Source organism: Pelobates fuscus, chromosome 2 (genome assembly GCF_036172605.1).
Source record: "Pelobates fuscus isolate aPelFus1 chromosome 2, aPelFus1.pri, whole genome shotgun sequence".
Classification (NCBI taxonomy): domain Eukaryota; kingdom Metazoa; phylum Chordata; class Amphibia; order Anura; family Pelobatidae; genus Pelobates; species Pelobates fuscus.
This window is the reverse complement of record NC_086318.1, coordinates 211,892,036-212,115,360: the sequence shown is the minus strand read 5'-3', so window position 1 is coordinate 212,115,360 and position 223,325 is coordinate 211,892,036. Positions and strand designations below refer to the sequence as shown.

The window sequence follows — 223,325 nt, the reverse complement described above, 5'->3', positions numbered from 1 at the left end:
TACTGTGTTCACTTTTATTTATTGAGTGTCAGGAAACACAGAGGGCCGCTGGGTAGGGGTGCCGCTGATTGGCTAGAGGGTCAGCTGGCACTCTAAGCCAATCAGTAGCTCCCCATTCATAAAAACGTAAAACATTTTCATGAATCGGGAACTAGCGATTGGCTTAGAGTGTCAGCTGACCACTCTAGCCAATCAGTGGCACCCATGCCTGACGTCAATCTGCACTTCCTGACACTCCATTTCAGAAGCCAAATACCACTGAGCGACCTGGAGCTGGAGGAAGCCTTTGGGGTTAAACCATTTGAGAGCTGTTTCACCCCTTAAAAAGAGAGCGCCTAGGGGCCTCCTTGCATCATAACATTTTCATTTAGATTAAGTTGTTATGGTGACCAGAATGTTCCTTTAATTTGATTAAAGGAACACTATAGTGTCAGGAATACAAATAAGTATTCCTGACACCATAGTTGTGAAAACACTATTCACCCTGGCTTTATGTGATAATGACTATGCCCCTTCCCTTTCATGGCACTGTCAAAAAGGGGCAAGCATGGATGTCATTACAATTATGCCCCTCCCTGGAAAAATTCCTGCGGACGCCCATGGTTATAGTTCCTGTTAGGAACGCTGGTATGTCAGATACCCGTTAGCTTCCGGTTCCTCCGGAACTGATAAAAGTGGAGTGATTATAATTAGCAGTTCGGGTGTTGATTCAAACGTTCTCCAGAAGAAAATGCAGTATCCAAGTAAATTCTCCCAGCAATTAGACATACACCCAAACATCAGACTAAACTAGATGAAGGAATTAATTCAGTCCAACTGGCCGATTTATATGCAAGTCCCCATGCAAGGGATTTACTGTGACATATTCCAAGGGCATTCCCCACTGGACCTGAGAGGGGACTATGACAAAATACACACTATAACTACATTGGCTCTCAGGTCCAGGATACTCCCACACAAAACAAAATAATCCCACCTCTGTGCCTGTGAGATAATTGAGTCAGGAACTGTACTAACATCAATTATCTCCAGGCACAAATAGCATACATTTTAACCCCTACACCCCCCACCCTCCAAAACACATGGAAGCCCCACAACAGTCAGACCCTATCTAGGGGACCAACATTTTCATGGAAATCCCAAACCCCTGAACCGATCTGGGTGATTTTCGGATGTCATATTTCAACCGACCGCACACAAAGTCTTATGTCCAAAACAGTTCCACAGTTTCAGAGGTAATGGTCGGTCTATTTCAGGGGAGTTCTAAAACCGAACAAATCCACAAACTTTTCCCCTGGCTCATGGACAACGTTTGTTCCCCTAGTTCATGGGAACAAACCTACCGAATAGCAATCTCCTGATTGGTCGGTGAAAAGAAGCAGGCGTTTGGGAAGTTGACTGGTGTTCGGAAAGTCGAGTGTCCAATTTTAGTTCCAGACACTCAACTACCAAGTCCCATTGCCTCTTTTTGTGCAACAAGATGCCACACAGAGAGAGCACTTCATCTGCAGTTCCCTTTGTAGTTAATGAACCAGGGGGTTGTCGGTGTTCGGTAGTTTTGTCTACCGAACGAGAAAAATCCAAGATAACTAACAAAACAGGGTAGTTTCTACACGCTTCCCAAGCATTTATCTGGTTGTATCTGGTGGAGGTAGTGCTGAAGGGAAACTTGCAGGATATAGCGTTTAGAAAACACATACCCTATGCTAATCTCTCGCTTTTATCTTTCAAGTAAATCCATACCCCCCAACAGCAGTGTCCAATAAAAAAGGATTTCGGTGGGTGAGGTAATATGGTGAGCTACTGACAGGAATCAGGTAACCAGAACCACCCAAAGGGACAAACATGCCCAAAAAGGGGGCATTGTCTGCCCAAATAATTTTTGTGATGGCAATAGCATGCAGGATTACCAAACAAGGGCATACTATGCAGTCATCATGAGCTTGGCATAAATTTGTCTAATGATTCACTAGCTCTACGCTTTCTAAGGACTAACCCCTAGGATTTAGTGGTCCACTCCTCTCATAACCTTCTTACTAGCATGCAGAAGCTTCTGTTGTACAGTCTGGGTAGAGAAAAGGTGGATGTAGTGAATGTAGAAGAAAGGAAACATGCCAGTGTTAGAGAGACCGTAGCAGCAAGAGCATTTGCATAGTGTGCAAAGTCAGCTTTACCTTAACGAATTTCATTGTTAGCCAGTCCACAAAACTTTTTCCCCTACATCACATCAGAGCATGTGTAGAGTAGTAAAATGTTTTTTTTTGTTGTTTTTTTTTTTTTTTAAATCAATGGCATGGGCCTGGAGCTGTGGTTCAATCATGTTAATCCATCCCTGAGTGTCAGTCAGTGGAACATTCCCCCTGTTTCTTTGCTTATTCCTCAGAGATATGTTCCTTTGTCAAACAGAGTATTTAACCTCATAGTAAACTTTTGCCGTTTAACAGCATTATTGTATGCAGTAGTTACGATTTTCTTTTCCATTTGGAAGTTATATATTCCAAATATAGTACGGTATTCTGTACATTCTTTTCATAGAAGTTGTCTTATTGATTTAAAGAAAAACTTTGTGATCTTTTGCACAATTCAGTTTCAAAATCCTCATCAATTTTCATCTATACATAGTGTACTAGTGAAATTGGTGGAAAATAGATAGTCCTGAAGAAGAAAAAAAAAAAAAAAAAAAAAAAAAAAGCTAAAATCATGCCACCCCAACCTACCTGAGAGGTTATCGGCATAATCATCACAGCCGATGTCGGTCATGTGAGCCCACTTGTAGCAATTCTTATGGCCAGGGCCGTCTTTAACAAGGGGCAAACGGGGCAGCTGCCCCGGGCCCTGTTGCTCCTGGGGGGCCCAAAGCAGCTGCCCTGTGGGCCCCCTGCCTGCAGCCAGGTCTGAACAGCCCACCGGGATACCAAGAAATATTCCGGTGGGCTGCAGCAGGTGAGGTAATCAGGGCCCCCCCCCGGCCCTTTAAGAGAGCTCCAGACCGGGCCTCTGTCTTCCTGCCTGCTGGGAGTAAGTGTTGTGAGGTCACTTCCTCCCAATTAACAGAGTGCCGCTGGGGAGGAGGCAGCATACATGGAGAGAAGGAGGAGGTACAGGCCAAGAAGAAGAAGACTCCCATCAATCTCAGCCATCCAGCTCCCACTGGATTCCAGGGAAGCCACACTTCTGTAAAGGTAAGGAGGGTGGCTAAACTATGTAAATTGATATGACTGTATGTGTGTATGTGTATCTGACTGTGTGTGTGTATGTATATCTGACTGTATGTGTGTATGTGTATCTGACTGTATGTGTGTATGTGTATCTGACTGTATGTGTGTATGTGTATCTGACTGTATGTGTGTATGTGTATCTGACTGTATGTGTGTATGTGTATCTGACTGTGTGTCTGACTATGTGTATCTCACTGTGTGTGTGTGTGTGTGTATCTGACAGTGTGAGTATCTGACTGTGTGTGTGTGTATCTGACTGCGTGTGTGTATGTGTATCTGACTGTATGTGTATATCTGACTGTGTATCTGACTGTGTGTGTGTGTATCTGACTGTGTGTGTGTCTGACTGACTGTATGTGTATATCTGACTGTGTGCCTGACTGTGTGTGTGTGTGTGTGTGTCTGTGTATGTGTATCTGACTGTGTCTGTGTATGTGTATCTGACTGTGTCTGTGTATGTGTATATGACTGTGTGTGTCTGACTGTGTGTGTAGCTGATTGTATGTGTGTGTGTGTATCTGACTGTATGTGTATATCTGACTGTGTGTGTATATCTGACTGTGTGTGTACCTGACTGTATGTGTGTATGTGTACCTGACTGTATGTGTGTGTGTGTACCTGACTGTATGTGTGTACCTGACTGTATGTGTGTATGTGTATCTGACTGTATGTGTGTCCGACTATGTGTGTGTCCGACTATGTGTGTGTGTATCTCACTGTGTGTGTGTGTGTGTGTGTGTGTGTGTATCTCACTGTGTGTGTGTGTGTGTGTGTGTGTGTATCTCACTGTGTGTGTGTGTATGTATCTCACTGTGTGTGTGTGTATCTCACTGTGTGTGTGTGTATGTATCTCACTGTGTGTGTGTATCTCACTGTGTGTGTGTGTGTGTATCTCACTGTGTGTGTGTGTGTGTGTGTGTGTGTATCTCACTGTGTGTGTATATGTATCTGACTTTGTGTGCATCTGACTGTGTGTGTGTATCTGACTGTATGTATGTGTGTGTGTGTATGTGTATCTGACTGTATGTGTATATCTGACTGTGTGTGTGTGTATGTATCTGACTGTGTGTGTGTGTGTGTATCTGACTGTGTGTGTGTGTGTGTATCTGACTGTGTGTGTGTGTGTGTATCTGACTGTGTGTGTGTGTGTATCTGACTGTGTGTGTGTGTGTATCTGACTGTGTGTGTGTGTGTATCTGACTGTGTGTGTGTATCTGACTGTGTGTGTGTATCTGACTGTGTGTGTGTATCTGACTGTGTGTGTGTGTGTGTGTGTGTGTGTGTGTGTGTATCTGTGTACCTGTGTGTCAGTTTGTATGTGTACCTGTGTGTCAGTGTATATCTACCTGTGTGTGTATATGAGTGTCAATGTGTGTATCTATGCATCCCATCTAACATTGCACACAAATAAACCCCTGCATTCCAACATTAACAATGCACACACATACACTGTGTTCCTGTGTGTATTTCAGTGTTTGTGTAAGTGTGCATCTGTGTGACAATGCATACATTCCAGCATTCCTATGCCAACACTGCACACAAATACACCCCTGCATGTGTACCTGTGTTTGTGTGTGTACATATCTGTGTCAGTGTGTGTAAGTGTGTATCTCCGTGTGTGGATGTGTATTTATGTATGTGTCTGTGTGTGTATACGCCAGTCTTTGTCAGTGTGTGCATGTGCCCAGATGTGTGTATGTATCAGTGTGCTAATGTGTATGTATATCTGTGAATGCATGTCATACATCACGGCAATCAAACACAACATGCAAACACACCCCTGCAAACATTACATACAAACACACCCCTGAATTCAAACTCAAAAAGTATATAGAAACACATCCCTACACTTAAACACCAATACTACACCCTACATGCACACACATACTGTATACAACAACATGCTCACATTCAAATGCACAAACACTGCTCACAAATGCAGCCCTGCAAGAATGGCCAAATGGTAGATCCCCAGCTGGCATAGCATCGTGGGAATTGTACAACAGATGAGGATTTATCTTTTCTCTGCTCTTGCGCTAGAGGGGAGGCTCAAAACAATGTCTTGCACCAGGGCCCTGTCTACATTAGTTCTGCCACTGTGTTGGGGTGGAGGGCGTGATTGCATGCCAGAGAGTGAAAGTGTGGGGGGAGGGCAGGATCCAGGGGGCCCAAGCAAATGCTTGCCCAGGGTCCAGTCAATGTTAAAGACGGCCCTGCTTATGGCATCCTCCAGCCATGAATAATTTTTGGCCATGTTGGTAAAGACCTTGCAAACTAAGTTTTTTGCGTGTAATTAAGTAAACGCAAAACCTTGAATTAAAGTAATTTTGTTAAGGGTTCATTTTTAAATAAAGAGACCATGATTTTTTTTTTACTTCAGAAGCCATTAAAGAGCTGGCCAACCACACCTTGTCCCTGCTCACATGGCTGAGTAAGTTCTATTGTATAACTATACATATATTGGCTTTTTTGCATTCCAGGCTGATGATAGTTCCGCTGCTGGTTATATGTGTTCTTTGGGTTATATGGGTTATATGTGTTCTTTTAAAATGTATTTACAACCACATGGTAATATTCAGATGGACTAATGCTGTCCATACTGTTTTGCTCGAGGTGGCAGTCAATATAATTATGTGTAAAAGGACATTGATGTAGAAGAAATAAAAGACAGCAGTGTTAATACAGGTGGAAGAAAAAAAAAAAAAATCAAGAAAAAATGGTTTTAATATTTATTTTATATACAATGTCCTGAAAGGAAGTAATGCAACTACACAAATACATGTCAGTGTTTGTCTCCAATATGGTACAATAGGTTGCAGACTAGATGTTATCCAGTTCACTCGTTGAGATTTTTCTTGTTAGAATTGTAATTTTGTATCTTTTCATTCTGCTAAATTCAGCTGCCCTGATTGTGAAGTCATTGTTCCCATTAAAACGCAGGCCCACTCGCAACTTGCTCATTATGGAAACCATTGTTTTTAGGGACAAGGATACATTTAAGCAAATGATAGCAGATTTACTAAGAACATAAGAGAAACCATTTTGAATTTATATTTACAGGAGAGGTTTTAGTAACCATTCACAAAAACAAACAATGTACACAACCCACATACTCTTTTTACATTTCATAGTTATTTGCTTCTACAGCAGTACATTTTGCAAAATTACAAATTTGCCTATTGTAGATATAAATCAGGTCTCGCCATTCATGTCATCTCAATTAAGTGATTTTGGAGCATGGATGTTCAATTACTTAATCTGTGCTTTGTGCATCGAGGACTTCTCCGCGCACATGCACTATGTCTGTTCAGAAGTACTTGACTGGACAAAATTCATCAGGGCTAATGGCTTCATGGTAGGTGGGTTCAACTTATAATAGGTGTCTGTTCTGGCGCTGAATTACAAATCTTAATAACAAAAAAAAAAAAAGTGGCTCATGATCATACAGTTATAAAAGGTACAGATCTAATAGGTTCCTGTAACTAAAGATGTTTTTATATCTTTATAAAAAAAAATGAATTGTAGTTGTCCATCCATACAGCACACACTTGCTTGTTAAATCTCAGAATTAACGAGAAAATAAAAAAGCCTACACATAACCTCTCCAAAACGTCAGTAGTTGTCCACATAATATAGACAGTTATATATATACACAGAGAAAAAAAATCTATACAAAAAACAAACAAACTGCTTACAGTGTCCTTCATAAATTTAAGGCACAATTGTGCAATTTGACTTTTTTGTTTAAATCACCATACGTTTTAATCAGTTAGAATTTCACTAAATAAAAAGATAAGCATAGAGGACTTGTATTTCCATCGTGTTTGACATATTGTTTTGTTTAAATAATTTTCTTACGTTTTTGAGGAATATATAAGAAATGTGAATTACATTTATTTTGCACATTCCCCATGCAATAAAACACTTAAGTACGAATATATCTGTATAATAATAACAGGTATACTGAAAGAGAGGTATACTTTTTAAATTGTAAGCACATTCAGGTCAAATGTAACACCCAGCAAACCAGGTGTCAGCTGCTGCACCATTTTTTGTTTTGTTTTGTTATTGGCAGTAAAATAAATCATCTCACTAAAGGCAGTTACTAGGTTTACACTGAGCACTGACTTTGCATTAGGTAATCAAGTATTCGGACATTACCAATGTGACATGCACTGCAGAGAAAATACGGCCTACTTTGTATTTGCTATGCTTTTGTTGTTCATGGTCATAATGCAGATTTTGGTTTTATAACCCAATCAGCATTGGGATTAAGTTGCAACAGATCCTTCATATAGGTATTTTCTTCAAGGCAACGCTCCCCTGTTAGAAACAAAAAACACAAACATGTTAGCAAGTAGGGAATGGTAAATAGTCCGCAATGCCTGAACAGTTAAGTTACCGGTACGTAGAATGCTCATCACATAATTGCTGGACGGAGATAAACAATGAGTAGGACTCAGCAAATCCATGACGACACAGAAATGGGTCTGGAAATAGATAATCTGTCTCAATGTCATTCAGGGGACATTAAAAGATCCCATGAATGGACCTATGTGCAAATGGACCAAACTGTGTATGTGGATTATTCTTGTGAAATCCTGCCTTACATCCCAGGGAGGAAGCGATATAAAGACACAAACTTTTAATTCCTCTGTGCTGCCAGAGAATGCACATACATAACCGTTTGTGAAAGACATTAAGAATGGTGCTACCAAACCTCTAAGCTCCTCTTCCCAACTAACCACTGTTTAAGAGATAATCAGCACTGGGGAGGAGAGAAGGAGAATTGGAATTCAGCTGAATGTGTTTGTTTGTATATGCAGCGACTAAACGATCACTGGTGCAACTCCACAGTTGAGGGGCCCCATCGGGTGGTTCATGCATAGGGCCACCAGATAGGTATTATTGAACAAGGACACTGAAATATTGGCAATGCTGGGAGGAAGTGAGAGCCTGTCACTTACTTTCAACTACACAGAGTGACACATGTGGAGGGAGAAAGGAGGGGGGGGATGAAGGGGGGTAGTGGGGGAGAGAACAAGGAGAGAGCCTGCTCAAGCTACAAAGTCCCATAAGCCTCAGCCAGCAGCCAGACCCAAGGAAGTCTCCATCCTGCACACAAAAATGTATGTTAACAGGAAGGTGGCTAAAAACATAAAAAGTATGACGTTTATGGGTGTATGTATGTGTCCGTGTGTGTATATGCGAGTCAGCGTTTGTGTATGTGACAGTGTTAATGAATGTATGCATGCATGCATGCGTCAGTGCATGGGCATATATTCCAGTAAACATTAACACTACATCCACTGGATAGACTGGATATCCTTGCAATCAAATGCAAACAATACATACAAAAAACACATTGCAAATTGTATTTACACATCACTTCATTCAAACATCAATACAACACACAAATGTACTTCCGCATTTAAAAGCCAAAACTATATACACACTCCTGCAATCAAATGCAAACATTTAATGGAAGTACACTACTGCATTTCAATGACAATGGTACATACAAATACACACCTAGATGCGCACACACATACTCCATACAAAACCACACTTACATTCATACGCACAAACTGCTCACAAATATAACCCTGCAAGGATGGGGAAATGGTAGCAGTGTGGGAGTTGTATGACAGATGGGGGATCTATCTTTTCCCCTTGTGCTAAAGGGGAGCCCCCACAAAATTCTCTCTCTGTAATAGTTCTGTCAGAGTAATAGGCTAGTTGTGTGTTGATTGTTAATTAAAATAATGTCTGCCTCTTATCTTTGCTCTGGCACTTCGATTCTATGGAAAACTGACAAAGAGCTTATACCACACGTTGTCTGTTACCATGGCAGACCTCTAAAATAAAGCAAAAATATATATTACAGATTTTCGTGTTTGTGACATTGTAGTCATGCAAACACCATATTAGAATGCATCCTGTTCCTGTGGTCTCTAAATCTTATGCTACAAGAGTGAAATAAATAAATAAAATATTGTATTGTTATTTTAGATGCAAATGCCATAACAGCATATTATTTGTGCGCTTGTTTGTGTGGCTATTTAGCCATTTACATGTGTAAGCAGCTAGCTGGCTTCAATGTTTGTCCCTTGCTCCCACATTTTAGAATTACATCACCTAAAGTAGTAGTATACATTGCAAGCACAAGAAAAAAACATCAACTGATTGAAAGACTTAATATTTGCAAGACATACTTACCAATATTTCCTCCAATTTCATATAGACAAACCTCTTCTTTTTTTAAATTTCTTGCACCACTGCAACAGCAAACATTGGGAGGGGGGGTGGGGGGGAATAGTAAATGAAAAATATAAAAAACAATAAATAAAAACAAAATTACCATTTCCCCTATGTTTGTTCTTAATGAAATGTAAAACAAATTCCAAAAAAGGAATAATGCATGCAGGGCTCATGGATACTTGGGGGTTTCATTTTCACAAGATACTTCTGAAATGTACATGTCATTAATTCCATTTGTAATTCTACTACATTAAAAGGGACACTATAGGCTACCAGGCCTCTTAACCCTGCAATGGCATTTATGGAAGTTTTTGATAAACTGTAATAATCCCCTTTCAGGATTAATTACACCTCTAGTGGTTGTCTGGTAGACTTCTGGGTGGTTAGGTGACTTTTGGTCTCTGCATGAGGACATCCAGTTTCACCCAAAACACCCCATAGGAAAACATTTTATAATACTCTCCTATGGGAAGTCCTAATGTGTGTGTGTCGGAAAAGGAGGAGCAGATGCAGAGCCTAAACCATGGCAGAGAGACATTGGCACTGGAATAAGTTAAGTGATGAAAGTTTATCCCCTTCAGCACCATGAGGGAGGGAGGCACTATAGGGAGCTAAAACAAATTTCTTTTTCCTAGAACTACAGTTTCCCTTTCAGTATTAACCTTGCACTTCACCAGAGGTATCATATTAAAGCTGTATAGATAATTATGGGAATAGTAAGGCTGGTCATGCACTTATTTTACTTCAAATACTACGATTACTTCAAATAATCTGGTTCTCTGCATGCCATTTCTGACAAAAACATTGAAACAATAAAATGTTTTATTACAAATGAAAGGAAATGTTTTGTGTGGCAATTATCTCTGCTGCAGTTCTCAATGTGCCAAACTACTTGCACAAACAAAAGCTTTAACCTGACCAGGTCCATGTCACATTTATGAGCTATTAAAGGATTGACAGAAACCATTTTGGAATACAGAAGAAATTAAGTTAATTTTTCTAGTTTTATTCGCCAATGATAATTGACATTTTACAGTTGAGATGGAGTAAAACATTACTTTCCCAGAGGGATATAATATATATTATTAATAAAACTAAAACTATTCAAATCACTCATTTTTCTTGTATATGCAGTATTTTATAAATATCTCAGAGACAAAGACAAAATAAAACCTACAGTAAAAAGGGTTATTCTTTATATTTAAATTTCAAATGGATTTACAGTATGAACTATTTAATAGAAATAATGACTAATAATAAACTTCAAAATGTTGTTGTGTTTGTTTTTTTTATAAGATTCTGAATGCTCCCCCTCCACGTCATATCTTGCCTCTGACAATTATGTACATTTTGATGCACATGTCCCTGTGGGCAGGTTAGGGTTGTTTTCTCTCCCAATTATAATCTCCCCGTGAACAGTATCTTGCAGTTGCATTTACCCTTTAAGGCCATTAAATGTTTACCCTTTAAGTTCGATAGAGTGCACCTTACTGTTAATATTCTATGGTATTTTGACCCACCTAATTTCTTGACTGTGTATTCTGCAATCCTTGACTTTGGTTTGCCTGACTATCCTGTTAACGTTTGTTTTGCTGACCTTGGCTAGTAATACAGAGATTTCTTTATGCCTTTTTGTGGCATTTTGCATAAAATATTGCATTATGCCCAGCCAGTTATAAGGACTACAAATATGTTATTTCCTTTCTCTGCTATATTAATCTACCTTTATCCTGATAATAGCATAAGTTAAATTATTTTAAAATGGATGCCCAAGGCATCAGAGAGCTGGATCCAGCCATGTTAATGCAAATGTTATTGGAGAATATCCTGATTATTTGCAGCACATAAGGGATATTCAAAATGTAATACACTTTCATCCAATTTTTGCTTTCTATGCATGGAGTTGCAAAAGGAACTATTTTAGAAACATGGATAGATAGATCTAACAAAGAGGGCAACTCCAACCTGTAGTATTTCTTTAAAAGGATAATTACAAGATTTATGCACACACAAAAAAACGCACACAACACCATCATGGATAATGATGTCCCATAAATGTTAAGTCCATTTAAAATACTACACACCTCTCTTGGTTGAGGAACCGTCCCAGGATGTCTCCAGCTTTCAGCTCTTCTGTTAGTTGAACTGCCATGGATACTTTGGAAAAGTGAGGAGCTTGTATCCGTATAAACCCCTGAGGAACGTCATTCTAACACATAGTGGGAGAAAAAAAATCTTCATTATTACTTTTAATCTATAAAACGGCCATAGAATTAAAAACATCAATGCCTAAAATGAAAAAAAGCATTTGGCTCAGAACCAAATCTAGGCAGTTCTCTGAAACATTATGCTAGTTAAAGCTCTGCATACCTTAACTCAATTATGAGGATTTAGACAGGATGGAAACAACCACACAAGGAGCAGTAACCTCCATTGGGCAAAACATGATCTAAAAGGCTGTTGAGCAATTTAAAGGGACACTAGTCACCAGAACAACTAGAGTATTTGTTCTGGTGAATAGAATAATTCCCTTCAGGCTTCTTGCAGTAAACACGGTTTTTTCAGAGAAAAGGCAGGGTATACATTACAGCCTGGGGATACCTTCACTGGCCACCCTCACTGAGGGTCAGTGTCTTCACCCTCTGCATGGAGAAACTGAACATTCCTCATAGAGAAGCATTGATTCAATGTATCTCTGGGAGGAGATGCCTATTGGCCAAGGCTGTGTTTGGCTCTTCCCCTGATCTACCTCCTTGGCAATCTCAGCCAACCCAAAGGGAGAGCATTGTGATTAGTTTAAATAATCACTTCTGATGTCAGCCAAGGAGGCAGATCAGGGGCAGAGTCAGCAGAAGATTTTACTATATTTAGGTGGAAAAGGAGGGACCAGATGGTGTTTTTAACACACGTTAGTGTTCCTGAGCCTAGTGTTCCTTTAAGAGGAATTTTAACTCGCCACATCGAACCAGATATTGGAATTATGGAAAGTATATTCTTTTACTTTTTTAATTAACAAAATCAAGCTAAAAGTAAAAGGTTTTAAAAAGTTTTAATTTCTTCCTGAGCTCTTTTTGTGTTTGCTAACAAATTAGGACATATCTGTTTGTTGATCTGAGACTAATAAATCTATGAATTGATGCTTTGCGCTAATCATGTGGAGAAGGCGGTGCAGTACACGAATGCCTATGTCTAAACATAATCATGTTGATTATTTGTTGTATATGTCATTTTACAATATATATATATTGGTTTTTTTTTTTTTTTACTAAAGTGAAAACTACCAGGAATTCAAAGTAGATTTCAACTGTAACCCTGCATTAAAATATTAAATGCATTCTAATCAAGAAAAAATGCACACAGCTGAAAACAGGAATTATTAACAGATATGTTATATCATGAGCAGTACTCCTGTTTAAGAATTAGTTTAATAAATAATGATAGGCGAGTGCATTGGCATCATTCTAGACAGTATTTCAGAAACACAGACACTCTCAGACAAGCGCTCACTCCGCTTACAGTAACAGAGCCCTAATCCCCTTGTTTATTTCTTTTGTGGTGGTGGAGGCAAAACCATAGTGAAAGGGTCCCATAGCTTTGCTCTCTCCTTTAAGATGGCAGATATGGGAGAAGAAAAGAGACAGAGAGCCAAGTCAATAAGAGTTCAGTTCCCAAGCTCCATCTCAAGTCACGGCAATAACTGCCAGGTTTTGGTGTAATGCATTGCCTGCATAGAAGACTGCCCCAGGGCCGCTAGCGGAACCGTCTTGAGCTGAGCACTTTGAGCTGTCACAGGCAGCAGTGACAACCATGGCTCTCATACCTAATCATCCCACAACCTGTGGTTTTGCAGGAGGTACAATCAAACCCCATGGCACATGGTATTCTCTCTGGCTGCTTGTATAGCTAACACACGTGTGTTACAAAAACGTTTGAACAGGATAGAATATTTGGGCGCAGCATTTATTTTGCTATTTATACACATTGGTATGTGCTTGCTTTATGTGCAGAGTCACATTTTCTTTTTTAATGTTTAATGTTGGAAAAGTGCATTGTTTAATAGTCTGAACCCTACTGTATTGTCAATGACTGGGGTCATGAAAACATTTCTGCGTTCCTTTGTCAACGCCCTGTATTAATAACACTCCTTAATATACTGTGGATAGCTCCATTTACCTTCAGTGTATGCTTTGGATGAATAATAGAAACTAAAAAAAGCTATTAAATAAAAAAAATAAAAAATTTTTTTTTAAAAAAAGCTGGTATACATTTACTACATATCAAAAACTTTCCCCTTTCAAATAAATCATTAAAAACCATCTGTGGAAAGCAATGGCTGAAACATTTCTGTATTTGCGGTGTCTAAAAGAGAATAGAATGTACAAATTGTGGTCTCATCATCAGTCATTGTTGGTAAAAGGTTAAAATGTATACGTAGGAGTAATAGAATGCCTGTAATGTTATAAGAGAAATAATGCCATGCCATACTAGTCTTAGCTCGATTTTTTTAGGTAAACTAGTTAGTAAAAGAAGTTAGAGGTAGGCACATCTTTTTCTGTCTGGGGGTGATGTATTTTGTTACAGCTGTACAACATTGAATAGTTTAAACCCCACATCAAGGAACATGTCTAGTGATCACACAGTTAAGATTCCTGCCAATTGTAGACTCAATACTTTGACTATGCATATTGACTGTGATGATACTGGATACATGACCAAGGATTTACTAACAAAATCTGAATCTGCTCACCTATTCAATTTCTAACTATGTAACGCTCCATTAAGTCCCCATGGGTCACAATCTTGTCCTCTCTGCTTTGCCAAGCATGTTATTGTAGTCATACTCAATGCTCCATTTATATCTTTATTTGGAAAAGCACTGATTGATAAAAAAAAAAAAAGTTGATCTGCTACCTCCTTGTTTTTACAAGAGCATGAAAAGTGAAATATAAACAGAAACTTGGGGGAGGCATGGGGAGGTGGTGTTGCATTAAAGGGACACTATATGCACCCAGACCACTTCAGCTCATTGGGTGCAGTGTCCCAGGTCTCTTAACTCTGCAATGGTAAATATATTTTAAATATAATATATACAATGGTATATTTATAAATATATAAATATAAGTATGTCTTTTTTTCTATTCATAACCAACAGCCTTTGATGCCAACAGAATTGTGAGACTGTCCGGGTTATTTACTAAAGTGAGAATTCAAGGTGATTTCAAAGTGAATTTTAAAGTAGCCAAACTGGAAAAATTCTAGAAGTCAGCTGTGTGTTCAGTTCAATCACTCTGACTTTAGTGATTAACCCTGTAAGTGTTCAAAGGCCAGTGCCACAGGGCAATTAAGTTGCCAAACTAATGTAAAGTCAGAAAATGAAATAATTTCCCATGTGCCATCTATATATCATTTGTGAAATTTGGTTGCTGCAGGTCTTGGGGTAAATTGGTCAAAACCGAACGACTTCAAAATACTTTATTTTTCACCAAGATTTCCCTTACGAATTTTTTATTTTCTTTTATTAGAAAGAAGGAGAACAATCAATCAAACATGAAGTGCTCAAGAAAAGCAGATGCTGAGCAGAGACTCATTCAGAATGACAGGTTGAGTGAAGATTGTTCGGCATAGTGAAATTTGACATTCTGCAAGATGTTTCCACAGTGTTTATCTGTAGATAAACAGCATGGAAAAATCGTATCACAAATCAATCCCAAATTAAAAAAGTAGTTATATAATTTGTGACTTTCAGAATTCACTTTTCACATATGATATAAAGGACTATCAGGGCCGCCATCAGAAATTTTGAGGCCCCTGACAGGGGGCTTCCCGTTCCCTCTCCCCCCAGGTCCGCCCACGCCCTACGTAGTCCGCTGACAATGATGCAGGATTGAATGTGGTGTGTATAGTGGAAGTGAATTAGAATGTGTGTAATGGATGTAGTGTTTGTGTGTATTAGATACTGTTTGTGCAGTGAATGCAGAGTGTGTGTTTGTGTAGCGGATGCAGTGTGTATTAGACGCAGTGTCTGTGTACTGTGAATACAGGATGTTTGTGTAGTGGATGCTCTGTGTACAGTTAATGCAGAGTGTGTTGTGTTAGTGTATACAGTTAATGCAGAGTGTGTTGTGTTAGTGTATACAGTTAATGCAGAGTGTGTTGTGTTAGTGTATACAGTTAATGCAGAGTGTGTTGTGTTAGTGTATACAGTTAATGCAGTGCGTGTTGTGTTGGTGGTGAATGCAGTGCGTGTTGTGTTGGTGGTGAATGCAGTGCGTGTTGTGTTGGTGGTGTATGCAGTGCGTGTTGTGTTGTGTTGGTGTATGCAGTGCGTGTTGTGTTGTGTTGGTGTATGCAGTGCGTGTTGTGTTGTGTTGGTCTATGCAGTGCGTGTTGTGTTGTGTTGGTCTATGCAGTGCGTGTGTGTTGTGTTGGTCTATGCAGTGCGTGTGTGTTGTGTTGGTCTATGCAGTGCGTGTGTGTTGTGTTGGTGTACGCAGTGCGTGTGTGTTGTGTTGGTGTACGCAGTGCGTGTGTGGTGTTGGTGTACGCAGTGCGTGTGTGGTGTTGGTGTACGCAGTGCGTGTGTGGTGTTGGTGTACGCAGTGCGTGTGTGGTGTTGGTGTACGCAGTGCGTGTGTGGTGTTGGTGTACGCAGTGCGTGTGTGGTGTTGGTGTACGCAGTGCGTGTGTGGTGTTGGTGTACGCAGTGCGTGTGTGGTGTTGGTGTACACAGTGCGTGTGTTGTGTTGGTGTATGCAGTGCGTGTGTTGTGTTGGTGTACGCAGTGCGTGTGTTGTGTTGGTGTACGCAGTGCGTGTGTTGTGTTGGTGTACGCAGTGCGTGTGTTGTGTTGGTGTATGCAGTGCGTGTATTGTATTGGTGTATGCAGTGTGTGTGTAAATGTGCAATCGGGGGGGGGAGGAAAGGGCATTTTCACATTAATTTCACATACATTTCCTGTTAAATTAATTAACTGTTTCTCCCCCCCTCCCTGCTTCTTACTTGTGTCCAGGGAGGGGGGAGATTCCATCCCTGGTAGTCCGGTGGCATGGGGGGCCCTCGGCTCCCTGTAACTGCAGAGGGGGCACAGCACACAGCTTCTTCTCTTCTAATAACTCTTGCGAGACCCGCGGAGCGTTGCCATGGCAACGCTCAGAAGGCCGCGGGTATCGCAAGAGTTATTACAAAAGAAGAGAAGAAGCTGTGTGCTGGGAACCCTCTGCAGAAAAGAGAGCCGGGGTCCCGCGGCTGCACACATAGCGATATTCGCTATCTATGTGTGCAGAGAGGGAAAGTGGGGCCCGGGACTGCCAGGACCGCCAGGCCCGTGACAACAGTTCTGGTTGTCACCCCCTGATGGCGGCCCGGAGGACTATAAATCACCCACCACTTGTGTTGAAACTTGTCTTAATCTTTCACAGTTTAAAAGTCAAAGTTCAATTCACATAACTTTGCAAAAGCAATACATTCTGAGTCTCTTTAAAACGTGGCTACTTCTACATTCTCTATGTATAGTGCAGAGAGTGCAAACCAAAGCGTTGTTCTGCAGACATGTGTGACATGTGATCTGCCAAATGATGCCAAGTGAGAATAGGAGCACGTCCCATTAATGGCCTGGTGCAAACAGCATAACCAGGTAAGACACAAAAAGTGTCATCATAATGGAGCTTTACACTAATAAAAATAAGAAGAATTTTTTTTCGGTTACAAACAGAATAACCAAGGTGGTCACTCTGAATTAAAGACTGTATGAATGTCTTAATGTGCAGCTCCTAAATTTGCTTCCATAGCAAAAACTGTCATTTAACAAATAGTAAACTTCCATAATTTTCCACAAGGTGTCTCACAATACAACAGAATTGGAGAAACTCAACTGAGAACACTAAAATACTCTTTACCATTCAGTAACAAAATACAAGCACTAAATCCCAATAGAATGCAAAAAAAAATTGTGCTAACTCGCTTTGTAAAAAAAAAAAAAAAAAAAAAAAAATGGACTGGTATGTAGATAACACTAGCTAGATGAATGGACTGAACCATTGAACCTTGTGGGATTTGTATTAACTGTGTAATGCAATAAAGCTGTTTTATTTCACAAGACTGCTGAGTGTGCTGTGAATTTGACAGACTTAACTTACACAGTAAAGGTACTAAGTGTAGAAGGCATGATTACACTGATCAGGCTCTCTCTTGTCTCCCTGTCAGATGATTAAAAATGTTGCAAGATGACTACTTCTTCCAACTACACATGTGTGACTAGCACAGGCTTCCTAAAAACGTCCTGTAAAGAGTCAGCTCATGTTTACACTTCCTTTATTGCAAATTCTGTTTAGAATGTCTTATCTCCTGTTCTGTTAATAGCTTGCTAGACCCTACAGGAGCCGCCTGTATGTGGTTAAAGTTCAATTTACAGAGCAGGAGAAACAATTTTAAAGTTACATCTGATTGGAAATGAAACCATTTTGTTTTCATGCAGGCTGTGTCAGTCACAGCCAGGGGAGGTGTGGTATGGGCTGCATAAACAGAAACAAAAGTGATTTAACTCCTGAATGACAGAATTGAGCAGCGAGACTGCAGGGGCATGATCTATATACCATAACAGATTCATTAAGCTAGTTGTGGTGACAATTGTGTCCCTTTAATTTCTCTCAAAGAAAACAATGGCAAATTTGCCTGAAACATTCAAGGCCATGTACTTTTCACAAAAATCTGAGCAAAAGCATGAAAGAGGCACCATAGCCAGCTTTTTCTAATAGCGTTTTATAAAATGCACTTAAAACAAATCCACTGCTCTCACATAAATATTTCCCCAGAGAAGCTATGAAGTATTTAATTAACAAATAAATATTTATACATTTTTTTTTAATTAGACATTCCTCCACAAGCCTTTAATACCATGCAACTTAATAAAATGCCAAACATGTTTGTACAAGTAGGAAAATGAACTCGCTACAGTTCTCAAGGGATTAGACTGGACAGAACCTGACACGAAAGAGAAAACACTAAAAGTCATCTCTGGTACTAGAGGAACAACATATTCTGTTCAACCCTGACACTAACAGAAATGTGTTAAAGGGACACTCCAGGCACCCAGACCACTTCTGCCCATTGGAGTGGTCTGGGTGCCAACTCCCACTACCCTTAACCCTGCAGGTATAATTATTGCAGTTTTCATAAACTGCAATATTTACCTTGCAGGGTTAAGTCCTCCACTAGTGGCTGTCTACTACACAGCTACTAAGGGACACTTCCGTGTTCATAGAACACGAAAAGTGTGTTATAACGACGCTGGATGTCCTCACGCTATGTGAGGACCTCCAGCGTCGCCAAAAATCGCCATAGATAAGCATTAAAAGCATTATTCAATGCTTTCCTATGGGGAGGTCTAATGCAGGGGAGGAGCGTAGGCGGAGCCTGACCCAGCGCCGAGGGACATCAGCGCTGGATACAGGTAAGTTACTGAAGGGATTTTAACCCCTTCAGCAACTTGGGATGGGGGGCGGGAGGGAGAGGGGACCTGCAGTGCTGGCACTCGAGAGTCTCTTTAACAGACAAACTGAAGCATTATGAGAATAAACATGAATAAAGGGTATACACATACTTAATATTGTGTAGATCAAACAAATAACATTATTTTTAGCATAAATCGTTTTATTCATTGGACAGCAAATTTTAGTGAAATGAAAAATTAGAAGCAAAGAGAAAGAAAAATTCTTACAGTGTAACAATGTCAGACATAACATGCCAGCACGACATGTATATCTAGGTGGATAACACGTTCACTTAAGTGATTTTCCAATGTGATTTCTTTGTGCATGCCAACTCATTGTTTCGCAGTTTAGTGCAAGATACCCTAAGAGCATATTTGGAGAACATACTTTATGGGTGTTACATATAGGATTGAATTTGTAGTTAAATGTTTAAATAACTTTTCAAAGCCAATCTGCAGCAGAGGCACCAGATGTTAAATGTGTCAATGCTTTTGTTAATCTGGGGAGGGGGGGGGGGGCGCAGTGCTATAGTGCCTCTTTAAATTACTTGTACTGGAATATTTTCCTAATTACGTGGTTTTGATATGTTTTATTTTAAGTGACATCCATTATATCATTGAATACACTTTTTTTTGTTTGTTTGTTTTTTTGTTTGTTTTGACAACACACTTCTGCATTTATTAAAGCCCCTAACATTTGAACTTTGTATTCCTACTTCTTTTGCTGGATTTCTACGACATGCTTGAATTAAAAAGGTTGTGGTTAATTATTTTCCATTATACAAACATTATATAAGGGGAAAGGGACATTTGACATAATGAAAGAAAATGGCAGTGAGTACAGCTGTAACTTGAAAAAATATATTTATTTTTCACACTGATTCTCATTATGTCAGCTTTGTTTTATTGGCAGTTCACTTACATCACTCCTTTCCGTCTTCTCTCGATCGTATGCCATTCTCTTTAAAAGCTTTTTCATAGCTTTTTCCTTTGTTAGCTTCTTCTGGTTGATAATGTTTTGCTGTCGTACTTGGCCAACAATAAACTTTGGAATCTGTTGATGCAAAACAGACATCAGTGACCCAAGCAAAACCGCAATATGTAGTCAAAGAAATTGCAATTTCTAAAATTATTTAGTCAAAAATCTTTAATTTAAAATTACGGGTTACAGAAGTTGAAATAAGTAATTTTCATTCTTCAAGAACCCCAGTATCTGAGCAAGCACAGGTAATAATAATGGCAGTGGTACAGATGTAGAATACTTAAGATATTTCAGTTCTCCATTGTATGTTGGAGAGTGATTATGTCAGCCAATCAGAAATCATCAAGTATTAAAGTCCCTAAACAAAAAAAAAAAACACTGATGATCCTACTATATATATATATATATATATACTTAGAACACCAATTCTGAATATAATTACAGAAGTAACAGGTTTCTCACAATTTTCACTGCAAATACAACAGTATTTAAAAAAAAAAATAGATTATATTCCTCCTTGGGAGTGGCAGAGCACTGCCACAACTCCAAATAAGTGTTTCTCTGGTGGTCTAGTGGCTGCTGTAAAAGCTGTGAGCAGTACTCTTCCCTGCAATAAACAAGTTTGATAGAAAATGTGTGTTGAGATATTTCTGTTTATCATTGAAGCTCTCCTGTTAGCAGGAACTGAGAGATGTGTTCATGGGGAAGGCAGGCACACACCTCCTCCTCTGTTGGTTAGAAGAATGCTTATTGGGGGGGCGTGTCCAACTTCCGGCACGGACGGTCGCATGGAGTAGGAGCTCCGTATCAGCCTGGGCCAAAAAAGCAACTAACCGATACTTCACCAACCCCCTCAAACCCAAAATCAAGTGGGAACAATAGGAGGAATATCATGTCACCCTCCAAGCAAACAAAACGGACTCGGTCCGGACACACAAAAAAGACCGCCAGAAGCAGGCCCAAGATGGCGCCGCAAGCAGAGCCCAGTCTCCTGAGACTGACAACAACCTCGAGGCGCCACTGCAGAAAGCAGTTGATGATGATCCCATAACCAAGGATTACCTGAGACTCATGCTTATGGACCTGAGGGCTACCATTAAGGACAACTTCACAACCGCCATATCTGGCATCCACCAGGAATTAGAGGAACTAGGAGACCGCACAGACCAGGTCGAAAGAAAAACTGACGATCTATGCTCAGCTCACAACACACTAGCGGGCAAAATGCAGAAGCTAGAAGAGGACAACACTAAGCTATGGCAGAAGATGGCAGACATGGAAGATCGTTCCCGCCGGAACAATGTACGATTCCGAGGGGTTCCAGAGTCCATTACACCAGAGCAGATCCCTGCCTACATTAAAAATCTATGCTCCACTCTAGTGCAAGACTTACAAGGCACTACTTGGGAACTTGATAGAGCCCACCGCATCCCGAAACCGCCCAGATTTGCTGCAGAAGTGCCACGAGATATTATAGCTCGCTTCCACTACTTTCGAGCTAAAGAGGCACTACTAAAAGCGGCCCGATCAAAACCGGCGTTACCGGAACCGTTCACCCACATCTCGATATTCGACGACTTATAGGCACTAACGATGGCGCGGAGAAAGGAATTCTCCACTATTACTAAAACTTTACGCAACCACGACCAGGCTTACAGATGGGGCTTCCCCACCAAACTCATGGTGTGGAGAAACAACAAGCTCCATATCATAGAAGACCCAATAGGACGTCTGGCCACGCTCACGAAATGGGGCCTCTGGAATGCACAGGGTCATGCCTCCACCCCTGCGGCTACAACACCCTCACCGTCGACGATCCGCCCGGACTGGCAGATGGTGGGTCCTACACCCCGCTAGAGGAGACATGAAGACAGCGGCCTTCTGATTTCGTTGCCACCAGCAATCTCACAACTCTGCAAGTTACCTACTTAACTGACTGTATACAACCGGATCATCATACGGACTCACACGAACTGTTCCTGTGGTTCTATGCTCCCTCTCCATTCCTGCTCTGCTGAGGTGGAAACAACAGACAACTACATACGACTGGAGTGGTATTTATATAAAAGTATTAATATAGTAGATTAAGCATCAAACATAGAAAAAAAAAAAAAAAACGCACCTTTTATTTTTTAAAGTTATATATGTTTGGGCCCACTGTTCGCAACTACCATATGACTGTCATACTCTTTCTGTTAAATGATGTTGTGGTTAAACTGTCATTGCGAAACTACATTAAGGGCCTTAAACATATGTGCCCCTACCTAAATGTTTAGATTCCGCTGAAAGGGAGATGTGTCTCTAATGCACACTGCTGTTTGCTAACGGTCGATAGCTGTGGCATCACTAAGATGCTGGAGACCAATCAATTATGCTTGCCATAGTTCATCAAACTAGCATATTTTAGCTTAAGTTAATACATTATGCTCCCAAACATCTCATGACCCCCTCCTGACACAGCAGAACGCAGGTAGACCAAAACTATTTACGAAAAAAAAAAAAAAATAAACTCACATTTATTAGGTTTAGAGTTAAGATTTTGTACTCGTAACACTCCAATGTTCATATTTACCTCATGACTGTATTACCCTAAGCGTTAAGCAATACCGCGAGTGGAATGTTCACAAAGCATACAAAGTAATAATAAGTGTCATTGCAGTGTTTAAATCTACCTATCTGTTTAAACTTAAATCCACTTACCTACCTAGACTACGCTGCACCAATGTCCTATCCCTCGCTCACAATGCCAACGACGATACGGTACAGCCTAACATCATCTGCTCTAGATGTCTGTAAACTTCTACTTATGTTCGTCATGTTCATTCAACTACCACTCCAGCTCAGGTTGCTACACATAGTTGTAAATATCACATATCCCCCCCCGAATGGATAGAGTGCGGGAGGAAGAATAAGAATAAAAAAATAAAAGAAAATAAATAAATAAATAAATAAATAAAAAAAAAAAAAAAAAAAACTAATTAATATTAACTAAAAAAAAAAAAATATATAAATGAAAACAAAATTAATACAAGAACATAGAAACTACTATTTAATAACACCTAAGTAACAAACTACATACGATAAACTACCAAAACTTCCAGGGTCCCTTGTGTGACACTTTTTCGATAACCAGTCCACGGCCCACAATGTGAAAAATGCGGAGTGTTAGAAGGCTGCTGTCCGCAAGTTCGCTCCCCCCAGTTAGAAACTATCGATACGCGGACAATCAATAACCATATGGCCCAGGTGCGGATCCGCTCCGCACGACCCCCAGACGGGATCTTCAATGGACGAGGAGTGGGAAGTCTCCCCATTGTATCCCTTGCTACTCTCTCGGGCTCGAGAGAAATTGTATATACTTATTTTCATTCTTTTCTGTTCTCCCCTTGTTCGTCCCCCACTCCCAACCCCTATCCCGATAGCAGCGTCCTCCTGTACACCTAAAGGGCCCTGCCGGGCACCACACCACCTTCAACTGTCCAATGTCTGGTTAAACCTCCGGAAGTCCGCATTCATGTGGGGCGACAGATCTACCTCTAATAAGCATCCCAACCCAAAAACACGCCACTAATGGCATGCCAGTTTAAATGCTTATCTCTGAATGTAAATGGCCTCAACAGTCCATACAAAAGAAATGCAGTAATCAAAGATTTACATCAATCCAAGGCGGCGATAGTTTGCCTCCAAGAAACACATATGTGCATAAAAAAGCCTCCTACCTTCCTACCCTCCAAATATCCCCAAGTATACCATGCTCTTTCGCCTAACAAAACCAAAGGCGTAGCCATACTGTTCCACACTGACTGGGTTTTCCAACTAAATACCATCCACGCAGATGCACAAGGAAGGCTCCTCATCGTGGTAGGCACACTGAACGGTATGCAACTCACGATTGCTTCCATCTACGCACCTAACAACTCCCCAACCTCTTTTATAAAGAAATCACTAAACAAGATAAACAAATTGCGGGTGGGCCACACTATCATCTGTGGGGACTTCAACTGCACACTAGATCCAGACCTAGACATCAAAAGGCTAGGAGATAAACGCCCACTTCAACAGGCTGTTACTATGAGCTACAACCTTAGCACGCTATTACACGAGAATGACATATACGACACTTGGCGCACCCTATACCCAGAGGAGAAAAACTACACCTATTTCTCACAGGTACACTATACATACTCCCGTATAGATATGTGTTGGGTAGACAAGAGATCCCTCGCGAATCTTGCGACAGTACACATAGGGGAGAGAACTTGGTCCGATCACGCGCCAATAACTGTCACGTTTAGGGCCATGTACCCGGCACGAGGGCGGGGTACATGGCGCCTGAACGAATCTCTCATAGCCGATGGCGATACCGCCGCAAATCTTCGTACATGCATCAAAATGTTTCACGAAAACCACGTGAATGACCCCTCGCGTATCGATACTAAATGGCTGGCCCTCAAAGCTGTAGTACGTGGTCTCCTAATCCAAGCGGGTTCGATAAAAAAGCTAAAGATATTCACCGACCGTGAAACACTACTCACACGTCTCAAAACACTAGACAAAGACAACAAACTCAGGCCAACAAAACTACTCTCTCGACAAATTGAAAAGACAAGAGGCGAGTTACACGCGCTGTCGTTACTGACCCTAGAACGACACTTACGAAAACTGAAACTCTCCCACTATATGCAAGGAAACAAAGCAGGCAAAATGCTTGCAAGACGTCTAAAATCCCAATATATCCAATCCAAACTCCCGTATATAACATCAGCTACTGGTGCAAAATTATTTAACCCACAAAACATAGTAGATGAACTAGCATCCTTCTATAATAAATTGTACAATCTCACATTGGACGACAACCTCCACCAGCCACAAGAGTTAGAAATAGAGACCTACTTACAAGAGGCCAACCTCCCACAACTGACTGCATACCACAGATCCAAATTGACGGCCACTTTCACTGAAGATGAGGTGCGAACCGCGATTCGCAAGCTTCCCAAACATAAAGCCCCTGGCCCGGACGGCTTCCCCAATTGTTTTTACACAACATTCGAACCCCTTCTGACACCGTACCTTACAAATCTTTTCAATTTTTTTCGGGGGTCAGGGTCCATACCGGAGGAGATGCTGCTAGCTCATATAGTTACGCTCCCTAAACCTGGAAAACCCCCTACCGAATGTGCCAACCTAAGACCGATCTCGCTCCTCAATGCGGACTTAAAATTATACGCCAAACTGTTGGCTATGCGCCTGCAACCCATCTTACCAGATTTAGTCTCCCCTGAACAAGCAGGGTTTGTCCCGAACAGGCAACCAGGGGACAACACACGCCACTTCTTAAATTTAATTTCCTGGGCCCAATCCACCAATCAAAAGGGCATACTTTTAGCGTTGGATGCAGAAAAAGCGTTCGATCGCTTAAATTGGAAATATATGCAGGCGGTACTGCTGCACATGGGCATTCCCAAGGAATTCCTGAACTGTATTATGGTTCTATACTCCACTCCTGCAGCTAAAATATTTAATTCTGGCTTCCTGTCTCGCTCCTTCCATATTACCAATGGGTCAGACAAGGATGCCCTCTATCCCCCTTAATTTTTATTTTGTGTATGGAACCCCTGATTAGACACATAAAAAATACATTTGCAGTCAGAGGACTAGACACGCCGATAGGGGTCCAAAAGATAGCCCTTTTTGCGGACGATGTCCTCCTATTTTTAACACACCCGGAAACCACGTTACCAACCTTGCTGACATTACTAAACAGATACGGAAAGTTGTCTTATTATAAGAACAACGCTAAAAAGACACAGGCGCTAGCAATGGGGATTCCATCCTCCACCCTCAATCAATTGAAATCGATCTATCATTTCGATTGGCGAACAACCTCCATTTCATACCTGGGCATTAAACTGCCAGCCTCACACTCAGCGATAATCAGAGAAAACCACCTACCGCTTGTCAATAGATTAGAGCAACAGCTTAAACAGTGGGAGGATAAAGAGATCTCATGGTTGGGGCGCATTCACACCATAAAAATGATGATATTACCACACATACTATACCTCTTTCGCACCCTTCCTATCACAATCCCCAACCCTATCTTACAGAAATTCCAAGCCATAATAAACGCACACATCTGGAAACGAAAACCGCCGAGGATAGCACAAAAGTCGATGTGGCGTCCATACACAAAGGGCGGATTGGGCATACCCAACATAAAATTATATTATAAAGCATCCATACTGGCGCAGGGCATTGCAGTTCTTGAGCGAGCATCTCCTCCGGTGTGGCTGGCGCTGGAAAATGCGTGCATGCCTAATAGCACGGTCCCGCTCACTCTTTGGACGGGAGCCCGGCTCCCCAGGCCGAAGCCCCCTCTACCAACCACAGAGACGCTGCTCCGCACTTGGAAACAGACTACCCCACTATTCCTACAACAAAATGACTTGCTCCTGGCGGCACCGCTGCGGGCTTTATCGGCACGAACGACTAACCTCCAATTGGAATCGTGGCTACGACAGGGAATTAAATCTGTGCGCTCACTATTGTCCCCCCAAGGTATTAAACCATTCCCTGAATTAGCTAAGGAATATCACCTACCGCCACGAGAACTGTTCCCCTACCTGCGAGTTAGGAATATAGCGCAGGAGTGCGGACTGCGGCTTGAGGAGCCCGCACAGCTGTCGCCGTTCATCCAAAAATGCATGGGAAAATTGCCAAAAACTAGAGCTCTGTCTCTATGTTACAACACACTGCTTTTCCAGGACGCGCAATTCAAGCCACCTTATATGACTAAATGGGAACTAGATATGGGTAAATGTTTTTCGATAGAAATATGGAACCGTGCCCAAAAGAAAACAAAGCAGGCTACTCATAGCCTTACACACTGGGAATCTTACTGCAAATTAATTATGCGTTGGTACTTGGTTCCCACCAAGCTAGCCCATATCTACCCTGGGACAAACAATGTATGTTGGAGATGTCAAACTCAGGAAGGCACCCTCTACCACATATTCTGGACATGCCCACAAATCACCACAATGTGGAGCGACATAGCGTCGCTTCTAAACAATAATCTAGGGATCAAGATACAAACGAGCCCTGAGTGCTTTTTGCTCCACATCTTCACAGACACCCCCCCTGAAGATGAACTATTTCTAGCAATCCATTGCCTGATAGCAGCCAAAACAGCAATAGCCCATAAATGGAAGTCCACACAGGCGCCCACTTTACCAGAGATTCTGAGTAGACTAGAATCAACTTACGCATATGAATGCATGGCAAGCCGACAGATAAACAAACCAAACATGCAACACACTGGCAAAGATGGGTGGAATACAGACATGGAGAAACACAAAACTGAGAAAAAACTGAGGAAAAAAAAAAATAATAATTGAAAAAAAAAAAAAAAAAAAAAAAATGAAATAACTAAATAAATAAAAGTACAATAGTATTTAACACCCTCATACAATATCCATCAACATTTAACAACATTAATAAGACCTAGGACCGCTAAGGCTATCAAGGATATTAACGACCCCATAGATGTCACAGAGGTTACAAGCGTGAAAGATGCTGCTACCCCCATCCTCACCCCCTCTGCCTCCTCCCCCCTAACACCTAGTTAGGACTGAATGCGTCACAGTTAATGCATGCAAAGTTATGTGGACGTTAACAAATAAAATGTTATATGTTTTGATTCATATATGTTAAAAGGACAAATGTAACAAAAAATGTAATTGTGTGAGATGTTTGAATTTACCTCTATACAAAAATCGATATGATATATACCGTTGTCCCCCCCTCCCTTCCCCTTTTCTTTTCTGTACCCCCTCCGCCATCGCGGATGTTATGTGTTTTTTATGTATAAAAGCTGACAAATAAAATACATTGAAAAAAAAAAAGAAGAATGCTTATTGTTCGTGGTGTGTATAGAGCGAGTACTGTGAGTGGACTTCGTGTGATGGCTAATTAGGCATCCTCCTTACTAATCTAAATCCCATTATTAATAGATTGATTTCATATAACTGCAAAATAGCATTTTCTCTCTAAATCAACTTACAGTCCAAAGAAGCTTTTGGTATTTGATCATGAAAAGCATTACAGAAGCAGTCTGGGCAGCGCTGGCCACCGCACCTTGATCCACAGTTTTTAACTGATAGTTATGCACGGAGAACAGATTTGGAGCCATTATCATTGCTACATTTTTTAAGGTCATTTTGTTGTGTTCTCTGTGATCCACAACCCTTTGCAGAAATTCAAGGAGAGCCTGAAATAAAAATATAGAAAAAGTCAGTTTGATATATTTTGCAACAAAATGACATTATGTTTGTACAGCATTTACAGAGCTTCAAACAACAAATATATAACCCTATCTTTAACACAAAGTAACCCAAGTTATGCCATGCAGCATCTCCTTGAGTGTTGCATACTCATACAAATCTGCATTTGGATTAGGAAAACTAGTTTTCTTCAAACTATGAACTCATTGAGCCAGCACTCATATTTGAGCATGTAAGTACATATACCGAGGATAGAAGACTGACCTTTAATGTGTCCCTGTGTATATCAGGAAGCAAAATGACGAGGAGATTTAGAGCCTGCAGTCTGTGTTTTTTGGTTGGAAGAACTGAATGTAAAAAATTAAATAAAATTAATGATGAAAGAATCAAAATAATAATGAGTAAAAGAACACAAAGTATGCTCATAACTAGAAAGTTCATGTATCAAGTACCACATGTTCAGCAGGAAATGGGGTATGCAGCTTGAAATCAGGTGTGGCGGAGGTGTCATGAATTTAAACAAAGCTACATAAGAACCAGCAAGTGACACCCAAGGACTTCATTGATAATTAAGAGTGACCTTTTGTCTTCTTGAATTACTGACAAACAGATGCCATTCTTCGCAAAGTCAGAATTAATAAACAAATTTAAAACCTTTACTAACAAAATCATGTATATAGATCGAAAAGGTATGTTTTACTAAACCGAATAGTACATACAGGATTGGCACATTAGCAAATGCAAGTTGATTTAGTTATTGAGTTCCTTTACAAAATGTGTCCTCAGTTATCCGGGCAGCTGGCAGCAGAGTGTCTGCCCAAGTTTTAAACAGAGACACTAAAGGGTAGATTTAGGAGGCTTATTTCTGTGTCTAATCTGTTCATATTTATTGAATTGTGCTAAATTGGTCTAAAAATTTTCATTGTTTTCTCTGCCTAAATTCCTCCTTTTTGCATATTTTTCAATTTCAGACAGGACCGCTAAATTTAGAGTATGGATAAAAAAAAAAAAAAAAAAAATTATATATATATATATATATATTTTTTTTTTTTTTTTAAACAAAACTTTTCTGTCAGTAAAAAAAAAAAATAATGACAGAAAGATTGACACATATTTGCTTTAATTGAAAAAAAAAAAAAGGAAGCAGCAGATGAAAAATGGAAGGGGTTAAAAAAACATAATAAATAAATTGTCCCAGGCAGCATATCACCCCATCCCCCACAAAAAACATTGAGATCCAACATTTTCATAAACCTCCCCTCTATGCTCCTGCATGCATTGCTCCCACAGAGATGCAATGCACACAAGCAGCACTGGGAGTAGAATTGTCAACATCTTTTTGGGAAGTGGACTTGGAGTCTGTGTTCATTTTAATTAAGAATGTGGAGGGCAATGTGACCCCATATGAGACATTATTTATGGAGATAAGGGACCATTTTTATCGGGCAGTCAAAGGAGATAATGGGACTACTGGTACGGTAGTATAAATAAAGCAATTTGGCACATTATGGGTAATTCATATTGCCGGGTTGCATGTTATCATAACTGATGAGAGTTATTCACGTTTTTTTGGGGGGAAGGAGGAAAAATGAAAAATTCTTGGATGTTGCTAGATGGTAGACAAACGTGTATTGCAAATGTCCATATAATTTCTGAAAGAGAAGCTTTTTATTATTTTAATTTGTGTTAGATGTAGAATACAAAAATTCGTATTTAAAAAAAGAAAAAGAAATTGAAAAGAGAAGAAGTCCTACAAACTTCTGAAAATCATTAACAAAATACTAAATAATTTAGAATATCTTTATAAACCAATTTAACACAGAAGTGGCCTTGTAACTAAATCAAACCATGTCATGTGGCTCTCACAATCTTTAAGCTTAAATTCATTTTTAACATTTAATTGCTTACATTGTACTGAATGGAAAGCTTTCATATATTCTACTGTGAGCAATGGCAGAGGTAGCTCTCGAATTAAATATTTCAGGAGACTGGCTGCATCGTTTTGTTTCACTGTGTCCCAATTGAACGTGCCTTCATAAAACTTAGCTTCAAGTTCTTGGCACAGAACCTGCAAATGAGAGGCATGGGCCATTATTAACACACTTAAAATGATTCAGTAATACATATAGTTAAACATTCGCTTGAAAATGAAACTGGCATCCACCAGTGTCCATACCTGGGAAATTTTACCAGTCAATTGCTTAGCATAGTCTTAGAGGATTTTTAGATACTGCTGCTGCTATAGCCCACGATTAGAAACAAGGAATGTCTTGTTTTATTACAGATCCCCGTATTTAGTAGATGTGTTCCTACGTACAATGGCATGTCTACTAAACAGTGACTATACAAGGGTGCAGCCCAGTCACTGAAGAGGGAAATAAAAAATGTGAATATGTAAAACTTAGTCTTCCTTGCACAAGAATTACCATAAAATCTATATCACTTATGATACTCTTTAAGAGTGTCACCTTTATTTGATTACGTTTTTGACAATTTCATTCCATGTCATTTATATATTACAAAGGTTTGGGGTTTTCCTTCTTGTAGTTAAAGGAACACTCCGCTGATTAACACTTAAGTTATGCATTTAATGCAAAAGTAAAAAGTTTCATCACAGAAAAAAAAAACATGTTCAAGGCCTCATGTATTAAATTGTTATATCTACACATAGAGGTGCTGAATTACATCAATGTATGCAATCAGAGAGCATATCAGCAAAAATGAGGTTCGAAATCAGACAATCCACACTACTCTATAACTTTGTTCCAATAAAGGTGTCTCGCTGAGTCAGTGCCTGGACTTTTCTTTCCTTGGCTTTCTTTAGCTCAATTGATTGAGTGCAGTTCCATCAAAACTGGTTGGTATATATTGGTTTATAAATCCACTGGCATTATTATGTAACTCCAGGTGAGACAAACCACAAACAATGTTCATTTTAGAGATATAAAAAAAAAAATTAAACAAACACTACCACTATACTAATACAGCATTAAATGCCTCATGGTGAGTAGAACACTGAAATAAGCTTAAAGAAAAAAAAAATCTACTCATAATGTTACATATTAGAAATTACATAAAACTAATAAACTAATTCTTTAAGGAATGTGAGAATGGATTGCATCTCCCTTAGACGTTTTAGCAGACAATTTAAAGTTGCATAAATGTTTGTAAAGTTTACCTGTCATAGTAAAAAACAACTTATTTTAAAAGTAAAGACTAGAATATTTAAAACGTCTATTGACAGCACCAAAATCATAAGAGGAATGGTAAAAGAAAAGTGAAGAAAACCATCAAGATGAGATTTTAAACGTAAGCAATTTCATCCTAAGAATAAATAAATATAGAAGAAAAAAAAATAAAGAAAAAAAACAACCCAACATTACTGTGACCACAAGTGTCTAAATCACTGCAGGGACCCACATCCTCTCCATCACTCTGCTTAATACAATATTAACGATCCTTTACTAAGCAGCTCATAATTAAATGCAATATATTTTACTGTGTCTCTTGACTACAATCACATTTGAATGCTGAACCATACCTAATCAGCAGTTTTAACAACATTCCAGAGCTATTCAATTGAGCTGTTGCTCAGAAATAACCATTCCACTAAAGCTCAGATTTACAAAATGATCTCCACTCCACAAATACTCTTTCATTGCTCTATTTAAAAAAAAAAAAGAAAAAAAAAAGAACCAAAACACTCCCCCAATTAAGTTGTTATAAGGGCACAAATGTCTGAGTGCAGTCTTCCCTTATTGGGTTAAACTGCTTTTGAACTATTTGGCCTTAAAATTTATTACCCCTGTGTTGGACAGTTCTGCCTCCTCTCTTCCTTCATCCGGTTGCTGTGCACTCTAGGTTGGATTGCCTGGCGACTGACAGAGGGTCAGCTGACGTTATCCACTTATCACTGGCCATCCGTTGAGAGTAAAACTACTATTACCATTCAAAACTCGTTTAACCCTGTACAATGAGACAGCACATAGACACTTTTGCTCCATAAATTCATTGAAATTAAGCTTTTGTGGGGCAGGAGTGTTCTCTTAATTATTGAACAGGTGTATAAAATCAAGCCCCTAGCCATTCAGTCTACATTTGCAAACATTTGTGAAAAAATGGGTCGTTCTGAGGAGCTCTGTGAATTCTAGCGTTGTACTGTGATAGGATGCCACCTTTGCAATAAGTCAGTTCATGACATTTCAAAGTGGAAATGTTTAGGAACATCAGCAAATCATCCATGACACGGGCGGCAATGTAAAGTCACAGAGTGGGGTCACCGAGTGCTGAGGCGCATTGTGCATAAAAGTCACCAACGCTCTGCTTATTCCATAGCTGAAGAGTTCCAAACTTCCACTGGCATTAATATCAGCATAAAAACTGCAGTGGGAGCTTCTTAGAATGGGTTTACATGGCTGAGCAACTGCATGCAAGCCTCATATCACCAAGTACAATACAAAGCGTTGAATCGAGTGGAGTAAAGCATGCCGCAACTGGACTCTGGAACAGTGGAAACATTCTGTGGAGTGATAAATCACGCTTCCCTGTTTGGCAGGCAGATTGGCAAGTCTGTGTTTGGAGAATATTACTTGTCTGACTGCATTGTGTAACTGTAACATTTGGTGGAGGAGGGATAATGGTATGGGGCTGCTTTTCAGGGTTTTGGCCAAGCCCCTTACTTCCAATGAAGGGAAATCTTGATACTTCATCATATCAAGACATTTTGGACAATGCTTTGCTTCAAACTTTGTGGGAAAAGTTTGGGAAAGGCAATTTTCTATTGCAGCATGACTGTGCCCCAGTGCACAAAGCAGGGTCCATAAAGGTATAGTTGGATGAGTTTGGTGTGGAAGAACTTTACTGGCACACACAGAGCCCTGACCTCAACCCAACAAACTGGAACTGAGATTGCGAGCCAGGCCTTCTTGTGCACCATCTGTGCCTGACCTCATAAATGCTCTACTGGATGAATTGGCAAAAATTCCAAGAAACACTCCAGAATCTTGTGGAAAGCATTCCCAGAAGAGTGGAAGCTGATACACATGTAAACGGAGGGACCCACTACATAAAAATGTCAATGTATTTAGAATGTTATGTCAAAAAAGTCCATGTTGGTGTAATGGTCAGGTGTCCCAATACATTGGTCCATATGGTTTATATCAAGGTGCTGTATTCAGAAAAAGTGGTGCAGAGTACTGAAAGTGATTACCTTGGATACCAGTAGAACCAGCAGGCATTCCATTACTGAATCCTTCTCTTTACAACACTTTTAGAACATTGGGAGTAATCAGATTGTATCGATCTCCAATACTACTGTTGTTCCATTAATAATTTTGTTCAGCTAAAGGATTTTTTTATGATCATTAATGTGAAATAAAGAGAGGTGCTAAAGGTTACCTTGATCCTAGCAGAAGCTCCAGGTATTCTCAAAACGCCTTCTGTGTCCAGTCCTCCCTTTTCTATGTGAGTTATTAGCTGCAAAATAGAACATGTTTTTACACATATTATTTAGGACTTCTATTAAAATGTAAAACCATTTTTAAACATTCAATTAAAATTTATTTTAACTCTACAATCTATAAATGAAGGGGTTTCCGGACAACTGCTCTGAATTTAAGTATTTGGTTCAATGGCAGAATATTTATTTTTATGTATCAAATGAAACAAAAAACCAAAACAAAAAAGATAAAATGTAACTGTATGTATGTATGAATGAATGAATGAATGAATGAATGTAACTGCAATTCCAGGGAAAGTCTAGCAGATTAAACTTCAGCTTTTGCTGGACACAAACCACTTGAGAGCCCTATGACCTTTAAAAAACGGCCTTGAATGCCCCAGTGTAAAGAAACTACACCTTTTATTTTGTTAACTTTGATCATCCTCGTTGACCACTGACCACGCCCCTGGCTCATTAACTACAAAGCAAACTGCAGATTAATGGCTCTCCCTGTGTGGCCGCCGTCTGTATGGCTGAATGCCACGTGCTGGAGAAAACGGCGGGCATCTTGACACACAAAAAGAGGCAAGCGGGACTTGGTCGTTGAGTGTCTGGAACTAAAATCGACAACACTATTTCCCGAATGCCGCTCAACTTCTCGAATGCCTGCTTCTTTTCACCGACCAGCCAGGAGAGCGCTATTCGGCAGGTTTGTTTCCACGAACTAGGGGAACAAACGCTACCATGAGCCAGGGGAACAGTTTGTGGAATTATTTGGTTTTACAACTCCCCGAAATAGACCGACCGCTACCTCTGAAACTGTGGAACTGTTTTGGGCATAAGACTGCGTGCGGTCAGTCAAGTTATGACTTCCATGGAAATCCCCAACCCCTGAACCGATCTGGGCGATTTTTGGATATCTTGGTTCCCCAGATAGGGGCTATCAGGGGATGTGACTGTTGTGGGGTTTCCATGTGTGTTGGGAGTACTTTTGTGGTGTTATTAAAATGTATGTTTTTTGTGCCTGGAAATAATGGAGTTTAGTACAGTTCCTGACTATTATCTCACAGGCACAGGGGTGGGATTATTTTGTTTTGTGTGGGAGTATCCTGGACCTGAGAGCCAATGCAGTTACAGTATGTATTTTGCCATAGTCCCCTCTCATGTCCAGTGGGGAATGCCCCTGGAATACGTCACAGTAAACCCCTTGCATGGGGACTTGCATATAAACCGTCCAGTTGGCTTGAATAAATTCATTCCTGTTGTACCCTTCATCTAGTTCAGGCTGATACTGCAGTTTATTCTGGAGAACATTCGAATCGATACCCGTTCGGGAGGAACCGAAAGCGAACGGGTATCTGAAATACCTGCGTTCCTAACACCCAGTTATAGTATGCCTATTTATAATATAAATATTTAACCTATTTACACTATTGGACCAATATAAACAAAGTGATCATAACACTGCAAGTATATCTGTAAATACAATTTTAATTGGAGTCCCAATAATAAATGCATCAAAGCAATGTGGGGTCATTGGTTCAGATTTAGAATGAGCATTCCCTGGTCAACTAGTTAATGACCATTTGAGTTTTTCTTGAATTGATTGCAGAGGGCTTGTGGAATCACTTAAGACAAGAAAACTGGTCACTCTTTGGCCCTCTGTTAGGCTAGGTAGAATGGACACCCCCTAAACCAACATTATTACCCCACAGACCAGAGGGCCAAGAGAGTAGTAGGGACAACTGTTCCCTGCTCCGTGTTTTATTTTTTCCATCCCTACTTATCAAGCCCAATTGGGTCATTTGGGTTTGTGTGTATCCCCATTTGTTTTACATTTGGTTCCCCTGTCTCTTCCCCCCCCACCCCCCCAAAAAAAAAAAAAAAAAAAAAATGATGGACTGACTATGTGTTTTATTGCTATGCATATTAAGATGTAAAATATACTTTTATATTATTTTCTTTCAGTGCTGCATCTGCTTTGTTCCTCTCAACTGCAGCACTGAAATTGGTATTGGTGTTTTATAGCTTGGCTGTACTTGCATAGGGAGGGTTAGAAATGTCTGAAATGTATTGGAATATCAACTTGGACTCTTTCAAACCAAGATGTCCTATTTAATTAAGCAATAAGAATGCATCGAAGAAAAGGTCAGAACATCCTGTATTATTTTAAATATGCAATGATGAAATATGAACAATTATTGTTCTTTTAGATTTGTTGATTTCGGTTTCACTTCCGTGCACCACTTTTATAACCGTTTATATTTTAGCTTAGAGAAACGCAAATAAGTCTAAATATATTTCAGTCCCATAATCTCTTTCTATCCTCATATGATGCAACAGGCCTGGGAATAAACATGAAGTGCACTAAATAATGCAATAAACAAACAATAATTAGAGGTCATTAAGAGCTTCTGTTTTTTTCCACTTCACTGTGCTACTAATTACCAACAGTAACTAGTAGGAGATCTTCCCTTGTGAGAATGTACACATATATACACACAGGTCAAGCATAAGCAGACTTTACACTAGGATGTTTTAGCAGTCATATATATGTAGTAACCAGGCAGGTAAAGGTACGTAAAGGTAGGAGTGCGTAATAATATTACTATGCAACTGATTATTATTTTTTATTTAAAAAAGAAATAATAAAAAAATATAAATATAAAACGATCACAGGGCAATGTGCCAGGGATTTCGTAAGACCTATGACAAAAGCCCTTTGGTATTTTGAAAGAAAAAAAAAACAAAAAAAACATACTGATTGCCCACTGGGGACTACCAGATGCCAAATGGAAACTAACAATTATACTCCATGCTATTTATGTGGTGTTGAACTACACAATATAGCAGTGTCACAGCTGGCACATGAGAGGATGCAAAATGCTCTCAAACTATGAGCAGCTCCCTACACCCCCAGCCAGCCAGACAGACAGACCCCAAGGAAGTTTTCATAAACTGCAGAGTTTATGGTACTTGGAGTATCCCTTAAAGCAAGCATGTCAAACTCAAAGGCTAGCAAGGGCCAAATAAACAAGGTTTTAGTTTAAGTGAGCTGCAAAAAAACAAAAATTTACATTTTCATGGAAATGTAGGTTTATTTTGAAAAGTACAGTATTTAAAAAAATTAAAATAAAAAACAGCGACCCCCTCTACTAAAACCCAATCTACCACCCATGTACTAAATCCCAGTCCCCGACTTCTAAACCCCATGCCCCTGTTCTCACTAACACTCACTGAGACACACTCCCTGACAGACATACAAACAGACTCCCTGAGAGACACACAGGCTCCCATACAGACACACAGCTAGCCATACACACACACACACAGATTGTCACACACACACATTCTTCCCCCCCTCCCCACAACACTTTTTAAAAATTTTTTGGGAGAGCTGGATGGATTTCTTACCATGTAATCTAAGCTGACACGATCTGGTGTCTAGTGGGGTTGCTGGACATTCAGGCAGGCAGCAAGGGAGCACTGATTTTGAGCTCCCTCTGCTCAGCTCCCTCGCGCGCCGCAGAGTGATGCCGGGAGCCGGAAGGTGACGCCATATTCTGGCTCCCGGCATCACCGCGGGAAGCTGAGCAGGGAGAGCTTACACTCACCGCTCTCCCGCCACAGCCCGCGGGATGCAAACATATAAGTTGTGGGCCGCATGCAGCCTGCAAGTTTGCCATCCATGCCTTAAAGGATGGGCACTTCCCCAAAGATTCTGTATTACAGGCACACTATCTGCAGGCCTAGTCTCTCTCCAGCTTCTCATCTTACACATGCCAAATGTGAAATTGGTTTATGTGAGAACGTCCCATTTAAATGCCTCATACTGTGATCTCACGTAAAAATAAATAAATAAAAAACACTGATTTTCTACCCAATAGCTTATATAAAAAGCCATTAAAAGAATCGTCCACAGGGCCAGGGATTGGCAGCTGCTTGAGTAAGAAGCAGGCTGAAAGAGCTCCTCACGACAAAGCCTGAGTGAAGTGTATATTTCATACATCAGTGTTTTACTGCAATATAATTGTTACTATCGCTAGGGAACACTTATCCTCAGACTTTTATTTTGGACTTTTTGAAACATCTTTAGATCAGACCTCTACTTTGCAACATGACAAATCACAGGCAAATCACAGGCCCTGAGAGTGGAGAAATCCAGCAGCTGCTTACTTAGGCTGCTCATACCCCATAGACTCCTCTGGAATGCATATTTGCACACAAAGCTTGAACAGACCCATGGGCTGTGTGCGATGGCTTACGTTGTGACCTCGGGCCTGTGGAGCACACTATCCTCAGGTTTTTAAGAGGCTTGAAAGCACCCCCTGGATCTGGGGGTGTAGGACACTGGCCAGTGTGAAAGAGCAGTTCCCCGGTGTTTGGAGTTGGGTGAATAATGTTTTTTAGGAGTCTGTGATGGTCGCGACTACTTACCAAGATTGCCTTAATGTTTTATTTAATTATGGTTCATATTGATATTTCTATTCTTTACTATTGTCTCTTGGCCTTCCATGTGCAGCCGCTAATGCTATCTGCCTGCTCCAGTGGTTTCCCACTTTTTCTACATTTAATTCTGTTCTTGATGTCTATGCATATTTTGTTTTAATATTTCCAATTTTATTGTGTATAGCCATAATGCATTAAAAAGTGGAGATTAATATACCATAAAGTCACCTAGCAATATTATAGCCCTCCTGTTTAACCATAGCCCTCCTAGAAGACAACGGTCCCTCTTTTGCCATGTGAAGTACAGGGGTGAATGACGCATTATAATGATGGCTGTGCATTGTAAATAAAGCCCATTTAATAAAAGCTGAGATAACGTACATCTTGAAAGATCATTGGCACTTTGGTCCCTGGAAATTTCTTTTGATCTTGCTCCAGTAAGACAGACAAGGCCACTTTAAACACTCCAGATTCTAGAGAAGACAAAAAATATGTAGAAATACTTTGTGTGAATCAACAGTACTGGTCATATCCTGTTATAAGTCAACTGAGAAACCATGTAATCTAAGCTGACACGATGTGGTTTCCTTAAACATGCTACCCACCCCAAGAATTGATATCATTTACATCTCCATAGTTTACATATTCTGCCAAAGTAAAATATCAATATAGCTTGGTATATGTAAAAAAAAAATACATTTGAAACACAAAACATATGCACATACACTAATAATTAGCAATTTACCTCTAACTTTTATTTTTGCAGCCCTTTGTAGTTTAAGTTCTGAACCCAAGACATCAAATAGTGCCGTTAGCTCGATCAGTGCTAAAGAGATCACCTTCTTCATGTCCTGTGGTGCCAAGTCACCAATCTTTGTGGTACCGGTTTTGTCTTGCTGTAGGCTAAAGTTCTAGAGGAATAGACAGGAATTAGATTACAAAGTGTTTGGCACAAATCAAAAAATGTCACTCCTTTAACAATGCAAAAATAAAGTAAAAAAGTAAACAAACAGCTCTACGTCTGCGGTTTTTCAAATATTGTTTTGCATATATGTATACACACACACACACACACACACACAAAGATGAACAAGAAATGTAAAATGGTCTCTGGAGGAATTTATTTTTCTAAAACATTAATAAAGGATTAGTGGATTATGACATGGTTGTGTGTGAACCCTTTGATATGTTTGTCAACCTGTCACTAAGTGCATACAAAGGCCTCAGGGGTACATTGTTTCATGCAGTTCGTTCCATGTAAATATAGGATTTACACCACATTTAAGAACTAGTCCTTATCTGCCACAATCAACTTTAAAAGGGAAGTGTTTCTTCCCTGACCACCAAACCAATATTGTATATACAACTTAAAAATATATACCACATTAATAGATACTTTCTTCAAGGCTATTTGCCTTTTTACATCTAAGAGAAGATTATACTGCAAAAACACATTTACGTGTGCATGCTGAAATGAAGCCACTGCAGCCTTGATGGCCCCTAAAAATAATACATTTTTTTTTTTTTACAAAAAATCTGGGAAGTAGAGATCGTATACTAAAAAAAAAGGAAATACTATTAAGAAAGAGGTTTTATAATTCATGCACTGTTTCTCTTGAAGTATATAAATTATAATTGCACAATATAGTAAAAAATAATTATGCTGATTACATTATATCATGTTCTAGACACATCAGTCAGATTTCAAATGTTGCTAAAACATTGTAAACCTTATTGCTATTGAAAGTGATTAGACTACATGACTCTTTGTCAAGTGTACACTGGCTTCCTGTATCCTAGAAGTGTCAACTCAAATACAAACCCTTACCTATAAAGCTTTAAACAACTCAAGTCCGTTACATTTCTTCACTGATTCATAGGTATGCCCCTTCTCGATCTCTCTGCTCTGCCGGTGACTCGCACCCTTACTGCTAACTCGCGCTTGCAGGACTTCTTGTGGGCTGCTCCCTAACTTTGGAACAGCTAGCCTACTCCCATCAGACTCAAAACACATCTGTTCAAAAATGCTTATAGACTCAGAGTAATTTTTATGACATATCGGTCTCTTGCTTTCTCCTTAAGAACCACACTCCACTCTCACTCCAAGTTCTGCTAATTTTCCACCTTGTTTGTTTGCTGACCCCCTTGCCGCCCTGTGTTTTTGTACCCCGCCTCCACTAGATTGTAAGCTCATTTGAGAAGGGTCAAGGGTCCTCATTTACCTTTAGTCCCCATATCGTGTTGTGTTGTGTAATGGTCTAATTTATTGTAAAATTTCCTCTCTTTCATAACATTGTAATGCACTGCGGAATTAGTTGGCATTATATAAATACCAATAATAATAATAATAATAATAATAATAATAATAATAATAATAATAATAATATAGACTTATGGTTTTTTTTCCTTGATGTCAGTCAAATAGAGATATTTACTTACAGGCAGCAAAGAATCATCTTCCTTCTCATTCTTTTTGGTTGTAAATTCTTTGAGATTTGAAGCTTGCTCAGCAAATGAAATTTCTAGATTAATAGGGGTTTCTGGGGTAGGAATATCCTCTAATAAAATTTGCTTCTTACTTGTATCATCAATGGGTGAAGAGCCTAAAGTATAATAATAATCAAAAATTAGTTTTATGTGTTTCTATGTCAACACTGCAGAATATTCTGCTGCCTTATAAATAATAATTTTCCAAGCTCATAGCTGACCCCTTTCACTTTGCCATTTCATTCGAAAAGACATATAAAAGTAATGAAGTCGAAAAATACCCAGGTCATTTTGACAATGACATCATCTGTAGAAAAGAGATTTGTTTCACTCTGGAGAAATAGAGATCCCAAATACGGTTTAAAGGTTCACCCAGACCCATTCACCTTAATGAAGTCCTCTGGGTGCAGTGGCCCTTTAGTTTGAACCCTGTCGTGTTAAACAGGCACCTCTGCATTGAGAACCGAGGCAAGAACGACAGGAGGGAGAGCAGCGTAATTAGGAAAGAAAGTAAGTTTTTACTTAAAATACCACACTGGACTCCCCAAAAAATTTTAGCTGGCAAATCTTTCATTTTAGAAGAAATTGACACATTTTAAATTAACTTTGTTACAGCCCACTGACTGTCAAGCAACCAGGTGTTACTTCCTGGTTGTTTAGCTCAGTGGAGCTCAACTCAAAAGGCCTTTACAGGTTACTCCCTTAATGCAAAGTTCTGAAAAGGTGAGACAAACAATAAAAATGAAATATATCTTTTACATACTAGCAGAGTCTTCATTTTTTGTTTCTGTAGCTTGAAACCCATTCAAAGTTTCATTCTAGAAGATAATAAAAAAGGGATGAATATTGTTATAATAAACTGTATATTTAGCATTCACAAAACATTTTAAAATACAATTAAGTGTAAAATACAAAGAGGTCCCATCTTAACCTGTGGTTTGGACTCAAAAATGCCACTAGTACCAATGATGGTCAACCTATGCTATGATAACTATCTGGTCACTGATCCCATTCATAATCGAATGGCCCATTTAGTTAATGACTGCACGGAGCTGCTTTATATATAAATAACAACCATACAAACAAAACAACAAACAACAGACATTCTTTCAAAGATTTCAAGTTAAAAAAAATTGAATTACATTTTGTAGCTCTGCAGTGCCCCATTGAACCTACCCTGCCTCGTTATTCCATGTTCATACATACCAATGTATATTTTGGCTTATAGTATATAATTTGCTGGAGTTAAGTAAAATTAGTTAGAAAGTAAAAATAGCAAGGGAGCAGTGACAAGGACGTGTCACTGAGAGGTAGTGGATGCATGGAATAGCCTTCAAGCTGAAGTGGTAGAGGTTAACACAGTAAAGGAGTTTAAGCATGCGTGGGATAGGCATAAGGCTATCCTAACTATAAGATAAGGCCAGAGACTAATGGCAGTATTTAGAAAATTGGGCAGACTAGATGGGCCGAATGGTTCTTATCTGCCGTCACATTCTAAGTTTCTATGTTTCTATATCTGCTCTGTCTCAAACTTTCACCAGGAGATATATTCAAGCTGGAGTGGAGATGAAAAGTGGATTATAAAAACACAAGGTACCAGTGGAAGGTAAACATTGTTTGGCAAAATATGAAAGTTTAACAAATCAGCAGAGCAACATACTTAATAATTGCAAACCATGATTGCATACTTTTAACTTTGAATCTTCAGGTGGCTTGAAAACATCCCTGACATCAGGTATTTGATTGTGCTTGTTTTTCTTCCTTAAGGTCTGTGAAAAGGTGTCAATCCTTTTTTGGACTGCAGCAGACTGAGTCCTTGTCAAAGTGGACAAAAACACCATGCTTTCCTGGGAATCGGCATCACTTTCCATAAACAGATTGGACAGTCCAGCTTCCTTGAGCCATTCCTCTTCAAGTTCACCCTCTACAATCACAAACCAAAACAATTTCATATGGAATAAAATATTATGCAGTGCTCGTGTCAAGCAATGATAATGTTGTGATGAAAATAATAAATAAAAATACAATAAATGATTAAATGATTGAATCACCAAAATGCTCCAACAAGAGTTTTAATATAAATCCTCACTGGGCAGTAGAGTTGGGTCAAGAGTAGCACTGATTGCAGCATTATTGTAAATGGGGGGGGGGGGGAGTGGAGGGTAGTGTCTGTCTGTAGGTAAATGTAACCCCATGGAATAATGCAGGAACATCAAAAGATAAATAAAAAAATTTAAATGATGGGGTTATTTGCTTTTTTTATAGTTCCCCACGAAAAGGTATAGTAGGTATTTAAAACATGGTGAAACCCCAGTGAGAACCAAGAAGCTCTCACTTTCCTAACCTGCTGCATAGTGCACAGGGGATTTGTTTCAATAGAAAAAAGAAAAAAAAAAACACAACTCACTTTGTAGACACTGTACATTCAAATATATATATAACTATATATATGAACTCTGGACCTTACTCCTTTGGGCAGCAATTGTTTCCTAATCCACAAAGTATAATTAAAGGTTTGCTCCAAGAACCATGACCACTTCAGTGATTTTAAATAGTCATGGTGCCTGGAGTCTATATGTGCAGTGTTTTGCTTTGAAATACTACTGGGCTGGCTAAAGGGAATTTTGCGCAAATTCCTACACAGAATTGCTTTCATTGCTCAGATGCGCTCAGATGTAGAATGGCCAGCGGGATCAACTTCCATCTTCTGCAGCTGACATATCGTCACTGGCTACAGGACGACAGTTGGTGCCCGGTAGAAGCCAAGATAAGAAGGCAAACCATTGCATAAGGATTTTCACCAATAACAAGAAATGGGCCAGAGCACTGCTTGCATTTTTACCACTAAATCTAGCTGTAATGGTTATCATGCTTGGAGTAACTTTTTAAATGATCAAAACTTACTGAATTGATTAATGTAAGACATATTTACATATGATGAACTAGAATTGGTTTCTTAAAACAAACAAGTGCCTTAAAACAATAGGCAATGGTGAATAGAAAAACATTAACATAGCTGTGTAGGGTTTACGGCCATAACATATACATGGAAACTTCCTGGATTTGCTCTGGAGAGCCTGAGAGTGTTGCACCATTCTGAACATGTGACTGTGAATATTAGAGATTTTTATTAAAGCGAACTGAAAGTGAATTTCAAATGTGAAGTCAAAATAGCCAAACTGTAAATATTCTCATTCAGCTATACTTCAGTTCGGCTACTTTGGCCTTAAATTTAAAACTCACTTTGAATTCACTTTGAATACTTACTTTAGTAAATAACCCTTTTTTGGAATAATGTTGCTTGCATTTTATGAGAAAAAAAGTATATAAATACATATAGCCAAGTTTAGGCAGTGGTCAGTAAAGCATACACAATAGCAGTTGTGACATGCAAAAAGGAAATGAAACAAAGTCGAAATGTCTTTGTCTTAAAGATAACTAACCATTCTTCATGGAACCTAAATGATATGAAACAAACATTTCTACTGATGAGCCTGCAATGATTGCCATCAACCACTGACAACATATGAAATAAAATCATTAAAAGGAAAAATGAGTTTGTGTCTCAATCAATCTTCTTTGCATTCTATAAAATCTGTACACCGTCGGTCTTCATGATACAACAGAACCATATGTATAATAATAATGAATGTTTGTATGCTGGAATATTCCAATTGCATCAGCAATCCCACAAGATCCTTCCTAGCAGCCATATTGTTTTCTTGTCATTGCAGGGTAATGTGATCAAGATAAGGGATAACCATTTTAGCAGAGTCGTGAAGACAAAGTGGTGGTGTTCACATCAATAAAAAGGAATTAACTATGGTGGTGCTGGTTTTAAGATATATTTAGACATGTATTTATATCCATTTTCTTCAGGAAAATAAATATATAAAATACCGTAAGACTAAGTAACAGGTTACCTGGTTACTATATTTCACTTCACTTTGACATACCATACATTGGCCAAAAAAAACTCAATACTGGTAGATTCTTACCATCTGGTTCTTTAACCACATCTTGTTCCTCCTGGCTGACATCTGTGTTCTTCTTAATATTTTCTACTTCCAACCAATAGTCATCTAGTGAGAGATCATCTAAGGAGTCCTGGGAGCCAGAGCGATTAAATGACACTTTGTCCTGGCTAGGATTTGCGTTTCCATGATTCATTGTATACTGTCCAGATTTACGACTGGAAAAATGAAAACAAATGGCAGAGAAATAGTTAGAAACAGAATATTGCAAAGCAAGGGCCATAAGTTATAAATACATATTAACTTTGAATTATCACTATAAAAATCTGGCCATTTCCTATACCTCCGAATGGTCCAGATTTAAGACAGACCGTGCCTGTTTTGGGCACAAATCCCTCTCTACCTCTTTACCCGAATATCCCTCTATTTTAGGAGTTCCATATTGTTGGTGTTTCTGAGTTATTAACAGTAGAACAGAATTTGTAACTGTAATGCATCTTAATTATAATTTGGTTACATAAAGTGTTTTTACTAAGTCACCTAAAATTACTCAGAACAGCCCCATCCCTAATCAAACCCCTGTTAACATCGCTTAAATTAAAAGCGCCCCTCTGTGTACATATGAATTGCTGGGAGATTATATATATATATATATATATATATATATATATATATATATATATATATATATATATATATATATAAATATAAAAGGAAAAAGCCTTGCACTCCAACTCACTTGTTTGTAGACCCGGTGCTCGATTGCACTAATAGATATAGGTAAGAGAAAATCAGCACTCCCAGGATTTATACGAAAAAGAAATTTAGGTCTTTATTCCAACAGCCAACGTTTCAGTTCCACTAGGGAACTTTCTGTCCTGATGAAAGTTCCCTAGTGGAACTGAAACGTTGGCTGTTGGAATAAAGACCTAAATTTCTTTTTCGTATAAATCCTGGGAGTGCTGATTTTCTCTTACACACACACACACACACACACACACACACACACACACACACACACACACACATATATATATATATATATATACACACACACATACACACACACACACACACACACACACATATATATATACACATACACACACTGTAGTTGTTATGGTACTTGGACTACACCTTTATTTGTGGGGTATGGGTGAGTTTAGTGGTCCTTTGACTCTCCAAGGCTTTGCAGTTCCCAAGAGTCGTACTGAAACTGAAATTATATGGATACTGTACGAGATAGTTCGGGGCATGCAATATTGCAATCCCACTACATTTTCTCTTATTTCCCACTTTGGAGAGGGTGGACTATGACAGTGGGAAAGTGCTACAAAAATGGAAGAGTCTTTCTGGATCTTGGAAGGGTGAAGAGGGTGCAAACGTGTTAATTATGGGTGGCTGTGGTTCAAATAAATAGAAAACAGAACCTTGCCTGTATAAGGCATTGTTATATACTGCATTTTACAATTACACAAGTACAATTTTTCTAACATGAATGTTCAAATATTCAAAAAAAAAAACAAAAAACAGAATTGCAATCATTTTGAATAATTTTGCTAATTCCTCCTGTTATTTTATTTTTGAGTATACTTTGTGCACATAATTTGATTCCCTAAAAAAACATCTAGCATAATTATCCATCTCATAAATTTAGCATATTTAAAACGCAAAACATAATTTGTTAACAAATTACTTGCAATTTACTGTTAAGCGCAGTTGGAGATACATAATTTCAGTGCCTCTTGGTGGAAGATTCTGTCTTATCAGTTTATTTAAAGAAGCACTGTACGCAAGCTAACCAACTACAGCTCAGCATACTGGGTATGTTTCCTGTAATCTCCAGTACGTCTTACTTTTCTGTAAATTAGTTTGGGAGCAATTTGATAAAAACCAGGACTGCATCCAAGAGGTGCATTATCAAGGTCATATTTGTCCACTACACGAAGCTCAAGTGTTTACTGTGCTTGGAGAGAGTGGTACTGTTACGTTTGAAGTCTGCATTTCTTGCTAAGATACCACAAGGTAACATATAAGCTCTTGCAGAGGTGTCGAAGGAGGACATAAATGGGGAGACTGAATTAAGCAGCCATTCCTCCGCAGCTCATGGGGATTTCTTCTGCTAGAAGCTATTATCACTACTGTACTATGTGCATCCAAAAAGCATCTCTGAAAAATCCTCTATAGTTCTTGCACATTTGTGATAAGGGTACATAGAGGTCTATTGTGCAGATTGTGAGAGGATGCTTGTTCACTTTAGCCGTTATTACTGACAACAGTTTGGCAAAAGGCATAATTTTTACTGGCATTTGCCAAAGATAAACAATTATTGGTTGTTGACGACATTGTCTCATGTAATCGGTTGATGTGTGCCAGTAAAAAGGAACACTCCAGGCCCCTAAAGCATTTAGCTTGCTGAAATGTGTGTCTTTTTTCTATCGGACACAAATTGCAGTTTTCAAACAAAATAAATGTAACTTGTTACACCCCCTGGCTGTCTGTCAGACTACTGGTCCTGTTACTTCCTGGTTTGGTTAGCTCAATGGAACTAAACTCAAGAGGCAGCATTGCTTAGCACATCTTAGAATATCCCTTGCAAACACTTCTCATGGAGCTGCATTGAGAAGTCTATGATTGGACAACCACAGAAAGTCTGGGTTTGCAAAGGCTCCAGATAAGAATTCTGCAACCTTCGCAAGCTGATTTTAGATCTATCCACAATTAAAATACATAATTAAATGCATGCATATTTTTCATTGGGGTATGTTAACTAAACAGTGATTTTTTTTGGAGGGCAGTGGAGTGTCCCTTTAAATTGGAATTACCAAGAAATTCCAAAAGTCAAAACAAGCTTTTCCTAAAGATTCTAGCTTTATGAAAAACCTCAAAAGTGACAGCGCAGTGTTAAAGTTCCAATTGATTAGAACTTTAACGTGTATAAACATAATACGTTCACAAAAAAAATTAAATGCAAAAAATAAAAAAAAGTCTAATAAGAATAACTCCCCCTTGTCCCCAAATACAGCTTTAAAGAAGTAACACTGGTAAAAATGTGCATTGAAAATATGGAAGTCATATTTGTATAGGTCAAATGAATATGAATCAAATTAAACATTTGAAAGTTTTTTTTATTTAAGGGTTCTGTATAAATGTTTATGTACACCAGTTTATTTGCTAAACCACGCTATATAAAGATTCACTGAATGAGATTATTTCATGCCTTCTTGAATAATAAGGAAAAACAATGAAAAGAAAGTATGTATTAAAACCCCAGTGCACTCTGTCTGTCAGGAAGCTAAATCACTCAAACCAACTAATACACAAATGCAATTCAAATATACCAGTTTTTTGTGCATATTAAACACAAATTTGTACTTTTATTCTTTGTAGTTTTGGTTTTGAAAATGTAGGTCATTCTGTACTTCATTAATACATATTCATATGGTTAGGACTGTTCACTAAAATGTGTACTGCCAGAATTTCAAAACAAAATGCAAAATTTTAGGCAAACTGAAATCAATGAATAATGCGTTATTAAACATCTAAAATCCATCAGTTAGGGGGCGGGGCTTGACCGCCATGCTGACCGGTCGCAGGCCAGAGAGGCTCCTGATAAATCTGGTCCACTATGGCTAAAAACACAAGCAATAAAGCAAACTGAGTGACCTGAAGCTATATCAAGCATCCGGGCAGAAGCTTGAGCCACTGCAGACCCTGAGATCGGGAGTGCCGGAGCCCCCCGTGGGCGATATGGGACTTCGGGGTCTGCAGCCTATGAGGGTGGAGAGCAGGACGGTGGCCGCCGTCCTGTTTGCGAACCTGGCCGCCACGCAACAGCCTTGTGATGCACCTCACAGGCCTCGCTCCCCCCCCCATGGACCAGGGGGGTTATCAGGGAATCATCACCCTACAAAGCCCAGCATCGAACCTACCTGAAGGCGCACACCACGAGCCAAGCCTCTAAAATGGCAGCACTGCGATCTGCACTATACCACACAATCTTGCATGCCTGCAGGCGAAAACAACCCACTGAGCATCACTGTCACTAAATAAGTCTGCACGTGCCTTCTGACTGCATGGAGAACGGGCCGGGGCAGGAGATGGAGGGTATCATCGGCGAACGAAGCCCACAGAAGCAACACTCACCTGATATCCCTGAGGCTGGGCCTGGAAAAAGACCGACTGAAGTGACCCACTAGCGGCACCTACGGAAAACCTAAGCCGACGCCAAAGCAATAAAGCCCATCAGCTACCCTCACCACTCGCATATAACTAGACGCCACTAACAAACGAGCGGCTCGCCCACACCATGAGACTCTTATGCACAGACCTCCATACCTCATCACCCAATGAAGATGGCTGACCCCAGCCTCGGACTTGCTGACCACGCAGTGCCCCCCAGAACACTGATGGAACAAGCAGCACTCTGGGGACAGGGACATGCATAAGGACAGGTCTAACACCGGTGGTTTTAATTTTTACTTTTTAATTTCTAAATATTCATGCTTGCTATTGCACGCTATATTGTAATGCTAATAAAAGCTATCCTCTAGCTGATGATCAGTGCCAGGAGCTTCGTTAATGAGCGACCTCACCTTGAATACGTGCTTAATTTCATGCCCTAGACTACCTGCCCGCTGGCAAGTTGTACAGAGCTCCTTGTTGCATTACCCAGCTTGAATCCTCGACACCTGTAATCATATCCAATAGGCAGCATATGGCAGTACACTAGTTTCCCTCCATAAGCAATGAATATAACCATCTCGTTAACAATTCTTGCCTTATATAAAAAATAAAAAAGCGCAGCAATCTTAACATGTATAACGTTATTACTCATGATACTCTGTAACGCAAGCTAATAACATGTTCATGCCAAGCTATGTACTGAATAATGCACTACCAAAATAAAGATTTAAAAAAAAAAAAATATATCAGTTTGAAGGTTCAAATTCAGCATAAAAAGAATTAAAAAACGGCTCATGTTAAAAAAAAAAAAAAAAAAAAAGGGAATAGGAGAAAACCAAAAAACAAACAAATACAATTTTTTCTATTGAACTTCAAATCAACCCACCTCTAACCTTTGAAGACAAACAAAAAAAGCAAACAAGATATTATATTTTGCAAAGAGCTGTGTGAAAACACAATCCTAATATAGTTGCAACACATTAACACTGAGAGTAAAGGGACACTCCAAGTACCATAACCACTACAGTGCACAGTGTATATTTTATTACATTCACATACATCATGAATACATAAATTGTATATTAATCCCATAGCTCCAAATTAAACTAGCAACAATTAAGCACAAAGAGCAAGTTCCCAGCCCATTTGCTTTAAATGGCCTATCATTTTTATAATTTTTTTTTTTCGCAGTAATTTAATTTCTTATTAGGTTTACCAAACAGCACAAATTGATTGCGGTCCATTAGTTATTTTCACAAATACAACTCCTTTTAACCTTCAAGTGGGAATCTGTATTAAACCATAGATAAATATACAAGACTTTTCATTCAGGTGGTTATTTGAATTACAACATTAAATATACATATCAAGCACGCTCGTAAGAGTTGGCAGTTACATGGCTCGTTTGACAACTCAACAAAGCACTTGGAAAGAACCTTGTTAATAATTTGCTCCTTACTACATAGGCTAGATCAGCAATTGACAATATCTTGTGGCTCATGGACACCGTCCAATAACTTCTGGGACATGGCAGAAATAGAACACCAATATCTTGATATTTTCTGGCTAACAGGTACAATGACAAAATTAAATAGATAAACCACCACATATGAAAGCGACAATTGTAATAGTACAGGTTTTGATCAATGTCTTATCAGGACATAGATCTATAACTGAGATCTTAAAGACTGTATTGAAGACATAATATAACTTGCTATTTACCGTCAAGGGATATTATTCTATTGCTGGGGAGATTTAATTTTATGCCTAAATTGCATCCAGACACTGAACTTTCCTCCTAGAGATTCAATGATTCAATTCATCTCTATGAGGAGATGCTGATTGGCCAGGGCTGTGTTTGAATCATGCTGGCTCTGCCCCTGATCTGCCTCCTTGTCAGTCTTAGCCAATCCTACGGGGAAGCATTGTGATTGGATCAGGCTACCACTTCTGAGGTCAGCACACTGCTTTTTTATTTTAAGGCAAACAGCATGCAGAGTTACAGGTTCAGGCTTGAATACAGTAAGATGTTGCTAGATTTATGGAGGCATGAGGGGCCCAGGGGGGCTAGATGGTGGTTTTAACACTATAGGGTCAGGAATACATGTTTGTGTTCCTGACCCTATAGTGATCCTTTAAGAATTGTGGGAAGAAGGAGGGGGGAGGACTCAAAGAAAATAAAGTGTGCAATGGTGAGTAACATTTAGGCCTGTCTAGCAGTGCACAATTAGAAATGTTGAGCTCTGGTTAATGTATGTAGGTTTTTAAACTACCCAAAGCCCAGGTATATCAGTGTGTCCTCATTTCGAAAAAAAATGTTTCCATACAGTAGATAGATGTGTAATAAAAAGTATTGTTCATGATTCGTAAGCAACATGTAGGATAGGTGATGATGATGTTTATAAGGTAGGTTTGTGTAAGGTGGATTTTACGATCTACTGTTTCAGATGCAGTGTGCAAAATCTGCAGATGTACTAGGAGGTTATTTATTATTGGTATTTATATAGCGCCAACTAATTCTGCAGCGCTTTACAATATTATGAAAGGGGGGGACATTTAGAATAAATGAGACAATTACACAGTGACACATGAACAATAGGTAGATGCGGACGCTGCTCAAACATGCTTACAGTCTAGAGGAGGTGGGGTCCAAATACACAACAGGGCAGCAAGGGTGTGAACCACCAAACAAGGTGGATAGGTATAGATAAATTACTCAAGGAGTCCATAAGCATTTTAGAACAGATGTGTTTTGAGGGACTTTTAAACAATTGAAGACTAGGGGAAGGTTTGATGGGGTAGGTAGGCTGTTCCAAAGGAAGGGAGCAGACCGCAAGAAGTCCTGCAAGCGCGAGTTAACAGTAAGGGTGTGAGCAGCGAACAGGAGAAGGTCACCGGAAGAGCAAAGAGACCGAGAAGGGGCAGACCTACGAATCAGTGAAGAAATGTAACAGGCTAGAGTTAGTTAGAGCTTTATAGGTAAGGGTTAACATTTTCAATTGACATCTATAGGATACAGGAAACAAGTGTAAGGATCGACCGAGGAGTGAGGTATAGGAGGAGCAGCAGGTAAGAAATATCAGCCTGACGGCAGCATTATTTATTATAGCAGGGCAGTTTGGCTTCCGGGGAGACCAACTAGGAGAGAATTACAGTAATCCGTGCGAGAGATTACCAGATCATGAAAAAGCTCCTTAGCAGCATCTTGCATGAGAAAGGGGTTGTTTTTAAGGTGGAATCAACAGGTTTAGCAGAATTCTGGATATGAGGAGCAAAGGTGAGGCCAGGATCAAAGATAACACCAAGACAAAGCGCTTGCAAGGACGGACTAATGCAAGTACCATCAACTTGCAGGGAAAGCGAGGGAAGACGATCAGCATTATGAGGGGGGAAAATAAGAATCTCGGTTTTAGAAAGATTGAATTTCAGAAAGCGGGAGGACATCCAATCAGAGATTGAAGAAAGGCAGGCAGGGACACATTGTAGGACCATGGGGGAGAGATCAGGGAATGAGAGATATATCGGAGTGTCGTCGGCATACAGATGGTAGCAGAATCCAAAGGAGTTAATTGCCAAGAGAGGTGGTATAAAGAGAGAACAGAAGGGGACTCCAACTGAGACAGGGCTAGAGGAGGAGGTGTCATTGCAAAAGGAGACACTGAACGAACGTTGGGAGAGATCAGAGAAGAACCATGAGAGCACAGTGTTAAAGAAACCGAGGGATTGAAGAGTTTGAAGAAAGGACATGATCAACAGTGTCAAAGGCAGCAGAGAGGTCAAGAAGAATTAGTATGGAGTAGCTTTGGATTTAGCTATGATTAGGTCATTTGTAACAATAATAAGAGCAGTCTCAGTAGAGTGGAGTGGGGCAAAAGCCAGATTGAAGATGATCGAGTAGGGAGTTTAGTAAATGAGTCATACGAGTAAGGACAAGTCTTTCTAGAAGCTTTGAGGAAAAAGAAAGCAGAGATATGGGATGATAGAAGTGGAAGACGGGTCTAAGGATTGCTTTTTTAGGATGCATACAACAGTAGAATGCTTTAGGGGAGCAGGAACAACACCAGATGAAAGAGAGCAGTTTAGGATGTGTGTTAAGGATGGTACAAGACAAGGAGAGAGAGATCTGATAAGGTGGGAAGGTACTGCATCAAGCAGACAGGTGGCGGGACGAGAGGAGATGAGACGCGCAGTTCTGTAGTGGGAGAGAAGGTCTGGTAGGATAGGGAAGGTACGGTCCTGGTTTGGTGGCAAGAGGAAGGAGCAAAGGGAGGAGAATTCTTTCCTTAACTGTTCAATGTTGTCGGTAAAGTAGCACGCAAGGCTATATGAATATGAATTTATAATGGAGGAAGTCTGACAAGGTGCAGGACTTCCTCCAGTAGCATTCAGCTGAACGGAAGCATCTCTGCAGGTAGAGGGTCGACTTAGCATGCCAAGAGATGGAATCCCAGTGGCTTGTTTGGCTAGAGGTTGCTGCAAACCGCAGGAAAAAAATAGGCGAAGAAAGAAGAGAAAAATAAGAGCGAGACAGACAGACAAAGGGTAAAAAATGTGACAAAGGGTAAACCACAGGTAGCAATAATATATTGAATTATATATATATATATATATATATATATATATATATATATATATATATATATATATATATATATACACACACATACACATACACATACATACACACTCTCAAGTGCTACAAAATTTGTTAGCCCTATATAAATGGCAATAATAATAATAATAATAATAATAATAATAATAATAATAATAATAATGTACAGTGACAGTATATCCATTCGCAGTGGAGTGCAATGCTAAAGACTAGCATGTGCAGTTGACAGTTGAGTTTCATATAATCCAGTGCAGAGGAAAAAAAAAATGAAAAAAAAAAAAGAGAAAACCACAAGTAAGGTATAGACAAAACACCATACTTACACTTCTAAGCTTTCAGCAGGGAGAACACTGGTGAAATGAATACAGCCACATAAACTACCTTTATGAGTTATGAAGTTCAAGGTCCAATAATGACATGTTTCCACATACAAATAGCCCAACCTACCAATTGAATCTTATCAAGTGTCAATGTTATAAAAGAATAATTTAGGATACAAAATACTTTTCCACTTTGCACAGTAGAAATCTTATAGAAAACATTGTGATCACTGAACTGTGACATTTATTTGATTGCGTAAGTCATCAGGACACTTTGGCAAATGTTATATCACTGGCCAAATGAAGTTGCTTAAACATAAATAAGTTATGTTACATTACTTATTAACCAGGCATGATGGCATAGTTTCAATCAAAGCAAAAGCAAAGCACAGTAAAATCTGTATTTTAGCATGTTAGACAGTGTATGTGTAGTTACCAGGGTTTTATAGCATCACTGGAATGCAATGGTGATAACCATCTTGCAGACCAATATCTGCAGGACCCAATAGAATAACCTAGTAGTACTAATGTGGGGCGGTATATAAATAACAATAGTTAAGGATTAACTGGGATATTTCCCACCTCAAAGCTGCATATTAAACAGATATTCTCATCTATATCCTGTGGATGAAGCTGTGTCATAAATCTCAAACTAAAAACAGTTTAAAGGGATACTCCACTGTTCAAATACAAAAATAAATATAGATCGTGTTTATTAGATATACCCCAAATGAAACCATGTATGTCTTTAATAATGAACTTTTTTCCCCATTGGGATTATAAAAAAGAAAAATAATAATAAAAAAAAAAACAGCTTGCAAAAGCTGCAAGTATCCACGTATAGCCCTGCCCAGACTTTATGTGACTGTCCAATCATAGACTTCCCAATGCAGCTCAAAGAGAATTGTGTAGCAAGGTAAAGGTTTTCCTTTAAATAGCATTAATCCCCCTTTTTTCCTCCAATTGTTTTCAACTGAAGCCAAGTTTACTGCATAAAACCCTGCCCAGTGAGTACATGCCGTACAATACTTGAAAACGAAGAGGAAAGGCCAGGTTCTACCTGTGATCTCTGTGACTGAGAGGATAGGCTTTGCTGAGAATTTCAAAAGTTGTTGCCACGCAGTTGTAAAAAGGAACTATATGCATATATACAATAACGAGATGTCCGTGAACTTTAACCCATGCAATGAACATAGGTTGCTATGGTGCTTGGAATGTCATCATAACATTTACATGACACCATCTAGCAATATAATTCATAGAACTAATGCAATGAGATGCTCCTGTTATGTGTAAAGTAATCCTTGAATAAGCAAGGGTTATTACAAACACAGTGTAAGCCAGGTTTAAGCAAATTATTTGTTGAATGGAAGTGGGAAAAGAAAACTAAGTGAGGCCAAAACAAAAAACAGTTTTTAATGCATGTCTCTTTAAATAGCGCAGAGTACCACTAAAGTGGCTGACATTCATACATTTACATTGACTTTACTAAGCAATCAAGGTTATTCTTAGCTATTTGAGTTCTATTTACTTTAACCTTTGGCCAATACTAACAGGTGACGAGTGTTCAAACAAAGCCTTTTTTATACTTCGTAAGTTTAGAAGGTAGTTTGTGACCTTGGTGGCAAGAGCTCTTTTCTCAGAATGAATCTGGGCAGGTACAGACATGCTAAAAAAGCAAATCCGAATTTAGACAGAAGCAGTGCTGAATTAGCTACAGAATTTCAACTCGTGTTTCCAGTACCTGACCTCTGTCCAACTAGATGTTGCTGCAGTGTATAAAACCAGCCTAATGTGGGTTTATAAACTTTAAATTTGGATGGTGTTGTGCAGGATTCTGAAAAAAAGCCAGAGAATATATGCCTTGATAACAAAGTCAGCTTTTCTTTCTGTTAAATGAAGGGGTCTGTTAAACGGCAATGGGGATACCTCATCGCATTGTAAAGGGAGCAGATTAAGAATCCTGTGCCAGAAAATTATATACCAACAGGGTTATTTACGGAAATGATCAAATTCTAAAGGCAAATTGCAATCCTCGGATTTCGGGCTGAGAGAATCGGCAGCAACCACCAGTTTGGAGTCGGTGTCTGGATTAAAATCAGTGCTTTGGCATCCTAAACCCAGACAAGGTATAGGATTCAGAAGATTACCTAAACACCAAAATTCAGTTGAGAAAGTGCAATTGGTTCGAATTATATTATTCACTTCCTTTTACACAAGTGACCATTAATTTTGAGAACCAGTTTACTTTAGAATACTATTAAAGGAACACAATAGTCACCTAAATTACTTTAGCTAAATAAGGCATTTTAGTGTATAGATCATTCCCCTGCAATTTCACTGATCAATTCACTGTCATTTAGGAGTTAAATCACTTTGTTTCTGTTTATGCAGCCCTAGCCACACCTCCCCTGGCTATGATTGACAGAGCCTGCATGAAAAAAAAAAAATGGTTTCACTTTCAAACAGATGTAACTTACCTTAAATAATTGTATCTCAATCTCTAAATTGAACTTTAATCACATACAGGAGGCTCTTGCAGGGTCTAGCAAGCTATTAACATAGCAGGGGATAAGAAAATCTTAATTAAACAGAACTTGCAATAAAGAAAGCCTAAATAGGGCTCTCTTTACAGGAAGTGTTTATGGAAGGCTGTGCAAGTCACATGCAGGGAGGTGTGACTAGGGTTCATAAACAAAGGGATTTAACTCCTAAATGGCAGAGGATTGAGCAGTGAGGCTGCAGGGGCATGTTCTACACACCAAAACTGCTTCATTAAGCTAAAGTTGTTCCGGTGACTATAGTGTCCCTTTAATTACTAATTTTAATTAAGTAATGACAGTGCAAGGGTTACTCATGTGGCAGCTGGCCAGTGCTTTCTATTAAAAGAAGAAAATAAATAAAAAAACCCTGAGAGTGAATAATCCCTATACAATGCTTTGGAAATATTACCCCAGCTGCCATGCAACTAAATGTTTAATACTAGTGACTGGGCAGCCATGGAAAGGTCCCATTACATGGGATGGGGCCTATAAAATAACCAGAGGGGACAGTGTCCCCCCTGTGCCGCGCATCCTGTGGGTATTGGGTGGGAAACTTTAAAATAAACACCAAGGGTATGGACAGATCACCTGTGGTCAGCGAATGGGGGCTGTTTAATAAAATAAAAAGGGGGGACATTCCAAAAGGTAGTCAACCCTGTCCCCTTCGCATTGGCAACATGTGGAGGCCCTAATTAAAATAATACAGGAGGGAGGAATAGTGACATGGGCACCACCCTAACCATGTCCCTCTCAGGTGGCTGGACATCCTAATCTCCTAGTCACCAACTCATTAATACATTAAATAACCCTATATACCCATTTACTCCCAAGGTCAGGTAGACCAACAAAATAAATTGATTACACACACTATATAGTATATGTATGTGTGTGTATATATTATACAGTCATTCGAAAAAGAAATTACTCCCCCCATCCTCCCCCACCCCATCCCATCCCCCCCATTTTATATCTCTACCTAGAGGTTAGAGTATTTTCTTAGGGAAAGTAATTATACATTGTTAAAAAATACACAAAGATCACAACTTTGTCTTTTATCTATAGAAACATCTCTGGTTTTGTTTTCTTCAATTTATTTTTATATTTTTGGAGTGCACATACTACCTTTTAAAATCCAATAAAAAAAATACCAACTATTGCATTTAGACTGCAGATAGGTAGATTGTACCGTTTTATTCAAAACATTGCATTAAAATGCATCACAAAATAACCAAAAAGGTAATATAGCAAACATCCCCAGATAGAAAATAGATTCTCTTACCAAACTACTGGGACATTTAAAATGTAGAGAGCTTGAAAGTAACAAGGTTAACAATGCAAGCAAGATTTCATTTTTAATTCTATTTACATATTTCTGGCCACAATGTAGGTTATCAAAAGATACAAAATATTTCAGTTGAGGTGAAACTTTTTCTGTGTCAAGGGTACTGGAAAGTAATTGGCAACAATAATAAAAATTGTCTCTAGCTGTAAAAGGTGTTACTACTAATCCCTGTAATATTTCCCTTTGGACTTCTGCTATTCAGTTTGGCCAGTATAGTTGATACTTAACAGGTGCACTGCACAGGATTCTAATAAAAGGATATGCAAATAGATACTTAATCTCTTATCGCTCGCTATTCATGCACTGCATGATGGACTATGAAGTCCAATTAATATAAACCTGACACATTGAAAGCAATAGGCTACTTAATACAAGAATTACAAAAATGTATTCAAAAAAATAAAAAAAAGTGTTCAGATTATATGAAATATTAGTTCCACAATACTTTAAAATGTTGGGTTGAATACATAAAGATGTATATGTAAACCCGATGCCCAGAAATGGAAAAAAAAAAAAAAAAAAAAAAAAAAAAATATATATATATATATATATATATATATATATATATATATATATATATATATATATATATATATATATATATATATATATATATATATATATATATATATATATATATATATTTCAGGACAGTATGTCAACATTTTTAATTTACATGCACTCTCACTTTAAAAGAACTGTAATTTCTGACTAAACTACTGTGGTCTATTCAGCAATGTGAAATTTACGTCACTTTCCAGAATATCTATATGAATTTTATTTTTCCCTTTTAGTCCGGCAGACAAGCAACATGGCTGCCTTAGAGGGGTTTGCTGCTGGAGTATCTTAGCTGTTTCCAAAGAGTGCAGTTCTAGGAACAGCTAAGTTACTGTGGAGAACTCTCAAAAACTCCCAGACCTCTGGTAGAGAACCCGAGAATAAGGAACAAACATTGTTGGTGCTAGAGAAGCGATGTCTGCACCTCCACCGTATCTATGGTCTGGCTCTCCCTAGTTAGTCAGAGTGCACACCAGGATTCCCAGCATGCACTCAGAGTTGCTGAATCCTGGGACTGAGTTAGCTAGGGAGAATGGACGCATTTTAGCGTGGGTTTGCAGGAAAGCGAGAAAGCCCACAGGTCCTGAGTACAGAGGGAAGGCATGGGATCAAAGCTCCCACAATTCACTAGTAGTACATTAACAGGTATTACCTTACTGCCACATGTAGACTCACTGGAATATTTTTCCATTTATTGTAACTAAAATTACACATATAAAGCACACAAAAACATTACATACAGCAAGCAATCACAGTGCACACATGACACACATGACACACAGCCAGTATACACCACACAGGGCCGCAAAATTCCAGTGACCAGCAGGAAGGAAGTCATATTCCGGCTCCCGCGCATCAGAAAACAGCCTCCCTCGCCACATCGGAATCCTATTTAGTCGCACGCCTCTCAGCAGCCCCACTGGGCCACCAATGAGAGACCCACGCCAGCTCTCCAGGTAGGGAGGCTGGGTGGGAAATTTAAATTAAATTTAGATTTTAATTACTGTGAGTGTGTGTGTGTATGTGTGTGTGTGCATGTCAGTGTATCTGTCAGTGTGTGTGTGTGTGCATGTGAGTATGTGTGTGCATGTGAGTATGTGTGTCTGTCAGTGTGTGTGTGTCTGTGTCAATGAGTCTGTCAGTATTTGTGTGACTGTCAGTGTGCGTGTGAGTGTCTGTCAATGAAGGAGTGTGTCAGATAAGTGAGTCTGGCTGTCAGAGACGTCTGTGTGTTTGTCATTGAGTGTGTGTGACTGTCATCTTCGCCTATGTACCCAAAATGCTTTGCACTGGCCCTGACATCACATATACTCTATGACAAAGAGAGGCTATGAGAGTGCAGATGGTGATAATCCCTGTGTAAGTCCCACAACTCATATTCTTTTTGCAAAATAAATCCAAATGGCCAAACAGAAGCATGCACAAAAGACAAAACAATAAATAAAAAATAAATTAAAAAAATAACCTGGCTGCAACTACAGTGGATTTTTCCAAATCAGCTATTTTTTCCCATTCAGATTTGTAAAATAAAAAACATAAAAATCCACACCCCTGCAGAGCCCTTTCTGCAGAGCACTAAAACCACTCCAAATATGCCTTGCATAGAAACTAAAACAAACATTTCCATGTAAAGCCTATTTGATTTTGGTTACGGTTATCACGGAGCATAATCAGTTCCCATTTTAAATTCACATAATAGAGCTATTGTTTATGACCTCTGGGATCTACACTGTCACTATTTATTCCACTGTTACCCGGTTATCTGCTAAGTAACAAACACAAACGCACACAAACACTATTGGAAAGAAATGTTAAAATTTCTATAATATCCACACTAGGGGAGCAGCATTTTCACCAATTTAAGAATCAATTCACCTGTGCTGCACTTTTCTAGGTCTGTGTTTGAAGGGCATAGTGTGTCCCAACAATTTTAGGGCGACCATAATTGTAAGCCGAAGGACTAGATTTTCCAGGAATTCAATGAATTACTGTCAGTTAGAGAGGGGGAGACACAGCTAAGCAATTAGGTATTGAGGAAATAAGGTGGATCTTTCACTTAAATACTTTACAACTTGGATGACTGAATATAGATTTTGAACTTTGTCATTTCCTTTGAATCATTTTTATTTTCTATTTTTCTTTTTTTTTTCTGTACCTAGATATTCGAGTGATGTATTTGTCGAAGAGTGTTCGATAGATCACTTTTTATGGTTTATAGACCAATTTCCTTTCTTTACTAATTAATACATTTTAACACTCTGCTCCATTTGAAGAATAAGAATAATAATGATAATGATTTGTATCTTAAGTTTTTTTTCCCGTTTTTATGTAACCCCTTATATAAAAACTACATTATTAGAATATCTTAGATTTTTTACATATCTTCATCAATTGATTCTGCGTCCACTCACCCCCACCCCAATTCCAAAATGGCATTTCTGATCACCTGCACAGACTTCGAATATTTGAACACAAGTGAAAGTGGTAGGAAGGCATCTAGCACCAGACAGAGAAATAGGAAATTAAGTTTCACAAATAGCAACATGTCATTTCCGGGCACTGCATTCGACCATTTACATCATTCTCAGATGCCATGGGTGGCGAATTACATCACTTTCAGCCATTATAAGAAAAGGTGAGAGGTAGGAGTTTGGAAGCAGCTAGTAAGGGCAGGATTTTATAGACACAAGACGAAATTTACCGTTAAGGATGCATGACAGAAAATGTTCGTCATTTACTAAAGTTAACCCCAGATCGCGTGGCTGACACTGCTCCTGTCTGCCTCTGTATCTGGGGCAGACTGGGAGCACCCGATCCTGCCTTCCCTGCAGCTGTAATCGCTCAGACAGCCTTTTAAAGCAAACTCCTGGTCCGCCTCCATGCGCTTCCGCGTTCAGTGACGGATCAGTGCTGATCTCCTTCTCCTTGTGTAAAAATAAAAATAAAAATATAAGTATTCCTTATTAAAATTAATCCCTTCCCTGCCATTTGATCACAGACTTCTGTGATCAAAAAACAGTATTTTACAGTGTTCGGATTTTTTTTTTTTTTTTTTTAACCCCTGAGGGTTTAAATTTAATTAATTAGCTAGCTACTGCAAAATGGAACATGGACACAGCGTAAAACTTCAAAGTTCGAAAAAAAACCTGAATGGCTGCGTCTCAAATGTGCCCTATCAACATCCACATATACCTGGCAAAGGTACATACAAGGGTATTCCTATACTCAGACGACATAGCGGAGAAACCTATAAAGTGTTATAGTGCCATAGCACACATAAGGTTTGCAAAATATACAGTAGAAGCTTATTACAGACACAAAAAATGATCCAACGCCAACATTCAAAATATGCCTTTTGAATTATTCTTTAATAAATAGTATGTGTTTGTGGGGTAGTTTAAATAACCAAGCAGCTAAACTAATCCAAAATGGGACATGGACAGCGCGTAAAATTTTTATGTTTGACAAAAACTGGAAAGGTGTTGTCTCAAATGTGCCCCTTCAACGTTCACATATACCTGGAAAAGGTACATACAGGGGTATTGTACTCAGACGTCATTACTGAAGGTATTATACAGCCGTAGCACACATAAGGTTAGCAAAATATACTATACAAACTCACTCTGTGTGTAAAAAAGGCAGAAAAAAATGCTTATTACCACTAAAATTGGTACAAGCTAGCAGAAAAATGATCGCACTCAAAGGTTCGTTATGGTTTAGTTGGAATATCCTGCTAAAGTGCTCCAAAGTGGGACATGGACCCATCAAAACCCTCCATGAAAATTCACACTTAAAAATCGGAACTTGTCATGTCTCTTACAGCACTGTAACTTCACAAAATAGTGTATAGGTAATACATTGGGCATATTTTTTTAAATCAGAAGATGTAACGGAGAATAATTTGGGGGATTTTCTGACAGTGTCACATATCAAGTGTAAGGAATACTGCAACATGTTTGTATCACAAACTGACAAATTGGTGAAAAAAAAAAATGGTGACAAGTTAAGGCACAATATATGCTAAATAGGATACCCTGGGGTGCTTTATCAAATGGAAGCCCTTTGTGGGATTATTTGAATAGTCAAACTACTATAATACCCCAAAATGAGACATACGCCCATCAAATCCACATATGAAAATTTTAACTATAGAAACTGAAATAGCCTTGCCTCTTATATGGCATTGTAGCTTCACAGAATAGTGCCAAAGGCATACAATGGGGGTATCGTTATACGCAGGTGTAGCTGAACACAAAATGGGATTCTGTGCAGGAATAGCACACACCAGCTTTTTTGAAATACACGTTCCAAAAACCTTGTTAGATGTTTATATGCCAAAATAGAGAAAAAACACAATTTTACTCGAATATTTAGCAGAGATTGGCGATGAAATGGCTACGTAAAAAGTGTCAAAATAACCATAGGTAAATAACCTGTGATTTCTTCTTTATATAAAATATATACTTTTGCGTGACAATATTGTTTTTTGTGATTGCTACTAAACTTACAAGACAAACATACCAACTTCTAAAATTGTTTCACATTAAAATTTTATTTTAGTCCTTGTATTTTGTGACCTGTAACATTCACAATAGGCTGAAATCCTATACATATTAGGTGCTCTATTAATCAAGACACATAAATGAATTGATTTTGAATCACTTTTCATAATCTGGACATATCATTCACATGCTATTATTGCCAAAACTGTGAAAAAGAATTTTGTTTCGGGTTCCAGACCATTGTTTGTCAAGTGTTTGTTAAGTGTCACCCTACAATCTTACACAAAGTGCTTCTACCTTTGCGCCAGGAATTACAAGGCACTAGAAAAAGGTGAGATTTTTTTGTCCACCACTTAATTTTCAGCATCTATATGTGCACATACTACACTATTCGTTTCCATCTAGATTTCTGTTTGCCTTGAGAGTTAACATCCTCCGATAAAGGTGGGGTGCTAGTACAATAGCAATTTATTCACTATATCGACTCGCACACTGCACTTTTTTAGTACCAGCTGCACTCTATATTTTATTTTTCTTTGTTTGACTGGGTTCATAAGATAATTTATGATATGTAATTATTTAGTGTTCCACTATTGGAATAGTGGAATAGTGTTCCACTATTGTTTTACAAGTTAAGCACTTATAAATACTTTTTTTTTTTTTAATGAGATTTATTTATTATTCGGTACACAGAGTGGAGGGGATCGATTTCATCTTAAAAATCAACACTCTTCACATGTATAGTAGCCATTCCATTACAGTGTGTTCTACTTAATGAGGTATTGATGAGGTATAGGCATAGCTACATAAGAGGAAATAATCTAGCTCCCCCCTCCCATCACCTAACATACCAGTGCTCAGAGAGCGCCCACTGCTGCACTGTACAGGCATCTTCTCTTAGCTGGCAGAGTAGGCACCTGCCTAGCAGCATGGAATGTGCCTACTCTGCCTGAATTCATGGGTGAATAGATGTGACTGAGCTCTGCATATACTATGCTTTCCAAGCACAGCTTCCTCGAGAGAGCACACGGATTCCAGCAGCAATGACTGACCACCAGGCAGAAAATCCACTCCAGCCCTCTCAGCGTTTCACCCAATACAAAGGCTTTATCAAAGCCTATGTCACTTTTGATAAAGCCTATGTATTAGGTGAAACGCGTTAAGAGTATTTTCATATTGTTATTTTACCATGTTACTATGTTTTTTTATATTAAAGTGCTTTTTATTGGACCTATTGATGCCGCTGCTGAATCTTTTGGGCTATATCCTTGGTGGGAAAAATACCACCCAAGTGCACTGGATTGAGCAAACCGCATTTTGCTCTTGAACATGTGAGATGGTCTTTTATCTTTTTTTTTATTGTGTTTTGCACTCTATATTATGGTGTACACTAATGTGGATATATATATATTTTTTTCTCGGAGAACAACTATCTGCACCTATATCCTTAAGTGAGGGTCATACCACTTCTACGGCTCCATAACATGTGAGTGCACATTTTTATCTATACCAACTCATGCTCCAAAGCTCAATATACTACACCATATATAAAAGTTTATCTTTTTATTTCTTAGAGGATACCTCCCACAACCTTGACAACACAAAGAATCAACCTTGCACTTGATCCTTAGGCGGGGATTATTCTGCCCAGGCGCATATGTTGGAGCTGCATTAAAGCTCCAGAAAAGTGTTGTCTATTTTTTTTCTAATTTACACCAGTTTTAAATACTACACTATTGTATCTCCCTTTTTCCCCCTTTTATAGACCCCTATGAGGACTATTTAGGCACTGCACCTACCTCCTGTTCCTTACCCAGCTTTTGATCGGAAGAGAGAAATTCCGTACCTGGTGTTTTAGCTGCCGTTGGACTGTAATTATTTCACTTGAGCGCTGAATTATATCTTCTTAGGTTATTCAGCAATATATGTGTCTGCCTATAATAAAACAGATACTGCCAATAATGCAGGCGGCGGTGGAGACAAAGCACCCACAGTCTTCAGAACCTCTCTTCAACTCTTGTGAGCCCGTGCCCATCAAAACATTGCCACGGTTACCAGGGCAACACTCTGTGCAGTACACCAAGCTTGCGAGAGTTGAAGAGAGGAGCTGCGATTAAAGCAAGAGCACATGTGCTAGGTCGCATGAGCCCCCACTTAAGTGTAAAACTCTTTGCAGGCTCCATAAAGCCACTGGACCACCAGGTAGTGTAATGTCCCACTCCCTGGTCACAGGTGAAAGCCAGGGATCCCTTCCCTGGCTTTCAATTATATAAAAACCAAATAAAAATAAAGCTTTTAACCCACAGAACATATTAGACACACACACACACACACACACACACCCACACACACTACAGAAACATTGCTAAATATGTAAAAAATTTGACTGGCATGTATATTTAATGCCCTTACCACTCAAAAAAGAAAGATTTAAAAAAATTAATTAAAAAAAAAATCATGTTCAGTTAATGGCAGATTTGTTTTTCTTTTTTTCAAAACTATAAATTGTACAGAATATTGTTATAAGTTATCGGCCATTGGCCTGAAAGGCCAAAGATCATCGGTATCAACCCCCAAAAAAGCAATATAGGTTGATCCTTAATGCACAGGTAAGTTTTTTTTTATTTTTTTGTTCTATGCATTTGAGCTGCCAAACACCTGGTTATCTAATGGCTAGACAGAGACTTGGAGAGCCCTACAAGGGTACGTATCTCATACTCGCTGTGAAATTTGGTGGATGATCTGTGATGACTATGGGGTGCTTCAGATAGGCTGGAATCAGGCACATTCTTCTTTGTGAAGGCAGGGCCGGCGCGTCCATAAGGCGGCCCAGGCGGCCGCCTTAGGGCGCACCGGCTCTGGGGGCATAAAATTCCAGTGACCGGCAGGAGGGAAGTGCTCCCTCCTGCCAGGTCACCTCCTGGATCCCCGGCGCGGCGTCCGGCTGAACTGGATTGCGAGGTGGCGAGGGAGCTCTGATCTCTCTGACCGGCTCCCTCGCGCGCCTTTTGCTGATGCCGCGGGAGCCGGAATATGTCATATTCCGGCTCCCGCGGCATCAGAAATCAGCCTGCGAGGGAGCAGATCAGAGAGATCAGAGCTCCCTCGCCACCTTGCAATCCAGTTCAGCCGGATGCCTCCCAGCAGCCCCACTGGACCACCAATGAGAGACCCACGCCAGCTCTCCAGGTAGGGAGGCTGGATGGGAAATTTAAATTAAATTTACATTATTTATTACTGTGAGTGTGTGTGTGTGCATGTGAGTGTGTTTATCAGTGTGTGTGTGAGTATGTGTATCTGTGAGTTTGTGTCTGTCAGTGTGTGTGAGTGTGTGTGAGCGCATGAGTGTCTGTCAGTGTGTGTGTGTGTGTGTGCGCGCATGTGAGTATGTGTGTGAGTTTGTGTGTCTGTCAGTGTGTGCATGGGAGTATGTGTGTGAGTATGTGTGTGTGTGCATGTGAGTATGTGTGTCTGTGTCAATGAGTCTGTCAGTATTTGTGTGACTGTCAGTGTGCGTGTGAGTGTCTGTCAATGAATGAGTGTCTGTCAATGAATGAGTGTGTCAGATAAGGGAGTCTGGCTGTCAGATACATCTGTGTTTGTCATTGAGTGTGTGTGACTGTCAGTGTTTATACACCCCTGACTGTAGCGTGGCCAAGTGGAGTGTACCGTGGTACAGGAACTTCTGTTTCCTGTTCCTGGCAGGACTGACAGGAAAAGCTCACTGTACCGGGATTCGCTCCGCTCAGCCACGCTACAAGAAAGGTAGGAGGCACACCAGGAAGGGGACCGGACCACTATCGGGGTGGGTGGCGCACCAAGGGACAGGGAAAGGAGGGGAGAGGAACAGTAAGGGTCAGAGAAGGGAGGGGGCCATTAAGGGACGGGGAGAGGGGCTGGATGTGAAAGAAACACACAGCGGGGCTTGAGAAGGAAAGAGACACATACAAAGGAGCTGGGAAGAGTAAAAGACACAAAGGGGCTGGGAGAAAATGAGTCACACATAGGGTCTGGGAGGAGTAAGACACACAAAATGTGGGAGGATGTAAGAGTCATACAAAGAGGAGAGATGGGAGACACACATATATTTAAAGACGGGATAAGAAACACAAAAGGGAGGTTAAGAGGCACAGGTGAAGATGTTTTTTTTTGGGGGGGGGGGGGGGCGGAAAAATGCATCTTCGCCTATGTACCCAAAATTCTTTGCACCGGCCCTGTGTGAAGGACACATGAATTGAGCAACAAACAAGGATATCTTGGAAGAAAACTTGCTTTATTCTGCTTTGATAATGTTTCCCAGCTCTGAACTGTTTTTCCAACAGGATAATGATCCATGCCACACAGCCAAGTCAAATCAAGGTGTGGATTGAGGTCCACTAGAGCAGGCCCGGTCATGGCCAGCCCAGTTTCTCGACCTGTACCACACCGAAAACCTCTGGAAAGTGACAAAGAAGAAGACGGATGGTTGCAACACAACAAACAAAGCAGAGCTGTTTGAATTTGTGTGCCCGAAAGCGGCATAAAGTCATCCAACAGAAATGTGGAAGAATGGTAGAGAGCATGTCAAGACGCATGAAATCTAAGATTAAGGGAAACACCCAGATTTTCAGATTTCCAAACATTAGTATATTGTTTGAATAATGCAAAGAAAGCAAGTTGGTGTTCATTTTTAAAGTATGAAACCACTGCATTTTTGTAGTACTTTTCTGCAAATAACTGCTTAAAATAACAAAAGTTTTATGTGGATTTTTGGAGAAATATTGTCAATAGTTATAGTATAGAATAAAACAAAAATGCTCAATTTACTCAAACACATATCTATAAATGGTAAGACTAATATTTTTTGCAGTGGTCTCACAGTTCCTGAACTATGTGCATCTATACAACTAAAAAAAGAAGATTGTGGTGAGACTAAACTCCCCACTGAGCAAATACAAAAACTACTATTAAGCATCACCTGCGAGTGTTAACTGAGAGTTTGACAAGTTATTCTTAGGCATAGATAACTATCCCAGAGTTTCCAGGTTGACATACAAATGAGTACAGACCGGCACTGTCTTTCATACTTCCACAAGGAAGACACAACTTTAACTTTGAAAAATTAGACTTTCCAACTATAAATTTTTTGATTTCATGTCCCATGCGTCCCATGTGGTTCATTAACATTGGTAGTGCTTCTAATGCAAAATACTTCTAGAATATTTAAGAATTATCCAGAGCACTTTACACCATTTCACATTTATTTACAAGAAAGGTAAAAACAGATGGCTAGATCATTAGATATCTTGGAACAAAGAATGCAGTACACCCCAATGTTGTGCTTCAAGCTAACATTAGTAGTAATTTCCTACAAAGTGCTGTAAAAGACAGTTGATGAACTTGCATTCCAAGAAGAATAAATAAAAAAAAAAGTCATAATCTCATATCTGATATTTGCCGACATATTAACAGCGGTCAGTAAGCCATTAGAAATGTGCAAGTGATCACAATCCCACTATTCTAGTACTGTATGTTACACAACTTTTACCACGTTTGGTTCAAAGAAAGAGGGTAATAAGAGTTTATAACACTCGTGTTTTGTAGTTAACAATCATGCATAAATACATTACTAAAAACCATGAAGGGGATTACATCAGTAAATTCTTGCAATTCAATTACAACAACTATATAACAAATGGGCACTGTAACTAAAACATAATTAGCAGAATTGGTCAACTAAAACATAAGCATGCACAATAACTGTCCCCCAACCTTGCAAAATTAGCCTGTAGGCAAAATATTATCCACAGACAAAGATTGCATGGTAGTGGAGCATATAATAAAACAAAATGATGTAGTTCGTTGAATGATACATACAGTGGTGTATCCTGGTTTTGTGCTGCCCTAGGCAGGACAAAATTCGTGCACCACCCCACCCTTCACTTCTCACCGCTCTCTGCTCTCTGCTCTCTGCTCAGCTCCCTCGCCAGCGCCACCCGCACGGATTTTTACCTAGCCGCCCGCCTGGACTGTTAGCCGCAAGGCTAACAAGACATTTGCCCTGGGCATTTGGGGGCGGCTTTTTTTGGCGCCCCCTGGAAAATGCCTCCCGAGGCAAATGCCTTGTTTGCCTCGCGGCTAATACGTCCCTGGATACATATATTTCAGGCTTCCCCAAACTCCGGCCCTCCGGATGTTGCTGAACTACAACTCCCATGATTCTCAGGCCATTTCATTAATAGAATCATGGGAATTTTAGTTCATCAACATCTGGAGGGCCAGAGTTTAGGGAAGCCTGATTATATTTAAAGGAACACTATAGCATTAGAAATACAAATATATATTCCCAACGTTAGAGTATCATCCTCAATAATTAGATTATTCAATTAAATTGCTGGTTGATGCAGAGGAAGAGCCTCTAGAGACTGTCGGGAAGACAGCAACTACAGGTATGTTAAACCTTGTAATGTAAGCAACTAAAGATTTACATTACAGGGTTAAAACTACATGATGAAGTAGTCTAGGTGCTTTTAGTGGTCCTCCTATACGTTTATCTGGCATGGAATTGCTCTAAAATAAACAGCAGTACAATGAGAAGAAAACATTGCATACAACAGAAACCCACAAACCAGTATATCAAGATGTGGTTGCTGACACACATGCAAAAACAAACTAATTATAGAATTCAACAGCAGAATTGTATATATAATATAGAAAAATAGACCCATCACTACATCTATTCAAATCAGACTGACATGCATACCCTTTGGGTAAGCCGCCCCCTTACCAGGCTGGACCAAACCTTTGGGTGGTGTCAAAAAATACAGGTCTTGTCACTAGCAGACACCTTTTTTTTTTTGCCACTCACATCACATTATGAATGTTAGAGTTGGGGGAGTCTGCTATACGTCTGTAAAGTGATCATTTCCTTTATGTATGCATTGCTTTTTACCTAGTGTAAACACATAACTCTAAAATGCACAACATCGCTAAACTAACCTAGCAATTGGCACTCTCTAGTTGCTCAATATGCATATCAGGCTATTAGTTGGTTATTACCTCGTCTAATAGGTCATCTGCAAAAACTGATAGGTGGCATTCAACGATTCCCCCAATAGAATTTATAAACAAAATTAGAAAAATACCCATGACAGATCCATTGGCTATTTGAGGTTGTATTTTGTCCATCTGAACGCATTTATATTACTACCTACAGGCAGCATGGATGTAAAGTCACCCCTGGCATCACATCACTTAACTTAGTCTTGATGCTGTTCGTATAGCTATACATTTACACTTCGCTCTAATATTTACAATTTTACAACATTTGAAGATGCAGCAAAAATGTAGCCCATGGAACAGCGCAGTCAGGGGAGTGGGCCTTGACAGAGCCAGGAGTAGGCAGGGGAGTAACCAGTTAAAGGGGTGTGGTTATTGGTAAATGGGGGTTGGACTATAGGAGTATATTAAGCGGCCATTTTATGACTAAGGGACATTTTAACTAAACTGACACTTACCTGGTAATTGTCCCTCCCACCCTCCCTGTTGTTTTGGAGTTCCCGTTTGGTCACAGCGGCGGGATAGGGCTTGGGTAATTGGAAGGTAGGAGGAGTACAAATTGGTTAGGCTGGATTAAACTGGAGTGTGAAATGGTTTGTGGGTTCGAGCTCATCGGTGGCTCCGAACCAGGTGGTGTAGGGGGGTCTCGGTACACCCCTACAGTTTAAAAAGTTATGGATATGGGGCCTCTTTGGTAGGCCATGTGTTATGTGTTATTTATAATGTTATTTATTGTTATTGGCGGGGTCATTGCCGGGGGTAATTTATGTACGGTGGGGGGTGGAGGTATATTTACTTTTGTGGCAATGACCCCAATTTGTTACCTTGTTTATAATAATAAATAAAGCTGTGGACTTTTTTATTCCAACAGAAATATGGTGTCTGTAAGTTATTGGGGGGTTGGGGTTAACAGCGCACCTGCCGAATAATCGACTGTGCGCATGTCACTATAACCAACACTGATTGTATTGATTATAGTCTAGTATCATTATGAAAGTGCATTAAGTCAGATCAATGAATCTCATCCCAATATATTTTGCCCACCCCACAGTAAATTGCATCACACTCATTAACCTTGGCCACAATTTCCCAGTCCTGCCATTAACAGTAACTCCAGTTCCAAAAGCATTAGACAAGAAAAACAAATCAAAACAGAACAGGAACTAGCCAGAAGTAAATCATAAGTTAATTTTAAAGCGGATTGCAGTTGGCATCCACAAGACATACACTATTCAATATAAAATTGGATAACGTGAATCTAATACAATGTGTATTTAAATAAAAGTATGTTAATGCTTTACCGAAAATGAAAAATAGGAGTATAGATGCTCTTTACAATAGATAAACTTTCTCAAGAAGCCGATAATTGGGTTTTCAATATGTTTGTGTGACTTGATGTTTCCCATTAATTGAAAATGTCCTTTGGAATAAATAACATATTATTAAAAGTAATATACTTTGACAGTAGAACATTGTGCACCAAAGCAAGAAAAAAATAAAATAAAATGCTCTTTCAACAAAAAAAATAAAAAAATAAAATAAATAAATATGTCCATCAATGTACATTAAAAAAAATAAAAAATAAAAATTGTCTTATAAGAGAATTTGGGTAAGAACAATATTTTATTGAATTAGATTTTGTCTGGTGCTGTCTAAGTTCAGATAGTTTCCAGTTATGTCTAGGTGATTTTAGGAGGCCAATGATAATATAAATGGATATGCTTAACAACATTTCTTGTAGTGGTTAGGTTGGCAGGGGTGCTTCTTCATTCATGACCTCTTAATGCATTTAGTTCCTGTAAAATCGTGAACATAAAATCCCTTTAAAAGCAATGAAAAAGCCGATAATCTTAAAAGATCATTAGCAAGCAGTAACAAGAGTGCTAATAACTTCTTTCAACAAAGTGCACATCCATTACCATTAGTGAACATCCAATTATTCACCGTTCAGTCATCAGCAATTATTCCACTTCATCTTGCAGTAGCTCAATATCATCACCACACCCCCCCCCTCCCCCCGCCCCACAGACTACTACTACAAAAAAAAAAAAAAAACCACACACATTTTCAATTTTAAATGGGAGGAATACAAATCATATTAATAAAAAAAAGTTATATACTTTGTGATATTATAAACTATCCATTATATGCAGAAATGGGAATTGGAGATGTAATTTTCTCTTGGCTCTGAACAACTTGTTTTAAATAATCTGTTATCTATCATCTATTTTTTTGGTCAAATTAGTTTTTAGTACATCAGAAATGGGCTATTTTACCTGCAAATTGTGTAACTAAGTGGGGCCAATTAGGTGGATAAATAATTTATAAATAAATCAGTATAAGCTGGTCAATAGGGACAGGTAGGGAGGCAACCCGTCACCATTTTTGTTTAAAAAAAAAATAAAAAAAATAAAATAAAAAGTGTAATTATATCTGTAGTTTCAATGGTCTTCTTTACTAGTCACTGGAGATGCAGCTAGTTTTGAACTGGGCTTGGAAACTCATTTAATCTCATTACCGTTGTTAAACTTGACCAGCCGCCACTGATAATAAGCAGACTATATCACCAAATGCATATAGAGGGCAGAGAAATTATATGTTTTGTTTCTCTATTTCACAAGCACAGGGTTTCATTTATTGATGCAAATATAGATGTATTTGATATAGAAGTCAAAAAAATGTATGGTGTTAATGGTTCTATAAAAAGGTTAGATAAATGGTAAATATACCTGGCTTTACTGCACAGTACTGTAAATCTTCTCTACACTGTCAGATATTTAAAGGGGTACTATACACACCCAGAGCACTTCATCTCATTGAAGTGGTCTGGGTGCAGTGACCTTGTCCCCTTAACCTGAGAAGCCTACCAGCCAGCTTCCCAGAGTTTCATTTAGTTGGTTGTTCGCACGATATGCATGAGGAGGTCTAGCATGTTGAAATCCCCCATAGGAGAGCATTGAATCAATGCTTTCCTATGGGAAAGTCCTAATGCATTGAGGTATTCGGTACCTCCGGATTGCCCTCATTGGAGTAGCCAAGTCCAGCATTGAGAGACATCAGTGCTGGAATCAGGAAAGTGTTCACAGGGTTATGAACTCTTTACTTGGCAGGGGGGCCTGGACAATCATAGTGCATAGGGACAGTATAGCATTAGGAGTACACTTTTGAATTCCTATTGCAATAGTGTTCCTTTTTAATAAACACCATAGGGTCAGGAACACAAACATGTGTTCCTGACCCTATAGTGTTAAACACCATCTAGCCCACCTGGACCCCACTTGCTCTCCCTCCGCCCCCCCCCCAAAATATTGTAAAATCTTATCTTTATTCCAGTCTACTAGTGCAGGCTCTGTCCCTGATCTGCCTCCTTTGCAGACATCATCAAAATTGGTGATCTGAGCCAATTACCATGCTTTCCCATTTTAAAACAGTGGATTGGCTGATTATCAAAGAGCAGATCTGGGGCAGAGCCAGCACAAGCCAAACACCACCCTGGCCAACCTGCATCTCCTCATAGGAGATGCACTGAATCAATGCATCTCTATGAGGAAAGTTACGCGTCTTCATGCAGAGGGTGGAAACACTGAATGGCAGTCACACAGCGCAGCATTTCCCCAGGAGACATCTCTAGTAGCAATCTGAAGAGTGGCCAGTGGAAGTATTCCTAGGCTGAAATGTAAACACTGCCTTTTCTCTGAAAAATCAGTGTTTACTGCAGAAAGCCGGATTATGCTCACCAGAACAAATACAATAAGCTGTAGTTGTTCGGGTGACTCTAGTGTCCCTGTTAACATAAGAATTGTACAAAAGAGGAGGAGAAAAAAAAAATTCCACACTTACTAGACTTCCCACAATCCTCTTGTTACAGCTGCTCTTTGACCTCCTGGGATCTTTAAATATTATGCAAAAAAAACTAACAAAAAAAACGATGGAGACATTACCGCTCCGGTGTGGTGGCATGGAAGTGCAGCATGGGTGAGTTATACTTATCTGATGGTGTCCTCCACCCTCCCTCAGGTAGACGCCACCATTGTCATGTGCTGTACCCTCATGCATGGAGGTTCTAGAGACAGAAAACAGGTATTTTCTCACAATGAGCTAGAGCTAGGCAACCTTTGGCACTCCTGATATTGTGGACTACATTTCTTGTAATGTTGGCAAAGCATCAGGGGAGATTTAGTCCTCAACATGTAGAGAACCCCTGAGCTAGACAATGCTTTATTTCAATAAAGTAATAATCACTGACAACTGCTGTGGGAATTGTTAGAACATGGCTTTTGTCAACTTGAATCTTGATAAGAAAATAGTCCCTACTTTGTTTTGTATCTTTTGACTGCATTGGAAATTCACACAACACCCACACAATGTGCGTTATTATAAATTACGTTTGAGTGTATATATTATATATATATATATATATATATATATATATATACACACACACACAAACATACGGTCCTTGTTTTGCGACCTGTTTTGCTATGGCTCACACTTATGACCTGCTCTCTCGTGAGGTGGTAGGTGCGAGCCGTCGTGGTAATTAGAGGGATTCCCTGCTCTGCTGCATTTGTCTATGTTCGGGGGAAATGCCCCTAAACATAGAAATACACATCAGAGCAGAGAATCCCTTAAATCTATATTCAGGGAAATTTCCTCGAGCATAGACAAGCGCACCAGAACAGGGAATCCCTTAACTCCACAATTACCGACCGGGTCGTAGGAACGGAACCCGGTCGGTAAGTGAGGAATAATAAAATATCTGCACACCAGTCCAGCCAATATACATACACTACATTGTAAATACAATTATAACAAAAACTGGTGCATTTTACAACAGCTTGTTTTTACTTCCAATAAAACCCAAGGTCAAACTTCAGCACGTACTAAATCTCAGATAACCTCATTTCCAATTCAGTAAGGATAAGCTTTTATTTTGCACCAAGTATCACTGGAAAAGGATCTCAGTTTGCCAATTTCTCTGTGAAATCGAAGGTTACAAAACCTAAATTGTTGCAGTTGCCGAATTTTGAACACAGACCAGTGGTGCATGTGTAATGTTTTAAGGCTATTCCTGTGGGTTTCTTTCCCTTATTATCAATTATATTTAAGTAGAGAAAAAGAGTCTTCTCTACTTATGATAGTCAAAATCTCACACATACCACAATAGCTGAACGCCGTTTGCCAGGTCAGCCATTTTGACGTACCACTTGCTGGTTTAGCAAATAATCTCATTTGTGATTAACTTGTCACTTTGAGAAATGTCTTTCTGGTGAAGACCAGCTCCTGATGCACTAAAGAGGTCACAAAGTAAAAGATTCTCTCCTTTTAAAAACGTTCCTGCATGCGTTTGGTTGTATATTATGTTTTAACTTTCTAAATTACAAGAGAGAATGTTTGTGTGATTACTGATGGTGTCAACAGACTCATGAAAATTCTGATGAAAACTAACCTTTTTCTTACAATTTGCAATAAGATATAGGATACATTCAAAATATATAGTTTAGGAACGTATAAGAAAGATATGCAATTGTCTTCAATAGGAACTGTAAACACCATTTATTATAGTTGTTACAGTGATAAGAGTCTCCAGAAGCAGTCACATTCCTTCTGGGTAACCATTTTGAAGTATGTTAGTCCAGCAGTTGCAGCTTATCACTCTGGCCCAAAGATGGATGTATTTGCACTTAATGCGGAAACGCAATTAAACATTGTCAGTGTGGCTATAGAGAGGTCAGGCAACGCAGGCCTAGGAATGCCCCAGTTTTCGTCAAACTGCTACATGAGTTCTAATACCTGTTCTCCATATTGCTGAAGGCCACATGTTTGGTACATCTGCAGTAGTTCTTGTGTGTTGGGACTTTATGTAATTTTTCACTGGGACCCCACCACACCCCAAGACATTATAAAAAGTTATAACATAAAAAAAAAAAAAAAAAAATATATATATATAAATATAACACACTTCCCTTCATTGTCATCTCAGGATGCTCCAGTGGTGCTTACATGCTTGGACTTCTACACTGAAATGTAATTTCATAATTATATATATATATATATATATATATATATATATATATATATATAAATAAAACATGGTGTGCAAAAATAATGAAGGGAGGAAGGACGGAGAGTGCACGCATAAGAGTGTTATAATTAAAGGTTCCCTGGCTAAGCCTAGTTGTGACTTTTGCACTATTTATATATTAAATATTTTATTTGTGGGTTTATTAGTTGAGTTGTTGAAACCTGAATGGTAACTGCAGTCTTTTATATGGTGTATATAACTACCTAGGTTCCACATGGTGAAAAACATACTCCATCATTCATTCAACACAGCCATACAAATGCATGCTCGAGTATACTGAACTGCAGAGGTTTCTTTTTTTTTTTTTTTTTTTTTAAATTCTTTATTTTTGCACACGATGGGTAAGGCAAGATTCATACAGCTTGGAGGCTTGCGCAGAAGCCAAAATATACACAAACAGTTTCGTAAATGCGACAATGCAACAACAGCATGTAGCACAAGCCACCTTGATAATTCTATTTAACCTGTCCCCCATCGGGGGTTTTTAATTGTGTATATAGCATAAGTATCAAAATTCCTCACTTTTGCCCGAGGGTGTCATAACAAGAACGGTACTATTGTGTGTCCTGCTTATAAGCCTCAGTGGAAGAGATCGGTCTGTGGAAAACAGTCTTAACGACAGCTGTCCCCCAGACACGCTTATCCCTAGTTTCCGTGGCGCCGGATCCCCATCGGGGATTTGGATTTATGCCGTACTTTTTGGCTGTTGTCTTCCATCATCTATTCGAATAAAGGGCCAGGAATGTAATGTAACGTTTCCGGTTAGCGTGAAACCACATTAGTGATACAAGAGGTCACCTAATAGCCATAGCCAAACCATCCCGAGCTTCCCCGTACAGGTCGTCACAGTCAGCTGCCTCTAGTTGGAGGAAGTGTATATGACTCGGGGAATTACCCATTATCCCACAAGGTGTCTGGCAGGAAAAAGGCATCCAGAGAATATGGTATCTCCGCATTCCCCTATCGCACCGATCGTATCTGAGGAGATGTTGGGTATACAGGCAAAGTGAGGAACCAAGAAGGATGAGACCTTCAATAAAAAGAGAAAGCCTACCCCCGAAACCCGATGGTGAGAAATCAGGGGTGGTTATAGGAGAGAGAGAAGTAAAAGATCAGAAGAAGAGAAGAGAAAAAGAGGTGAGGTGCTGGAACCGGGACGCAGCGAGTGCGGGGCAACCAACCAGGGGCGCCACGCGACCGGCAGTGGGAGAGCCCGAGAGCCCCCATGCCCCATCCTCCTGGTGATCATAATCCGTTTACGCAGATCCTGCTACGCTATTATCCCAGGGCTCCCAGAGTTTTATGAACTTCTCTGTCGTACCCTTCACCCGTGCCGTCAGGTCGTCCATCAGTCGGCAGTCTCGGATCCGTGAGATCACGCCTGAGATCTCTGGACCTTCCGGGGAGAGCCATGCTGTCGCGATAGTACGTCTAGCCCCGAGGGTTAGTTTATGTACCAATGTCTGCTCCCGTTTGGTCCACCCGTCAATGGGTCTATTCAGTAAGTACACCCATGGATCCAGTAGTAGGGGTTTGTGGAAGGTCTGAGTCAGTAAGTCCTCTACTGCCTTCCAGAAGCTACGTAGTTTTGGACAATCCCACCACATGTGGAGGTATGTACCTTGGTTACCACATCCCCTCCAGCAATCATCGGTATCCAGTTTGTGCATCTTATATAGTTTGACAGGGGTGGTATACCAACGGAACATAGTCTTCCATGATTGTTCTTGGAGAGTGACGCAGACGGAGGAGTTCTTATTAGCCTCCCATATGTCCTGCCATTCCACCCCCTCCAGAACCTCTCCCAGATCTGCCTCCCACTGGTCGGCGTAGGTCAGACGTCCCCATTCTTTGTTCTCCGAGCTAAGGTGGGCGTACAAGAGTGTGATCATACCCTTAGGGACGGATCCTTCTCGGCACAGCTTTTCATAGAATGTCATCCCTGTTTGCGCAGCTCCCTTTATATGGGGTTTTTTGGCGAAGTCTCGAATCTGAAGGTAGCGAAAGAAGTCTGATGGTGTTAAGTGGGAGTCCCGTCTAAGGTCGTCAAACAGGATTATCTGTCCGTTGCGGTAAAGTTGGTGAATCCGCCTTAACCCTAGTCCCTCCAGATTCCTAAAATCTCCAGGAGCCATTCCCGGTGGAAATTCCCTGTTACGGAGGATCGGGGTCAAGGGGGAGGGGGAAGAGGACAGAGGTTTCTTTAACCCCTTAAGGACACATGACATGTGTGACATGTCATGATTCCATTTAATTCCAGAAGTTTGGTCCTTAAGGGGTTAATATACAAGATATGTGAACAGGCATTTGATGCAAAATTTATATAATATATATATATATATATATATATATTTTATTTAAAGAAATAAAAAAACAGCACCCAACATACTTTGTATTTTTGTTTTTGAAAGATGAATAAAAATATTTTTAAATAGTTATATGTTTATACATTAATTGTGCATTCCAGTACTACTAGATTTTAAAGTTAAATGTAACATAAGTACCTTATAGATTTGTTTACATTTTGTAGATGATTTGGGCTCTACATCACTGGGTATGGTTTTCTTTTCCATGGCTATACTAAACAACATAAATTATCTAAAGTTAATTAGTATTTTCCCCAAGAGACAATGACATAGTTAGAACAGAAATAACATGTTTGCCATTCAGATTTTCTCATGTCACGGAAGACAGAAGTGTTCGGCAGAATAAAGTGTAAATAGGAAGTTTGCTGCACATTAGACTTGTGTATTATTGGTTTTCAGCTTGTACAAATGAATCAAATTTCCTTTACTCTATGACTGAACAAATCGTTCAGGCCAGGATTTCCCTGTTGAGTCCTATTCACAGAATACAGCACAAGTCTACTGTACACAGAATATATGCACACTATAGATTCTAATCAATTTGAACCAATTCACTTCTAGTATACATAGATTATATAAAATTACCTATATCATAGACACCTTGTTTTGCTTTACAATCTTATTAAAAAACTCTAACACAGCTGCTAAAATCTAAGTATGGTATACTTATTCACATTAGTTTAACAATCTTAAGTCCACGGTCTACTCCAGGCCTTTCTCCATTTAGTTGGACATCATTAATTTATTAACAGATAGTAACAACAGTTAAAAAAAAAAAAAAAAAAAAAAAGGTCTACATTGATTTTAATTACTTGGCTCTGATGTTTAAAGGGGCTTGTGCTTGGACATCTATAGCATAACATTAGTGCTGCCTTATCCAATAAATACCATGCATGCACATTTACATGGTTTCATGTTGGATATTAAATAAAGCATCAGGATGGAAAACGTTAGGTTGAGTTCTATAATTCTTTTAGAATATTTGTATACAATGCTGACATCATCATACATATAGCTGGTTTTAAGTTTTATCACAAGCTATTCACCAAAACCAAGCAGTCATAAAACAGGCGAGTGTAAGTTAGCTGTTCAGTGAATAATTCATAACCTATAAAAAATAAAAAATAAAAAGTCAAGCCAAGCAGGGTTAATATAGAAACACTGCCTTTTAGCAGCAATTAAGATTAGAGTCTGCCATCCATTATACACAAAGTGTCTATAAAGAAATTTTTAAAAATAATGTAATTTAGTTGTGTTAATAGTAGTAGACTTTGCTTTTGCTCAGATTCAATTTGTACTGACTTATAAGACTTTTGTATGTGAACTGATTAGGAGTGAAAATGCTTATGCTAATATGCTGTGTGTCCCAATCATTTTTAAACATATTTTACATTTTAAATACAGTTTAAATTTTTTAGGCACAGAGGCCTAAAAATCTTTATTTACAACAGCCTGATATCTACTGGTTGTCTATGAGTAAATGTAAGTAGGTAGCTGTCCTCTCATCCCCTCCCCCAAATTGGTGCTGTGCGCTACCTCTGTTTTGTTGAACCATGATAAATGAAGCAGATATATTTGTGGATGTTTTGTTGGGGACGACAACTGGATGACACCTTTGTGGACTGCACAGTTGTAATATTGCACCTTCATCCTGAGACATTTAGAGAATCCCTTTTTCAGGTTTAAGGTACCTCTTGACAACAAGACTTTGCTTCAGTACAAGTCACTGGCACAAAGCTATAAGTTCCTAAAACTTTTCAAATTATAACTTTGTAGGAGTGTAAAGCGTCATATACATTGAGGTAGTCAGGAGATTTGTTGTTGCCCCAAGTCCCAGAGAGGATCCCAGTGACATTCCATAAGTAGATGATAAAAAATAAGAATATTTATTTTTAAACAATTATCCCCTGACTGGATAGATAGCTTGCCTTTCTACCAGACCTGACTTTTTCTTCCAATAAATATAGGGCTAAATTTAAAAATCTTTTCATAACACTAATACAGTCTACCGATCCTCAAGAACACACAACCATGTCCCCATCCAGGTTTCTATGATCTGCCAAAGACCTGTTCGTGTTTGTGATCGCAGCTCTGACACCCACCATCAAGACTTCTCTAGGTCTGCAGCATTCAAATAAAACTCCCTTTCCTGATCCATTAGACTCTCACCCAGTCTCCATTCCTCAAATCACAAAAAATAAAAATTCTTCAAGAACGCACATCAATTAAAAAGTCACTTACAATCCCCACACTTCACTAACCAACCTTCAGGGTCATATGAAAAAACTAAAAAGTTACCATTAAAAGGACCTCTATAGGCTCCCATTGAAATAATTGGACACAATTATAAACAGTTCTTACCCTTAAAAGGCAATTCTGTTGCTATTTTTCAACAGGATGTTTACCAGTGCATTTCATCTCCGCCAAATCATTTTTCCCTTTAAAGTCTCAATTTCCCATTGTTTTACATAAGTTTGCACACCTGGCAGAACTAGAACCTATACAGTAAAGGATCCATCTCATGTGGTGCTAGCCAACACTAAAAAGTAAAACCGGTATTCTGCTGAAACCAAATCCGATTAACACAGACCAGCTTAATGGTAAAGAGAGCTTTGTTTTCCTAGGCTCTTAATTGCAGAGTGACTTGTAGATTTATGCCAAATGATGGTTGAGCATTGACATGACTGTATAGAATTAGTACCCCAAATGCAACAGTAATAGATTATCTAGTATTAAAAAGGTTAGTTTTAGCGCCAAATCTGTACTGTTTTCATGACCAATCCAGTGACTTGGAGGATATAAAAATAAAAAAAATAAAGTATTTTTTTTTTGCATTTCTAGATCATTACAAAAATGAAACCTACCCTACACACACACACACACACACACACACAAACCAACCATCTTGCACAAATCTTACAAGATTCCAATATTCAGGGGCAGGGGACTGTGCAGCTGAAGGGTTCCTAACCATGTGTTCCAGAGTAAGCTATATGTCTAAACACTGCTTGTGGTAAATAAAGCAGTGCTCACTCTTGCATACAAGAGCTTGTGCAACAACATCTCTAACAAAGGCTTTCTACGAAATTGTGGATATTAAATAAAGCCTGTCTGACTCTAAAATTGCCCTCACAGGTGAAACTATCAGGGTCTCAATTGCGACCAGGTCCTATGACCCTTTAGAGGAGGGCCCATGCTGGGAGTGAACTCACCTCCTTGCAAAACTGCTATTTAATGTACATGCTCCCACATATCCCACTCAGCCAGTGTTACATAACACTTGGGGCAAAGAGGTGGAGGTGTCCGTAGTTTTTAGTTACATCCGTGACATGCCTCATTGTCTTTAGCCTCTAACAGATTACACATTTACCTACAGAAAGGAACAACTAGAATAAGGACCCAAAAGTGTCATGTTTACCATCTCCATAAATAATCATGGGATTTCATTTCTGGCAATTAAAAAAAACAATGTACAGTTAGGTCTGGAAATATTTGGACATGGACACTAAATAAATTCAAGGTACAGTTAAAGAATGAATACTGGCTTAAAGTGCACTCTCTCCACTTTAATTGGAGGATATTTACATCCAAATTGGAGGGAGGGTTAAAGAGTTATAGCTCTTTAAAATGCAACTTCCTCTTTATCAAGGGATCAAAAGTAATTGGACAATTCACTTAAAAGCTGTTTCATGGACGACAGGTGTGGGGTAGTTCATCAATTAAGCAGGTAAAAAAAGAATGCACTGGTGAGCTCTGCAACACAAAAAGGCCTTGACATCCACAGAAAATAGTGATGGATGATAGTAGCATCCTTTCCATAGTAAAGAAAAATCCCTTCACAACATCCAGCCAAGTGACTAACTCTCCAGGAGGTAGAAAATTCAGTATCTAAGTATACCAGACAGAAAAGACTTCATGAGAGCAAACACATAGGGTTTACCTCAAAGTGCAAACCATTCATAAGCCTCAAAAATAGAAAGGTCAAACTAGACTTTGCCACAAAAACACCTAAAAGAATACATCCCAATTTTGCAACAGCATTCTTTAGACAGATGAAAATGAAGATCAAACTCTACTGGAATGATGCGAAGAAAAAAGTATGGCGAAGGAATGCTCATGACAAAGCATACCACATTATCTGTTAAAGGACCACTATAGGCACCCAGACCACTTTTCAGCTCAATGAAGTGGTCTGGGTTCCAGGTCCATCTAGGGTTAACCCTGCAGCTGTAAACATAGCAGTTTCTGAAAAACTGCTATGTTTACAATAGGGTTAATCCAGCCTCTAGTGGCTGTCTCATTGACAGCCGCTAGAGGCGCTTCCACGCTTCTCACTGTGATTTTCACAGTTAGAAGACGCCAGTGTCCATAGGAAAGCATTCGGCGGATGACATCAGAAGAGGGAGGAGAGTAAGAATTTAACCCCTTCCTCCCTCTAGAGCCCGTCAGGAGGGGAGCCATGAAGGTGGGGCGGACCCAAAGACCCTATAGTGCCAGGAAAACTAGTTTGTTTTCCTGGCACTATAGTGGTCCTTTAAGCAGGTCTTCCAATGGCACTAGGTCACTAGTGTTTGTTGAAGCTATGACAGAATCAGCTGGATTAATTCTGAAGTGTATAGGGATATACTGTTTGCTCAGATTCCTGTTTCACTTTACAGATAGACACGGACCCAAAACATACTGCAAAAGCAACCCAGTTGTTTTTTTTAAGGCAAAGAAGTGGAATATTCTGCAGTGGCAGATTCAATCACCTGATCTCAACTTGATCGAGAATGCATTTCACTTGCTGAAGACAAAACATAGGGCAGAAAGACCCATGAACAAACAACAACTGAAGACAGCTGCAGTAGAGGCCTGGCAAAGCATCACAAAATGAGGAAGTCCAGCGTTTGGAGATGTCCATGCGTTCCAGACTTCAAGTATTCATTGCCTTCAGGATTCTTGACAATTTATATATATAAAAAAAAGAATTAATAATTATTATTTATCATTGTTTTAATTTGTCCAATTACATTTGTGCCCCTGAAAGGGGGCTGTGTAGGAAAATAGTTGCAATTCCTATACATTTCAGATGAGATTTTTGTTCAACCCCTTGAATTAAAGCTGAACGTCTGCACTTCAATTGCATCTTTGTGGCCTCATTTCAAAACCATTGTGCTGGTATAGAGAGCCAAAATCCACTTCAAATCACTTAAGTGGACATGGTGCTTGGAATAACTCTTCAAAATCACTCTACTGCAAGCACGTTTACAAATAGTACGACTACTTCTTTTTTGACTATATTTATAGAATTACTGCAGACAGAACAACATGAAACAATCTTATACACTGCATTAATGGTATGTATACATATTACTTTGTTAAGTACTCCATTGTAAGTAAAGTGTCATACAGACTGAACAAGTTTTTAGAGCTGCATCAGTGTCCTGTGAACCCAAACTAAAAAGCAATTAAAAAAAAAAAAAAAAAAAAAAGAGGACAAAATGGGACATTCAGTAAATTAAAAAACGGTCACATATTGTATTATGGATCAAAGCCAGGTGCCTTTAACACTTTAATTCCAGCACTTTCCCAAGGTATGTGGTATTTCTGTGATCAAAAGACAATATGCTGCAGTAAGTCGTCCACAGTTTTAAATCTAGTCGCAGCAGAAAATAGACTCCTAGTACCAAGAAAAATATCATGGCAATTAATGAACTCATGATTAGTTAACCAGTAATGGCACTTTTAGCTTTTGCTAGATTTTTGTTTTGACATACGAAGAATGATTGCCTCAGATGACCCTCCCTGGAATCATAATGCAAATAAAGGAGAAGCATTAAATTGCACAGCTTTGAGTGTATCCATTAAAGTCAGTAAAGCATTTATTATTATTATTTGTTTTAGTGGCAAATAAGGCCGTATAGGAAGCATACCAAGAGTAGCATAGTAAAGGGGGAAAAAAAAGTCGGTTGAGGTGTGCCGGAACCGACGTCGCGGCAGGCCTGTAATAAAAGAGGGCCCACCGATGAGATTTAATGAAAAGTATAGATAGAGGGAGCTGAGGGTGGGGACATGCGAATCACTAAAATTACGTACGTGACAGAGGAAGGTGAGTAGGGGGGTTTAAGTAGGGTAGCATGACCCTCCCACAACTGCAGGCCAAGCCTTTTCATTTGTGTGAGGAGAAAATAAGGCCGTATAGGAAGCATACCAAGAGTAGCATAGTAAAGGGGGAAATAAGTCGGTTGAGGTGTGCTGGAACCGACGTCGCGGCAGGCCTGTAATAAAAGAGGGTAAAAAATTGATACATGCCAGAAACGTAGAACAATCAACAATTGATAAGAAAACCTTAATTGCTTAGCTATATGGTAAATGCCTGTCTGAAATCTTGGTGGTCTGTGGTACATATGGGGAATATGCTGAAAACTTCCATTGACCTAGAGATTAAAAAAATACGGACCAAAATGAACTAAATTGAAGCCATGAATGCCACCCTATCCTAGAGGGGTGACCAGAATAGTAGGACGGATTAACTCTGGCCTCAAAATCAATTAACCAAAGAATAGTAAGTATGTCGTAGTGTGAGGACTGGCCTAAGTAGTGATGTCTGTGATAGTGAGGCTTGATTAGAAAGAGAGAGTAAATAGGTGTCCATTTTCTTGCGGTTGATCCAAAAGAAGGCAAAAAACCCAATTTTGCAAAAAGCTAGGAATGGCAGTCAGATTTAACCTTGGATCAAGCAGTTATTACCCTACATTAAAAGGTGGGTGCCTGTTCGTAAGGACAGGCATCTAATAGGTCTGATAGTGATTGAACTAATTGGATGCTGATGGGAAATCTGTAAGATTTGAAATTTCCCGTGAGCCGGAAATGTCTTGAGTATGTTACTAATCTGGTATGAGGACATGAAACTGCGTATGAATGGTAAACCTGTACAGCTTGTGAAGTTGTAATCCAGATAGGTAGAGTTGATGTAAGTTAGAGGTGGCAAAAGAAGTGAAAACCAATCTCAGACAAACATGGCAAAAAGAGACCGTAACAGAATATGCAAAAAGGACCCTCAAAAGGAGAAGGCCCTAACACATGTACCGCAAGTGTTAATAGAAAGATCCAGACGAGAAAGATGACGACCACGAGATTACAAGGCTGGTAGTCCGCGAGCAGACCACGAAACGCAGGGAACGGCAGCAGCTACGGGAGAGGCCGAAGGCAGAGCCATGTGGAATGCGTAGAGGAGGCACAGGAGAGATTGTATTAAAAAGGAGAAGGGAGTCTGGTTTGGATCCAGCCAGAGCGGCAGGTGACAATTACCCAGGTTGCCAAACCGCCCTATAGACAACAGTAGCAGAGATAAGAAGACTTGTCTGAACGGCCAGCCAACGGCCAGCCGACAGTAGGAGAGAGGGAGACCCAGAGAGGAGTGCGGATGCACTGAACAGCGCGGGGAACAGCAGGCCAGGTAAGGAAGAACCTCGAAGGACCAGGCGAGAGAGGAGAAGGCGACCGGAAAAGCAACATGTGAATCGCTAAAATTACGTACGGGACGGAGGAAGGTGAGTAGGGGGGTTTAAGTAGGGTACCATGCCCCTCCCACAACTGCAGGCCAAGCAGGAATGTTTTTCATTCAATTGTGTCATTTTAACATTAGATTATGACCAGCATATAGACTTTGAATATTAAGTCAGTGTTTTGACCATTTTGCTAATATTTGTTTCATCACTACTGTGAGTTATGGTCTCCGAACGGTGATCGTGACCGTCTGTTCTACCAGTAATAAAAGCATTGTTATGCTCTTATTTATACATTATTTTAGTTCAATATGGTTTGTAGGGTTGTAGGCCATTGTTATACATGAACCCATGTAGAACGTGGGGGAGACCTATTCAATTCAGAAAATCTAGTTGGGGGATGAGAGATGTAAACCCCCCCCCCCCCCCCCCCCCCAGTCATGAAAAAAAAAAAAACACAACACATCTTAAAATGAGTTGGTTACCTTCTTTACATAGCTTTTAAAATAATTACCTTTCAACATGCAAAAATATCTTTGTAAAGACCTGTAATTTAAGAACTGATTTTTGTAAATCCCATATTTAAGTAAAATACCTGAGCTATCTTTAATAGGTTTATATCCTATTCTGCAAGTTGTCTCACCATTGACTGTACAATTTTATTTATTATTATGATCAAATACAATGGTTTATTACACGCTCCTTTAGGGTTGTATATTTGTTATCAGTGGCGGCTCTAGACTTTATGAGGCCTTAGGCGAAAGTCAAACAAGAGGCCCCCACTAACACTCATAGTAAAAAAACATATAGGGGTTGCATCATGTGTATAATGAGCTGCTGTTATATTGAAATGACAGGCTTGCAGCACTGGATACAGAGATTTATGCTCTGTATTCACTGTTGGGGTGAGTGTGGCACGGTTGAAGGAGAAAGTGTACCAGGACGAGGGTAGGTGAGAGTGACAGGATGAGGGAGGGTTATGTGACAGGGTGAGTGTGGCATGTCTAGGCAGGATGAGTGACAGGATAGGAGAAGTTAATGTGATAGGGTGAGTGTGGAAGAGCGAGGGACGGTAATTGTCACTCAACAAGATTAGGAGAGGTTATTGTGAGCGAGGCTGGGTGAAGGGGGCATGACAGCATGTGGGGGGTGACAGTGTGGGGGTGGCTGTATTTGTGTGGAATTGTAACGGTGGGTAGGTGAGAGTGTGGGAGACAGTGTTGAAAAGGGTGACTGTGTGCAAGGAGTGACTGTATGTATTGGTGACAGTTTTGGGGGCTGACAATATGGTGTGCAAGTGTGTGAAAAGGTAACAGGGTGAGGGAGCAGTGTAGAGGAATGTGACAGTTTAGGGGGCAGGGTGTGAGTGTGTGACAGTGAGGAGGAAGATGACAGTGTGGGGTGGCAGTGTGGAGGATGGTGACAGTGTGTGACAGTGTGGGAGGGCAGGGTGTGCGACAGCATGAGGGGGAAGTGTGTACGACAGTGTAGGGGGGAAGGGTGTGTGACCGTGTGGGTGGCAAAGTGTGTGGAAGACAGTGGAGGGGCCTTTTGTGTGAGAAACTGTGTGGGGGCAGAGTGTGTGAGAGACAGTGTGTATGACAGTGTGGGGTGCAGGGTGTGTGAGAGTGATTGAGTCAGTGGAGGAGGCAGAATGTGTGGGAGACAGTGTGGGGGGCAGGGTATGTGGTGGTCAGTGTGGTCGTCAGTGTGGGTGGCAGTGTATGCGGTGGTCAGTGTGGGGGGCAGGGCATGTGGTGGTCAGTGTGAGGGCAGTGCATGTGGCTGGCAGGGAAACGTAGGTGCACTGTACGTGGTGGGCAGGGCAGTGTATGTGGGTGGCACAGCAGTGTTGGTAGGGTATGTAGGGGGCAAGGTATGTGGGTGGCAGGGCAGTGTAGGGGTGGGAGGGCAGTGTTGGGGACAGGGCAGTGGGGGTGGGAGGGCAGTGTTGGGGCAGGGCAGTGGGGGGTGGGAGGGCAGTGTTGGGGCAGGGCAGTGGGGGGTGGGAGGGCAGTGTTGGGGCAGGGCAGTGGGGGGTGGGAGGGCAGTGTTGGGGCAGGGCGGGCAGTGTTGGGGACAGGGCAGTGGGGGCAAGCCGCCGGCCCCCCTCTCACTGTCGGATCCTTGGTAATGGACCGAAGATCGGAGAGTTCAGTCTGCCCTAAGGCGATGCCCCAGCAAGCGCGAGGCCTTAGGCGGCCGCCTAAATCGCCTAATTAGAGAGCCGCCTCTGTTTGTTATACAAAGCTGTTCACTCCAGATTTTATTTGGTTCCTATGCCAATGGAGGACAACCAGCACGGGAGGTAAAGGCAGTAATCGAAGGGCAGGAAACCAGTTACATTTTATTAGTAAAAAAAATTCCAACCCTGTTACCCCTGTCTAACCTCTTTTCACTTCAAAATGCACATGGATCAGAAGTCAGTGGCAGCACATTTGATCGCTGTGACTGGCTATCACGTGCTGGTGCCAATCTGCCTTGGAATTCATATATTGTATATTTTATTTTTATTTGATGTAGCACTTTATGCAGTTGGTATAAGGCACTTGACACTTTATAATGGGTTTTATACCTTCACTTGTAGGCTACTGAGAGAGAGAATATATATATATATATATATATATACACACACACACACACACACACACACACACACACATATACACACACATATACACACACACACACACACACACACACACACACACTTGTCTTCTACTTGCAGACTTGACCAATAGTGGCAATGTTAAGCGAATAAAAAAATTCTACTACATTATTTCTTATTTGAGTGCGGTATCATCGTTCACCTTGCTGCCTAGGAACACTTCTAGTGGCAGTCACTCAGATGACCGCTAGAGGTGCTTTCTTGTCCAGTGCTGCATGTAAGTGCTGAACGATCCCCATAGAGCTGCATTAAAGGACCACTATAGGCACCCAGACCACTTCAGCTTAATGAAGTAGTCTGGGTGCCAGGTCCAGCTAGGTTTAACCCTTTTTTCTATAAACATAGCCGTTTCAGAGAAACGGCTATGTTTATATTAGGGTTAATCCAGCCTCTAGTGGCTGTCTCATTGACAGCCGCTAGAGGTGCTTGCGTGCTTCTCACTGTGAAAATCACAGTGAGAAGACGCCAGCGTCCATAGGAAAGCATTGTAAATATTATAAGTCTTGCCGCGCATGCGCATTCAGCCGAGGAGGAAGAGAGGAGGCGGAGAGCTCCCCGCCCGGCGCTGGAGAAAGAGGTAAGTTTAACCCCTTCCTCCCCCTAGAGCCCGGCAGGAGGGGGACCCTGAGGGTGGGGGCACCCTCAGGGCACTATAGTGCCAGGAAAACGAATAGGTTTTCCTGGCACTATAGTGGTCCTTTAATTAATTTAATCGCTGTGAGGAGATGCTGAATGGCGCAGAACTTTGCCGCACATGTGCAATAGCTCCCCAATACTTCTCTATAGGAATGCATTGGATTGGCTGAGATCATCAAGACTGAAAAGAGGTAAGTCAACTAAACTTTCCCATGTAATCGGAGGGGGGTTGCTCACCTAACTAGCTTGTTTTTAACGGTAGTGTCTGGAATACAGGTTTGTATTCCTGACCCTATAGTGTTCCTTTAAGATCATAGGTGAGGTTTTGAATTTACTTCTGAATCAGCATATTGATATCTCTCCTAGTTGTGGTTTATATAAATTTTACACAATATGATGGAGTGTGGGTCGTGCCATCTATATCAAATATAGAAATTTAAAGAGAAAGCACAGTATATACTAAAATACACAGATGTATTCACAAAACTAAGTTTCTGCTACCTGACTCCACCAGAGTATGTGTTTGTATTGAACACTATAATTATATATCCAAAATAAGAAGCTAAACATTATTAATAAGATATAATTAGGGACATCTGCTCACACCCCATCCACCTCTACATAAGTGTTCCCTATTTTCATTCATGAGAAAAAGGAAAACATTTAACAAAAAAAAAAAAACAATCACTAAATAGAATCTTACATGTAATTTCATGAATGATTATAACAGAATACCATTTCATAGATTTTCTCCAGTGAATTTAAGACAGACAATATTCTACTCAATTTAGGGTTCAGTTCAAAGGACATTGCATAGCAAGTGCATAGAGTTATAGGGGAGAGGAGTTATGAAAATACAAAACTGAAACAGAATATTAATTTACACAGAATTATCTCCCAAGTACACTTAATGGTATAATGCCTGAAAAACTAACCGCCAAGATGTTGAATTTCTACAAAGGTTTCATTGTTATTGAGTGACAACGGTTTGTCCTAGACTAGCGGTTGCCATCCCGTGGTTCGCTAAAAAAAATAAATTAAAAAAAATAATAAATCCATCAATGGCGGAACTACCATTAATGTGGCTGCACAAGGCCAGCAGGCTGATGGGGCCTATCTGGTGACCAATGCACTTAGAGCCACCGAATGGACATGTGTCATCAGGGGCCGAATTGTGTGCTGTGGCGCTTTAACAGAGCCTCTTCAGATCTACAGCCAGTTCTGGGAAGTAGTGAGATCCTGTTACTTACTTCCACCTGATACTGAGCTAACCACGGAGGAGCGAGAAAAGGATGCAGAAGGGGGGTGGATCGACTGTACAAGTCGCTAAATCCTAACAGCCCCAGCCAGCAGAAGTGAAGTCACACTCTGGCACCCAAAAGTTAGGTAACTCTATGGTAGCTAAAGTTTTGACCTTTATGTCTGTGTGTATCTGTATGTCTGCATCATTGCATCTGTGTGTCTGCATGTGTGGCAGTGTTTATCTGTGTTACGAATATAAGGGATATAATTTATGGAAATGGGCTGCCAAGGGGTACATAAATGAAAAAAGGTTGGGAACCACTGTCCTAGACAATCACACAGCCAGTTCTCTAGCAAGCTTAAATGAATACCTGAAAGGTTCACCATATTACAAAATGCAGGGGGGAAATTGGACATACAAAAAGGGACTCATTCCCTGTTTTGAGTAAGCCCCACAGACATCATTAAAAACAAAAATAAAAATAAAAAAATACAGGGGGCTTGTTGTCACCTTTCGGGGACCCTTGGTGTTGTACGTGGCTGGGTGGAGGAAGAGACCTTCAATGACATCAGTGAGGACAAGGAACGGGAGACATGGCTAGCTTGGTATCCAACCTTGTGCAAATGGGGAGTTTGCGGTTGTGCAAATGGACTGTTTGCGGTGCGTTAAACGGGGAGTTTGGTCTTTCACTGTGAAGCGGGCGTAACCCTTACACTACCTGATCGATACAACATCATACCCAGGGCCGGCCTTAGGCATTTAGACGCCCTGTGCGAAAAATCTTCACAGCGCCTCCCCCCCCCCCTCGTCATCCATGTATGCTGTAATGTTTGTGTTGTCTGTGTATGTGATAGTAGGTGTGATGACTGTGTGTGATATGTATGCTATGTGTGATATTTGTAATGGGTGTATTAACAGTGTGTGATATGCGTGTATTGGTTGTATGTGACACACACACACACACACACACACACAGGCAGACATCCACACACACACAGGCAGACAGTCATACACAGACACACACACACGCAGACAGTCATACACACACACACACACAGGCAGACAGTCATACACACACACACACACAGGCAGACAGTCATACACACAAACACACACACACAGGCAGACAGTCATACACACAAACACACAGAGGCAGACAGTCATACACACAGACACACAGAGGCAGACAGTAATACACACAGACACACAGAGGCAGACAGTAATACACACAGACACACAGAGGCAGACAGTCATACACACAGAGGCAGACAGTCATACACACAGAGGCAGACAGTCATACACACAGAGGCAGACAGTCATACACACAGAGGCAGACAGTCATACACACAGAGGCAGACAGTCATACACACAGAGGCAGACAGTCATACACACAGAGGCAGACAGTCATACACACAGAGGCAGACAGTCATACACACAGAGGCAGACAGTCATACACACAGAGGCAGACAGTCATACACACAGAGGCAGACAGTCATACACACAGACACACAGAGGCAGACAGTCATACACACAGAGGCAGACAGTCATACACACAGACACACAGAGGCAGACAGTCATACACACAGAGGCAGACAGACATACACACAGAGGCAGACAGTCATACACACAGACACACAGAGGCAGACAGTCATACACACAGACACACACAGGCAGACAGTCATACACACAGACACACACAGGCAGACAGTCATACACACAGACACACACAGGCAGACAGTCATACACACAGAGGCAGACAGTCATACACACAGAGGCAGACAGTCATACACACAGAGGCAGACAGTCATACACACAGAGGCAGACAGTCATACACACAGAGGCAGACAGTCATACACACAGAGGCAGACAGTCATACACACAGAGGCAGACAGTCATACACACAGACACACAGAGGCAGACAGTCATACACACAGAGGCAGACAGTCATACACACAGAGGCAGACAGTCATACACACAGACACACAGAGGCAGACAGACATACACACAGAGGCAGACAGTCATACACACAGACACACAGAGGCAGACAGTCATACACACAGACACACAGAGGCAGACAGTCATACACACAGACACACACAGGCAGACAGTCATACACACAGACACACACAGGCAGACAGTCATACACACAGACACACACAGGCAGACAGTCATACACACAGACACACACAGGCAGACAGTCATACACACAGAGGCAGACAGTCATACACACAGAGGCAGACAGTCATACACACAGAGGCAGACAGTCATACACACAGAGGCAGACAGTCATACACACAGAGGCAGACAGTCATACACACAGAGGCAGACAGTCATACACACAGACACACAGAGGCAGACAGTCATACACACAGAGGCAGACAGTCATACACACAGACACACAGAGGCAGACAGACATACACACAGAGGCAGACAGTCATACACACAGACACACACAGGCAGACAGTCATACACACAGACACACACAGGCAGACAGTCATACACACAGACACACACAGGCAGACAGTCATACACACAGAGGCAGACAGTCATACACACAGACACACAGAGGCAGACAGTCATACACACAGAGGCAGACAGTCATATACACAGACACACAGAGGCAGACAGTCATACACACAGAGGCAGACAGTCATACACACAGAGGCAGACAGTCATACACACAGAGGCAGACAGTCATACACACAGAGGCAGACAGTCATACACACAGAGGCAGACAGTCATACACACAGAGGCAGACAGTCATACACACAGAGGCAGACAGTCATACACACAGAGGCAGACAGTCATACACACAGAGGCAGACAGTCATACACACAGAGGCAGACAGTCATACACACAGAGGCAGACAGTCATACACACAGAGGCAGACAGTCATACACACAGACACACACACACACAGGCAGACAGTCATACACACAGACACACAGAGGCAGACAGTCATACACACACACACACGCAGACAGTAATACACACACACAGGCAGACAGTCATACACACAGACACACAGAGGCAGACAGTCACACACACAGACACACAGAGGCAGACAGTCATATACACAGACACACAGAGGCAGACAGTCATATACACAGACACACAGAGGCAGACAGTCATATACACAGACACACAGAGGCAGACAGTCACACACACACACACACACACAGGCACACAGGCAGACAGTCATACACACAGACACACATAGGCAGACAGTGATACACACAGACAGTAATACACACAGGCAGAGAGTCATATACACACACACACAGACAGTAATACACACAGACACACATAGGCAGACAGTCATATACACACACACAGACAGTAATACACACAGGCAGAGAGTCACACTCACATGACAAGCACAGTGTTACCTGTGGAGTTCATTGTGGAGGCAGTGCAGCTCCTGGTGACTTTTTTTTTTAAATCCCGGCCGGCTGTGCGGCCGCACGGCGCCCCCTGCTCCATGGTGCCCTGTGCGGCTGCACAGCTCGCACACCCCTAAGGCCGGCCCTGATCATACCTGATGTTTTAAAGCACGTTATTCCAAACAATTTAGGAATGTTAGGTGATTTCTGCCCTTTATGGATTAAAACCAGACTCTGCATCAACTATGTAATTTTCCATGGGAGTTTTGCCATGGATCCCCCTCCGGCATGCCACAGTCTAGGTGTTAGTCCCCTTGAAACAACTTTTCCATCACTATTGTGACCAGAAAGAGTCCCTGTGGGTTTTAAAATTTGCCTGCCTATTGAAGTCTATGGCGGTTCGCCCGGTTCGCAAACATTTGCGGAAGTTCGCGTTCGCCGCTCGCGAACGGAAAATTTTATGTTCGCAACATCACTACAGGCTAGCTCAGTGCTTAGCCTATATGCCAAGCGGGCTCCCAGCTGATGCTTTCAGTCAATAAACCATTAGCACTAGACCAACAGGCACTACATGTATGAAAAGCTCAAGGGCAACCATTTTCATAACTACCACAGTGCGTTACAGTAATTATGGTGCTTATTATTATACTTTACTTATAAAGTACAAACACATTCTGCATTGCTGTACATGGGTACAATTGGTAGCCGTAAAGACATAGAGGTGAAATATATTGGAGACAAATACAGGAGTAGTTGAGGGCCCTATTCCCATGGGAACTTACAAACCAGATGGATAGCAGAGGTGAGAAACAGGAGGCGAGGAATGCAAACGAGAGATAGATATTGATGGTATTTATTGGTTAAGCGGAAGGTGTTCGCTACAGAGTTGAATGGTGGGCTTTCATGAACAAGGAGCGCTTTAGGGAGCACTTGAAACAAGGGGAAAGCCTGAGAGCATGCTTAGTGTGCTCCTTCAATGAAATGGACACTCCATGCATGTAGAAACTAAACAAAATACAAAAACTTGGCCAATACAAACAGGATTATACATAGGACATACGGTCACCCTTTTAGTAAGGCAAAGGAAAGAGTTATTTACAGTAAGACAATAGGGATGTGGAATTCTCTGCCTGAATAGGTGGCTTTATCAGAGTCTATACATATGTTTAAACAGCAACTGGATAAATACTTGTAAAAACATAATATTCAGGGATATAATTTTTTATAGGTGAGGTAACAGTTTCTTGATCCAAGAAGAGATCTAACTGCCATTCTAGGGTTGAGAAGGAATTATTTTAGTAGTTTGCTGCAAATTTGTAAAGCGCTTCCAACTATTTGTTGTTGTTGTTGTTTTTTGCCTTCTTTTGCATCCCCAGTAAAAAAATGTGAGAGACTGAACTTGGTGGATGCAAGTCTTTTTTCCCATTCCATGTGACTATGCAACTTCTCATGCACAACATACATGCATTAAGATAGACATTTTCTGAAGAAAAAAAAAAAAGAAAAAAAAAAAAAAAAGCCTGCAGCACCACTGATGTGTATTGTTTTTCCATTATTTCTGGACCTGCTTAGGGATTGGCTAGGACATCAGCCACATTCTGTGAACATTATCGTATTCTGAACAGAACATGCAAAGAGCTTTCTTCTAGAATATCTGTCTTTTTCTGTTAACTCATGAAAGATGTGGAATATTCCATCATGCAATGTCACTTTAACTAATTGAATTACATCTCAGTCAGAAGCTTTCCGCATGGTACATGTGGTACTAACGAAAGCACTGTTAAAACATAAACCTCACAAAACATGTATTTTATAGCAGGCTTTAAACATGATAAAGACAGTAAAAAGTGCCAAAGGACATTTACTTACAGAAAAATGAATCAAGCATATGAAAAATACACATGTCAAGTTCAGCTGCAGACATTTCCCATACAGGCCACTGTCACCATCCCAAGCTGAGATTTTCCATAAATGATAGTAAAATAATGTGCATTCATTGACTGGAAATTAATTGTACCTTCCTTTCAAGTGCTGGGTGAGAATGATGGAATTTGTAGCACACCAGCTAGCAAATGTTAGGTTGACTACACTTTAACTTGTTAACAATGATACTAGTCTATTAATCTCTTCCTCTGCATTATTCACCAAAGTGAGAATTCAAAGTGAATTTAAAATTGGAGGCCAAAGTATCTGAACTGGAAGCATAGCGGACTTAGAAAATGTTATAAATTAAGTTTAACTTTGAATTGTCACTTTATTGAATAATCAGAATAGCTTTTAGGATGGAATGGAACACAGCAATAAGCGGGGTTACATAAATAAAATAAATGGGATTTACATCACATGCGCCTTGATCTCCACTGAAGGAATCATGAAGTATTCATTGTAAGCTCTGGAAGAACAGTGGAGGTAAGTGTGTTTTATACCTATTGCTGCTGTACTTCTCAGAGAGGGAAGGGAGAACTGCAACTAGCACAAAACTGACAGTTCCCCATTAATGTCACACACTGGAAGTCATGCTTTCAGTTTGGTTACTCTGGAATTCACTTTGAATACTCACTGAATAACCATCTAAGTATAATTGGGAGGAATAGACAAGCAGATTTGACATGAAATGAGCCCAATCAGAAAACAATTCTCCATCTGAGAATTGCCATTTTTTCAACATAAAACTGGCAATCCCTTAGTCAGTACATAAAACTTCTGATTTGGCAAATGGATCAGTTTATTTCAATATAATTTAATAATTAGAGAGACTTTAGAGGAGATTTATCAAGACAAAAAAACAGGTTGTATTTTGGGACGGTAAATGAGATGCGATTACGGTTTAGCATCACTAACAAAGTTATTCAGTAAAGTGAGATTGGCTAGGAATTCTAAGTGCATTAAAAGTTATTTAAAAAATGTAGGCTAAGATACCCGAATTAGAAGAAGTCAGTTTGTTTTTTTATATCGGTTATTTTGTTCTTAAAGGAGCACTCCATACACATTAAGCTCTTCAGGCTGGAGCCTGTCATATTTGTGACAGTTTACAAAAAGTATAGCTTTAAATAGAAGTCTGTATTTTTCAAATTGGGGGTTTTCTCCCACTTCTGTTAGCTCTACAGAGCTAGTGGAATAGGCAGACTCACTTATCTAGATTGAGCATGCCTTCCCCATCTCAATAAGCTATTTTACAAAGGAAGCAGACAAGAGATTTGCAGCTTTTGTCAACTGCTTTTCGATATATCCCCAAAGATCACATGAAGAAATAATATGCATGTTGGTAAATCTACAAATTATAAAAAAAAAAATAAAAAAAAATTCCAGTGAAGTGTTCCTTTACATTTTAAATTCACTTTAAACTACGAGTAATTCTCCCTTTAGTGAATAACCCTGTCAAGGTCTCAATATTTAGCACCTTTCACAAAAATTATCACCTGTTTGGCTTCATAAATTTCCCACATTATGTTTAGTCATTAAATATAGAAGCATCTCATAAAAACTCCAAGTATGGCTCACACATCCAATTACACAGACCTTTCTAAATTATTGTTTACACAAACTAGGTTAAGTCATCAGATGAGATAACAATTGGCTCCCAGAAAGAGTGGCTGAATCCCACTGTTAGTTCTCGTGAGAATGTTTATTCAATATAGAAACATTTTTTAATATCCATATTTCTAAAGCTTTTATATAGTCTCTAGAACCCAATTTATACATTGCCCCCTCCTTAACTCCAATAACACCCTCTCATCCCTTGTCAAGGCGACTATACTTATAACCTGGTGCCCTATGCACTCTTATCCAAGAACTGCCACCGTAGCACTCTCAGCCAAGTGGTCACTGCAGTCTGGGGATGATGGTCAGTCTTCAGACTACCAATCTTTAGCACATAAAATAACCACCTCATACAATACATACTGCATTACATTATGTAAAATATATAAGTATATTCAGTGTAGTTAACACAATGACGAATGACATTATAGACTTTACTATGGGAAACACTGACATGTAAAGCAATTTCAGGTATGTTACCGTATTAAATAAAAAATAATGGGAAAAAAAAGGCATGTAACAATACTTTACAAGTTTACAATGTCACAGATTCGCGTTAAAACTGCTTCAGGGTGCAGTGGAAGTAACGGGTATCAGAGATACAAAACAGAATTATTTGTATCTGCCCACACAATCTTTCAATCAGCAAAATGATAAACACACATTTGCACTCAGCTCAGTGAGACCATTCCTGTCCTGGCAGGTGTTGGCTGTTTATTAGCTCTGCTCCAGCCTTCCCCTGCCTGGGAAAGAACACACAGCCCACACACCTGCACAATGTCCCCACTCACCTTCTAGGGGATACCTGCCCAACGTCCTTGGCATTGCCTGCTCCTGCAGCGGCTTTCTTATTAGCATGGTAAGCTGTCAGGACTACTCCCTGAGTGCTATTAGGCCGCCAGCTCATGGTGTGCCCAGCATAATTCAACAGCTACTTGAAATGATAGTGCTTTTCCTGTCTTGCCTCCTGGCAACGCTATACTAATGCAGCTCCTCCTCCATTAGCAGGAGATAATGAGCGGAGGAGGAGGAGGAGAGCTTTTTGCTTCCTCATGCAAAACAATGGCTCAGTCATGATCAATGTCACCGGCTACAATGCTCACTGCTGTTTTCTCTTTATAACAGCATGGGTGTATTCTTCTATAAACCTTGAAATAGGGGATAAAGCAGGAGGGTGCCAAGCAAAATAAAATCCTGGTTTCTGATTTCTAAAATACAGTAATGTTCAGCAATACTGTGGAATGCCTTTCTTTTATTATTATTTGGTTTACTTGCAAGATCAGCTCATAATTATCTGACCTGTACTCTGTGTCTGTTGCTTTAATTAGGGACGCTTATAAAATATACATTCTGCAGGGTAATTTTGACTTGAATGTAGTCAGTCTTGCAGTAGTACATTTTCTAGGAGCAGCACTAGCAAGATGTGAGGTCGTCCTGAAATATTCATATAGTTAACAGTAGCAATTATGCTTAGTTCTTTTTCGGTATGAAAATGAATAAATAAGGCTTCTGCAATTCTTTGCACACCATGGAAATTTATATTTATTAATGTTTTTATTTGGAGAATTTTGCCTATCACAAATTGTTTCCCACTTATTATTAATGTGCACCATTCTGAAAATGTGTTTACTTTAGTGTTTCATTTCTTTATAAAACTTTAATAACCATTAACAAAAAAAATAATAAAAATAATATATATATATATATATATATATATATATATATAATCATTTATTTTTATTGGTTTTGTATTTCATATGGAACCATCACTTGTACACACACGCAGACTGACAGACAAAAACACACAAATACACACAACCTGAGTCCCTTACACAAACACACTGCCAGACACACACTTTCACAAATATTGAAATATACACCAATTATTTTTAGCTGCCCTCTCATCTACCATTGCTGTAGTAGGTGAGATTAAATGGTGGCGTAGAGGGTGTTTTCGCAGTGCAATAGCTCCCTTCACAATAGAACAGTATTTAATTGCTTAGTGCACTGGTAGAAATTGATAGGCCATCGCATCTTTCCAGCACTGCCTCTCAGGAGGAGAAATAGAGCATTCACGTAAGGATGAAAACACAATAAGCACTGTTAAAACAGAACTTCATGGAGCGCCGCCCATTGTAATCATCTATTCTGTAGACTGTGGGAACTTGAGCTTGGTGTTAGGAGGACGACTAAATCCCCAAGGGCCATGTATAAAAACATAACTTCATGTCAGTGAACAAGTGTTTGCTTACAAAATGCATGTGGTGGTTTGACCATGTGACACAATCAGTTTTACCACGTCTTTTTGTGTGATCTTCGATGCTTTTGTAATGGCTTTTCCAACAAATGTAGTTGTTTTATTTATTTTTAACCTGAAGCTACTTGAGTACATTATTTGGTGGGGTTTTGTCTGTTCTCTAGCTTCAGTTCTGGTTCCATGCAATAATGCAAGGACTGGTTCTGTTGCTTACAGGGTAGGCGCAAGAATGTTGGTTACATAGCCTATGATGCTTTTTGCCACCCTCGCACTGTGACTCACACTTGACTGCCAGAGTATGACATTTTATCATAGATATCACAAGCCCACTGCCCAGCACCTAGTTTGTGAAAGCTACACATTTTTGGGGGTATGTTATGTTTTGGGGCACTTTCTGAACGTGTGTTTTTTCTGCCTGGACATAATTGAGTTACTTACAGGACTTTATTCAATTATCTCCCAAGCAGAGGGGAGGGATTGTGTGCTGTATATAGGTGTGTCACGGACTTATGTCTGTTCTGATTGGTTTGTGTCCTTTGTGTGCCTGTGCTCCATCAGGTCCAGGGGATGTGCCTCTGGCCTTAGGAAATGTATATAAGCCAACCAGTACCAATAAAGCCTCAGACTTGTTCTACCCTTCATGAAGTTTCGGCTCATGGAGGATTGGAGAACTACCTACACTCTGGGGATTGCTATAATCACTATACTCCCCAGAATATAATCATTAAGCTCTTGTAAGAGCTGTTCCTGCTCTCTGGACTAAAATAGGTTTAGCTACTGGAAGCTGGATCCTGGTCTTGGCTCCAGAGTGGGTGGAAGATGGCAAGACCCCAACCAAGCTGTGGCGGTTCGTGGGGTCTGCGGTGGTTATGGTGTCTAGTGGAGTGCTTGGAGCCCTCGGAAAGCACTAGGAGCATCCGTCGGCGGAAGTACCCAACCGGGGTACAGGAAGCTCCATTACACCCCCTAACAGCAGTGTCCGGTAAAGCAGGATTTCGTTGGGTGGGGTAAAAGAGTGGGCCACGGACACAAATCACATAACCAGAACCGACCAAAGGGGCAATCGGCCAAATATGCCCAAGGAATTAGAAGGTCAGCTTGGTGTCAATGCATATCAGGCTGCTTGTCAATTATGCATGCTGGCCAACTAAGGGCATGCTATGCAGACAGCACTCACATAAATGCGTCTAATTAAGCGCTCGCTCAACACTTTCTATGGACTGTCCCCTAGCACTCACTTGTACACTTCTCTCCTTACTAGCATGCAGCAGCTCCTGTTATTTAATCTGGGACAGAGAAAAAGTTTATGTAGTGAGTGTAGAAGAAATGGAGAATGCCACACAGTTAGAAAGACTGAAGGAGCAAGAGCATTTGCATTGTGCGCAAAGTCAGCTTTACATTAACTAATTTCATTGCCAGCCAGTCCACACAAGTTTTGTTTCCCTACATCCACATGTGAAGAGTAGATGTAGGGAGAAATGGGCCGGTTCCATAGGCATGTGCCTGAAGTTGCAGCTCCATCAGCCCCTATGGTAATCCGGTCCTGATGCTATGCAATAATCAAGTAGTTGAGATTATAGGGAAACTACATACAATCAAGGCTATCAGAGAATTCCTGGCAATTCTCACTATATTGAATAACTCTGTATATTTATCCATGCTATAGTTTTTGGTCTATAGAATTAGCTGTAGTTTTGTAGCATACTTCATCACTGTATGGTTGATCCCTTCTTAAATTACTATAATTCCTTCTAGCTGGTTACTGTATTAGCGTACTCTTTTCTAACCTGCAGTGTCTACTAGTACTTTACTGAGGTCTCCATGAAAACAGAATGTAGATGACATGCCAGTGTTGGAGCAGATAACCTGATTACAAATCCCATGGAACCAAAAATTATAGTAACCCCAGCAGTCAGGATTGCAAATGATTGACACATGCCATGCGCATAGTCATCCTTTAAGACATAGTCTGCTAACAGACTATAACTCTCCCCAGTAAGACCAGGACAATAAAATGTTTTTGGGATTAATTTTCACCAGCTTCTAATTATTTATTGAATATATTATTGCAAAGAAAGTCATTGTCCGCCATCCCCCTTTCCAGCAAATACCTCTGACAATGTCCCACAAACAAAAATAATATAACAATAATATATAACATGTAGCATATATCAAAGCCAACAAGCACCATTTTCAACTGATACAAACTATAGAGGTAAAGCGAGATACAAGATGAGCAAGAGTGCAGCCAATGACAAAAAGGACAAGGTGAGGCCCGGAAGCAGTTGTTGTTGGGGGATTCTATCTTAAGAGGTGTGGAGTTGAACAACAGTGGCTTTGTGAGATGTCTTCCTGCAGCTTAATGAAGTGGTCTGGGTGCCAGGTCCTTCTAGGGTTAACCCATTTTTTCATAAACATAGCAGTTTCAGAGAAACTGCTATGTTTGTGAATGGGTTAAGCCTTCCCCTATTTCCTCTAGTGGCTGTCTCACTGACAGCCGCTAGAGGCGCTTGCGTGATTCTCACTGTGAAAATCACAGTGAGAGCACGCAAGCGTCCATAGGAAAGCATTATGAATGCTTTCCTATGTGACCGGCTGAATGCGCGCGCAGCTCTTGCCGCGCGTGCGCATTCAGCCGACGGGGAGGAGAAGAGGAGGATCGGAGGAGGAGAGCTCCCCGCCCACCGCTGGAAAAAGGTAAGTTTTTACCCCTTTCCCCTTTCCAGAGCCGGGCGGGAGGGGGTCCCTGAGGGTGGGGGCACCCTCAGGGCACTCTAGTGCCAGGAAAACTAGTATGTTTTCCTGGCACTAGAGTGGTCCTTTAAGCAAGCAAAGCAGGAAGGGGAATTGGAAGTAGCTGTCCATCTAGGGACAAATAATTTGGCTTCTAATGAGGTTTCTGAGATAAAGGAAGTGTTTTGTGTTCTTGCCAATGATATACGGCAGGTTGTGTCCACACTGTCATTCTCTGAAGTTCTGCCAGTGCATAACACTCAGAATGACAGGCGGATGCGTATTAGGGACTTTAACTTGTGGCTTGGTGAATGGTGCTGGTAGCAAGGACTTGGCTTTATTTCTCATGGTAGCTCTATTTGGAATAGAAATGAACTGTACAAAAAAGATGGTCTACATCTTTCTGAAAAGGGAACAGATGTTCTCAGTGAGCAGTTCAGAGGTTTTGCAATACCAGGGTACTCTTTTTTATAGAAAAGACAGAGAAGGCAAAAAAAAAAGGAGGGGTGGTCCTGTATGTGAAGGATAGCATAAAATCTAGTCTAATAAAAGTTAGTGAGGCGAACATCGAACAAAGTGAGTCCTTTTGGGTTATGTTAGAATTTGGAAATCACACAGTAACTCGTGTAGGTGTGATTTACAGGCCCCCTGGACAAATAGAAGAGTTAGATAATCTACTAGTTGAGAAAATAGCAAAAATGACAATGAAGGGGGAAGTTATCATCATGGCTGACTTTAATCTTCCAGATATGAACTGGAAAACCAAAACAGCTGCTTGTGCCAAGAGCACACATATTCTAACCTCTCTACTGGGATTATCTCTAAAACAAGTCAATGAGGAACCAACTCGTAAGGAGGCCATAATAGATTTATTGTTAACAAATGGAGATTTGGTATCCGATATTACTGTAGGTGAAAGTTTAGGATCTAATGATCACCAGTCAGTGTGGTTTAATATAAGAACAGTGACTGAGTCACACCACACAAAAACAAAAGTTTTAGATTTTAGAAAAACAGACTTTTCTAAAATTAGATTATGTGTAAAGGAGTCCTTATCAGTCTGGAGCAGTTTAAATGGAGTCCAGGAGAAATAGGATTATTTAAAAGGTGTACTAATGAAAGTAACGCAAAATTTCATTAGGCTTGTCAGGAAGAGCAGAAAAGTTTAAGAAACGAGTCTGTGGTACTCTGCAGAAGTGGCCAAAATAGTAAAGACACACATCTATGAGATTAGGCAGAGAGTGGCAATGCAAGAGTCTCCAAAGCACACACAAAAGAGAGAATAGCACAGTCAGTAAAAAAGGGGCTAAAACATTTTTTAGATACATAAATGAGGAAAGGAAAGTAAAACAAGGATTAGTTAGATTAAAAACAAAAGAAGGAAGGTATGTAGAAGAGGATAAAGGTCTAGCTGACTGCCTCAATGAATATTTCTGTTCAGTATTTACAGATGAAAATGAAGGAAATGGACCTCAGTTAGGAAAAAGAACAAATGAGTAGTTTATTACATGTGAGTTTACAGAGGAAGAGGTTCTATTCCAACTGTCAAAAGTAAAGACAAATAAGTTGATGGGGCCTGATGGGATACAACCAAAGTTATTAAAATAACTCAGTGGTGTACTAGCAAAACCATTTATGGATTTATTTAACCAATCATTGTTAACAGGAGTAGTCCCAGAAGATTGGAAATTAGCGAATGTTGTACCCATTCACAAGAAAAGTGGAGTCAGGCAACTATAGACCAGTAAGCCTTAGTTCAGTAGTGGGGAAAGTGATGAAAACCATGTTAAAGGATAGGACTGTTGAACATCTAAAATCATGTGGATTTTAAGATCAGAGCCAACATGGGTTTACTTCAGGGAGATCATGCCAAACTAATCGTATTGATTTTTTTGATTGGGTAACTAAAAATATAGATCAGGGTGGTGCAGTAGACATTGCCTAACTAGATTTCAGTAAGGTTTTTGACACTGTTCCACCTAGAAGGCTCATCAATAAACTGCAATCTTTAAGTTTGGATTCCAATAGTGTTGAATGGGTTAGGCAGTGGCTGAATAACAGGCAATAGAGGGTTGTAGTCTATGGAGTAAATTCGAAGCAAGGTCTAGTTACCAGTGGGTTACCTCAGGGATCTGTACTTGGACCCATTTTCTTTAATATTTTTATTAGTGATATTGCAGAAGGTCTTGATGGTAAGGTGTGTCTTTTTGTTGAGGATACTAAAATTTGCAACATAGTTGATGTTCCAGGAGGAATAAGCCAAATGGCAAATAATTTAGATAAATTTGAAAAATGGTCAGAGCTGTGGCAACGGACATTTAGTGTGGATAAGTGCAAGACAATGCATCTTCGGTGTAAAAACCCTTGGGCAGAGTATTGGATATTTGATACCCTACTAACCTCAACATCCGAGGAAAGGGATTTAGGAGTAATTATTTCAGATGACTTAAAGGTAGGAAGACAATGTAATAGAGCAGCTGGAAACTATACTATATAACAGGGGGAAGATACGGACAGCCAATATGGGATAAAAAGAAGCTTGCACATGTCCATCTGCTACAGTAGGTAAGATTTTACTATATTTAAGGAACAGCCAGAGGGGTTAGATAGGTTCATGAATTCATGTTTATGTTCCTGACCCAATAGTGTTCCTTTAACTATCCCAAATAGATAGGTTCAGGAATTCATGTTTATGTTCCTGACCCTATAGTGTTCCTTTAACCATCCCAAATACCAACTAAGGTTAAAATGCCATATGGGATATCCAGGACCAGAATACCTCTCAGCAGTCCTGGATCTAGCAGAGCAGCTCTGATTTGAAAAGTACACTAGATAAATGTCCACCAGAAAATGCTACAGCATCATTAAGTACAGAGCATGAAAAACCATACCATACCGCTATGGTGGGGTTCTGTTACTACAACACTTACCAGCAGAAAGGGCATTCCTATTCATTGATATGATTGTCAAATCATGACATTTTTATGAAAACCCACAGTTAAGAACTGTACTGATTAAGGTGTCAGTGAATCAATGTATCCAGCATATGATTTATATCCACATTGCTATACGCTGCATGGAATGTGGAACTATTTTAGAGCATATTTGTATCTGGTTAATAGCCTCATAAAAGTTAAATGTTGGTGTGTCTTTACAGTGTGCATGATCCCTGGTTAGGAAACATAGCAAGAATTATGTGAATGATGTTTTTGGTGAAGGTGTTCATAAACTATACACGTGTGCTGTAAAACCAAAGTAAATAGAGCCATTTCAAAAATAAATCAAATTTCCCTATAAAATTATATATTAACATCGAGTAAAAAGAATAAGTGGTAATTTGACCTTAGCCCGATACACCACAGTCATGTCAAGGATTTAAGCCTGTTTTAGCTTAGAAAAACTATCTGCATGGATGAGACACATTCTGGGTTTATTCTCTAAACAGTGAGTTGTGATTAATTGGCAATTGAATACATATCCACTTTAGACTATTTTAGAATATATATTTTTTTTATTTTCTTTTTTACATTAATTTTCTTTAGTGTGGGCAGAATTTAGGAAATGTTATAATTAATAAAAACTGAGAACATATTTTCTTTTTTAGTCATACATCTGGTTTCAGGCAATATGCACATTAACCCCTCTGTGACCCTTTTATGTCAAGATTATCACATTAACAAGACTATATCTAGCTCTGTTCCTAGAAGAGCTAAACCATTTCCTAGTGCTTTATTTTATTTATTTTTATTTAATGTAATAGCAGACATGTACACAAAGATGTACTAATAAGCATAATTTTAGAAAATCTAATTAGCTCTCAGGCCTTTACCATGTTATGTTCTAAATCTAGACTAATCCCCAAATTAAAGTAACACTACAAGTACCATAACCCAATAACAACCTATTATAATAGGTATGGTACCCTGCCATTCTCCAAAGGTAAGTTGTCAAGCTGCTTAAGAAAGGTTTGACAACTGGCCATGGGTCTGCTAGATGCCGGTGGCCTTCTCCACTGGAGCCCAGATGCTGCTAGGAGCTTCCATTTACTTCTTTGACCATAAACAAGGATTAAATAAAGTGTCAGCGCTACATACGATAGCCTTGCAATACGGCAATCTATAAAAAATGTGTAAAGACTCAAACTTGTCTCTGTAAATTGGTGGTATATATATATCAACACCTGTATCCCACAGTAAGTTAGATTGTACACACAGAATAAAAAACTTGCTTAAGAGTCCATAAAGTTCTACAAGGGAGTCTTGAAGGGGTTAATCTTGTATTGCAGTAGGAGATGTAACATCAACGGATACACTGTAGCTTTTTCCGTAAATAGTACCTTAAAAGGATACAAAAAAGCTTGCATATTGTAAAACTGCTTTAATAATAAAGAAGATACCCTTGCCTCAAATAGAAACCCTTACATTAGCAAGTGGTGATACTTGTCTCCAAGATATCACAAACACATATTGTAGAATCAGAGGCTGAACATCGTTTACCGTCCACTGGTCTCAGCAATTCAAAATTCCCGCCCGATCTCAGCGCTGATACGGTGGGGTATAGCATGCAGAATGGGAACGTCAGCGTATGATCAATTCCAAGCCGGTTGCCGTCATCAGACCACTGTATCCGATGCTTTTGGATAAGAGTAAAGACTTTTTTCTTGAAACTCTTCCAAACAACTTGTGCTGATGCACACCAAAACGAACTAACTTCCGAAATTCTACAGCTGTTGTAGATTTGTTGGCCACTCAAACCATCCTTTTCACAGTGCATTAAGACAATATAGACACGTCCTCTTCCTGATTCATAACATTTCCAGTTGACTGAAACTTTGTAATTATTGCCCTGATGGTGGGAATGGGCATTTTCAAAGCTTTTGCTATTTTCTTATAGCCACTTACCAATTTGTGAAGCTCAACAACCTCTCTTCATGGCATTTTAACTGTGAATGTGATAATACTGTTCACTTTTACATCAATAAAATACACACATATTTGTGTTCAGCGATGTCTCACAAGTACAGTTACCTCCATGTGCAGGTTTTATGGGGTTTTGGAAAGTTACAGGGTCAAATGTAGGGCTTGCTCATTTCAGGTTTACACATTGAATTTTCCCAGATTGGTTTGCTGGGCCTATGTTGCATTTGAGACCATATGGTAGCCCAGGAATGAAAATAACCCTCCATCTTAGCATACCATTTGCAAAAGTAGACAACCCAGGATATTCAAAATGGGTATGTCCAGTCTCTTTTAGTAAACACTTAGTCAGAAAACCTGCCCAAAGTTGACGTTCATATTTGTTATTTTGCATTTTTCACACACAAGCTGCCCTTTCACCAATGCTATTGTCATCCGAAAACACTAATTCTCCAACACAGGCACCCTAATAGGTGTTGTGCCGAGAAAAAGAAGTACAACCCTATAGAAATGTACTAATAAATCAAAATATATATATATATATATATATGTATATATATATATATATATATATAAATATTTATTAATAAAGCTAAAACACATTACTGCAGTTTATATCGCTGTTCTATCCCTGATAGTTGCCTCATACTTGGCTCCAGGCTACAGTACCTACCCACCTTGATTGACTATTAGCAAGTAGGCTATGGCTTTTAGCTTTATTAATAAATATTAATATCTATATTTTTTTATTTATTAGTAAATTTCTATCGGGTTGTACTTCTTTTTCTCGGCACAACACCTACTGGGTGCCTGTGTTGGAGAATTATTGTTTTCTATGCTTTCAATTATTATTAGGGTTACCCCCTGTTCACCTGTACAACCCGGTGACTTTCTTTTCCCTTGGCTGAGGTTTTTTTGGAGGGACAACTGTTCATCTTAGCCCAACTTTTGGGCAGAAGGGCAGTGTTTAACCGGACCTGGAGTCAATTTTTAGACAGATATTGTCATTATACGTTTTGCTGCTCAAAAAATCCTCCTATTTGTGTTCAGCAATGTCTCACAAGTACAACAGTACCCCTCTCATGTACAGGTTGATATACATTTAAATAAATATACAAATATGGAGCTTGCAAATTAAATTCTCTGGGTTTTATGAATGGGTTGACAATTCATTCTAAATTCAGATTTATTAATTATTTTTATCCAGTTATGTTTTTTTTTTCATTACATGTTGTTGGATCTGCCTAACAACCCAGGCAGTCCACCTGCAGTCAATCTTGCAATCTTGCCAAACCAAGTCATGTGATCATGGTGTTATTGCGATCACATGACTCGGATGGACAGGATTTGCTGTAAGGGGACTTCCTTGGCTGTCAGGCAGTCCCCCCAATCAAATCCAATGAGGAAGGTGAGTATTCTTGCTCCCAGGAGGGCATGATTGTTAGGGTGTGCTATGCCGCCCTAACGGCATTAAAGCCCTCCTTTTATAGGAAGGCATAGCACGCCCTAATGTTGGAAAAGGGTTAATATTGCTTCTCTTGGCAGGCAGCCAACTCTAATAACTCTCTGCATTTTGCTCATATAATAGTTTACATTATTAAAAGACTATGTTCATAGGCTACTTACCCTGCCAAAACTATATTATAAAATATGAAGAGAGTCCTAGTTTCCAGGATTAGACAAGATTAACTTTCTATAGCAATAAATCCTAATAGTAAGTTTAATTGGCTAAGAATGAATAGTGGGGAGTGTGCACTGTATGATTTCCTGCTGTTACATTCACCATAAGAGCATTTTTGATCAGATCAGCTTTGTTTGGAATGCCACACTTACAACTGGACCATTTGTACTGTTTGGTCAGGCCTTTCTGCAAATACCAAAGGAAAATTATCAGTAAAAATGTACTGTCATTAACCTACAAGATTGTTACAATGTCACTTTTCTTATTGGCCTTAAAGGACATTCTAAGAATTAAAACAACGTTAGCTTAATGAAGCAGTTTATATAGGTGTGTAGTTTAATTACATACCAAATGCAAGAGAGAGTGAGAGGATAAAATAATTCTAGCTCTCCAATGTTTTCACTTGAGAGGCTTTTAGCTAAAACGTTCGTGGGGGATTTGTTGTGGTCCTTGGTTTGATACTGATAGACATTTGTACTGTGTGGTCCGCTTGTGACTTGTTTTTCAGCCTTATTTTGTATGTGTTCATTTATTTCCGCCCGGTCATGCTTTAATAGCATGACCGGGCCCCCTCTGATGATGTCAGATGCTGGTAAGAAGTTACTTCCTCCCAGCAACCACGAGCCACATGGGAGGAAGAGAGGAGGGAGTCAGAGTGGGAACCTAAAAGGTAGGAAACAGGAGGGTAGCTAAAATATTTTGCTTGTATGTGTGTTTGTGTGTGTGTCTGCATGTGTATCTGTTTGTCTGCATGTGTGTGTGGGGAGGACTTATGGAAGGGGGGCAGTAGACGCATGTTTGGGTGTAGACGTGGGGGGGGGGGCAGGGCAATTTTCGCACCGGGGCCCCCGTAGTTTGTAGTTACGCCTCTGACTTTCGGCCAATATTGTTGAGTAGATTTTAAATATCTGTATTTAATAATGATATGGGTCTGTAATTAGGAATTAGTTGTTCATCTTTCTTTTGCAATCTTTGCAATGGGTCTGTAATTAGGAATTAGTTGTTCATCTTTCTTTCACAAACAACAGCTCTTTGCTTTGTCCAGTTGCTTAATCTCATTAAAATAGTTTGTCAATTCAACTTTAATATTTTCTTTTAGACGTTTAAAAAAAAAAAAAAAAAAAAAAGACTTAATTTGTCTAGCCCAGGGGGGCTTTCCTTTGTTTTAAGCTGTTTATACTTCTTGCCACCCTTTTCTCTTTTATTGGAACATTTAACATTTCTTTCTTTCTTTTTTGTTTTAATTCTTTTTGTTGTGCTTGAAGGTTACATATACGCTTGCACTGCCCCAACAGCGGTAGCAAGAGAATCAGTATACATTGTTTAACAATACAGGGCAGTTAATAAATCAGCACATTTTGTTTTTGTAGCAGTAAGATTTGATAACACATACGCTTGATAACTATTACACTTGATAAGGCAGATATTTAGCATGGTCAGACGTGAGAACAGATAAGTATTTTTGAGAGTGCATGGCATTGGCATAGACAGACTTATATTGCTCTAGCAGTACTTGTGGGTACAGGGTTAAATATAACGCATGAAACCTAATTGCTAGGCGGAGAACTATGCACATAAAAACTTAGGGTAGACGTTTCGTGCTAGGTCAGATAGCATACATACAAATTGCTTAGGTAAGATATGGTAGGCTGCAAGGCTTAGGTTATATGCTAGGTGAACAGATTTTATAATAAGGACCACTGCGGTCGAGCTAACATCAGTACAGAGACTAATGTCTGTGGAAGACCATGTTGACGTGGTTAGGTGAGAGCCGCATCAGGGATCAAGAAATGGCCGTTGGTGATGCTAGTGATGTCTGGGTCCGGGGCTGTAAGTGGTGTCCCAGCCGCCGCCAGTCTCTTGTTATATGTGCCTCTAGGGTGACATGAGGTGTCCTGAGGTAGTCGCTGGAGACTTAAAGTCCGAGTAGGGTTTGAAGAGCTGAGTTAGTGTGGCAAGGCAGAACTACAGTTCTTGGCGGGTATTACTGGGTTCCCATTGCTCATTAATATTGTTAGAACTTCCCCTTCACGATTGTGAGGCAGGTTTCTTGGCTGTCTAAGGTTGCCTGGCTTTCCCCCCGCTGAGCTCTCCCTCTTAAGGGTTAACAGGCTGATTACCGCTGGGCTGCTTTGTGGGTTGTGCAGATTGGTGAGCTTCTCTCCTCTGGGGCTTCACGAGGCAGGGGCCGTTGGTGTTGGGCTCCACGCTGCCGCCATCTTAGAGGGCTGATCTGAGGAGTACTGTGCCTCTCCTTCTCCATTCTTCCTGAGCTCTCCGCAGTGGGGGCCAGGATAACCCCCCCGGCCCACGGGGGGGGGGGGGGGGGAGAACAGGACCGACAGGCGTATCAGGGTGTCGGCGTGTGGCAGCCGCGAAGGGAGACAGGGCAGCGGCCATCCACCCCACTCCTCTCTCGAGTAGGCCGCAGTCCCCGAAGCTTCATGCAGCCCCCTAGGGTCCCAAAGCTCCCAATCTCGGGGTCTGCCACCTTGTCTACAGCGGTGTACAATTTTCTTGGGCTCTTTGCAGGTGTCAGATCTGCAGGATTCGCCTAAGAGGCCAGATTCATCCGGAGCCTCTCCTGCATGCGACTGGTCAGCATGGCGGTCCGGCCCCGCCCACTTAACATTTCTTTTTGGTCATCAGTTTATTTTGGGAGATTTAAAGCTTTAAAATAATTATCATCTAACTGAGTATGTATAGAAGGTAAATTATATAAGCCATATGTATAGGAAGGTAGATTATATACAGGCATACCCCACTTTTAAGTACACAATGAGACCAGAGCATGTATGTAAAAGAAAAATGTACTTAAAGTGAAGCAACACAAGAAGAGGCAACATGGCTACACTAGTCAGCACTGGTGCCTACTAATTGGTTACAGAGGAACTCAAGGGCATCACCCAAAGTAACTTGAACAGAAACTACTAAATGGAGTCAGGATAACTCCTCACAAATATGTGGGGGTCTCTCCTCCATAAATGAGAGCCTCTAAATGAATTAAGTATCCATAAATATGGTATAAGCCTTTGGTATACGAATTAAGTAACCTTAAATATGGTATACCAAAGGCTTATACCATATTTATGGATACTTAATTCGTTTAGATGTTCTTGTTTATGGAGGAGGGACCCCCCACATATTGTGAGGAGTTATCCTGACTCCATTTAGTAGTTTCTGTTAAAGTGAAGCAATACCTTTTTTTCACTTCCCAATGCATGTACTGCATTGCAATAGTAATTAACAGGCATAACTGATACTACAACTGCAGATTTCCTGTGATTTTATTACCAGTGATTTATTTAGTGATTTCCAGTGGGCTTTTATTCAGTTAAAACAAACAGTAAAAAAAAAAAAAAAATCTCATTCCAGATTGTACCATTTATTTTTAATGTTTTACTCATCTGACAACCTTAAACTGGGAGTAAAAGTAAAATAAACCTGCCCACTGGGCCATAATCTGTCAATACAGTGCCAATTTGTATTTGTTAGCAGCTTAGTTGCACACTTTGTTTAGAAACACCTTTATCACTTTAAGCATTTATGGTTTAACTTTTAATCCTCAGAATTGTGGCTAATGCAGCTAAGCTGCTAAGTCATAGTTCTAGAAAATGGCAGGGTAAATCTTTTCATTGGATGGCAGCCGATTGCAGAATATGGGCAATGTATGGGCAGAAAAATATATATATATATGTTCAGCTAGGAGTAGGCATTATACATTTCAGATGGTTAACCTGTGCCATGTCAGAAGGTGTGAAAAGTTCTTGCCCCAATGACACTGAACTGAGCTGCTCCGGGCGAGAATAGAACCTTCCATTTCCTGTTCACTCGCGGAGAGAAGAGGCGCGGGAAAGTCTGTACTTGCGAGGCACCTTTACGTACACTTGCGGGTAAAGCAGAGTATGCCTGTATATATAACTGACTATGTGTATAGGAAGGTAAATTATATAAGCTTTGATAGTAGTTGAGGAAAACACCACCAATCTTATCAGGTATATTTAACATTGGCCTATTAGAATTCTTAGTTTTCAATCTTTTTGTCATTAAATCATCTCTTTTATTACCCCCTACGATACCAGTTATACTTTTCTAACAATTTACTTGCTTTCGATACAAGTAGATTTTTTTTTTATCTCTTTCAACTGTGATATTCTTATTTGTTATTTCTTCTAGTATAGTTTCGTTGTTTTGTAATGTCAGATTATTTAATGCAATATATAGATATGAAAACTCCCTACCCCATTCTTGTTGTTTTCAATGGATGCCAAATTTATAAAAATGTATAATTAGTTTAACATAAAAAAAATGTATGTACACCAAAAGTACTATACACAGGACACAAAGTCATGCGTTTAGACTGGAAGAAAGAAGATTTAGTCTAAGGCAAAGGAAAGTTGTTGTTTTTGACACTAAGGAACAATAAGAATGTGGGATTATCTGCCTGAAGAAGCGGTTTTATCAAAGTCTGTACAGATGTTTAAATAGCAACTAGATGCATATTTGCAAAAACATAATTTTCAAGGATATAATTTTTCAAATGATCCAACAATCTATATGACTACCATTCTGGGGACACGAGGGGATTTTTCCCTTTAGTTTGTTTTTTGTATAAGGATCTATGATTTCTAAAAGAATTGGACTGTGATCTGATCAAGTAATATTCTTAATATTTATTTTCTTTGTTATTTGCGTTAGCTGGAGATCGCCAATCATTTAATCAATTCTAGAATATGTTAAATTAACTGTACAGGTTAAAAAAAAAATGCATATACCCCCCTCACCCAACAGTCAACTTACTGTCACTAAATGCTTTGTTCCCTAAATAGTGTAAAAATTATCTTTAGAAGTTTTAATCTTTATTTTGATCAGATTTTCTGCTCCTCCTCTGATTTCATGTCATATCTCTCTGCTATCCTTATCTGTTCTGTTTGCCGGCTTGCTGTTTACTGTGTACCAGACCCCGGCTAGTCCTAGTTTACGCTGCCTCTTTGTGCCCTTGACCTCGGATCTTTCCTGACTCTGTCTCCTCTCATATACGTCGAGTCCGGCCATTCTAAGGTCCGGTAGACGTATCTCTCCTCTGTGTTGTCTTTTGTTGAGTTGAATCCTGCGAGTTGGGGTATATTTTCGTTACACTTCCCGACATATGATAGTCCACAAGGACATATGATCATATATACCACGTGTGTAGTCATACACAAGATATAGTGATTGATAGGGATTCTTCTCCCATTGTGTGGATGGGCAAATGTAGCTCCGGTCAGCATGTGGCTGCATGTAACGCAGCCACTGCATTTATAACAGCCCTTTTTTTTTTATTTTGGGCGTCTTGGCATAGCACTGTCGAGGATCATTTTTTACCAGTAGGTCCCTCAGGTTAAGATTACGCCTGTGAAACAAAGCAAGATATACCTATACCTAAAAAATACAAAAGAAAGTACGCTCATAGGGGATTAACGTTAAAATAATGAACGGCCCCTTATTATATCACACTCACAGAATTGAGGTTGTTTTCAGGCCCATCAAAAATGTGTAGGTTCTCATGAATTCCTCGTGGTTGGAGTAGTTGACATTACATGCAAAAAATAAAAGATGGCATAGTATAGCACTGTTTGAAAAAGTATAAATTGGCTTTAATGGTTGCACTTACAGCATAAAAGATGTAAAAAGGCCCATCAATACAATTCTGTCGTCCAGTCAATACAGAGAACGAAGTCCTTGTAGAGATCTCAGGCAAGCAAACAGGACAATATATAAAATCAAATAAAAGTTCCAGCAAATAATACGCGTTTCGTCTGTATTAACAGACTTCCTCAGGAGTCGTGAAGTGCTTCATATCTTCTGGGTGCTTTGTCCTCCATTTACCGTATATACTCGAGTATAAGCCGACCCGAATATAAGCCGAGGCCCCTAATTTTACCCCAAAAAACTGGGAAAACTTATTGACTCGAGTATAAGACTAGGGTGGGAAATGCAGCGGCTACTGGTAAATTTCTAAATAAAATTAGATCCTAAAAAAATATATTAATTGAATATTTATTTACAGTGTGTGTATAATGAATGCAGTGTGTGTGTATAATGAATGCAGTGTGTGTGTATAATGAATGCAGCGTGTGCGTATGAGTGCAGCGTGTGCGTATGAGTGCAGCGTGTGCGTATGAGTGCAGTGTGTGTAGTAGTGCAGTGTGTGTGTGTGTATGAATGCACTGTGTGTGTATGAATGCACTGTGTGTGTATGAATGCAGTGTGTGTGTATGAGTGCAGTGTGTGTATGAGTGCAGCGTGTGCGTATGACTGCAGCGTGTGCGTATGAGTGCAGTGTGTGTAGTAGTGCAGTGTGTATGAATGCAGTGTGTGTATGAGTGCAGTGTGTATGAATGCAGTGTGTATGAATGCAGTGTGTGTATGAGTGCAGTGTGTATGAGTGCAGTGTGTGTATGAGTGCAGTGTGTATGAGTGCAGTGTGTATGAGTGCAGTGTGTATGAGTGCAGTGTGTGTATGAGTGCAGTGTGTATGAATGCAGTGTGTATGAATGCAGTGTGTATGAATGCAGTGTGTATGAGTGCAGTGTGTATGAGTGCAGTGTGTGTATGAGTGCAGTGTGTATGAATGCAGTGTGTATGAGTGCAGTGTGTATGAGTGCAGTGTGTATGAGTGCAGTGTGTATGAGTGCAGTGTGTATGAGTGCAGTGTGTATGAGTGCAGTGTGTATGAATGCAGTGTGTATGAGTGCAGTGTGTATGAATGCAGTGTGTATGAATGCAGTGTGTGTATGAGTGCAGTGTGTATGAATGCAGTGTGTGTATGAATGCAGTGTGTATGAATGCAGTGTGTATGAATGCAGTGTGTGTGTGTGTGTGTGTGTGTGTGTGTGTGTGTTGAAGAGCCTTGGTGGGGGGTGGGCAATTTTATTATTTTTAAAAAATAAAATTTAATTTTTTTTATTTATTATTTCTTATTATTTAATTTAATTAACTTTTTTATTTTATTATTATTCATTTTTTTTTCGTCCCCCCTCCCTGCTTGATTCATGGCAGGGAGGGGGGCTCCTTCCCTGGTGGTCCAGCATTGGCAGTTCAGTGGGGGGAGAAGGGGGCTGTCAGAGCTGTACTTACCTTTCCTGCAGCTCCTGTCAGCTCTCTTCTCCTCCTCTACGCCGTCCGTGCAGCTCTTCTGTCAGCTCCCAGTGTAAATCTCGCGAGAGCCGCGGCTCTCGCGAGATTTACACTGGGAGCTGACCGAGGTGCTGAGCGGACGGCGCAGAGGAGAAGGGAGCTGACAGGAGCTGCAGGAAAGGTAAGTACAGCTCTGCCAGCCTCAGTCTGTATTATGGCAATGCAAATTGCCATAATACAGACTATTGACTCGAGTATAAGCCGAGTTGGGGTTTTTCAGCACAAAAAATGTGCTGAAAAACTCGGCTTATACTCGAGTATATACGGTATAGGTCCTCCCACCATTTTTTCGGATCAATTTCCCCCATATCAGCTGTTTCCGATCAGCTGTATTACAGTTCGTAGCAGCATTCCATATATGGAGTTCCGGAGCGTCTCCGTAGAACGCACGTGCGTTCCACCAACCCGGAAACATCCGCATTCTCGTCAGTTACGCGGAAGTGGTCAGCTGTGCGGACGCAGTCCATACTGTTGGAATGCACGTGCGTTCCATTTCGCTCCCACGAAGATTGAGCAATAATCATAAAATAAAAATGAAAAGAAATACATAATATTAATAATTCTTTCGGCGCATCATTATTATTAACCAACCCAAAGGGTATATATTGAGATTAAGGCTCATACTATGGAGTATGATCCAGTAAATAAGGCACACTTATAGCATTTTCGTGGTCTTAAAGTGATCCCCAAACATTTAGTACTTATCACATATAGTGGTTCAGTATTAACAATATTTTGTTAGTCTCATCCATTACTCACAGACTATTATAAGAGACATCTTATATGTACATTTAAGAGATATTAAGAATAAAATAAAAAGTGTATACACTTGAGGATGTAGCAGACAGTAAAGTATTCCGATCAGTAGTTTTTCTAAATAAAGTGAAGCCTAGTTGATTTTCCTCCCTGTATACCTTAACATCAAGAAATTCAATGCTACTTTTATGCCAATTAAGTGTCAGCATTATGGGATGTGGGGGCTGTTGTCGGCCGGACGAATTATAATAGTAGGGTCTTGGATCAGATCCTTTAGTGCTGCATGTTCATCCTTAGAAAGATTGTCCCTATGATAGGGTGGTGTTGTCACAATAGGGCTTATATCGTGCCGTAGAATTTGCCTGAAAGTCCTAATAGAAGGATTAGGTGTATAAATATATTTTTTGTTCCGATTGGGAAAAATATATGTACTAGTAGACTCTCATCTTTTCTTACTTCGTGGCTGTATAACGTTCTTTGTAATTTGTACAGATCGATAGCCATATCAAATTTCTTAGGTTTTACAACAGGTATAAACATAAGTCCTTTTTTGTAGGACCGAAATGTGATTATGGTCCAAGGTCTTTTTTGAGAGATTGAATATAGATGTTATCTCCGTTGTCTGGGAGGTTTTCCCATGGCTCCTATATTTCTTGTGACCCTTTTGTCCACGTCTAAGATATCTCTTGTATCTCTTCGGTTTTGTTCGCTGGTATTGGCTAATCGTGGTGGGTCGTTTAGGTGTTCTCCTTCCTTTAAAAAAGTAGCATGATTTTCAGCTTAAATATCAGCCCTCTTTTCTCCATCTGAGGCTGATTCACCTGAACTAATGTCCACTGTTTGTAGAGCAGGTTTTCTTATACATGTCCTAAATCTAGGAGCAAAGTTACGTGTATTGGAGTCTGAACAGCTTAACCAGCGGTAGACCTGATGGAATTTATAGTCATGATTTACTTTTTCAACCTTGAATTTTTTTAAACGAATGAGTTCATTCTGATATTTCTGTATGTCGTCCTGGAGTTTTAGCATAAATTCAGTAGATGGCATTGCTTGCAAAGCAGTGACATGAGTAAGTTCGAAATCCTGTATTGATTTTTTAACTTGAAGTAATTCTGTTCCAACTTCTTCAATCACTATTACCATCCAATCCAGGGAACACTTGTTTGAGATATTCATCCATTTTTTTTACAAAATTTAGGATTCTGTCTTCCTATGGTTGGAGCGTTTTTTTTATCCGAAAGCCCCTTGGGATTCGTTTTGATCTGTAATAGTCGGACAGAAAAACACCATGTAGATCCAGGTCCACTTCTCGTTTTTTCAATCTAGATAGGTTGTTATATAGATCTTTAGCTGTGTGTATATGTGGTAGATCTTGCGAGCTACGTGGTCATAGTACTGATAATGCTTTCTCTTCTGAGATAGAAAGATTTTCTGCTGTTTCCGCTAATGCTCCGGCTCGGTTTAAAAAAATCCTCCATGTTGAATGGATCCTGATTGCTCTGTAGATCCCTGTTTAGGCAATAAGCTGGTATTTAAGTATGGGGGTGCACAAGCAAGTGCCACGCTAGCACTTTAAATATATTCAAAAAATATATGCACTGTAGTACACACTTTTTACTAACAGATCTACTTTATCTCGGGTGATGTGAGTGAGACTCTATCCTTCATATGCTATACCCGGCATGTACTACTGATACTCCGTTCTCTTTGGAATTAGGAGTACATATATTGTTTGTTAGGTTGCCTAGCAACCCGGTCCCATGCACGTTTACGTACGTCACATGCACGCTCCCACGTGGGTTCCTCACTTCCGGGTTCTTCAGCCCGCCGGCTGTCTGATCACCTCATTGGTAAGCTCTATCTCACTTATATGTATATATTGATATGGTTATTAATCTATCACTGTGATCTTGATGAAGACCCTAGGAGGGTCGAAACGTCGGGTTTTTTTTGTACTTTTCACAGACCATGTATTTCATGATACAGTAAACAATTTTGTCTCACTGAAATTAAGTCCGAGTGTGCTCCCTTTACTCGTTTTTTCTATAATATATATATATATATATATGTAATTCAATTCTTTTTTTCAATGTATTTTATTTTTGGTCACACGAAAGTGTGTGTATAGAAGGAAGGGGTACAGAAGAGAAAGGGGGAAAACATGAGGGGGGGGGGACAATAGTACATAATACACCATACATCACATATCACATAGGTTACATAGGTCCCAACAGCCATATGTACATAACCAAACAATTGTACATAAATCAGTTAGTAACAGGCAGTTGCGGTCTCTTGTCCGTCTGGGCTCAAAGCAGGGACCAACAATTTGTGTACCCTGGTACTATTTAGTGACACCATCCCTCTGGCATTAAAACAAAGCTAATTTTTGGGGTAATGGAAAGTGTAGGGAAGGGGGGCAGCAGTTGGTGTAACTTGGGCAAGGTAGCTGTAGGCCTCCTATATTATCTTAGAAGAGTCGAGGTTTCCTTTTTTTTTTTTATCATGCTATTATTCCTCCTTCTTATATTCCACCCATCTGTGCCATCTTATCTCATGTTTGTGTTGGTTGCCGTTTAGTCGGCTTGCCATAGTTTCGTAGGTGTGCGCTGACTCTATTCTATCAAGGATTTCATTCATTGTGGGCGCTGGCTCGGCCTTCCATCTATGGGCTATAGCAGTTTTGGTCGCCATAAGGCAATGGATCAATATGTAAATCTCGTCTACAGGAAGGGGGTACGGGAAAATATGTAGTAAAAAACATTCTGGTCTCATTGGGACCGAGATCCCCATTTTGTTATTCAGGAATTGCGCTAAGGTCTGCCACACTACAACGATCTTGGGGCACGTCCAAAAGATATGGTAAAGGGTCCCTATTTGCGTGAGACATCTCCAGCATAAGTTGTTCGACCCCGGATAGATGTGGGCTAGCCTGGACGGGACCAAATACCAACGCATAGTTAGTTTACAGAATGCTTCCCACTGGGAAAGACTGTGGGATGCCTGTTTTGTCTTTTTTTGAGCCTGATACCAAGCGGTTACTGGGAACTGCATCCCCATGTCCATTTCCCATTTTAGCATATATGAGAGTTTAGACGCTACATCTTGGAGTGAGAGTGTGGTATAGCATAGAGACAGTGCTTTTACTTTTGGTAGTTTCCCCATACACTTGTGAAGAAATGGAGGTAAGAGGTTAATATCTTGGAAGCTGAGCTTACGTTCTTGTACAATGTTCCTAATTCTCAAGTAGGGGAACAGCTCCCCTGTCGGTAGCTGGTACTCCCTAGCTATATCCGGGAATGGTTTGATACCTGTAGTGGTCAGTAATGAACGTACATGGTGAATTCCCTGACGTAGCCAGGGTTCAATCTGCAGGTTGGTCGTTCGGGCATTTAATGCCTGAAGCGGTGCTTCAAGGAGCATATCATTACCTTGCAAAAATAGCGGGGTAGTCTGCTTCCACATCTGGAGCAGTGTTTCAGTGGTTGGTAGCACTGAGCCACGTGAGGGGAGAGTCGCCCCCGTCCATAAAGCCAATGGGAGGGAGCCTGAGGTCATGCACGCATTTTCCATTGCGAGCCATACCGGAGGAGATGATCGTTCAAGAACCGTAAGTCCCTGAGCCATTAATGAGGCTTTGTAATATAATTTGATATTTGGTACTCCCAACCCGCCTTTTGTAAAGGGTCGCCATAGTGATCTCTGTTCTATCCTTGGGGGTTTACGTTTCCAAATGTGTGCGTTAATTATGGCCTGAAATTTCTTTAAAATAGGGTTCGGGATGGAGATTGGTAGGGTGCGAAAAAGATATAGTATGTGTGGCAGCGTCATCATTTTGACGGTGTGGATCCGTCCCAGCCAGGATATTTCTTTCCCTTCCCACTCCTTAGTTTGTTTTTCTAGTTTGTGCATAAGCGGGGTGTGGTTTTCTCTTATTATCGCCGAGTGTGATACTGGCAGCTTAATGCCCAGATATGAGAGGGAGGTTTTCCTCCAGTCGAAGGGGTATTGCATTTTTATGCGGGCAAGTATGGGGGAAGCGAGCCCTATCGCTAGTGCTTGTGTTTTTTTGGCATTATTTTTATAGTATGACATCCTCCCGTATTTCTCCAGTAGTGCTCCCGTATTCAATTCTAACTCTATTTTGATATTAATATATGTATTTATGTATATATAAATAAATAAAATTTAAAAAATACAAAATATATACATTATTACACAAATAATTTCATAAATATACACCTAGACTTCAAATATATAAGAGTGTGTGTGTGTGTGTGTATATATATATATATATATATATATATATATATATTTATTTATATATTCAAATTCTACGTGCAGATTTATATAATATTTTTACATAATTAAGCAATTTTATTGATTGCAATTTGTTTTAAATATGTTTATTAGTGTCGCCATAGAGCTTGGGCAGGCATTTTATGAATCAGTAAAAGTAACATATGGGTGCCTGCGCAGAGGCAAACAAGTCAGAACAAACAAATAATACAGAAAACTGAATATGCATTGATTAGCGAAATTTGGCACATCAAGAGCATTCAATCGGCATTTTATCGCATTTTGTCGCATTTTGCTGGCCGTTTAGTCGTCCGAGCCATACCTGTGTCCAGCTATGCGTGCAATGGCGTTTACCGCATGGGGCGTCTTATACTTGGTTAAATAAACGTGTATTTAAGTAAATTAAGTGGACATATACTTTGCGTGTTCTAAATTTTAGTTAATGTTATCAAGGGCATATTCACCAAGGGCATGTTATCAAGGGTATATTAACGCATTATGCAGGCCGTGTAGTCATCTGAGCCATACTCATGTCTAACCCTAAGTAAGTGTTGTGCTGCGTGTGTGTTGATTATGTGGGTGCTTTATGTTAGTCGTTCGAGCCAGTATCCCATGTCAGTAGGTGTATGTCTGTGGTCTGTGTCTGCAGGCTGTATGCAAGAGTGTCGTGACCGCTGGCTTGTGTCAGTGCTTTGGGTTAGGCAGGATGCGGAAGTGCTGAGACGTTGGAACGTATAACGCAGTTATTGTGCTGTATTAAATCAGTACGTCTACCGTGCCGATATGTAACCCATTAGGGCATTGTACACTGGATACAGTGTACTATTATCAGTATGGACATTTCAGAAATAAGAGTCAACCGTTATTTAACTTCAAACAGTGCCTGGAAATGTACTTGTTAACTAGCAGGATTTTCAGAGGGATAAGCATAGGTAAGCAAACAAACTATATACATATATATACATATATATATATATATATATATATATATATATACACACACATATATATATATATATATATATTGCACAAGGACTCCCACCTTTACGAGAAGTGGCAAGTTTGGCCCCATGTGGAACGCATTGTATTAGCCCGGCATTATATACAATAAAGGGATATGGTTGTCATGTAGGTAATAAGAGGCTATTTCACATCTTGTCATGTAGCTGGCAGCAACTATATACGCAGCTATAAACAGCGTCAATCATTGACCCCTATGGGTATAATAGCATATGCTATGAATTCCTGTAGCATTTTAAGCTAACTTAATAACGACCAGCACGTATCAAATAATCAAAGCAAGTAAAAACTAAAAGCTATAATTGCAGAAAGAACGAGTTCACAAACGGAGTATCATGAAACAGTCCCAGCAGCCTTATCTGTCCTTCGTTGCTTTGATTTATCCTTTGCGTGGGACAGTGCTCAGGCGAAGTGGAGCTGTATAGCGGCATTAATTGAGCCTCTCCGTTAGAGGTGGCAGAGCAGAGCCTGGCAAGGTAGGTTGTAGCTGTGCGGGCTGCCCTCTTCTGTGGCCTCTAGTATGCCAATGCCAGGTGTGCCCCTTTTTGTCCAGTTGGTCGGTCATTGAAAGGTCTCTCTAGCACCCCCGGTGCGTCTGTCCCCCTCTTTTCCCCTCCAGGCCTGCTCCGGCCGTGCAACCGGGGACACTGCGGTGCTGTGGGCACTCAGGGATGTCGGTAGTCCGGCAGACTCCCACCCCTGAAAAGTCCTCGGCCCCTTGTCCCCTGCACCTCCCCAACTCCCACAGTTCCCCGTCAGAGCTCCAGCCCCATGGTGCCTCACCCTTCTCCGGTCTCACGCTTGTTGCCGGTGCTCGCCTCCCCGACCACCGGTCCGCCGGGGGTCCAGCTCGCCCCGGCGACACAGGGCTCGCAAAGTTGGGGGCATCCTTCCCTGGACCACCACCAAATCCTGGGATAAGGGCCGGCTCCGCGCCGTCCAGTCAGCCGCCTGGAGGGGTCCATCCGTGGGATCCGTCACACTGAGGGCCCAGGCGACCCCGCGTACCTCCCTGCAGCTTGCACATTTGGCGGCCATCTTGGCTCTTCATGAGGCAACATTCCTCATTATATGGCCCTTAAGGAGTGTCCCTGTAGGTTGTGGGGCTTAGCCCTGTCCGGCACTTAGCTTCAGGGACCTCTGTGGAAGTTCGGGCGTCTGTTAATCTCAGCCAGGGTGTTGCCTCCGGGGGGTAGGACTCCACCTCTGCGGCTGTGTCTGCTGTTGCTGGCTGACCTTCACACGGCCTTCGCCAGTGTAGGCGGTCGGCATCCGACTCACACGGGGTTCCCGCTGTGGCCCGTGCCCCCGCCATGGGAATGGGATAACCCCCGCCGGCCAGGAGGGGGGAGGCGGGGCCGCGCCTCGGGCCGAGGGCATCTCCATACCGCGCGGTGTCTCCGCGGCTCCATGCTGCATGTGATGGCCGCTGTCGTTCTGATTCTCGGCCACACGGAGGCCGGACCCGGTCTTCCCTGCTTGCCTGTCTTGCGGTACGTAATGTGCGGACATCTGGGGTATATTTTGGGCGTGTTCTGGGGCTATTTTCGTGCCCTTTTGTTCCTTTGGCCCCGGAGCCCATGTGGATGGCGTCCAGTCGGCCCGGCGGCCCGGCCCCGCCCCCCCTTGATTGCAATTTGAGGGACCTGCCTGACAACAAAGGCAGAAAGTCCAGAGAATTTATTTAACCCTGTTACTTTCCAAGACACCCTAAAACATGTACATAGGGGGTACTGTTTTACTCGGGAGACTTCACTAAACAAAAATATTAGTGTTTAAAAAGAGTAAAACATATTACAACGATGATATTGTCAGTGAAAGTGAAATTTTTTGCATTTTTTACATACAAACGGCACTTTCATTGATGATATCATTGTTGTGATACATTTAACTATTTTGAAACATTAATATTTGTGTTTAGCGAAGTCTCCAGAGTATAACAGTGCCCCCCATGTACTGGTTTCATAGTGTTTTTGAAAGTAACAGGGTCAAATATATAGCTTGCCCATTTCATTTTTTTCATTGAAATTTTCCAGATTGGTTATGTCGCCTTTGAGAGCTTATGGTACCCTAGGAATGAGAATTACACCCTTGATTTTTCACACACAAACAAATATAAATGCTAACTTTGGCTAGTGTTTGTGACCAAGCGGCTACTAAAAAAGACTGGGCATACCCCATACCCTGGGCTGTCTACTTTTGCAAATGGTTTGCTATCATGGGGGTAATTCTAATTCCTGGGCTACGATACAGTGTCAAAGGCAACATAACCAATCTGGCAAATTTCAATGTGTATCAACTGAAAAATGAACCGTGCTATAGTTGACCCTGTAACTTTCAAAAACACTATAAAACCTGTACATGGGAGATACTGTTGTACTCGTGAGACATCTCTGAACCCAAAAACTAAAAACTAACAGTATTATGAAACAGTTAAAATGCCACGCAGAACTAAAAAAAAAATAAAAACAATCTTAATTTCTCACACTTTTTTTATTCATAAATTTATGTTTCATATATGAATAGTTCATGTGACATTAAAGCCCTGTTTTTCCTGAACAAAATTATATATAATAAGTGTGGGTGTACTTAATGTGAAAGAGGTGAATCACGGTTGAACAGACATATACTTGTACAATTGGTTCAGTGCCTAAGTGGTTAATATACAGTTTTTTTGTACAGTTTTTTACACAAAAAAAATGTTTTGCATGATACTGCACCATAAGCCTGCCTCTTTATCCACGCTCATCATGCCAAAAAGACTTCAATTTCAAAGGTCTAACACACAGTCTCAGCCCAACAGCACTGAGTGAGCAGCTTTTAATTTACAACCTGGCTACAGACAGTCAGAGAAACTATAAACAGGAAGTGATATCCTTACTATATGTCTACCTGTGTGTCATCTACTCATGCAGGTTTTTTTTGTTGTTCAGATCATTCAGTACGGTCAGTGGCTGAGCTGTGTGCATATCTGTAATAAGGAAGTCTTTTTTTCTGGAGTTAGAGGTGGCTAAAATGGCAGGTTTATGGAGCAGAATTCTGCAGAAAATGTATTTTATGCAAAACCTATAATGATTTAAACATGCAAAAATAAAGCATAGCAATGAGGCAAAAACCTATCAAATGCATTAACATTGTGTTGGTGTCCCTTAAACCTCATCCATTTAAAATGAGCCTGGCTGTTTAAGTAATACATAACTCTACCACAGACTGCAATAAAGTCTTGGCAAAGTTCTGCTAATATAATCATATGTTTTCTATCTAAACTTCCTATATTGCCAAATGCATTTGTGCAAACATTTCCTCAGTATGTCAACCTCCTTTTTTCTTTTTTCTATCTTTGCACTTAAAGGAATATGGTCATTACACTTATTTTTCTCATATTTAATTTATGCGAGATACACAATTTAGTTTTTCAATTTATTTACAATGCATATGCAGTTATTTTGACTGATCTTGGGTTTGAATCAGACTTAATCTGACCCAAGATCATACTAGTTCTTTCACATCACCTGCCTTTTACCTATAAGCAGTGAAGTATTCTGGTTTTGTGCTGCCCTAGGCATGACAAAACTTGGACACCCCCCCTTTCCAAATTTCTCTTCCTGACAGACACACACCCTCACCGATCAGTGGCGTACACACTAGCTGTGGCGAAACCAACCTCGCCATTGTACACTGGAGAAGCCTGGTTGCTCGCCTGCTCCCTTTAGACTATGGCCCTGCAGTTCAAAACCTTTATTTTCCCTGCAGAAAGGCTTATTCATGCCTTTCTGCCGGGGTGTTCGGTAGATTCAATCTACCAAACAAAGTACCGATCTAAGGACCACCTGGGAACTGGAGTGTGCCATCAATTGACCACCCAGCAGCTGCGGTTAACCGCAGCTTAATTGACAAATGCTGGGTGGCCTTTTTTCGTCAAACGAACACGTGGCGGCGGCCATCTTAAACTCCCGAACAGCGGTGTTTTGCCGTTGAGTGTCTGGAACTAAAATCGGACACTCGACTAGGCAAACACCGCTGAGACCTCCAGACTTCCGTGGATTCGTGCCGCAACTACCGAACGAGCCGCCGTTCGGTAGAAAGACTAATGTTCACGTGGGGAGTCTAACGAACACAAGGAAACCCACGGATGGCAAGCCGGTCGGGACTTTTTAATACGTTAACAGAGACCGAAAGCGAAGCCAAACCTGATAGAACTATTTTCGGTCACTTTGCCTGTGCGGTCGGTCAAAACTTTAAACCTCCATAGCTCCCGAACCCCTAGTCTGATCTGGGTGATTTTTGAGTATGTTGCTCACCCAGATCAGGGCTATCAGGGGATCCCCTATTTAGAAGTGTACTCTAGGTATTTGGGGTACATCCAGAAAGTGGGGAAGTAATGTACATGATTAAGGGGATTATGTGTCATGCTGAGGGGAGGAGATGTGTGGGAGGTAATTCATGTGTGATTGGTGCATCGGGCAATGACTGTAAATCTCTCCCTTGCATGGGAGAATCCTTAATAAGCCAGTTGTGTTAACCCCTAAAGACCGCAGCCAAATGTACAAGTTGTGAACAAGTTACAAAACAAAATGTAAACAAAACCTGGCATTTGCGCTATATGTCTGTCCAACCGTAATTCACCTCTTTCATATTAAATGCACCCCCCCTTATTATATATCATTTTATTCAGGGGAAACAGGGCTTTCATTTAATATCCAATATTTAGCTATGAAACATAATTTAATATGAAAAAAATGGAGGAAAATAAGATTTTGTTTTATTTTTTTAGTTCTACATGGCATTTTAACTGTCAATGTCATAATACTGTTTGCTTTTACTGCAATAAAATACACATATTTGTATTCAGCAAAGTCTCACGTGTAAAACAGTATCCCCTATGTACAGGTTTTATGGTGTTTTGGGAAGTTACAGGGTCAAATATAGCACGTTACATTTGAAATTGAAATTCGCCAGATTGGTTACGTTGCCCAGATTGGTTACGTTACTGTATAGTAGCCCAGGAAATAAATTTACACTCATAATGGCATGCCATTTGCAATAGTAGATGACCCAAGGTATTGCAAATGGGGTATGTCCAGTCTTTTTTAGTAGCCATTTGGTCACAAACACTGGCCAAATTTAGCGTTAGTATTTGTTTGTGTGTGAAAAATTTAAAAAAACGCCAATTTTGGCCAGTCTTTGTGACTAAGTGGCTACTAAAAAAGACTGGACATACCCCATTTGCAAAACCTTGGGTTGTCTACTATTGCAAATAGTATGCCATCATAGGGGTAATTTTCATTCTTGGGCTACCATGGGGTCAAAAAGGCAACGTAAGCAATCTGGCAAATTTTAATGTGAAAAAAATGAAACACAAGCCATATATTTGCCGCTGTAATTTTTGAAAACACCATAAAACCTGTACATGAGGGGTACTGTTGTACTTGGGAGACTTCGCTGAACACAAATATTTGTGTTTCAAAACAGTAAAAAGTATTGCAGCAATAATATCATCCGTGTAAGTGCTGATTGAGCGTGAAAAATGCAAAAAACAACTTTTACTGGCGATATCATCGTTGTAATACATTTTACTGTTTTGAAACACTAATATTTGTGTTCAGTGAAGTCTTCCGAGTAAAACAGTACACCCCATGTACAGGTTTTATGGTGTCTTGGAAAGTTATAGAGTTAAATATAGTGCTAGCAAATTAAATTCCCTATACTTTCGGCATGGGTTGTCAGGCAGGTCCGGCTAATTGTAATTAATTAGGATACCTAATTATGTAAAATTATTACATAAATATATGTGTAGAATTAATATATGTATATATATACATATGTGTATATATACACGTATATATATATATATATATATATATATATATATATATATATATATAATTTTTAAAAAATATTTTTATTTATATATAGGTATATATATATATAGTGATATATACGTATATATTTATGTATATAGATATATATATTATTTCGTTCTATGTGTATTTTGATATAAATATATATATATATATATATATATATTAATATCACAATACAGTTAGAACGAAATAAAACACATCTATATATTTTTTAATATTTTATTTTTAATTATTTTTTTTATTTTATTTTTTTACGTATTTACATATTTTTAATATTATAAATAAATATATATATAACAATAATTATATATATATATATTTAATCAGTATCAGTCTACGTGTAATTTGATATTAATATATATATTAATATTAAAATACACCTAGACAGTGCATGTGTATGTGTGTATAGTTGTATGATCTAAGTATATATATATATATTTTTTTACACTTATTTTAAGTTATTTTTATTTGATTTTCAGCCAGCAGGGGGACTAACTGTCATTACAGTTAGTCCCCCTGCTGGCATTGCTGCAGCCAGCTATCCCGGTCATGTGATTGTGAGGTCCTCGCAAGGACCTCACTCCCACATGGCCGGGGGGGACCGGAGGAGGAAGATCTGCCGCGGGGGGGCTCCCTGGGAGTCCCCCAAACCGCGATCGCCAGCGTGGGATCGCCGGCGACCGGCTAAGTGAAAAAAAAACGGAGGGTGTACATTTACGTCCTACGGCGTTTAGAGCCGCTTTAAAAAGGACGTAAATGTACGCCCTGCGGACTTAAGGGGTTAATAAACGTGTGTTGCTGCTTAACCCTGAAAGTGAAGTGTCGTCTCATTCTTGGGGGGGAATTTGACTGTATGCCAGGAGTGTAAGCTGTTCGTAGGGCTTTTCCTGATCGGCTGCTTCCAGGGTTTGTGTGTTTCCTGTTCGGGAGTTGGGGGATTCGTGCAGTTTGGAGTTAGGGAGGTTGGTGATTGCAGTAGCTGCTTGTCTATCTGGAAGGGGATTATCGCCTAAACGGTTTTGTTTTTTTACATTGTTAAATGTAATAGGCTGAAAAGAGATATGCATCCATCAAGTTCAGCCTTCATCACATCTGTTCTTTGTTGTTGATCCAAAAGTAGACAAAAAATAAAAACATTTTGCAACAAACTAGGGAATAAAATTCCTGTTTGACCCCAGAATGGCAGTAAGGTTTATCATTGGAGCAAGAAGCTATTACCTTACAGTTGAAAAATTATTTAATTGAATATTATGTTTTTCCAAGTATGCATCTAGTTGCTGTACAGACTTTGATAAAACCACTTCTTCAGGCAGAGAATTTCACATCCTTATTGTTCTTACGGTAAAAAAAAAACTTTCCTTTACCTTAGACTAAATCTTCTTTCTTTCAGTCTAAAGGCATGACCTTGTGTCCTATGTATTGTACTGTTTGTGAATAGATTTCCACACAATGTTTTGTATTGGTCCCGGATATATTTGTATAATGTTATCATATCCCCTCTGAGGCAATGTTTTTCTAAACTAAAGAGGTTTACATTTGTTAACCTTTCTTCATAGATAAAATGTTATTTTCCTTTTATTAATGTGTGTGTGTATGTATGTACCAGAGTGTGTATCTAAGTGCAGGGCCGCCACCAGAAATTTTGGGGCCCCTAACTCAGCTCAGGGTCTGGGCCCCCAGGGGCCCGCCTCCAAATACCACCCACTGGGTCCGCCCACACACAGACACAAACACACACACTGATACAAAAGGACACAGATACATACTAACAGACACACATACTGAAACAGACATACACGCATACAGGCATACATACTGACACACACATACTGAGACATACACACAGGCATACATAGTAAAAGACAGACACATACTAACATACATACAGACACACATGCATGAGGACATAAAGACACATACATACATACAGACACCGACATACATACATACACACATTCATACATACAGACATACAGACACTGACATCCATACACACATACATTCATAATGGCATACAGACATACAGACTGACATACACGCATATATACAGACCTACTGACAGACATACATGCATACAGACATCCATACACACATACACACAGACATACGTTCATAATGATATGCAGACATACATTCATACTGACATACATATATAATGACATACTGACATACATATATACATCCATAGACATACATGCATGCATACATACATACATACACACAGACATACATACATAGACATGCATACAGACATACACATACATACAGATAGACATACATACACAGACATGCATGCATACAGACAGACAGACACACATGCATGCATACAAACAGACATACAGACACATAGACATACATGCATACAGACAGACATACAGACATACATACATACATAGACATACATGCATACAGACCTACATACATACAAACAGACACACATAAACATACATAGACAGACATACACAGCCATACATAGACATACATACTTAGACATACACAGACAGACATAAGACAGACAGACACATACATAGACATACACAGACAGACAGACATACATACACAGACATACATACATACATAGACATACATAGACATTCACACATACATACATACATAGACATACACAGACAGACATACATACACCTACATGCATACCGACACACACACACACAGTGCTCATTTTCCAGCCACCCTCCTGTCTCTTACCTTTTCTTTGCAGGAGGGTGGCTGGGGATGATGGAAGTCGGCATGGCTCCCTCTTCACTTGCGCGCGCGCGCGGAGTGAGCTGGGAGGAAGTAATCACTTCCTCCCAGCAGCACTTGCGGCTGCTTTTTTTTTTTTTTTTAAAGGGGCCCGGTCGCGCTATACCACGGCCACAGCGCTGACCGGGCCCCCCAGGGCCGCTGGGCCCGTGACAACCGTTATGGTTGTCACCCCCTGATGGCGGCCATGTCTAAGTGTATGTATCTGTCTGTCAGTGTGTGCATGTATGTACCAGAGTATATATATCTGTGTGTCAGTGTGTATTTAAGTGTGTGTCTAAGTGTCAATGCGTGTATCTGTGTGTCAAGGTGTTCATATTTGTTTGATGGCTGTGTGTGTGTGTCTGGGTGCTGCACTTGCTGACGAAACCTCCAAACTGAATGCATTTTTGCTTGTTAGGATGTCTGGAGTTAGATGAAGTTTATAAAACAATCCAATGAGAAGCTTTGTACTGAAAATGTGTCAATAATGCTTCTCTGTGAGAACTATTTTATTGGACTATGCCCAACAACAAAAAGTTAGTGAAAAGGCAAAAAGGCAAAAGGGCAAAAGAGGGTGGATCTTTATTAGCTATAGGAGCTAGATCTAGAGCTAATGAAATAAATATTAAGGGCTTCAGAAATATTGGAAAAAATAGGTATTTACTAAAATTTGCATAATTAAACGCTCTAACATACATTTTTTTGGGACGTAGTTTCGTCTTAAAATCACTTATATTTAATTCATTTTATACTTTATTCTTTATCATGTCTTTCTGCAAATGAAATTAATTTACTAATGTTGACTGGTTTATGGTAAAAAAATCTTGGTTACATCCCTTGTTTTGTTACTAGTTAATTTGTTGTGTCTGTTGCTCTGAGCAGTGTTCTAGAGAACCATCTGTTATGAATAAGTTGATTTGGTTTATTTAATTCTTAGATGTTGTTAACTGCATTTACGGTAAATTGTATTTTAATGATTGTAGATTGTTGTGATGCCTTTAGTTATGTGCAACTTAAAGGACCAGTTTGAGCACCATACCAACTTCACAAAAATTAAGTTGTTATGGTACCAGGAGTCCCTTGGCGCTGGTTCACATTGAAGGTTTCAACCATTCGCGAATGGGTTAAACCCAAACTCTGTGTTTCTGTGCTGGATCTCCCTGACCATTCCTCTTTCTGTTTGCTGAAATTCTGGAAACTAGAACACTCTGGCAGCATTAGGCAGCAGCACTGCTTATTCTCTGCTAGTAGTTAGCTGATGCTATCACCCAGTCAGTGATTCCTCATTCATAAAACTGTCTTGAAAAGGAATGAACCTTTTTCAAGCCAGTTTTAGGAGTAGGGAGTTTTGGCTGAGAGCATCAGCTGACCACTCTGCAAAGTTGCTGGCCTGTGCTGCCTAAGCCTAATTTATAAATTAACCTTGTTACACTCCCCTGGCTGTCAATCAGGCAACCGATCCTGTTACTACCAGGTTGTCCAGCTCAGTGGAGCTAAACACAATAGGAAGGCAATATGCCTTGAAAAGACATCATTGAGTTGCATTGGAAAGTCTGTGATTAGACATACTCAGAAAGCCTGGGCTGGGTTAGAAGTGAAGGGCTTGCAAAAGCTCCAGACAAGAGATCTGCAACTTGTACAAGCTGTTTTAGATATACTCAAAATTAGAAAAAAAAATACATTATTAAAAGCATGCATGTTTTTATTGGGGAGTATGTCTACTAAACAGTCGGGGGCAGGAGAGTGTCCCTTTAAAGGAACACTATAGTCACTTGAACAAGTATAGCTTAATGTATTTGTTCTGGTGAGTAAAGACAATACCTGCCAGCATTTTCATGTAAACACTGCCGTTTCAGAGAATGATCCTTTAAGGTTAGAATTCCAAAAATCATAATTAACTAATGTACACATCAGATTAGACATTTATCATTAATTAGTAAGTTTTTTTGAACAAGGGTTATCCCCCAAAATTGAATGGATGTCCCTCCTAACAGTGGGTTCTGACTGGTAGGGCTATTAGACAGTTCGGTGCAGATTACTTCTAGACTGACATGGCACACCTGTTAGTGTCACAGTCTGGCTCTGCCTCCTTCCATCTTGATTAATGCTACCTCTTTCTTCTCCACAGTGCAGCCTATTGTATAAGTAAATGCACAAGCAATGTATACCCTTAATGGAAGCAAATTAGGGATAACAACACACGAAAAGGACTTGGGAATTGTTATAGACAACAAACTATGCAACAATGTGCAATGTCAATCAGCAGTGACTAAGGCCAGTAAGGTATTGTCATGCATGAAAAAGGGCATTCATTCTCGGGATGAGAATATAATTTTCCCTCTTTATAAATCACTGGTAAGACCACATATGGAATATGCTGTCCAATTTTGGGCACCTGTTCTAAAGAAGGATATTATGGCACTAGAAAAAAATTCAGAGGCGGGCTACAAAATTAATAAAAGGAATGGAACATATCAGCTATGAAGAAAGGTTAATAAATGTAAACCTCTTTAGTTTAGAAAAACATCGCCTGAGAGGGGATATGACATTATACAAATATATTCAGGATCAATACAAACCATTGTGTGGAAACCTATTCACAAACCGGACTTTACATAGGACACGAGGTCATGCATTTAGACTGGAAGAAAGAACATTTCGACTAAGGCAAAGGAAAGGTATTTTTACTGTAAGAACAATAAGAATGTGTAATTCTCTGCCTGAAGAAGTGGTTTTATCAGAGTCCATATAGATGTTCAAACAGCAACTAGATGCATACTTGCAAAAACAGAATATTCAAGGATATAGTTTTTCAATGTAGGGTAATAGCTGCTTGATCCAAGGATACATCTGACTGCCATTCTGGGGTCAAGAAGGAATTTTTCCCTAGTTTGATGCAAAATTGGAAGTGCTTCAAACTGGGTTTTTTTGCCTTCTTTTGGATCAACAGCAAAAACAAATGTGAGGAAGGCTGAACTTGATGGACACAAGTCTCTTTTCAGCTATGTAACTATCCTACCCTTCATCACACGATACCCATCTGCATTATTCTCTGTCAAATTATGGTGACATCACACATCCCTATCTCGTTCCCTATAACAGGTTCAGGTTTATGGCACTTCTGCTGTGCAATGCCAGTAGGAGAGAAAGTGTAGGTCTTCTTAAACATTCAAACACAGTTCAGTATACCACCACTAATAAAGTGTCCAGTGGAAAATACAGGAGAATAAATGTAGGAACAGTGTTTCTGTTTCCTAACTTGCTCTGCCCTTCAAAGTCATCCAAGGCATCATAGGGACTGTCAATTATAGGTTTCTTGAGGGGATAGTCATTTCGTTGGACCTCTTCCTGGGCAGATGCATAGGGTGCACTGCGCCCAGATGCCAGGAAGCTGAGCCAGAAGGGTGGCGCTGAGTGGAGGATCTGCTCCAAACAGCACCTCCTCCTCTCTCCTTAAAGTGTATAAAAGGACCAGGAGTAGTCTGAAGGGGCAGGTCCTCCTGCTGCTGAACCTGTGAAAAACAATTGCAGTAAGAGAGGATCGTGAAGGTAGGAAATTATATCCATACTGTACTTTCCATCCATAACTACTGACTGTTACTGACTTATCAATGGAAAGTATGACGAGGCTGACATGGAACTACATGCGTCAGTGCCAAATCAGTGCATTGTACACATACGTTCTGTGAACAATGGATTGCATTGCAATGTGCCTTTCAATCACAATCTCTAAGATGCCATCTGCATTTGTGTTTTGTATGATTTAACTACAACCTTAAATAGATTACGTTAATTTAAAAGAGACTGAAACCGTTTCTTGTGACTTAATCAATCTTGATTTTTTTCTGCCTTAATCAATCTCAATAAGCGAGTCACAATATTATCTTAAACCAATTTAGCATTTTATCAATGGTCAATATAGTCTAAAACTTTTAGAATCACCATTAACAGTCTTATTCCTGTGTACAATTAATAGTATTGTGTCTGCATCAACATACTTCTATGCTTTATAACAGGGAAAAATCTTAAAGAAAAAATTATTAACATTTAAATAGCTGCATGTATAGAGGTTTTATTTAATTTCATAAAAATTTAAAATATATTATTTTTCTTGGAAATCCTGTTGCCATGCCAAGGGTTCAGTTAGAAGAAAAAATGAAAAAACTGTTGGGGAAAAGATCCAAAAATGTTAAAACTGGGAGACAACAACCACTACTGTGAGAAGACTTGTTTGATGGGAGATCCTCAAGAACTATAATGGAGAAAGGGAAGAGCTGTAATTTTTTTTCTTATTGCTTGTATTTTATTTTAACATAGTTTCCCCGTGGCATTTTTTTCCCCGTTGTGCTTTGATGATGAATGATAGTTTAAAACAGTTGCTTAACATTTACTTTTATCTGACTGTATTTATCTGTTTTTTTCCCTCAGATAGCTAGCAAAAAAAGTTATCTGGATATCAAAATGTGCAATGCTGGAATAGAAATAGGAATCCTTGATTCAAGGATAAGGATCCTTGAAAAAAAATACTTCTCCCATCACATTACAGCCACAGTCTTCATTAGGCAGTGGTCAAGATTGGAGGCACAGATACAGCGTTTTTTTGTAAAAATGAACATGGAAACAGTCTTAAGCAAACTAAAATGGTTTAGGTGTGTGGAGTATTCTTTAACCCTGACAATTAACAGTTAGTGAATAGCTCTGTTAGTGCATTATTTCCTTCAGCAGGGGGAAGGTTATGAAAAAAATATACTGTGTTAACATCAATGTTAGTTTACACTGTTTATTTTGTATTTATTTTTCTTTCTTGCAATGTTAATTCTGCTCTTCCTAATCTTGTTGTGCATCTGACACGGTGAAGATGGAATATTAATGTATTTGCAGTGCTGTATGACATAGATTGATGCATGGAATGGAAACTAATACATGTAAGGAGTGGTGATAATGCCAATCTAAGCTTTATTGGGAAATTTGGAATATCGAGCTCAGTCTATAAATGCATGCATATAGATTACAATGCCAGAATCTATGTATATATAATAAGTCCATTATTTATTCATTTGCGATAAGAAATCATGCCATGCTTGGAGACTGCTTAGTCCATACAGTGAGGGTGAAAGGTAAATGATTTGTAGAAGCTTGTTGACACTAAAATTAAACTTTTAAAGCAGAAAGCACAAATCCCACATCCTTCCTAAAACCAGCAATACTTCTGCTTTTGCAGATCGAGTTTAGTAGGTTATTGGAGTCTGTGATATATTTTAAAATGCATTTCTCATGAATTCCAACTTCAGATTTTCTGATGGCTTGGTATCAAACAAGCTGTACACCATGACAACAGCTCAGAGAAGTGCCAAGCAGGCACCAATCAGCACCATTCTGGAGTCATAGGGAGAGGTTTCCCACAATGCAACAGCAAGTCTACCTTCTTAAATATATACAAACTTTCAAATTGAAAATCAGCCACAACTTCTTCTTTACCTAGGAGAATAACTGTAATTCTGTAACTTTCTGCACATGTACAGGTGATACTCGAAAAATTAGAATATTGTGCAAAAGTTCATTTATTTCAGTAATGCAACGTAAAAGGAGAGCTGTAAGCCATAATCATCGCACTTATGACAAATCACGGCTTGAACTATCTTGCTTTGCATGTAATGCGTCTATCTCATATATTAGTTTCCCCTTTTATGTTGCATTACTGAAATAAATGAACTTTTGCACGATATTCTTATTTTTCGAGTATCACCTATAGAGACCATGTAGAGAATTATTAATGTTTTAAAATATTTTATGTTTCTGAACAAAATGGAAATCATATATTTATATATATATATATATATATATGTGTGTGTGTGTGTGTGTGTATATATATATATATATATATATATATATATATATATATATATATATATACAGTGAGGGAAAAATTTTTGATCCCCTGCTGCTTTTGAACGCTTGTCCACTGACAAAGAAATGAGCAATGAACACTTAAAGGGAGTGCTCTTAATCTCAGCTTGTTACCTGTATAAAAGACACCTGTTCGCAGAAGCAATCAATCAGATTCCAAACTCTACACCATGGCCCAAGACCAAATAGCTGTCCAAGGATCTCAGTATTATACAATGGAATTATACAATGGAATGTATTATACAATGGAAATTAGCTAGTAATTTTCAATAAGACATGCATATATCAAATGAGTAATACTGGATACATAATTCAATCATATAAAAAGTGTATGTAAAAAAAGAGTAAATGGTGAAAAAAAATAAAAATTAAATAAAATAAGTATAAAAATATGTGTCAATAATATGTAATATTATGAAAATGCCTAGTGAGTAGTATAACATGTGAAAATGTATACTATGTGTGATAATATATATTTAAGATCTGAATATCAGATAAATAGAATATTAGTGACCATTATATATCATTCTATAGAGAGAAGACAATGGACGCGTCATAATAATAATGTGAATATCTTAAAGTTAAAGTTAAAGTCAAATATATGTGAAATTAGAAAAAGTGACCATAGAATATCATTCTAGGAAAAAAAATGATAAACACATCATAATTATGTGTTTATCATCTTTTTTCCTAGAATTATATACTATGGTCACTTTTTCTAATTTCACATATACTTGGACCCATTCTCTTTAATTCTCTTTAATATTTTTATTAGTGATATTGCAGAAGGTCTTGATGGTAAGGTATGTCTTTTTGCTGATGATACAAAGATATGTAACAGGGTTGATGTTCAAGGAGGGATAAGCCAAATGGCTAATGATTTAGGTAAACTAGAAAAATGGTCAGAGTTGTGGCAACTGACATTTAATGTGGATAAGTGCAAGATAATGCATCTTGGACGTAAAAACCCAAGTATAGAGTCCTAACCTCAACATCTGAGGAAAGGGATTTAGGGGTGATTATTTCTGATGACTTAAAGGTAGGCAGACAATGTAGTAGAGCAGCAGGAAATGCTAGCAGAATGCTTGGTTGTATAGGGAGAGGCATAAGCAGTAGAAAGAGGGAAGTGCTCATGCCATTGTACAGAACACTGGTGAGACCTGACTTGGAGTATTGTACGCAGTACTGGAGACCGTATCTTCAGAAGGATATTGATACCTTAGAGAGAATTCAGAGAAGGGCTACTAAACTGGCTCATGGATTGCAGGATAAAACTTACCAGGAAAGGTTAAAGGATCTTAACATGTATAGCTTGGAGGAAAGACGAGACAGAGGGGATATGATAGAAACATTTAAATACATAAAGGGAATCAACACAGTAAAGGAGGAGACTATATTTAAAAGAAGAAAAACTACCACACAAGAGGACATAGTCTTAAGTTAGAGGGACAAAGGTTTAAAAATAATATCAGGAAGTATTACTTTACTGAGAGGGTAGTGGATGCATGGAATAGACTTCCAGCTGAAGTGGTAGAGGTTAACACAGTAAAGGAGTTTAAACATGCGTGGGATAGGCATAAGGCTATCCTAACTATAAGATAAGGCCAGGGACTAATGAAAGTATTTCGAAAATTGGGCAGACTAGATGGGCCGAATGGTTCTTATCTGCCGTCATATTCTATGTTTCTATGTTTCTATGTTAATGCAGAGTATCGCCTGCGCAGAGGCGTATTTATCAAAACATATAGGCGTATTTGAACTTTGCGAGGATACACTTATAAGCATTACAACATGAACCGCATAGAATGAGCTACTGCGCTATTTGTTTTGATTTAATTAACGGCATTTTATGAACACAGAACTGTACCACTAACTTAAACCTGTATGTACTTAGGGCGTTAACGTAAAGAGGAGCGGTTAGCGTAAATTAAGCTGTAGTATGTGCTTCCCTGAATCTGCACAGTATCTGTCCATGAATCATGCCGACTGAGCTGTATTCCGTTGTGAAACGTTAGCCGTCGGCTTAGATCATAGGCTGCCTGACCTGCTCATGGCTATGTGGCAAGGCAACATGGTAGTGCGCTGGTTTATAAGGCCTGTAGCTAAGTTTTAGGTTAGAGCTATGAGGTCACGTACTCTTCTATCAGCAATACCCTGCAACATTATAATTAGAATAAGGTCTGGAAGGTAAAGTATGCTTAGGTATGACTAGGCTCTTTAAGCGTCTTCTCAGAGTGTCTGTGAATTAGTGTAAGATGTATAACGCATATATTTCCAGGCTGAGGCGTAGCCATGCATATAACATTTGCATAATGCAGCCATCCGGCTATTGGGTAAGCTAAAAAGGAATATACTCCTTCTACTATTAGCATATAGGTTGGCTGATATCTATCTACCAGGTTAGCTCAGTTAGAGGCTGGTAGGTAAAAACCTGTAATAGTGCTATAACCACAAGTTAAGGTCATGGTTGCATGGTCCAAGTCTGTCAGTGATAAAAAAGGTTAGTCCCTTCTCTGGAGGTGGTTTATCAGCTCCGCTGTGGGGGGGATCCCTCATCCCACGGTATGTAGCTTCTCGGGTGGTCTTTTGCGCTTCGGGCTGGTTGCTCACTGCTTGGGCCCCCCAGCGGTCGGACTGGTTGCTCACTGCTTGGGCCCCCCCATATAGCAGACCCCCTCAGTTCCACCCGGGGCTTGCCCCCGCTGTGCATCAGAGAGTCTTTCAGCATTGTGGGCACTCAGGGTTGGGAGCAGTCTGGCATCCTCCCACCCCTGAAAAGTCCGCGGGCCCCTCGTCCCCTGCACCTCCCTAACCCCTGCTGACCTCTGCTGGAGCTTCAGTCCTTTGACGCCTCACCCCCCTCCGGCCACACGCTCGGCGCCGGTGTGCGCCTCCCCAGCCACTGGTCTGCCGGGGGTCAGCACACCCTAGTGCCGCAGGGCTCGCAGAGTTGGGGGCATCTGCCCCTGGACCACCACCAAATCCTGGGGCCCAGACCGGCTCCTTGCCAGGCAGGTATCCACCTCAAGTGGTCCTTCTATGGGATCCAGTATCCTGGGGGTCCAGGTGACCCAGCGTGGCTCACAGCTGCGTGTGTGTATCCGCCATCTTGGTTCTCCGTTGGGGAGGGGCCCTGCGCCGCGCGGGCCTTCGCCCCCAGCCTTTGAACGTCTGACTCATGGGCCGGGATTACCTCCTCCGGCCGAGGGGGGAAGTGGGGCCGGGCCGGCGCCTATCTCTCTCCCTCCGTCGTTTAACGAGCTCCGCCGCCTCCACATGTGCGTGGGCCTTGTGCCGGTCATTCGGGCTTCGCGGCTGCTTGTTCATCACTTGGGCTCTTCTTATATGCTGCCCCGGCTCCCGGTGCTCTGAAAGGATAATATTTCTTTTAGTTTTTTGGGTTTTTTTCGGCTTTTTCAAAGCTTTTGTGCCGTTTAAGGTCGTAGCTAGAGCGGATGGCTGCCGCTCTGCTCGGCGGCCTGGCCCGGCCCCCCCTGGGTGATTTTTGGATGTGTTGGTCCCTCAGGGGATGTGACTTTTGTGGGGTTTACATGTGTTTTGGGGGTACATTCAGGATGTTGTTAAATGTATGTTTTCTGTGCCTGGAGATAATTGAGTTTAGTATAGTTCCTGACTCAATTATCTCCCAGGCACAGGGGAGGGATTATCTTGTTTTGTGTGGGAGTATCCTGGACCTGAGAGCCAATGTAATCATGTGTATGTTTTTGCTGTAGTCTACTCTTAGGTCCAGTGTGGAATGCCCCTGGAATATGTTTGAGGAAACCCCTTGCATGGGGACTGACATAAAAGGCTGTGTGTGGCTCCCAAAAAAGAACAATTTATCCCTTCATGAAGTCCAGGCTCATGTTTTGGGGATTGGAGAGCTATATTCACTCTTGGGATTGCTATAATCACTATACTCACTTGGATTACAACACTTGCACTTCTAAGAGCAACCTGCTTTGCTCTTTGGGCTAGGAGAGGTCTACCCACTGGAAGCTGGATTCTGGTCTTGGGTCCAGGGTGGGTGGAGGAAAGCGAGACCCCAACCAAGCTGCGGCGGTTTGTGGGGTTTACGGTGGTTATGGTGTCCGTTGCAGTGCTTATGGTACTCAAGAATTACTAGGAAGCAGTGATTGGCGGAGACACAGGTCGAGTTGCCAGGCAGTCCATTACACACACACATATATATATATATATATATATATATATATATATATATATATATATAAATTGTTGAAAACTTATAAACAAATTTATAAAGTGAAAATGTTATGACACTGGAAATTTAGCTCAGATGCATCCCATTTCTCTGGATCATCCTTTTAGATGTTTCTATGACATCACCTATGGCAAATTTAGTCGATTGAACACGAAGAGCATATTCCGGCCTACATAAGGTCTCAAAGCTGTAAATGAATATCAGAGCAAAAATAAGAAATATAGTCAAAGAACTCTCAAGGAAGCGATAACTGGTGTAACTAACACCATTCTTCCTAGTGCTCGCTGCCAGACAAACTAAGCAATTGGAGAAGAAGGGCTTTGCTAAGAGAGATGACCAAGAAGCAGATTATTTAATCATGCCTGGTAATGCACAAATGGATTGGATTGGTAACCTTTTTGGTTATTGGACAGAGGAGATGATATATGTGTGCAAACTTCCTTAATTGAGTCATTTAGACATTTTAATATCTCCTTGTGCTTTCCTACACCGACCCCTCACAATCTTGAAGAGCTACTGCTTCCACTAGGATCTGCTGGCATGGAGTGCATCTGTTCTTTACCGGATGCTTCTTTTGGGGTTGAAATTCCTGCCATTTTGGATTCAGTCTTATTATTGGGAAGATGCCGTGGAACTACTGTTTATAGATCAAAAATGGTTGAAAATATTACTGTTCTCATATTGATCTTTTCTATGTTCTCGATAACAAGAGATCAAAATCATAGCCAGTTGTTATGACACAACAAGTATATTACATAGGATCTCTTCATAGTGTTCCGATAGATGTTAGAGCTGCCTAGGGGCAGTCAGACCACTGTTGCACATCTTCCATGAATGTCTCATATTGGAACCCTTTGGTAGGAGGATTTATGATTTAAGGATTTCAGTTGCTGATGAGGCTGTGAAATTCCACCTCATTGATATGCTACTGAATTGCCATTTGTATATATAAGAAAAACACTTTTGAGATAGTAGTTTATGGCTGCAGGGTCACTATTCCCTGTACTCTGCATGAGTCAAAGTGTTCCCTCCTTTCAAAGCAGATTAGATTGAGTGAATGAGAGCCAGCAGATGAAGAGGTAGAACAAATAAATACTTGGAAATTCAGAGATCTTGGCTGTACTATCTCAATGGGAGGTTGTGAGTGTGTATGCACAGTGTTTTCATGGTCTGGTACATGCAAACATTTTGGAATTATCTGTTTCTCGGTTCCCTTTCCCCCTCTTTCTTTCTGTTATTGGCCCCCTCCAACCCAAACTTTTATTCCATCTCTTCCCTTTCTCTTTCCCGTCTCTTTTATCTTTCATTCTCACTCTATAGTTGTATATCTATGCAGACTCTACCGCTCAGGTCATGGTTAGCGGGATGTGGAGAGCTCTAATTGGGCATTACTGAAGTTATGACACATCAGCAGCTTGCATATTACAGGAGTTCTCTTACCAACCCATTGTTCAGACAAATGCTACTTGTAGTTCAGTTGTAGGGGCTTGAAGACTAGCCAGGGTTGAGCAAAAAATTAAGCAAAACACAGACATAACATTACATATGCTTAATGAAAACCTGGTCCACAGCGTTCAGAAGTTCGGACTAGGTCAAAGGTTCATCTTCCAACAGGACAATGACCTTAAGTACATAGCCAAGAAAATGCAAGAGTAGCTGAGGGACAAGTCCGTGAATATCCTCGAGTGGCCCAGCCAGAGCCCAGCCTTAAATTAAACCAAACATCTCTGGTGAGATCTGAAAATGGATATCCAATTACATTCCCCTTCCAACCTGTCAGAGCTTGAGAGGGTCTGCAGAGATAAATGGCAGAAACTAACTAACTACGGGTGTGTTACGTATGCTGCATCATACCTTAACCCCTTAAGGACACATGACGTGTCTGACACGTCATGATTCCCTTTTATTCCAGAAGTTTGGTCCTTAAGGGGTTAAAAGACTCGAGGGTGTAATCACTGCCAGGGTGCATCAACAGAGTTTATGAGTTAAGGGTGTGTACAATTAGGTCAATGTGATATTTAATTTTCTTTTTAATAAATCTGTTTTCTCAATCCTACATCCTACATCTATACTCATACCCCATAATGACAAAGGATCATCCTCCAATGATCCTTTGTCATTAAGGGGTATGAGTGTAGATTGATTTAAAAAAAAAAAACGGAAACAAACACATTTACACACACAGCAAAACAAATAAAAATAAATGTAGAATAATGTATAATGAAAATAGTAATGTTTTTCATGTGTTACAAAGATGCAAAGCAAAAAAAAGAGAGAAGTAAAGATAGAAATTGTGCCAACAATTTAGGGAGATTTGTCAAGGCAAAAAACACTTGCTATTTTGGGTGCCAAGTGCCGAGAATGTTAAGAGACATTTTGTTGGTTTTCATGGGAAATTGCCCCACAATAGTATCAAGGTTATTGACAAAATAAGCATTTTAGAGATTTCAGAGTGAATTAATGTTTTGTATGGATTTCCTCCTGTCCTCCCATGGTGATATGTTAATAGTACTTTGCATGCCTAAATCTTCTCCCTTTTTAACTTTTTTTTCCTGACAAATCTATTTGTAACAACAAACAAAAAAACTCAGATACCACCATAGATCTGTTAGTGGGGAAAAACCACAGTTTGTGTTCTCATACTAAGGTCTCATAATGCTTAAAATACTCATTTTTACCTGCCATATGCATGTGTAGGGTTGGCTTGGAGAAGAGACGTAACATTGGATCTCATTTGGAAATATAAGAATCCTGGGAACACCCTGCCCCATTATTTATTTATTTGATGTTGTTTCGCTTGTGTAGCAGTGAACTGTACTCTGTGACTTTCTACTGCATTGAAAGGGTGTCACTCTACAGCAATGTTTTTTTTAAGGAACACCCCAAGCACTGTAAGCACTAAACAGTGCTTTAAAGGACCACTCTAGGCACCCAGACCACTTCAGCTTAATGAAGTGGTCTGGGTGCCAGGTCCAGCTAGCTTTTACCCTTTTTTTTTTATAAACATAGCAATTTCAGAGAAACTGCTATGTTTATACTGAGGGTTAAGCCAGCCTCCAGACTCTCATTGACAGCCGCTAGAGGCGCTTGCGTGCTTCTCACTGTGAAAATCACAGTGAGAGCACGCAAGCGTCCATAGGAAAGCATTATGAATGCTTTCCTATGCGATCGGCTGAATGCGAGCGCGGCTCCTGCCGCGCATGCGCATTCAGCCGATGATGTCGCGAGGAAGAAGAGGAGGAGGAGGAAAGCTCCCCGCCCGGCGCTGGAGAAAGAGGTAAGTTTAACCCCCTCCTCCCCCCAGAGCCCGGCGGGAGTGGGTCCGTGAGGGTGGGGGCACCCTCAGGGCACTCTAGTGCCAGGAAAACGAGTATGTTTTCCTGGCACTAGAGTGGTCCTTTAATGGTTATAGAGCTGCAGCATAATGCCTGCTCATTGGTTGAGAGAATCAGCTGAGTACTCTCAGCCAATAAGCTAAACCATGCAAACAGTTTGCCTATTTACTCGGCAGCTTTACAACATATTGACTGGCATACATTCTTTAGTTTAAAAAAAAAAAGCACTTAGGATTAAAGGAATATATTCAAACAAATATTAGAAGGGTACATTTCTTAGTATGTACCAGTGGGTAATAAATATCAAAGCACCACATAGAAACTGATGTGGCTTAGTGGGAAAGTAAACCAAGAGATTAAGAATAAGAAAAGGGCATTTAAATGGGACAAATTAGAGGCATCCTATATAAAATATAAGGAAGCCAATAATGCATGCAGTAAGGCTTTTTGAGTGGTTAAACTAGAAAATGAGAAAGTATTAGCCAAAGAGAGCAAAGCCAACTCCAAAACATTTTTTAAGTATAAAAATTTTAAACCAAAAAAAACTGAAAATGAAAGTGTAGGTACACTGAAAACATAGATAGATGAACACCAGAAAATAGCTGATATTTTAAATAACTATTTTTCCTCAGTATATATTAAGTAGAATCCTATAGCAAGAAATATGCAAATAACTGCTGCCAAAAAACTTGCAGAAAAAATATGATTGGATGGCTCAAGACAAGGTGCTGCAGCGAATGAAGAAAGTTAATGTAAACAATGCTCAGGGGCCTGAAGGTATTCACCTACGAGTACTTAAGGAGCGAAGTATGGAAATTTCAAAAGTAATTTCTTTCAGAAATTGTACTGGAGGATTGGAGGAAGGCAGATGTGGTTTGTATATTCAAAAGGGTTTAAATATTTACCTGGCAATTATAGCCCTATGAGCTTAACTTTAGTGGCTGAGAAAGTGTTTGAAGAGCTATAAAGGGATAATATTCAGAAATTCATTTGGAATAAAATTTTTATTAGCAATAATCAGTACGGTTTTATGAAACTAAGGCCATGTAAAAATAACCTAATTGCATTCTACAAAAAATGTTGCAGTGGATGTGATCTACTTGGATTTTGCCAAGGCGTGTGATACAGTTCCTTACAATAGGTTAGTCTTCAAACTGAAAGAAATTGGTCTAGATGAAAATTCTTGTTTTTGGGTAGAAGATTGGTTTAAAGATAAAGTACAGAGAGTTGTCATTAATGTTAAATTTTCCGCACAGTTCTGTTCTGGCACTGTTTCTATTTAACACATTTATAAATGATCTTAAAATAGGCATTGAAAGTCATGTTTCAGTGTTTGCAGGTGACACAAAACTCTGTAAAGTAATGCCATGTGAGCAGGATATTGCTTTATTGCAGAGGGATTTAGCTCGTTTGGAGGACTGGGCACTCAAATGGCAGATGAAAGTTAATGTAGAAAAATGAAAAGATATGTACTTCAGGGTAAAGAATGCAGAAGCAACTTACACCATAAATGGTAGTGAATTAGGGATAAGAACACACGAGGAGGATTTGGAAATTGTTATAGATAACAAACTAGGAAACATTGCGCAATGTCAACTGGCAGTTGCTAAGGCCAGTAAGATATTGTCATGTATTATTAAAGACATTAAAGCGGCACTCTCATGCTGAACCTACCTTTCCCCAATCGCTTGCTCTTCTCTTCCACTCTCAGGAACTGTCCTTCTTTTCTTCCTATGTTATCAAGTTTTCTTTAAAACATAAGACAAAGTAGGGACTACTTTTGTCTTATGTATTTTTCCTATGCTGTGGGTCAAATAAATTTTCCCACAATTTTCACCCTTACCTCCGTGATCCCACAATGCCTCCTTTTACTGTTCCAGAAACATCCTATCATTTAGACAGGATGCCGGCGAAACTACATAATTTTGCCCTAACAGAATGAGTATAGTTTGGATACCATTTAGTACTTTCTGTTCAGATCAGCATTTCATTTGCATCATGCAGCCGCTTAGTAAATAGTTCCCACGGTATCCCACGGTATTAAAGGAGCTATCTACCAAAAAGGCTGAAAAACCAAATATTGTCTTTCAGTCAAATTTACAAATACTAAGTAAAAATTAGTTAGTATTAATGAATAAGGGAGTTTTAAATCTCCCTTTTGCCCCATACTCGTTTTACCGGGAGTAGGGACATGTCTACTAAACAGTGAGCAGTCAGTGGCTGCTGTAAAGAAAAAAAAAAGACCCCCACTCCTATTGAAATTATTAATGGGGGTGAAGACATAATGTCCCCCCCGCCCGAGCCCCACCTGTGACACGCGAGTGGGGGGCTATTAAGCTATTAACGGAGGACCTAATGTTCCCCTTCACCCATGAGCATTGGATTGGCTGAGATCAATTAGTGCAAGAGTTTTCTCCATAAAATGAATTGGATACAAACCAATAATTCATTGAGCTGTATTGAGGTCTAGGAGAAGAAAAAAGTTTGTCAAAATACACATCAACTGCATTCTGAAACCACCAACTAAAACACACTAAACCCCAATACCTCACAAAGCATTTGTAAAAAAATATATATATTTAAAAAAAAGAAAAGACCCCCAGAGTACTGTGCAGCACTCGTCTAGGAAGCACCTCGTCTGAGTGACTGCCACTAGAGGTGTTACTAGGCAGCAATGTAAAGAACCACTACTTTAAGCTTTTATGATTCTGGTGACTATAGGGTCCCTTCAGATGTTTTGAGATTAAATAATTTCAGATGGTTGAATAATTCTAAAGTGTCCTGGATCCATCAGCAGACCTGATTTGGGACACTGGTTTGGTTTGTTGCCTCTCTTGTGATTGTGGTACTACTGCCTTAGTGCATTTGTACACCCACACCCATCAATGACATGCTTCCAATACCAGTTTCACTACAGTGTTAGTGAAAATCCTGTCTTGCCAGATAAAGTCATTGTTATGAGTAAAATTAATATTATATTTCCTATAATTTAAATTATATTGTTGTTTCAAACACAAGCCTTTCTGTATGAAGGTACTTGGTGCAGACAGCAAGAAACTGTGTAATTCTCTGTTTAGTGACCAATCATAAATGCAGAAGGATGTTTAAATGCAGCTTTTGCTTTACTGCCCTCTAGTGGCTTCATTATTGCACTTCTTTCTTTAGCCATTGATGCTTAAAATTACCTACCAGGGTTTATTCACTAAAGTCCGATACTCCAAGGGAATTCAAAGTTGTAGGCAAAAATCATTGAGCTAGAAAAAGTGTCTTGCAGACTTTTTCTGCTTGGCTAGCTTTTTCCTATCACTTTTTCATAATTCCCAATTTAATGAATAAGCCCTTGGAAAATATAAATATACAACTATTGTTTATATCCTGTTTAACTGCCAAATGTTTGTACTAATGAGCAGAGGTGTACTTAAGTTTTATGGCACCTGGGGTGGAAATGTATTTTTTCACTGCACTTAGTGTAGAATATTTTTTTGTCTCACTATTCACTCTGCAAATCGCCTCTTATTATGGATATTACACAAACATGCTCACATTCATATACACATTTAGGGTAGGGTAGTGAGGGTAGCTGAAATAAAAACAAAATAGTTTAAAGCGCTTAAGAATACCAAAATTATAAATAGTACAGAAATCCACACAATTACAGCGGAACTGACCAAAAGTGACAAACGCATGACACACAAAGTTAGTATACCAATAATCATTGCAATTAAATTGTGTAAAACATAGAATCTTTAAATGTTGTTCTGCAAATAATAAATAGATAGATATTGTGCAGACCATCTGGTTAAATGTATATGTACTCTGAAAAAAATTATAAATGCAACACTTTTGTTTTTGCCCCCATTTTTCATGAGCTGAACTCAAAGCTCTAAGACTTTTTCTATGTACACAAAAGGCCTATTTCTCTCAATATTGCTCACAAATCTGTCTAAATCTGTGGTAGTGAGCACTTCTCCTTTGCTGAGATAATCCATCCACCTCACAGGTGTAGCATATCAAGATGCTGATTAGACAGTATGATTATTGCACCAGTGTGCTTTAGGCTGGCAACAATAAAAGGCCACACTAAAATGTGCACATTTAAATAAAAATTTGTGAATGATATTTGAGAGAAATAGGGCTTTTGTGTACATAGAAAAAGTCTTAGATCTTTGAGTTCAGCTCATGAAAAATGAGGGCAAAAATGAAAGAGTTGTGTTTATAATTTTGTGCAGTGTATATATATATATATATATATATATATATATATATATATATATATATATATATATACACACACACGCAATATAAAATGCAGGGAGTGTCTGGAATAAAACTCACATTTAACAGAGCTTATTCACCACTGGCTCTGGGTTTGAAAAATGCAGCTTGAGAGGGATACTTCCCACAACAGTATAATTAGACAAGATAGATATTCTCAACTCTTTAGACAGGTTCTTCTAAATAAGTAGGAGCCAAGCAGAGAGGCCGGGACCCTAATTGGACAGTATCCAAAACTTTATTATAATAAAAAAAAGTTTAAAACTCTTTACTTAAATTGTGGTGGGTATTGCCAGCAAGGTATAAACAACAGAGCATGCAAAACAAGTGGATGCTAATGTTCAGCAGTCACTTCCAGGTTCTGCCACAATTCAATCACATGGGGCTTTCTGGTCCGCCTCTTAGTGAAGCATTTCATGACTAGCTTTGCCTGCCTTCCTGGGCTATATATGATCCTCTTCCTGCTATGCCTGCTCTGTTCACTCCAGCAGGAAGAAATCCCTCTGCCTGCTCTTGGCAGCATCATTATAAAGATGATTTTTGGCTGTAAGGGCCCAGCGCTAACTCAAGGGAATTATAACTCTGTAGCTGATCCCAAACAGAAAGTACAAGTGTAACCAGAAGACAGGCCCTTAGACTCGGTTACTGGGCTCCTGGAAATGACTAAACCTAGATACTGTTTCAAAAGGAAATGGATCATTTCTGTATATTTAAACTGAGACCAACCTTCAAAAGCTTTTGTTGAGGTATTCCAAATAGTACATAAAAAATAAACATAGTAAAACATAAAGGCACAATAAAATACATAAATGTCATATAAGGGAACATTGGGGAAACTTAGAGCCCAGAGCATTTTGACTGCATTTCACACATATGCAAATATATGCAAATTAGAGTCAATACACAGAACCAATCTTAACCATCAGATAGCACTGCATCAAAGTCCATTATCGGTGTAATTCAGGTTTCTTAAATTGTTATATGGTTACAATGTTATATTTCACCATGTGTTGGCATGTAGTTCACTAACTTAAAAAAATAATGAGTAAAATTATTCCTGTTACATTCCAGGCTGGTTATTAATCTCATTTGATGAGGCATTATAGATACTGAATCTGAATACTATGCATCAAGAATGCATATACACACAAATAGAAAGGCCTGCAACAAATATCAGCAACAAGGGATCAGCACTAAGCATGTGCACACATTACATCATTTATTCTAATTTCTATGAAAAGCATTTAGGCAAGTGCGGTAGTGTCCTGAAAGTTTGCTTATATCAGTGCAAGAGATCCAGGTATATTAGGCCACCAAATCTAGTTATTTGCAGTTTACTTCAATAGTCAGTTTCTTGTTGGATATATTAGATAAGCTATAAGAACTAAATTACACAGGTCTCTTTTATTTATTTTACAATTTGACATCTTCAAGAATACAAATTAAGAAACGTAAATTATATAACCTTACAGGCAAAAATCTAGGCTAAAAATACATATTTTAATGCACTTGAACAAGGACTTGACCACACATCTAAAGCCCAGCACTCACTTCCTTCTTCCTGCTGAGCTGTATGCAATGAAATCCAAAAAATAGCAATGTGTACACAGTGAGCATATTTAGAAGAAATACAATTTTGAAAACTGATACTTGTAAAAATTGATATAACATTATTAAATAATGAAGTCATGAATCTTTTACAAAACAAATTATATTCACATTGTGCAGAGGCGGCTCTAAACTTTATGAGGCCTTAGGCAAAATTCAAAAATGAGGCCCCACTAACACCAAAGTAAAAAAAAATAGAGTTGCATTACATGCACACTGTCACATATACACATTGATGCACTGTTTACCTGTGTATGTGCCTGAGAGTGTGTCTGACAGAGAGTATCATTGTGCGTGTGAATGTATGTCTCTGTGAGCATGTTTGCGTTTTTATCTAGGCCTAAAGAGATGGGTTTTAAGACACTTCTTAAAAGATGCAAGACTAGGGGAGAGTCTGATGGGGGTAGGCAGGCTATTCCAGAGGAAGGGAGCCGCCCACGAGAAGTCCTGCAAGCGTGAGTTGGGCGTACGGGTGCGAGCAACAGACAGGAGAAGGTCACGGGGCAGAGCGGAGAGACAGAGAATGGGCATACCTATGGATCTGTGAAGAGATACGAGGGGCTAGAATTGTTCAGTGCTTTATAGGTATGGGTTAGCACAATGAATTTAGTTCTATAGTATTCCGGAAGCCAAAGTAAGGACTGACAGAGGGGTGAGGTTTGAGAGGACCGACTAGAGAGGAAAATCGGTCTGGTGGCAGCATTCATTACAGACTGTAACGTGGCAATAATTGGGAAGACCAATTAGGAGAGGGTTACAATAATCCATGCGGGAAATTACTAGAGCATTGACAAGCTCCTTTGTAGCATCTTGTGTAGGAAAGGAGCAGATGCGGGCTATGTTTTTAAGATGGAATCTACAGGATTTGGCAACATACTGGATGTGAGGCTCAAAGGCGAGGCCAGAATCAAGTATGACGCAAAGACAGCGCGCTTGCAAGGATGGACTTATGTGGATACCACTAACTTGAAGGGAGAGCTAAAGAGAAGGGTCAATATTAGGAGGAGGAAAGACAAGGAGCTCAGTTTTAGAGAGATTTAGTTTCAGAAAGCGGGAGGACATCCAGTCAGAGATGAAAGAAAGGCTGACATGTTGCAGGACGGCAGGGGAGAGGTCCGGGGAGGAGAGATATATCTGGGTGTCATCAGCATGCAGGTGGTAGTGGAATCTAAAAGAGGTAATAAGTTTGCCAAGAGAGGCAGTGTAAAGAGAAAATAGAAGGGGACCAAGGACAGAGCCTTGGGGGACTCCAACCGAAACAGGACAAGGGGAGGAGGTATCATTAGAAAAAGAGACACTGAATGAGCATTGGGAGAGATAAGAAGAAAAACCATGAGATGATAGTGTCACAGAGACCGAGTGATTGAAGAGTTTGAAGAAGGCGAGCATGATCAATGGTGTCAAAGGCAGCAGAGAGGTTAAGAAGACTTAGTATAGAGTAGTGGCATTTGGATTTAGCTGCAATTAGATCGTTAGTAACATAGATAAGAGCAGTCTCAGGAGAGTGGAGAGGGTGGATGCCAGATTGAAGAGGGTCAAGGAGAGAGTTAGAATTGAGGAAGTGAGACACAAGTCTTTCTAGAAGCTTTGAGGAAAAGGGGAGCAGGGATATGGGACGATAGAGGGGGAGGATGGGTCAAGAGATTTTTTTTCAGGATAGGAAAAGGTCAGCAGGGACAATGCCAGAAGAGAGAGAGCAGTTGAAGACAAGGGGAGAGGGATCTGATAAGGTGAGATGAGACAGGATCGAGCGGCAAGTGGTGGGGCGAGAGGAAAGGAGAAGCGCAGCCCTCTCTTGTTCCATAGCCAGGGAGAAAGTCTGAAGGGTAGGAAAGGTATGATCTACGTGTGGTTGAGAAAGAGAACAGCAAGGTAGGGAGAATGCTTTCCTTAGCTGTTCAGTCTTGTCGGTAAAGTAGCATGCAAAGCTATCGGCTGTAAGGTTAGTTTGGGGGGGGTGGCCACAGCAGGGCGAAGATGAGAGTTAAAGGTGTCAAAGAGATGCCTGTAACTACGGGAGCATGAACTAATGAGAGAGGAAAAGTTTGACTGTTTGGCGAGGGCAAGGGCTGCACTGTATAAACACAATATGAATCTATAATGGAGAAAGTCTGACTGGGTGCGGGACTTCCTCCAGGAGTGTTCAGCACAACGGGAGCATCTTTGCAGGTAGCATGTTGATTTAGTACGCCATGGTTGGGGCTGCAGCTTTCAAGGCAGAGGTGAGGGTAATGTTATATGTGGAGATGGCCAGTGAGGGACAGGAGAGGGAAGTGATGGATAGCAGTTGTGAATCAATATCAGCTGACAGCTGCTGGAGGTCAATAGAATTAAGGTTCCACCTGAGTTGAGGGGGGTTAGGCTGTGGTTGTTGGGTGAGAGAGTATTCGAGAGCAAACGATAATAGGTGGTAATCAGAGAGAGGAAATGGAGTGTTGCAGATATTAGATACTGTACATGCATAAGAGAAAATGAAATTGACAGTATTGCCAGCTACATGGGTGGGAGAATTAGCTCACTGCGATAGCCTGAGGGAAGAAGAAATTGAAAGTAGTTTAGAGGCTGAGGTCAAAGGTGGGTTAATGAGAATATTGAAGTGTCCGAGAATTAGGGATGGAATATTAGAAGAGAGGAAATAGGGTAGCCAGACAGCAAAGTGGTCAAGGAAGAGGAGAGGGGAACGAGGAGGGCCATACATAACAGCAATGTTAGCAGAGAAGGGTTTGAAAAGGCGAATCAAATGAATTGTTAAATGATGGGAAAGAGGGGGAAGGGGGGGGGGGGGTAGAGGTTTGAAGGAGCAGTGCGGTGAGAGGAGAAAGAATACACCACCACCTTTACATTCAGATTGTCTTTGGTTGTGGGTAAGTTGAAGACCACCAAAGGACAAAGATGTAGGGGAGCAGTGTCAGAGGGGGGAAGCCATGTTTCTGTTAAGGCTAATAAATCTGGGGAACGAGAGATGAAGAGGTCATGGACAGCAGTAGATTTTGTAATATTGCAAACAAAGCATTCATTCCAGATGACAGTATTGAAGGAGGATTTAGAGAAAGAGTAACATGAGATGGGTATGAGGTTGGTGTGGTTCCTTAAGTTAGTAGGTGGTGGGTTTGCCGAGATGTGACCGGGGTTTGGAGAGACATCACCAGCAGCTAGGAGCAGAAGGATAGAAAGGAAGTGGAGGTGGGAGTAGGATTTGAAAGTTTAGTTGGAGGGTATGTATATAGAGGATTTGGGAGGAGTTGGAGGAGATAGGCTAGAAAGGTATATGAAGAGTGCATGGGGTGAATAAAGAGGGGAAGAGTAAAGTGGAAGTAATGAAGATGGTGTTGCCAGGGACAGGTGAGCAGAAGGATAGGGAACTTTTAGAAATGAGAGACGTTAGTATGAAAGTGAAAAATAGAAGGGAGAACATTATTTAGAGAACATATGTTTTGTTATATAGATATGAAGATTATACATTTGCACATATATAATCATAGACATATATATACACACATATACCTATGATTGTTTAACCCCTTCAGGACCGAGGACGGTTCAGGACCGTCATCGGCATTTTTGCATTGCCGACCGCTGACGGTCCTGAACCGTCCTAACGGTCTTAGTTACTTACCCGATCGCCGTCGTTCTCCCGGCGGCGATTGCCATTGGTCCCGGTGTGGGGAGACTGCCTGCAGCCCAGACAGTCTCCAGAGCGACAGAGCGATCACATGGTCACAATAGGTGTCCATGTGTCTGCCTGCAGGGGGACTGTCTGTGCTGATAGGCAGTCCCCCTGCTGCTGTAAAATCATAAAAAAAATAAAGTTAATGTTAATAAAAAAATAAATAATTATATATGTGTATATATAGACATATATTATATTCATATAATATGTCTATATATCATACATATAATGTCATACTAAGTGTATTTCTCTATTAATATGTACATATATTAATATAAAAATACACTTATAATTAAATTACACACGTATATAAATATAATATATAATAACTATATATATTGTATGTGAAGAAAATGGACTTTATTTCAAATTTTCTTCTGTATTCGTGTGTTTTCTCCATTTTCTGTATAAATATTGGGTTTTAGTTCGGCAGTTTGAAACTACCGAACACCGACCACCCTACTGGCTTGTTAAGTTCAAAAGTACCGTTGATTAAGTGTTCCCTGGGTGGCCGCTGTTCGTATAGCCGAACGCCACGTGGAAAAGAAAACGGCGGCCATCTTGTTCACACGGGGGGAGTCAGCGGGATTTGGTCGTCGAGTGTCTGGAACTAAAATCGGACACTCGACCTCACAAACCACCGCTGAAAACTACCGAACACCAGCTTCTCCCACTTACCGAACCGCCAGAAGAGCGGCATTCGGTAGTTATGTTCATGCAGACAATGGGGACAATTGCTGCTATGAGCCAGGAGGATCTATTCGGTATTTTGCTAGCTTTTCACCTTTTTCCCAATTGACCGACCGCAAACGCTGAATTCGTGGAACTGTTTTGGGCAGGAGCTTCGTGTGTGGTCAGTAAAACATGACTTCCACACTTTTCAAGAACCCCTGAACCTATCTGGGTGAAATTCGGATATGTTTCTCCCCCAGATCGGGGCTATCGGGGGATATGTATTTTTGCGGGGATACCTTGTGGGGAAAGGGGTGTTCTAACAAGGGGTTGCTGTATAGGGTCACAGGGTGAGTGGGGAACGGGGCAGCCCAAGTTGTAAAAAGGCAGTTGGTAGTCCCTCGGAAACACAAGGCAGAGCTTCTAAGGCTCAGCCATGATATCCCGCTAGCAGGGCATCTGGGTATCAAGAAGACTAAGGGCCGCCTAACCCAGATGTTCTTCTGGCCAGGGATATCCAAAGATTTGCAGTCCTACTGCAGGACATGTGACACATGTCAAATGATAGGGAAAAGGGGGGATCATCCTAAGGCCAAGCTACGATCCCTACCTATAATAGAAGAGCCATTCTACAGCGTGGCAGTATACCTGGTAGGGCCTCTCAGCAAACCCAGCTCCTCCGGTAAGTGCTACATCCTCACGGTGGTGGACTACGCCCCCAGGTACCCTGAGGCTGTGGCACTCGCCAACATTGAGGCAGAGACGGTAGCAGAGGCTTTAGTCAAGATCTTTTCCCGAGTAGGGTTTCCCCGGGAAATACTTTCAGACCAGGGAACCCAGTTTACGGCAACTGTAACTCAACAGTTGTGGCAGAGCTGCGGGGTCAAACCATTATTTAGCTCCCCCTACCACTCCCAGACTAACGGCATGCTTAAACAAATGCTCACAGCGTTCACAGAGTCCTACGGTCAATGGGAGAAATTTCTACCTCATCTCCTATTTGCTTACCGGGAAGTGCCTCAGGCGTCCACTGGGTTCTCCCTTTTCGAACTCCTATACGGGAGAAATGTCCGGGGACCCCTGGACCTCATACGGGAGCACTGGGAGGGCAACACAGGAGAGGGAGGAGTCCCAGTTCTGCCATACGTGCTGGAGTTCCAGGACCGCTTGCAGGCCCTAACCGAGTCAGTTCGGGAGAACCTGCAGGCGGCCCAGAAACGCCAGAAACAATGGTATGACCGAGGGGCAAGAGATAGGAACCTGGAAGTAGGGCAAAAAGTACTAGCCCTCAGACCTTCCAAAAAGGACAAGCTCCAGGCAGCTTGGCGGGGGCTATTTAAAGTGGTAGAAAGAATTAGCGACACCACCTATATTGTAGCCAGATGTTCAGATGAAAGGATCAGACGAGCTTTTCATGTGAACATGTTGAAACCATACCACGAGCGCTCTGAGGACATGGCTGCTATATTTGCCCCGTCCACGGATGATAGGGAGGGCCTCCCCTTACCCGACCTGCTAGCAGCTAACCAAGGGACCTTAGAACAGGTCGGGTTGGGGGAAAAACTAGACCCCACTCAGCAGGCAGACGCTAAACACCTGCTGCAGGAATACAGTGGGCTATTCTCAGTTCTACCCGGGTACACGTCCGCCGCAGTGCACCGGGTAGAACACCACAAAAGTGTAAAAAGATGCCTGGTCGCAAATGCACAACATCGCAAAAACAGTCCGGTCCTTAAGGGGTTAATCCATGGTTACGGATTTTCAGGTGAGGAGAGGTTTAGTGATTTGATTGGTGTAAAAATCACCAAAAAATTGGTGAAAACCAGCTGATCTGCACTATCTATAATATCTATATAACATACCTAACATACAATGTAATTTTTTTTTTTTTTTGCAGTAATATTAGCAGTAGGCTGTTTTTCATTTAAAACACACAAAGATATGAGCCTGTAAAATGAATGTAAACATACACATACATGATTTAATAACTGTTTTCAACATCATTAGAAAATGTTTGCTAGACACTGAACAAATGTAAACCTTACCTGAATGGCATATTCAGCACAAGCTTAGTGACCTTAGTATCCATGTAGATCACTTTCATCCACAATTTCACTAATGATATGGAAATGTCTTACAACAGTCCTAAGTGGACATTTCCTTACAGGCGCTTGTCTTAGCGAAGACAGATGGGATTGTTAGACTATGTCTAATCAGCAGGCCAAGTATAAACATAAACCATTTATTAATGTATTTTCCTGTGTTGTTTTTCCCCATCCATAATACATGCTCTCCTCAGAGACATCAAAGGAGACAGACTGTTTTATCCAGGCTTAACAAGAAAAAGTATTGCAATAGTTATTTCAGTGACTGACATTCATTAACAAATATTTAAGCTGATCTTTGCTCACGGATCGATGCAGCTAAAGCATTACTCTCCTAACATCTAATGTGGAAAGGACAAACAAAAAGGGCAATCCTATTTTGAGTGAGATCATTATTTCTAAACCTTTATGTAAAGAAGAGGCTTGCAGCAGGGTTTAGCTGGCTTTCATTATACATGCTAACATTTCTATGAGTATGATGTCCTTCTTATCTGGACAAAGTGACCTTTAGAACACAATGAGTGTTGAGAAACCTGCTTCTGGAATACAGAATACTATTGCATGTTGTATTTAATAAGTTACTCAGGAATTTAAAACGTGTACTTGTGGAGGGAAAGGACCTTCATCATTGTTTTTGGAAACAAAAAATAAGTGACATATTATACTAGACACATGGACGTCCGCAGGAACTTTTCCAGGGCGGGGAAGGGGGGCATAATTGTAATGGCATCCATGCTTGGTCCCTTTTTGCAAGTGTCATTAAAGGGAAGGGGCATAGTCATTATAACATAAAGCCAGGGTGAATAGCGTTTTCACAGCTATGGTGTCAGGAATACATGTTTGTATTCCTGACACTATAGTGTTCCTTTACTCAAATTAACCCCTTAAGGACACATGACATGTGTGACATGTCATGATTCCCTTTTATTCCAGAAGTTTGGTCCTTAAGGGGTTAAATGAACATTCTGGTCACTATAACAACTTCATCTAAATGAAAATGCTATGATGCCAGGAGGACCCTGGGCCTTCTCTTTCCTTTAAGGGGTAAAACTGCTTTCAAATGGTTTAACCCAAATGGCTTCCTCCACCTCCAGATCTTCAGGTCACTCAGTGGTATTCGGCTTCTGAAACAGAGTGCCAGGAAGTGCAGATTGACAGACATGGGTGCCGCTGATTGGCTAGAGTGGTCAGCTGGTGCTGTAAGTCAATTGCTGGTTCCTGGTTCATAAATGAATTGGCTAAGAGTGCCAACTGACTGCTCTAGCCAATCAGCGGCACCCCTACCCAGCGGCACTCTATTTATTTTTACCTGGGGAGATCAGAAGGTCCAAAGTTTCCCTGCCAGGCTCAGGTACCAAAGCCTTATGATGTGGTGTCCAGAATAAAGTGGAGGGTTTACTTCACTTGTCCTTCCTGCTCCAATCTACTTTTCTTCTCCTTCATTTGACACAGTCTTCTTTTTCTTCTGACACTGTCTTCTCTCCTCCTTGGCTCCTCATGCTCTTTTACCTTTCTGCTTCTTTTGCGCCCTTCTGCGCCTTTCTCTTTCTGATCCCTTTCTGCTCCTTGCAGACCCTTTCTTCTCCTTCTCCTACTTTATGTTTGTGCTCCTTGCTGCCCCTTGCTGCTCCTTGCTGTCCCTTGCTGTTCCTTTCTGCTCCTTCTCCTACTTTACCTTTGTGCTCCGTCTGCCCCATCCAGCTCCTTGCTAGCCTTTTCTGCTCCTTATCCTACTTAACCTTTGTGCTTTTTCAGTCATTTCCTGCTCCTCGCTGACCCTTTCTGTTCCTTCTCCTACTTTACGTTTATGCTCCCTCTGCCCCTTCCAGCTCATTGCTGCTCCTTGATGTCCCTTCCTGCTCATTTCTGTTCCTTCTCCTTTCTGCTCCTTCTCCTACTTTACCTTTGTGCTCCTTCTGTCCCTTCCTGCTCCTTGCTACAATTTCCAGCTCCTTGTTGACCCTTCCTACTACTTGCTCCCCATCTTGCTCATTGCTGCCCCTTCCTGCTTCTTGCTGCTCCTTCCTTCTCCTTGCTGACCCTTCTTTCTCCTTGCTGACCCTACGTGCTCCTTGCATACACTTCCTGCTCCTTGCATACCATTCCTGTTCCTTGCTGCCCCTTCCTACTCATTTCTGTTCCTTTGTGCTCCTCTTCTCCTACTTTACCTTTGTGCTCCTTGCTGCCCCATCAAGCTGATTGCTGCCCCTTTCTGCTCCTTGGTGTCCCTTCCTGCTCATTTCTGTTCCTTCTCCTTTCTGCTCCTTCTGTTACTTTACCTTCCTGCTCCTTGCTGACCCTTCACTTACCTGATTTTTAGGCTGCCGCCCCTATCCCTCACTTACCTGATCTGTAGGCTGCCCCACCACCATCCTTCACTTACCTCATCTGTAGCCTGCCCCCCATCTCTCACTTACCTGGTCTGTAGACTGCTCCCCCTATCCCTCACTTACCTGATCTGTAGGCTGCCCCCCCATCTCTTACTTACCTGACCTGTAGGCTGCCCCCCATCTCTCACTTACCTGATCTGTAGGCTTCACCCCCCCCCCCATCTCTCACTTACCTGATCTGTAGTCTCTTTCTGCAGTCTGGGGGTTGCTGACTGCATGTGCTGCTCCCCTGCAGATTCAGTCAGAAGAGAGAAGCAGGGATAAAATGTAGCTTCCTATCCCTACCTTTCTCCATACACAGCCAGCTACTGGCCAGCGGCGGTATTGCAGTGTGTTCTCAATCCGAAAATAAAAATACCGGCACAAACAGAAAAATCACGTCCCCCTTTTCCCCCACCCCCCTGCAGACACCCAGGCTTAGACATGTCATATCAGACATTTATAATAAAAAAATGGGGGGATTGCATTTCTCAGAAGTGATACTGCCGTAAATATCAACATACACACAAAATACAGCACACACACTAAAAAATATAGTTTTCAATTTTACAAAGCTACTTAAAATCACCTATCCCAGCAAACAAACAGGGGGAATAAATTCCACCATATGGGCATATTGTGTTAAGCCCACCACTACATCACAGTAGCCCTACACTAATTTTAACATTGGAGATACAAATGTTAACTGAAACACTTACTGCTTAAACTGCTTGCAGAGACTTTCCTCAATTTATGCTTTCGTGTGGTCAAATCCAAAGGGACACCTATAGTGGATGGGTGAGGTGCTCAGCCCAATCTGGTCTGGATTCCAACTTTACATAGATAAAAAAAGGAATTGGGGGGCACATGCGGAACATGCATTTCTCAGAAGTGTTGCTGCCATAAAGACTAAAATTTATACAAATACTGATTAGGGAACAGGGCACGCACACACAAAACAAAAATATAGCTTTTAATTTTACAAGGTTACTTAAAGTCATGTATCTTAGTTAACAAATAAAAAATGTATAAAATAATACTCGATAGAAGACAGATATTACAGACATAAAAATAAAATATTAAAACAAAATGCTAATTATAATAGACAAGGAACTAAAACATTAGGAAGAATCTAATCAACTATGCACCAGAAATAATTTTAATTAAATTATGAATATTTCTTGTCTAAGACTTGATTGTGTTGAAAATGATAAAAGGAAAGAAGATTCAAGCTGCAAATTTATCAAAGCAGTACAACATGTGTGGATATAGACTTAATTGACTGGACTAATGTACAATGATTTCCAGACCCTGGTGAGAGTGATGTGAGCACTGTGCATCCTGCAGATGAGTCATCTGCCAAAAAGAAACATTATTAAAGGGACACTATAGTCACCTGAACAACTTCAGCTTAATGAGGTTGTTTAGGTGAGTGCTACAGCTACCCGGAGCCTTTTTCTTGTAAGCACTGTATTTTCTGAGAAAATGCAGTGTTTACATTGGAAGCTTGGAACACCTCTTGTTGCAGTCAATCAGACGGCCACCAGAGGGACTTCCGAGTTCAGAGGCCCTAAAAACGCGTGTGAAATCCATCCAATCACAGTGCTCTGTGTCATTTTACAAGCGTGGGAAAATTCCAAAGAACTTTCCCACGCTTGTAAAATGACAAAGAGCACTCTGATTGGCTTAAACCCACCAATCAGAGTGTTCTTAGCCTAATTGCAGGGCGGGGCAAGGCTTTATAAGCCTTCCCCCGCCCTGCGGAGCTCAGTCTGCGCGGAGCCCTCCATGGGTGAAGATGGATTATTTTTTTTGCGCTTTTTTTTTTTTTTATTGCGTCGGTTATTATGGCTTTTTATTTGGCCTTTTTTGGGGCTGAAGAAAGAAGATTTTTGAAGAAAGAAAACATCGAATGGTAAGTTGTTTTTATCTTATTTTTTTTCTTTACAGGTTTTTAGTTAAAGGGTCCCCACTCATTATTTTTAGGGTGAGGGGGGTAGGTAGGGAGATATTTTTTTTTGGGGGGGGAGGGTTAACTAGGGTCCCCACCCCCTTTGTATTTAGGGCCCCCACCCACCGCTCAGGGGTGGGGGCCGGGGGGACGACAATAGGTCCCCCCCTATTGATAATTTTAGGGCCCCCACCCACCGCTCAGGGGTGGGGGTCGGGGGGGGGCAGTAGGTCCCCCCCTAATTGTGAATTTTAGGGCCCCCACCCGCTGCACAGGGGTGGGGGCCGGGGGGGACAATAGGTCCCCCCCTATTGATAATTTTAGGGCCCCCACACACCGCTCAGGGGTGGGGGCCGGGGGGGCAGTAGGTCCCCCCCCTTATTGTGAATTTTAGGGCCCCCACCCGCCGCACAGGGGTGGGGGCCAGGGGGGACAATAGGTCCCCCCCTATTGATAATTTTAGGGCCCCCACCCGCCGCTCAGGGGTGGGGGCCGGGGGGGGGGACAGTAGGTCCCCCCTTATTGATATAGTTTTAGAAAGCGAGCTGAGCTGTCAGTCAGACAGCTCAGCTCGCGAACGCGCATTCCGCGCACATGCGCGGTAAAGCGCTCAGGTTCTTCATAGGGCGGCTGTCAATGCCGCTCTATGAAGAACGCGATTGGTGCAGCGCGAAGCCGCGCATGCGCACCACATCGCCCTGACGCTTCTCTCAGAGAAGCGTCCTATTGGGCCCCGAGCGGAGGTAAGTTTTTAATATAAAAACACCTCGAATTTTTTTTAATTAAATGTAAGTTCATATAAAAGCAAGAAGGAAGGCTGGGGGACCTGTCTTCCTTGCTTTTATATGTAGACTATAGAGTCCCTTTAAGTATTATTTTCTAGCATTTCTGTTTTTCCAACATTCGTGTTTGAGATTTTGACATGCTATACTTATAAATAGTGATGTACCGAACTGTCCGCCGGCGAACAGTTCCCGGCGAACTTAGCGTGTCCCCGTTCGCCGCGGCGGGCGGACACATGCGCAGTTCGATCCGCCCCCTATTCGTCATCATTGGGCAAACTTTGACCCTGTGCCTCTCGGTCAGCAGACACATTCCAGCCAATCAGCAGCACTCCCTCCCTTCCACACCCTCCAACCTCCCTCCCAGCATCCATTTTCGATTCATTCTGAAGCTGCATGCTTAGTGAGAGGAGGGAAAGTTTAGCTGCTGCTGATTAGATAGGGAAATTGATAGCTAGGCTAGGGTATTCAGTGTCCACTACAATCCTGAAGGACTCATCTGATCTCTGCTGTAAGGACAGCACCCCAAAAAGCCCTTTTTAGGGCTATAACATCAGGCTGCTTTTTTTTTTTTTTTTTTTTTTCCTGTGTAATGTAATTGCAGGTGCCTGCCTGCCAGCTTCTGTGTGAGGTTCACATTGGATACTGTGCCTACTTGCCCAGTGCCACCAATCATATCTGTTTTAACAATAGGTTAAGCTTTACATTTAAAATAAATATTTTTTTTCACTGTAATGGAAGAGCAGTTGCCTGCCTGCCAGCTTCTGTGTCAGGTTGGATGCCTTGCCCATTTGCACAGTCAGTGCCACCACTCATATCTGTTTTAACAATAGGTTAAGCTTTACATTTAAAATAAAAAAAATTTTTTCACTGTAATAGAAGAGCAGTTGCCTGCCTGCCAGCTTCTGTGTCAGGTTGGATGCCTTGCCCATTTGCACAGTCAGTGCCACCACTCATATCTGTTTTAACAATAGGTTAAGCTTTACATTTAAAAGAAATAATTTTTTTTCACTGTAACAGAAGAGCAGTTGCCTGCCTGCCAGCTTCTGTGTCAGGTTGGATGCCTTGCCAATTTGCACAGTCAGTGCCACCACTCATATCTGTTTTAACAATAGGTTAAGCTTTACATTTAAAAGAAGTAATTTTTTTTCACTGTAATAGAAGAGCAGTTGCCTGCCTGCCAGCTTCTGTGTCAGGTTGGATGCCTTGCCCATTTGCACAGTCAGTGCCACCACTCATATCTGTTTTAACAATAGGTTAAGCTTTACATTTAAAAGAAATAATTTATTTAGACTGTAATAGAAGAGCAGTTAGTTGTCTGCAAGCGTCTGGGTGTCAGGCCTACTTCAGCGTGTGCTCTGCAGACCTGTGCCAGCGTGCTTTGACAGTTGCCAATCATATCTAGTGTCTCTTTAGCGTGCTTTTACAAAGATAAAAGGTTTCTAGTGTAAGCTAATAGCAGCCAGTCAGTGTCCTTCAAGCGGCTCTGTCAGTCCTTCCTTCAGCGTGTGCTCTGCAGACCTGTGCCAGCGTGCTTTGACAGTTGCCAATCATATCTGGTGTCTCTATAGCGTGCTTTTACAAAGAAAAAAGGTTTCTAGTGTAAGCTAATAGCAGGCAGTCAGTGTCCTTCAAGCGGCTCTGTCAGTCCTTCCTTCAGCGTGTGCTCTCCAGAACTGTTCCAGTGCACATTGCCAATCATATCTGGTGTTTCTATAGCGTGCTTTTATAAACAACATTTTTTTTTCACTGTTATAGATTGAATAGCAGTTACTTGTCTTCAAGCGGGTGTGTCAGGCCTACAGTGTGTGCTCTGCAGAACTGTTCAAGTGCACATTGCCAATCATATCTGGTGTCTCTATAGCGTGCTTTTACAAAGAAAAAAGGTTTCTAGTGTAAGCTAATAGCAGCCAGTCAGTGTCCTTCAAGCGGCTCTGTCAGTCCTTCCTTCAGCGTGTGCTCTCCAGAACTGTTCCAGTGCACATTGCCAATCATATCTGGTGTCTCTATAGCGTGCTTTTATAAACAAAATTTTTTTTTCACTGTTATAGATTGAATAGCAGTTACTTGTCTTCAAGCGGGTGTGTCAGGCCTACAGTGTGTGCTCTGCAGAACTGTTCAAGTGCACATTGCCAATCATATCTGGTGTCTCTATAGCGTGCTTTTAAAAACAATTTTTTTTTTCACTGTTATAGATTGAATAGCAGTTACTTGTCTTCAAGCGGGTGTGTCAGGCCTACAGTGTGTGCTCTGCAGAACTGTTCAAGTGTACATTGCCAATCATATCTGGTGTCTCTATAGCGTGCTTTTAAAAACAATTTTTTTTTTCACTGTTATAGATTGAATAGCAGTTACTTGTCTTCAAGCGGGTGTGTCAGGCCTACAGTGTGTGCTCTGCAGAACTGTTCAAGTGTACATTGCCAATCATATCTGGTGTCTCTATAGCGTGCTTTTAAAAACAATTTTTTTTTTTCACTGTTATAGATTGAATAGCAGTTACTTGTCTTCAAGCGGGTGTGTCAGGCCTACAGTGTGTGCTCTGCAGAACTGTTCAAGTGCACATTGCCAATCATATCTGGTGTCTCTATAGCGTGCTTTTACAAAGAAAAAAGGTTTCTAGTGTAAGCTAATAGCAGCCAGTCAGTGTCCTTCAAGTGGCTCTGTCAGTCCTTCCTTCAGCGTGTGCTCTGCAGAACTGTTCCAGTGCACATTGCCAATCATATCTGCTGTCTCTATAGCGTTCTTTTAAAACCAAAATTTATTTTTCACTGTTATAGATTGAATAGCAGTTACTTGTCTTCAAGCGGGTGTGTCAGGCCTACAGTGTGTGCTCTGCATAACTGTTTAAGTGCACATTGCCAATCATATCTGGTGTCTCTATAGCGTGCTTTTAAAACCAAATTTTTTTTTTCACTGTTATAGATTCAATAGCAGTTACTTGTCTTCAAGCGGGTGTGTCAGGCCTACAGTGTGTGCTCTGCAGAACTGTTCAAGTGCGCATTGCCAATCATATCTGGTGTCTGTATAGCGTGCTTTTAAAAACAAAATTTGTTTTTCACTGTTATAGATTGAATAGCAGTTACTTGTCTTCAAGCGGGTGTGTCAGGCCTACAGTGTGTGCTCTGCATAACTGTTTAAGTGCACATTGCCAATCATATCTGGTGTCTCTATAGCGTGCTTTTAAAACCAAATTTTTTTTTTCACTGTTATAGATTGAATAGCAGTTACTTGTCTTCAAGCGGGTGTGTCACGCCTACAGTGTGTGCTCTGCAGAACTGTTCAAGTGCACATTGCCAATCATATCTGGTGTCTCTATAGCGTGCTTTTACAAAGAAAAAAGGTTTCTAGTGTAAGCTAATAGCAGCCAGTCAGTGTCCTTCAAGCGGCTCTGTCAGTCCTTCCTTCAGCGTGTGCTCTCCAGAACTGTTCCAGTGCACATTGCCAATCATATCTGGTGTCTCTATAGCGTGCTTTTAAAACCAAAATTGTTTTTCACTGTTATAGATTGAATAGCAGTTACTTGTCTTCAAGCGGGTGTGTCAGGCCTACAGTGTGTGCTCTGCAGAACTGTTACAGTTCACATTGCCAATCATATCTGGTCTCACAGTAGCTTGCACGCATAGTACCACTAATCCCCCAAAAAATGACAGGCAGAGGCAGGCCACCCCGCAGGGGCCGTCGTGGTCGTGGTGCTGTGATTCCCTTTTGCCCTAGAATAATGCCCAGTTTTCAGAAGCCACGTACCCTGAACTTGAAAAGTTCTGAGGACATAGTTGACTGGCTAACACAGGACACCCAATCTTGTACAGCCTCCGCTCGGAACCTTGACGCACCATCCTCCTCCAGCTTAGCTTCAGGCACCTCTCAAGATAGCACTCACCCACCTGCCGCCACCACCAAAACTAGCACCACAGCCGCTTTACTTGGTATGTCAGAGGAGTTATTCACACACCCGTTTGAAGAAATGAGTGATGCGCAACCATTATTGCTAGAGGATGTAGATAACAGGGATATGTCTCAGGCAGGCAGCATTAAACACATGGAGGTACGGTGTGATGATGATGATGTTGTACCCGCTGCTGCTTCCTTTTCTGAGTTGTCAGATACAAGCGAAGCGGTTGATGATGACGATGCGTCGATGGATGTCACGTGGGTGCCCGCTCGGCAAGAAGAAGAACAGGGCGAAAGTTCAGATGGGGAGACAGAGAGGAGGAGGAGACGAGTTGGAAGCAGGGGGGGGTCGTTGCAAGGAGCTAGTGGCACAGTCAGACAGCATGCATTGGCACCCGGGGTCAGCCCGACAGCACGCCAATCAACGCATGCTGTGTCCACCACCAGAATGCCGTCATTGCAGAGCTCAGCAGTGTGGCATTTTTTTTGTGTGTCTGCCTCGGACAACAGCGATGCCATTTGCAACCTGTGCCAAAGGAAACTGAGTCGTGGGAGGTCCAACACCCACCTAGGTACAACTACTTTGCGTAGGCACATGATCTCACATCACAAACGCCTATGGGATCAACACATGAGTACAAGCAGCACGCCTACTCTAAGTCGCCATCCTCCTCCTGGTCTAGCATCTTCAGCCACGTCAACCACTGCTGTCCTTCTTGCCCCCTCTCAACCATCCGCCACTCCGTCTCCCGCCTTGAGCAGTTCCCGCTCATCTGCCCACAGTCATGTGTCTGTCAAGGACATGTTTGAGCGTAAGAAGCCAATGTCACCAAGTCACCCCCTTGCCCAGCGTCTGACAGCTGGCTTGTCCGAACTATTAGCCCGCCAGCTTTTACCATACAATCTGGTTGAGTCTGAGGCGTTCAAAAAATTTGTAGCTATTGGGACACCGCAGTGGAAGGTACCCGGACGGAATTTCTTTTCACAAAAGGCAATCCCCAACTTGTACTCGATTGTGCAAAAGGAAGTCATGGCATGTCTGGCACACAGTGTTGGGGCAAGGGTCCATCTGACCACTGATACCTGGTCTGCAAAGCATGGTCAGGGCAGGTATATCACCTACACTGCGCATTGGGTAAACCTGCTGACGGCTGACAAGCAAGGAATGCGTGGCATTGCAGAGGAGTTGGTGACACCGCCACGAATTGCAGGCAGTCCTGCTGCCACCTCCTCTACTCCTCCTACTCCATCCTCTTCCATAACCTCCTCGGCTGAGTCCTCTTGAGCTGCTGCGTCTTGCTCCACATCAACGGCACCCCCCCAGCTCCCCAGGTACTATTCCACATCCCGGATACGGCAGTGTCACGCCGTCTTGGGTTTGACTTGCTTGAAAGCAGAGAGTCACACCGGACAAGCACTCCTGTCCGCCCTGAACGCACAGGTGGAAAAGTGGCTGACTCCGCAGCAACTGGATATCGGCAAAGTGGTGTGTGACAACGGAAAAAATTTGATAGCGGCATTGAAGTTGGGAAAGTTGACACATGTGCCGTGCATGGCACATGTGTGTAATCTGATCGTACAACGCTTTGTGCATAAGTACACAGGCTTACAGGACGTCCTGAAGCAGGCCAGGAAGGTGTGTGGCCATTTCAGGCATTCCTACACGGCCATGGCTCACTTTGCCGATATCCAGCGGCGAAACAACATGCCAGTGAGGCGCTTGATTTGCGACTGCCCTACACGTTGGAATTCAACACTCCTAATGTTCGACTGCCTGCTCCAACAAGAAAAAGCTGTTAATGAATATTTGTATGACCGGGGTGCTAGGACAGCCTCTGGGGAGCTGGAAATTGTTTTGCCACGTTACTGGACGCTCATGCGCAATGCCTGTAGGCTCATGCGTCCTTTTGAGGAGGTGACAAACCTAGTCAGTCGCAACGAAGGCACCATCAGCGACATCATACCATTTGTTTTCTTCCTGGAGCGTGCCCTGTGAAGAGTGCTGGATCAGGCTGTAGATGAGCGTGAAGAGGAAGAGGAAGAGTTGTGGTCACCATCACCACCAGAAACAGCCTTATCAGCATCGCTTGCTGGACCTGCGGCAACGCTGGAAGAGGATTGTGAGGAAGAGGAGTCAGAGGAGGATTGTAGCTTTGAGGCGGAGGAGGAGGAGCAAGACCAAACACAACAGGCATCCCAGGGTGCTCGTTGTCACCTATCTGGTACCCGTGGTGTTGTACGTGGCTGGGGGGAAGAACATACCTTCAATGACATCAGTGAGGAGGAGGAACGGGAAATGAGTAGCTCGGCATCCAACCTTGTGCAAATGGGGTCTTTCATGCTGTCCTGTCTGTTGAGGGACCCTCGTATAAAAAGGCTGAAGGAGAACGACCTGTACTGGGTGTCCACGCTACTAGACCCCCGGTATAAGCAGAAAGTGGCGGAAATGTTACCGAATTACAACAAGTCGGAAAGGATGCAGCATTTGCAAAATAAATTAAAAAGTATGCTTTACACAGCGTATAAGGGTGATGTCACAGCACAACGGGAATCTAACAGGGGGAGAGGTGGAAGTCATCCTCCTCCTCCTCCTCCCACGACCACGCCGGCAAGGACAGGACGCTTTAAAGACGTGTTGTTGATGGAGGACATGCGGACCTTTTTAAGTCCTATGCATCGCCACAGCCCTTCGGGATCCACCCTCAGAGAGCGACTCGACCGACAGGTAGCAGACTACCTCGCCTTAACTGCAGATATCGACACTCTGAGGAGCGATGAACCCCTTGACTACTGGGTGTGCAGGCTTGACCTGTGGCCTGAGCTATCCCAATTTGCGATAGAACTTCTGGCCTGCCCCGCTTCAAGTGTCCTGTCAGAAAGGACCTTCAGTGCAGCAGGAGGTATTGTCACTGAGAAGAGAAGTCCCTAGGTCAAAAAAGTCTAGATTACCTCACCTTTATTAAGATGAATCAGGGATGGATCCCGAAGGGACTGACACTGGGCGATACATTCGATTAAAAAAGGCCTGATGAGATGAGCTGCCTTGGGCTAAAAATGGTCCACACGCTGCTGTATTTTAGCTCTGAATGACGTTTGACTTGCGTGACTTATCCGCCACCAACTAGGGTTCAAGCCGCCATGTTTTAGGGCACTTTCTGCCTGTGAAACAAACATCAATTTTTCTGGCCTCTGCTACAGCAGCGGCTGCAACAATACCAAATTTTTCAGGCATGTGTACATGCCTAATTTTTAGGCCCACTGGTGCAGCACTGTGGCTTCAAAAACCAAACCAAAAAAAAATCCTCCAAGATGGCACCAATATACCAGTGGTCTAAGCATCTTCCCACCTTGGCCTAAAAAGGGGAGGTGATTCAACAATTAAAAATCTCTGCCATTTACACGTCCACTGATAGGAGACGCGGAAGGTATTAAACTGATATGAACAATACTAAACTCACCACTCCTATCTGGTGGCACATTAGCTTGCCCGCGCAGTGCCCCAAATTTCAAGTAAGAGGACCGACCAAGCATCTTCTTCCATCTCCCTGTTACATAAATCAATGCCATATCCATAGAAATTGTAGAGAATATCCAGGATAGTTTTACAGGGCCAAATCATGTCGCCTGTTGAAAGAGGTGACCTTGCTCTGGTTCCAGTTGTGCGGTTCCTAAAATGGCTGCCATATACACGTCCACTGATAGGAGACGCGGAAGGTATTAAACTGATATGAACATTTACTAAATTCACCACTCCGAGTGCTGTTATTTATTTAATTTTTTTGTGGTGAGGCTTTACAGGACAGAGTGCTTCTCCACGGGACATGTTAACTCATGGGCAGCTGGCTCATCAAGGAACCAGAGCAGCTTGAACGAGGTGACCTTGCTCGGGTCCCAGGCGTGCGGTTCCTAAAATGGCTGCCATATACACGTCCACTGATAGGAGACACGGAAGGTATTAAACTGATATGAACAATACTCCACTCCTATCAGTAGGTCCGTCCCATTGTGATTTATGCCCCCCACCCACCGCGCAGGGATGGGGGCCGGGGGGAGGAAAGTAGGCCCCCCCATTGTGATTTATGGCCCCCACCCACCTTGCAGGGGTGGGGGCCAAGGGGGGGAGGACAGTAGGTCCCCCCATTGTGATTTATGGCCCCCACCCACCGCGCAGGGGTTGGGGAGGACAGTAGCTCCCCCCAGTGTGTATCATGGGCTTTGAGGACAGGTGTCAATCCATACCTGCCAAGTGACCCTATGTAGGGGTAACAGTCCCTATTCTGCTCTGTGTCAGTGTGTATCATGGTCTCTGTGGACAGGGAACAGTCTCTATTCTGCTCTGTGTCAGTGTGTATCAGGGGTTTTGAGGTGTCATGCCTTAACTATGGTATCCTCTTACTTCCTGGTTCCACGGAGCCTAGCCACACCCCTTTATGACACGGTCTCCTTATTTAATCCGACCGCACCAGCTGATCGACGCTGGATTATTGAACTACGTTCCGTACTCACGAACCGGCTACAACTTCGTTGTGAAAGCCTTCTGTTACCGGACCGGACTGGAAGACACTTCAAGTTCCCTTCACCTCTCCTCATCCACGACTAAAGCTGAACTCTCTTCACTTATGATAACCGCCTCTGAGGAGATCTCGGGAACCAGTGTTCTCTGTGCCGGAAGCTAAGCGTTACATCTCAAAGCCGTTATTTCCTGTCTCCAAAGTCCTTCTATAAAACAACCCAGTTACAGCTATCTTTAACTCATTCACTATACAAGTTAGCTGCATCTGTCTTGCTTCAGTTAAATGCTATGGAACAGCTATTGTAACTTCTTATCACCTAATTCGTTAATACTACTAAGAGACTCTTTCTGATTCAGTGTCTGCAAATTACCACCGTTTACTACTTAAAGCTACAGTGCCTGTAATTGTGGACTTCAGTTATCGTTTACTACTTAAAGCTACAGTGCCTGTAATTGTGGACTTCAGTTATCGTTTACTACTTAAAGCTACAGTGCCTGTAATTGTGGACTTCAGTTATCGTTTACTACTTAAAGCTACAGTGCCTGTAATTGTGGACTTCAGTTATCGTTTACTACTTAAAGCTACAGTGCCTGTAATTGTGGACTTCAGTTATCGTTTACTACTTAAAGCTACAGTGCCTGTAATTGTGGACTTCAGTTATCGTTTACTACTTAAAGCTACAGTGCTTGTAATTGTGGACTTCAGTTATCGTTTACTAATTAAAGCTACAGTACCTGTAAATTGGACTCAACGTCACAATATCTTCTACTTTTTATAATAAATATTCAAACTATAAGAAATCTGCAGTTGTGTTCCTTCATAACAAATGTTTAAACGTGACATGAGGACAGGTGTCAATCCATATCTGCCAAGTGACCCTATGTAGGGGGAACAGTCCCTATTCTGCTCTGTGTCAGTGTGTATCAGGGGTTTTGAGGACAGGTGTCAATCCATATCTGCCAAGTGACCCTATGTAGGGGGAACAGTCCCTATTCTGCTCTGTGTCAGTGTGTATCAGGGGTTTTGAGGACAGGTGTCAATCCATATCTGCCAAGTGACCTTATGTAGGAGGAACAGTCCCTATTCTGCTCTGTGTCAGTGTGTATCAGGGGTTTTGAGGACAGGTGTCAATCCATATCTGCCAAGTGACCCTATGTAGGGAGAACAGTCCCTATTCTGCTCTGTGTCAGTGTGTATCAGGGGTTTTGAGGACAGGTGTCAATCCATATCTGCCAAGTGACCCTATGTAGGGGGAACAGTCTCTATTCTGCTCTGTGTCAGTGTGTATCAGGGATCATTAGGATAGGTGTCAATCCATATCTGCCAAGTGACCCTATGTAGGGGGAACAGTCCCTATTCTGCTCTGTGTCAGTGTGTATCAGGGATTTGACTATCTTTATTCAGATTGAAAAATTACAATTCCAGGAAAAATGTAACAAACATTTACAAGAACATGTTATGCACATCATAGAAACAACGTAAACCTCTTTAAAGCCACAAACTTAAGACAAAAAATACGTACACACAATGTGTAAGGGTTTGAAAGAATATTCTGAATCCTTACACGTTGTCAGGATCGGGACAGGGATCCAACACGCAGAGTACAAACAGGTACAGGATACGTATACCGGACCTTAGAATGGCCGGACTAACGTACGGAGAATATAGAGAATGGTCAGAGACAAGCCGAGGTCGAGGGAACGAGAGGACAGGTAAGCGAGGAACAAGCCGGGTCAAGGATAACAGAGGTAAACAGAGTAAGTCAAACAAGCCGGGTCGGAACCAAAGGGATAACTGAAAATACCAGAGCACTGTGTGACTAGGCAGGCTAGAACCACGACAGGGCAATGAGCAAATGAGAGAAGCACTGTTAAATACCCTGGCTCAGAAGGGTAGACACGCCTCCGACGAGTCCTGATTAGTCTCCAAACAATTGAGTGACAGGTCGTTCCGGGTTGGTGTCATGACGTCGACTTCCGGACGTCATGCTACAAAAGGAAGTGACTCCCTCGCGGCCGGCGTTTATGTGACCGGGTGGTCCGCGAGGAACAGGGGAAACAGACCGTCCGGATGGATAGACGTCTAAGTCTCTACCTCTCCCAGAGGTAGAGACTTCAGGTACCCTGACAGTACCCCCCCTCTCAGATACGCCCACCGGGCGGAATGAACCGGGACGAGATGGGAAGCGGAAGTGAAACGCCCTGCGGAGACGAGGAGCATGAACATCCTCTTGAGGCACCCAACTCCTCTCCTCAGGACCATATCCCTTCCAATCGACCAGATATTGTACTCTCCCCCGGGAGATTCGAGAATCGATGATAGCGTTAGTGAGCCACGAAGTGAACGAAGTGAGCCATCTTGGTGAATCTGTCAACCACGGTGAGGATAACAGTCTGTTTTTTTAGAGATAGGTAAATCGACAATGAAGTCCATAGCTAAACAGGACCATGGCTTCTCTGGAACCTCTAAGGGATGCAGAAATCCACATGGGAGCGTATGAGGCTGCTTAGTCTTAGTACAGACCTCACACGTACCGATGAAATCCTTAACATCCTTACGTAAAGCAGGCCACCAGAAATCTTTGGAGATTAAAGCATACGTCTTGCGAATGCCAGGATGGCCAGCTACCTTGCTGTTGTGGAAACATCGTAACACTTCCAGTTGGAGAGCAGGAGGAACGAAGTGTCTATCCCCAGGGGTCTGTTTAGGAGCTAGATGTTGTAACCTCATGATCTCAGCAAGCAACGGAGAATGAATCCTGAGATTCGTGTTAGCGATGATATTACATTTAGGAACTATCGAGGAAAGAACTGGCTCAGCTATAGTGGACGGTTCATATTGGCGAGATAAAGCATTGGCTTTAGAGTTCTTAGAACCAGGTCTATAAGTAAGCACATAATTGAAGTGAGTCAGGAATAAGGACCAACGAGCTTGCCTGGCGGATAGGCGCTTAGCCTCCCCAATATAGGACAAGTTCTTGTGGTCCGTTAGAATCGTAACAGGATGTAAGGTCCCTTCTAATAAATGTCTCCACTCCTTTAGAGCCATAATGACCGCTAACAGTTCCCTGTCACCGATGTCATATCTGCTTTCAGGACCAGATAGTTTCTTAGAGAAAAAACCACAAGGGTGTAACGGTTTGTCCACCCCTAACCTTTGTGACAGAACAGCACCTACTCCCGTCTCAGAGGCATCGACCTCGAGTAGGAACGGCAGAGTCGTATCAGGATGGACTAAAATTGGGGCAGAAGCAAAAAGTTCCTTGAGAGTCTTGAAAGCAACAAGGGCCTCAGTAGACCAGGTCTTAGTATCAGCCCCTTGTTTGGTCATATTGGTAATAGGCGCAATAATAGAAGAGTATCCCTTAATAAAGCGCCTATAATAATTAGAGAAACCAATAAACCTCTGGATAGCCTTGAGTCCCTTAGGCAATGGCCAATCTAGAATAGATTGGAGTTTGTCAGGATCCATCTTAAAGCCTTCCCCAGAAATCACGTAACCAAGAAAGTCTATCTGAGACTGGTCAAAACTGCATTTCTCCAATTTACAGTATAAGCCATGTTGCAGAAGTTTGTGCAATACCTTTCTGACTTGTCTGTGGTGGGTCTCAATCTCCCTAGAGTGTATAAGTATGTCATCCAGGTATACAATAACACAATCATGTTGAAACTCCCTAAGAACTTCATTAATCAAATCCTGAAAGACTGCCGGAGCATTACAAAGACCAAATGGCATAACCGTGTATTCATAGTGACCATAACGAGTATTGAACGCTGTCATCCACTCGTGTCCATGCTGGATTCTCACCAAGTTATACGCCCCTCTGAGATCTAACTTGGTGAAAATTTTAGAGCCCTTTAAACGATCAAACAGCTCGGTAATCAAAGGAATCGGATAGGCATTTCTGATGGTTATCTTATTCAAACCTCGGTAATCAATACAAGGTCTCAGAGTACCATCCTTCTTTTTAACGAAAAAAAAACCAGCCCCGGCGGGAGAAGAGGATCTCCTAATGAATCCTTTTTCTAGATTCTCACGAATATATTCCTCTAGAACTGAGTTCTCTTGAGTGGATAGAGGATATACATTGCCCCTCGGCAGCATAGTACCAGGTAGAAGCTTAATTTTACAATCAAATGACCTGTGTGGAGGTAAGGTATCAGCATTCCTCTTGTCGAATACTGCTTTTAAGTCCTGGTAGAGAGACGGTATCTGTCTCTCTGTAGACTGAGTGGAAGTACCTGGTGTGTTTATTACAGCCAATGGAGAAACCCTGCGTAAACACCTCTCCTGGCAGCCCTGGCCCCATGAGAGTATCTCCCCTAACTCCCAATCGATAATAGGGTTATGTCCTTTTAACCAAGGGTACCCCAGGACTATGGGGACAGAAGGGGACGAAATGAGCATAAGTGATAACTTTTCCTCGTGTAAGATACCAACAGTTAAGTTAACGGGTATGGTCTCACGGAAGATAACAGGCTCAAGTAAAGGTCTACCATCTATGGCCTCAACGGCCAAGGGTGTATCCCTTAACTGGGATGGGATAGTGTGTTTAGTAGCAAAGGCTTGGTCGATAAAATTCTCAGCAGCTCCGGAATCTATCAAAGCCATAGTCCTTAGTACTCCCTTCTCCCAAGTTAAAGAAACTGGTAGCAGAAGCCTGTGATCTTTATAATTATGAGTAGAGGACAAAATAGAAACACCCAAGGCCTGTCCTCTAGAGAAACTTAGGTGCGAGCGTTTCCCGAGCGATTAGGACAATTCAGGCGTAAGTGACCTCTGACTCCACAATACATGCATAATCCCTCTCTTCTCCTGTACTGTCTCTCTTCTTCTGAGAGGCGAGTATTGCCTATCTGCATAGGTTCAGGAAACAGTGAGGTAGTGGAATCAGGACTTTGAAATGCGGGAGCTAATTTAAAGGAAGGTCTAAGGTTCCTCTCTCGAGTGTTTTGTCTCTCTCTTAAATTCTCATCAATACGAGAAATGAACGAAATTAAATCCTCCAAATTTTCAGGGAGTTCTCTAGTAGCAACCTCATCAAGGATTACGTCTGATAGCCCGTTCAAAAATACATCTATATAAGCCTGCTCATTCCACTTAACTTCTGACGCCAGAGACCTGAACTCTAGTGCATAATCCACAAGTGTTCGGTTCTCCTGTCTCAGGCGCAACAGTAATCTGGCTCCATTGACCTATCTACCAGGGGGGTCAAAAGTTCTTCTAAAGGCAGCTACAAAGGCATTATAATTATATACTAACGGGTTATCGTTCTCCCATAGTGGGTTGGCCCATCTCAGAGCTTTCTCAATGAGTAAGGTGATAATAAATCCAACCTTTGCCCTATCTGTAGGATAGGAACGAGGTTGCAGTTCAAAGTGGATACTAATCTGGTTTAAAAAACCACGACACTTCTCAGGTGAACCACCATAACGTACTGGTGGGGTAATGCGGGAGGAGGCACCTACAGTGGCTACCTCTAGGCCAGAACTTACAGGGGAGATAGAAGTAGTACGTGTCTCCTCTGGTGGATTATTGGCACGAGATAATAACGCCTGTAGCGCTAGGGCCATTTGATCCATTCTGTGTTCCATGGCTTCGAACCTAGGATCAGAGAGACCAAGCTGACTGTTTGTACTTGCAGGATCCATTGGCCCTGTCGTAATGTCAGGATCGGGACAGGGATCCAACACGCAGAGTACAAACAGGTACAGGATACGTATACCGGACCTTAGAATGGCCGGACTAACGTATGGAGAATATAGAGAATGGTCAGAGACAAGCCGAGGTCGAGGGAACGAGAGGACAGGTAAGCGAGGAACAAGCCGGGTCAAGGATAACAGAGGTAAACAGAGTAAGTCAAACAAGCCGGGTCGGAACCAAAGGGATAACTGAAAATACCAGAGCACTGTGTGACTAGGCAGGCTAGAACCACGACAGGGCAATGAGCAAATGAGAGAAGCACTGTTAAATACCCTGGCTCAGAAGGGTAGACATGCCTCCGACGAGTCCTGATTAGTCTCCAAACAATTGAGTGACAGGTCGTTCCGGGTTGGCGTCATGACGTCGACTTCCGGACGTCATGCTACAAAAGGAAGTGACTCCCTCGCGGCCGGCGTTTATGTGACCGGGTGGACCGCGAGGAACAGGGGAAACAGACCGTCCGGATGGATAGATGTCTAAGTCTCTACCTCTCCCAGAGGTAGAGACTTCAGGTACCCTGACACACGTTTACTTTATCGTTTGTTTGATTTTTGTGAACCATATATAAACTACAAGCAGCGTGAAAACTATAAAAACTCAAGTGGCCATGCTGATCAAATTAAATAGTATGCTTTACACAGCGTATAAGGGTGATGTCACAGCACAACGGGAATGTAACAGGGGAAGAGGTGAAAGTCATCCTCCCCCTCCCACGACCCTGCCATATCTGCCAAGTGACCCTATGTAGGGGTAACAGTCTCTATTCTGCTCTGTGTCAGTGTGTATTATGGTCTCTGAGGACGGGGAACAGTCTCTATTCTGCTCTGTGTCAGTGTGTATCAGGGCAGGGCTTTGAGGACAGGTGTCAATGTTAGGTGATTTCTGCCTTTTATGGATTAAAAGCAGACTCTGCATCAACTGTGCAATGGGAGTTTTGCCATGGATCCCCCTCCGGCATGCCACAGTCCAGGTGTTAGTCCCCTTGAAACAACTTTTCCATCACTTTTGTGGCCAGAAAGAGTCCCTGTTGGTTTTAAAATCCGCCTGCCCATTGAAGTCAATGGCGGTTCGCGCGGTTCGCCGGTTCGCGAAAATTTGCGGAACCGAAAATTCCGGGTTCGCGACAACACTACTTATAAAGCAAGTCATATATATATTTAAAATGGCGCGTGAAGGACACTCACACCATACAGCATTCCAAGAGGGCTGCATTCACCCAAACATGCATACATTATAGGGTGCGGCTGGAACCAATTCATACAATATACAAGATCCAGTGCACTCACTCATTCACTACAACAGCAATTTCAAGTTTCACAGAATGTAATAGCTTTGTTTAAAATCCTAGTAAAAAATTTGTTGGATTTAAATTTGGATTTTGTATGTTGTGTGTATGTATGTATATATTTTTATTTATAAAATATTTTACCAGAAAAGATACATTGAGATTTCTCTCGTTTTCAAGTATGTCCTGAGTCCATGAAACATTGCGTTGATAGGGTACAATAAAATACTAAAATAATATTAATATACAATATATACAAAATGTAACATAGGACAGGTAGGAAATATATAATCAACCATGACACGTGCATTCTGTTTTGAGGTTTGTAGAGAGGGATCTCTTAAAGGACTTTAGGCTTGGAGAAGATTTGAAAGTGTGCGGGAGGTCATTCCATAATTGCGGTGCTCAGTTGGAAAAGGAGGATAGGGTTGCTTTCTTTTTGTATTGAGGTAGACTAAATAAAGTGTTGGTACTGGATTGGAGGTTATAGGAGGTGTGTATATGTATTATATACACATACACTAGGGGACACTGGGAGACATGGGACACTTAGACACTGTGATACATAGGGCATACTGTGATACATAGGGGACACTGGAGACTTGATAACGTTACGGTGTCCAATAAACCTGCTTAAATCTATCACAGTGAATGCCTTAGATTTGCATGAATGAATGAATCAAGAGAACGCTTGTGTACTTCAAGAGGTTCAAGAGACCCTTTCGATCCAAGAAGTCTCATTAACTTCCTTCTCGGACCAAGATATTTCACACCAGGAAGCGTATGGTAGATCTCAGACTTGATATGAGTGGTCATTATTCTACCAGAGGAAGAGAAAAGGTAAAAAGAGATTCTTTGTAAATTCCATGGCTTCCCTTTAATTAGAGGGAGTTATTATGAGAATGTATTTTAAAGCAACTCTAACACAAAGATTCTGTTTCTAACAGGTGGATGGAGATCCATTCTAGTTTACAGGATTCTTAAACATTCTTCATCATAAAGGTAGTGTTCTTAGTACATTGGATGATGTCTATAGATCTGCAGGATGCTTATTGCCATGTATCCATAGCCCCACATCACCAGATGTTTCTCAGATTGCAGTGAATTGACACTTTTATTTTTACATCTTCATGGTGAAAGATGAATGTCTGCTGTAGTCACCTTGCTCCCTCCTAGATCCCAGTTCAGGGTATAGCTGGGAACACAGTTCGACACGGTCCAAGGCATGGTACAGCTCTCTTCAGACCAGTGGCGTACATACCAGGGTCGCAGGGGTCGCGGCTGCGACCGGGCCCGGCCCACCAGGGGGCCCGGCCGCCCCTGCGACCCGGTATGTAGCCACTTGGCCAGCCTCTTCTCCTGGGGGGCCCTAGAGCCGGCCACCTCCGGGCCCCCCGAGGCTGGCCCTGCTGTCACCCCACGGCCGGTCCTGCGGGCGCGCGAGGGAGCATTCTCCCCTAAGTGCTTCCTTTTCAGCTCCCTCGCGCACCGCACTGATACCGGAGCCGGAAGATGACGTCATCTTCCGGCGCCGGTATCAGTACGCGGCGCGCGAGGGAGCTGAAGAGGAAGCACTCAGGGGAGAGTGCTCCCTCGCGCGCCCGCCAGCCTGACTGCCCGCCGGGTGACCGCCCCCCCCAGGAGCCCAGCAGCACCACTGGACCTCAGGGAACCCCTCAGCACTCCAAAAGGTAAGGAGGCTGGGGGGATTAAATAAAAAAAAAAAAAACGTGTGTGTGTGTGTGTTAGTGTGAGTGTGTGTAAGTGTTAGTGTGAGTGTGTGTTAGAGTGTTTGTGACTGCTAGTGAGTGTCAGTGAGTGTGTTACTGTGTGTGTCTGTTACTGAGTGTGCTTGTGTGTGTGTTAGTGTGAGTGTGTGTGTGTCTGCTAGTGTCAGTGAGTGAGTGTGTCTGTTGAGTGTGTGACTGCTAGTGAGTGTCAGTGAGTGTGTTACTGTGTGTGTCTGTTACTGAGTGTGCTTGTGTGTGTGTTAGTGTGAGTGCTAGTGTGAGTGTGTGTGTGTCTGCTAGTGTCAGTGAGTGAGTGTGTCTGTTGAGTGTGTGACTGCTAGTGAGTGTCAGTGAGTGTGTTACTGTGTGTGTCTGTTACTGAGTGTGTTAGTGTGAGTGTGAGTGTGAGTGTGTGTGTGTCTGCTAGTGTCAGTGAGTGTGTTACTGTGTGTGTATGTTACTGAGTGTGTTTGTGTGTGTGTTAGTGAGTCTGTTTGATGTCTGTTAGTGAGTGTGTGTTTGTCAGTGAGAGTGTATGTTTTGTAAGTGAGTGTGTATGTATGTCTGTCGCTGAGTGTGTCACTGTCAGTAAATGTGTGTGTCTGTTAGCTAGTGTGTATGCGTCTGTTCGTGAGTGTGTGTGTGTCTTCAGCACTTACCTTTCTCCAGCGCCGGACTCCCTTGGCGCAGGGGATCCCTCCGCCTCTCAGCTCCGAATGCGCATGCGCGTCAAGAGCCGTGCACGCATTCAAACCGCCCATAGGAAAGCATCACTCAATGCTTTTCTATGGACGTTCAGTGTCTTAGAATCGCGGAAGCGCCTCTAGCGGCTGTCAGTGAGACAGCCAATAGAGGCTGGATTAACCCTCAGTGAAACATAGCAGTTTCTCTGAAACTGCTATGTTTTCAACTGCAGGGTTAAAACTAGAGGGACCTGACACCCAGACCACTTCATTGAGTTGATGTGATCTGGGTGTCTGTAGTGGTCCTTTAAGTGTGTGTGCATCTGCATGCACTGGCGTACATACCGCGGTCGCAGGATTCGCAGCCCTGCAACCCCTGTGACCAGGTGCCCGCCGCAATGTGTTGCGGCCCCGGCCCGCCAGAGTAAGCGCGGGGGGTTGGGGGGGGGGGCCCACGGATCAATTTTCGCACCGGGGCCCCATGGGTCATGTGTACGCCACTGCTTCAGACTATCATATTACTTTAGCAGAGAGAGTTTTGATCCAGGTCCCCCGCCATAGATCTGATAAGATGGCACAAGGGAGGAGTTTAACTTTCCTATGAAAATCCCTTGGACAGTGATAACTATGAATACCATCCACTTGGGTTGAGGAACTTTTCTCCAAAATCAAATACATTCAGGAAGGGGACCCCCTTAACATCCAGCACTTCTCTTCTGCATAGGTTGCAAGAGCCAATATCAATCATCCTGACAGTTCCATATTGGTACCCAGTCCATGGTTTCCACTTCTTTGCAATCTGTTTTAGGTATACCTCCAATGAAAAAATGTGCAATTAAGTGCATGCATGTTTTCATTGGGTGTATATATACTAAACAGTGATTTATTTATTTTTGGGCAGTGTAGTATCCCTTTAAATCCAGGCTTTATGTTTTCAGTTCACTACAATTTGGTGAAATCAGTACTGTATAGGGTTCTCAAAGCAAATTAACAGGACATTTCAAAGTAAATTTAAAATTTAAGTCCACATTTGTTGAACTAAAACTATGTACGTGTGCTTGTGCTTCAATTCAGCTAATCTGGCTTTAAAGAATATCCCTTTGAATTCTCACTTTAGTAAATAATAATGTCCTTGTGGTATAAGGATGCGTTAGTAAAAGTGTTAAGGAATATCCCTAGTAATTATGAGGATCGTCAGACAGTGACTCAATTTCCTTTGGATTTTAGAATGTTCTAATTAATCTTTGCCTCTAAATAGAACTAATTTATGTAACGTGTATAATATTTGATCTCTGTGACTAAAGAGATATTTGCTGCACATCTTTGATGAGGTCCAGAAGTGCCAAAATATATTCCCTGTATTTCATGACATTCTGAGATTAGATTATTCTTGAGGGTGAAATATAATAATATTTGTATTTTCTGTATGACACAATTGATTAAACTTTAACTGCACCCAAAGGAGTATGTATGACCACAGAAGAGAAATAGCTTGTTGTATATAGCACATCCGGATAATTTTAGCGGACTTTAACAACCTATGTCCTAGAATTGCTTTATAATATAACAATCCAGTGCCGCAAATGCCTCTAAGCTGTCAAGAACACCGTTAAAGGATCACTATAGTGTCAGGAAAACAAACTAGTTTTCCTGACACTGTAGCATCCTTAGGACCCCCCCACCCTCAGGGATCCCCTCCCTTGGCGCTGAAGGGGATAAAACCCCTCAGCCACTTACCTTTATCCAGCGCCGGGCTCCCTCGGCACTGGTGACCTCTCCTCCCCTGCCGATGTCAGCTCCAGAGTGGAGCGGAATGAGCATGCGCGGCCAGAGCATTCAAACAGTCTATAGAAAAGCATTTCTCAATGCTTTCCTACGGACAATCTGCACCCTGGATGCGAATTTCGCATCCAGCGTCGCAGAAGCGCCTCTAGCGGCTGTCAGGAAGACAGCCACTAGAGACTGGATTAACCCTGCAAGGTAAACATAGCAGTTTCTATGAACCTTTGTAAATCCAAAGTGTAATTACAGTGCACTCTTCAGGGCCCATACAGTAAAGGGGAGACAAGGTTGCATTGTGTATGTATAACGAACCTTATTACTAAATAATCATGCTCCTACTCTTGGATCATTCGGGGTTATTCACGAAATTGTGAATTCAAAGTTATTTTTTATGTTCAGCTATTCGGGCCTTGTATTCATACCAACCAAAATTTCAAATGGAAAAAGAAGGATACTTAAATTACATTCATCTGAATTGGGGTGTGACCAGGGGTGGGTCTGTTCTGAGAAATGTTAGGTGATTTACTAATAACAATTTATGCAAACAACATAAAATAGAACAAGATTGTTGTATCTAATTTACACACTATGATTTCTAAATACATCCATTGTAGTTTAAATACATATTACTGTGAGTAATAGTGATCTGGAGCTCTGGTATAAGGGCTTTCAATGGAGGTACATTAGGATAGAAAATAGGATTTGGGCTCGAAATAGGGACTCTCCCTCTTAATTAGGGTGACTTGGGAGGTACGTAAAATTGAAATCCACTTTGAATTCTCAATATATTAAATAACCCTGTTGGTGTATCATTTTTGGATTGCTGCTTTCATGAATCAGTCTTCTCTTCAAAACTAGTTGGTTTGTGCAGAAATCTAAGAGCTCAAACTGTGGATAGTAAATATGCACAAAGTCTACACATGAGTCTGTGTACAGTGAATTTACAGAAAATGTAGAAAATGTGAATGAATCACATTTGTGAAAGCGTTGTGACTACTACTCAGGATTTAACACATTTGATGTGATGTTCCATTTCAGACAATGCTGGCTTCCCCGTACACCGCTGTACGTGTATCATACCTCTAAAATATAAAATAGGACAGTCCCTATTTTGAGCCCAAATGCCAAGATGGACTCTTTTCTATATTAACCCCTTAAGGACCAAACTTCTGGAATAAAAGGGAATCATGACGTGTCAGACACGTCATGTGTCCTTAAGGGGTTAATGGCCATCTTTTCCAGAATCTCCATATTCTTGATGTGTATGAGTGCATAACACAGCTTCACAGCAATAATAGTTATAGTAATGTGTCTTGAAACTAAGAAACATATTTAGAAATCAGTCTGTATAAACATGATTTATTGTTCGTCTTTTAAATGATTTTTAGTTGCACTTCATTGTTATTAGAAAGTCACCTAACGTTTATCAGAACAACCTGCTTCTGGCCACACTCCCACTGACACCCCTAAAATGAAAAGTACATGTATGTATGTATGTATGTATAGAGCTGAGAGGAGTGCTACAAGTGATGCAACACATGCATGTTTAGTAAAGCTTAGTATGTATTTGTACAGAACCGCAAAGGATTCAGCAGATGAGATTATATATCTAGTCAATTTTATTTACAACTGAAGCCCTTAAGAGGCTTACAAATGTTAGGCAAACATAAAGTTAGTTAGATGGTTACCTATGGATTTCTAGAAGGGGATTGTAACATAAATTGTTGATGTAGACATGATCAGAAATAACATGCTTAGATATATCAACACCTAAGATAGTTTTGTTGTGTGTTAATATGAAATATTCAGATGAGTTAATAAGAATGCTTATTATATAATATATCCTATACATATCATATATAGTGCAAGTTCACTTCTAGATACTAAGTTTATTTTAAGAACGACAATGTTTTACATTTGACCAATTTGTTAAAATATATGAACATGAAAGATGATATTATGTACAAAGAAAATATAATGTCCCAATTCAATGTATTAACAATATCTAAAAAATAAAGGGGAAGAATTCCTCCATGTAATAATATTTTCGATCTGCAGCCCCATACAATGTGAAGACTTAGAGACAATTGAATGTCATTGTAGAAGTTAGATTTTTGTTTCAGATTATCTTTCTGAATAAGGAAGGATTGACCATTTAGCTACAATCCCATTGGCATGCCTCAGGAAATGCTAAAATTGCCCTAAAGGGGCACTCATAATGGTAATGGTGCTGTAAGTACATAAGTGCTGCATATTTCTTTTTTTTTTTTTTTTTTTTCTCAAATGTATTTGGAGCAGTATGACAAAAATCGGGGAGGTCTAATCTTCATCTGCATTGAGAATGCTTAAACTACACTTCTGTATTAGCAAGTATAATTAAAGCTTTGGGTAAACTACCACCATTTTTTTTTAAATCAAGCAGCTTTTATAAATTATTATTATTATTATTATTATTATTATTTTATAAAGTCCCAACAAATTCTGCAATGCTGTACAATGGGATAAATGTAGCTGAAACATGCCATACATGACAGTGTAGCATGCATTATCAATAAATTATGTAACTGATGGGTCCAGAACACATAACGTATATATTATATTACATGATTTTTACATTTTTTTTATTGATGTTTTGTTGTACAGCTGCTGGAGTGATAGCTAACTAACTTTCATGCTTTGCGCATATACTATAATAATTGTGTATTTGTAAACAGTTTAGGTACAAAAAAAAAAGGCACTCAGTGTGTAAACAGACATTTTTTTTAGCTGACTGTAAACAAGTTTAGATAATTATTTTAAATAAAAATAAACTTTCTAACTCCATTGAATCAGTAGTTTCAATAAATCATTTAGGACCTCAGGACTTAGAAATCATCAAGGACTGGATAAATATAGTTGTCTCTGTAGAGAAGATAAGCAAGGATTTGTCCTCCACAGATCATTGCGCTCAAACCAATACCTACAAAAACAGAATTAGAATTGATACAAACAATCTTCACAGGATAAAATGCTATTATTTGACAGTTATAGTTTATAAAATTTAACATTATGTAATAGAAGCATGCTAATTAAATACTGCGATATCTTTGTGTTTTTTTAAACTGTTATGGGCAAAAAGGAGAGCAACATTTTGTAACTAGAGCACTTCCTGGGAGACTATGTCAGTGGATCCAGTTTTCTGCCCCTTTATGTTAAAACAACACACTTCACTGATTAATAGTCTGTTTGTGGTATAAAAAGAGTGATTTTTGCATTAAAATCCTAGCTAACATGTATACTAGTGATGTCCCGAACGGTTCGCTGGCGAATAGTTCCTGGCGAACATAGCGTGTTCGCGTTCGCCACGGATGGCGAACATATGCAATGTTCGGTCCGCCCCCTATTTTTTTTGTGGTCTTTCAGCCAAATTTATTAATACTAAGTAACAATTACTTTGTATTAGTAAATTGTGCCCCTATTCGCAATACCGCGAGTAGGGGCATGTCTATTAAACAGTGAGCAGCCAAAAAAAGGGTCCCCCTCCCTGAGCGGGTGGGGGCCCTAAAGTAAAAAAATGGGGAGGACCAAAGCATTCCCATACATCCAGTCTGGAACATCAGTGACATTCCTGTAGGTGTTTTATTTAAACAGTGCTCTAGGAGCGGAAAGAGTTATTTAATTTGAAAAATAGGGATTTAAAAAAAAATTAAAAAAATGAAAGGGTGGGGCAGGTGAGAGGGTCGCCAATTGCCCATTCACTTTTTCCTTAAATTTCTTTTTAATAAAAACATGTGAAATGAAATGAATTCTGCTGCAGCTGCTCCCCCCTTTTTTTCAAATGACTTTCATTGTAGTGCATGGCTGATGCAGTTGGTAGAAGCTGATAAAAGCGCCAATACTGTTAAATTATTATTTTACTAATTTTTCTTTCTATTGGTCAGTTGTGACTTGACCTGTGAATATGTTTTTGCTACCTCTTGATTGGACAAGATATCTAGCAGCACATGTATGTGCTGTACAATATACAACACATACCAAGAATGCACATGCACTTGTATTATTTTATATTTAGACTTTCTATGAAAACATTTTGAGATATGTTTACTGCAGCAATGTGAAATTTGAACAGTGATCAAAATGATCACCTGACACACAGTACATCACATATAACCGAATCCATAGGACTTGCAATAGAGCGAGGATGGGGAAGTTCAGAGAAACCTGTTCTCCAAAATAATCTCTATTCATATATTAGGTATAATATGATATGTCGACACTAGATGGTACTATATATCCTCCCCTTTTCATCCTTTTCCTAGGGCAGCTTCTCACTTTCTTTACATATTACATAGAAATGACAACAGATGTTAGAACAACTGGCTTCATAAAAGAATAACAAACTAAGGCACAGATGGTTTAAAAACATGTATGAGACTCTTGATTTTAGACACAGAAAAAAATGAATTGGGGGCATACGGAGGATGTGCATTTCACAGCAGTTGTACTGCTGTAAAGACTAAAATATATACATACTACAGATGAAGGAACAGCACACACACAAATACAGTTTTAAATCTTACAAGGTTATTTAAAATCACCTATCGTAGCAAACAAATATGGGGTTTTGCTAGACCATATGGCCATTTTGTGTTAAGACCATCACTGCGTCACAGCACCCCAACGTCAGTGGGTCCTACACTAATTTTAACATGAAAGATTAACATGCTATCTGCAATGCTTAATGCTTAAACTGTTTTCAGAAAACATATTTTAATGTATGCTCTCCTGTGCTCACGTCCAAAGGGGCAACTTCAGTGGAGGGCCGTAGTTCTCACCCAAAAGGAATCTGGTCTGAATTAAAAATAAATGGCATTGGGAAGCACACACAGAACATACATTTCTTAGCAGGGGTGCTAAGATCAAACATACAGATTAACCAAAATGTACAAATTAGTCTTCTCAGTACCAAATAGTTTGCAAAACCCCATCCCCAGAATTAAAATATTTTCTGTCCTCGAAAGCAATGTTTACATATATTTTTGTTTCAGTACACATAGATAGCAATTGTTTTAAGGAAACAAAATAAATGACACTACATGGATATCAAGCTTGCAAGTTACAGTGCTAACATGATAATGTGCTTTAAAAATGAATTGCACCCATTTATATAAATTATGCTAATTGCTCAATGCTCCAAGAACTACAGACAGCATATTGGTTCCCATATACATTTTGAAAATTACAAGAAAAACAAAATGTTTACTCTTGTTTAACTAGTGCTGTGACAATCAATGTCAAAACATCAGTTTTATACAGAAACTCAGTAGGAATTACTAGTCTGAAAGGAACAAATTGAGAACCATGTGGCCTTGATGGATTTTCCTATTTTTTTTTATTTTTTTTTTCAGTTGTGTACCAGCCTGTTTTTTTTTTTTCTGGTGCATCTGTGATTCGGCCTTGGTACTCTTGTCATCATGAACATATCCTGAAATGTAAGTGTTTCTATGTTTCTTATTAAACTCCCCATGTCCCAACTCGACCCCCCCTCCCACCTTATTAAGAATTCCTGTCTATCAGTCTTGGTTTCCCCTACTTGCTTTGGAGACAGATAGCTCATCTTGCATCCTTTACATTACAATATTTTTTTAAATATGTTTATCTGCCCATTCTGGGGGATTTTATATATTCATCCTGTTTTCTCCTCTCCTCTTCCCTGTCCCTTCCCCTCCCTGTAGCTGGATATAAATTGTGCTCTCGTTGATCATTGCACACTGTGGTCAGAGAGGAGAAAAGATAGTAAGAAAAAAAAAAATCAGGGAGTGCAGGAGGTCTCGAGAGGGAAATTCAGCACTATAGTGATGTATACTAGGTAAATGATTCCATTTTACAAAAAAGTAATAGTGTGTATTCAAACGCTTAGGAAATATAATAGTGGAAAAAAATGTGCTCCTACTACCAGTGTGCCATCCTCTCACAACTTAGCACAAATACATGAAATGTGATGGTAGATTGAGTGGTTAATGAACCGACACCAGTCAATAGGTGGAGCGCTCAAAGTGAGGTAACTCACCCCCCTCTTGGGCTGTTTGAATAACCTAGAGGTGGGGATGAGATAAACAGCAATATCGTATAATACGTTTGGGTGATAATGGAGTGGTAATAAAAGATATGAACCCATTCACATAGTTCTGAGCCTTAGCAGGATAGGCTCAGATCACTTAGGCAGGCATGTTTGGGATAACACGAAACCTTACAGTGGAAGAAGGTCACGCTGTTCCTTTAAGAAATAAGAGACCAGATATGGTGCAATATGTAGATATACTTCAATAAAGGTGACAAAGTACACATAACTGCTCACCCTATGTTTATAATTAACGTGTGCTGAATAATAATATGTCATTTGTATGAAGATTGGATGCATATTTTTAAAGTTACAGTACATGTGTAAAACTGTATTTCTCTGCCTGTGATAATTACATTAACCCATTGTGTAAGGTAATTGTATCACCTGCAGAGGGGAGGATTTTGTGTGGGAGTGTCTGAGTGTATTGTACGTATTGATTTGTTGTACTTCAAAACCCTGTGGGCGGTACTATGGTTGTAGAATGGGCATAAAAGCAGAGTATTTGAATAAAAGTTCAGTTCTTCTTCACCCTCAATTTGGAGTGCCATCTCTTATTGGGGGAATCTGCTACAAGGGATTGCTATGCTTGTCATACTCCCTTGCTAAATCACTACTAAGCTCTTGTAAGAGCTTGTTCTTGCCTTGCTTTTTGGAGGATTCTACGGTGGTTATGGTGTCTGCTGGAGTGCTTGGAGCCCTCAGGAAGCGCTAGGAGCATCCTTCAACGGAGGTACCCAGTTGAGGTGCCAGGTGATCCGTTACAGTACCCTCTATTAGAGAGTTTGAATTGCGTTTCAGTAAGGTTTAGACAGTGTATATATTTATATAATTTGTTTAGGGAACCTATCCACTCTTCTTCTGGTATATGTACTTGCAATTCTTTTTCTTATTTATTAATCAATTCTATTGGTTTTTTGTGTCTCCATCTATATATACCGTTGGTGCATTTTGCCAACAGATTTTTACAATTCTTTAGTTCTATTTCCTTTTTTAATGTAAGGCCCTAAGTTTAGTAAGCAGGTTCTGCCACTGCCATGAAACATCTAACAAGTGGTAAAAAATAAATGGATCTCCCTTCTTTTATCCTCACATATTGTTCTCACAGAACTACCATTACTGCTGACTACTATATATCCTAAAATGGGATTGTACCAACCATGCTGAATACAGCAGAGCTCTTAGTAGCTCCATAAAGTGTGAGTAAGCTCTTGTTATAAAGTTATAACCTATTTATTGTTGGAACATATTACACTATTATTAGTTTATTTGGTTTCTTTTTGAGATATTTGACAAAAGAAAGACTATTTTGATGTATGGATGTATTTGTTTTTAGATTGCTGCATTTAAGTGTTAACTAAGTAGAGCCAATTGTTCTCCTGCTCTCTTTGTAATCCAGTTTGCTACCATTATACCACTCAAGTTGAATTTAATTATTTAATTTATAGGCATCAATCACATAGCATCCCAATGTTATTCGTATTTATAATCTCTGTTTCGGGTTTTATCAATTCACATGCAGGAAGGCCTTTAGAAATCGTAAAAAAAAAATATAATTTTGCAAGGTCCTCCAGCACACACTCCCAATCATGCATACAGATACAGTTGTACAAGTAGAGAGGAATGCACACAATATAAAAGGGAGTATTTCCATCGGGGTGCTTCAAGAGCGTAAGGAAAACCCCAAAGTCACATTTGGAAAATTAAAAAAAAAAAAACAGATATAATTGGTAGTTTTTTTTCTGCAGATAGGCAGACTTTATTTAGGAAATGTGCACTACTGGTTTTACCTAAGTTTGTTTGGATTTTCAACGCAACTCATAGCCACATACACATTCCCAGACACATGGATAGACTCTCTCAGACACATGAAAACACTCTTGACTAGAAACATACTCTTGACTACACATTGTGGGCCCTCATGGCAGCCCTGTATGTGTGAAATATATTTTCAGCAGTTCAGGTTAATGCAAACATTACTTAACTATTCTTTACCTAGGGATATCCACCAATGTAGAGTAAACGGAAACTCCATCATCACTAGGAAAGAAAAAAAAAACAAAACATATTGGTATTCTTTAATTTTAGACACAAACTAGCACAGTTACACATTATGAAAGTTATTTACTGTAGGATTTAGTTTTAGCTAAAATTAGAATATTAATTAAAAACAGGCTTAAGCATGCATGAAAACTATAAGAATATTTGCAGTTTTTCTACTTTTTTTTTCATTTGTAGTGGCTAATTGTTTATTTATTCCTCTGTACTGCAATAATAAATGTAATACATTTCCAAATAGATAATCCTGAGTTAGCTTCAAATCTCTTTGAGTAGTAGCCAGGCACGTGTCTTATCCCTAGGCACAAAATTCTAAAGTGTCCCTCTGCCCCCCACATCCCTAGAAAACAAATATATTGATATTTGATTGCATATAAATATGTACATATGTATGTTTGCACATATTTCTGTAATGTATTATGTTTGAATCTGTGTGTATAGTGAGTGTATGCACCGGTCTCATGTCATGCAGGTTTAAAGAAAATTGCCTTGATTTAATATTTTTGGATAAGCTGTTTAAATGGTTTAATAATTTTGAAAAAACATTTAATTTTTTTTTTCAAAATGTTAAAATATCAAATAATCTATCTTATCAAAACATATCAAATTATTACAATATTAAATCATTTTAAAAGTTGAACAAACATTTGAAATCCAAGAGAATGTTAGAAGTGTCTAATGTGTTTTAATGTGTTTTGGCTAGGAACCGCCTAGTCACCCAGGGAAGAGTAACAATGCGATATGTTTGGGGGGCTTAGGGGGTGGACATATACTTGTATATTTTGAACATGGGCTGAGCTGGGGGGAGGGGCATTATCCCTTAGAGCACCCACCTGCAGCCCATTGGTGTAGGCTGGGGAGACACCCCTTGTATTACAATTAGAGATCCTACCCACTGCCTTAGGGGGGCTGTGGAACACACTAGGTTTCCTGGTTCTCCCTATTTAATCAATAACAACACAGACTGACTACATGTGGAGTGGGGGTGCATTAGAATAGGAGCATAAGAGGGTTATAACCTCCCTATAGTAACATGGGAGTCATATTGACTCATATCGGGTTTTTTTTAATTTATTTTTTTCTTTAATATTGTGTTTCTGACAATAAGCAGCTGCCACACAATTAACACTCGCTGCACTGCTATTTCTGCCAGTGGCCAAACAGATTGGATTTTTGAAAATCCGGTCCTAGATTTGATGCATTCAGATCTGGATTTCAGATGTCCTGCAGCTTTCAGTACAAGTGAAATTCAGACCTAATTCAACCTTTTTGGAGCCTGTTTTGCAGAATCCAGACATTGTTGTATAGTGTGAAGAATGTCTGGATTTGCCGGCCAAATTGCCCTGTACGTAACCACATGGTTTTGGTATGGGGCTTTAAGACTTTAGTGAATAAGCCTGATAATTTTATATTATGTTGAGTGTAAGAAGAAATACATTGGTAAAATGAGATTATTTTAGCACTGTGAACCAACTAATTGTGATTTAATTTTTCTTAAAAAAAATTCTAATTATCTTCTGACAGATACTTGTATCAATATTTTTGTTGCAGATAACATATTTTCTGTAATAATATATTGCTTTTGCATTTTTCTTTTTTAATTTAAAAATGTTATTTGCTTCTCTGAATATCACTGATTTCTGACTCAGAGAAAAGGTTTAGAGACCCTACTTTATTTACCTTTCTTTGTTCTTAGCAGTCAATTTAATGATGAGGTACTCAGCAATGCATCATGTCCCTAGCAACCATTCTTCCACAAGCACCAGAAAATCACTTTAGATGTGCTCAAGTACTGAAGGATCTTCTTCTCTGCTTTAGTTGCCAAGATGCTTATGAAATTGTGCGTTTGGAGTATATTCACTAAGCAGCAGATTGTGGTGACTTATCAACTTGCAAAATTCAGGCCAAACCTGTTACGTTGGAAGACACATCTTCAGCTTAGTGAACTGGAGATTTTCTCCAATCATTTTTTCCTGAATTTCCGGAAGTATCTTTAAAGGTAATACACAGCACTATACCAGCTACTCTGTGTTATGATTGCTGTGATTAGTATCATTAAAAAGGCAAAGTAAGGAAAAATTCATTTTATTAAACAATTAATTTTTTTTTAAAGTAAAATGTAAAAAAATGTATGTCCTTACTCCTTAACAATACATATATATATATGTATGCCACTTACTCATTGTCGTTATAATCACATGAATGACTGTAATTGTACAAGCATAATCCCATATCCATTCTTCTACAACCACAACAAACAGTGGACCACAAATCACAAAGGTCGTCTCCAGAGAAATCAAATTAACTGCTCAAAAGGAAATAAAAAAAATGCATAATTGTGATTTACAGAAGATATTAAATACACTTAAAATTAACATTGACTATTTACTATAAAACATTTGAATATCAATAAACATTTTGTAAATATGTTTTAAACAATGTTCCTTAGTGGCTTTAAGTTTTGGTTTTATCTTTGTACTGCAAATATGAACATTTTCCCTAGGTTAACTAGAAAACAGCTCATGGTATACCCGCAGTCTTCAAAATCCGTAACTCATCTCTTCAAAAGAATCTTACAATTCATTCGTCTAAAACAGTGGCTCCCAACCCAGTCCTCAAGTACCTCTGACCAGTCCAGGATTTAGGGATTACCTAGTTGTCTCTAAGGTGCTTTTAGAAAGAAAAAAAAACACTACGCATAACAGGGTAACCCCTAAATCCTGGACTGTTAGAGGGTACATGAGGACTAGGTTAGGAAGCCATGATCTAGAATGCGTTCAATCACAACTATCAATTGAAGTGACGAAATTAATGTAAAATGAACATTGGCGTGTTTCCAAATGAAGATGAACAAAATAATCATACATTTTCACACGTGGGTGAAAGTTTTAAGACACTTTTGCCTGTGCCTAATAACAAAATTACTGGGTTCAAATTAGAGGCGTAACTAGAAACCACCGGGCCCTGGTGCAAAAAATTGCCCTGGGCCCCTTGATGTGTCTCATTCTCCCCCTCCCCGAGACGCTTCATGTGTCTCATTTCCCCCCAAGTCCCTCTGTCTTTCTCATTCACCCCCAGTCCCTTTATGTCTCTCCACCTCTCTGCAACTACTCCATGTGTTTCCCACCCTTCCCAGCATCTCCTTCATGTGCCCCCCCTGCAGCCCTTCCATGTGTCTCCCTTCCTCTCCTGCAGCCCCACCATGATGTGTCCCCCCCCTCCAGCCCCTCCATGTGCCCACCCCCCCACCCCCGCATATGTTTGCCGCAGTTGCAGTACTCATTTGACAGGAAGTGCTCTGTCAGGAGCACTTCCTGTCAGACTTCTCAGCTGCACCAAACTTGGGCAGGAGGGCAGCAGCAAAGCACATCGCTTCCCTCCTGCCGTTCAGCCTGCGACCGCAGTCCCCGGCCAATTGAGGCAGTGCACCGGCCATAATGGTATGCCAGCAGCCCATGGCCGCAGGGGTCACAGCAGCAGCCGGGCCCACTGCGACCCCTGCAATCATGGTAGTTACGCCACTGCCTCCAATCTTATTAGTGCTAAAGCTTGAATTGCTCCTTGTATAAACCATCACAAATGTCCGTCTCTTTTGTTGTATCATGACTGTAACTGTTACCAGGCAAAATTTGTGAGTATGATAATCTTACTAATGACACTAATTAATAAAATACTCTTCATTAAAGGGTCACTCTATGCGCCATCACAACTTAATGCAACGCATTTGCTTGGGCTCTCTATAAGCTAATATGATAGTCCAGAAGTGGACTCACTGTGCCTAACTGATGAGGTCCAAAGAAGATTGAAACAATTGTCCAACGTTGCAGTATCACTCGTGTAGCAGGAACTTGTGGACTTTTAAGATCTGTGCTGCCCTAATGGGTGAAATCAATCTGATATGCAAATTACATAGGTTCTATTTGTAATGGCACAAGTGAGCAAAAACATGTTTGAGACCTAAGCAGGAACTAACTGAAGGGCAAGCTCCTGAGTTTCTATAAACTCTTGCCCATTCTCAGATTTTTCATTTTCTCTGTTGTTGTTACCATAACAACTCAGTCTTACTTAAGTGGCATGCTGCAGTGCAAAGACCCTATTTAATTCTTGTAAAGACCTTGTTTAATTGCAGTGATGAATACCATTTTTATCTGCATGCTGGGCTGCTGCCAGGGGCTGAAAAATTCCTGACTGGCAGTAACAGATTTGTGCAAATGTTTTAACTGGTATCAGCACACACAGCAAGCTAATCCAAGATACATTGGACAAGCTGCCCATGGATGGGTGAGTAACATACAGTGCCAAAGCTCATGGTTCTTCACTTTCAGTGGAGATTTGCCCTTAAAGGACCACTATAGTGCCAGGAAAACAAACTCTTTTTCCTGGCACTATAGTGCCCTGAGGGTGCCCCCACCCTCAGGGTCCCCCTCCCGCCGGGCTGCAGGGGAGGAAGGGGGGTTAAACACTCACCTTTCTCCAGCGCCGGGCGCTGTGGACTCTCCTCCCTCTTATGGCGTCATCAGCTGAATGCGCATGCGCGGCAAGAGCCGTGCGAGCATTCAGCCAGTCCATAGGAAAGCATTCTCAAAGCTTTCCTATGGACGTTGGCGTCTTCTCACTGTGAAAATCACAGTGAGAAGCGTGGAAGGGCTTCTAGCGGGTGTCAATGAGACAGCCACTAGAGGCTGGATTAACCCATATGTAAACATAGCAGTTTCTCTGAAACTGCTATGTTTACAGCAGGCAGGGTTAATCCTAGATGGACCTGGCACCCTGACCACTTCATTAAGCTGAAGTGGTCTGGGTGCCTATAGTGGTCCTTTAATACTTTTGTAAGAAGCCTTTGATTGCAGAAGACTCAGCACAAAAAGAAAGTGCTGGGCAAAGAGGAGTTAGATCTTCATTAGGGCAGAGGATAGTTTTGCAGCTAATGGCAGGTAAGATTTTAGAGTTTAGGAAATAAAATAGTACAGTATATTCATTATATGTATTAAATATTATTTTTAGATGAGACCCCCTATTTTAACATAAATAATTGCCATTAATATTAAACTTACCTTTATTCCAGCTCTGGGATGGTCTACCAGCAGCAGAAATCCCTCCTCCAGTAAAATTAACGATCTAAGCCAACTCATTGCTTTGCCACTCTAAGCCACTCTGTGCCAATCAGCATCTCCTCATAGAAATGCAGTAAATAAACGCATCTCTTTAAAAATGTTCAGCGCCTCCATGCTAAATATAGGTGTTGCACACTGTGCAGCGCTGGACTAGGAAGCATCTCTAGTGTCTGTCACAGTGATGACCACTAGAGGTGTTACTAGGAAGCAATGTAAACACTTCCTTTACTGTAAAGGGACAATCTTACTTTCAGTGAAGGGAAATCTTATTGCTTCAGCATATCAAGACAATGCTATGCTTCCAACTTTGTTCGAACAGTTTGGGGAAGGCCCCTTTCTATTCCAGCATGACTGTGCCTCAGTGTACAGAGCAAGGTACATAAAGACATGGTTGGATAAGTTTGGTGTTTGGCCACACAATGCCCTGACCTAATCCCCTTCGAACATCTTTGGGATGAGCTGGAACTGAGATTGTGAGTCAGGCCTACTCATCCAACATCAGTGTCTGAGTTCACAAATGCTGTAGTGAAGAAATTGGTAAATTCCCACAGAAACACTCTAAAATCTTGTGGAAAGTTATGTATTTAGAATGCAATGTCATAAAGGTTCCTGTTGCTGTAATTGTCAGATGTCCCAATACTTTTGTCCATGTAGTGTATATATGGCTAGAGCATGTGCAGATCACTTGAAAAGCTCCCTCTCACTCCCAGCACTTCTTAATACTCAGAGCGTTGGACGTGGTCAGGACCACAATGTCCCTCCCCCTCCATGGGACGACCAGGGAAAGGTAAGTAGGAGGGATGGGCAAAACACACACAACACTCAGCAACACTCATACTTTCTTTCACACATATTCAAAACCTTGACTCCTCCACACACAAAATGATGCCACCACCTGCACACTCTGCCTCCCCCTCATACAGCTTTAACCCCTTAAGGACCGGACTGTTTTTGCGATGTTGTACATTTGCGACCAGGCATCTTTTTACACTTTTGTGGTGTTTGTGTTTAGCTGTAATTTTCCGCTCTCTCATTTACTGTTCCCATACAAATTATATATTATTTTTTTTAGGACAAAAGGGGCTTTCTTTACATACCATTATTTATATAATCTCATGTAATTTAATTTTTAAAAAATGAAAAATTGAAAAAAATACATGTTTTTTGACTTTTATGTGAAAAATCTTTTACTCATCTACAAAAGCGAATGAAAAAAACTGCTAAATAGATTCAAAATTTTGTCCTGAGTTTAAAAATACCCAGTGTTTACATGCTTTTTGCTATTTTTTTGCATGTTATAGGGCTATAAGTACAAGTAGGATATTGCGGTTTCAAAACATAAATTTTTAAAATGTATCAATAGTGACATTGTAACACTATTATCTGTCATAAATCGCTGAATAACACCCCACATGTACATATTTTTTTTAAAGTAGACAACCCAGGGTATTCAATATGGGGTATGTCCAGACTTTTTTAGTAGCCACTTAGTCGCAAACACTGGCCAAAGTTAGCATTCATATTTGTTTGTGTGTGAAAAAAGTAAAAAACTAAATTGAACGCTAATTTTGGCCAGTGTTTGTGACTAAGTGGTTACTAAAAAAGACTGGACATACCCCATTTACAATACCTTGGGTTGTCTTCTTTTGCAAATGGTATGCCATCATTGGGGTAATTCTCATTCCTGGGCTACCATACGCTCTCAAAGGCAACGTAACCAACCTAGCCATTTTCAATGTAAAAATATTTGACCCATATATTTGACCCTGTAACTTTCAAAAACGCTATAAAACCTGTACATGGGGGGTACTGTTATACTCAGGAGACTTTGCTGAACACAAATATTAGTGTTTCAAAACTGGAAAATGTATCACAACAGTTATATCATCAGTAAAAGTGCTGTTTGTGTGTGAAAAATGCAAAAAAAGTCACTTTCACTGACAATATCATCGCTGTGATATGTTTTACTGTTTTGAATCACTAATATTTGTGTTCAGCAAAGTCTCCCGAGTAAAACAGTACCCCCCATGTACAGGTTTTAGGGTGTCGTAGAACGTTACAGGGTAAAATACAGTGATAGCAAATTAAATTCTCTGGACTTTCGGCCTGGGTTGGCAGGCAGGTCCCTTAAATTGCAATCAATAAAATAACTTAATTATGTAAAAATATTACATAAATACGCACGTAGAATTTAAATATATATGCATATTTATATATTTGAAGTCTACGTGTATATTTATATAATTATTTATGTAATTTTGTATATGGACATATGAATAGTTCGTATTCTTTTTATTTATTTATATATACATAGATATATATACAATTTCATTCTAAGTGTATTTTGATATAAATATATATATATTAATATCAAAATACAGTTAGAATAAAATTTCGTATAGATATATAATTTTTTTTAAAATTTTTATTATTATTTTTACATGTTTAATTTAATTTAAATTACTTATTATTTGTATTTTATAATATATATATATATATATACAATATATATAGTTATTATATATATACGTGTGTAATTTAATTATAAGTGTATTTTTATATTAATATATGTACATATTAATATAAAAATACACTTAGCATGACATTATATATATGATATATAGACATATATTATATAGGTATAATATATGTCTATATATCATATATATATACATATATCATAATAATTTTTTTTTATTCACTTTAACTTTAATTTTTTTTATGATTTTACAGTTGCAGGGACACTGCCTGTCAGCACAGATAGTCCCCCTGCAGGCAGACACTAGGACACCTATTGTGACCATGTGGGCGCCCTGTTGGGCGATCACATGGCCACAGGGGTCCTAATCCGCCATGGGGAGACTGTCTGGGCTGCAGGCAGTCTCCCCACAACGGGAGCACCGCCGATCGCCGCCGGGGGAACGACGGCGATCGGGTAAGTACATCTTAAATTTAGGACGGTTCAGGACCGTCGTCGGTCGGCAATGGAAAAATGCCGATGACGGTCCTGAACCGTCCAGCGTCCTTAAGGGGTTAATCCTCCTCAACACACAACACTCAGCTACTACACACACTCTTGCATACACACAATACCAAGTCTCACACAACACTCACAGAAGAGAGCCCAGGGCTCTAGGATCTAGGTTCTGCATAGGGCCCTGAGAAACCTTAACTCGGCTCTGTGTGTCAACCATGAGATCTTGGTCATGTATGACACATAACAAAGGCCTTATGGTTGAACATTATATTTCTTGAAGTTTCTTAACTCCATATTAAACTTTGTAAAAGTAATCATCCTTTGTAGCCTATGCTCTTTTGTATATTGGTACTTGTGGGAAATTTGTGGTTCCCACTAATCATGATATTCCAATTGTGTTTACTTGGGAAGCTGATCTTCCAAGTTGAAGTGCTTGTATAGTGTATGTGATGCATTGCATTGAAGCGTTTCACTTGTATTGCTGTAGGCTTTAAATGATAAATGACTCAATCATAAACATAAAATATTAAAACTGTACCTAGATACTTTTTGTTTAACCAAGAAGGGTTTGTTTTGAAGTCAAATGGTCCCAATTCATCAAAGCTATCAAACCTGAAAAAGAAAAACAAAAAATGATAGAAAAACAAACGAAACATTTTGTAAAGAGCCACTTTATATGCTATGTACAATCTAAGGTTACTGCTCAGAACATTTGCTTCTTGGAACATTCAAATTATTCCTGGCATTTTGCATGTCACAATGATAAGATGTTCATTTCAAGCCTAAAGTAAACACAAGGGGATTTATTCAGTAAATAGTGATTTATGGTTAATGTAAAACCAAATTTCATAAATTAGGGCAAAAAATGTTGGAAACAATATCTACATTGGAGCCTTTTTCCAATGCAGCTATTTTGGCCTAAAATTGAAGATTATGTTAACTTTGTACTAAAAATCTTGATTTTAATAATGACAGGAGACAAGTATTTTGTATATTTTTCTTTCCTTGGCTCCGTAGCAGCAAAGAAAAATACATATAGAAACAAAAAAAACAACCAAAATAATTATTGTGTATATCAGGTAAGATGAACCTAAGCAGCTTTACTTTCTTAAAGGGACAAACAGAGACACAGCAGAGAAAACACAGAAGAAACAGATTAGGTTGAATGACATTCCAGGGGTTTTTCCCTGGTGGACCTTGTGGAAGACTGGGAACAAAGTTACATTTCCCATAATCCTTTTCTGTGAGGGGAAGGTACCGTATATACTCGAGTATAAGCCGAGTTTTTCAGCACATTTTTTGTGCTGAAAAACCCCAACTCGGCTTATACTCGAGTCAATAGTCTGTATTATGGCAATTTGCATTGCCATAATACAGACTGGGGCTGGCAGAGCTGTACTTACCTTTCCTGCAGCTCCTGTCAGCTCCCTTCTCCTCTGCGCCGTCCGTTCAGCACTTCGGTCAGCTCCCAGTGTAAATCTCGCGAGAGCCGCGGCTCTCGCGAGATTTACACTGGGAGCTGACAGAAGAGCTGCACGGACGGCGCAGAGGAGGAGAAGAGAGCTGACAGGAGCTGCAGGAAAGGTAAGTACAGCTCTGACAGCCCCCTTCTCCCCCCACTGAACTGCCAATGCTGGACCACCAGGGAAGGAGCCCCCCTCCCTGCCATGAATCAAGCAGGGAGGGGGGACGAAAAAAAAATGAATAATAATAAAATAAAAAAGTTAATTACATTAAATAATAAGAAATAATAAATAAAAACAATTAATTTTTTTTAAAAAAAATAATAAAATTGCCCACCCCCCACCAAGGCTCTTCAACACACACACACACACACACACACACACACACACACACTGCATTCATACACACACTGCATTAATACACACACTGCATTCATACACACACTGCATTCATACACACACTGCACTCATACACACTGCACTCATACACACTGCACTCATACACACTGCACTCATACACACACTGCATTCATACACACTGCACTCATACACACTGCATTCATACACACTGCACTCATACACACACTGCATTCATACACACTGCATTCATACACACTGCATTCATACACACTGCACTCATACACACTGCACTCATACACACTGCACTCATACACACTGCACTCATACACACACTGCACTCATACACACTGCACTCATACACACACTGCACTCATACACACTGCACTCATACACACACTGCACTCATACACACACTGCATTCATACACACTGCACTCATACACACTGCACTCATACACACTGCACTCATACACACTGCACTCATACACACTGCACTCATACACCCACTGCATTCATACACACTGCATTCATACACACTGCATTCATACACACTGCACTCATACACACTGCATTCATACATACTGCACTCATACACACACTGCACTCATACACACTGCACTCATACACACTGCACTCATACACACTGCACTCATACACACTGCACTCATACACACTGCACTCATACACACACTGCACTCATACACACACTGCACTCATACACACTGCACTCATACACACTGCATTCATACACACTGCACTCATACACACACTGCATTCATACACACACTGCACTCATACACACACTGCACTCATACACACACTGCATTCATACACACACTGCACTACTACACACACTGCACTCATACACACACGCTGCACTCATACGCACACGCTGCACTCATACGCACACGCTGCACTCATACACACACTGCACTCATACACACACACTGCATTCATACACACACAGTGCATTCATACACACACACTGCATTCATACACACACACACACTGCACTACTACACACACTGCACTCATACGCACACGCTGCACTCATATGCACACGCTGCACTCATACGCACACGCTGCACTCATACGCACACGCTGCATTCATATGCACACGCTGCATTCATACACACACTGCATTCATTATACACACACACTGCATTCATTATACACACACACTGCATTCATTATACACACACTGTAAATAAATATTCAATTAATATATTTTTTTAGGATCTAATTTTATTTAGAAATTTACCAGTAGCCGCTGCATTTCCCACCCTAGTCTTATACTCGAGTCAATAAGTTTTCCCAGTTTTTTGGGGTAAAATTAGGGGCCTCGGCTTATATTCGGGTCGGCTTATACTCGAGTATATACGGTAATTGCGTAAGAGCCCTTCTTTAATTAAATCATCTCCCAGTACAGAACATTAAACAATATTTTAAAAACATCATAACTCTCTAATATTTATCAGAACTCCATGAGATACACTTCACTGAATAGCTGGGATCTGAGTGCTCAATCTGTCGAATTACCGCTCAGATCCATTCAAGAGAATAGAAAAGCCATTCGAGTGAAGTTTTGGACCAGTCAGCCACGAGGTGAAGTCCCAAATTAGTTCCAGGCAGTTGGAGGCTTTGACTGGTCTTCTTTTGGGGGTTCCAATAAGTAAAACAGATGAATGTATATATTCATTCAACTGGGTAGTCGTGTGTCTGGTGGTCGGTGGTTGCATTTAGTTGAATGCCGCTCTGTTTGGCCGAACGGAAGTATATGAACGAGATGGAAGTCCACCGCTGGGCGTTTGTGTGCTAAGATGGCCGCCACCACATGTTCATTCATATGAACGGCGACCACCCATGCGACCCTTATGATCTTGTGGTTTCAACATGTTGCCAAATTTTAATTAGAGACACACGACTAAACTGTGTGGTTTCTCATTCGGTAGTTGGTTCGTCTATTTTGACTTCACGAACAAAACATGGACATATCGTTCGTGAAGTCAAAATAGACGAACCAACTTAGTTTTTACACAAGAAGTGGCTAGTTTTGCCACATGAAGTGGGTGTGTATTTAGGAAAATAAAAAATAGAGAAAGAATCCTATTAAAATTGGGGGATTCCTAACTGGTAATAGGGTATCACAATAGTGTAGTGCTTGGCTGACTAATAGACACGTGCAATTAGTTTCGGTCCGAATATGAATTCGGACAAATTTCGGGCAATTCGGACATTCGGGTACTTCCGAATGTCCGAATTGCCGAGGTCCCGAAGTTCCAAAATTACCGAATTTCCGAAGTGTCAAAGTGTCAAAGTGTCGAATTGCCGAAGTGCCGAAGTGTCAAAGTGCCGAAGTTCCAAAACACAGTATTGCCTAAATACTAATATACTTACCCAGTGAAAGAAGAAGAATGTTACATTGTAAACAATTTTAAATAAAAAGTATACAAACATAGCCAGGATTCAGCTGTAAGCATTTGCAACACTTACAACAATCAAGTAACATACATTCATATAAAATGTGAGTTACTTGGCCAGTCAGTGTAATGACAGGAATGAATAAGTAGATAACTCCCTAATTCCCACGGTATTAGAGAGCTATCTATTAAAAGGCTGAAAGACCTAAATTGGTCTTTCAGCCAAATTTACCAATACTAAGTAAAGATTACTTAGTATTAGTAAATTATGCCCCTACTCGCTATACCGCCTGTGGCTGCTCACTGTTAAAAAAAAAAAAGTAACCTATTGCGCCCCCCCCCCGTCCCCACCCCTGAGCGGCGGGTGGGGACCCTAAATTATAATAAAGTGGGGGGACCTAATGTCCTCCCCCTGGCCTCCACCCCTGAGTGGTGGGTGGGGGCCCTAAATACTAATAAGGGGGGACCTAATGTCCACCCCCCTGGCCCCCACCCCTAAGCGGTGGGTGGGGGCCCTACAGTAAAATAAGGGGGGGCCTAATGTCCTCCCCCCTGGCCCCCACCCCTGAGTGGTGGGTGGGGGCCCTAAATACTAAAAAGGGGGGGACCTAATGTAATGTTTTTTTATTTGGCCTTTTTTGGTGCTGAAAGAAGAAGATTTTAGAAGAAAGAAAACATCGAATGGTAAGTTATTTATTATTTTATTATTTATTTTTTACAGGTTCTTAGTTAAAGGTTTGGGGACCCCTAGTCACCTGGGGGGGGACGGGACATTTTTTTTAGGGCCCCCACCCGCCGCTCAGGAGTGGGGGCCAGGGGAGGACAATATGTCCCCCCCTATTGGTATTTAGGGCCCCCACCCGATGCTCAGGGGGGAGGACATCAGGTCCCCCTTATTAGTATTTAGGGCCCCCCCGCCGCTCAGGAGTGGGGGTCAGGGGGGAGGACATTAGGTCCCCCCTTATTTGTATTTAGGGCCCCCACCCGCCGCTCAGGGGTGGGGGCCAGGGGGGAGGACATTAGGTCCCCCCCTTATTCCAATTTAGGGCCCCCACCCGCCACTCAGGGGTGGAGGCCAGGGGGGAGGACATTAGGTCCCCCCCCTTATTAGTATTTAGGGCCCCCACCTTCTGCTCAGGGGTGGGGGCCACGGGGGAGGACATTAGGTCCCCCTTATACCAATTTAGGGCCCCCACACACCGCTCAGGGGTGGGGGCCAGGGGGAAGGACATTAGGTCCCCCGCTTTATTAGTATTTAGGGCCCCCACCCACCACTCAGGGGTGGGTGCCAGGGGGAGGACAATAGGTCCCCCCCCATCATTTTACTTAAGGGCCTCCACCAGCTGGGGGGGTATTTTATTTATTTTTTTAAACAGTGAGCAGGCACAGGCTGCTCACTGTTTACTAGACATGCCCCTACTTGCGGTATAACATTTACTAATACTAAGTCATTTTTACTTAGTATTTGTAAATTCGTCTGAAAGACCAATTTAGGTCTTTCAGCCTTTTGGTAGATAACTCCCTAATACCATGGGAATTAGGGAGTTATCTATAAGCGGCTGCAATAGAAGTGCCGAAGTCCCGAAATTCCGAAGTGTCAAAGTTGGCGAAGTTCCGAAGTGCTGAAATGCCGAAGTTCCGAAGTTCCGAAGTGTTGAATTGCCGAATTGCCGGATTGCGAAAATTCAGAATTTCGGCATGCTGAACCGAACCGACATTTTTCCCCATGCACATGCCTACTGACTAATACAGCTTCTAAACTTGGTAGGGTAAAAATACCAGTCATCCGGTTATATTGTTCCAAAAAGTATCAAATGGGAAATAAAACTGTATTCAAATCAAAATAAAGATACATTTGGATACAAAAATATAAATGCTGGGGAGAGGGGTAGTCTCTATGTACAAGGATATCAATTCCTATTAAATGCCTTTGCTTGGAAGTCTCTATAAAGATGCTGTAGCATGAACTGTCCAGTATGTAGTTATAACTACAAAGGTAAAGGGACAAGATAGCGAAGGAGGGAAAATTCGCTAAACAGTGAACTATGTACAATCAAGACCTTCAATAGGAGCAGTGGGGAAGGACAGGTCAGATTAGTGGGTCAAATTAGAAAATATGCAGAGATTTGGAGAAGGGCTAGTAGGGGTAGAATTGATAGGCTAGCAATGAGACAATGAAAAGGACCAACAACTATATGGACGTCTGAAGAAGCCAAATAACTGGGTGTAGATATCCCTGCATCCAAATGAAATAAACTCTTCCACAGCTCCTCTCGACTAGACCCCTAAATCTAATCCCTACTTCTCCTGAGAAACACCTTCATGGGTGTTCAATTATAATGTCTGTCTCCAAAGTACAATACTGCCCTCCCCTCTGTGCTACCAAGACAGAAGCGTAATCATGAAAGTAAATAAATAAATAACTACACCAGTGGTGTGCATTGTGCTCAAGTGCATAAAACAAGTGAAGAGCAAAAAAAGAACCTGATGCGCGTCTTGGTGCTGAACATACAGACTGACCCATACACACAGATTAACCCACCCCACAAATACTGAACCATATACACATACTGAACCCCCACACACAGACTGATCCCCACAAACACACGGACTGACCCATACACACACACAGACTGACCCCCCCACACACAAACTGACCCATACACACACACATACTGACCCCCCACACACAGAATGATCCATACACAAACAGACTGACCCCCCACACATACTGACCCATACATATACATACACAGACTGACCCATACACACACAGACTGACCCATACACATACATACACAGACTGACCCCTACACACACAGACTGAGCCTCCCACACACAGACGGACCTCCTTCACAAACAGACTGACCCCCCCCCCACACACACACAGACTGACCTCCCACATACAGACTGACCCATATACACACATACTGACCCATAAACACACATACTGACCCATAAACACACACAGACTGACCCATACACACACACACACACAGACAGCAGTGTAGGTGCTGAACACACACACAGACTGACCCCCCCACAGACTGACCCATACACACACACACACACACACACAGACTGACCCATACACACACCAGCTGAGTCCCCCACACACACAGACTAACCCACCCCACAAAGACTGAACCATACACACAAACTGACCACCCGACACACAGGCTGAACCACCACCCCCACACACAGACTGATCCCCCCACACAAACAGACTAACCCATACACACACAGACTGATCCATGCACATAAATACACAGACTGACCCCCACACACACAGACTGAGCCTCCCACACACAGATGGACCTCCCTCACAAACAGACTGACTATTAACTATTCTTTTAAGTGGACATTACTTGGACAATACAGCTATTATTTTATTCCATAAGTGTGGCTTGTATATCTATACGAGGTAGGTAGTTATTGAATGAAAGATGTTGAATCATTCTCAAATCCTACGAATTGAACTGTCTGGAAAGGAACCAATGCTGACTTGGATCAATTCACTACGTTTCCAAGAGACTCCAGAAGATCCACAGTAAAGGGATTTTGTCATTGTAGCCACAACTTCTTCTAACATAAAAGTAAGATGTCATCCAAATATGTTAAACAATGAATCCTGTGGTCGCCCGAAGATGGGTGACTACTTGATTCAGAAGCTTTGTGAGCTAAGGCTCTGAGTTGAGGCCAAAAGGCAATTTAACTGCCAAGGCATATCCCAAGGCAGGCCCGGACTGGCCATCGGGCATACCGGGCAAATGCCCGGTGGGCCGCGATGGCCGTGGGGCCGAGGCCGGCAGGGGAGATCACAGGATCTCCCCTGCCAGCCCCTGCAGGGCCAGCGCTACCCGAGCGCCGGCCCCGCTGTGTCTCTCCATGGGCCGGTAGGGAGATCAAAGATCTCCCTCACCGGCCCAGAGACACTGAGATGCGGCTGCCAGCAAGAGAGGGAAGGAGGGAGGCAGGAGAGAACACCGGCGGAGCTCTAGCCAGCAGCTTCGCCGGGTCCTCTCGTGAGGTCTGAGCGTTGCCGCGGTTACCGCGGCAACGCTCAGATCTCGCGAGAGTGAACTCTAGCCTCCAGGCTAGAGTTCACTCTCACCACTAGGACCACCAGGGAAAGAAGCTGCAGTAAGGATCCCCCCTCCCAGGCCTGATGTAAGAAGGGAGGGGGGATATTAAGCAATCTGCCCCACCTCCACTAGGACCACCAGGGATCAGGCACCCCCCCTAAAGGTAAGAAGGAGGGGGGGGAGGGTAATTAATATAACTTTTTTTTATTATTATTAATAAGAAAAATATTAAAATTTAAATACAAAATACACTCACACTAACAGCCCCCCAGACACACACAGCCCCCCCAGGCACACACACAGCCCCCCCAGGCACACACACAGCCCCCCCAGACACACACAGCCCCCCAGACACACACACAGCCCCCCCAGACACACACAGCACTCCCAGACACACACACAGCACTCCCAGACACACACACACAGCACTCCCAGACACACACAGCACTCCCAGACACATACAGCACCCCCAGACACACACAGCACCCCCAGACACACACAGCACCCCCAGACACACACACACCGCACCCCCAGACACACACAGCACCCAGAAATACACAGCACCCAGAAACACACAGCACCCAGAAACACACAGCACTCTCAGACACACACAGCACTCTCAGACACACACCGCACCCCCAGACACACACAGCACCCAGAAACACACAGCACCCAGACACACACAGCACTCCCAGACACACACAGCACTCCCAGACACACACAGCACTCCCAGGCACACACAGCACCCCCAGGCACACACAGCGCACCCCCAGACACACAGCACTCAGACACACACAGCACCCTCACTCACACACAGCACCCTCATACAGACAGCATCCTCGCAGCACACTCCCACACATATACAGCACACACACACACATATATATATATATATATATTTTTTTTTATATATAATATATATATATATATATATATATATATATATATTTTTATATAATATATAAAATAACCCTCAGTGAGTTAACGAAGAAAATTAGAAACCTAGAATGTGACGGCAGAAAAAAACACCCTCACACACAGCTCCCCTCTTACATACATACACACACACACACTGCGCCCCTCACACATACAATACGTCCAAATATAAATATATACACATATATATATACACACACACACACACACACACACACTACAGCACCCCTCACACTGCACCACTACATACATTACGCTCTAGATAAACGCTAGATCCCTTACCCTATATGCACTCTTAATCCTCTACACACACACACACACACAATCTCCTATACACACACTACATTCCTTGTCAGCAAACACATACAACATTCTCTAAACACACCCTCTCTACAACCCCTACACACACTACGTCACCTATACACACACACTACAGCCTGTATGCACACACTCGCTACATCCCCTATAACACTATGCCCCCTAGCCTTGCATATTACACCACAAACACAAATGAAATTGACCTATTTACACAATACCACACCACACTCTACACACACGCAATCCCACAAGCAGGCTCCAAACATATGCACCATGCACTTTATTGGCCCTTTTGTCCTCTGGTATCCCACTTGTGGAGAAACCAGAGACAATTTAAAAGCAAACAGCGCAAGCATGTTTTAAATTAAATTTGCTTGCACTGCGCAGAACAAATTCAGGGCTTTTTTCTAATGCCAGAGCTCTTCAGCGGGCTCTGCGCATTGAACTAACATGCTCACTTTGAGAGGGAGCGTGCTTGTCATTAGTGATGACAAAACACACCCTCTCTGGCCCTGCCCCCTTCTTAGGGGGCCGCTCTGATTGAAAAATGCCCGGGCCTAATTTTTTTCCCAGTCCGGCCCTGTCCCAAGGTATCAAAACCGGAGGAATTGGCAATGGAAGGATGAACGGGAACATAGAGGTACACTTTCTTCAGGTTTACACACCTAAACCAGTCACCGTCCTGTAGAAGATATTTCATTAGGTGTAGGCCCTCCAACTTCAAGTGATGGTACGTGATGTAAGCGTTGAGATCTAGAAGATTTTCCCCAGGCAGAGGTCTCCAGTTCTCTTCTGTACCAGGAAAATAGCCCTGAAAAAACCTCTGCCACCTACGGCAAGTAGGATGGCACCCTTGTGTCTCAATTTTCTGAAGTTCCAAGTCGAGATGGGAATCGGCCAACAAGAATCGAATGGAGGATGAGTCTGTAGAGAGACGTCATCAAATTTGATCATGTATCCCTGAATGGATTGCAGTACCCACATATCCAAGGAAACATCTAATTCTTAAAATTGCCTGCAAAAAAAAACACCTAACAGCGTTACCTCAAAAGATCTTCTTCACAATGACATGCTTCTTGAGCGCTTCATAAAATTCTCACCTTTCAAGGGTTTACACAATCACAAATGCATGAATTTTGTCAGGTGAGCAGGAGGCATTCAATCCCCTGAGTGGGGATGACATATATTGAGTGGCGCGGGTAAAAAATCCTCTTGCCAGTAGAATCCAGAATAACCTCTGCATTGGTTTGGAGAATAGCTTTTGTGCCTTTTTTGTGTTTGGCCATCTGGGGTTCATGCAGAAAGGTTTTCTGTACAATGTCAGATTCTGACTTTGAGACAGAACCACAAGAGTTATCTTCAGATCTGGTCGCGTCAGTCTGCCATTCGTCCAGCACTGAAAGTAAGTGGGGTAGGTCCTGATCCTCCGCAAAGATATGACCACTACCTTTGGTTTGCGCCTTAACCTTAGATTGTTTCAGCCAAGTGCTCTCACCTTTCCAATGACGTTTGACTGGGTAGAGGAATCAGAGCCATTCGAGTCAGCCCTATATTGTGTCTGTGTAGCACCAGAGTTAATTTTTGTGGCTTCAAATCCCTCAGTAAACACCTTGGACAGTGCTTTCTCCACTGTTACAGCCACAGCTGTGCTAATTATGGCTTAAAAAAACACGGGAGGGTTCTGTGAATCCTCCATAATCAACCAGTCAGCAACATGGGGCTCACCCAAAGTTACAGGTCCAGCAGAAGGCTTGCTGTGTATTGAAGCAGGCACAGTAAGACATACCACGTGCCCATGAGGCAAGCAAAAGACAAGTGTACAATTCAACAAGTTAAATGTATTAATATAGTTGGGTATTAACCAGTAATGCAGGGCCTAAACGGTATTAGTGACTAAAAAACTGGGGCTCACCCAGAATTAGAAGGCTTTTAAGTCAGGCCTCATTGAGCAGCACACAATCAGGATTACACACAGAAATCAAATTAGCAGTGGGGCTCACCCAAGAAGCCCAAATTAAGTCTTTTATCTGCCAGGTTGTTTGTTTCTATATGTTTTTTCTTTGCCACTTCGGAGCTAAGTAAAGAAAGATATGCTAAAACAAGCACAGCATTTCAGCACAAACACCTAATACCAACTGTCAAGCATGGTGGTAGATGAGGGATGATTTGGGCTTGGTTTGCAGCCACAGGAACTGAAACCTTTGTAGTCATTGAGTCAATCATAAACTTCTCTGTATACCATAGTATTTCAGAGTCAAATGTGAGGCCATCTGTCCAACAGCTAAAGCTTGGCTGAAATTGGGTCATGCAACAGGACAATGACCCCAAGCACACCAGCAAAATTATAACAGAATGGCTGAAAAAGAAAAGAATCAAGATGTTGCAATGGCCCAATCAAAGTCCAGACCTCAACCTGATTGAAATGCTGTGGCGGAAGCTTAAGAGATCTGTGCATAAAAAAAGCCAGCAAACTGAACTTAGGCAACGTTATAAAATTCCTCCACAATGATGTGAAAGATTGATGAAGTCATACAGAAAACCATTAACCATTACTTTAAGTTAATGCTGCTAATGGTGGTTCTACAAGCTATTGAATTATAAGATGTACTTAGTTTTTCAAACATGGCTTCTCCAGTTTGGCTTTATTTTAGTTAAATAAATCATGACATGGTGTAATATGTCATGTGGTTTTGATCATTTGAGGTTGTATTTACCCAATTTTAGGACCTGCTAAGGAAAAGAGGGTTTACTTTCTTTCTCCCATGACGAGAGAGAGAGAGAGAGAGAGAGAGAGAGAGAGAGAGAGTAATGTTATACTGACCGTATAGCTATGAAGCATATCACGTAGACTAGATAGTATACTGTGTAAAACACTGCTACACAAAGGAAAAGATTCTGGAAGACAACCTGTTGGAGAAAATAATTAAAAACGTCATATGTATTATTGGAGGCAGAACTGCACACTGTACGGAACAGCAAAAAAAACTACATATATAATCAGCAAGCTTAGACAAGGGGAAGTGAAAAGGAACAGAGAAAGAAACAAGAGTGAGAGATAGCAATAGAAAAGCAAAAATATGTGAAAATAAATGGAACAAAAGTAAAACTCATTGCTCAAATAGCAACACACTAATGCAAGTTGAAAAGAAGTACGAACAGTCTAATGGTCTCACACAGTGGACTCCGAAGGATAACCCCAAGAAAGAGAACTGTGGTCTACAGTAAGAAACTCACAAGAATTCAATACATTTGGATAATTTGGTGTTCTGTATTGCTAATGAATTTTAACATTTCCTTTCAATGCTTTTCAACATGGCAACAGTTAAGACAAAGATTCCATATGTGATGGTTTCATTATGGCTTTATTTTTTACTTCTTGACATTTCCCAAATGGACACAAATCAAGAAGATATTAATGCTTAATTTTGTGCCCATTTCAAGTAATATATGCTTAACGATCAGTTTGTGCATGTGTAAAGGTTTTGAAACCGTTTCTTTGTACTTCATTGCTTAGGGTACTCTGCACTTTAAATAGATGTAGGAATCTGGGATAGCAGTATTGTAAATTACTCTAAAAAATATTCTAAAACACATTTTCTATTTTATTTATTAAACAGTGAAATATGGTTATTTTTGTGAAATGAAACACAAATTCAGAAGACATATATAGCTATAGTTGAAAAATTCTAATATTCAATACTTTTATGTCAAGCAAACAAACAAACCTCCCTACAGATTGTATCAGTGGCTGGATGGAATTCTTGCAGCTTTAAAAGGCATGGTAATCACAAGGAAGTTCCACGGCTACAACATTATTAGCCACTTCAATTGTACTTGTATGTGTTTCGAAGAGGCCACTAAAAGGGAAGTCTAAGCACCATAGTGGTTACAATAGGTTCCTTTGTTAAAGGGGCAAGCCAATCACCATATACACTGTGTGGTTATGAAACTAGTACTTTAGGAGTGCTGTCCTAGATGCCTGGAGAGTGTCCCCTTACTTGCCATAAGCACAATGCTCAAATTACTACCATTCAAGTATTTGACAAACTTTATATTGCAAATGCAAAGGTTTAAATTCCACATTAGAAAAAAAGCATATGAGGGCTGGGCCACAGGTCACTATGAGACTCACAATGATAGTGAAACTAACTAAAAATGGTTTGACACAGAATCAGAGTGTGGTGTTCATAGCTTACAGGCACTATAACCCTATATAATGGTCAATAGTGGTTAGGGGTTATACTGCTTAAAGTAGAAACTCCCTTAAAGGACCACTATTGTGCCAGGAAAACAAACTTGTTTTCCTGGCACTATAGTGTTAATAGGTCCCCTACCCTCATGGCCCCCCTCCCGCTGGGTTCTAGGGGGAGGAAGGGGTTAAAGGCTTACCTTTCTCCAGCGCCGGGCTCCCTCGGCACCTGGGGACTCTCTTCCCTCTTCCGCCGAATGCGCATGGGCTGCAAGAGCCGCGCGGGCATTCAGTCAGTCCATAGGAAAGAATTTTCAATGCTTTCCTATGGACGCTGGCATCTTCTCACTGTGAAAATCGCAGTGAGAAGCGCGGAAGCGCCTCTAGCGGCTGTCAATGAGACAGCAACTAGAGGCTGGATTAACCCTAATGTAAACATAGCAGTTTCTCTGACGCTGCTATGTTTACAGCAGGCAGGGTTAACCCTAGATGGACTTGGCACCCAGACCACTTCATTGAGCTGAAGTGGTCTGGGTGCCTATAGTAGTCCTTTAAGTGTGTTAGCATTATTTCCATTCACAGAACAATGTTTTCAAAACTAATGGTCCATATTTTATTAAGATCTCAAATTGAACTACTACTGGAGAATCATTAAATGCTGAACTCTTGGGGTGTACATTTTTCTGTACATGGTAAGTCCAGCATAGTATAGTAGACTCTTTTAAAAATCCCAAGCATGAAGGGGTCAGACCACTTTGACACAGATAAGCATCATTTGTTGGTTGGTAAATTAGTCAAATACTCTCTCTCTCTTAGCTTGGGCAAATAAACAGGCAAAGGGTATCCAGTAGGCCGGTATAACTAAATAATAAAAGCCAAAATAATGCATTTCAGATGCTCAGTACACATCAAAGTATTTTCATAAAAACATGCAGCATGGAGCATCAGAGGTTAAGCAAGGTCATGCGGAGTGAGGGAGGCAAGTCTTTTATTTTCACTACACCCCCAACCATAGTTCCATAGTTCCTTGCAATATCCAGACCAAATTATCTGATTTGAAAAGAGATAATTCGAGAAATTTGTTGACAGAATGCGGGCCAGATACACATAGGGGAAGGTGGAGCTCCAGCTTCAGGCCCATCATGCTCTGATACTACTGGCTAGTAAAAGTGAAGCTCTCTATAACCTTAGTGTACATGCATATCACTCCATATTTATACACTTTTCTTGCAGTATATGCCTTTGATTCTGTGTACCATTAATCTTTAAAATATATAAACTTTCCGACTCTGTATACACTTCAAAGCTTTACAATACTAGAAAAAAAATAATCAAACACAAATCATAGTGTAGTGTATAATAACCACGTTGGACTGTAAATAAGGGCTTAGCACTCACATGAATTGTAGCAAATCAGCTAGCTCACACTTTTGTTACCAATTGACCCATTAAAATGGCCAATCCCCTCAATGTGACATTTGTAATGACATATAATAGTATGTATAAAATCTAAACAATTAAAAAAATTGGTCTCCTAGCATTATATCAATCAACAAATGACAATTTAGAAAATAAGCTTGCAAAACTTATATGTGGTGAAGTCCTTACATATTATTAGTATTCATATTTAAATAGTGCCTACTTATTCTGCATCACTTTGCAATATAATGCAATAGGGGGGAATTTAAAAATAAATAAGACAATTACAAAATTATACAGGAACAATAGGTTGATGAGGACCCTGCTCAGACCAGCTTACAGTCTAAAGTAGAAGAGTATAAGGACACTATAATAGGGAGTGCAAGAAGGGGGGCAACCGGGGCCTACACACAGTTCAATATTATTATGATCTTGATTATACATCCTAGTGCTCTATCTTGTTCTTTTTGCTTTTCACCATGCATTCCACCATGTTTTTTGATACTATGTCTTATCCCAATGTGTTGTATTGTCTCTGCGCCACTACATGCAAATAGATACATTTCAATAACCTAGGAATCATTAAAGATTACTGGATCTATAACTTAAATGTGATTATTACATTCTACCTGTCAATTCTAAATAATTAACCCATGGGAGAGTGTAATTAAAATCACATTTGGATAAAAAAAAAATAAAAAATATGAAAACGTTAGAACCATCATCTACTCTAAAATATGTAAACAAAATAAATGCGCTAACTTAAAAATGTTATTATATTGTAGTATACACATATCTGTATCATAAAAAATAAAATATACCAATTTTAAATTACTATTATTATTTTTTTTTAAAGAATATTGAATACATTTAAAACATTGTTAAATAATATATTTAAAATGCTATTATACTTCACTAAAATCACTATTTAACCCAGGGAATCACAGTATTTTTTCCTTGCCATTTTTTTTTTTTTTTTTTTTTACAAATAACCTTCTCTCATCCTTTTTCAGCCTTTTTAATACCCTTAAAAATATTCCTCTAATAAGAGAAAAAATGCTATGCTTTTCATATTTATTAATATGGATTGTCAAGCAGTCCTCCTGATGGTAAAAAAGTAAAAAAAAAAAAAATGATTATAACACAAAAAAAAAAAAGAAAAATTATATGTACGTGTATATATATATATATATATATATATATATATATATATATATATATATATATATATATACATACACGTACATAGACTGAGGGTCTCTTCTCTGGATCCACCTTTTATATAAGAATTTAGTTAATCCTGTCCTATTGGCTGTAAGGGGAGGAGCTAACCCATGTGTATATCCTGCCATGAATAATAGCCAGGAAAAGAAAATTACGGTAAGTATGAATACATTTTCCACTATAATACATATATAGGTTTCATTTATGTATATATACGGTAAGTATGAATACATTTTCCACTATAATACATATATAGGTTTCATTTATGTATATATACGGTAAGTATGAATACATTTTCCCCTATAATACATATATAGGTTTCATATATATATATATATATATATATATATATATATATATATATGAAACCTATATATGTATATAATACATATATAGGTTTCATATATATATATATATATATATATATATATATATATATATATATAAAACCTATATATGTATTATAGGGGAAAATGTATTCAGGAGCTAACTCATGTGTATATCCTGCTATGAATAATAGCCAGGAAAAGAAAATTACGGTAAGTATGAATACATTTTCCACTATAATACATATATAGGTTTCACTATAAACCTATATATGTATTATAGTGGAAAATGTATTCATACTTACCGTAATTTTCTTTTCCTGGCTATTATTCATGGCAGGATATACACATGAGTTAGCTCTTCCCCTTACAGCCAATAGGACAGGATTAACTCAATTCTTATATAAAAGGAGGATCCAGAGAAGAGACCCTCAGTCAGTAACAAGCACTTACAGAAAAAATAAACCCATAAGGGTGGGTTGTATATGCTGCCATGAATAATAGCCAGGAAAAAAAAATTACGGTAAGTATGAATACATTTTCCACTTTCCTGGCTAATCATGGCAGCATATACACTTGGGATTACCCAAGCTCATAGCGAGGGAAACAAGAGACATAATGAATGCAAAAAGAATATTTTATTAATGCCGATAAATATAAATATACAAACTACGAGCGTTGAGAGGAGCGGACTGAATTAAGGACTTGATGACCAAAGTGAGAGTCCACTGTAGCTCTAACATCCAGCTTATAATGGCGGATGAAAGTGTTCACAGAAGACCAAGTGCCAGCCTTACAAATCTCATCAGGAGAAGCATTTGCCACAGAAGCCCAAGATGCAGCGATAGCCCGAGTAGAATGAGCTCTGACGCCAGTAGGAACCGGTAGAGATAAGTATTTGTAAGAACATGAGATGGCCGATACCACCCACTGTCTCAATGTAGAGGTAGAGGCAGCTTCACCACGCCTGTGGCCAAAAGGCAATACAAATAATCTGGGCGATCTACGGAAGGGGCTGTTCCTCTCTACGTAGATAGATAATGCTCGAACCACGTCCAGAGTATGCCAAACTTCTTCTTCAGGAGAAGAGGGATTAGGATATTATAAACTAACAAACAACCTAACTGGGTTTTAATTATTTAAATATACCTGTTGTTATCGTGTATGACGTATTCGGTAGTGGTAAGAATGACCCCTACTTGATCCTACAATATGTCATAATAATTAAGTTATAACCTAACCCCCAGGTGATGACTATTGGAATAACACAACTAGGCGTAAGAGTAGATACTAACCGTATGTAAAATTTAAATAATAGGAAGATTTTGGCTTGTCCTGGTAGGGCGATAGCTTGAACTAATGTTACTGATATTGGCTGCAGCTGTACCTTTTGGTTAAATACAACTGCATTATTTAACAGGTACGCCTCTAAATAACCTACCTACTAGTACAGGCATAGACAACCTTCGGCACTCCAGACGTTGTGTACTACATCCCCCATAATGCTCTTACACCCATAATGCTGACAAAGCTTCATGGGAGGTGTAGTCCAAAACATCTGGAGTGCCGAAGGTTGCCTATGCCTGTACTAGCAGGTAGGTTATTTAGAGGCCTAGCTGTTAAATAATGCAGTTGTATTTAACCAAAAGGCACCGCTGCAGCCAATATCAGTCATTGAATAATCTTTAAACAAGAAGGAAAAAACGTCCTAATTGATATAACTTTATATGCAAGGCATTGTAAGGAACAAATGAACTTGTATAACATAAATACATTAGGGGAGCATGACCGTAAAATAGTAGAGACGTATAAGGCAGACTGGAGTGTAAAACAGTCTCCCATTATCCTATTTAACATACTTAAATTACTATGTAAAACATTAGCTATGGCTTAATGAAAATGAGTCTGCAGAGTTTAGCCGAACGGGTATCATAAAGTATTCAGATTGTTAATGGAAGTAACAGTCATTAGCATGTATGCAGTCTTTAGGGATATTGTGCCGTTCGTTTAGATCAACGTGAATTATAATGTAAATTGGAAGTTTTAAAAGAAAGTCTTGGGGAACCAGATTAATTTTTTTAACACGAAATGCAGAAATCATGAATGCAAAGTTTTGACCAGCTGAACGAATGAAATTGCTTAGTACGATTGAACTGAAAGCGTGGAATTATACACGAAAGTTTGCACGAAACGCTGGTTTACATGAAAGGCAGTAGCGTATGAACGAAATGTTATGCATGCGGACTTAACAGCTATTGTACGAAATGAACTATGCGAGGAAAGATACGAAAGTTTAAAAGAATGCCGGTTTACACGAAGTGCCGTGGTAAATTAACGAACAGTTTAATGAGTGTTACAGATGAACGGAATGTTTAAACGAATGCCATATTACGTGAAATGCGGCAGTAAATGAACGAACGGTTTGTATGGCAGTTACAGCCGAACGGAATGTTTAAACGAACGTGTGGTTTAACGAAAAGTACAGATGTGTGTTCGAATGAATTGAGTATAACTTGCAGTTAGCCGTTCGTACATTGGCTTTCCTTGTTATACTCACAAACTCAGTAAGGGAAAGAAAGTTTGAAACAGACTGCTGGCGGGTGGGAAAATGATGTCAGGGTCCTGTGAACCGGAAGTAAACAGGAGAACTTCCAAGATTGTTGACGACAGGTAAGCAGGGGCTCACTGGGTTTAAATAGGAATAATAGTCCCTCCCAGAATTACAGGCCAAGCCTTCCATATATATGTATATATATATGTATATATACAAATAATTGCAAATAAATAAATATATATATATATATATATATATATATATATATATAATTACAGAAATATGCATATATATTCAAAATCTATGTGTATATTTATGTAATCTTTTAGCATAATTATGTGGTTTTATTATTTAAAATTTGAGGGACATGCCTGACAACCCAGGCAGAAAGTCCAGATAATTTAAATAGCAAGTCCTATATTTAACCATATAGCTTTCCGAGACACCATAAAAACCTGTACATGGGGAGTACTGTTTTACTTGGGAGACTTTGCTGAACACAAATATTAGTTTTTCAAAATGGTATTTTGTAATACAATGATGATATTGTCAGTGAAAGTGATTTTGTTTTTCCACCAAACTGTGTGTTCAGTAAAGTCTCCTGAATATAACAGTACCCCCATGTACAGGTTTTGTGGTGTTTTGGAAAGTTACAAATATAAGGCTTGCATTTCAGTTTTTTTCCATTGAAATTTGCCAGATTTGCCAGAAATGTTGCCTTTGAGACTGTATGGTAGCCCAGGAATGAGATGATGGCATACCATTTGCTAAAGTAGACAACCCAAGGTATTGCAAGTGGGGTATGTCCAGTGTTTTTAGTAGCTACTTAGTCACAAACACTGGCCAAATATTTGTGTTTTGCTTTTTTAACAAAAAAACAAACATGGACGCTAATTCTGGCCAGTATTTGTAACTAAGTGGTTACTAAAAAAGACTGGACATTCCACATATTGAATAACCTGGGTTCTCTATTTGCAAATGGTATTCCATTATGAGGGTAATTCTCATTCCTGAGCCACCATATGGTCTCAAAGGCAATATTACTAATCTAGCAAATTTCAATTTGTATAAACTGAAAAATGGAACGTGTGATTTTTAACCCTGTAACTTTCCAAAACCACATAACATCTGTTCATGGTGGGTACTGTTGCACTTGTGATATATCGCTGAATACAAATATACAAGTATATGTATTTAGTTGCAGTAAAAGATAACAGTATTATGACATTCGCAGTTAAAATGCCACGAAAAACTAAAAAAATGTAAAACAAATCTTAATTTGTCACACATTTTAGATTTTATTCATAATTTTTTTTTTTATATATATATGAATAGTTGATGTGAAATGAAAGCCCTGTTTCTCCTGAACAAAATGATATATAATAAGTGTGGGTGCACTTAATATGAAAGAGGGGAATTACGGTTTAACAGACATATAGCTCAAATTCCAGGTTTTGTTTACGTTTTGTTTTGATCAGAACGTGTACAATTAACTCCATCCTTAAAGGTTTAAAGTACACGTATACTATAGGAAAGTATTAAAAAATAAAATAAAAACACTTACCTTTTTCCAGCATGAGACTCCCTTTAAAACTGGCCTCTTCCCCCTCAATGTCATTCTGCCGATGCTCCAATCCAATGTTTCTTACAGAGCTTTCCTATGAGCTGCAACATCATGTGACCAAGTTTTATTCGGTCAGTGAAGTGGAAGTACCTCTAGTGTCTGTCAGTCTGTTACTTTTCATCCATCCTTTTATACTCTCTCTCTCTCTCCCTCTCACCCCTCCCTCTCCCCCTCCCCCTCCTCTCCCTCCCTCCCTCCCTCCCTCTCCCCCCCTCCCTCCCTCCTCTCCCCTCCCCTCCCCTCTCCCCCCCTCTCCCTCTCCCTCCCTCTCCCTCTCCCCCCTCTCCCCCCCCCCCCCCTCCCTCCCCCTCTCCCCCCCTCTCCCCCCTCTCCCCCCCCTCTCCCCCCCCTCTCCCCCCCTCTCTCCCCCCTCTCTCCCCCCTCTCTCCCCCCCTCTCCCCCCCTCTCCCCCCCCTCTCTCCCCCCTCTCCCCCTCTCCCCCCCCTCTCCCCCCCCTCTCCCCCCCCTCCCCCCCCCTCTCCCCCCCCTCTCCCCCCCCCTCCCCCCCTCCTCCCCCCTCTCCCCCCCTCTCCCCCCCCTCTCCCCCCCCTCTCCCCCCTCCCCCTCTCCCCCCCTCTCCCCCTCTCCCCCCTCTCTCCCCCCCTCTCTCCCCCCTCTCTCCCCCCTCTCTCCCCCCTCTCTCCCCCCTCTCCCCCCCTCTCCCCCTCCCCCCCTCTCCCCCCCTCTCCCCCCCCTCCCCCCCTCTCCCCCTCCCCCCCCCTCTCCCCCTCTCCCCCCCTCTCCCCCCCTCTCCCCCCCCTCTCCCCCCTCTCCCCCCCTCTCCCCCTCTCCCCCCCCCCCCCTCCCCCTCTCTCCCCCTCTCTCCCCCTCTCCCCCCCTCTCCCCCCCTCTCCCCCCCTCTCCCCCTCTCTCCCCCTCTCTCCCCCTCCTCCCCCCTCTCCCCCCCTCTCCCTCTCCTCCTCTCCCCCTCTCCCCCCCTCTCCCCCCTCTCTCTCTCTCTCTCTCTCTCTCTCTCTCTGAAAATAAAGGATTAATTACAAAGGTAGCGGGAATGTCAAGAGCTTGGCTTAAAAGCAATAGACGGATGACAGCCAAGGATCCCACATTTTGTGGAAATTTTTGGGAGTACCATGAACCACTGCACTCATTTTGTCATATTCCATTGTCTCATTTGTTTTTATGATTAATTGTAGTCATATTAGACAGCATACTATCTGCCCACACTGCTGTTACGAAAAAAGCTACCCAACTGCGTGTGTCGGGTAAAGCATGCAAGTGTTGTACTTGAGTAAGCTGGGCATCTTAATAATAATTAAAGGGACACTCCAGGCACCCAGACCACTTCTGCTCATTGGAGTAGTCTGGGTGCTAACGTCCACTACCCTTAACCCTGCAAGTGTAATTATTGCAGTTTTTTTAACTCCTCATCTAGTGGCTGTCTACTAGACAGGTTTTCTGTGCTATAGCGTCGCTGGACGTCCTAACGCTGTTTGAGGACCTCCAGCGTTGCTAAAATCCCCATAGGAAAGCATTAAAAAAAAAATCAATGCTTTCCTATAGAGAGGTCTAAGGTGCCTGCGCGGCATTGTCTCCCCGCCGGCTGACGTGATGAAGGGGAGGACCGTGAGTGGAGGAAGAAGCCTCTGGTAAGTCACTCAAGGGGCTTTCACCCCGTCAGCAACCGGGGATGGGAAGTGGGAGGGAGAGGGACCTGCAGTGCCAGGAGTCCCTCCTGGCACTGGAGAGTCCCTTTAAGGAAATTTCTTAAACCCAAACTCCTCAATTTAGTACATGCATACATAATAGACATGAGGCTCTATACCTTTCCAGCAACAATAAAATAAATAAAAGTAAACCTTACTTACCCTGACTCCTTAAAGGGACACTCCACTGTCCAAATACAAAAAAAAAAAAAAATACTGTTTAGTGGATATACCCAAAGGAAAATGTGCATGCATTTAATTATACATTTTTCATTGGGGTTATATCTAAAAACAGCTTGCAAAACTGCAGATCTCTTTTCTGCTGTCTTTGCAAGCCCTCCCCTTCTAACCCCACCAAGAGTTTATGTGACTGTCCATTCATAGACTTCCCAATGCAGCTCTATGAGAAGTCTTTGCATGGCAGGTGCTCTGGGCAATTGCTGCCTCTTGAGTTCAGTGCAACTGAGCTAACTAAGCTAGGATGCAACAGGACCTGTTGTCGGCTTAAAAAAAAACAGGGGGTTATACAAGTGTCAATTTCCATTGAAATCCGCACTTTTTCCAGAATGAAGAAAATAGGACACACTCTTCACACATAAAGCTCTTAAGTAACCAAAGTGCTTTAGGGTGCTGGAGTGTCCATTTAGTAACCTTAATAAGTAGTATTAACTATCTTAAATTCCTATGTTATGAATATTTGATAGTGTGACAGTTTTGGATGGAGTACAAGCAGCTCCACGAATTGTACTTTCTTTTACCGTTACATGGAAGAGGGTATTTGAAGGGAATTAGTGCAGGGGTACACGCTCTGCCCTGTAATTTAGGAGGAGGCGGGTAGCTCCTCCTCCAGTGACATGGGAGATAGCGACTCAAGGGTTGGTGCCAAAAACCTCGCTCACTGCTATAAAGTGAGTTTGGCAGCTCATTCAAATTTAGCCCCAGATTAAAGAGCACACTAATGCAATAAAACGCGCATAGGGCAGTTTTTCTATTTCTTATTACCGTAATCTCACTACAGATTGATTGGCACTTGATATAGTGTTGGTGATAAAGGGATATGTTTAGCGTATAGTTTGATACTTTAGGAGTCAGGGAAGGGACATTAGACATTTAGCCTACTAAGTCCTGCTGAGCTGGTACCTTAGTTCAGGGTTAGTCATTTTAGGATTCTCAATTAAGGACTATTGAATTGTACTTATCCTGCCTCACTTATGCTGGGTTGTTTCCTCCTTTCCTATTTATTCCACTGCTACCTAGAGTTTAATGCCAGGACAGCCTCCATCTATGTCCAGCTGATTCATACCCTTATTATTTTCTTTTTTGTTATACTTTATTAAATGTGATTTGAAACAGGTGCTTCTTAAATTGTATAATTTCAGTTACACATTTAGGTATATGGTGTATATGTCTGCTAGGCCTAATTATTCTTGAAAATTCTTGATGATTGACCTTGTTTTTCATTAATAATTAGGGTGATTTTATTTTTCTTTTGGATCAGACTTTGAGAGAAGGATCAATATTGTGAAATTTTACCTTTTACCTTTTTCAGTTAATTATTGCATTATTAGCAGTGTACCTTTTGGAGTTTTGTTCTGTTAGCCAGAAATTTCATTACCTAATACGGACATATCGTCTAAACAATGTTTCCATAGGTCTCATCTTTAGATTTGTAAGGTACTATCCTATTCCATCTCTTACCCTTCCTTTTAATTACCATAATTATACATACAAAATAAATAATTGACTATTTTAACCTAAGGAATATAATGATCTCCTATCCACTGTAGCTTAGAACTATTGGGTTTTCCCTGTGTATGTATGTCTATCAATTTAATAAAGGGGAATTTTGAAAGTTAATTTTAGTAAGAATCCCAGCCATGACACATTCATATTTATTTGTTGTAAATCTATAATGGCTTTAGTAAGAAGGGTTGCATAATTAAGGAGTACAAAGTCTCAAGGCCATTAGCTAATTCTATGCCAAGATAGGTAAAAGGGGCAGATTCTAAAATGAAGTGAGGAGCAGATTTTAGAAAGAAGAGGGAATATGATAAAAACGAGAAATATATCATCTGCATGCACAGCAACATTAGGTTTTCATCACAAATCTGAAGTACCTGAATATCAGACATATAATAATAATAATAATAATAATAATAACAACAATAACAAAGTATTTAACCAGGAAAGGTACATTCTGAAATTCTCTGGTTTCCAAGTACATCCTGGAAATGTTACTTTTGCCCAACATCCAGGTAATGATGATGCATTAGCCCACTGAGCTATCTCACTGGTATAACCTGTAAAATAGAAGACAGTATAGCGGGCATCTTTGTTGAGTTCCATTATATATACAAAAGGAGGGAACACGTATATTAGGAAGGTGAAGACTATGCAAGGTTAGCTATCTAGAGCAGTTGGGAAGTGAAGCCAAAGTGCTCTAGGACTGAACATAGTTAAGGTCAGAGGAGGTAAGCTCTTTTCAAAATCCAGGGGAGATAATGCCCATAGGAATAAGTTTGTGTTGATTAAACCAAATTAGAACTATAGACCTACAGGCATTCCCATAGCGTGCCTATTAGGAATGAAGCCTACTTTGTTTGGGTGGACAAAAGAGGACAAATAAGGATTTCAATGATTCACAATGAATTTATCTAAAAGCTTAATGTTGATACTAAATACTGAGATGGACGAAATGTCCAAGGTCTAAATTATGTTTTTTTAGATTAAAGCAATAATTATATTTGGCTGTTAACATTTTAAAGGGAAATAGTTTCCCTTCAAAATGTGGGTGCACATATTCCTCAGATATGGAAGTAAGATAAAACAAGTTCCTTATAATAAAAAGCTGTGAATCCATCTGGACCTGAACTTTCATTAGGATTAGAGGATTTAATTGTCTTTACAACTTCTCATTGTCTATAGGGACAGCCAAAAAGTTTTGTGCCTCAACATTATGAAAGGGGAGTTGGAAATCAGTCAGTCTATTGGGCAATTAAAATTTCATCTAAAGTTGAAAAGTGATCATATAGAGATTGAAAGTAAAGGAGGTAAATGTCACCTATCTTTGTTGGGTTATTTCACCACTGGGAAGCGGATTTTGAAGATATATTTGTTGCAATTCAAGTTTGAAGCCAATAGGCTAAAAGAGAGTCATCTTATTAGCCTTCTCATAAAAGGTTTGCCTGCTTCACATCAAAGGCTTAGTTTTATCTGTGAGCCTATGTTACATAGTTACATAGTTACATAGCTGAAAAGAGACTTGCGTCCATCAAGTTCAGCCTTCCTCACATTTGTTTTTTGCTGTTGATCCAAAAGAAGGAAAAAACCAGTTTGAAGCACTTCCAATTTTGCAACAAGCTAGGAAAAAAATTCCTTCTTGACCCCAGAAAGGCAGTCAGATTTATCCTTGGATCAAGCAGTTATTACCCTACATTGACAGATTATATCCTTGAATATTCTGTTTTTGC

At 40.7% G+C, this 223,325-nt stretch overlaps 2 protein-coding genes across 3 annotated transcripts in view; both read right to left on the bottom strand.

Annotated features, from left to right (window-relative positions):
- Positions 1-5,934: 5,934 nt before the first annotated feature.
- Positions 5,935-156,599, bottom strand: ARHGAP18 (Rho GTPase activating protein 18). 2 transcript variants are annotated; one of them, XM_063443143.1, is made up of 15 exons: positions 156,276-156,599; positions 44,605-44,798; positions 42,295-42,530; positions 41,370-41,424; positions 40,559-40,722; positions 38,865-39,030; positions 38,501-38,592; positions 33,628-33,705; positions 30,139-30,298; positions 28,495-28,577; positions 28,011-28,217; positions 19,889-20,020; positions 11,564-11,688; positions 9,438-9,496; positions 5,935-7,541 (listed from the first exon to the last, which is right to left on the bottom strand). In XM_063443143.1, the coding sequence occupies exons 1-15, from the start codon at positions 156,332-156,334 to the stop codon at positions 7,447-7,449; spliced, it is 1,905 nt and encodes a 634-aa protein (XP_063299213.1). In that variant the 5' UTR covers positions 156,335-156,599; the 3' UTR covers positions 5,935-7,446. The 2 variants fall into 2 exon arrangements, with proteins under 2 accessions (XP_063299213.1, XP_063299212.1); XM_063443142.1 differs by lacking the exon at positions 156,276-156,599 and adding an exon at positions 97,883-98,064.
- Positions 156,600-183,797: 27,198 nt separating this feature from the next.
- Positions 183,798-223,325, bottom strand: part of TMEM244 (transmembrane protein 244) — a 49,662-nt gene continuing 10,134 nt past the window's right edge. Inside the window, exons 2-6 of the mRNA XM_063443144.1 lie at positions 209,677-209,762; positions 197,813-197,886; positions 191,363-191,488; positions 189,121-189,165; positions 183,798-183,984 (exon numbers count right to left, since the gene is read on the bottom strand). Of these exons, the coding sequence (XP_063299214.1) occupies positions 183,890-183,984; positions 189,121-189,165; positions 191,363-191,488; positions 197,813-197,886; positions 209,677-209,762 (426 nt within the window). The 3' untranslated portion in view covers positions 183,798-183,889. The remainder of the gene's footprint in view (positions 183,985-189,120; positions 189,166-191,362; positions 191,489-197,812; positions 197,887-209,676; positions 209,763-223,325) is intronic.

Coding starts and splice junctions, on each gene's coding strand:
- ARHGAP18 (XM_063443142.1), bottom strand. CDS start 97,998: ATGAGCTGGCGGCCTAATAGCACTCAGGGAGTAGTCCTGACAGCTTAC. Junction 44,799..97,882: donor GGGCAGGTATCCCCTAGAAG/GTGAGTGGGGAC, acceptor TCATTTTTCCAG/TCGTAAATCTGGACAGTATA. Junction 30,299..33,627: donor GAGCTTCTGCTAGGATCAAG/GTAACCTTTAGC, acceptor TCTCATTTGCAG/GTTCTGTGCCAAGAACTTGA.